General features: G+C 37.1%; 1 protein-coding gene across 1 annotated transcript; it reads right to left on the bottom strand.

Annotated features, from left to right (window-relative positions):
• Nucleotides 1-157,179: 157,179 nt before the first annotated feature.
• LOC131049279 (thiol-disulfide oxidoreductase LTO1) lies at nt 157,180-285,218 on the bottom strand. The gene is made up of 7 exons (XM_057983331.2): nt 284,937-285,218; nt 283,523-283,835; nt 228,661-228,917; nt 228,432-228,544; nt 210,334-210,481; nt 157,746-157,883; nt 157,180-157,591 (listed from the first exon to the last, which is right to left on the bottom strand). The coding sequence occupies exons 1-7, from the start codon at nt 285,117-285,119 to the stop codon at nt 157,517-157,519; spliced, it is 1,227 nt and encodes a 408-aa protein (XP_057839314.2). The 5' UTR covers nt 285,120-285,218; the 3' UTR covers nt 157,180-157,516.
• Between the last annotated feature and the right edge of the window lie 3,140 nt (nt 285,219-288,358).

Below are 288,358 nucleotides of genomic sequence, written 5' to 3'. Positions count from 1 at the left end.
AAACATAGACATCATCTCTTCTCCAATGACCATTTGTAGAATGTGATCCATATTTGGAAAATGATAGTTGTCTATTAAGGAGGACTAATTTAGATTGATGATGTCAATGCATATCCTTATTTCTCCATTCTTCTTGCGTACAGGCACAATATTTTCTACCTAGGTGGAGAGGTAAATAATGTATATAATCCTTACTTTCGGTATTTTATTATTTTATGTAAATATAACATCCATAATCTTAGGGATATAATGTTAGGAACAATCAAGAAGGAAGATTGATAGGGGAGTGAATCAGTCTTCACCGGATCACATCAAATTAAATTCCAAAACATAAACTAATAAACTACAATAACAGATAGATAAGCAAATTAACAACACAACACATAACACCAAGATTTTGACATGGAAAACCTGGTTAAGGGAAAAACCACGGTGAGAACCTACCCATAGTAAGATGATACTCTATAGTAGTATGTGAAAATATTACAATGGAGAATGCACATGGATTCATGCACATTGCCTAGAGATCATTGCTCAAAAGATATATGTCTAGAAGGCTACAACCCTCAGGGAAGTCTCACTAACTTACAATATGATTCAGACTACAATCCAGAAGGAATATACTCCAATGATAGCATCTACAAATGCTCGCTGATAGTTTCAGTTAAGCACAATTGTCTGCTCTACAACACCAAACACACCTCAACACTTTGTTGAATGATATATCCTTGTTTTCACATTTACCTCTCTCTAATAATGTAGACACAATACTGACACCTAAATTACATAAGTATATCACCTATATATACAAGTCATCAACCTTGATAACAAGGTCAGCTAAACCCTCAACCCTCAACTCATGATTACAAAAATTATATTAAATGATACACAGATCGACCACTGGACCAATATTATGATTTACATTACATAGAATGAACCTAATTCAAATTGCCAAAAGATTACATCCACCAGAAATCCTGCCAAGATCAACCGCAACACCTCTACACCACCAGAAATACTGCATAACATGCAAATCATCACCAATTCATAGAAATCACCAAAAAATTGCACAACAATCAATGCAAATTGCCAAAACAAATTGGACATGACTAGGAAACACCAAAAATCACATTAGAATCATTCGAAACAATTGCACCAATACCTCTTTTCAAATCTTCATCAGTCAACATCTCAAAGCTCAAGATCACAACCAATCAACAACAGTCATGAGGAAAGATAACTTGCGGAGAAGAAAATTATGAACCATTAGAAATGAAGATACAAAAGATCATACCAAACAATAATCCAAAGTCTCAACACAAGATCTGATCACACTGGAATATACTGGAGGAAATACTGGATTCTGCAAAAAATTGATCATCACAACCAAACTACAAAACCAGACCAAAAACTCTTCCCAAACTCACCAGAATAACTCACAAGAATATGTTGACATCAATGTCAACAACATATCCTAGAAGTAGCAATGAACAACCAAATCAAACAATCTCCCGCTTTGACATTGATGACAACATATGAATGTAAAAAACAATCAATGCAAAGAAAGAAGATGTCACCAACAAACTCCCCCTAAGATCAAGATAGATAAAGCAATTTTTCACATGATCTCTCTCCCCCTTTGACAACAATGCCAAAGATCACCAAAATAGAAAACCAAACAGAGACATGAATCTCTATTCCCCTGTGATATAGAACCAAATCAATAGACTACTCCAGTAGAGGAGCAACACCAACTCATCAATCTGGATAAAAGAACAAGGCTCTAAATTCCACTGGATCGATGCAATTCAATGCATCTATTTCTCATCAGGAGGGGTGGATACCCCTAACTTGTCTCTTAAATAGACAAATGTATCTGTAGGCAACAACTTAGTGAAAATATCAACAATTTGTTCCTTTATAGATACATATTCCAGCTTCACCTTTTGTTCACTGACTTGCTCTCTCAAGTAATTATATTTGATTGATATATGCTTACTTTTTGAATGTTGCACTGGATTCTTGGACATGTTTATAGAACTGGAATTATCACAGTATATAATAGTAGGCTCATCATAAATAACTCGAATATCTCTCAACAAAATCTTCATCCAAACTATTTGAGTGCAATTACTAGCAGCAACAATGTACTCAGCTTCAACAATAGATAAAGATACTGAATATTGTTTCTTGCTAGCCCATGAAACCAACTTATTACCTAAAAAGAGTGCTCCACCGGTAGTACTCTTCTGGTCATCAACATCACTTGCCCAATCTGCATCAGTGTAAGCACACACCATGAAATCATCATTCTTTGGATACCATAAACCATAATCTTTAGTTACCTTTAGATATTTGAATATTATTTTAACAATGGTGACATGACTCTCCTTCGGATCAACTTGATATCTAGCAACCATACACACGACATGCATAATATCAGGCCTAGTTTGAGTAAGACATGATAGTTCTGATACTAAATGTTTAGTATAGATGCCAAGCTAACAAGATGAGAGGGGGGGGGGGTGAATCATACAAACTTAATCTTCCATAAAAACATTAGATTCAACCTCGATAACATATACTATAGTAATATAACCAAAACTATTAAACATGCAAACTCAAAAGCATATAAACATCATAAACCTCATAACACCAGATTTAACGTGGAAACCCAAATAGGGAAAAACCACTGTGGGATTTCAGACCCACTAAGAAATATACTCTTCTAGAGTATGCTTGGTTAAAAGCAAATCCTGTTAAAGATTACAAACACATTGCTAGATGTGACCCGGTTAAGGGATTTCCCTTAGATCTGTTAGGATCTTCACTTTTTTAGAAGTGACCTTGTTAAAGGATTTCAAACACTCACTCAGAATGTCACCTTGCTAGAGGATTTTACAAATAAGACTGTTAAGTCCACTCGGTTAAAAGATTTTTTGTTACTTCACAAAATAACAGTAATAAAATATATCTGCAACTTCACATCTAAAAATGCTAAAGCAAATTCTTATTTGTTCAATACAATCTAGACATAGAACTAATCTTGTCCATCTGCTGGGCTTCTATACTCTGTTATTCAAACAAGTCTTCAAGCTTTTGTGCTCTGTAATCACTATGTAGCATCCCTGTGCATACACTTGCCCGCATACATTGTTTATAAACAATTCTCTATTTATAAACAATTGCTAACCGCTTAATCTCCTTGATCACATTTCCCATGATCAATCATAACCATCAGATCTTCAATCTTGTCTAGGTTCAATGTATCCTTTGATCTGAAAATGTTTTACCCCGCCTAGGAACTTGCATATATTTCTTGGAACTTGTGCTAGGGTATTGCGGTTCAATATGAACTGTAGATCTTCCTGTCGATTTTCCTTTGCCATAGATTATTAACAAACTTCATTTACGGCTTACCAATCATTTAATCAGTTCTAGCTCATTAGCTTCCTTCATTAAATAATGCTTGTAATCATTTAATGCATTCTGTTATAGCTCGGTTGCAACTCGATGAATACTAAACTTTACTCGATAGACATTACGCCTTCATTAACCGATAGCGATAACCTTAGGGTTTACCGACTAGGTTCCTTAGGGTTTACTGACTAGGTTCTTTGCTCGGTAACATACTATATTATCAACCTTACAATTAACAACATATGTATGATGTTAAAACAATCTAAACATCATGATCTCATCATTGTTTGACTCGGTAATAGTTGCCCATTGAATAACTTATTCTTCCCCTCATTCATCATATTCTTTCTGTGTCTTTTACCGACATCTTAATTCTATTCAAAACATACTTCTTAAGATATGGCAACATCATACTGAATTAGAAAATCAATTTCTTGATATCAATGACAAAATAATAATATTAAGACAGTAAAACATCCTTAATTAGTTATATCCATAATCAAACAACCTTCTCAATATCCTTATTGAAATGCCAACAATCTCCCTTTTCTGTTATAATGCCAACAAGATATAGCAGTCCACCAACCATAGATCTTTACAAAATATGATTAGCTTTAGGAGATTCATCATTTTTAGACAATTTACAACCAGTCACCATAGGAGTTCCAACCGATTTGGAATCATCTAGTCCAAACTTCTTCAACAATTCCTTCACATACTTACTTTGAGATATAAAGATACCTTTTCTTGTCTGTGCAATCTGCAAACCTAAGAAAAATTTCATCTCACCAATCATAGACATCTCAAATTATTTTTGCATATCACCGGAAAACTTCATACTCATATTATCATCACCACCAAAGATAATGTCATCAACAAAGACTTCAACAATCAAAATGTTATCATTTTCAATCTTAAAGTATAGATTACTATTAGCAACACCTTTGATAAATCCCAATTTTAGCAAGTATTTTTCTAATCTAGCATACCAGGCTCTAGGATCTTGTTTCAATCCATAAAGTGCTTTCTTCAACTTACATTCCATGTCTCCATCATATGATAATGAGAATCCATCAGGTTGTTCAATACATAAACTTCTTCTAGATCACCATTCAAAAATGTAGATTTAACAACCATCTGATATACCTTGAAATCTTTATAAGAAAAATAAGAAAGCAACAATCTAACAACTTCAATTCTGGAAACTGAAGCAAAAGTTTCTTCATAATCAATTCCCTCTTGTTGTGAATATCCTTTGCAGAACAATCTGGCTTTATTTCTGACTACTTTGCCAGGTTCATTCAATTTGTTCCTAAAAATCCATTTAGTACCAATAACATTTTTGTCCCTAGGTCGAGGTACACATTCCCAAGTATTGTTCTTTTCAATATGATCTAACTCTTCTTCCATGACTCTAATCCAGTTACCATCTTTAAGGCTTCAACAACATCTTTAGGTTCAACTTTAGAAATCAAGCATATTTCTTCTGCAAATAACTTTCTTCTAGTCATCACACCTTTATTCTTATCACCAATAATCTGATTCTCAGAATGATTCAATCTTACATACCTCAGAGTCTTTTGATTGTTCCGATCTTCAGGTTCCTGCACATCATCACTATAACCAACAACATCCGGATTTACAGTCTCTACTAGATCATTCTGCTTAGGTTCTTCAGGCTGAATAGGAGCTCAAACAACATGTTTACCTCCATCATAAGCTCTAATCTCCTTCCCATGATTTTCATGCACCTTCACACTTGGACTCTCAACTATCTTTCTCAGTCTCTTGTTATAGCATCGATAGGCTTTGCTATTTGCAGAATATCCCAAAAAGATACCTTCATCACTTCTAGCATCAAACTTTCCAATATCCTCATCTCTCTTGATATAGAATTTGCTACCAAAAACTTTGAAATATTTCATAGTAGGAACTTGACTAAACCAAAGCTCTTAAGGAGTCTTACCAGTATCACCTTTGATATGAACTCTATTGAATGTATAGACTAAAGTGCTAATAGATTCTCTCTAGAAGACCTTCATAACATTTCCTTCAATCAACATGGTTCTTCCAACATCTAAAACAATATGGTTCTTCCTTTCAACAATCCCATTCTGTTGTGGGGTCCTAGGAGCAGATAGTTGTCTTCTGATTCCATGCATCTCACAGAAAGAATTGAACTCACCGAAATAGAATTGTCCACCTCTATCAGATCTCAGACACTTCAACTTCAATCTGGACTCAGTTACTTAGTTTCAAATTTAGATTTGAATATCTTGAACTTCTCAAATGCTTTTGATTTTTCCTTCAAAAAGACAACCCACATCATTTTGAAATAATCATCAATTAGCAGCATAAAGTATCTATCACCCTGCACACTTCTAACATTTGTAGGTCCACACATATCAGTATGCACAAGATCTAATATTCCATCTGATGTATATCGTTTACTCTTGAAAGAAATTCTTGTTTGCTTACCCAACTGACATTCCTTACCTACTGGATTTGCAGGTTTAACAATCTTAGGTAGATCCCTAACAAATTGTATAGAACTGATCTAGATCAACGAGTCAATGTTTACATGACACATTATTTTATGCCACAACCAACTCTCATCTATCTTAGAAATCAAACAACTTTTCTCACTAGCATTCAAATGAAAAATGTTACCTTCAGTCTTAGTCCCAAATGCAATCTCTATACCAGAGGCATTCAAGATCTTGCATTTACCATCTTTGAATTGTAGATCTTAACCCTTATCAACCATCTATCCAACACTCAAAAGATTATGCTTCAATCCTTCAACTTACAAAATGCCATCAGTGTTTATTCTTACCATCAAAAGAAATAAATCCTCTCCCACATATTACACAAGCTTTGTCATCACCAAATCTAACTATTCCACCATCATACCTTTCCATGCTCACAAATTTTATTTTATCACTGGTCATATTATTTGAACAACCATTGTCAATCACCCATTCACTTTTTTCTTCTACCGTTGTAGCCAAAGCTTTCTCTTCAACAAAACAAATAGTGGAATCAATAGGCACGGGTCTATCTTCTTTAATGGCAACACACACAACTTCATCTCCTTTTGATTCTTCATCTGTAACACCTTCATTTGCAGCATTATAACAGTTCTTCTGGTTCCTAAACTTTTGGTTAGACTTGTAAGGCTTATCATACTTCTCATGCTTCTCATATCTATCATTCCTATCAAAATTATCATGTATGTCATACTTATCCATTCTCTCCAGACATCTAGAAGAAAAATGTCCTATCTTATTACAAGAAAAAAATTTCAAGGGAAAATTTTTCCATCATACTTACTGACATCTTTAGGAAATCTCCAGGCAATCAATGCTTCAAGCTCTTCTAGCTCTCTTTCATGCTCAACTATCTCTCTCCTTTCTCTTTCATATCTGGATATCCTGCACTCATCAGGATCATATTTATGCTTACTGGACATAGATGCTGATGCCTTGAATGTTGTCTTTGACTTTCCACGTGATTCTCCAAATTCTCTCAACTCAAATGCAATAAGTTTTCCAACCAATACATCTCTTGTCACTGTAGTCACACTCTGGATCTCATCAATAGCAGCAACCTTATGTTTATAAGTAGGAGGCAAAGATCTCAACACCTTAGCAACAATCTTATTTCTTCAATCTTTCCACCGACAGATCTGATACCAAGGAAAAGATCATTCACCTTAGCCATGTATGAATGTATGTTCTCATCATCTCCCATCTTCAATGTCTCATACTTTCCTTTTAAACTCTGCAACTTAACAACTTTTACTTGACTATCACCTTCATACAGGATCTCAAGATTCTCTTAGATCTCATGTGCGGTCTGAAGTTCCATAGCATTTGTCATTTTTGAATCAGTCAATGTAATTCTTCCTTTGATATGATGTTATATTCAACTTCCTGAACCTCATTGGGAGTGGATGGTCCATTCTGAGGAACAACATAGGCATTCTTAGTTATCTTCCAATAATCTTCTCCAAGACATTTCAAATGCACCTTGAGCTTCAATTCCAGTTCTCCTCAAGTGATTAAGCTTCTATCGAAGGATCCAAATTTGATACCAATTGTTAGCAACAATCAAGAAGGAAGACTGAGAGGGGGGGGGGGGGGTGAATCAATCTTCACCAGATCACTGAAAATTAAATTCCAAAACATAAACTGATAAACTACAGTAACAAATAGATAAGAAAATTAACATCACAACACATAACACCAAGATTTTGAAGTGGAAAACCCAGTTAAGGGAAAAAAAATGGTGGGAACCTAACCATAGTAAGATGATACTCAGCAGTAGTATGTGAAAATATTACAATGGGGAATACACATGCATTCAGGAACACTTCCTAGAGCTCATTGCTCAAAAGATATATGCCCGGAAGGCTACAACCCTTAGGAAGTCTCACTGACTTACAATATGATTCAGGCTACAATCTGAAAGAAATGAACTGCAATGATAGCATCTACAAATGCCTGATGATAGTTTTGGTTAAGCATAGTTGTCTTCTCTACAACACCAAACACACCTCAACACTTCGCTAAATGATATATTTGTGTTCGCACATTTACCTCTCTTTGATAATGCAAACACAATACTGAAACCTAAATTACATAAGTATATCACCTATATATACAAGTCATCAACCTTGATAGCAAGGTCGACTAAACCAACAACCATGAGTCATAGAATATATTCTCTTAATTGTGTTCTTGTAACATGTTAGGTAGACACAAAGAAGATAATGGAGGGAACAACGAATGCAGTGGGAAATTTGAAATCGGGAAATGGAGGGAACAACGAGGCTAGATCCTTTGGTTCTGAATCCACTGCAGCTCAAGGACAAGCAATGGATGATGAGGATGGGAGACAGGATGGGGACCCATGGCTACGGGACCCTCCTCCTGACCGCAAAAAGATGAAAGATTCCCATGAATCGAGCCCCGAGGTGGTGAAAGTTGACTTAGAAAATATCGAGGGGCAAGTTTCCAAACCCTGGAATAGTCTTTTTGCAAGGAAAGCATCTAGAAAACTGACTGGTAAATTGTCTTTCCCCTTTGTGAAAGATATATCAGATAATAAAACGGGTAAGCTTGCTATTGAGATTCCTAATTTGGTTATCGATCATAGTATCTCTTTAATGGATTTTTCTTTGGTAGGGAAGTTTGTTGGACCTCGACTTAATATTGAGGATGTTAGGTCTTTTGTTAAGAGAAAATGGAGAATGAAAGGTCAGGTTGATGTCTCTGCCCTGTCCAAAGGTTTTTTTGTATTCTCATTCTCTTGTGGGGAAGATATGGAAGTTGCATTAAGTGGTGGCCCTTGGATCTTTGGTAAATCTTCTTTATCCATTAGAAAATGGTCTCCTAACATGGAACTCAATGACTCTTTCTTTGATTCTGCTCCGGTTTGGGTAAGGCTGCCAGGGTTGTCGTTGGAATATTGGGTGGAGGATGTTTTCTCAGGAATTGCTAACTCCTTTGGAGAGCTTGTTGTGATAGATCCAATGACAACAGCTCGCAAAAGATTGGTTTATGCGCATATTTGTGTCAACATTTCACAGAATATGGACCTTCCTAGCACTATTGATATAAGCTCCAAACTTGGATTATGGCAACAGTCAATAGAGTTTGAATCACTCCCCTTTGTGTGGTTCTCTTGCAAAAAAAGCTAGTCACTGGGCTAGGGCTTGCCCCAACAAACCTAAAAAACCTGTGATGATAAACATCCACAAATAGGTTTGGAAAGAAAAGAACAATAACAAAGAAGGTAACAAGTTGGAAGGAAAAAGAAGAAGCTCTGTCAATATATCAGAACCATCAGAAGGAGATAGAAATGACCTTCCTAAGAATCCCCCTTTGAAGGAGAAAAAAAAGAATGAAATCAGGGAGTTTGAGATCAAAACAGTCAATACCTTTGAGGCTCTACAGACACAGGAGAAGGAGAATGAAATCAGTGAAGAGACACTTGAAGATGGTGAGATTGAGAATATCACCGATTCTCATCATGAGGTCTTTCAAGACTCTATATCAAAAATAGATGAATTTGAAGAACATGAAATCAAACTTGGAAGGAACAACAAGTTTGGATCGCCTCAGGTAAATTTAAATACATTATTCCAGAATATTGGAGTTGATATGCCCACATCATCCCAGAAAAGAAGAGAACTATGGAGTAATATGCAAGATGAGCCTAGAGAGGAACAAGAAGAAAACATAATAGGAAATGGAAAGAAAATAATAACTAAGAAGGTAGGAGGCGTTAATGGGGTGAAAACCAGAAGCAGGTCCAAGGCTGATTTTGGTTCTTCAAAATCCCCACCGGGATGTAAAACTATGAAATGGCATAGGGACCAGGGGAGCAAGAAAAACATAGCTGATGGAAGGTAGCGAACCATAAAGGAATCCTGCCCTCAGGCTTCCAAATGAATGTAATATCTTGGAATATCAGAGGCCTAAATGGTCTCAATAAACAGGATATATTACGGAACCTCACTCGATATCAAAATACGGATATTATTCTGGTACAGGAAACCAAAATGAGTAAAGAGAAAGTGGAGAAATTAAACTTCTTTAAAAATGGAGGAGTATGTGGCAGCAACTCGAATGGAGCATCTGGAGGGGTAGCAATTTTCTGGAACAAGAAAACCATCTCTGGAGAAATGATTGATGAAGATGGCAATATTTTATCCCTGAAAGTTAAAAGCATCTATGATGGAAAGAAATGTGTTATTACTAATATCTATGCCCCTAACTCCAAATCTGCTAGAAGCAAATTCTGGGATAAAATTTAGCAAAAAAGAAATTCTTTCCCTTTGAACAGATGGGTAGTGATGGGAGATTTCAATACTCCCCTGCAAGACATTGATAAATATGGGGGTACTCAAGCTCAATTGGATAGCAAATTAGACTTGATGGACTTTATCAATCTCAATTCTCTCATGGATATGGATGTCAATGGGGCATCCTACACATGGTCTAACCGAAGGGATGGTGAAGATCTCATTCAGTTAGACTTGATAGATCCCTTGTCACTAATGACTAGATTCTTTCTCATAGATGCCCCCTTTATGTTATTAATAGAATTGGTTTGGACCATTATCCCATTTCTTTTGTTGCTGAGAATTTTAAGAATAATCAGAGCTTCCCTTTTTGGTTTGAAAAGATGTGGATTTCCCACCCTAATCTTGAAAAATCTATTGCCAACTGGTGGAATATTGATGTGAATGGAACTGCCATGTATAGAGTTGCCAAAAAACTTAAAAATATCAAATTCAACATTAAGATATGGAATAAGAAGGTCTTCGGTGATATTTTTGACTCAAAGAAAAAGCTAAAGGAGGATCTTGAGAAGATCCAAAACTCAATACAGAAAGATGGCTATAAAAAGTATTCCAAAGCCATGGAAGATGATGTCTTAGTCAAACTCCACAACATTATTTCTAGGGAAGAAATCTACTAGAGGCAAAGATCCAAGGCGATTTGGCTAGAGGCTGGGGACAGAAACTAAATTTTTCCACATGACCTCTTTAAAACATAAAGTTGCGAATAGAATTTCAAGACTTATTGTAGAGGACAAAACTCTTCTTAATAAGGATGAAATCAGGGATGAAGCTGTCAGTTTCTTCAATCAACTCCTCACTAGTAACAAGGACATTGATCATACTCATCAACACAATTTGGTTAATATCATTCCTAAGATCATTAATCCTATTCAGAATAATACCCTATCTGCTATCCCATCTATTGGAGAAATTAAAAAAGTTGTCTTTTCATTTCAAGGGGATAAAGCTCTGGGTCCTGATGGCTCCCCTATGTTTTTCTTTCAGGAATTCTGGCATATTGTGGGAGAGGACACAGTTAATGTGGTCAAATAAATTTTTGGATCTAGAAGAATCCTTAAGGAGCTCAACTCCACGTTTATTGCCCTAATCCCTAAAGTTGCTGGGGCAGATTCTATGGGAAAATTCAGGCCAATAAGTCTATGTAACTCTTTCTATAAGATCATATCCAAAGTTTTGACCACTAGAATTTTGGTTGTTCTTCCCTTCATCATCTCTGAGGAGCAGAAAGGTTTTGTTCCAGGCAGGTAGATATTGGACTCTATCATTCTTGTGCATGAGAACATTCATTCCCTCACTGCTGCTAAAAAATAAGGCTTCCTGATAAAGTTGGATTTGGCGAAGGCTTATGATAGAGTGGATTGGCATGTTCTTTTCAGAATCATGGAGGCTTTTGGATTTGATGAAAAGATAACCAAAATTATCAGAGAGTTGATCACCACTCCTATGTTTTCTATTCTAATTAATGGAACTCCTACAAAATTCTTTAAATCATCAAGGGGGCTTAGACAAGGAGATCCAATATCTCCTATTCTATTCACCATTTTGGTTGAGAGCATGAGCAGATTGATACACAATCTGAAAATGAGTAAAATCATCAAAGGTATTCAACCTTCCTCTGCTAATGTTTTTTGTTCTCATCAACAGTTTGTTGATGATACTATCCTCATGGGATATTCTTTTGTTAGGGAGGCTGAGGCCTTCAAAACTGCTCTTAATTCCTATGCTTTGGCTACTAGTCAGCAAGTCAATTGGGACAAATTGGATATATATTTTATGATCACTCCGATCATAAGACAACAAAAAATTGCTAAAATTATTGGTTGCAAGGTGGATATGCTCCCTTCCACCTATCTGGGTCTTCCCTTGGGTTTAACCCCCCCAAATTCCTTTTGGAACATGTTGATTGATAAACTCAACAAAAAAATAGCTTGGTGGAAAGGTTCCATTTTATCTCAGGCTGGGAAATTACAGCTCCTTCAAGCTACACTCCAGAACCTCCCTGTTTATGCCCTCAACTTATTTGGTATCCTAGCTAAATTTGCTGAAGCATTGGAAAGAATCCAGAAGAGATTTCTATGGTCAGGAGTTGAAGAAAAAAAAGGATATCCTTGGTTGCTTGGGACAAATTTTGTAGACCAAAGAACAAAGGAGGGTTGGGGATTAAAGCTCTAAAAACCTTTAACAAAGCTCTTCTAGCAAAATAATTATGGAGAGCTTATGATTCCAAGAAAGATTGGAATCAAATATGGTTTGATAAATATATTTAGAATCAGCCTATCTAGGGGGTCCTTAATTCTGAGGACATCCCTATTGGATCCTTCATTTGGAATAGTATTATCAAATCCATAAAAGTGGCCAAAGCTGGAGCTGGATGGGTCTTGGGAAAAGGCGAAAAAATAAGGTTTTGGGAGGACCCTTGGATGAAGAATGAAGCTCTTTATGATCAAGGCAACAATCAAGTTATTGAGGAATGTAAAAGGAGGTTTGGGCTTATGGTGTGTGACTACTAGAAGGAGGACAAATGGGTGAGGCTTGATGTTATATATTTTGGATTTTCCTTACTCCAAAAGGAGCTGCTATCCTTTTCCCCTAACAAAGACTATGATGATGTTTTTCTTTGGAAAAGTAACCCTATAGGTGAATATACGGTTGCTTCAGCCTACAAAAATACTTTTTTTCAGACCAGTAATCCCATTTGGAGTAAAGTTTGGAACAACATTATGATCCCTAAAGTCAATATCTTCTTTTGGCTTGCTTCTCATAATAGTACCCATACTCTTGACAATTTGGCCCAAAGAGGTTTCAAATTCCCTAATAGATGCGAACTATTGAAGAAAGAGGAAGAATCAGTTGATCATCTCTTTTTTCACTGCTCCTTTACCTAGGAAATTTGGTGTAAGATGTGGGAGAAATGGAAAGTTAATTGGGTTATGAACAAGAGTATCAAGGATATTATCTGGAAATGGAATTTCCCCACCAAATGTCATCTTATCAAGAAACTTTGGTCTTTGACCCTCCCCATGATTTGCTGGGGCATTTGGAAAGAAAGAAATAACAAAATATTTAGGGAAGCTAAGTGTAACTCTCGGGTGGTTTTTGAAAAAATCTGCAGGGCTATAAAAGAGAACATCAATATTCCTCACAAGAATAATAAGCAATGGTTTGTTACTGATATGAATGATATGGAAAAAGATATCCTCACTGAATGGAACCTAATACATAAAGTTTGCAGATCTGACAATAAGAATAGGAGAGATAATATTGTTTGGCATTTTCCTGATCATGATTGGATAAAGTTGAACTTCAATGGGGTGGCTAAGGGAAACCCCAGGAAGTCGGGTGGTGGAGGAGTTATCAGAAATGCTCAAGGAGTCTCCATTACAGCTTTTGCTTCTCCTTTTGGGGTCCAAAATAATCACATGGCCGAAGCTCTGGCCATGTTAAAAAGCCTCCAGCTTGCTCAGGGATTCAAATTTAAAAATATCTGGCTCGAAGGGGACTCCTTAAACATAATCCAAGCCCTCAAAGGTACAAGATTCGTCTCTTGGAATATTACTAAGTTAAAAGTGCTAAAAATTTGTTAAATAACTATGTTAGTATTAGCATAACTCATACTCTAAGAGAAGGCAATAAGGTAGTGGATCTCTTAGCAAATGAAGAGGTCAATTTAGAGAATGATGTTAAATATATTGGAGAAACTCATTGTAAAAGGGAGGTTAAAGAGCAATTATATTTTGATCGTATCAATGGGTCTAGTTAAATTCATGATTACTTTTTGGGGAATGAATTCCAAAGACAGATCTTGGGGGCAGATTAACTGTCAGTTAATGAGTGATTTTTGGCATCATTTCCATGATCATATGCATGAGGAAGATTATAACAATAATTGCTGGGTTTGTGCGGCCATAAACATAAGTTTCAAAACCATGAAAGAGTATCTGTTCCGTAACTCCAGAATTTACAAGCATTTGGGGTTTCATCTGCGGACTGTGAATTATAGCTGTGGGTATTTCTACTTGGAGCTCAAAATGGGTGGTAACTTAAACAAGATCGAGCCCCCAGGATGCAAAAATTGGAAGAGTGAATGAAAAGTTTGGAGAAGGCTTCACATATATGGCTTTACTGACTATATGGAAAAGCTTCATGGAAGCAGGAATTCAATGTCACATGGTTTTGCCAGAGGCTGGAGTAACAACAGATTCACCTTGTTTGGGGAGATATGGCAAATTGATGAGAACTTGGTTGTAGAGGTCACGGGCCTTCAGAAGGAGGGTACTAAATTCTATAGAGACCGGAAGTATGCAGCTGAAGCATTCAAAAACTTCCTAAAATCGGAGGAGGAGAAGGGCAAGCTTGTGAAGAAAGACAACATCTCCTACTACATTCCCCAACAGGTAAAAACCTTTTGGCAAAAAGTTTTAAGGGTTTTAATGGAGTATCTTACTATTGATGGTAGATTTACTAAAATCTATAACTACCACTTTGCAATTCTAAACCACTTCCGTCATGGGGCTAAAATTTCCCTGCCTTTTTATTTAGCATCCTCTCTAAATGAGAGTCTAGATGATCATGCTAAAAAGCCTAACTCTTACCCTATAGCCCATCAGGGGCTCATATTTCTCATATATGAACATATGAAGGACAAGGCTAGGGCTACCAAAGATGATCCCCTGATCATTAATGCTCATACTTCTGAGAGTTGCAAAGATTCTGATTTGGAAGAGGATCAGCCTAATGCCCCTACCCACAAAAAAAGGAGAGATGATATAGATAATGTGGAAATGGAGGAGCACTGTGATATGGAGGAGGAAAAGGGAAAGGATTTGGAAACTAAAATGGAGTATGAAAAGGATGAGAACGTTGGTGAAGAGGAAGAAGTGGGTAACTCTGAAAACCCTAACTCTAACCCTATGGGCTCGGACAATAGGAATGTTGCTCTGAATTCTAAGGAGGAGGATAATCCTAACTTTGTGGGCACTTAACAAGGTAGGGATTCTGCAGACACCGTCTTGAATACTGCCCGCAACTGTACTCTGGAGTCCTTCAACTTCTAGAAATGGGTTGTCGACAACATTACTAGTATGCAAAGTAAACAAAGGGATCTGGAAAACAAGATAAATAAGTTGGTTAAGGATACAAACTCTGGCAAAAAGAATGATGAGATGGAAACTAGTGAAGCTGAGGAGGAAACCGAGATAGAGGATTGGCTGGAAAAAGACCTGATTAAAGGGGATTTGAAACACCTAGAGGATGTTATCAGAATTTTGAAAGAACAAGCTGAGGAGGATAAAGACAACATCAACACCCAGGTTGCCCAAACCGAGAAGGCTCTGAAAATCTTTATGAACCATAGTCTCTAGGTCCTTAAAGTTTCATCACAGAACATGAATTCTTTGGTGGACCATTTGGAAAGGAAAAATCAGGATAAGAATCTGGTAATTATTGAAGATGTACCAACTTCTAGCTCCACCCACCAGATTCCCAGGCGTAGAACAAGGTAGAACACTACTAGGATGGAGACCAAAATGAAAGATAGCCAGCTGAGATAGGAAAGAAATGACCTGAGGGAAGTGACCAAGGTGATGATGCTCTTGGTTCAGAATGCTGAGGAGTCCATTAAAGTTTTCAATTGATTTGTAATGCTAGGTTTGGGGCCAACTTCTTGTTGGCTTCTTGCTGTCTTTTTCTTAGCTGTTGGTTTTTGTCCTGGTCTTTTGCAGCTATTTTGTTTCATCTCTTTCATGCTCATTTTTTGTAATGTAATTAGGTTTCGGGTCCCTTAAAACCTATTTTTAATTAATCAAAAACAAGGTCGGCTAAACCCTCAACCCTCAACTCATAATTATAAAAATTACATTACATGATACAAATATTGACCATTGGAACAATATTATGATTTACATTACATAGCATGGACCTAATTCAAATTTCCAAACGATTACATCCACCGAAAATCCCGCTAAGATCAACCACAACACGCTACACCACCAGAAATACTGCATAACACACAAATCATCACTGGTTCATATAAATCACCAAAACCTCACACAATGATCAATGTGGATCACCAAAACAAATAGGACATGACTAGGAAACACCATCAAGAACATTAGAATTATCCTGAACAATTGCACCAATACCTCTTTTCAAATCTTCATCGGTCAACATCTCAAAGCTCAAGAACACAACCAATCAACAACTGTCACAAGGAAAGATAACTTGCAGAACACCAAATCACGAACCATTTGACAAGAAGATACACTAGATCATCCCAAACAAAAATCCAAAGTATCGGCACAAGATCTGATCACACCGGAATATACCAGAGGAAATACCGGATTCTGCAAAACAGTGATCATCACAACCAAACTACAAAACCAAACCAAAAACTCTTCCCAAACTAATCGGATAACTGACAGGAATATTTTGACATCAATGACAACAAAATATCCTAGTAGCAACAATGAACAACCAAATCCAACATATAATTCCTTTGTTTATGTCTAGAAGGGGAGCTTCCAGGTTTGAGAGGTATATGATGCTAGAGTTCTCCACCCATAAATTTCTTTAGATCACTATAGCACTAGGCTAGTACATCCTTTGGTTTAACCAAAATATTATAAACATATTCCTTTCTTCACGTGTGCAAAATTTCCCAATATATATAGTTTTCGGGCCATTTGGACTTTGTAATGCCCCGTCAAATCACCCTAAAGGAAACAACTACAAACACTCATAGAGAGTGCATTTTTTTTTTAAACATTAATGAACTTTAAGATGCATCAAGTTAAACATTACAATAACATTTACACAAGCGGAAGGCATAACTCTAATTCCTAAAGGGTTCCCAATGAATATCACTTGATTAATCCAATGAACACTAAGGTGTATTAATCCAGTTAACAATGAGATTGATTAACCCTACTCATGATAGAATGATTACCACATGAACATAGCATTTAAATTCCATAAGAGATTAAACTAATCATGATTGAATATATACAACTGGGCCATTAGTTTCAATATATCACTAAAGCTACATTCATCATAATCCATATACTGCATTTAATTTATAATTTCGTACATACAATTAAGATTAATATCACTTAAATTATATTATATATTTTAACTATGCTACCATCCATACATACAAAATTAAAAGGAACCAGACGAACACATACACCATACAACATCAATTGATATCGAAGTTCACCCCTAATGGGATACATCTCCGGGTCTGCTTCAATTGCAAGACCATTCTAATAAATAAAATATGAAAAATACAGAAAGTTTACATCTATTACATCCCTGCCATCCAGGTGAGAAAAAGCAAATAATACATATGACTGCGTAGGGTCCAAGAGATACATGAATAATCTAAGAAGAACAAGGATCCACCAGAAACATGGAATGATATGAATTCCAAGAGAAACATCTGGAGCACCTGTGAAGACAATCCATCACAAGAAGGCATGAACAATAAACCCAATGGAAAGTGGCACTACCACCCGACCATGTGGCCCAAAAAGGAACTGCCCCTCCATGCTAGGAGATAGTACTAAGGTCCTCGAGCAAGCCACAACAAAGCATCACATGGTATCACATGCCATTGGTACTCACACAAGACAAAAGCTTACAACACATGACTCTCAAAAGAGTGATCCAAGTAAAGCCAACACATGACTACACACTAGTGAACATAAGGGAAGAGTGTCATCGCAAATCTGGTATGGACTTTGGTAGATCTCCATAGACCCCGGGCCCCCATCCTAGGTTACCTTGGTAGTCTCTATGGATGTGACCCCCACTCAAAAACCACTCTTCCTTATGACACTACACAACCTCCAAAGAATCCCAAAGCAAATCACAAAAGCCAACCAACATAAGGAGTTCAAAAGGCAAACTAAAGAACAACTTGATTAAACAAACCTTCTTCCAAGACTTAACCAATTGGAGGTGTGGAACGAATAACTGGTCTATCCACAAAACAAGATCAAAACCACTATAAGACAAGGATGACCACAACCATAACTTAACCAAATCAACTTGCACAATAAACTTACAATCAACAACATGCCATCATGACACGAGAATGACTAAACCAAATCAACTCCAAAATTTCACCATTCAGAGTAAACACTCAAACAAATCTACTTGTACTCTAAATTTCATCCATATTAAGGAATCATAGCGTTCACTCAAAATATAATTAAACACTAATGTCCTCTACTTGCAGTTTTCAATAACTAACTCTTTCATGAAAACAACACCGCAATATGGAATAACACATGAAGAAAATTGAAGAAAACATACATTCAAATAAACCATCATTTAAAGACAATATAACATAATTTCATTTAAAGCCAATTTGGTTATCAAAAATATCACTTAAGTTCGAATTTAAAGTTAATGAAAATAATATTTAAAATACATTTGAAAACTAAATTCGATACTTACATCAAAATAATCCTTTTTAAATAAAAGTCATATTGACTAAACGTAAAAATAATCTCCATTTTCTCAAAATAATTCACGATGGTAACCAAACAAATTTAATCATTTAATTTCTATCTCTAAACCCAAATTTCATAGTTCACACACACACACACACATATTTGGAAATTACAAATTACCAATTAAAAATTACAATAAATTACCAATTAAAAATTATAATTTGAAAATAACATTTATATTCCAAAACAAAAAAGTATATACAAATTTTAATAACAAAATAACCATCGCCAATTTTTTTTTTTTTTTTGCAGCCGATATTTTAACTACCAAATGCAGTGATGGAGGCATGAATGGGGGGGATATCGTGGTGTGTGGAGAGGAGATCCACCCCCCCAACCACTATGTGGTGGAAGGGGCTTCTCCCTCCAGCACCACGTATGTGGTGAGGGAGCACCACTACGTGGTGTCTCTCCCCACCATGGTGGGTTGAGAGGCACCACTTAGTGGTGCCCTCTCCCCACAACCGTGGGGCTTGGGGATGACAATGCCTCCCCTCCTCACGTAAAAATAGAAATTTTTTATTTTTTATTTTTATATATTTTTTTCTTAATCTTTGTTCTCAAAAAAAGAAGATCTGATATATTTTTCTCAGTAGAAATTAAAATCAACAGGGGTACGATTAAAAATTAGACAAAAGATGTAATTAAAACAACATAATTATCAAATTGAAATGTCTTTCTGGGTTTTCAACATTAAAGATTTAGTTTTCTATCTGGTTTCCAAACCCCCAATTTTATTTCCTTCAAAACACAACCCCCATTTTTGCTTCCAAAATTGGGCAAATCGAAACCCTCTCTATTTAAATTCACCCTAAACAATCCAATCAGACATGAATGAAAAGCAATAAAAACCAGTTTCTCTAATTCTTCTTCTTTTCCAATCAGAGTGAAAATCAGTAACAACAAACTACAGATACAATACACAAACAAGGGTTTTCAAAATCCAACCTTCCATAGCTTTCTAGGCAAGAAATCTAAGAAGAGCTCCAAAGCTTCCACCAAAACCCCATATCCAATAGAGAGAAGAAAGCATGAGAAGAAAATGATGATCCCCCATCTTTTCAATTTTTTTTACCCATATAAGGCAATTTCCCCCAAAATCTCATTTAGGGCAAAATTCCTTTTTTAAAAAATAAAATAAAATATTTGATAATCTTATTTAGTAAGATTTTAAAATCTCTTTTAAATCAAAACATTAACATGATATAAATAAATAAATTCCTCCATTACTCCTTTATTTTATTTTCACACAAAAGTTAATGAAAAAAGATATTTATTTTTAAAAAGTTTATTTTTTTCTTTTTCTAAAATGTTTATCCCATATTTGCAAAATGCATTACACAAATATAATTTCACAAATTTGATAATAATTAAATCATATAATCCATTAATCTAATTTAACCACTTGAGTAATATAATTTGCCAATTAATAATACAAAAAGGGGTCCTATTTAATTTAATCCCTTTATTTAAAAATCCATTCTAACACACATTAAATAATTAAGTATTTAAAGCATAATATTCAACTTTACAAAACAAATAACACACAACTACAAAAACTAAACAAACACATGACCCACATAACAACGTCAGGATAGTGACCTACTTGGCGAACCGACAGGGTCGACAAAAGACTAACGACGCTCACTATTGAGCAGGGTTAGGGATGACATTAGGGACTTAGAACTACCTCCTCTACTTCCATTAGGTTTATTAGGTACACTCAGACCTGTGGAGCCAAGTGGAGACGATACCTCGTACTTACATGGTACTTGTACTTGCAATTTCCTGCATCAACAAAACACATATGCATATATACACAAACATAATAAACACACCGGTGAAGGAGAATCGTGACATTCCCTATTTCACCGAAGTGAGTGAAGGAAAATCATCTCCTCGTACCCCATACACTTTCACACAACCTAATGACATATACATTAACTAACTTGCACATGAATTGGATGTGTTAGTCCATCGTTAGCAACACATAAATAAAATTAACATTTCTTCATTAATAAAATACAATATAGAAGTAGAGTTCACAACTAATCATCAATAAAAAATATTGCATAATCAAATTCACCTAATCACACTCTCAAACGTAATAACAAAATTTTATTTACCGGAAGTCATATTGTTCATAAGGCATAAGTCTGGAAGGTGGAACACAGTAACCAATGGAATATGAGATCATTGTGCATATCTTGATATCAGTGATATAATTTTTTTGCGGTGATTAAGGAAGACGGTTCAAGGTTTGAGGTAGCTTATTTTGTGATTCCAGTATCTGATGTTGATTCATGAGCAAGATCAAAGGTTCAATATCCGGTAATTCAATTAGAATAGAGCTATTTTGGTGTAACATGTGATATAGAATTGTTGGGCTGATTTTGGTGATTGGTTTCATGTTTGAGGTGATTGGCCCAACTCATATGAATCTTGTTATCATTTTTCTTAGGTCCGCATATGGATTTGTGGATGGATTGAGTTCACTTGGTGATACACATTTTATATTGCGTGTTATGCGGTTTTTGTGAAGCTGACATGTTTGAGATCTTATTAGGGTGTACAAATATATAATGCTGATCCAGATGATCATTTTAATGATGTTTTTATGTGAATGTGGATGTGTGGTGTGCAAATGAGTATCTGATTGTAGTATTGGTGCTCCGGTAGATGACTATGCAACAAAACATGGCAGAAAGGTAGAGCACCATTTGACAGTCATATTGTGCTTAACCGGAACTAATCTTTGGCATTCGTAGATGTTATAATCTAGTTCAAAACTTGTAAGTGTGTATGGTGAAAATGGATAACAATAATAACAATATTGAAAGGCTAAATGAATCCAACCACAAAACCCTAGCCTAACAATCAACAAAGATCCACCATAACATATGAAGATTACCTAAGACAATGCAAATCAAATGAAATCACAAAGATTATACCATCACATGCCCAATAGGGTTTTGATCTCCATTCTTCCTATCTCCATTGATCTTGCTTGATATATTTGCTCTCAGATTTTTATATGCACAAGAGCTCAACAAAGAACGGAATGTGGTTGCAAGTAGGATCGTAGTGTAGCCAAGTCTTCAAGATTAGGTCATTAGGATGATTGATTAGAATGCATAGAATGATTAGGGTTTGATAATGAAGGAGGCATCTTCTTAAATAGAAGACACAATATGAAATGGAGGGATAAGATTGAGAGGTGTAAAAAGAGAGGTCGGCTAAGATTAGAGGGTAGGTAAAATAAATACCAAAATAATGAAAGAGGTAGGTAGTGTATGAATTAAGAGATGAATGACATGTGTCATGTGTAGAAAAATCTAATGAATTGATTAAATAAATAAATATTTATTTAATTAATAGAAGAAGTAGGATAATTAAATAAATAAAATATTTATTTAATTTAGGAAAGGGATAATTTAAATAAATAAATGTATTTATTTAAATGAGAAATAAGGCTAGAAGAGGATAAATGAATTAATTAAATAAATAAAGATTTATTTAATTAATAGAAGAATTAGGCTTAGATAATTAAATAAATAAAATATTTATTTAATTAGATTGGACAATTTTAGGTGTCTACATTTTGCCCCTCTTTGAGACAATACGGCTTGTCGCGTTGTTTCAAAGAAGATAAGATGAACTGATACAGAGTTGCCCCAAGATGGGAATAATATGCCCCCTCAAGAGATTGGATGAAAATGTCTGAAAAGATTGCAGACAATCTCTCGATAAGAAAGAAAGGCTAGAATGGATAGACCGGATAAAGTGACAGAGTCACGGGATGAAGAAGACTGACTCGGGAAATGAAGGCGAGGGCCAGGGTAGGCTATAAGATAGACCACGGGCAAAAGACATCCTCATTGTCATCTACACCTTCACGAGATCACAGTGCAGAAAAAGAGCAGCAGCAGTCAGCAACGATGGCCTTCGAACACAGATTCGACCGTGTTCAACGATTTCAGAGGCCAGCAGAGGCAGGAGAGCCGGTAAGTACCACCAAACCTCCTCGTACTTTGACGCATTCAATTTTGTCATTAATGCATGCTAGTTAGCAATAAATGCGCTTAGGAATAGGGCACAAAAAAGTGCAAAAATGTGCAACCGCGTCTGCGTCGGTGCCAGGCGCGTCTGTGTCCAACAGGCGCGTTTGTGTCGGTGCCAGGCACGTCTGTGTTTGGAACCGCGTTTGTGCTTGATGCGGGCGCATCTACGTCCTGAAGGGGCGTTTGTGTGCCAAAGTCATGTTTGTGAATGATTTAGGCACGTTTATGTCAAACAGGCGCGTTTGTGTCGTTTAGGCGCACTTGTGCAGTCTATAGGCGCGTTTGTGAGGTAGAAACGCGTTTGTGAGTTAAAAGCACGTATATGTCAAAAAATGCAAGGTTCTGGTCTTCTAGGTCAAATTGGCAGTTCTGTGATGAACATACGCTGTCGATTGGATAAGCTGCTGAGAGGATACACTCAAGCAGGTCCTCGAGGAAGACTAGGATAGATCAAGGCACTTTGTGATGAACAGGGAGCACCAAGATAGAGTACTTTGTGATGAACAGGGAGTACCCAAAGTATGAGCGGCACTTTGTGATGAACAGGGAGTGCAAAATGTGAGTAACACTTTGTGATGAACAGGGAGTGTCACACACGTAGTACTTTGTGATGAACAGGGAGCACTACTAGGATAGAAGCAACACTTTGTGATGAACAGTGAGTGTCACTAGAATAGATAACCATATGCATTTAGATAGCGAGTAGCATTTTGTGATGAACAGTGAATGCCACCCTGACTAACATGATTGATTTGCTTGACTGCAGGAGTATTTGCCTATGTTGGAGTCACGGGAGAGATTCCCGTCCACACAGAGGTTGCGACCAGAGTTGTCATTTCAGGATAGAGCTACCATTGAGGAGATGGGATTGAGACACGTGCTGTATGTGCCTGAGTTTCAGGCAAACATGGGTTTGCTGACTGCACTGGCTAAGAGATGGCATTCAGAGACATGTACATTTCATTTGCCGATGGGTGAGATGACAGTCACCCTTGAGGATGTTTATAGGATTCTGCACATACTGATCGATGGAGAGCTGATTCCATACGATCGCGATGGAGACAGAGAGGCTTTGAGACGGGTGTTTCAGAATCCCGACCTAGAGATGAGAGCAGGACATGTGGCATGGGACACCATGACCGCGATAGGATTAGCTTTGCCAACTGTGATCGGAGGAGCTATCAGTGGGTTCCTATGTCTGGACAGGGTGACACGGGGGTTAGCAGTGGGCTGGGGAGGAGCACTGGAGATATTGGTGACTCAGCACACCAGATATGCGTGGGGTCCATGTGTGTTGGCCCACCTATATTATGAGCTTCACCAGTTCGTCTACCATGGATCAGTGGGACTGGGCTGTGGAGTGACACTTCTGCAGGTTAGAGCATTGGAGGCGAGTGATAGATGACATTGACATAGTCATCTGGAGGCCATATCTGGGATGTGAGGAGTGGGAGGATGATGCAGTGGAGCTACCTTATACCTTCAGGAGTAGATATCTGATTGGGCGGATGCCCTATATATTGGAGAGGCAGCTGGTAGACAGAGTATGCAGGCAGTATGGCAGGATCCAGAGGATGCCATGAGGCTCGGGTATGTATGCCCGTATAGTGAGGGATCAGGCGCAGTTCGGGCCATTGTTGTCATATGATCAGGCAGTTACATAGCTGGCAGAGATGATGCCCCTACCCTGGGATATGTGGCCAGAGATTGAGGATGCAGGCATGGATGCAGAGTATACAGCATATTGGGCAGAGCATCCATTCCCGCGACTGACAGATTCAGGGGAGCTACTGGAGGGAGAGGTAGGAGGAGATGACGATGATGATGGTGGAGGTGATGGGGGCAGAGGCCGACGGAGGCGGAGGGGAGTAGTTGGGGAGAGGAGGGTGGCACCTCGAAGGGAGGGTGGAAAGGAGGGACAGGCCCAGGTGGTGAGGGGTCGCGGTGGAGTGCCCCTGTAGGTACCAGCAGCACAGGGTCCTAGGGCACAGGGACAGAGACAGGGACAGGTGCAGGGACAGGTGCTAGTGCAGGCACAGGGACAGAGACAGGGACAGGGACCTAGACATGTACCGAGACAGGTACAGGGACAGGTACAGGAGTAGGCACCCGCAGAGGGAGAGCCACAGGCAGAGGCAGAGGGTGGGGATCCAGAGGAGGATGAGCTGATTGAGCTCAGGGAGATCTGCTAGGGCCAAGCAGATGAGATCCAGGAGTTGGAGAGGGAGAGGGATTGACTTAGGACCCGGCTCAGGGATACTGAGCGGGAGAGGGATCAGGCGATTCAGCGCTACACTGAGGCTGAGACAGCGCTGAGGGCAGGGAGGCAGGTGGCGGAGGACACAGGAGCAGGCTATGCATATGTCCTGCGAGCCGGAGAGGAGATTGCCTACTGGAGGGACCTGTATTATGGTGTCGTGCCAGCAGATCAGCGGGCGAGGAGCTTTCATAGACCATTGCAAACAATGACGGTTACGGGAGGGAGCCAGAGGAGACAGGCATCAAGTGGTGGGGTCATGGGTCCTCCTCCACCACCAAACAGGCAGGGTGATCCTGGAGCGGGTCCGTCTAGAGCTCAGATTCCGTCGAGACCAGGCGGCTCCGAGGGAGGGAGTTCATCATAGCCATAGAGGGCTCCCTTGTATCAGTATTTGTACCATTTTTTTGTATTGTAGACACCTGCGGGTGATTTTGTAGCCATATGATTCTTTTGACATCATTGTATCATGACACATTTGATTATATATGAGAGATGATTCATTTTTGCGGTAGCTATATGCATGTGTACCTATGTGATGAGATGTTCTTAGAATGTATGCTTATGATATGGATGCAAATTTGTATATGATACAATGCAATATTTTTGTTCTTTTATGTTTTATATGTGATGCATGACACAAATGTGAATGTATGTAATGCAGATGAATATGATAATGCAAATGTAAATTGTGCTAACAAGTGTTGTGTGCAGGATGTGATGCAATTGTGATATCTATATGTATGTGTGAAATGCTTATATGTGGTAATGCCGGTGCAGCTACATGAAATGCAAATGTTTTTGGCGTGTCATTATACTCAGTCATGTGATAGCAGGCTATGCGGACTCAAGAAGGATGATGGAAGTCAATCAAGAAAGGGGGATGGAAGACAGAAGATATGAACGTGAAAGAGCTTCTTGTGTGTTATCATCATTGAGCTTTATTATGGCAAGTAGGTTATGACAATCGAGGCATATGTTCGACCCAGAAAGTCATTGTACCTGTTTGCATGGAGATAAGAAAGTCACAAACAAGGAATGCCCCAGTTCACACTAGACTCATAGTGTCCTCATATCCTTGGACAAGTCATAGCATTACTAAGAGACAATCCACAGACAGCAAATACAAATAGGTGACGATACCCCATCCTCGCCTTTCTAGTCAAAGACATCCTGGAGATAGATTCTCTAGTCAGAGACATCCCGGAAAAGCTAAAAGACATGTCACCAAAAGATAAAATCAAAAGAAAACCAAGACTCGACACCAACATCCACTGTAGTCCTCAAGTTTAGTGTCTCTTGTCACTTGTATAAGTCTTATTTGATTGTGGTCACAATGTTCACTTTCACAAAAAGGATAGATAGCACTGAACCATATGTTGTCTGAGTCTGTTGAAAGATTTGATTTTGTTGAAGCCCATTGTTGCTGCTGTGTCTCATCTGAAACTGGCTGAATCCATGAAACTGATACTTTATTGCAGAGAAGATGAAACTTTATGGCAGATCTGCGATGCAAATGCTGCTTTATTGTGGATTGTGTGCGAATAGACTGAAGAAAGCTGGAAGAAACTTTACTCCTCAAAACATGTGATGTTCTCAGTTCCACACCCATCACTAGATGTAGGATTTTGCCTTAGCCACAGATAGGGTCTGATTTATTATGAATGGAAAGGGAGGCGAAAAGGGAGGTTTATTATGAATGGCTAACCAATCTTGGGTAGATCAATAACAAGCCATGATGGGAATGGGTAAGTTTATTATGAATAAATAGGTTGTGAGTGTGTGCAAAGTGAAGGATGAAAGTGAATCCTGAAGGAGGGAGGAGCAATGTCTCTACGCATGGCGCTGGTGACCCAGTTTTCACCATGGTACTTGCCCAGGGCGCCACCGAAGTGGTTTTCACCGTTGGAAAAAATTATTTCTCTTTATCTTTTTCAATTTTTCAATGTTTTTTTTTTTTTGTGTGTCACAAGGCGCTTGTTTGCCAGGTTTTCACCAAGTAACAATTTTTTTGTTTTATGATTTTTTTTGTATTTTTGATTTTTTTTTTTTTTGTATTTTTGAATTAGGATATTCCAAAGAGCTATGTGTAGAACCTGCGAAGGTGCATGTTATTGATAGGATCCTCCAAAGGTTCACCTTCTGTAGTTGAGAGCTGATATGCCCCAGATCCATAGACTGCTGTAACGATGTACGGACCCAGCCAGTTTGGTTCAAACTTGCCCCTCTTCTCTCTGTCTTGTTGATTTTTAGGATTTTCTCTGAGAACCAAATCACCTACCTCAAATGTGCGAGGCTTGACTTTGTGATTGTAGCTGTGACTCATTCGTTGTTGGTAAGCCTTGAGATGATTAAAAGCAATTTGTCTCCGTTCATCCAACAGTTCTAGTTCTTGTAAGCGAGAGACCCTGTAATTTTCATCACTGATGATGTTTTGCAAAGAGACCCGTAAAGAAGGTAACTCGACCTCAATAGGCAAGATGGCTTCAGCGCCGTAGACAAGTGAGTAGGGTGTAGCCCCTGTAGGTGTGCAGACACTTGTGCGGTAGGCCCAAAGTGTAGGATTGAGTTGGATATGCCAGTTACGGCCAGCGTCATCGACTGTCTTTTTGAGGATTTTAAGAATTGTTTTATTAGACGCCTCAGCTTGGCCATTACCTTGGGGGTAATATGGTGTGGAGAAACGATGGGAAATATGGAAGCGGTCACAGAGTTCACAAACATCCTGATTTTTGAAGGGACGCCCGTTATCAGTAATAATGGATTTAGGAATACCATATCGGCAAATGATATAGTTAAGGATGAAAGTAGCAATTTGTTTCCCAGTGACTTGTGTGAGAGGCACAGCCTCAATCCACTTTGTGAAATACTCTGTGGCTGTGATAATGAATTTATGACCATTGGAAGAAGGAGGGTGAATCTTGCCTATGAGATCGAGTCCCCACTGACAAAAGGGCCAAGGAGATGCCAGTGGTTGTAGTTCTTGTGCTGGTGCATGTATGAGGTCTCCATGAATTTGACATTGCTTACATTTCTTGACAAACTGATATGAGTCTTTTTCCATATTGGGCCAATAATATCCAGTCCTGATGAGTTTCTTGGCCAAGGTAGGACCACTAGCATGCAGACCACATATCCCTTCGTGCACTTCACATAACGCAATCTGAGCTTCGTCGCTTTCTAAACATCTAAGAAGAGTGCCATCTAGACCTCGTCGGTATAGGATATCAGCTAAAATGACATATCGAGAGGATTGGCGAATGAAAGTGCGGCGTTGGTTGTTTGATAGATTAGGAGGTAAGATATTGTCACGAAGATATGTGAATATGGAACCATATAACTGGGATTCGGGACCGACAACGCATATCATTTTAGTAGGAGTGATCTCATATGAAGGAACCAATAGGTTGTCTACCAGAAACTCATAGCAGGTTTCATTTTGAGGCAGGTCAATTAGTGGAGCGATTGTAGCCATGGCATCTGCAGCATGATTCTGCTCTCTTGGTATCTGCTCAAAATCTATCTTTGTAAAGTGCCATTTCAAATCATCTACCAGTTTCTTGTAAGGCATTAATTTTTCATCTTTCGTTTGGTAATCATCAGTTGCTTGACGGATGACAAGTTGAGAATCCCCAAAAACACAAAGTTCTTGGATCTTCCATTGAACTGCAATTCGTAATCCAGTTGTTAATGCCTCATATTCCGCTATATTGTTAGTGCAAGGAAATGATAAGCGGTATGATTTTGGTATAGAATCGCCTTGAGGAGTTATAAAGAGAATACCAGCTCCTGCCCCGTGCTGTGTGTATGAGCCGTCAAAGTATAGTTGCCATGGTCTTTCGTGTGATATTGTTAAAATGGATTCATCTGGAAATTCTGAATTTAGAGGAGCATCATCAATCATGGGGGCATCTGCTAATTGATCCGCGATTGCTTGTCCTTTTATTGCTTTTCTATCCACATACTCGATGTCGAATTCACTCAAGATCATTACCCATTTGGCCAGTCGCCCAGTAAGTGTTGCTTTATTGAGAAGATATTTTAAGGGATCAATTCTTGCAATCAACTTAGTCTTATGAGTGAGCATATAATGTCGTAATTTCTGCGAAGCAAAGACCACGGTGAGACATGCACGCTCGATTGGTGTGTAGTTTAGCTCATATCCCACCAATGTGCGACTGATATAGTATACTGCTTTTTCCTTGCCGTTAGCAATTTGTTGTGCTAGGAGTGCCCCCAGTGCTGTTGGAGTAGCTGATATGTATAGTAGCAAAGGCTGATCTGGAACTGGTGGCATCAAAACTGGTGGATTCAAAAGATAATCTTTGAGCGTCTGAAAAGCTTGTTGACAGTTATCATCCCATTTGAATTTGATATTTTTATGTAGCAGGTGCTGAAAAGGATTACACTTATCTGCAAGTTGTGCTATGAATCTTCGTATAGACTGGAGTCTCCCTTGTAAGGATCGATGTTGACTGATATTTCTGGGTGGCGGCATGTCCAAGATAGCCTTGACTTTTGCTGGATTGGCTTCGATTCCTCTTTTGGACACAATGAATCCTAGGAGCTTCCCGGAGGTTACTCCAAAGACACATTTCTTGGGGTTTAATCTTACCTTGTATTTTTCCAACCGATCAAAGACGACTGAAAGTATGTCCAAATGTGTATCTCTGTCTATTGATTTACCCAAGAGATCATCAACATAATCTTCCACGGTTATGTGCATGAGATCATGAAAGATAGTGGTCATTGCTCTTTGATATGTAGCACCTGCATTTTTTAGCCCAAAGGGCATGACATTCCAACAGAAAGTTCCCCACGGACAAGTGAATGATGTTTTGTGTTGATCCTCAGGAGCAATCCTGATTTGATTATAACCAGAAAATCCATCCATTAAAGATAACATTTCGTGACCTTCTATGAGATCAACGATCAAGTCGATATTTGGTAATGGAAAGTCATCTTTTGGACAAGCTTTGTTGATGTCTCTGAAATCTGTACATATTCTGATGCTGCGATTTGGTTTACTAACAGGTACTAAATTGGAGATCCATTCAGGATAATCAATTGGGCGTATGAATCTGACATCCAATAATTTCTCCAGCTCTACTTTGACTAGTAATGCCACTTGTGGATGCATCTTTCTTAATTTTTGTTTCACTGGCTTTGCCCCCGGTTTGACTGTCAAATGATGCATTACCAAATTCGGATCTAGTCCAGGCATATGAGCGTATGACCATGCAAAGTTGATTTGTCGTTCCTTGAAGAAGCTTATGAATTTTGACCTTCCGGACTCTGTCAATGATTGAGCCAGGAATATGTTGTGTGGAACCTCTTCTGTACCAATGTTTGTCTTGATAGTATCCTCTACCAACATGGATGACTTTTCCTCATACGAGGCTGGGAGAATGTCGAGCCTTCCATCTTCGGGTGCCTCAGAGAGGTATTCGCCCTTAGATACGTCCTTTCTTTTTACTTTTTTGGGATCAGATAGCGCCACAGTGTGGTTTTCACTATAAGACCCTTGATTTGTTCTTATTTTCATATTTTTGTGACTAGAAGGTCCGACACCCTCACCAAAATATGCCATGTTGTTGAGTTCTATGGTGTATCCTGCTTTATGGTCCCCAAGGGGAAGATCATCTCGTATGCCAAGATAGTCAATAATAGCTTCGTCATTTTGAAATGTGTCAAATTGTGCTGGTCCTTCATAATCCCAGTCAATGAGTTGGTGGTGAACAAGGGGAAGGCCTTTAATGTTTTCAGAGTTTGTGGGGCTAAGAGTGAAGATGTGGTTATATTAAGGTATATTGAGGCAATCGTCGAGGTCATCGATGACACTCTCCTCATCAGTTTCGATCGCAAGCGAATCCAAATTGTCGTCACTAGTAGCGCCTTCCGGGACAGGTGTCCTCATCCTATGTGATTTCGACCTAAGACCTTGAGACGAAGACCGTGCGGAATCTTTATGGGTTATTTCTTGACCCACCCTGAACTTTTTATAAAATTCCTCTTCTTTTGTCGGTTCATTTGGCTCTCTGAATGTCTCGGTGAGCTCATAGTCGCTGGAGGATTTGTCTGAACCCCATTCCCATTCATTGGAATCTGTGGAATAGCAATCCTCTTGTTGAACTTTGGCAATTTTGATTTGTGATGCCTCTTCTATCCTTTTAGTGTGGATCTTGGAAGTCAGAAAACCAAGTCCCTTTGAGCGTTCTCTTTTTACAGTCAATTCCGGTTGTAAGGGCTCCATAGTGCCTTCTTTGCGTAACCCAAGAGGGCTTTTTCCATCATACCCGATTTTTTGTAGAATCTTGAAGCCTTTGCCATATTTCTCCCAGGGTATATTGATCTGATCTTGTGTGTCCTCTTCAATGTCTTTATAGAGCATTCTATATAAATCTTCCTCTTCTAGTTCGCCTCATCTTTGAAAGGTAGTAGGATCCCATTTGAGTATCATGATGGATATTTGCTTGTTAGGATGTGGCCTTCCATATTCTTTTGGAGAGCTCATGACTTGTCGTAAATACATTGTCTGATTTAGAGTGTATTCTCCCATGCCTTTGTCTTGAAATTTGCCTTTAAGTTCACCTTGTTTTGATGTCGAAGGTTTCAATGACTCAGGGTCAATGTATGCCAAAGAAGGAACAGCTTCACGATTACTGGGAATGATGGTCTCCGTATGTGATCTCAAGTTATTGCAATATATGAACGGATTAGGATCACCGTTAACTGTTACCTCGACTCCATTATGAGGAAACTTAATGCATTGATGGTATGTCGATGGGACTGCCCTCATTTCATGAATCCAAGGACATCCTAGCAATATGTTGTATGTGAGATCCAGATCTAGGACTTGACAAACCACATCCTTTGTAACTGGCCCAATTCTTAGAGGTAAGGTGACCGTGCCCTTGGATGAGCGCTCTTCATCGTCATATGCCTTGATGGTGATTTGATTTTTTGAATTCACAGCTTTATCAGAATATCCCAATTGTTTAATGGTGCTCAATGTACAAATGTTTAGACCTGCTCCTCCATCTATCAGGACTCGCTTTATTCGATGTTTGTGTATGAAGGCTTCAACATGTAAAGGTGCATTATGTGGCTGACATACGGAGGCGTCATCAGCTTCTGTGAATGTAAGGGAATGTGGAATGGAAAGGTATCCCACCATGGCTTGAAACTGGTCCACGTTCAGATCAGTAGGAACAACAGTATCTCTCAAGATTTTGTCAAGAATAGCTTTATGAGCGGGGGATATACGTAGGAGCTCAAGGATGGAGATGAGCGTGGGTGTCTTCCCTAACTGTTCTACAAGGTCATACTCAGGTTTGGTTGATGAAGAAGCGGCATTTTTAGTGGAAGCACCTGGCAAAGTTATCTTACCTCGACGGGTTGTAACATGACATTCAGGGGTATGTTCGGAAGAAGATCCAACACCTCTTAGGACAATCTTGGGTCTCTGAGGAGGATTCTCAGGATTTTTGTTCTTGATGGTAATAGTAGAGATATGATTGTCCGTCGAGATGTGATTGATAGTTGAGTCATAGTTGTAAGGTGCTCTAGTATAGTTGGCCTGATCATCTGTGACTTTGGATTTTCCTTTGTCATGCTTTGGGAATGGTTCCTTAAACATCTCATGTTCTTGATTGGATGAGTGTCCCTCAATCTCAATATCACCTCTATCAATGAGATCTTGCACAATGTTCTTCAGTCGATGGCAATTACCTGTCTTGTGACCCTTGCTCTTATGAAACTCACAATACTCATCATCATTCCACCAATTTGGTTTGACCTTTGGTTCATATAGAGGAAAATCTGGAACTGTGATCACTTTGTTTGCCACAAGCTTTTTGAAGACTGATTCAAGTGGTTCTCCCAATGGGGTGTACTTCCTTCATGGTCTAGAAGTTGTTTGAGTATTCACTTGATTGTTTGTAGAACTTGATCCCGAAAAGATGAATTTGGGTCGCACTATGTTGGCATCAACAACACCATCATTGACTGTGTTTTTGTTTTTATTCCAAAATCTTGGCTTGTCTTTTCCTTTAAAGTCATCTTTGTTTTCCTTGAATATCTTAATGACTCCTTGTTCAATTAAGACCTTTTCTGTTGCTAAGCCCTTTTCAATAACATCCTTGAAGGTGGACAAACAAGCTTTCCTTAGATCATAGCCAATGTCCTTGTTAACATTTTGTGTGAACATCTCTACCATTTGTTTCTGTGGAATTTCACAAGAGCATCTGCTGGCTAGATTTCTCCATCTTTGCAAAAATGATGCAAAAGACTCTCCCTCTCTTTGCTTGGTATTGCACAAAGTAGTGATTGATATGTCTGTCTCTATATTGTAGGAGAAATGCTGAATAAATGCCTCTGCTAAGTCACCCCATGACTTAATACCAGGAGGTAACTGAGAGAACCATTCCATAGCTTGATCGCCTAAGCTTTGCGGGAACAACCTCATCAAATATGTTTCTTCTGCCGCTACCTCAATGCAAGCTGTGAAAAATTGTCTTATGTGTGCCTTGGGGTCTCCTTTTCCTCTATACTTGTCAAATTTTGGCGTCACAAAGTGTGCAGGAAATGGAGGCATTGGGATGCTCTTATCAAATGGATAAGGACATATGTCTCTCATAGTGTATGTTGGTTTTGGTGTACTCATGTCCTCCATTTTCTTTTGTAAATCTCTAATTTGTTGCTCCAAATTATTCTTAGGTGGCGATCGATTTCTTGTAGCATACCCCATGTTTGAGACACCAATTTGAGGAGGAGCTTGTTGCATGTATGGATGATATTGATCATAGACATGTTCGTATGGAGGAGGTCTATATTGATGCGGCATATAGGGAGCACTTGGTATAGCTTCATGTTGAGGAACCCCATATCTATTTTGTGCATGTATACCATATTCTATAGGCATGTCATGTTCTATTGTGTTGCCCCCAAATTTGACATGAGGTTTCCTTGTGTCCAAATTTTGAGCATGCCTTTGAATGTCCACTTGTTTTGATTGATCCATAGCTTGAGCATGTGATTGAGCATATCTATCTGCATAAGACTTCCATAATGGTCTTCGAAGGTAAGTATCATATGTTTGACCGTGTGTATGTGGGATTTCTGGTTTTTGAAGCAAAGCTGATGGTGATTCAGGTACCATATGCGGTCCTCTATTTCCTCCACTATTGGGTCTCCTTTGATCCATGTTGGAGTGAGTTTGTTGCGAGGGTCGGTTTTCCATAAGTTGAGACATGTCAAAGTCATGAGGTATTTTAGCTCCACTTTGTGCCATCATGTGTAAGAAGTATTGTCTATCCCTCTTCATTATCTCTTCAACCAATCTATTGAAATGAGGATTCATTATGGATTCTTCTACATCTGTTGATTGTATTGAAAAGTTGTCCACATTGTCATTGTGTGTAGCATTTTTGTTTGTAGTGTCTGTGTTTTCCACATTTGGAATGTGTCTATAAAGATCCATGTCAGGCAATGTAGTGTGCTCAGGATTGAAAAATAAATCATTGTCATATTCATAAGAACTCATGTTTGCGGACTCTTGAGCTTCTTTAGCTTTTCTCCTAGATTTTTGAAGATGGGTTTCAACCATGAACTAGGTGTTTGACCAAGATGTGAGAGACTATATGAAAAATGAAAAGAGTATGGAAGACCAAGAGTTGTATGGAGTGTAAATGAATCTTGAGGTGTACTTGCAATGTCCAAAGTATAAGACCAAGTATGTAAGTAGTAGAGTAGGTGTGACTTCCAAAGAGATGATTGTTTCTCTTGATGAGGTGAGCTGACCTTGACTCTAAGTAAGACCAAATGAGACCCAAAGGTAAGAAACCTTGATGAGGGGCCACTTAGCAAAGTGTTGTTGTATGTAGTGTGTTGACAAAGTATGATGAGGACAAGCAAGTGACCTTTTGACTCAAGTTTAGACAAGTATGAATGTAAAATGAGATGTGAAGCAATGATGGACTGTATGAGACCCAAGGACAGGTTGAATGCTAGATGAAACCTGAAGAAACAACCTAGGAAGCTCAAGTATTCCGAAACTGATTTCTCTTGTTTGCCGGACTGTAAAAAATTTCAATTCTGGACATAGACGCTTCTGTATACTTCACAGACGCGATTCCCAGACACAGACGTGTCTTTGTTTGACACAGACGTTGTTACAAACATAGATGCTATTCTGCCCTTCACAGACGCGCTTAGATGACTCAGACATGGTTAGAACAGACACAGACGCGTTTCTGTAAATTTTGTGCAATTTTTCCAATCTGTGAAGTTGTTTTGTTGTGACCAAATCCGACTGTTTGATTGTTTTTCGTGACAAGAGGATACAATGTTTGCAAGTGTTTAGACTCCAAAAGTGTGTTGTTTGATGTAAAGTTGTTTTGCATACACTTGAAGACACAAAAGACACAATGTTTAGTTGTTTGGTCTTGAATGTTTGAATGTTTAACATAAGACAAGCACAATTCTTATGGCTGGCCAAGACAATAGTTGTTGATCCCACATAGGGTTTTACCCCCGAGGCTACGCTATTCAGAGCGGATACTTAGATGTTTGACCTCACTGGCTCCACCCTCGGCACTCACTTCTCAGGTCAGCCAAGCATCAGTCCCCATGAAAACTCCCCATGGCGAACTTTGTATCTCTACTAAGAACCGTATGTGTGTGGGCCGCTACCAGAGGTCCGACCTCCTGCCTCAACAACTAGAAGGATTTGGGCTTCTAAAACAAAAAGGTGCTAGTAAGGGCATCCGCTCGTGTGGCCATACATGCGGCACTTTCAGCTCTGTAAATATAGAAGGCTCCCAACCGGTAGGGGTTACGCCCTACAAATGATCAAATAAATTTGATCAAACGGGTTTATGGGGAGACATAGTGTCGGTATGAACTAATCAGCACACGTTATTCATAGTTTTCACCATGAATACATTTGATTATAGTGGTTCGGATGAGGTGGGTTTTCCTCGCTACCACTTGGGTCGTTCTCTTCTCACTAGTAGTCCTAATGACCACACGGGAAGACAGGCCCTCTAAAGATTAAACAAAAAGAGCCTATTGCTCAAGACACAAAAGACAATGATTCAATTTTAGTGCACCAATGGAAGTGTTTGCTAATCTATGAAAACAAGGCACACAACAAAATCTCAAAAACCCTAGCCAAGGACCTGCAACAAAATTTGTTAGTAGTTTGGGTTGTTTCAAATGATCACCCCTTCCTGCAAGCACACAAGTTAGGTAAATTTTAGAAACCCAAAAGACTTTGTGAAAAAGGGGCCTTCAACAAAAACATTTTTTCTTGCTTCCAAGACAAGCTGCACAAACTTGGTTAGCTAAATCTGCAAGGGTTAGTCCAAAAATAAACCAGATCTGAAACCCTAGGTGCAAAATCCGAAAACCAAATCAAAGAAAGTTTGAAATTCCGAAACAGTAAAAACACAGACGCTGTTATACCAGACACAGACGCGTCTGTATGACACAGATGCGGTTCTGTGATGCACAGACGCGGCCAAAACACACAGACGCCCTTCTCGGACACAGATGCGATCAGAAGTAACGCAGACGCGATTATGTAACACAGACGCCCCTGTCTGAGACCTGCAAAACAAAATTTGTTGAAAACACAGACGCGATTCCCGCCTCCGCAAACGCTCCTGAAACTTAGAGACGCGATCTGACCACTCGCAGACGCGGAAATACCTAAAATGTCGTCGAAAAAATGTCCGATCTGCAACCTCAAAAACGCAAAATCTGCAACAAAAGGGTTAAATGCAAAGGGACAAGAGTCCCACCGGGCGTGCCAAAATGTGTATGGTGAAAATGGATAACAATAATAACAATATTGAAAGGCTAAATGAATCCAACCACAAAACCCTAGCCTAACAATCAACAAAGATCCACCATAACATATGAAGATTACCTAAGACAATGCAAATCAAATGAAATCACAAAGATTATACCATCACATGCCCAATAGGGTTTTGATCTCCATTCTTCCTATCTCCATTGATCTTGCTTGATATATTTGCTCTCAGATTTTTATATGCACAAGAGCTCAACAAAGAATGGAATGTGGTTGCAAGTAGGATCGTAGTGTAGCCAAGTCTTCAAGATTAGGTCATTAGGATGATTGATTAGAATGCATAGAATGATTAGGGTTTGATAATGAAGGAGGCATCTTCTTAAATAGAAGACACAATATGAAATGGAGGGATAAGATTGAGAGATGTAAAAAGAGAGGTCGGCTAAGATTAGAGGGTAGGTAAAATAAATACCAAAATAATGAAAGAGGTAGGTAGTGTATGAATTAAGAGATGAATGACATGTGTCATGTGTAGAAAAAGCTAATGAATTGATTAAATAAATAAATATTTATTTAATTAATAGAAGAAGTAGGATAATTAAATAAATAAAATATTTATTTAATTTAGGAAAGGGATAATTTAAATAAATAAATGTATTTATTTAAATGAGAAATAAGGCTAGAAGAGGATAAATGAATTAATTAAATAAATAAAGATTTATTTAATTAATAGAAGAATTAGGCTTAGATAATTAAATAAATAAAATATTTATTTAATTAGATTGGACAATTTTAGGTGTCTACAGTAAGTACTATTGTATCTAATTTGTAGGACAGTGAGTCCTCTGGGGTTGTTTCCCTCTTTTGTAATTGAGCAGTGAGCTCTAGGTAGTGTGCTTGAATGTAAGTGCATTCCCCTTATGTAATACTATCATACTTTTGGCCATAGTATAATAATATTGTGGGTTCAAATCCCACCATGGTTTTTCCCTTTCTGGGTTTCCACGTAAAAATTCTTGGTGTTATGGTTGTGTGGTTGATTTCTTTATGTTTATGCACTTTACTTTCTTTCTTATGCATCTGGTGGTTTCAGAATCAGATTACCCTCTTAGAGTTCATTGATTCCAACAATTAGTATTAGAGCCTAGTTCATCGGAAGAAGCCTAACAACTTGAGGAAGATCCAAAAGATTGAATCAATGGACTCCATTTTGTAGAAGCAACTTGTTGTGGCACTTGAAGATATTGATACAACAATGAAAGAGAAGAGAAGCTTGAGGAGAATCTTGGAAGCAACTGAAAACTTCATTGAATCTTTGAAGGAAAAAGTAAGCACATCAAGAGAGAAGAGAAAGGAACAAATGGATAAATTGAAGGAGAAAGAAGAGCAAAGCATTGACAATCAGGCCCTACAAGCAAGATAGATAAATGTGAGAAGCTTGCTAGAGAGAATGCAGTCCTAAAGAATGAGATGTAATCTATTGTGATGAAGATGACCAAGGAGATTGAAGACTGAAAGAAGAATGAAGAAAATATGACATAGTCGTTGAAAGATAGATCTGATGAATTTTGTAGGTTGAACTATGAGAATGATCAGTTGAAGGTTGAATTGGTGAAAAGAAAGAATGATGGACAAAAACTTGAAAGGAAGATCATAATCTTGAGAAATGAACTTTCTACCGGTAATGAGTATAAAGAAAAATTCTAAGCTAGCTTAGCCTAGTTGGATGAGATGCTGGAAAGTCAGAGACATGGGAAAGACATGCAAGGACTTGGATATGGGAAAGGAGAATCCTCTGGTTCTAGACAAAACAATCATCAACAGATGAACAAAAAACCTTCGGTAAGTCAACCTAATGCCTATAAATTCAATGGTAAATGCTTTATTTATGAAAAATTCGGTCATATGGCAAGTCAACACAGAAATAAAATGAATAATGGGATGATGAATAATGTGATGAATAATTGTCCAACCTTTACCGATCGATGTTTCATATGCAACAACTTTGGTCATAAGTCGAACATGTGCAAAATAGTGATGAATAATTTTCAGAATAAGAGATGTTATGCTTGTGGAATGTTTGGACACATTTCTAACCAATGCAGGATGAGACCAAATCAAATGAATTTCAGGCCTATGCAGAGAAATGTTGTTTTCTATGCATGCAATAAATCTGGTCACATTGCAAAATATTGTAGAAGAAAGAATGTAAGAAGGGATGCACTAGTAGACAAGAACAAATCACATGAAAAAGGAAAATCAAAGGTTGAAGAAGTTAGAGAGAAGCATAAGAAGATGTGGGTTAAGAAGTAAGATTCAAATGTTTAGAATGGCTCCACACCCAATTCTGGTGTTGGAACCTCATTCGATAACTAAGGCATTAGACCTTAGGGGGAAGATTTTAATGCAAATCTTTAGAATCCCCCTTTTGTAGATCTATACTCGACCAAGGATGGTTGCAGATGATTGAGATTAGTTGTGTAGTTGATATCCAAAAGATTTCATGTCTATCTAAATATCTGGTGATGAATTCTTGAAGATGCAGGGCATCCGGGAAGCTCTTAGGGTTGTGCATTTAATACAACTTAAAGTTAGGTTTTTGGTAGATAAAAAGGCATTTCAATCATTCATTCTTCATATTGTGAGTGAAGAGAAAGAGTAGAAGAGCAAGGAAAATGAGATTGAGCAGTGATAATCGAGATTGAAGCGATCGGTCTGAGATTCCTAACATTCGATTGAATTTGAGAAGGTATTTATTCATGCTTGAACTATTTTTGTTACCCTAATTTCAAAATGGCATTTGCATCTAGTGTTGCTACTCTCTTGGTAGTTAAGATTACTGAGAGAGCAAGGCCCGCATTCAAGCAAAATCCATTCAAATATGTTGAAGATGATCCAGAAGATTCTTTTTCTTCTCTCCCGTATGGCGTATTGCATAACAAAGACATTAGGGTGTACATTCATTGTAACATCGAGGAGCTTGGAAATGTGAAACTTCTATCAATTTACACCAAACACATGATGGATGGAATGGGAAATCTAAAGCCAGAATTCAAGTCATTGCAGGATAAGGGTTTTATCCAGTTTATTCATTTTTCGATGTTCGATGAGCCTGAATGGGTAAGATACATCCTCAGTTGAATCCACAATGAGTTTGTATGGATGGACAGACCTCATAAGATCTCAAATCAAACCATTCAAGCAGTCACCTGTTTGAATGCAACCAGTGAGATCACCGGTCCGAGGAAAGTTCAGAACACAATAGTAATAGCTGTTACCAAATTCCAATACGACAACCAATCGATGACAATCAACGATATCATAGAGCATGATGTGAGATTCGCTTCAATGGTAACTGTATATAAGGTATACCAATCCAATAGGAAAAATTCAGTATCTGACACATCTTTGGAGGACAAGAAGTATGATCTCCATGGAGTGCTTCTCAATGAGCTATTGAGCAACTTGAAGAAGATAGAGCAAGATAAGAAACATGTTTGTAAGTTTGGTTCTCTAGTTGTTTGTTTGGCATTATATTTCATGAATGAAATCCTTGGTATTAGAAAGATTCAATGAGCTTATAATAAACCAGTGGTAGTATAAATCAAGGAAGGTTTGTAGGGTTTGGGTGATATTGTAGCACAAAAATATGCTATGTGGGGATATTCCAAATCATTTCAAGCAATGATGCAAAGTAGAGAGAGGATTCCAAAAGATATAGTTGAAAATGTGAGAAAACAATCTGCTTTATGGTTGACAAGGATCAATTTCATATGGAGGCATCTGAGCCTAGAACTATTTGGATCATGCCCATGGGGTATGAGGTGGATGCAAATACACTTGATGCATATGCTCAACACCTGTTGAGTCAGCTGAGAGATGACAAGGAAGAAAGGTTCGTAACATACAAAGAGAAGGATCTTGACTTCCACAAGAAATTTACTAAGTCAACAAGAAAAAGGAAAGTTAGAAAAGAGGTTGAGGAGCTAGCAGAGAAAATGGGTTTATCAAAGGAAGTTGTGCAGAGGGATAGGGAGAAGAACACACTAAAGGAGGAGGACATGGCAAAGCCCAAGAAGTCAAAACCTGTCTCCACTCCTCCCAAGCAATCAAAGCCTAGATAGTCTTAGTCTGCACCTATATTTGGTGTTTAAAAGCCTATGTTGGCTTGATGATGATTGTAATGATTTATATGTTGTCATTGATGTAACACATACACACACATATGTTCACATTGTCTACCGGTGTGACTTCAAAGTTATTTACTACAACCGGTATACTAGAAGGTTTATATCAAACTGATACATGGTGGCAACCGGTATATTCATGGATTCAATCGATGTGTATATATTTATATATGGATATTAATAACTCGACATCAACCAAAAGATCCAATGGAGATTATCCAAGGAGCATCAAAGGGAAAATGGTTTATATGTTTAACTCTAACTGGTACTATTGGTCCAACCGATATTAGTTGATTGTGTGATGAGTTATCACTGGTCGTGATGAGTTATCCAAATTTTCACAGTATTTTTGTGATGAGTTATGATTGTTTGACCAGATACACTGCACCTAGGAAATTGTGATATTATTTCTCAAGGCCGACATGAAATATAAATGTCTATATATTGACATCACAATGAATAATTTTGTATGAGCGAAGGAGATATGATATGTGATGTTTTGATGTGAAGGCAGAAGTGTTAAGTTGCAGAGTATGTTGGTAATGAAGTTTTGAGTGTAGAAGAGGATCTATTCAAGCAATTTGTGCTACTACTAGATCACACCATCTGTTGTTTTCTAATCACTGCAACAACCAAATCCCCTAGCCGGGTAAGCTCTAACAAGCTTCATTGTACAAATCCTCTAACTAGGTGATCCATTAGTTTGGATTCAGAAATCCTCTATCGAGGTTACTCCTAATAGGGTACTACCTTTAATAGGGTATAGCTTTTAACTAAGCTTTGGGATCTTTAACAGGATTCGCTCCTAGCAGAGCAACTTTTTGTAGACCTTAACTGGTCAGTTATCTATTACTGCAAAAAGTTAACTTGTGAGTCGCATCTCATCATGGTTTTTCCCATTTGGGTTTTCCATGTATAAAAACTTATTCTATGATGGATGTTTTACTTATTGTGGATGCTTTTATATCATTTTGGATTGCATGCATATTGTTTAACAAATTGGTTAAGTATATCTACCGGTCAGTGATTAAAGTAGTATTGTTTTTGGTTTCACTGATTCACCCCCCTCTTAGTGCTTTACAAGTCCATCAATTAGTATCAGAGCCTAACTTCTTTAAATATTAATCACTTGGAAGGAAACCTTAGAGCCACGATGGGGGATATGAGCTACTTTGAGATGGTTAGAGATCTTGAAGCTATTAGAAATGAGCTTGAAACCCTAAGGGTCAAACTAAAAGCTTCTCAAGTCAAAAGGAGAGAGCTAACTAAACAGCTGTTGGAAATATCTGATAATAGTTCTTCAGATGACGCCAATATTGATGCTTTAGCTGAGGAAGTTAAAAAGCTAAATAGTGAAAAGCTAAATCTAAGGAGAGAGCTAGAAAGCCTAACTATCCGCATGAGTCAGGAATTGGAAGCTAGGAGAACTGCTGAAGATCTCATCAAAGAAAGAGATAATGAGATTTCCAAGATCAAGCGAGAGAATGATACTTTGTATGAGCATTGACATGTAGAGAAAGAAATAAAAGAGACCTTACAACTAGATCTTGAATCAACATCATCTCTGAGAGAGACTCTGTCAAAACACAATGAAGATCTTACTAGGCAACTCATTGAAGCTAATGAAAAAATGGAAAAATTCAACAAAAGTTCTACCTTGATAGAAGAGAAAATTCAATCACAAAGGATGAAAGGTGATACCTCTAGACTTGGTTTTAACACCTCGGAAAAAGGAGAATCTTCCAATACCAAGAGCAACATTCATAAGGACAAAACTGCTCCTAAGGCTAATAAGCCTACCGGTAAGAAGGTTTTTAAACTTGTTTGCTTTAAACTTGGTCATACTACAAATGTGTGTAGAAACAAACCTAATGGAAATGCAAGCTACAATACAAACACTAGGTATATGTCCAAGAAATTTGAAGGTCATTGTTTCACATGCAATATGCATGGACATAAATCAGTTGAATGCAGATATGGAGAAAACAATCTAGTACCACACATGAATCCAAGACCTAATGACATCTGGATGAGAAACTATGATAACCAGGGTAACATGAACTGGCAAAGACCCTATGTCAACTGGTTTAGTCCATTTGAGATGGAAAAGGTAAAAAATGTCATTTGCACCATCTGTAACAACTTTGGTCATGTGGCTATGAATTGCAGAAGGAGAACTGGAAGAGGCAATGTAGGACCTTGGAGATCATCTGGAATGGCCTACTATCATTGTCATAAATCGGGACACATGGTGAAATTTTGTAGATCCAGAAAGAACAAACTAGTTAATCATTTTGAAGATTAGAAAGGCAAGCAGAAGGTCAATATTGAAGAAACCAGAGAGGAAATGAATCAAATATGGAAAAAGAAGAGTGATGAAACACCTATAGAAGAAACTAATCCTGCGCCAGTGAACTGAGCCTTTCAGTATGGCTAAGGGGAGCATAGCAGTAAATCTACTTCTGGACCCCTTGAAAAGAATAAGTGGTAAGAGAGTGTGAATGCATGAAATTTTGATAACTTTAGACAATCACTTTTTAAAGTTTATCAACTGGTTTTACATCTGTCAATACTGTATGTATCATTAAGAGGTGTAATTAGGGTTTGTAACCCTAACGGGCGAGCATTTAATGCAGTTGATAAAAAGGATAAAAGTGAGTTTTTATTTGTTATTTTTACCCTAATGCATTCAAGAGAGAACTTTTGAGCAGTTGTAGAGCGAAGAAGGATTTCTATAAGATTTTAGTCAAATTTGTATCATGATTTGCATGAGCAAGTTGATTTGAAGGTTAGTAAAGACTAAATTGGTGTGCACTTGTGTAATCAATTGGTAACCAAATCAGTGCGAGTAATCTAAGCTATTTCTTTGAAAAATCCTACTTTGAATCTAGTTTATCTGTAATGGCATCATCGTCTAAGCAAGTAGAGAAATTGATGATCACATCTGAACCTATGAAGGTTGTGAAATCAGAACGGATTGTGTCTTATAATGCTTTATCTCAAGTTCCTAATGGAGTTGTTATGAAAGTTGATTTGTCTAGTTACATTGATTGTAAGATTGAGGATTTAGGATCATTGTTGATCTATTCCAAGTTGAAATCCCTTTGCAATGAAAACATAAAGATTCAACCCGAGTATATTAGGGTTTATGAGAAAGGATTTCATAATGCAACTTATTTTCTTGAAGATTTTGGAGAGGAACATATCCGAATTGTTCTGAGTCACATTCATGGGTAAAACATGTATTTGGAAAGGACTCGCACTATAACCAAGGAGGCTATTGAAGCAGTAATTGGTTTTTACTCAACTGGTGAAGTACCTAAGTTGAGGTGAATTTCAAAAGAGACAGTGAACACTTTAACCAGATCAACCTCTGATGGGTGTTCTTTTTCTGTCAATAACATCAAGGACCCAATGGTTAAGTTGGCAACTATGGTTATAGGCTATCAAATATTCTATTCTAGTAGATTGAACAATGTTCCATCTGTAGTAGTGCATACTGCTTATAAAATGATAGCTGAAAAATACTAATTATGACCTATGTGAGGCCATAAGGAGCCAATTAATGTTAAATCTTCAGTCTATCAAGAAGGACAACAGTCAAAAGTTTAAATTTGGTCAGTTGTTGATGTGTTTATTCTTTTATTTCCAGAATTTCCGATCAGGAATTGGTGATCTTGAATGGTCTAAGGATCTACTGGTAATTGCCCAGATTAAGAACAATATTAAGGCTGTGAGGAACAAATTTTTTGCTGCAATGAATAAATATTTCAATGAGTTTAAGAAGAAAATGAGTATGAGGGTAAGGCTACCTAAGGATGTGGTGAAAAACTTTGCTAAGGACATTATTTTCACAGTCACCACCGATTTCTGTCTCATGGAGGCTATTGAGCCTAGAGAAGAAGAGATGGAAGACATGAGCTATGAAGTCAAGTATGAAGACAAGACTGGATACAGTTGAAGTTCAATTTGCAAAACCTGAAACCAGTAATATTTCAACCACAAGTGGTAAAGGTAAGAGAAAGAAGGCTGAGCAAGCACCTCTGGTAACAAAAAGCACAAGAGTAACACAAAGTGTCCAAAATAAAAAGGAATCAGAACCTAAGGTATATGTGAAGAAGCAGACTGCATCAAGGAAGAGAGGTCAAAAAATAATTCTTCAAGCAGAATCTGAGGGTACTGATAGTGAGGAGGAACCAAAGAAAATGAAATTAACTGGTAAAGCAGACAAACTAGTGAAAGAAGTGCCAAAGGCAATTGTGCCTATTAATGTCTTAACTTACAAGCCTGAGACTAATTTTGAAAGAACGGTAAAGACATTAGGGAGAAACAGATTTGAAAATGTCAAAGATCATTTTGATTCATTCAATGAAGATCAGAAGGAACAATTTGTACAAAAGGTAATCGGTTATTTGTGTCATTACAATAGATTACCACATGATCTTGAAAAAGATATTTCTGATTCTTTATATTCTATTCTTTTGAATAAATGGGAGGAAGCTGTGAAGAAAGAATTTTTTTTTTTTGATGAAGTAATTGTACAATATTTTCCCAATTTATCCAAGGATGAGTTAATCAAATTGCCTGATCAGTATAAAGCCCAATTTTATTTTAAGTCAAGAAGATTGAAGCTACTCAATGGAAAGGTTTAGCCCATTGAGATTGAGACTCATTAAATTTCCCGTAATATCCAACGGATGCAAGATCTTATTCATTCTTCCAAAGATGAGCAAGAGACTGTTGATCGACCAGAAATGGATGAGAAAGAAATTGTACAGGCTGATGTTGTCTATACTGTCAAAAAGAAAGATGACTCCACCTCCCAACGAGTCATACTTGTTGATGATATACAAGATGCAATAGATTTATCTGGAGAAATGACTGCACCTGATATGCAGCCATCGGGAACTTCAGACTCACAGGTGACTACAACTGAGATACCGACAAAAGATCAGTCAATGAAACCCCAATCCCCACCAGTTTCACAGGCCACTTAGAAGGAATCTATTGACAAGATTGATATACAAATTTCTGAACAGGAGATAGAGTTAGAACAAGAGAAAAAGAATATTGATAAGGTTATATCCTCTAAATCGGTAAAAACATTAGTCATTCAACAGACTGATGAAGATGATGATGACTCATTAGGCATTTCAGGGCCTATAATTGTTGATAATATGAGTGCATTATAAATGATGAAGATTGCATCTATCATGCAATCTAGGGCACAAAAGAAGAGACTTAAAGAGTAGAGAATGGAAGCAGAAACCATTCAGAGTGTTGTGGATATTTGACAAGTCTTCTACCGGAAACTGCTACAAGGTATTTTTCAACACCTATTGGCAAGCTTGGTCAATTGGTTGTTGATGCATCTGATCAAATTAAGACCCTAGAAGAAGCAACACAAACTTATGCTGAGAATAGTTACAAGAAGAAGCGTGGAGAGCAGCTAATGAAAAAGATTGATACAGGGAAGATTGCTCTATCTCTTAATAAGGATTTATTAAGAAAAGCTATTGAATCGGGAGGAAAAATCCTTGCATCTACTTCTAATGTTTCATTATTTTATTCTGATATCAATAACCGACGAATTGAAATAGAGCAAGAACTAGAGAAGATATGCAATGCATATGTACCACTACAAGATTCTATTTTTTCTTTTGGCAAATCTGTGGATGATTTAAAAAATAGGTTAGATACCTATGATTTTGAAAAGGCAAAAAGACTCTGATCCTTGAAGGAGTTGAAGAATCTATTCAGACCCCAAGTGGACATCTTGCAGAGAGCCTACAAGAATGCAGAGGCAATTTTGGCTACCCCAGAAACATGTACACTTGATTCCATGGAGGATTTTTGTACTCAGATTATGACTATAATTGAGATCACTGAGAACTTACTGGAGACATGGGAACATGCTTTTTCTCAAACATTTTTCTAAGGATTGCACTGCATACATCTTGATTCAGATATTCAAGTTTTTGTATATGTAAAACATTTTGATACAATTTTGTCTCTCTCTCTCTCTATATATATATATAAGTATTTTGCTTTTCAATTTGGCATTGTTGTCAAAGGGGGGGTAGAAATATGTATGTGTGTTTTGAAAATTTTGTATGTTGTATGTAGTAAGGGGAAGTAGGAGTAAGAGTAGAAATATATGTGTACAAATTTTTTGTAAGCACACTTAGTGGTATTGCTGTAAAATTTTCTAAGTGTTGCCATCAATGCCAAAGGGGGAGATTGTTGGCTTGATGATGATTGTAATGATTTATATGTTGTCATTGATGTAACACATACACACACATATGTTCACATTGTCTACCGGTGTGACTTCAAAGTTATTTATACTGCAACCGATATACTAGAAGGTTTATATCAGACCGGTACATGTTGACAACCGATGTATGCATGGAGTCAACCGATGTGTATATATTTATATATGGATATTCATAACTCAATATCAACCAGAAGATCCAGTGGAGATTATCCAAGGAGCATCGAAGGACAAACAATTTATATGTTTAATTCTAACCGGTACTATTGGTCCAACCAGTATTAGTTGATTGTGTGATGAGTTATCATTGGTCGTGATGAGGTATCCTCACCAACAAATTTTGATGGTATTTTTGTGATGAGTTATGATTGTTTGACCAGATACACTACACCTATGAAATTGTGATATGATTTCTCAAGGCCGACATGAAATCTAAATGTCTATATATTGACATCACAAATAATAATGTTGTATGAGCGAAGGAGATATGATATGTGATGTTTTGATGTGAACGCAGAAGTGTTAAGTTGCAGAATATGTTGGTAATGAAGTTTTGAGCGTAGAAGAGGATCTATTCAAGCAAGTTGTGCTACTACTAGATCACACCATCTATTATTTTCTAATCACTGCAACAGTCAAATCCCCTAACCGGGTAAGATCTAACAAGCTTCATTGTACAAATCCTCTAACTAGGTGATCCATTATTTTGGATTTAGAAATCCTTTATTGAGGTTACTCCTAACAGGATACTACCTTTAACAGGGTATAACTTTTAACTAAGCTTTGGGATCTTTAATAGGGTTCACTCCTAGTAGAGCAACTTTTTGTAGACCTTAATCGGTCAGTTATCTATGACTACAGATAGTTAACTTGTGAGTCCCATCTCACCGTGGTTTTTCCCATTTGGGTTTTCCATGTATAAACACTTGTGTTATGGTGGATGTTTTACTTATTGTGGATGCTTTTATATCATTTTGGATTGCATGCATATTGTTTAACAAACTGGTTAAGTATATCTATCGGCCAGTGTTTAAAGTAGTATTATTTTTGGTGTCACTGATTCACCCCCCTCCCCCCCCTCTCAGTGCTTTATAAGTCCATGAGCCTATCCCTCCACCTAAGTCTCAAGCCAAGTCAACTAGTGGAGAAGAGAAAAGGAAGACGGAGAAGTCACAAAGGGAATATGTTGCAGCCACTGCTGAGGATATAGAGAATGAATATGATGAAGTGGTGAAGGAGGTGAAGAAGACAACCACTTATGCTAGAGTGGTAAAGAAGCCTCAATCCGGTGGAGTCCAATCGACCAAGAAACCAAGAGTTGAAGTTGACCCATCTAGTAGAGCCAGAGAAAGCAAGAAACAAAAGTCTGAAATAAATGAAGCTCTGAAGTCTGGTAAAATTGAAGGTACTTATGAAGTTTTGCACCCAATGACTTTGAAAGAATTAATTGATGATGTACTTAATGATGGCAATTTGAAGAATGTGCCTATATACTATGAAAATTTTGATGATAAAGATCAAAGAGCTTTAGAAGAAAAAATTGTTTAGTACATGGATGTTTATAGTAAGACATTAATAGAATTTTTATCCATGATTCCCAAAAGCCTATATGACATTTTGGATGCAAGGAGGCATACGACAAGTTTAGAGGATGATAGAATAAAAGAGTATGTATTAGTGAAACTATCCTCTGTCATTTCTAAAATTGAAGCGGTTAGATTGTTGAAGCTTGCAAAGGAAAGATTTCAAAGTAAGAAGAGAGTCAATAAGCTTATGCTCGGGAAAATAGATGAAGTCACTAAGAAAACAAAGACAATTTTGAGATAATTTTTGATAGATCACAGAATTGATATGAATCCCGTACATGATGACAATCATCCGTGAGAGAAAACACATGACACATATGTTCCAGAAATGCATGAAGTTATTCCTGATAAGTAGAAAGACCAAACATTTGAGAAGTCCATTTTGGAAGAGTAGCCTAGGGTGCATACCATAGTTTATGATGATAATGATAATGTTGATATCTTTGGTGAAGCTGAACTAAATCCTTCGGTGATAGAAGTTGTTTCAGAGAAGGAAGTTGAGGAGACAGTTGATGCGGATAAGGGTGAAGATGATGGTAATTATGCTAGTGCAGATGTCGAATGAGAGGAGAAAGAAGATCAGGTCCAGTAACAATGGCAAGAGACACTGTAACTAATAAAGGTAAACAAACTGTTATCGATTCAAATGATTTTGGTCAAGGGCCTATTGATCTGAGTTCCTTATCTTCGATTCAAGCACCAAAGTTAGAAACTCTCACCCATGATAAAGCTAATGAGAACTTACTTAAGTCCCATACAACAGACAAAGAGTTGATAACATTGGCAAGAGATGTTCTGGAGAAAAGTTTGCCATCTTTCAAACCAGACACATTTGATCCCTCCAGTAAGCTTAAGAGTATGATGAATGATGTAGGTTCCATTTTGAGTATTTGGAGAAGGCAACAAATGTTAGAGTTTTGAATCAATTCAATGCCATGCAATTGAAAACATTTTTGAAGATGATTGAGCATATTAGAGTCAATTTAGTAACTACTATGAAGGGTATTCAAGATGCACTTGATGAAGGTGGACATATATATAAGTCATGTCTAGTTTTGTCTAAGTTTACTATAGACAATGACAACAAAATAAGGGAATGTGAAGGTCATCTTGCTAGCATATCACAGTCATATGTACCTCAGTCAATTTCTGCTAGCAATTTTGAACCACAAGTTTTGATATATTGAATAAGATTAGGAGTCTAAATCAAGAGGACAAAATTTTGGGTAGAGTAGGAGAAGTGAGGAATATTATCACTCCTTGAATAGATTCTCTGATGAGTAGCATGCAATATGCTAAGGATGCTTTGGATAAGCTTGTTCCAACAGACAAAAGGGGAGCAGGGATGCATGCTTACCTTTTCAACCAAATGATCAACATTTTGGAGAGCTTGAAGAAGGCATGGGATAACCACTTACTGTCCCTTGGGATAATTTTTGCTGATATTTTCAAATTTTTGTGAGCAACTATACATATTCTTTGGCAGATTCCTATATTTGGCATTGTTGTCAAAGGGGGAGAGAGCAGAGTGAAAAATGGTGCAAATTCTCAGGGGGAGCTTGTAAATTATTGTAGAGTTTAGAATTTTGAAGTTTTTGCAGTCTTGAGTGTACAATTCATTTTTCACAGTGTTGCCATCAATGCCAAAGGGGGAGATTGTTGGCAAGAGACAATGTTTTGGTGATGATTGGTGCATGATTGATGCTTTGGAGTTGTCATTTCTGGTAACCCAGTTCGGAAATCACAACTGGTGTACATAGATTTTATTTACTGAAAGTCATATTGTTCATAAGGCATAAGTTTGGAAGGTGGAACACAGTAACCAATGGAATATGAGATAATTGTGCATATCTTGATATCGGCGATGTAATTTTGGTTGCGGTGATTAAGGAAAATGATTCAAGGTTTGAGGTAGCTTATTTTGCGATTCCAATATCCGATGTTGATTCATGAGCAAAATCAAAGGTCTGGTATCCGGTAATTCAGTTAGAACAGAGCTATTTTGGTGTAACGTGTGATGCAAAATTTTTGGGTTAATTTTGGTGATTGGTTTCGTGTTTGAGGTGATTGGGCTGACTTATATGAAGCTTGTTATCATTTGGTTTAGGTCCGCATATGGATTTGTGGACGGATTGAGGCGACTTGGTGATACACGTTTCATGTTGCGTGTTATGCGGTTTTTTATGAAGCCAACATGTTTGAGATCTTATTAGGGTGTGAGGATATATAATGTCAATCCAGATGATCATTTTAGTGATGTTTTTGTGCAAATGTGGACATGTGGTGTGCGAATGAGCATTTGATTGCAGTATTGGTGCTCTGGTAGATGACTATGCAATAGAACAAGGTAGAAAGGTAGAGCAATATTTGACAGTCATACTGTGCTTAACCAGAATTGATCTTTGGCATTTGTAGATGCTATATTCTAGCTCAGATCTTGTAATTACTCTTGTATCTCATTTGTAGGACAATGAGTCCTCCGAGGTTGTTGTCCTCTTTTGTAATTGAGCAGTGAGCTCTAGGCAGTGTGTTTGAATGCAAGTGCATTCCCCTTATGTAATATTATCATACTTCTAGCCATAGTATAATAATATCGTGGGTTCAAATCCCACTGTGGTTTTTCGCTTTCTGGGTTTCCACATAAAAATATTGGTGTTATGGTTGTGTGGTTGATTGCTTTATGTTTCTACCCTTTACTTTCTTTCTTATGCATTTGATGGTTTAAGAATTAGATTAACAAGTTTGAAAATTTTAAAACACTGATTCACCCCCCCCTCTCAGTGTTCATTGATTGCAACAAAACTAAGCCCTTGGGAATTTTATTTCCTTTCAATTGTATCATACCTTCTTCTAATTCTTTCTCCTTGTCAGGACACAATTCTTTACACTCTAATTTGCTTCCTTCAAAGAAGATAAACATGCACTTTTTTCATTCTCCAAGAACGTTCTAATTTGTTTATCTTTTCAAAAATTTGTCAAAATTCCACATCGTTAGGAATGCTAGGGTGATATATCATCTCAATCCCATAGGAACATGTTTCAAAATCTGGGTGAGGGAGAAATGGCGATGTCAAAATAGCTAGTGAATTTGCCCTAAAATTTTCATCATGGGGAACTACTTCTATGGAAAAGGCATTGAAATGTTTGATCTCATCCAAAATTCTATTCCTTTAAATGTCTTAACCTTTCATTTTTTACTGTAAAAGTGTTTCTTGTTTAACAATCAATTCAACATCTTTGACTGCCTTCAACATTTTGATTCCCTTTTCTTTTGTTTCTATTATCCGAAGCAATAAAGCTTCATGCTCAACAATATTATTGGTGTTATTAAACTCCAACTTATAAGAAGAAGGAAATTTCTCCTCGTTTGGTGAGATCAACACCACTCCATTTCCAAAACCTAAATTAGAACAACCATCAAATTCCAGGGTCCACATTTTTTAGGAGATATCTGGGTAAGGGATTCTTCACCGTTACCTTCCTCAAAAAATAGCATATAGTTACCCAATTCCATCACTTCATAAAGAATATGAGATTGAGGATTGTTAGATTTTTGAACTATAAATTTTTCCTTGGCTCCAAGTGGATTTGTCCTCCAAATATTTATAGAAACTCCTGCCGAGAAGCATCCCATAACTAGTAGGTATATCATCCACCAAAATGGTTAATTTGTGCCTCTTGTTGAGGTGAGCTACTAAGGAGATTTGGGCATCTTTAATCCGACCAATTAAAGAAATTTGTTTCAAATCAATAAATTTGCATCTTCCAAAGGTCTTGATTAGGGGTAGTCCAAGGACTTTGGCCACAAATATGGCATAATCTTATCTAAAGTGTTAGAATCAACAATACAATTGATAAGCCTATGACCATTGATGTAAATAAACACATAAAAGGGACTGGGTTTCATATCAACTATGGTCAAAGTATGGTCATTTGTGTAAGAAGATAGACCAGTGAAGATTCAGCATTATTCAATTTTTTATCGCATAGGTTAGCCTCAACGCGCTCAGGGTTGACATATTTAATCAACCTATCAAGCTCACTAGGGTTTAGCTTAAGGTATTCAACAAGTGAGGTTTTAATAAGACTTGAAAACTCAAAAAATTGAAAAAAATGGTATTTTTATCCATTGGCTAAGGCTCCACATCTTTGAGAGTGACTTCAAGTTCTTTGAAGAATGGACCATTATTTTTTAACATAGAAGCGGGGTTTTTGGATACGGGGTGTACCTTTTTTATTGCCACCTTGTTGAATCCTTGTGAGAACAATGCATGAAGGGTCATACAAGGTGGTGAAAATGTCACCTCCTCTTTTCGATTCAAACTAATACTCTAGGAATTTAACTACAAAGTCACCATATTGTTTTGGTACACCTTCCTCGTTTGTCACCTCTTCTATTGCTTTACTCATAGTAGTCATTTGCATAGACCTATTCACCTCCAGACATATACGTCCATCATGATCAGTTGTTAAGTGAAATGTACGCATGTTTTTTCTCCCCGTGTCAGGTGCTGCTTCTATGACCAACCTTTGTTGTGCTACGTGTAGTTGTAATTATCTACTGCTATTCCCAAGTTGCTGATCAAAATTCTTTTTAGTGGCATCCTGATATGGTTTTTGAAAGGATTGATTAGTGCAATGATATTGTTGGTCAATCTTTCGATTATAGGTTTGGGAATGCAGCGCTTGTAAGGTGGGGTGGACAATTCCTCTACTACGTTCACTCTTGATGAACCTTCTAGACTCCAGTGTGCCTCCAACACCGAGAGATTATAATGGTTTCTAGAAAGTTGGTCTCTTGTTTGCTATCCTCGATTTTGGGGTTGATCCTATGGAGGGGACATATTCCTTGCAATATTTACGTGAGGGGACCTTTCTACCACCCTCTCAAATACTACTATAGGTTGTTGGGCTTGTTATTCTTCTTCTTCAAGATTAAGGTTCACTCTCATATACTCAACGAGGTTTCTTTTGTGTTTCAAGCCAAGGTATTAAGTGAGAGATTATATCATCTTGTTTAGCATGAACCCAATCTAAATTTAGTTGCATAACATGAATGTTATTACTACGAGGAAGGATCATGTATTGTCGTCAAAAATATGTTGGTTAACAAATTTGTCTCTTTAGAAAAACTAAAAAAATTGACTTTTGTTTGTCCAAGAATAGAGAAAAAACCATTAACAATAATTGGGTAGACTATGAATTAGTTTCCCTCTAAATTTTATAAAGGTATAGCTCCCTTTGTAAGATTAGATATTTTGATTTTTTTAGAAGAATATTTAAAGTTGGTGTATTTTTAACTAGAAAGTAAGAATGGCATCTAATACTTGTGCATCACTATGCAACAAAAATGAACATTCAAACTGAAAGGAAATAACTAAAAAAAATTACTAATTTTAAGCTTCAAATACCATTCAATCTTTTTAGACAAATCACTTTTGATACAGACACACAAATTGAAGCATCAACAATGAATGGATAACTTGGATTAAAATCAATTTTTGTTGAACTTCTTGAAAGAAACAAGTATCAGTTCAAATAAACATTTCACTTACAAACAAGTAACAACATCCATATATTCATTCTAACTCAATTTACTATGAATATTAAAGAAAAACTTACTACTTATTGTACATGGACAATAGAATTCATTCTAGGTGAACAACAAAATTTCATTGATCTTCCTTCTGATCAATTCTTACTCTTATATCACAATATAATGGGGATCAAAATTTAGACACTTCAATAGTTCATCAACCATCTAGTTATAAAATCCAAATAAGTAATTGCCCAATAGTTTGAAAGTGATTCTTTTAAAAGAATCAATTTAAATAAAGTCTTTAAATACACAAGACAATAAACATTTAAAAGTTTGTAAATGAAAAGAAACTGTAAGACTGAGGTGGAACTTGGGATTGGTCTATGTTGGCACTATATTGCTTAGTTGTCTGTTGAGTAGCCACACAAACCTCATACTCCTTAAGTGCTAGTAGTATCATTGCAAATCCTTCTTCATTAGGAACATAAATATTTTGTGTCCTAAGCCTTGGTAGCACCCTATTAGACCCAACAACTTCATTTCTAGTATTATAATTCATTGAATGATGTGCATACCAAATCAAAGAAAAGTTGATCCTTGCCAACTTGTTTAGATCTTAGCTTCAAAAAAGGCATTTGGATCTAAAAGAGTATCGTTGTTTTCTCAAATTCAACCTTAACTTCCTCTTCAGTGGCTTCCCCAGAATCATCGTTCCTCTTTATTTGACACCCAACATCTAAAAACTCTTGAGTAATATCATTCAACATACAATTACAATCCTTAAGCACTTTACTTTGTTCTCTTATGTTTTTCTTGAGGAAAGTATCTTTCCATTTCAAACACTTCATCCAAATTTTGCATTGGTTATCTTTTGTGTTTGCAAAAACCTTCTCAGTTGCAACGTTGTTCATTCCCATTGCCACGATTTCCTTAAGCTCTTCTACTGTTTGCAAACATATGGCTTTTCATTTTTTGGTGGTCTCAACTTCAAAATTGAAAAGGTATTCCTTTGAATTTTATCTTCTTGATCCATTATTGTGTAGTTTGGTTGAAAAGGCTATCCAATATGATCATTAACTATCATTTCTTAATCAGCATCTGAATTTGGATTAAAAAAAAATCCGAAGGAGCTAGATGTCTAGATGGATGGACCTACTAATGATTTTGAACAGTCACTGAGTATTCTCACTACCATTTTTAGTTCCTCTTTATCACACTTATCCTACTCATTTCTTTTCATTAACTCGGTGGCAATCACTTGAAAATTTTGTGAGTTTCCATCTTTGCTAGGAGGCCTCAAATCTATACGGGTTGTGTTGAAGTTAGTAGTGGTGGTCTGGCTAGGGTCTTTCTAGGCTAAAGGATGTGCAATCTCCACAAGTATTTTTTTAGTGTTTTCATCCTCTACCAACCTGGAAGTGGTCTTAATCTCCTTAGCCTTGGGGAAGGATTGTAACAAATTTTTGACTACATAATCAATTAGTAGCTTTGTTGGCTCATTTTTTCTATTTTTGGATAGGGTGGTTTCCAACCAGGATGGAGAAGAAAGGGTTTGCATGACACTCTTCATGGAGTTGGGAGTGAATTGTAGAGTCCCATTTATTGGATGGGTCTTCTCTATATTTTGTAAATCAAAAGAGAAAGAGGAGATTGTTTTACCTTTTGAGATTTTTCCTCTTGGTTAATGTCCATCACCCCCACTGTTGGTTCATGTTCACCTATGGTGGTATTTTCTCCTTCCCTTTTCTTGTGTCTTCTTTGGTTTTTTCTCTCATTTCCACATCTTCCTATGGGCCATCTCCACATGTCTTTTTTGGAAGATTTTTCTTCTTGGGAGGCTCATCTCCACCCCCACTTCCTTTTGGTGCAATTGTTTGTTTTACTAAGGCATATGAGTCAAATACAAAAGTGCTTGCAGGATGAGGATTGGTTTGCCCCTTCTGAAGCAGTCATCGGTGAGGAGGGACCTCAAAGAGATCAATCCGGACCAGTCAGCAAGAGTAAACACAATGAAAACACAAAGATATGATGGAGGCAATGTAGAACATATTGTTTTATTGCATGAAAATTGATTACAACCAACCAGTAACAACCGGGTTACAACATACTAGCTCACAGGCCTAGTAGAACATACAAAATAAGTCACAACCGGGACCTTGAACCTTAAGATCTATCTTCTACGCAAAATCTAGCTACTTGATTCTCTGATTGATTAATTGATTCTAATGTACAATTACAATTATATATCGATCCAAAGGATCCATTCGGCCCAAAAGGGATCAAAACCTGAAGAACAAGACCTAACGTGTAAAAATAACAAGGTCGACCTCCGCCAAGAGATTCCTCCGAAAAATCCAAAGGATGAAATGTAGATCATGGGAAAAGGTCGGCCACACGCCAAGGAATATTGGAAACAACACCCAAGGCTCCGCAAGCTTCGGAAGGGGTTCTGGTAGATCAGAAAAATAGGTCCAAGAAACCGGTAACAAGAACTGCCAACCGGTCTAGTTGTTACCGGTTGAGCAATTTTCAGTGGAATTGCTTAAGATTGTGGCATTTCTTCTTGTTTGAGTGTTTAGAGTTGTGGTTTTGGGTTTATTCCCTTGTGTTCATGGTCTTTGTCATGTTCGAGTTTCATGGATTTTGGATTTAATCCCAGTGAGTTATCGATTCTGGCATTGGCCCGGTTGATATATTATTACCAGTTATTCTAGCAGAGTATTGAGCGAGTTGGGTTGGGTTGCAGTTGATCTTCATGACTTGTGGACCGTTGATATATTTTTCTTATGTCGTGTCTGGTGTTCCCAGAGGACTGCACATTATTTTATGCATTTTGGAAATTGTTCTTAGTGATTGGAGCTGACATGTTACCGTTGCATGTTTCATGAACTAGTCGGTCTTTGGGCCAACTTGATTAAGTTATAATTATTTGTGGGTGGTATAAATGGAGGTTTACGAATCGTTTGAGAAGATCGAAGATAGAGTTTAGAGATCGAGCGAAGATGTAGATCCAACGAGATTATGATTTGGTGGACTGAGGTGGGAAGGCTAAGGTCCGGATTAGGGTAGAACTGACAAGTTGCTTCCAGAGGCCGATTTGATATGTGGATGATCTGTGGATCTTGTAATTGTGTTGTAAGGATTATTTGTATCCTGGAATGTGATCCAACATGTGGCATGTTTAATTCTTCAGACTATAATAAGGATTGTTTATATTATTTACTGATTATGTGTTTTGTTATGTTACCGGTTGTTCTTTTTGTTGTTTCTGGCATATTGTTACCTGTTACCGGTATATTTAGCATGGTTTATGTGTTAAGTTGCAAGGATGGGCCGTCCTTCATTGGATCTCCCTATCTTGACTGCATCACTATCTTTGGTCCTCTTTTGGAAGCAACCTTAGTTGTCTCAACTTCTTCTTTTCCAGCCACATTTCCATTCTCTTTAGGACCATAACAGTTATCGTTTAAATATCTTATGTTCTAGTAAGCTCTAATCAATAGGGACTATAGGCTGTGTCTAAATACTAGATATATAAATTGGATCCACTAGGTTAGATTCATCATATTCAACTCCTATGTCCCATCCCAAACAACATTCACTAATTTTCTTTAGACCTAACATCATCCATGTTCTCCTTCTAACATCATAATCATCAACAAAATTAGCCCAAAAATCTTCTAAATCTAGCACATGGAGAAGTGTGGTACCTAGATGTAGATTGTTTTTAACAAAATCCTTACTATCAAAAGAAAATCTATAATAATCATAAGTTAAAATGGTATAATTAACCAAATAACTCTTAATTTTTAAGACATTAGATTGAGTTTTAAAAATGGAGAGACTAAGTCCAATAGGGTTTTGAATATTGACCTTCTTTCTCTCAGGGAACCTCTTATTTACTTTGCATACTTATCTATAGACTTCAATCAAGACAAATTTTTCTTCGGTATATTTGGACAATTTATATGGAAAGCCATCAAAACTACCTATTTTTATGTAGGTAAAGAAGTAAAATTAAAAAAAGTGACTCCCATACTAACCAGCCAATTGAATAACCTCATGCAAGATCCTTTTCCCCAAATCTCCTTGCAATTCCCTTACCAATCTCATTATGAATGCATCATTTACTCTTCTAGACTTAGAGTAACTATTTTAGTTGAAGTTCAGGGTAGTAATTATAAATTTGAATGTTGTCTTCGCATTACTTAACATGTCTCAATCCAGTCGATTTCCTTATGCAAGCTATGACATAAAATAAGTAAGAAGACATATATAAAAACCTATTGAGGGAAAATCCACTAATCATAGAATGGTGTATGTCAATAGATTAAACTCACCCAATCTAGATATTTCTCCCCAACACAAATGACTTTTACAAATAATAACATCCTCATCTAGGTTGAATGCATTTACATCTCCATGCAATCTATGCAACAAAATAATGATTGTTGAATATCCCGAACAACTGAGAGGGGGGTGAATCAGTTGCCAATTAAAATCTTTTACTTATTCCACAAAAACAGATCCGATAAACAAGCTTTTGATTACTTAACCATAAATAAATATAAGCATGAAAGAGAACACACATGAAAACATACGTGCATGAACACTAGATTTTACATGGAAAACCCAAGAAGGGAAAAACCACGAAGAATGCTAATTCTCAATTATTAAACACTTGTTAGGGTGACATCAGTTAAGGTGATTTTTACAAAGGGTGGCTCATTGCCATAATGTTCATTGTAGGTGGGCTCATTGCTTGGCTAAACTGCCAGAAAAAGAAGGGCTCACCACCAAAAGAAGAAGAAGGAAAAAGAAAGAATCCACCATTGAAGCACAACTTCCACAACGCTGCAATGCCGGAAGAAACCTTTGGCTCACTACCTCCATTCCAAACAACAAAAACACACTATCACACTCCTCAAACACAACTTCGCACACATTCACAAAAAATATATTTCTTTTTCAATCCACTTGCTTCTATATGATCTTCATTATAATATTTATTTAGATTGATCTCTTGAATAAGAATTTTCCCAAGTCAGCCAAAGAATTTGACAAAACACAATTTGAAGTAGGCCTACACTAAACATTCTTGTGGTGGAAAGGAATGAGAAGTGGACTGCACCACAAAGCACTACATCAATCAAAGCAACACATTATCCATACGCCATAATTACTAGACCAAAAATAAAACATTCAAGGTCAACCGGACCCAAAATGATCATATCAACAACCAAGAATCTAGAGCACATCATTACGTCCCAAATCAGAATAACAAAGATAAAGATATGTATTGCTTAAATCCAAAATATCATCATCAAAACCAGAAATGTGGAGAAATGTAGAGTACTGCAAATACTATCAAATATCACCATCACTGAGCACACTTCCAGAGAACAACTTTTGGAGCGCCAAATATAAGAATGGCATCCCAAAGAAACTTTCAACAACATACCAAAATCTCATGACTACAACTGCAACACATCAGAAATACGGAGCACAAACTAATCACTGAAACACAAAATTAGTATGTTGAAATCAATGACAACCATAGTGACACATCATCAACTTCACATTTACAACAATCTCCCCCTTTGTCATTGATGGCAACATTCATCAACAACAAACACAAATTTATATTCATAACTTATCTCTCCAACAAACATCTCCAATCTTTCCAATGTCTCCAATCTCTCCCCCTTTGACATTAAAGACAAAGTTGAGAAAAAACTCAACACTTGTAACCATCTTTAGATTCCATAGAGCTCCCCCTAAGAGGAAGCCCCAATCATTAGTCCAGACTAAAATATGCAAGAAGCTCCCTAGACTAATGCACTACTAAATGCACTAGTTCAAAATAGGAAGGGGTGTTACCCCCAAATTTTTTTAGAAATACTCAAAAGTATCTTTTCACATAGCCTCCATAAAGATATCTACAACCTTCTCTTTTGTAGGAACATACTCAAGTTTTACATCATTGTCCAACACCTTCTCCCTTAAGAAGTGATACTTAATAGAGATATGCTTTGTTCTGGAATGCAGTATTGGATTCTTAGAGATATTTATCACACTTGTATTATCACACATGATTGAGATCGGTTCATCAAATATTAAACCAATATCCTTTAATGTCTGTTTCATCCAAAGTATCTGAGTGCAACATGATGCAACTGCAATGTATTCAGCTTCTGTGGTTGATAAATACACAAAATCCTTCTTTTTACTTAATCATGCAACTAACCGAAAGCCAAGGAAAAATGCTCCACCATTGGTACTCTTTATGTCATCAACACTTCTTGCCCAATTCGCATCAGTATAAGCTTTTAGAGTAAATTTTAATCCTCTAGGATACTATAGTCCAAAATATTTTGTACCTTTTAGATATCTGAAAATTCTCTTTACTGTAACAACATGTGACTCTTTCAGATCTTGCTGAAATCTAGCAATCATAGACATTTAAAATTCCTTTTGCATTTCACTAGCAACCTTCTTGCATATGCCATCATTTCCTCCAAATATTATGTCATCCACATATACAACAACAATTAAGATCTTATTTGATTCAACTTTAAAGTAAAGATTGTTGTCAATAGATCCTTTTTGAAAACCTTGATTCAATAAGTACTTGTCCAGCCTTCCATACCAGGCTCTAGGTGCTTGCTTCAGCCCATATAATGCCTTCTTCAATCTGCCGAATATATCTGGATCATCTAATAACTTAAATCCTTTCGTTTGTTCAATGTAGACTTCTTTTAGTTCCTCATTCAAAAATGTTGACTTCACATCCTTTTGATAAACTTTGAAATCTTTACATGCTGCAAAAACCAAAAACATCCTAATAGCTTATATTCTAGCAACAAAAGCATAATTCTCTTCAAAATCAATGCCTTCAACTTGAGTGTAACCTTTGCATACCAATCTTGCCTTGTTTCTTACAACACGACCATCTTCATCCAACTTATTTTGGAACACCCACTTTGTTCTAATAAAATTCTTATCTACCAGTCTAGGGACTAGTTACCAAGTCTTTCTTCTCAATCTGATCTAACTCTTCCTTCTTAGCCTTCATCCAATTATGATCTTTACAAGCTTCTTCAACTATATTAAGTTCATCTTTAGAAAGTAAACACAATAGAACTTGTTCTTCGACAACTTTACTTCCTATAATAACACCAATGTTCTTGTCTCTTATAATTTGGTTCTCAGAGTAATTCTTCTATACATACCTTAGAGTTCTAGATATAGTTGTCGGAGCAACCTGACTTTCATTCTGCTTGTCTTCTTCTCTTCTTGCAGACTCATCAGATTCATATCCTACTTGTATACTAGAGTCTTTGGAAATGTTTTCGTCAGCCTTCACATTTGCACTTTCAACGATTTTATTCAATTTCTTATTGTAACATTGGTAAGCCTTTCTCTTTGTAAAGTATCCTAGGAATATACCTTCATCTGCTCTATCGTTAAACTTTTCAAGATTTCCTTCATCTCTCTATATGTAGCATTAATTTTCAAATACTTTAAAATACTTCACTGATGGAATCCTTCCATGCCATAACTCATATGACGTTTTCCCATATTTCTTCCTAAATAGAATTCCATTTAGAGTGTATACTCCAGCATGTAATGCTTCTCTCTAGTAAACTTCTAGTAGGTTTGCTTCTTTGATCATAGTTGTAGCTGCCTCTTGTATAGTTTTGTTCATTCTTTCCATTCCACCATTCTACTAAGGTGTCCTAGATAGATGTCTCCTAATCCCATATTTCTCACACAAAGTGTCAAATTCATCAAAAACAAACTCTCCACCTTTTTCAAATCTCAAGCATTTGATTCTTCTATCAACTTCATTTTCAAATCTATCTTTGAATATCTTAATTTTTCTAATGCCTCTGAATTTTCTCTTAAAAATGCAACCCAAGTCATTCTAGAATGATCATCAATTAAGATCATGAAATGCATCTCACCTTGTAAACTCCTTGTTCTGGTTGGACCGCTTAAGTCTATGTGCACCAAATCTAACAGTTCAGTTGAAGATTGTTCCTTTCCTCTGAGCATTCCCTTTGTTTGTTTTCCCACTCAACATTCTTTGCAAAATCTGTTATTCAATTTAGTCTATCTCGGTAAGTCTCTCATAGCTCTTGTCAAACTAATTTTTACCAAATTATCAAAATTGATGTGACACATCCTCCGCCGTCATAGCCAACTTTCATTGATCTAAGATAATAGGCAATGTCTTGTATCAACTTCCAATTGATACATATTTCCACTTGTCCTTTTTCTAGCAGCAATAACAATTTTGGATCTCTTCCGGATCTCACAACCACCATCCTAAAAAACAACATTGTAACAATTTTCCTGCATTTGTCCAACACTTAAGAGATTATGATGTAATATTTTCACATAGTATGCATTGTCAGTTTTATGTTTTCCATCAAAAGTAATAGAACCTATTCCAACAACCTAAGCAGTTTGATCATCTTCAAATCTAACAAAACCACCATCATACTTTTCAAGTTTTACAAACTTATTTTTGTCATTGGTCATATGATTTGAACATCCACTATCAATCAACCATTCATTTCTATCTCGCATAACATGAAATGTTGATGCAACAATTTCAACAACCTTAGATAACTCCTTATTATTACTAGGTTTAGATTCATCTTTTTCTACCAAGAACAAACAATCACCATCTTCATAATCTGACTCATCATCTGAAATACCAACATCATCTTTAAAATAGTAGGCTTTCTTATTGAACTTTCCTTTGTTTTGTTTAAACTTTTTTTTGTTCCTCTCTTCGAACATCTAGATGCATACATACCAGTCTTTCCACACTTAAAACGTTTACGAGGTAACATACCTTTATACTTGTCAGTTCTTCTCTTCGGATTTCTTATAAAGTTTTCTTTTATTTCATTTAGGCACTCATCATCTGAATCTTCATCTGAAGCTTTTGTAGCTTTAAAAAATATCTCAATTCTTGCTTTGTCTTTACCAAACTTCCTCATCTCAAATGCACTCAAGGTGCCATACAATTGTTCTCTAGTGAATTTGGACGGATCATAAGTTCTTCAATAGATAAAATCTTGTCACTGTAACATTCCGGTAAAGTCCTTATTATCTTTTCTATCACATCCTTATCATCCAAGGTGCCACCAAGATATTTGATCTCATTCACTGCACTGTCAGCCTTTTAAAAATAGAATGTTACGTCTTCACCTTCTTCCATCCTCAAGTTCTCATATTTGCCTTTAGTAGTCTACATATTGGCTAGCTTAACTCTATCATTTCTTCATAGATGTTTTTCAATCTTTCCCAAAATTCATAAGAAGTAGATCTAATGCAACAACCTTCGCCAATTTAGTTTTAGATAGGGCACTAAAGATAGCATACCTTTCTCGTTCATTTTCTTCATAGGTTTCAATCTCATCCAAGGTAGTAGGACCATTTGTTGGCATCACATACTTAATCTCCACTGCTTTCCAAGTCTTGTAACTTAGAGAAATAACATATCCTCTAATCTTCACTCTCTAGAAACTATATTTAGATCCTTCAAATGTAGGAATAGTGAATTTATGTGCCATGGGATCTTCCTTGAGCGGTTACTCTCACTTTATAGGAACCAAATCTTTGATACCAATTATTAAATATCCCAGAAAATTGAGGAGGGTGAATCAATTGTCAATTAACATATTTAACTTATTCAATAGAAAGAAATTCGATAAACAAACTTTTGATTACTTAACCATAAACAAATATAAGCATGAAAGAGCACACACATGAAAACATACACATGCACATCGAATTTTATGTGGAAAACCCAAGAAGGGAAAAACCATGAAGAATGCTAATTCTCAATTATGAAACTATTGGATATTAGAGTTGTCGGAATGTGTTGTTGTCATTGATGTCAACATGTTCTTGTGTTTTAGAGAATTAGTTTGTTGCAAAGAGTTGGTTTGAGTGATCTATTGCAGATGTGTTGATGCAAATTAATAGGTTTTGAGATACTTATTTCTAGTTGTTTAGTATGAGTTACAGTGTTCCAGAAGGTGATTTGGTCGCGTTATGTGATTCGATGTGATGGTTGGTTTTTCTATTGGTTTTGTATTGCAGAGTTGTGATTTCTGGACTGTATTTCTCTGGAATTGATTCCTTACATTGTGCAGATTTTGGAGAATAGTTGGGATGTTCATGTGTGTCCTCAATTCGGGTGGTTCATGATTTGGAACTTCACAAGCATATCTTTCAGTTTTTTATTGGTGTTCTTGAGCTTCGGTGATGAAATAATGATGATTCTTGTTATTTGAGTTGTTGCGGAGGATTTCACGTTGCTTGTTGGTATTTCTAGATCATGTGCTATATGTTTTGGTGGTCCACATTGATCATGGTGCGTGTTATTGAAGATTTATTGGTCCGGTGGTATTCTTCGTGTTATGCAACATATTCAGTGGTTTAGTGTGTTGTGGATGATATTGGTGAATTATTTGGTGGTGTTACATGTTCGAGGATTTGATTTGGGTCCATGTTATGTCCTTGCTGACATTGTGTTGGTTTGCATATGGATTTATGTATCCTGTGATGTAATTTTGTAATTAGGTCTTATGTGTTGAGACGAACTTACGGTTAAGGTTGATGATTTGTATAAATAATTGTCGTAATCATGTAAGATGTAGGTTTGTGGTTGTATCTATGATCTGTAAGAGTATTGTATGTGTGAACAATCAAATTAATCTTTTAGTAGTGGAGAAGAGCAAAGAAGTATTGTTGTGCAGACAATGTGCTTAACCGAAACTGTGATCGGGCATTTGGAGATGCTATTCTTTCAGTTCATGTAATCCGGATTGTTGTTCGATCTTTGTAAGGCAATGAGCCTTCCAAGGATTGGTGCCCTTTGTTTTTTTTGAGTAGTGAGCTCTAGGCAGTGCGCCTGCATGCATGTGCATTCCCCATTGTAATATTTACACATACTACTGCAGAATATCATCATATTGTGGGTAGGTTCCCACTGTGGTTTTTCCCTTGACTGGGTTTTCCATGTCAAAAATCGATGTGTTTTGTGTGTTGTTGATGTGGTGTTTATCTTTGCTATTTTTTTTCTTGATCAGATGTAAAGTCGAGATTAATTTGTTTGAGTTTGGTGAATAGTGATTCACCCCCCCTCTCAGTTTTCTTGCATTGTTGTTGCCAACAATTGGTATCAGAGATAGAGCCTTTGGAAGGAGCTTGACTACTTGAGGAGATCCAGGATGGAAGCTATTATTTTCAAGAAGGAGAGTTTGAGATTTGATGGAACTAATTACTCTATATGGAAGAATTGGATGGAAATTCACTTGAATTTTTTTGGAGAAGATTATTCCTCTAAATGGTCATGTTACTACAATTGAGATCAAAGATGTTGAACATAATATAAGAGCTAAAGAAGCATTGTTGAGTGCCTTGACTGATGTAAAGATGACTAATGTGATGGGATTGCAAACTACACATGAGATTTGGGAGAAGCTAGAAACCCTGTATGAAGGAGATAAACATGTGAAAGTTGCTAAATTGCAAAGCTTGAAAGAAATTTATGAGATGTTGAAAATGGGAGAAGATGAGAATATTTCATCCTTTATGGCTAAAGTGAATTATCTTGTTCTAAACATCAGATGTGTCAGTGGAATCCTTGAAGAGGATGAGATTGTGGCTAGAGTGTTGAGATCTTTGCCTCCTGCTTATAAACATAAATTTGTTTCTATCGATGAGATCCGAACTGTGACAACTGTGACAAGAGATATGTTGGTTTGTAAGCTTGCTACTTTTTAATTAAGATAACTTGGTGAATCACATGGAAAAATTATGACTGCATTTAATCCGAGAAGCAAAAGTATGATCTGGGATAAAGTTCAACTAGGGTTTCTAGATATGAAAAGGAAATGAGAGAGATGGAAGAACAAGAAAGATAATTGGAAGAGCTTGAAGCACTTATTTCTAGAAGATTGCCTAAGGGAGCTGGTAAGTATGAAGGGAAGTTACCTTTGAAATGTTTTTTATGCAATAAGATAGGTCATTTTGCTTCTAGGTGTCTTGAAAGAGAAAAAAGAGTGTCAAAGTATGATAAGCCTTACAAGCCTAATTGAAAATATAGATATCAGAAGAAGTGTTATTATGTTGTTGATGAAGGTGTGACAAATGATGAGTCTGACAAAGGGAAGTCGGAAGATGAATTTGTGTTCATTGCTCTCAAGGAAGATGATCTGGTACCTGCTAATTCTACAAGTTGTATTGTTAAAGAGAAAACTTTGGCTACTAAAATTGATGAGAAAGATGAATGGGTGATTGACAGTGGTTGTTCACATCACATAAAATGTGATAAAGGTAAATTTATGAATATGGAGAAGTATGATGGTGGTGTAGTGAGGTTTGGAGACAACAAAGCTCGTGTAATCTATGGTAGAGGTTCTATTTCTGTTGATGGTAAGCATAATACTGATGATGTTTTATATGTTGAAGGTTTGAAGAATAATCTTTTGAGTGTTGGACAGATGGTTGATAAGGGATATGATTTACAATTCAAGAATGGGAAATGTAAGATCTTCAATAGCTTTGGTATGTAAATTTTATCAGGATCTAAAACTAAATGTAATAAATTTTATCTGAATACTGGTGAGAAAATTTGTTTGATTTCTCAGATTGATGAGAGTTGGTTGTGGCATAGAAGTATGTGTCATGTTAATTTTGAATGCATGATTAAGATAAGTTCTACTCAAGTTGTTAGAGATTTTCCTAAGATAGTAAAGCCTACTAATCCAGTGTGTAAAGAATGTCAATTGGGAAAGCAAACAAGAGTTTCATTCAAGAGAAAACTATAAACATCTAACAGGTTATTAGATCTTGTGCATACTAATTTATGTGGACCGTCTAGGGTGAGAATCTTGGAGGGTGACAGTGACTTTATGTTGCTAATTGATGACTATTCTAGGATGATGTGGGTCATTTTTCTAAGGGAGAAATCTGAAGCACTAGAGAAATTCAAAATATTCAAAGCTAGAGTGGAGACATAGACAGGATTGAAGCTGAAGTGTCTAAGGTCTGACAAAGGAGGAGAATTCACCTCCGGTGAGTATAATTATTTTGTGAAGAGCATGGAATCAGGAGACAGTTGTTTGCTCTGCGAACCCCTTTGCAAAATGGAGTTGTTGAATGTAAGAACAAAATTGTTTTGGATTCTACTAAAACTATGATTATTGAAGGGAATGTTACACATATCTATTGGAGAGAAGTTGTTAGCACTGCTATATACACATTCAACTAGGTGCATATAAAAGGTGACTCCAGTAAGATCCCTTATGAGCTATGGTTTGGTCATGATCGTATAGTTAGATATATCAGAATCTTTGGAAGCAAATGTTATATCAAAAGAGATGAGGATATAGGAAAATTTGATGCAAGATGTAATGAAGGAATCTTTATCCCAGGATATTCTACTAAGAGAAAATCCCACCGATGTTACAACAAGAGACTGAGAAAGATAGTGAAAAGTGCGAATGTGAAAGTTGATGAGTCATGAGAAGAAAATAAGAGCATGTAGATATGAATCTGATGATCAGGATGTTACTTCAAAGAAAGTGCAGACCCAGAGTATGAAGCCGAGTGATCCTGAAGAGATAGTAGATTCAAGTGTTGTTGGGAGTGAAGAAGTTCAAGAGACTGAAAATCAAAATAATCAGAAGACCCCCAGGTATGTAAGATTAAATCATTCAGAGAATCAAATTATTGGTGATAAAAATAAAGGTGTGACAACTACACTAACTCATTTGGGTGCATTTTCTGACAAACATTTCCGATAAACTATGGGATTTCTTTCATTTTGTCGGATCTTACAAGACAATTTGTGTCAAATTTGTTGTTTTTTTAAAATATTGCCCAACGTTCATTGGAATTCCGACAAAACCAGTTATCGTCAGAATCTTGCCCAACGTTCGTTGGAATTCTAACAAAAAATAGAAAAGTGAAAAAGTGAAAAAACAAACAGCGCACGAACAATGTTTTCCATACTTGCGACATCGTTTTGCTTGTCTTGTGAAGGTTATAGACCGAATTTTCCATAGCCCAATTTTTTTCCTGTGAAGAAAAATCATGTCAGATAATATCAACAAAGAACAATATAAGGAGACAATTGCTAGATTGTGATCTAGCTTGAAAATAAAAGGTGATGGGAAACACTATTGTCCCTGCAAAAATTGTAAGGGCTTAAAGAATAGAAGATCTTTAATCACAACAACTGAGAAACATTATAGGAAGAATGGTCACATTGAAGGGGGCATGATTATTGTCCATTGGTAAGTTGTTCATTATATGTGTTTATATTGATTGCATTTGTAAATGTTTATATCATTTTAACAATTTATATACATAAAAATCTCTTGTTAATGAGATCATGATCATGGTTTATTTATGTTGATCATTTTTATATAGGTGGGGCACCCTAGGGCACATGATATGGACTACCACAACCTAGAGAATGTGGTTTTCCAAGTGGAGGAACATGGAGGTGTGAATATCAAAGCTGAAGATAATCATCCTATGGATGAAGATGATCATGCGCCAGAAAACACAGTTGAAGATGATGGTACAAATACATTGATCCATGACACATTTGGTACTGGCGCAGTTGATCATAATGATCAAGATGACTTTGATGTTGTTCATGATTTACCTATACTTGAGAAGGCATATGAGCCCCTTTACGAAGGCTCCCAAACAACTCGTCTCTCTATTGTATTGTTGTTGGTGAACTTGAAGGTTATGAATGGTTTATCCAACATAACAATCTCACGTATGTTAAGGCATGTCATATATGTCATTTTTTTTCATCTATTTTTGTTGTTATTTCATCACTAGTAAATAAAAGGTGAAATATGTACCATTAATATTCTTTATATTAACAAATTATTATTTTTGTTCTAGATTGATAGGTGATTTTTTTTTACCACCATCAAATATTCTACCTCGCTCATATCGAGATCATCTACCATTATGAAAGATATTGGAATGGAGTATCAAGCAATAGATGCATGTCCCAATGATCATATTATATATCATAAACTACATGAATTTACAACAGAATGCCCTGAATTTCATATCAGTAGATATCAAATAGATCAACTAACAAAAAAGGTGCCTTGCAAGGTTCTTCGTTATATTCTCATTATTCCATGTTTGGAATGATTATTTAGGTGTGAAAGCTTGGCACAATTTATGGATTACCATGCATGCAATAGAAGTCAAGATGACACTCTTCGAATGCCTGCGGATGGTTCTTTATTTATGGACATAGAGTAAAAATGGCCACACTTTAAAGAACAACCTCATAAACTTAGGCTTTCATTGGCAGCAGATGGTGTCAATCCATTTGAAGAGCTGATATCTATTTACTTGGTGCGGCCTATTTTTTTTTATCAACAATAACATTCCTCCATGGATGTCAATAAAGAGGGAGCATATAATGTTGGCAATGAATGTTCTAGGTATTTTTTTCATTTTATAGTCATGTACATTAAATTATATATATTGTGGTAAAATGGTTATACTAATTATGTAATGTTTTTGTTCATTCAACTAGGTAAGTACCAAGTTAAAGATATGAATGTATATATCGAGCCTCTTATCGGCGAGTTGTTGGAGTTATGGAATGGTAAAAATATGTATGACATCTCTAGACCAATAGGAAAAAGACAATTTCAATTCCATGCAATGCTTGTATGGACAATTCATGATACCCCAGGGCTAACACATTTTTGTGGTATGTTATAATGTTCAACTTGTGCACTTTAATAATATTTAATTTTTTAAAGTATAAATCATGGATTTAAAAAAAAACCATTCAATATATATAATTATAAAAATTAACATATTTAATCCAATTATACATGATCTTGCAGGTCTTCAAACAAAGGGAAAAATTGCATGTCCAGTTTGTGGTTCAAAGATGAAATCTCGTCATTCAACAAGTTTAGGAAAGTAGGTGTTTGATGAGTATAGGCACTTCCTCCACAAAATCATAAGTACTGAACTACTGAAAAATATATTTTCAATGGGAAAGCAGAGACTGCATCAAAACCACGAAGAATGACACCTCACCTATGGAAGTTGGAATATAATAGAATTAATTGTCAAGGTAATGTCATTCAATCTAATTGTTTATCTATCATATATGATATGTTTGGAATTTATATTTTTATATTATTTTTTGTTTACTCATGTTGTAATTGACGATGATTGTCGTTGTTAACTTTTTAAACTTATACGCTTCATGAAGGTCACCAAGGCATTAATTACCACCTTCCAAAGGGACTAAAAAGTTGTCCCAGGCAATTTAGTAGGTTGCCCTACTATGAGCAGCTACAAATTGTGCATTTGTTTGATACTATGTATATTGGAAAGAATATAATAGAGACGTTATGGAAAATATTCGATGGAAGGCGTGACAAAGAAAAAATTATCAAAATTTGTAGTGACATTCAGGAATCCAATCATGCAATGAAAAATGTCATTCAATTAAATAGCAATGGAGACTGAATTAATATAAGTGCCTGCCCTTGGTTATTAACGAAGCAGTAAAAAAATGCTATAAAAGAGGTCATGTGAAAAAATTCATTTTCCCATAGGATTTGTTGCAAACAGAAACAATCTCATAACAAAGAAAAGTGAATTTGGGCCAGGGATGAAAACGCATGATTGGCATACCTTCATTAAGGTAATTCATGTTCTTTTATATTTTCTATATATTTGTACACTTCATGTACTTTTCATTGTATTATGTTTAGTACTAGTTTTGGAAAAACAATGAAAGGATCATTTTACAATTGTTGCAGTACGTTCTACCTCTATCTCTCCTAGACCACTTCAACAATAATGTCAAGCAAGTTATATATGATCTTGGAAAATACATGAGGTAAGTAGTGTTATTTGTTCAATTTGTTGTATAGGTATTATATTTGCCATTTGTTTTACTTGTTATGTAATATATTGTATATTATTTTGTTAAATCTTGTTAATATATTTGAGTCTCGAATCACCTGTAGATGGTTGTCATCTAAATAAATCCATAAAAAATATATAAAATATTGGAAAACAAAAATTCCTCGTCTAATGTGTGAAATGCAAAAGTGTCTACCTTCGACATTTTTCAATGCACAAGAACACTACCTCATACACCAAGTTGAGGAGATTGAATTGTGTGGACCTATACACATAAGGTCAATGTGGATGGTTGAGAGACACTTAAAATTTTTGAAGGCTTTGGTTCGACCAAGAGCACATCCCAAGGGTTCTATGGTGGAGGGATATATGGTCTACATTATTGAATATATTCCTAAGTTTGTGGCAAAAATCCATGTAGATCACATTTCGGATCCCAATTCCATTAACAAATTAGAAGGGGAGTACTTGATGGGGAAAGGTAGATTGAGGAAAGTGAGGTAATTATTGGATGTTCATGGATATTAATCTGAATACATTTTACATTTGGTTTTTATATATATTGTAGCTAATTAACTCTTAATCTTCAATATACATCAGTTGTAAATTTCTAGTTATTTTTTCTACAGTTGCTCGAAAGTGGGATGCACTAAATTTGTATGTCGCAAACAATATTGATTGGATGACGGTATGGATTAAACGATGTCAACAATCTGGTTGCGCATTAACATGGGAAGGTGTGGCTTCATTGGTTAAAGAAGCTCATCGTAATGGAGATTCCAATGTTACACCAAGGGAAATTGATTTGGCATATGGTTTAAGAGATAAATAGGTACGTATAAATATATTAATCACCCATATTATTATTTTTTTCAATTGTATATATATATATGTGTGTGTGTGTGTGTGTGTGTGTGTGTGTGTTGTTTTTTGCATACATTCGAACAAGAATAAATATGTTTATCAACTAGCGATGCAATAATTTTACATGTTTGACATATTGCAGGTGAAACACCACAAGACTATGCGGTGCAATGGTCATAAATTCCGCATCAAAAATTTGGATGACACAAAGAAAACTTGTGATTCTAGGATAACTATAGTATTTCAGGTGACTAATGTTTCATCTAGAAGTGACATACATCCTCAAGTCTCAGAAAATTGATACTATGGGATTTTGGATGATATACTTGAGTGTGACTTTGGGTCCTTCAAATTAGTTCTTTTCCTTGTCCAATGGTACAGGCTACGATTGGATGAAAATGATCCTAACAAAACTATTATTGAACATAATAATGGATTTATAATGGTCCATACAAGGTTGTTTGAGCGAGCTGGAAATGAGCCCTATGTTCTTCCAAGCCAATATGAACAGGTATTTTACTTAGAGGTTCCACATAAATCAGGTTGGTCATTTGTTGTTAGACATGATCCTAGAGGAAGGTTGGTAAAGTATAATGTCATGGAAGAAGAAGATACAGCAGAACTAGAAGATGATGTACATGATGATCGAGATCAACAGTTAGTTGATGATGTGCCCGATGAAGATGTTGAAGAAGAGAAACATGTTCACGATGATGTAGGTGTTAATGTTCTCGAAGATGATGATGATGATGATGATGATGATGATGATGATGATGATGATGATGATGATGATGATGGTGGTGGTGGTGATGATGATGATGATGATGATGATGATGATGATGATGATGATGATGATGATGATGATGATGATGATGATGATGGTGGTGGTGGTGGTGGTGGTGGTGATGGTGGTGGTGGTGGTGGTGGTGGTGGTGATGATATGACCAATAATCCTTACAATGTCAATTCTGGATCAAAAGATACAAACAAAGAGTTGGATGAAGAAGAAGATCAATGACATGATTTAAATGTATGATGTATGTGATTAGTATATTATCTATTTGATATTGATTTCTTGATTTTTTTTGGTGAAATCTAAATGTTGTGATTATGTGGGGGGACTTGTTTGTAATTATGTGGAAGGGCTTGTACTTTGTGATTATCTTTACATGTATCTTTACATGTCAAGTCATTTATACTTTTACATTATAAATATTTACATGATGTTGTGTTCCCTGTTGAGATATTTATGGAAAATTTAATGGATGAATCATTTTAATGGTTTGTTATGCAATAGTGAAATAATTCCTATTATGATGTATGATGCACGTGATACTATTTTGTATCTATGCTCTTAATCTAATTCGAGGAGATGATGTTTTCCAATCTTGATATTTTAACAAGTCTATGATATTTGCATGAGCTATTGTAGAAAATACCTTAGGGAATGTGTTTTGCATTAAAGGATCATTAAGAAGTGTTGTAGATGATACCAACACTACCCATGTTTACCCTTTGCACGTGTTTCATGGCATACACACTAAAACACTTTACATACATTTCACCCTCCTATTAAATAGTGAATTTCATAGTTTAGTGCATATACTTTCCTAGTTCTTCTACCCATTAGTGACCCCCAAAGCACCCAAAGCTCAAAATTTTAATACATATGTAGGTTATCAATAGATCATAAATCCTAGAGAAATAGCCACTAACTCATGAATAGACTCGAGATTGGACTTGGCCAATGAACAAGATTCATCATGGAAGCCGCAATCTTCTACTTTTCAGGCTCTGCAAGACCTAGGCAGGTTTACCTATTGCATTGTTATCCATATACTGGCTAAATGTTAACTAACAATGTACTATGCAATAGATGCTTTCAATAAAAATATACCAAGGAAAAGCATAACATACTATAAATTCTGGCTTGAACCTCAGTTTCTTATCACTTTTGCTTGCATTGAAAATGGCTCTCATCTACTTCTACTCCAAATATATAGAAAAATTAGAAAACTGAATAGAAAAGGTGAAATAAGAAGGAAAATATGCCCTGTAGACTTTAAGAAAGTATGATCAGTGCCTGTTCTAAGGGAAAATAGAGAAATCACATTCCTAGTGACGAACATAGTAACATTTTTAACATTAAAGTCCAATACTAAACAGTTAAGACTTGCTTAAAATGTTTAGATTGAGAATGCATTCACAACCTCCTCAAATTCTCTCAGAATTTGTTGCAGTATTCAGTTCATTTAGCTTGAAATGAAACCCATCCAAAAATACACATTCCTCCTTGGAGAAGACAAATTGCATGTCATTAACACAATAATTCATACAACATATCACAAAAGATATGAGCCAAAAATAAATACATTCTCTTTATTGATTTTCAATATAAAATTGATACATTCATGAAAATATTACAGTGAGCCACCAAAATTGCTAGAGGACTCTTTATTGTTATATTAAGATTTCTCTAATGCATACAAATCAAGAGTCTAGAATCCTTCTTCTTGGCCCTGAATTCCCTTTTATAACCCAAGGGAGCAAAACAAGCCTCAGGTCAAAGAAGACACATCTCAAAATCTAATTGCATTACAAAAAATACCTAAAGCCTAATACCTTGACCTCTGTGTGAAACCTGCATTGAATGATGGCAGCTGAAAAAGGCATCATCCTGGAAGCTCGAGTTGTGGGTCTACAAAAGATGTTCTCACATCTATACTTCATATCTACTTCTGTAGGGATCAAAAAATACAATATGGCATGCGGTGGGAGGTGTCTTGGAGACTTCTCCTTGTCGGCTGAGTGTTCTAATCATTTTTCCCAAAATGAACATCGTGCACAAAACTTTTAGGAGTAGCAAAAATGGAAAGACTGTGACTAGTCCTCCTCTTCAGGCTGCTCTTCTTCCAAGGAACAATAGTTTTTATGTAGTGCCTCAATCTCATCAGCAGGCCAAGAAAAACCCTTTAGGCTATGCAATTTATTCATAGCTTCCTTTGTTTTGTGGGCAGGCACAATTTCTATTCCTAGGGCAAAGCTATGATACATTTTCTCTACTTCCATAATTTTATCAACAATATTAAGAAATGCATCTCCTTGGTTTGGATCACCTTCCAAGGATGTCAAGATGACATTTATTACTTCCTGGAAACCCTGTTTCCATTCTTCTAAGCTCTTAATTTGCCTGTCATCTGTCAAAATTGTAGGGGCATGCCATTTTTTGAGTCCCTGGAAAGAATCAATCATTCCCATCAATGCTTTACTTTCCTCCTCAATGTTGGGTAACTCTTTATTCAATAAATTATAAATTTTTCAAGTTACCCCTACAATCTGAGGTGGTCAAGCCACATTTTTCACTGCTAACATAACCTCCTTCAAGGTTTGACCCTTTAGCAGCCACATAGCTCTGATTGGTTGAAAGAATGCAATGAATTAATCAAGCTAACTCAATAGCTTGGATGTAAAATAATATGAAGTGTGGATTTCATCCAATTTATCAATGATTTTATTTGAAATTATCAAAATAGAATCTTTCCTAATTTTAAAATAATCGCTTACAACTTCATCTTTGACCCTTTGCATTTCTTTTTTTATCTTCTCAAGCTCCTCAGGTCTAATTCCTGTAGAAGAGTCGGTTGCCATCTTCTTTATTTGCTCTTTCAATGCAATTTTCTCAACAAATAATTCATTATACTATATGCTTTTTATCTAAATCATTACTGCCAGCTAAGAAAATTGGACTGCATGCTTGGAAATTGATATAGCCTCTTAAGCAATAGTGTCTTGTAAGGTCCTTACAACAACATCCCCTATTTTGTGTTGCACCCCTTGTAAAACTATGGGATTTGTAGTGCTAGGAGCCTTTGACTATAAAGAAAAAGCTTTTGAACTTATATTTACACTAGAGCCATGATCTCCAAACTCTCTAGCAAAATTGGGGTCCTTTTGCTGCATGATATGATCTAACAACAAAATTCTCTCAAAATTCCACCCCGGGACAAGGAGCACTATGCTTTTCACTATCATTTCTCTGGCCTCTTGAGGAGTGCAATCAAAATTGTTCCCATCAAAATTGACGATTTCTTCATTAGACATGTTCTTCAATTTCTCCCTTAGCCAAAATGATCTAAACTTAGGGGTATTAACAAAAAATGTCATCCATCATAAATTTCTTTGAAGAAATAATCCTCTCATCATCTGCTTCTTCTATAGGGATTGTGCTTGGGATGAGATCCTTGTCTAGATCATTGAAAACTTTGGCATTTGCATCATCTTGGAATGTTTCCCTTGGAGGAGAAGGTGGCGGCACCAAAGTATCAAAATTCTCTTGGATATATGCAAAGTCAGATATTTTAGCCTTTCCTCTTTCAACCTTCCTAACCTGCTATACTGTTACACCCTCATCCTTCTGCACACCCCCTTTAGAGGACTCCACAAGTGCTTCCTCAGTTTGAGCCTTGGGAGCTGGATCAATTGGTTTTCCTTTGTATTCCACTCCATTTTCTTTGGCCTCTCTTCTCTACAACTTCTCCTATATTATATCATTTGCCTTTCTTAACATTAAAGACATTCTATCAAAATCATCCCTCAAGTGCAGGAAGGAACCTACAAAATTGGGATCCTCTTATTTCCTTTCCCTTTGAAATTTATTCATGAGGTCCCATTTCTTCCTCCTTTGCTCTGCCTCATGTGGATGAGCATTCCTAATCAGATTTTCTCTTTCTATAAAAAAATGAAAATGCCCCTTTTCCTTTAATTTATTTACCCTAATATCGTTTATACAACCTTTGGGGTCAAAATGTCTAGCTTGGGCAACCCTCAGCCTGTAATTCTTCACCAAAAAATCCTGTACCTTCTCCAAGCTCTCACAACCTACACTAAATTCATCAAAAACTATTTTCCTGGGGAGAAATTTTTCCTTTCTATCAGATTTGATTTGCTCCCTCTCCATCCACATCATTTGCCAGATGAATTCAAGGAATGATAACCTCAGAGAGACAACAATAGGTAATACATGAGGTCCCTGCTCACATCCATAAATTCTTATTATTGTACAATAGCCATAAAAGAATAAATCCCCAAAATTGTGGGTGAATGCACCCTCAGGGTAGACATGTCCATCAGCCCTGCAACTCCTTATTCTCAATATTTTGATTATCTCTTTAGGAAGCCTTGAAACTACTACCCCAGGTCTTGTCAAAATGTTCACAAAATGGTCAAAGAATACACAATAATCACCAAACTTAGATCCCTTGTCCCAAACCTGGGTCCATCTTTGCACCGGCCAAGGGAGACCTGTGTAGGGATCATTTGTCTTTATTCTCAACTTTGGACCCATGTATGCTCTATTTTCATAAAGAATTAAGTGGCACACCAAAGAATAGTTCAAGAATACTAATTTTTCATCCTTATTTTCAGCTCTCACCAAACTCTCATGCATCTTCTCATGAATAACACTTGCAAAATCATCCAATTCATTTATTGAGGGGTGTTGAATATTGATGGCCATCATCATAAAATCAATGGACAATTTGATGAAACTGCAATCAACTCCAAGGACCTACCCTAGTGCATAATAGGTTTTAACAAAATAGGGCTCAAAATAGTCAAGCTTGAAGGGCTCCCTTTCAGATGGCAGGACATAATTCTGTGAATCTTTATAAATTTTCATCATGAAATGAGGAACAAGATCCTTCCTGTGATGGTATGATGAAAGTATAAGTATCTGGTCAACTACTGAGAAGGGGGGGGGGAATCAGTAGATAGAAAAACTGATAATAAACTTCACCAATCAATCTCTCAAAGTAAACTTAGAATAATAACTCTGTCAAGATAAAAACTCATAAGATAAACCAGTTGTCTGTTACAACAAATTAACTGTAAACAACTTCTTGATAAATCAATGCTTCCAGTTATCATGACTTATCAAAAATAGTTTAGTTAAGTAAATCAACCATGAAAACATAACCACAAAAACATTCACCACTTGACACAAATATTTTTGATGTGGAAACCCAAATAGCTAAAAACCACGGTGAGATGAGACTCACAAGATAATATCTGAACTCTTCTGAAGTTCACCCTATTAGCAGCCTAGCCTGTTAAAGCTTTACAAAAAGTCTTGTTAAGAACTGATCCTGTTAGGAATCACCCGGTGAAGGGATTGACTACAAATGCCTTGTTAGAAGCAATACCCTGTAAGGAGTAACCTCGGTAGAGGATTTGAAAATCCAATCTAATGGACCACCTTGTTAGAGGATTTGAATAGCACCAAGCTTGTTAGAGCTTATCCAGTTAGGGGATTTTGATTCTGATGTAATTGTTATAAAACAATAGGAGTTTGTTGATCTGTCTGAATAGCACTACATTTGCTTGATTAGATCCATTTCATGCTCCTATATGCCTTTACTCAAACTACATATACATCATCTGGTTCGGCAACCACACACTCAACTGAACTATGTCTATCTCTTTACCAACTCTCTTAAAACTAAACAACTTCATCGACCTTAAATACAAATCAATCAGGTCAGTAACATAGCAAAAACCTCACTCTCATCGAGATTACAAACAAATTTGGTTCAAGTATGACCATTGGATTACATAGCAATCTCTACACATCAATCGAGAAAACCTTGATCGCTCCTTGATCACCACTTCATTGAACTTAGTAACTCATCACGCACTTTGCATTAGATGCAATACTTTTGCCCATTCCCTAGACAAAAACCATTACAAAAACTCACCAAAATCTCTTGGAATTGTCTTCATACAATAATCATGTGTGTCATCATCATTATCATTCATTATCAGATCATAAACCAATATAACCAATTCACCAAACTTAATCGGTTAGGGTTTATCAAAACCAACAGGTAGGGTTTACTGATTACAACAATAGATAAGGTTTACACCATTACACTAGTTACCGGTTCTCCTCACAAATTCTTCCTACCGATTATAGTAACAATATTACGGCAATATCAATAATATCATTATCGGTTTAATTGACATCAATGACAACATAACATATCATTAATGCAATTTTCATGCAAATGCCAACAATCTCCCCCTTTGGCATTGATGGTAATACAAATATCAACATCATCGATTGTTGCGTGATTGCGAAAAGGAATCCTGGGTTACATTACCAAGCATTGACCATTCTCACTATGTCTTCAGCTTGTCACTGGTTCTCCTTCCCATAATCACATAATTCTTCTCCCCTTTGACAACAATGCCAAATTGAAAGTAAAACATGTAATGTCAAATTTCACTATGCATCATCAAAAATCTGTAACTTGATTCACCCCCAGTGGAATACATCCACTTTTACATCAATCCTCCTATAATTTTTTGTAAGTAGCTCCAGGACTTATGTAATCTACATCATACTTAACTAGCTCCATGAAGAGGGACAACCTGTAACTGACTTCTAAGATACTCAAAAGTAGTCTTAAGCAGAGGTTTAGTAAAAATATCTGTAAGTTGCTCCTTGGTAGAAACATGCTCCAAGATAACATCTTTACACTGAACTTTTTCCCTCAAGAAATGATACTTCAATTCAATATGCTTGGTTCATGCATGCAAAACAGGGTTCTTGGAAATATTTATGGCACTTGTATTGTACTACCCTGCTAGGAAACCCCAAAGGGATAAAGATAAAACATACAAATGGAGTGCAATTATTTTTTTTTAAGATACACAACATTAAGATACAACAAGATATCAAAGATTCATATTACATAGTGGAAGACATCAACTAACACCTAAAGAGTTTCCCAACGTGATTACTTAATTATACATTTAAATTAACTCACACTAATAAATCCAATAAGCTGATTATCTTATAACAAGATAATTCTTAAACAAGGATAATTTCTTTCAGAAGATGAAAATATAATTCACATGCTAATGTTTATCCATTATGATTCATTCATACCTTACATTCAAGCTTTTCATAATAATATAAGCCATGCATCTAATATTCTAACACACAAGAATTTCATCATAAACTTATGAGATCTTTCCATGCATACTTAATTTCCTTAACAACAACTGAATATATTCCATTACTTTAAGCTACATTCTTTAATGATCCAATTTACTGCATTCAAGAGAGGACTGCATACATGCATTTTAAATTAATTTCATCTTATCCACTTATACATTCTATCAAAATGTCATCCATACATGCTAACACTAAACATGAAACATAAGAATAAAAGCATCACATAACTCCAAGATGATCTTAGAGTTCACCCCTAAAGGGCTACATCTCTGGGTCTGCTCAACTGCAAGACCCCTCTGATAATTAATAAAGTTAAGAATACATGAGGTTCTCATAATTTACAATCCTGCCATCAAGGCAAAACATAATCAATATACAAATGACCACATCAGTCAATAAATACATAAATGATCCCTGAAAAGGAAAGGATCCATCTGAAGCATAAATGAAGCAAATACAAAGGTCCACTAGAGTATCCACAAAACTGAGTCATCACCACCCAAGGTCTAACATGAAACCGGTACTCACAAGGGCATAAACAATAGGACGAATCCACAAACAATGCTCCTATCAAGACCATACACCCACACACTAGCGAACGTAGGGACGAGTGTCATCAGACAACCTGGTATGGTTACCATGGCAGGTCTTCATAGGTTTCAGCCCCATACACTGGGTTACCCTGGCCACCTAGTCCAAACCTCTGGCCCATCCAAGCCTCATGTGGACCCACACATCCTTTTGTGAAGACAAGGATGATGGTTTGCCATTTCAGGCCTTCTCACAGCATGTCGAGTTTGTGTTAGCACTCGTCCCATGTGTGAGGCACAATTATCTTACTTAGAGATTAACATTCTAATCTACTATTAGGTTATCACTTATTAGACTCACTTTCGATGGGTTACTCAGCAGCCACTTTGGGCGTGGCCTCCAATCGAAAGCCACTTTCCCATACGACACTAGACTAAACTTAGATGAACTAAAAAACCAAGGGACACACATGGTCAAGCAAATGGAGTTCAAAAAGGAGGGAACAACCATTTGGTCAAACACGACTCAAAAGAGATACACTTACTGACGGTACTCTAACCAGAGACTTGACCAACTATGGTCAACCACGAATCATCATTCGACACCTCATAAAGGATATGATCAATACATCACAACAAATAACAATCAACTCGAGAGTGAGGACAGAAATAGGTATCCAAATCAACCATACGACAAGGTCCAATCAAACAAAGCAAGGCTTGCCATTACTTAAGCAAAAGTGAATACAGAAATTAAACGTGCATAGGCAATAACCAGCAGATACAATCTTTTCAGAAATGATTTAAACATTAAATATCGATCAAGTTTTCTAAATGATCTAAGTTAGATTGCAGTTATCCACCTCATCTAGGTGCAGGTTGTTCTTGGTTTTCTAACTCTCTAAGGTTCATTTGCATCGAACATACATAAATACGCCATTATGAGTTCTTAAACCAATTTCACATAAATATAATTAAACAACCATTAAACAACTAAATATGATATTTAATCTTCAATTAAAACATCATTGTCATACTGGTTCAAGAATAATTCCTCCAAATTCGTCTTTTCAGAACCAAGTTAAACTATATGGATCAAGGAAACATAAACATATAAGGAATCCAATTAAAGATAGTCCATTACTAATTAACAATTATTTCCTTACACATATAGAAAAATGCCAAAATCAACTATTAATTAATATATGCATTTATTAATCCATGATTAATAAAATATAATAAATTAATAATTAATAGCACTATTAACAAATCAAGTAATTAATTAGAAAAATATTCACTAATAATAAAATTAAAATTTGAATATTAATTAATGTATGTTTTCCCTTATACAATTAATTAATAGCAAATTAATAATAATCTATTACTTAATAAACATTTAAATCATAATTAATGAAACTTAATTAAAAATTAACATTAAAATATATAAAATATTATATTTTTTTTAATAATAAAAAAAATATATATAAAAAAATGTTTTTATAAAAAAAATACAAAAAAATGGGGAAGGGTACCCACGTGGGCCCCCCTCTTGGGAGCAACCCCATGGGTAGCGCTGCTGCCCCCAAAGGGAGCACGCAGCACGTCTTGGGGAGCGTTGTTGCCCCAAAGGGGATACGCAACACCCCTCCTTCCATGTGGTGGGGAAACTCTGCCACGTGGGGGGGGGGGTATAATTAATTTTTTTTTTCTTTGTTTTTTTTTTTTAATTTTTTTTTTTACAAAATTACTGTTAAACACAGTAAATAAAAAAAATACAGTCCCAGTGACTTTAAATAAAAATTTTATTTTATTTCCAAAAAGCAGGGTTTCTAATATTTTCAAATACCCAGATCTAGAAATGGGAGGATTTCTCTAAAACCAAATCCATATTGGCAAAATAAGGTTGATTAACATCCATATATCCAAACACAGGCGGATTTCTTTGATAAAAGCTTGAATTTGAAAGCATTTAATTGGAATTTTAACAAATTTCCATGGTAAACAACCAATCTCAAGTTCATTTTTTTATTTTAAAACAATCAAAGCAACCATGATCTAAACTTGGACTGGAAACAGAACAAGAGGGAATTGGATTGGAATTAAATTTATAATTGTTTCATTTTCCCCAAATAGATGAGACTATTCCTTTTTTTTTAATTTTCACAAACAGATTTCTTCAAAATCCAAAACAATTTCTGATAAACAAAGAAACCAAAATATAAACCAGAATCTTACCTCATATAGCAATCCTGGAAAAGATTTAGTGAGGAGTCCAACCTGCAGGCTCAAGAAATTTCTCCTCCTCCAAAATCCCCAATTTTTCATCCAAGAATATTTTTCCAACAATATTTTTCCAAACAAAATATCCTCTCAAAATAATTTTCAAACCTAGGTTAAATGGGGAAAAGTTTGACCAAATTTTTATTTTTGGAATTAAAATATATTTTTTTAAATAATTCACAAAAATCATTCTTTTCCAACTATATCAATAAATTAACTTGCTTTTCAATTTAAAAATCGATTTTTCCAAATAACTAAAATTAACCTTTCTATTTCCAAACTGCCAAGAAGATAAAATTAATTCTATTTCAATTAAATTTAAATCTTTCTTTTCCAACAGCATAAACATATTAAGTTTACCATTAAAATTAACTATTTAATTGAACTTGCTCCCAATTTAAATCGAGCAATTCAATTTAAAAATTAATCACATAAAGAAGCCATGTTTAAATTAGTCCATTAATCTTTAATGCACAAACACAAATTTAATCGAATTAAATACTAAGGACTAATTACTCAATTTAACCATACACACAAAACACGCAACCAGAGAAGCCACATAGACAGACGACCCGCACACCCAACCAAAGGGAATACCAACAACGACTGGCGATGCTCACTTGAGCACGACTATGGTCAAATAAGGGTCTTACGACCACCTAATCCAAATTCTAATGACCAAAGAGGTACACTCAAACCTGCAAATTCAGGCAGAGACGAACCTCTCACCCATGTGGCGCTGTACCTGAAATCTCCTGCAACCAAGAGTCATACACGCATACATATATATACTTTTACTGAAAGTGTTAGCCCGAGATAATAACATGAAATATGGGAATTAATAACCTGCATACGAATTGGTGCGAAACCACATTAACAGGTATGCACTAAAATCACAACATCTGACTATAATCATTATATTATGATAAACTAATTCAGGTCAAATCAAGATTAGAAATTGATTAGGGTAGGGGTACTAGATGTATTATCACATAAAATCTTTATAGGTTCTAAAATCTGAACCTTAAAACCTTCCAAAATGTGCCTCATCCATATAGCCTTTGTACAATTCATGTAAGTTACAACATACTCAACTTCAATAGTAGATTGTGAAGTACAACTATGCTTCTTACTACTCCATGAAAGAAGCCTTCCTCAAAAAAAAAATGCTCCACCAGTTGTGCTTTTCTGGTCATCAACATTTCCTACCCAATCTACATCTGTGTACATCTTCAAGTCAAAATTTCCTCCACATGGATACCATAACCCATAATCAACAGTACATTTCAAATATCTAAAAAATCTTTTGGTTTCTATCAGATGTGTTTCCTTAGGATTCTTCTGAAATCTAGCAACTATGCCAACTGCATGAGCTATGTCCGGTTTGTTGTGAACAACATAGTGCAATTTTCCAATCATTGACCTGTATTCCTTCTCATAAACAAATTTGCACTCATCTTCCTTAGACAACTTACAACCTGTAACCATAGGTGTCCCAACTAGTTTACAGTCACTCATGCCAAATATCTTCAAGACCTCTTTCACATACTTAGACTGTGTGATGAAAATACCATTCTTCATTTGCTTTATTTTCAAGTCTATGAAAAATTGAATTTCCCCCACTAAAGACATTTCAAACTCAATTTTCATTTCATCTGCAAAACTGTTGCTCATGTCATCATTACCCCCAAATATGATATCATCAACAAATACTTCGCTGACTAGTATTTTATTTCCTTCAGATTTGAGATATATGTTACTATCATCACTGGTTCTTAGAAAGCCTATCTTCATCAAATGTGCATGAATCCTTTCATACCATGCTCTAGGTGTCTTCTTTAATCCATATAAAGCTTTATGCAATCTATATACCATGTCTTTCTTATCAGTCAGAGCATAACCATTTGGTTGCTCAATGTATACTTCTTCTTCAAGTGTCCCATTCAAAAATGCTGACTTAACATCCATTTGGTATACCTTTAATTTCTTGTGTGCAAAAAATGCAAGTAAAGTTTTGACACCTTCCAGTCTTGCCATTGGTGCAAAAGTCTCACCATAGTATTCTCCTTCCTCTTGTGCATAATCTTTGCAAACCAACCTAGCTTTATTGCGAACTACAACACCATCTTCATTCAACTTGTTTCTGAAAACCCACTTAGCTCCTATCACATTTTTATTTATCGGTTTGGGTACCAGGGTCCATGTGTTGTTCTTCTCAATTTGATCTAATTCCTCCTCCATAGCTTTAACTCAATGATCATCACCAAATGCTTCCTTAGTAGTTGTTGGTTCAATAGTGGAGATCATGCAAGAATTTTCTTTGATTCTTCTTCTGGTTAGTACTCCATCATCCTTATCCCCAATAATCTATTCAGGATTGTGATTCAGTCTCACATATCTTGGAATAACATGATGATTATCTTCAGGCTCAAATTATTCATTATCATCATCTTCTTCTGAATTTATCTATTCTGGTTGGATTGGTACATCAATATTTGCTTTGCCAGTTTCAGATTTCACAGTTTTTGGTTCCAAAAACAAAATGCAAGGATCTTCATCTTTTTTCTCTGAACTGGTTTCCTTTGAGACTTCAGGAAATTCATCCACTTGAACATCAACACTCTCAACAATTATTTGTGTCTGGCTGTTAAAACACTTGTAGGCCTTACTCTTGGTGGAATAGCCAAGAAATATACCTTCATCACTTTTAGCCTCAAATTTGCTAATGTAATCACCTCTCTTAATAAAACATTTGCTTCCATATATTTTGAAATAACTAACATCAGGTGATCTACCATACCAATATTCGTAAGGAGTCTTGTCCTTACCTCTCTTTACTAGAATCTGGTTCATAGTGTAGACAGTTGTGCTGACAGCTTCTTTCTAGAAAGTTTTCACTACACCTCCTTGTATCAACATCGTCCTAGCAACTTCAACAACTGACTAGTTGTTTCTCTCTGTGATACCATTTTGTTGTGGTGTCCTTGGTGCAGAAAGCTGCCGCTTGATACCATTTCCTTCACAATACCTAATGAATTCCTCAAAAGTAAATTCACTGCCCTGATCTATCCTCAGACACTTTATCTTCTTATCTCTCTCTTTCTTAGCTAAGGCCCTGAATGCCTTGAACTTACCAAAAGCTTCAGTCTTATCCTTCAAGAATGTGACCCACATCATCCTTGAGCAATATTCAGTGAAGATCATGAAATATTTGTCACCTTGAATACTTTTTGTTCTTATTGGTCCACAAAGATCTGTATGAACTAAATCTAACAAATGTTCCACTGAAAAATATTTGCTCTTGAAAGTTGAGGATGTCATCTTTCCCAACTGACATTCTTTGCACAGAGCATTAATCGGTTTGTCTAACTAAGGCAAACCTCTCACTGTCTTGGACTTACTCACTTTATCAATGTTATCAAAGTTTATATGACAAAATCTCCTATGCCAAAGCCAACTATCATCTATCTTTGCAATTAAACAGTTGCTGACTTTAGGATTTAGATGAAACAAGTTACCTTTAGTTTTCTTCCCAATTGCAATCAGTTCACCTTTATTTTCATAGATCTTACACATACCATTTTTTAAATTCCAATGGGTATCCTTTGTCATTGAGTTGTGCCACACTCAAAAGATTGTGCTTTAGACCTTCAACCCAATAGACATCATCTGCACTACTCTTTCCATTAAGAGAAATAGTTCCCTTACCTTTAACCATGCAGGGTGAGTCATTACAAAATCTTACAACTCCGCCATCAAATTCCTTTAGAGAAAGAAATTTGCTCTGATCACTGGTCATGTGATGTGAACAACTACTATCAATGATCCAATCATCAGAGTTATCCATCCTGGATACTAATTCCTTCTGGCCTGACATCTCTTCTTTAATGGATACAAACATAATGTCTTCATTAGCATCACCATTATATTCCTCATCAGTGATACCATCATCAACAATAATAAGACAATCTCTTTTGCCTTTACCCTTGTACTTGATGAATTTCTCTTGTTTGTGCTAATTATCACTATTAGGACAATTAACAGTAATGTGTCCAATCTTATTGCATGCAAAACATTTCAAAGGTAATTTGCCTCTATATTTACTTGTACCTCTAGGCAACCGCTTGGCCAACAATGCTTCAAGCTCAACTACACTGTCTTCATCATCATCTTCTCTGCTAGAACTGGATTCAAAAATGTGACTGGCATCTCTACTTTTCCTCATAGATGGGTTAGAAACAAAATCTCTAAATGCAAACTCAGATTTCTATACAATGCCATCATAACCATTTAATTCAAAATTAGTAAGCTTTCCAATGATGGAGTCAAGAGTTACCTTAGTTTTGTCAATGGACTTCAGCTCTTGAATAGCAACAACTCGAATAACATAGACCGGTAGCAAGGTTCTCAGTACCTTATTGATCACTGTGGAATCTTCCACTTTACCTCCTGCACTCTTAATTTCACTGACTATCTCTTTCATCCTTTGACCATACTGTTGGATATTCTCACCTTCATCCATCTGCATGTCATCAAACTTTCATCTTAGACTCTCCTCTTTAGCAATCTTAACATGTTCATCACCTCTATAAATCTCTTCAAGTTTTTTCCATACCTCATATGTAGTTTCAAGACCATGAACATCTACATACTCTACATCAAACAAAGAACTAATAATAGCCTCCAATGCTTGATGATTTTCTTGTTGCTCTTTCTTCTTATCATCAGTCAATCCCAGTAGGTGCAACATACTTAGTATCAACATGTTCCCAATACTGACTTCCCAAACTCTTGATATAAATTTTCATAATGTCACTCCATATCCTGTATTTCTCTCTATTAAACTTCGGACCTTCCTTCTTCATCATGATCAAAAAATCTTTACCTCAAGTTGTTAGGCTTAGACCTTATAGGAGCTGAATTGCTCTAATACCAATTGATGGTATGATGAAAGAATAAGTATCTAGTCAACTACTGAGAGGGGGGTGAATTAGTAGATAGAAAAACTGATAATAAAATTCACCAATCAATCTCTCAAAGTAAACTTAGAATAATAACTTTGTCAAGATAAAAACTCATAAGATAAATCGGTTGTCTGTTATAGCAAATTAACAGTCAACAACTTCTTCATATCTCAATGCTTCCGGTTATCATGACTTATCAAAAATAGTTAATTAGTTAAGTAAATCAACCATGAAAACATAACCACAAAAACATTCACCACTTGACACAAATATTTTTGACGTGGAAACCCAAATAGCTAAAAAACATGGTGAGATGAGACTCACAAGATAATATCTGAACTCTTCTGAAGTTCACCTTGTTAGGAACCTAGCTCGTTAAAGCTTTACAAAATGTCCTGTTAAGAATTGATCCTATTAGGAATCACCTGGTTAAGGGATTGACTACAAATGCCTTGTTAGAAGCAATACCCTGTAAGGAGTAACCTCGGTAGAGGATTTGAAAATCCAATCTAATGGACCACCTTGTTAGAGGATTTGAATAGCACCAAGATTCTTAGAGCTTACCTGGTTAGGAGATGTCAATTCTGTCGTAATTGTTAGAAAACAATAGGAGTTTATTGATCTGTCTAAATAACACTACACTTTCTTGATCAGATCCATTTCATGCTCCTATCTGCCTTTACTCAAAGAGAAGATTCATCATCTGGTTCGACAACCACACACTCAACTGAACTGTGTCTATCTCTTTGCCAACTCTCTTAAAACTAAAAAACTTCATTGACCTTAAATACAAATCAATCAGGTCGGTAACACAACAAAAACCTAACTCTCATCAAGATTATAAACAAACTCGGTTCAAGTATGACCGCTGGATTACATAGCAATCTCTGCACATCAATCAAGAAAACCTTGATCGCTCCTTGATCACCGCTTCATTGAGCTTAGTAACTCATCACGCGCTTTGCAGTAGATGCAATATATTTTCCCATTCCCTAGACAAAAACTATTACAACAACTGCCAAAATCTCTTGGAATTGTCTTCATACAATAATCATGCATGTCATCATCATTACCGCTCATCATCAGATCATAAACCAATATAACCAATTTACCAAACTTAATCAGTTAGGGTTTATCAAAACCAACAGGTAGGGTTTACTGGTTACAACAATAGATAAGGTTTACACCATTACACAGGTTACCGGTTCTCCTCACAAATTCTTCCTACCGGTTACAGTAACAATATTACAACAATATCAATAATATCATTACCGGTTTAATTGACATCAATGACAACATAACATATCATTAATGCAATCTTCATGCAAATGCGAACATCTTGTTGATAGTTTTGATACTTAATATAAGTACAGATCCAATAACCAACAAGATGAGAGGGGGGGGGTGAATCATACAAATTAATCATCCATAAAAACATTAGATTCAACCTCGATAACATATATATCAGTCATATAACCAAAAAACTATCAAAAATGCAAACTCAAAAGCATATGAACAATATAAACCTCATAACACTAGATTTAACGTGGAAACCCAAATAGGGAAAAACCACTATGGGATTTTGAACCCACTAAGAAATATACTCTTCTAGAGTATGCTCAGTTAAAAGAAAATCTTGTTAAAGATTACAAACACATTGCTAGATGTGACTCGGTTAAGGGATCTCCCTCAGATCTGTTAGGATCTTCACTTTGTTAGAAGTGACCTTGTCAAAGGATTTCAAACACTCAATCAGAATGTCACCTTGTTAGAGGATTTACATATAAGACTGTTAAGTCCACTCGGTTAAGAGATTTCCTGTCACTTTCACAAAATAACAGTAATGAAAATCTATCTGCAACTTCACATCTAAAATGCTAAAGCAGATTCCTATTTGTTCAGTACAATCTAGACATAGAACTAATCTTCTCTATCTGTTGGGCATCAATACTTTTTTATACTAACAGGTCTTCAAGCTTCTGTGCTCGGTAATCACTATGTAGCATCCCTATGCATACATTTGCCTGCATACATTGTTTATCAACAATTTCCTATTTATAAACAATTAGGTAACTGCTTAATCTCATTGATCACATGTCCCATGATCAATCATAGCCATCAAATCTTCAATCTTGTCTAGGTACATTGTATCTTTCGATCTGAAAATGTTTTACCCCGCCTTGGAACTTGCACATTCACCTTGTAACTTGTGTTAGGGTAATGCGGTTCAATCTAAGTTGTAGATCTTCATGCCGACTTTCCATTGCCTTAGATTTGTTAACAAACTTCTTCCATGGCTTACCAATCATTGATCCGCTCCAACTCATCAGCTTCTTTCATTAAATATCATATGTAAACATTTAATGCATTCTGTTATAGCTCAATTACAACTCGATAAATACTAAACTTCACTCGGTAGACATTCTATCTTCATTAACTGACAACAATAACCTTAGGGTTTACCGACTAGGTTCTTTGCCTGATATCATAGTGTAGTATTAACCTTTACATTTTACAACATATGTATGATGTTAAAACAATCTCAAACATCAAGATCTCATCATTGTCTGACTCAATAGAGTTGCCCATTGAATAACTTATCCCCTTATTCATCATATTCTTTCATGTGTCTTTACCGACTTCTTTATATTCTTCATATCATACTTCTCAAGATATGGCAACATCATACTGAATTAGAAAATCAATTTCTTGACATCAATGACAAAATAATAATATCAAGATAGTAAAACATCTTTAATCAGTTATGTCCATAATCATCAACAACCTTCTCAATATCCTTATTGAAATGTCAACAATCTTTCATTGTCTGTAATAATGTAATATTGCCAACACCTGTACCTATCCTTTTTGTTCTCATAGTCCCTCTTCAAGTTATCCATTTTTATAATTGTGAGGGCAAACTTATCTAAATCAAAACATTGAATGATATCCCTGAGAGAGATGTCTAGTAGGACATATCCTTCGATAGTGCTAATGGTCCAACTTGCAACATAACATGCCTTTGTTAGCTCCCTTATGAGCATAGGCTCTACAAAAACATTAGACACCACCAGTTTGCCAAGGTTTAGTTTCCAAGGCTTGCACAGTGGGATGGCCTTGTCTCTGTTGTCATAGAATGAGTGAAAAATGTCCTAGCCCCTTTCCTTGATGAAGGCATCCCTACACCTTTCCTCTTTGTCATTGAAGACGGTCCTCAAGTGATCCTGCATTGTGGATCCCTCAAATAATTCTAGCAGTTCTTGGGATAGGCTCCTAGTCTATCTGGTTGCCCTTCGTGCGATTTCTTCCAATCTTTGTTCAACCTCATGTTGCAACTCTTTAGGGGTTGTGCAGGAGCAAGAGGAGCACTAGGTTGCACTGGTGGCTGCTCCACTTGAGCTGATGACTCCCCTTTGGACAACTTCCTAGAGTGCTTTGCAGCCTTGGGGGTCTTTTATTTTGTTTGAGAAGCCTCTTTGGCTAGTTCCTGAGGGTTTTCTCCTTGTGGGATTGGCTTTTGAGGAATTGGGGCTTCCTCAATAGATGGATTAACTAGAGCAAGAGCATCATGTGAAAGGGATGGGTGATGCAAAGAATCTTGGAGCTTGAACCAATACACCTTCTTGAGTGACTTGTCCTCCCAAACCCTTCAACTACTCAAGCCCATCCAATGGCACTTAGTAGGGGTTTTTATATGAGACCTCCAAGGTTTGAACCACTTTGGCTTGCCTCCAAGGTATAGCCAATGGCTTTGGACAATCAACTCCTCGCGTTGAAGTTGTCACCTCAATCACACACACACACACCATTCCAAAGCTCCAACCACTCCTGCTAGGATCACAACACACAACCACTTACAATTGACTCACAATGCATCTACCAAGTGTCTTTAAATTATTTTGAGGCTTTTAGAATTACCAAACCCATCTCTTTTCTTTTCAAACCTTTCTAGGTCTCTACTTGGATCAAATAGGCCTAATTGAATTAGCCTTCCCTTGGCGGTTTTAGGGTCTTAGTTTTCAACCTTTCCAAACAAGACTATAAATAAATTATGTATTTGAGTACCCTTTTGGAAGTTACAGACAATACTAAAAATTTGCATCTAGGTTATCCGTACAAGTTGGGTTTCCAATGCTGCACTATTTTTGAGGATTTAGGCCTCACCAGGTGTCTTGGAAAGATGGGTCTGAAACTCTTCACTAGTCAAAACTCTTTCTCCCAAAAAATTAGGATTCCTCAAGGGAACTCAGAGGGATTTCCATCTATATGAACTTTGTCCTGCACCAATCCCCATGTCCTCTTAAAACACACTTTTCTGTTGTCCTAACTCACCTACTCCCAACAGTGAGCCTAGGGCTTCATTGTATCTCCTCCTCAAGGACCTAAAAAACCTTAAATCCTATCCTAAATCTATAAACATACCCTAACCTATCATTCCTATTTATTTCAATAGGTGCCATCAAAGGATTATTAGGCTAGAGCCATTTTTTCTCTTAAACCCTACTTGCAAGGGTTTTACACCTAGTTGCAAAGAATGGAATAAATCTCTGCAACTAAGAACAATAAAACCTTCAAAACAAGATTTAGGAAAGTAAATTCAAACAAAACTCATTCCTTACAATTATTTTACACAATCAATTCCATACTGGACTGTACCAAACAATGAAAACAAGAGAAAATTGTCAAACAGTGAAGAAAACAAGATTGTTTCAAAATCCAAAAACTTGTTCTTGCATTTCCAATCCTCCAACCTGTACAATGAAGTTAATTTTAGCTTTTATGCTCTTGGTTTAGTTGGTTTAACCAACTTTTCCATGCCATCTACCAAAAATGCAACTTTTGCAAGAAATTGCAAAATGTTGCTCAACAACTTTTTACATATTTTGCCTCCAAGATGCAACTTTGCATTCTAATGCATTTCAAGACTCTTGAAGGTCCTCAAACACTCTATAAGACCTAAACACAACACAATTGACCCCTATTACATGATAACAATCATATGGATTACTTCTCTTGTGAACTACCTAATCATCTCACTTCTCAGGTAGTCAACATCTTGAACACAAATGACACAAACCAAAACTTGGACAGCTCAGCCATGGCTCTACTGAGTCCCAAATGGTTGGTCCATTATTACATCACAAAGATAACACACTAAACTTGAAAGAAAAAGAAAAAAATTATCTAGAGTGTTAGGTACCCTGCACCATACTCCCTTGGGACAAAGAACTCAATTCCCTTGAGTTAAAAGGTCTACAATCTCCACTCCATGCTGAAGTATATCTGCCTCTCACATCCACATGGCATCTAAATCAAGTAACCCTTACCACTTGAAAAGATAGTGCTTTTAGAATCCTTTCCTTGTCTTCTTTACTATCTTGGTGTCCAAGATACTCTCCAACTTAATCAGTTGACTTGGTGGCAAATCACTCACCCAACCTTCATGAAGCGGTGATGACATGTCCATCTAATTTGTTGGTGACTCTCCCTTGTATGGATAGAGATCACATACATTAAATATTGGAGATATACCTAAGGTGGGAGGAAGTTCAACTTCATATGCATTATGTTCATACTTGTGCACCACCTTGACAGGTCCAAATTTCTTCATCATGAGCTTGATAGGATGCCCTTTTGGAAGTATCTCCTCCCTTAGGTATACTAACACTGAGTCTCCCACTTTAAATTGTACATTCCTCCTTGTTTTATCAGCTTGAACCTTATACTGCTTGGATTTTTGTTGTAAGGACTGCCTTACCTTATCATGCACTTCTTTAATACCTTCTGCAAATTTCTCCCCTTATGCACTCTTAGGTGTCATTGAACTGAGATCTCTGAGCTCTAATATGCCCCTAGGATGAAATCCATATACTATCTCAAAAGGACTTTTACCTGTGCTACAGTTCTCTAAGTCATTGTATGCATATTCTATCTGACCGAGTACTAGATCTCAAGTTTTCCCATGTTGTTTTGTAAGACATCTTAGCAAGTTACCCAATGATCTATTGACTACCTCTGTCTAACCATCTGATTGAGGATGATAGGCAGATGAAAAGGATAACTTGGTGCCCAACTTTCTCCAAAGTGTCCTCAAAAAGCGGCTCAAAAACTTCACATCTCTATCACTTACAATGTTGATTGGAAGACCATGAATTCTGACTATCTCCTTGAAGAAGAGGCTTGCAATATAGGTGGCATCATTGGTGCTCTTGCAAGGTATGAAATGTGCCATTTTTCTGAACCTATCTACCACCACATACACACTATCAAATCCCCTTGGGGTCTTAGGCAAACCTAACACAAAATCCATGCTCAAACATTCCCAAGGCCTCTGAAGGATGACCAAGGGTTGATAGAGACCTGCATTACTTGAAGATTGCTTTGCTCTTTGGCATATTGTGCATTGCTTTACAAACCTTCTCACTTTTGATTGCAACTTGGGCCAATAATAAAACCTACCAACCTACTCCAAAGTCTTATCAATGCCAAAATGACCTCCTAGACCTCCTTGATGCTTCTCTTGCATAATATTTTGCCTCATAGAAAATTGAGGTATACAAAGAAGATGACCTTTGAATAAAAAACCCTCTTTTATTATGTATTCTAAGTAAGAGACATGTGAGGTGTTAGAAAAATTAGAACAAACACTATATATCTCTATAAAATCTGTTTCATCCTTGTAGAGGTCTTTTAACTCACTCAAACCCACACTTTGCAATTATATCTCCTGCATAGTCATAACTCTCCTACTTAGTGCATCATCTACCTTTTTGTTTGTCCCTTTATTGTGTTTGATAGTGAAGGTATAATATTGTAGGTATTCAACCCACTTAAGGTGTCTCTGGTTCAACTTCTCTTGCCCATTGAGGAAACTTAGGGCATGGTTGTCGGTGAATACTACAAATTATTTGGGCAGAAATTAATTATGCCACTTCTTCAATGCTTGCACCATTGCATATAACTCCAAGTCATATGTGGAGTACCTTTTTTTTTATCTTCATTCAACTTCTCTGAGAAGAAAGCTATAGGATGACCGTCTTGGCTCAAAACTGCCCCTATTGCCCTTTGGCTAGCATCACATTCTACTGTAAACAACTGATTGAAATCAGGAAATCTAAGGGTTGGTAACTCTACTATCTTGGCTTTCAACATTCCAAACCCCTTATTGGCTTTCTTTGTCCACTTAAAGTGACACTTAATCCCTCCTTTTAATGGTATTGAGATTAGGAGCACAAACATGGCTAAAGTTTCTCACAAACTTCCTATAAAAAATGTCATTCCATGAAAGCTTCTAACATCACTTATTCCCCAAGGGATAGGCCAATTAAGTATTGCTTCTACCTTACTTGTATCCATATTTAAACATCCATGAGAAATAACAAAACCAAGGTATACAAGCTATGTTTTCAAAAACTCACATTTTTCAAGGTTAATCTTGAGTTGAGCCTCCTTCAACTTCTTCAAGACCATCTCCACATGCTTGAGGGGTTCCTCCTTGGACCTACTGAAGATAAAAATTTTGTCAAGATACACAATAATAAATCTACCAATGAACTCAACCAAGACTTCATTCATGAGCCTTTGGAAGGTACTAGGTGCATTGGTGAGGCCAAATGGCATCACCAACCACTCATATAGGCCTGCATTGGTTCTTAAGGTTGTCTTCCATTCATCTCCAGGTCTGATTATTATCTAATGATAACCAGACTTCAAGTCCACCTTTGTGAAGTAGCTTGCACCTCCTAGATTGTCCAATAGGTCCTCAATTCTTGGCATGGGAAACCAATACCTTATAGTAATCTTATTGATTGCTCTAGAATCCGTGCACATTCTCCATTTGCCTCCCTTTTTAGGCACTAACATGGTAGGAAAAACACATGGACTCAAACTCTTCTTGATAAACCCTTTATCTAAGAGTTCTTGCACTTGTTTGGCGATCTCTTCATTTTGACTAGGTGTCATTTTATAGGCAGCTTTGTTTGGCAGATTGGCCCCTAGTATTAATTCTATTTGATAGTTCACATCTCTCATTGGAGGCAAATAATCTAGCATGTAATCTCCTATTACTTCTTCATATTGTTTGAGTAGACCTTGCACCTCTTGAGGCACTTCACTCATTGGATCTGCCTTAGCTTCATCTCTAGGTTTCAACACTATAGCATGGCCTTGATGACCTTCTTGCTTCAACACTTTGAGAAAATATTTACCTCTCATCAGCATTACACTTGAGCCTATTTTCTTTTCTTCCTTTGGATCAGGTAGTGGATCCATTTGGTACTTCTTCCCATTCTTTGTGATAAGATAGCTATTATTTTCTCCATCATGACTAGCTCTCACATCATATTGCCATGGACGGCCCAACAACAAATGACAAGCATCCATAGGCAATATGTCACATAATAATCTATCCTTATACTCACCAATTTCAAAATCCACCCATCCTTGTTAATCAACCAAGACATGTTGACCCCGGTTGAGCCATGATACCTTGTAAGGTGTGAGATGAGGTACGCTTTTTAGTTTGAGTTTGTCCACCATTTCAACTAAGACAATATTCTCAGTGGAACCTAAATCTACAATCACCTTACAAATCTTCGCATGTGACTTACAAGTGGTCCTAAATAAACTTTTCCTTTGTGGTGGCTCTTAAGCTTGGGGTATCTTGAGCATTGTCCTTCTCATCATTAAGTTTTCTCCATTTGTCACTAGCCCTACCTTGTTGATTGAAGAAGTCACACTCAGAGTATCCTCCTCTTGCACTAATTGAGTTCTTCTTTCACCCATGTATGAGCTTGTTGAACTTGAAACTTTTCTTGGGCACTTACTCATGGTATGCCCAACTTGATTGCAATGATAACACCTACTGGTGAAGACTGTGTTCCCTCTTCCTGAATTTCCAAACCTACCCCTAAAATTGCTCCTTTCTCTAAAGGATCCTCTAAATGTCCCTCTTTGAGAGTCCCCACTACCTTCTTGGCTTTGTTGCTCTTCATTTCTTGATGATTTTTGCCCCCTACCAAAGGTTCCTCTACCTCTAAAATTCTTACCTCCTCTATGTTTCTAATTTTGTTCACTTCTCCTCTTGATCTTTTCCTCTACCCTTAAGGCCAACTAAAAACACTAATGGACAGTGTCTGGTGTGAGGATACTTATCTCATCTTGTATATTCTATCTAAGGCCATTCATGTACCTAGCCAACTTCTCCACTTCATTCTCATGCTTCCTAGTCCTCAAATTGAGTTTGTGGAATTCCTCAGTGTATGCATTGACATCTAACTCCATGTAGTCTCTTATGGATTTGAACTTCGTAATCCCCTGATAGGAATTGAGCCTTAAGTCTGATCTTCATACGCTCCCATGGAGTTATCTTCTTCTTACCTTTTTGTATCCTTTCTTCCTGCATCATATTCCACCAAACTAATGTTGATCCTCTCAATCTTGATTTGGACACATTGACTCTTTTCTCCTCTGCTACCTCCTTATAATAAAAGTGATTATTGAGAGCCTCTATCCAATCTAACAACTCTTCTCCATTGAGATTTCCTCCATAGGTGGGTAATCCATCCAAATTGTCGTTGGAAATGGATTTGACTATATCCAAGAATAGCTTTTGGTCTTGAGGCATTGCTATTGTTGTTGGTCCCTCTCCATCTTCCACTTCTTCATCAATTTCATCACCCCACTCTGTCTTAACCTTCCCCTTCTCCTTCTTTACCTCTCTAGTTCCTCTACTTCCTTATGCATCCTTCAATCCTTCTATCATCTTTGCCACCAACTATTGGATGGCTTCTAGAGTCATTGCCTTTGGAGGAATTGAACTTTCTTCTGATTCTTCACAATCTAACTTACACCGAATCTTTCAAAGAATGGCTATGATACCATTATGATGCAGAGAGTCTTGGAGCTTGAACCAATACACCCTCTTGAGTGACTTGTCCTCCCTAACCCTTCAACTACTCAAGCCCATCCAATGGCACTTAGTAGGGGTTTGTAGATAACACCTCCAAGGTCTAAACCACTTTGTCTTTCCTCCAAGGTATAGCCAATGGCTTTGGACAATCAAATCCTCTTGTTGAAGTTGTCACCTCAATCACACACACACACACACACACACACACACCATTCCAGAGCTCCAACCACTCCTGCTAGGATCACAACACACAACCACTTACAATGGACTCACAATGCATCTACCAAGTGTCTTTAAATTATTTTGAGGCTTTTAGCATTACCAAACCCATCTTTTTGATTTCCAAACCTTTTTAGGTCTCTACTGGGCTCAAATAGGCCTAATTGAATTAGCCCTCCCTTGGCGGTTTTAGGGTCTTTGTTTACAAACTTTCCAAACAAGGATATAACTAAATTATGGATTTGAGTACCCTTTTGGAAGTTACAGACAATACTGAAAATTTGCATCTGGGTTATCAATACAAGTGTGGTTTCCAATGCTGCACTATTTTTGAGGATTTAGGCCTCACCGGGTGTCTTGGAAAGATGGGTTTGAAAATCTTCACTAGTAAAAACTATTTCTCCCCAAAACTTAGGATTCCTTGAGGTAACTCAGAGGGATTTCTATCCATATGACACTTTGTCCTACACCAATCCCCATGTGCATTTAAAACATACTTTTCTATTGTCCTAACTCACCTACTCCCAGCGGTGAGCCTAGGGCTTCATTGTATCTCCTCCTCAAGGACCTGAAAAATCACAAATCCTATCCTAAAACTATATACATAACCTAACCTAGCATTCCTATTGATTTCAACAGCTGCCATCAAATAATGCTTAGGCTATAGCCATTTTTGCTCTTAAACCCTACTTGCAAGGGTTTTACACCTAGTTACAAAGAATGGAAGAAATCTCTGCAACTAAGAACAATCAAACCTTCAAAACAAGATTTAGGAAAGTAAATTCAAACAAAACTCATTCCTTGTAATGAGTTTACACAATCAAGTCCGTACTGGACCGTACCAAACAATGAAAACAAAAGAAAACTATCAAACAGTGAAGAAAAAAAAGATTGTTTCAAAATCCAAAAATTTGTTCTTGCATTTCCAATCCTCCAACCCATACAATGAAGTGAATTTTGTCTTTTATTCTCTTGATTCAATTGGTTCAACAAACTTTTCCATGCCATCTACCAAAAATGCAACTTTTGCAAGAAATTGCAAAATGTTGCTCAACAACTTTTTACATCTTTTGACTCCAAGATGCAACTTTGCATTCTAATGCATTTCAAGACTCCTGAAGGTCCTCAAACACTCTAGAAGACCTAAAAACAACATAATTTACCCCTATTACATGATAACAATCATCTAGAGTACTTCTCCTGTGAACTACCTAACCATCTCACTTCTCAGGTTGTCAGCATCCTGAACACAAATGACTCAAACCAAAACTTGGACAACTCAACCATGGCTCTACTGATCCCAAATGGTTAGTCCATTATTACATCAAAAAGATAACACACAAAACTTGAAAGAAAAAAAAAACTTTCATCTAGAGTGTTAGGTGCCCTGCACCAATGGGGTTTTAATAGAGGCAGATTTGACTCAAGCCTTCTTGGGTCTCTTCCTCTTCTCTGGAGTGGGCTTCCTTGTTTTAGGAGTGGGAGAGGGCTCATCTGAAGATTGACTATCAGAAATTATAGTGATGGTTTTTCTTTTTCTCTTTGTGGCCTTCTCATTCAAAGGGGAGCTATCTTTAACCTCCTCTAATACTTCCAGGTCGGTTCTAGCGCTTGGTTGCACAGAAGTGGAACCTGCAATTTCTTGCACGAGGGGAACCATATGCATAGGTGTAGCCTCAATTATGAGAATTGAGTAGCTTGCCTCAGTTACGCGATCTTTCTTGGCAGAAGGGTTAGCAAATTTCTTAGCAGGGGATGCCATCTTAACAATTTGGACTAATTAAAAACTTGGAAAGAAAATGCAAGAGTAAAGTCTACTTACTTCTAGGGAACACACGCAAGAAACTTGAGATATTATTGTAACAGTCTGATAATTCACACGAGTGGGAAAAAATCACTTACTGGTTTTCTCTTCAACTGAAAATGCTGGGAAACACACTGGAATGTTGAAATTCACCTTTTTTCTCACTCTATGCTGCTCTGAAATCTCTTTGGATGCAAGGTAAGAAAGAATGCCAATGAATTTTCAATTTATTGTGACACTGTTAATTCTTTTGTGTTGGACAAAGGTAATCGTTGGCACCAATTTTAAATTTCATCTGTCGATTTAGCAGTTGACGATCAGGATTCCTCGTTGGCACTGAATAATGATGTGGTATTCTATTAAATTTCCTCATGTCAAATTAGAATTTCATACTCCATGGAGCCTACTCGGCCATCTTAACTTTCTCTGCGGGTTAAGCTTCTTGTGTAATTTTCCTTTGTTTTACTTATCATATGGTGTCACTAGCCATTCCTTCTATCTTTGTGGGATAAGCTTCTATTTTCTTTCTTTGGAGATCTTATCCCCCGTTGATCTTAACCCTTCCTTTTGCCTTTCGCGTGCAAGCCCTTTTATTTGTGTTTTTATCATCCACAGGATAAGCTTTTGAATTAGCCTTTTCTTACCCTAGAGCATCTATCTTATCCCCACAGGGACGCGCGAGATAAGGATTTCTCTTATTTCCCCTTCACAATTCTTATCCTACAACACACCTTTGAGTTTCACTGGTGTTCTGGATCTTTGTTGCCCCGCGGGATAAGCCCTTTTACCTTTTTCTTAAGTATTTTGTTATCCCGAGACTCTTTTCTTATCCCTTTTCTTATCCCTGCGGGATAAGAAAAACATTTCATCCTTCATTGTTGAATTATCCCGCATTTCCTTGTAATGCTATTCTAGTGGCATGTAAATCTTGCGGGATAAGACAACCTTTATATTTAAGTTAGCCCTTATCCTACGGCCATTTCACAATGTTCTTGGTTCATTGCGGGATAAGCTTTTACCGCTTGTTTTCTTCGACCGCTCCTTATCCCGTGTTGCTCCTTGCTCACTTTGTATTTGTCGTGGGATAATGACTCCTTTGTAATTTTTTCTTTCTTCTTATCCTGGGGGTTGAAATTCACATTGAAACCACTTGCGGGATAAGGAACATGGGGCACTTCCTTTTGAACTCTTATCTTGCGCGACTGAGTTACTTGGGGTCAGCACTTAAGTGATCATTTAGAACACGTGGAAAACTTCATGGGTTAAGTGGTTGTGCATGGGGCCTTCCTAGAAAATAAAGGATTTAAGACCTGGGGTATTTTAGCAATACTTAAGTCTCCTTTGTCACTTTAGAAATTTATATTCTTTGAAGCTCCTTCGGCCATCTCAGCTATCTCCGCAGGATAATCCTCTATTGCAGATTTCCCTTGTTTTATTTATCCCATGATGTCATTTACCCCTTCTTCTATCCTTGCGGGATAAGCTTTTATGTGTTTTACCTTGGAAGCGTTATCCCATGTTTCTCTTAGCCTTTTGCCTGCAAGCCCTTTTCCTTTATGCTCCTACCGTCTGCGGGATAAGCCTTTGAACAAGCTTTGTCTTATCCTGCAATACTCCTTTTATCCCCGTGGGAATGCATGGGATAATCTTTCCCTTATTTCCATCATATAACTCTTATCCCATGGCCATCTCTGGACAAGAGGAACACATCATGGGATAAGACTTCCTCTTCTTTCCTTTAACACTCTTATCACGCAATGCACCTTTGAGTCTTACCCATTGATCTTTCATCCACCTTTGTTGTGGATCTCTTCTCCCCATGGGATAAGCCCTTTTGCCCTTTTCTTATCCCCGTGGGAACGCGTGGGATAAGAAAAGCATAACATCCTTCTTTGTTTACTTGTCTCGTGTTGCCCTGTAATGCTATTATGGTAACTTGGAGACCCTGTGGGATAATATTTCCCCTTTGTGCCTAAGACAACCCTTATCTTGTGGGCCTCTCATGGTGCTCCTGGATCATTACGTGATAGGCCTCTACTGCTTGTTTCTTTTAGCTGCTCCTTATCTCGCGTTGCTTCTTTTCTCATCTTGGATTTGTCGTGAGATAAGGATTCCTTTGTAATTCTTTCCTTCTTCTTATCCCGCGGTGCCATATCATTAATGCAAAATGTGTCACAGGATAAGATGCACTCTTTGGAAACTATCATTTCCTTATCCCGCAAGGTTGAAAATCACATTGAAACACCCAACGGGATAAGGGACAAGGGGTTCTTTCTTTGTAAATATTATCTCGCACGACCGAGTCACTTGGGGTCGGCACTTAGGTGATTAATTTTAATTTTTACATATAATTATAATATCCCATTTAATTATGTAATTGAAATATTGCATTTACATATAATTATAATATCCCATAGGTCAATTTGAATTTCAAATTATTCTGCAAAGCAAAAGACTTCAAAAAACTTCATTCCCACCAAGCAAGAGAGGATCAGATTTGCAGACCATGGTGAATGAAGAGTTCATTCACGCACAGGAGAAGAGATTTGCAGGTGAAGGAAATTAGTTTATAGGTGAACAATCACTTAGCTTCATCTTATGTTCATTTAAAACATAATTAGAATTATTTGTTTTCCTTTTCAATGATCTTCTAGGGTTTTTTAGGGACTTGTTCTTGGTATTGCAAGGGTTTGTATGCTTTATGAAGGATTTGAAGGATGTTCTTTGAATGTTGGGATAATTTGTATGCATGCTTCCAGGGAATCAAGGATGTCAACCATTGGGCATAGAATCGCCTCATGGACTAAACCATCACACCAGTGCCTGTCCCCACCCAAAATAGCCTTAGTCAGATACCATAGCATCCCAAGTGATCTCATCATAGTAAAAAAGTCTCCTGCATTGCTGCTGAAATGTCTCCTTCGCAAATAGGAAGCTCAACCCAAAGTGATGGACCATTTTCCCTCAGTTCTCCTCCTACATTCATTGCTCGATCTGCCTTCCTATTTAACCCTAGCCTTATGATTTCTTATCCTTATCGAACATGGGGCTCTGTCTAAAAGAGAAATAAATCTGATATCTTGGGAAAACTAAAGCCATCTTTGGATTTGAAGTGTCCTAATCTCTTGCCACCTTCTCCCAATGTCCCTTCATTCACGGTAATCAGAGCCTTATTTTAGTCTATCATGATCACCTCTGTCACTTTGGATCCAAATTTGTGGTTTGCAATCCAGATCAATACCCTCCCTTAGTTGTACCTATCAAATGCCTTATTTTTTCTACATCCACGAGGCTTCATAATCATCCACTAGAATCTATTCCAAATCCTCACTCGGGATTGCCTCGAAAATGTGGTCATCCTTTGTCCTTAAATTTATTCCCATGTTTTCCATGTAATCTGCAACCATGTTCACCTCCCTGAAAACATGTATGACATCATAGTGAGGAACTTTATTTAGAGCATCCATAATGTCCCTCAGAATCCTCTATATTTTCCAATTTGGTGTGACACCATTCTTAATAGCATTGATAAGTATCTATGCATCACCTTCTATCAGTATAGAGTTCAAACCCTTCTCTACACATTGTCTGAGTCCTCTAGCAATATAGTAGCTATAGATGATGCTAGGCAAAGTTATATACGGACCTATAAGATTGCTACAAAGAAAGGGTCGGGTGTTGAAACAAACAAAGCCAATATAGACTCAATTAGTTGCTTGCTAGACTAAATGAATCGGCTATACAAAAGCTCTTATGGATCAAACGCAACAAATTTATAAAATAAAACTGTTAGATTTGATTATATAATATCCCATTTATTTATAATTAGAATATCCCATTTACATATGTCTATGAAATTAAAATATCCCATATAATATCTCATATATATTATAAAATGCACATAAGATGAAGCTAAGTGATTGCTCACCGGTAAACTGATTTCCTCCTCTTGCGCACATGAATGAAGTCTTACATTCATCAACATCTCTAACCCTGCTAATCTCCTCTTCTGCGTGTGCCAATGGTCTTCTGCTTTGCCTTGCAGGAATGAAGTTTTTCGAAGTCCTTTGCTTTGTAGAGTAATTTGAAATTGAAATTGACCTATGGGATATTATAGTTATATGTAAATGGGATATTTTAATTACATAATTAAATGGGATATTAAATGGGATATTATATGGGTAATTATAATTAAATGGGATATTATAATTATATGTAAAAATTAAAATAGACCTATGGGATATTAAGCATTTTTATATGAGATTATAAGTAAACATTGCCAAGGTATGGGATATTATATGGAATATTATACATTTCTATATGTAATTATATGTAAAAATAAAAAATTGACCTATGGGATTTTAAAATTTTCTATATGTAATTACAGAATTTTTCATCTGAATGAACATTGCCTAGCTATGTTGAATATATGTTTTGCACTATTTAACCAATATAAGAAATGTATGAAAAGTGTGGTAAAATAGACAAGACAGTGAATTGTCAGAAAAAATGCCTTAAAGAAATGTGGTCTCATGGTGATGGAATGCCATGACAGTCAAATTACTATGGATTGTCATGGCATTCCATCACCATGAGAACACATTTCTTTGAGACATTTTTTCAAACAGTTTGCTTCCTTTTCCATGCAAGGTAGTGAACCATTTGATTGACCTTCATATAAGATGTAAGCTAACATAAGATAAATGAATTACATATGCAGGAACCTAAACCCCTTTGACAAGGATCTTGCATAGTCTACATAAAGGCAAGGTGATGATTCTTTTCTTGGATTGGCAGGTATAAGTCAATACACCCTATAGAAACCATTTATTATTTGATTTCTTTCTCTTTACACCCATCTTGGAGTGGTTTAATAATAAGCCAAGTTTTAGCAACTATATTCTATCAAAAATTTGTCTTTTTTTCTCACCTAAACCACCTTAACATCCACATGGTATAGCTCATTCCACTTTCTCGGCCCTCCTATATACTTTAAGTGACAAGGAAGACTATTTTTCTGAGTTTTTGAAACTCCAAAATTACCAAGAAAATAAACTTGCTCAGTTTTTGAAACCTCCACATTAGCAGCAACTCTAATACAATTATCAGCACATGAGGCCCCAGTTGGTCTTATTCAAATTTAAATCTCAACATCAACTTCAGGGCCAACTTCTTCATCAACATTAACCTCAATGATGAATTTAGGGAAAAAGAATAAGCCATTCTTATCAATCCATGCAATGGACCTGTTGGTTCCCAAATGGGTTTACACTGCGAGAGGCAGAAACCAAGTTGATTCTTCAAATACTCATGGAGAATCCAACTCTAACTATTAAAATCCTCGAGAACTTGGACCAACTGAAAAGGATTTTGTTAATCCTTCTACATTTTGGGCTCTCCAAGACCCAGGAGGGTGATCCCTTAGCAAATTTGTGATCTCTGTGCCACACTCATGAATTATGCTAAAACAAAGCAGATAATCTCATATGCATGCTCAACAACAGGGAGACTGCTCAAGAATGGTGAATTCTTCAATGATCATTGACCTTATCTGGAGCATGAGATAGTAGAACACCTCAAACATACATAAAAAGTTGGAAATATGTCTTGATTTTAATGATTTATGACAAACCATAAGTGAAAGAAACAAGAAATTGATAACCTAATGACATCTATTAGCATACACCAATGCCTTACTCCATTGGGCTCTTAGTTTCTGAAATATCACTAAAACTTGACAGAAATTTATCTAATAGCTGATTAAATCTTAAACAATACCGCCTTACAGTATCATTTTATTTGCAAATTCTTACCTGAACTACTTATCAAATCCTAGCACAAGCTTTATCCCTTTGTAATCTCATTTAAGCCCTTGGATTAACGCATGAAATGAAAAATTACATACATCATAACAATGCAACAAGCAAATGAAACCCTTGATTCCATTTACTCAAAAGAAGATAAAATCATACACATGAGAGTAAGGATTTTGAAATTATATTTGTATTAATTTCAAAAGCTATCTTCTATCAAATAACCAAATACATTTCATTTATAGAAGAACCCATTTGAAATTTGAAACCGATGACTATCTTCTATTTTTCTCTACAAAATGACATTACAATTCTCTACTATTTACTCATGACTTCTCAAAACTGGAACCTAATCCTCCAGAACAAACCTACATAAGAGAGCATATTCAGAGATTTTGGAACCCTTTCTAATGGCCTTGATTTCCCTTTTATAGAAAATAAGGGAGAAACAAGCTTGAGGCCAAGAGACGCATTCCATCTAGAATGAACAAGCCAAGAAAGTCATACACAATTCTATTACAAAATATTCCTTAAAACTACCCATACATTGGCACCTGTGATAAAATAGAATCACAATTTGTAATGGAACATTGGTAGAAGCAAAAGTGCTTGAGTCATGCCATTATCATCTTGATGTCTTCAATCGAACTGTGAGATGCTTCATTCTATCCTATAGAGAATTTCCCTTCTCGGAAGGGAAACTAGATCCTGGCAAGAAGTAAAATCGCCCCCAAACTAGAGGAAGCTCTCCAACCTTTATTCCCAAAATCAAACAAAGTGGAAGGAGAAGCTTATAGGGAAACATAATATGTTGGGGAGGGGTTGTAGCTTTCATGTCATCGCTGAGACGACTGGTTGTCGCTCCCTACTTAAACAAATCCTTCTTTCATTCCCTTATGGGCTCCTTCCTCAAACCCCTTGCCAGCTAGTGGCATTGTAGAATCAGAGGATGTATCATGAGTGGCTTTTTCTGATAAGAAATTTCTTTCATACCCCCTTTGACAATCCTTCGAACTTTCACAACCCCTCTAACAATAAGAAAACTCACACAAGAGAAAGAACACCCATTCGGTAGCAACAAGTACACAACAACTCCATGCACGATACTGCTCAAACATCATCTTCTTCAGTGATGAAAAACTGCTCTTCAGAAAGAAAAGAGGCTTCTTTTCTCTTCTGCCAACTGAACTACCACCTTATTATATTTATAATCAAAATCACTTCACTTGGCGGAGTCTGTTCATGAAAAAACAATATTCCTAAATGTTTGTTTCTATCTATTCACCATGCCAGCTGTGAACTAGGGAAATCATGCATGTCAGACCCAGGACACCATTAAATTCCATCTTTTTTACAAGGAAAATCAATCCACTACTTTTCTACCAAGATTCACCTTACATGGATGATTTTGTTTTGATATTCTTGTCCTGGGACTGCGCAACTTTGCTTCAGAATTTATTTAAAACACTGGATTAACTTCTTTTAGATCTTCTCAAAAAAGGCTTTTTTGACTTTATCCCTCTGTGAGAATCCCTCACAACAAGAAACCTTTGATTTTACTAAGAAATCCGGGATCTTTCATTTCCAACTCAGAGGTTATCCAAATTCTCTTATGCCTCTAAAACTGTTGTCCTTGCTTATAAAATCAATTTCAACTCATTAAAACCTTAAGAAAATTGGCCTTTTGAAATGAGTCGACATCCAATCGTCCTACCTTGTCGCCATTTTCTCCAAGTTGACAAGCTTGCACTCTGTCCATTCTAACTTTCCCACGCAGATAACATACCACGCCTTTACAACACCCTTATAAAAATTGTTTGAAACTTCGTCGTAGATCCTATCCATCTTGACGAATCACATGGTCATCGTCAGTCAATCTAACACTAACCTTCCATGTGGCAAATGGATCCATCCAAAGTATGACTTGGCATAGCCAACTCACCACTTACTTCACCTTGGTCAGCAACCCCACCATCAACTTTTCTTGGCCCGCCTTGGACATGTGGCATCATCTTGTGATGTCGCAGTCCATAATCCCCTTGCATCTCTTGATCATGGGGTTACGAGGGTCATTGGATTGACTCACTTTACCTGTCGGCCATAATGATCACCTTCTTAAGTCCCTTAACAGTCAAGCAATTTTTTTGTAGAAATTAAAACATCTTCGTCCATTACAAGCACATGCAGATTGATGAACCATTAGTAATCCGGACTTTACTTGTTGGGAACTGGTAACAACAAATGTTGCAAAGGTTTAACTGTCAGCTTAACCTCCCTGTCGAGGACATGTGGCATCATCTTATGATGTCATAGTCCTTAAGCACCATGCACCTTCAACCACAAGGGAGCATAGGCTATAGGATCTTCTCGTGGTTTAGCTATCGACTGCAATATTAAAATATTAGACTTAGGAGAAAAACAAAGGGGTTGGCTGAAATGTTAAACGAGATTTGCCTAGGATAATATAGGTAAACACAACTTAGGGGATAAAATGGCCCCGTCGACAATGACACGACCCTCAGTCCTTAAGACAAAAAGGCAATGTGAAATTATATCAAGCGTAGGTTTTTTCCACAAGATTTAATTATAAAAGTGTAAAACCCTAAACCCTAAACCCCAAAGGTAGGAACAGAGAACAAAATTAATCCAGAATGACCAGGATTATGACTAAGGCATGAAAAATTTTGCATAGTCATTTTCAGGACTATCAGAACCTTTGACAGCCCGCCCTCAAATCTTTTTGTAGCATTTGCAAAAAATCAACAAGATATGGTGAAACATCTATTACAACTTCTTGTCGTCTCTCTCCATGGAATGCTAAAATTTATTTCCTCTCACAATAACAATCAACCCTCTCCCAACTATATCTCTCATTTGATAGACTACAGATACCACCAAATAGGTATTTGTCATATATGTCTTCCTCGAGCGAGGTAAATTCAGGAAGAGAAGAGGAGAGCGAGACATGTAATAGGTCTAAAAGAGGGAGATCAAATAGAGGTCAAAAGATTAGAAGAAAATTCCATAAACGCGTGGAATTGTTTCTTTCTCAAGGGGGGTCATGTTCTTATGATGACGAGAGCATAGGTGACATCGAGGTGCCCTTGAGGTACAAATATCTACATAAACAATGGGTACCCAAGGAACTTCCTCCAATAAACATTGATTTTTGTGTTAATGAGAGGATATATCACACAACACCACCGTCATTACATGGTTTGGACCTATTTTCCTTGGATGGCATAAAGGTCTATTACAACAAAGTTGTTGAATTGATGGAGTATGTCGAGCCCTATTACAATTACAAAAATTGGATACAGTTGGTTCAATATACATGAAGTATGCATAGGTATGCACTATCAGCAAATAATATATAGCTAAAAGATAATGATCAAAGTAAAAGAGTGGCTATGTACATTGACGAAAGGCCAAAAGAAACAGGGAATATTGTAGGTTTTATAAATAGTACACGACCTGGGTCAACTTATAGGCAACCCAATTGCATATTTGAGGTGCGATAGGGAAACCGTGTATTCGTATGTGTGATAAAATTAATAAGTGCAAGGGAAGAGCTACTAATTGATTACAATTTGAATCGCATAGATACAAACAAAGTTACCATCATGCAGGTGGTGTGTACTTATATATACTATTTAAACCAACCTCCAATTAATGACTCCAATATACCATTTTATTATTAAGTTTTTTTGGTAAGTCTATTGGTTTCATTTTGGTAATTTTTTTTTATATTTACTTTTTGTCACAGTGTGACATTGATCCGACACATAGCACTGACCAGGATGTGGCTCTGGGCACTTCTATGGAGCAAGTAAACCTCATTGTAATTGTACAAATTAGATACAAGAAAAATGTTATATTATTATGTTCTTTTCTTTAGAGTTTTGGATTAATTTTGATAATGTTACTAATATTATTCTCATAGATGGATGTTTGGGGAAAGGCACCTGTAGTAGCTGAGAACATCGATACATAGGTGGACTCACTATTATGCGATGATGACATCACATATTCCACAAACCCTGCTGAAATGATAAGAAAGACACCAAAAAAAATTAATAAAGAAATTCTTAAATTGTTATTCATAGTCCCTCAAACTTGTGAGATAAAAGAGAGGGTGAAACATTTGACAGAGAGAGCACAAAAATTTTAAGTAAGCAATCATGAAATCTTTAATTATAACATTAATTTCATTCATGGTTTATATTTTATACTCTTTTATGTCATGAACTAAAATATGTATGTGTTGTTTTTACAAGAATTTTTGCGTCCTCATGAAGCTGGTGGCCATGATCAGGGTACTCCAAGTACTTCAGGTGATGATCATGTTCTGTGCATGCACCAGCTCATATTTTTACATGTTCATGTCCTTTTTTTAATGTGTTATTACTCTTATATTTAATGTATTGTATATTTAATGTATTAATCTTTAGGTGTTGTCCATGTTCATGTGCATTCACCACCTCATCCAACCTCATCATCGAAACTTGTATTGTGGACTGCAATGTTAGCAACACACAACATGCAGTCATCGAGTATTGCACCGACCTATGCAATAGGTAATGCACCTGGGATGCAGAGGCCACTAGTGGTGATGTTTTAGCAGCATTTCTTGGATCTTCCCGTATTACTAGTACGGGAACATTGTCGGTCACATTTGTGGTGACTGATGATCTTGTTCCCATAAAGATAGAGAAGGTTCTAGGTACTTTAAAATAATTATTATATATAGTCCAATTGTAATTTACTTATTGATCACTCATTTTGGATTAATGCTCCCATGATTTTTTTGCAGGAAATGATGTTTTTTATAAATATCTGAATGATATTACATTGGAGATCTTCAGGCCCACCATACGTACATGGTGGAATGCCAAAAATCAACAATTAAAAGATGAATTCATAAACCGTTTGGTTGTGTTGGTTGGAAATGGTACATTCAACAAAACCAAGGTCCTTTAGAAAGCCGACACATATCTAAAGTATGTGAGGGACCAATATAGGACACATTTAGAGAAGAACAGAAAGTACAAGCGTCCCCCCATGATTCCAGAGAGGGAGTGGAAGGACTTGGTTTTAGATGGAAAGGAGAAAGATGAAAAGAGAAAAGGACATACACCACCAGGTGAAGGAAGGTATGTGATACTATTAACAATGTAATTATGTACTAATTACTCTTTATATTTACATAATCTAACATATTTACAACTTTTCATAGGTTGCCCGACACATCGAAGGCAACTAAGGCAAGACTAGAAAAGTACGAGCAACACAAACTTGGCTCTGGTGGTTATATGAAAGTTGTCGCATGAATTGTAAGTATCAATAAATGAAATATCGCATCAAAATAATAAATTGCAAATAAATTTTTTTCCCCAAACAATAGAATAAATATTCATGATATTAAGAAAAAATACAAGGCTCTGAATTCAATAGAGCGCCCACAAAAGATGACATGAAAATTGCCTTCCAGCAAGGCTATGGAGCCGTGGTTGGATGTCTAAGAGAATTGAGTGGGCAAACACAAGAATCTGATGCATCTATCACACAGGTAAATAAGCTAAATGAACCCTATTTAAAATTGAATACTTGAACAATAATCTATTTGATGTTAATTTCCAACATAAAGTGACTATATTTTTTTAAAATAAGCAAGCAATGATAACAATGCACATGGCATTGGAATGCAGCCTACTAAGGGTGGAACACAACTTGCACATGATGAAGGTTGTGGTGTGCATCCCGGTACTGGAGGTATTCATGTGCTATAAAAAAATTTTAATGTAATTATTAATATAATTAAACATCTTTAATTGAAATTAGTGTAGTAATTAATGTAACCTTTTTTGTTTTTATTTTAGAGCATGTAGAGCGTGGTGAACAAGTGGAGCATGATCAGGGTAGACAACATTAGGAACGTGATGTGCCCCCATCAGGAAAAGAGGACCACTATTATTCCTTTAAACGGATTTAGTTGCAATTCGTGTATTGATTAATGTAACCTTTCGTGTGTGTTTCAACTCCAGAGGATTTAAAAGGTGTTCATCATGTTGAGGATGAGGCTAGACAAAATGATCAGGAAGATGATGTGGCCCCATTAGGTAAAGAGAACCCATGTAATATTCTTTTAATTAATGAAATACTTGTAAAAATAATAAAAAACCTTATGAATTTAACCCATTTCTATGTTATTGCAGCAAAGCCCCCTTTGCATAGGCATCCTCGTCCTGACTACAAGACTAGGCATACATTAAAATCATGAGCAAAGGGCACAAAAACTAAAGAGGGGAAAAATGATGAAGAAAACGATGCTCCACTTAGTGTTTACTTAGCTTCAAAAAATGATAATAATAGTAAATGATTGTAATTGTATTATTTGTTAATGAATGGATTTTATGTGTTAATGAATGTTAATGAATGATATGTGTTAATGAATGTTACGTGTTAATGAATGTTAATGAATGATATGTGTTAATGAATGTTGCGTGTTAATGAATGTTATGTGTTAATGAATGTTATGTGATAATGAATGAATTTTATATTTTATTAATGGATGAAAGAACGAATGAATGTTATATGTTAACGAGGAATTTAGAGTGATGTTAGGGAGGGGAGAAGGGCCAAATGAGCTTCCAACTTCACGTGGTTGGCCCTATTAAGTAGAGAATATTAAACTATTTTTGAAATAAAGAGAAGCTCAATAAGGTAACGCACTTTTCAATATTTATTTATGCTCCACTGTTAATCTTATTGAATAATATGTATTGAATCTTAATTAAAAGGTCCAACGGAGCCAACACGAACAACAACACAAGAAGTAACTTAGTGGAGACCATCAAAGGTAAGGTCCTTGATTAAGATTTTGTTTTTTATATTCATATTGTTGATTACAAAAAATAGATTTTGTTTTATATATTCATATTGTTGATTACATAGGCAAATATTCATTTAACTTTTTAAAAGGGCAGTCGCCAAATACACTAAATAGTTTTCTAAGTCTGAGATCAAAGATTAGCAATTAGGAGTCACCAAATAGTTGTCTAAACAAGAGCTAGAACCCACTATGAAATATAGTTTACACTTGTCCTTGAACTGAGAACTTCAACATTTTAATGGACTACATAAGGCATTGCCTTCAAAAATGAGTCGACTTAACATGAAATTGGTCTAAGGTAGAAATAACGGTAAAAGGAACATCTAAGCTTTTAATTTCAACTTTAACTTGAGGGTGATGGATCCAATGGTGGGATAAGTGAAACCATCATGCACCTTAATCAAGACTTCGGATTTATCATAATTGTCTCAATATAATGCATATGTGAAAAGACAGACATGCCCAACATAGGCCCCGACGATAATTTTGATGAACATGCCCAACATAGGCCCCAACGAGAGTGTTGTATCTGCAATGAAATATTTCATCACAGGCACAACACTCTCGTCAGAGCTTCCTTGCATTTGTTGTCAGAATTCCAACAAAAAAGGACACTATGTTTCAACAGGAATGTTGTACTTGCGATGAAGCATTTCGTTGTAAGTGCACCATTCCCATCAGAGCTTCCCTGCATTTGTTGTCAGAAATCTAACAAAAAAGGGCACTATGCTCTGACGGGAATGTTGTACCTGTGATGAAATTTTTTTTGCAGGTGCACCATTCTTGTCAGAGCATAATGCCCTTTTTTGTCGGAATTTCGACGAAAAACCCAATGCATGGTTCGTCGAAATGTTGGCAATTTCGTCGGAATTCCAATTAATTAGACTGTCACATTATGTGCTAACTTTAGACAAAGAAGGAGTCAGAATTCCAATGAACATCTGTCCGTCGAAGACCCCGACGGAATTTGAGCGACAAAAAACTTTTCGTTGTTTCATCGAATCTACGACAATAATATGTCAGAATTACGATGATAGTTCGTCGGAAAATGACCCCAAATGTGTTAGTGCTAGGAGAAGAATTGCTACTAAAGAGACATGTTTGATTTCCAAAATTGAGCCTAAAGATGTTGCTAAAGCTTGTAAAGATAAAAATTGGGTAAAATCTATGGAAGAAAAGTTAGATCAAATTTAGAAGAACAATACGTGGGAACTTGTTCCAAGACCTAAGGACAAAAATGCAATTGGTACTAAATGGGTGTTCCAGAATAAGTTGAATGAAGATGGAGAATTTGTTAGAAACAAAGCAAGACTGGTATGTAAGGGATATTCACAAATGGAAGGCATTGATTTTGAGGAGACTTTTGTTCCGGTAGCTAGAATTGAAGTTGTTAGACTATTTCTTGCATATGTTGCTCATAAGAAATTCAAGGTATATCAGATGGATGTGAAGTCAACCTTTTTGAATGGTTAATTGGAAGAGGAATTCTACATTGAGCAACTAGATGGATTTTCATTAACAGATGAAGAAGACATGGTATATAGATTGAAGAAAGCATTGTATGGACTCAAACAAGCCCCTAGAGATTGGTACACTAGATTGGACATGTATTTGATGAAGTTGGGATTCTGTAAAGGTACTATTGATAGTAATTTTTACTTCAAGATTGATAATGATAATATTTTGATTGTTGAAGTCTTTGTTGATGACATTATTTTTGGAGGAGATGAGGATTTGAGTAAGAAGTTTTCTAATGACATGAAAAAAGAATTTGAGATGTCTATGATAGATGACATGAAATTCTTTCTAGGATTACAAATTACACAAACTGACAAAGACATTTTCATATCTCAATCTGAATATGTGAAGGAATTGTTTAACAAGTTTGGGTTAGATGATTCCAAACCTGTTGGAACTCCTATGGTGATTGGATGCAAGATGACAAAAGATGATGAATCTTTGAAGGCTAACCAGACCTTGTATATATCTATGATTGGTGGCTACTATATTTGACTCAGACTAGACCTGACATTATGAATGTTGTATGTCTTGTTGAAACATTTTAGACTAATCCTAAGGAAAGTCATGTTACTGTTGTGAAGAGGATATTCAGATATTTGAAGGGAACAGTTGATTTTGTTTTGTGATATTCGAAGAATGATGATTTTATTTTGAATGCTTATATTGATGTTGATTGGGTAGGTGATGTTGATGACTAGAAGAGCACTAATGGTGGAGCATTATTTTTCAGAAAGAAGTTGATTTCTTGGGCAAGCAAGAAGCAAGATGCTATCTCTTTATCTGCTATAGAAGTTGAATACATTTCTACAACTAGCAATTATACTCAGGTACTTTGGATGAAGCATATACTTCAAGCATATTAGAGTTGTTTATAATGAGCCTATTGCTATATATTATGATAATTATAGTGTTATCAATATTTCTAAGCATACGGTGTTGCATTCTAAGACAAAACATACATCAATCAAGTTTCATTCCTTGAGAGAATAGGTGAATGAGAAGGAAGTCAGATTGGAGTATGTACCTACAAAGGAACAGATTGCAGATATATTTATTAAGCCTTTGCCTATAGATACATTTGCATATCTAAGAGATAACTTAGGGGTGATTTCCCCTCGTGCTATGAACTAAATGCATTGATTTGCATCAATCTGGTGGAATTCATAGTCTTATCTCATTGCTTCTACAGGGGAGTAGTTAGCTTGTGATTCAGTTGCTAAGATTTGTGAGTTTTTTATAAAGGGGAGAGATTATCTATAAAGGAGAGAGAATAATTATTTGTATGTGTCTTTAGCATTGATGTCAAAGAGGGAGAGATGCATGTGAAAAATTGTCTTATCTATCTACGGTTGAGAGCTATGTGTATTATCTCAGGGGCATATTGCTGGAGTTGATTATTTTCTTTGCATTGATTGTTTTTTGCATTCGTATGTTGTCATCAATGCCAAAGGGGGTATTGTTGGACATTAGAGTTGTTGGAGCATGTTGTTTTCATTGATGTCAACATATTCCCATGTTGCAGAGAATTGGTTTGTTGTAGAGAGTTAGTTTGGGTGATCTCTTGCAGATGTGCTGATGTGGATTAATGGGTTTTGAGATACTTATCTCTAGTTGATTCAGTATGAGTTACAGTGCTCCAGAAGGTGATTTGTTGAGTTATGCGATCCAGTGTGATGGTTGGTTTTTCTATTGGTTTTGTATTGCAAATTTGTGCTTTTTGGACTGTATTTCTCTGAAATCTATTCCTTATATTGTGAATATTTTGGAGAACGATTGGTACATTCATGTGTGTCCTAAGTTTGGGTGGTTTATGATTTGGAACTTCACAAGCGTATCTTTCAGTTTCTTATTGGTGTTCTTGAGCTCCGATGATGGAATAATGATGATTCTTGTTATCTAAGTTGTTACTGTTGTTGTTGAGGAATTTATGTTGCTAGTTGGTGTTTATAGATCTTGTGCTATGCATTTGGTGGTTCATGTTGATCATGGTATGCATTATTGAAGATTTTATTGGTCTGGTGGTATTCTTCATGCTATGTGACATATTCGGTGGTTTAGCGTGTTGCAGATGATCTTGAAAAAAAAATTGGTGGTGTTGCATGTTCGAGGATTTGATTTGGGTCCATGTTATGTCCTTGCCAACATTGTGTTGGACCATATATGGATTTATGTATCGTGTGATCTAATTTTGTAATTAGGTCTTATGTGTTGAGCTGACCTTAAGGTTAAGGTTGATTTGTACAAATAAGTGTTGTAATCATGTAAGATGTAGTTATGTGGTTGTATATATGATTTGTAAGAGTATTGTATGTGTGAACAAGTGAATTAATCTTTTGGTAGTGGAGAAGAGAAAATAAGTGTTGTTGTGCAGACAATATGCTTAACTAGAACTGTGATCAGGCATTTGGAGATGCTATTCTTTCAGTTCATTTAATCTGGATTGTTGTCCGATCTTTGTAAGGCAATGAGCCTTCCTAGGGTTGTTTCCCTTTGTTGTTTTTGAGCAGTGAGCTCTAGGCAGTGTGTCTGAATGCATGTGCATTCCCCATTGTAATATTTACACATACTACTACAGAGTATCATCATATTGTGGAGTTTGGTGAAAACTGATTCACCCCCCCCCCCTCTTAGTTTTCTTGCAATTTTTCTACCAATAGAAACACCTATTAGGGTGACACGGGTTAAAGTGATTTTTATAAAGGGTGTCTCACTACCAAAATGCTCACTATAGGTGGGCTCACATCCTAACCAAAACCTTAAGAAAAAGAAGGGCTCACTGCCTATAAGAAGAAGGAAAAAGAAAGAATCCACCACTAAAGCACAACTACCACAATGTTTCAATGCCAGAAGAAACCTTTGGCTCACTACCTCCGGTACCAAACAACACAACACACTATCACATTACTCAACCAGAACTTCACACACATTCACAAAAAATAGATCTTATTTTTCAATTCCAATTGCTTCTATATGATCTTCATTATAATCATCATTTGTTTATACTAATCTCTTGAATAAGAAGTTTCCCAAGTTGGCCCAGGAATTTTTTGAAACACAATTTGAAATAGGTCTACACTAAACATTCTCACAGTTGAAAGGAATGAGAAGTGGACCATACCACAGAGTACTACATCAATCAAAGCAACATGTTATCCATATGCCACAATCACTAGAGCAAAAACAATACATCCAACGTCAACTGGACTTGGAATGATCATATCAACAACCACAACTTTGGAGCACATCATTACATCCCAAATCAAAATAACAAAGATAAAGATATGAATAGCTTAAATCCAAAATATTATCATCAAAACAAAAAATGCAAAGAAATGTGGAGCACTGCAAATACTGACAAATATCACCATCACTGAGCACACTTATGGAGCACAAGTTCCAAAGCACCAAATCACAAGCATGGCATCCCAAAGAAACTTTCAACAACATACCAAAACCTCATGACTACAACTACAACACATCAGAAATGTGGAGCACAAACCAATCACTAAAACACAAAATCAGTGCGTTGGCATCAATGACAACCATACTGACACGTCATCAACTTCACATTTGCAACAATTTTATCATCAATTTCACCCTTTAAATGAGACTTTTGAAGAGTCTTTTGCACTTGATCTTGGTCTTTTTTTGGCACTGCAAACCATTCTTTAGCTGTAATATTTCTATGATATGCCTTTTTCTCATTAAAGTGTGACTACAACAAGGAAAAGTCTCAATCCAAATACATTTCCCTATTTGGGAGTCTAAAGTGGGTATGAATTGTAGCCCTGTCCAAAGTTATAAGCACCTGTCATCATTTATTTTGATTTCTCTTATTTTCAGGTCATACTATTTATTCACTCCAATACGAGGTATGTGCATTGCATGAAAATTGGAAATGTAGCGGCTACCAACAATCCATATTTTACCACTTGTTGGGTGACCGAGTGTCTATTTGGACTATTTACCCTATCCTAAAAAATCCTGCAAATTAGTGTGCCCCAATCATGTATCTCCATTTTTTGGTAACAAGCTTTCCAATTCTGAGAGGTGTTCATAACCAAGATATTTGTAATTCATGTCACCAAATTTTGCCTTAAAAATGATATATTTGAATGCTGGAAAAAAATTGGTAGAGTTTCCCCTTGTTTTTGACTAATTTTGGTGGTAAAATTATGAGAGAGAAACCCTAGCACCAATGTGAAGTGAGTTCTTAGTGATTTAGGAGATTCTTCTACAAATATTTTTAGATGAGAGAAGTATTCCTCTCTAGGTTGCACACGAACTTTTGGCACCAATTCTACTTCAGGGGCTCTAAATTTTGTAAATTATGATGAATGACTTAGAAAATGATGAACTTGGGTCTTATAATATCTCCTCTAAATAGAATTAATTCCCATGAATCTTGACTCTCCTATCATTAATGCAAAGTAGTTTGGCACCTTCTTTGAAATTTGATCTTTCTTATAGGGATATTGTGCTCTAACTTTGTTTTGGAAACCTTGTTGGTCTCCAGCAACGGTTTCAAAACTATTATTTACTTTTTCCTTTTCTTTATTTTTATTGACTTGTAAAAGACTTTCAAGAAGCATCTTTTATCACCCCCTTTAATTGATATGTTCGTTTTCCTTTTTTTGCCTTCCTTTCCTTCAGTTGTGGGTGCCTTGTTGGAATTTGATAAGGTTTTGGAAACCTTGTTGACTCCTGACATTAGTTTTAGAACTTTCAAATTTCACCACTTTAGGGAAGATTTTCTTTTACTTTTGCTTCTTTTTCCTTTGAAACTCTTATAATAATTAAGGTATTTGGATAAAAAATGGGTTGTGAAAACCTAAGTGGTTTTTCATCAATTTTTCAAAACTCAATTTAAGACTACCATTATAGAAGATAGAGATTGATAGTTTTGATAAGAATTTACAGAAAGTAGACTCATTGGCCCTTGATGGAGGATTAAAAATTAATGACAAAGGTCGATATATACTTAAAAGCTTAGAAAGACCCATCAAACTTTTTTTCGGGCTTCGACTAGGTTGTGAAAACCTTGTTGGATTTTGACGACAACCTTGAAACTATAAGGAGAGATGGCGAAGACCTATTGAAAATATTTAAGATAAAACAAAGGCAAAAATACTCTTTCATCATTCTCCTAATTGGTTGTGAAAATATTGTCAGGGTCCAATGGCAGTTTTGAAGTCAGTTGTCAAGTCTGACCAAACACAAAAATGACTTAAGTATTGAACCTTCACAAAGACTTTTTTGAATAAAGATATATTACTTGGAACATTTGAGACTTCTAGGGGATATACTTGGCTAATAGTAATGGGCAAGACAACGATTTTGAATATGGGATGAAAAATCATGGCAACAAATACTATGCCCAAAGTTTTGGATAATAATGGGATCATAAACCCATTTAATTAACAAAAAGTTGAGTTTGGAACTATCTGTTGGCTATATGTTGGATTTGGTTAAGTTTTGTCATTGATGTCAACACTATATCCCGGTAGGATATGATTCTAATATCCTGGTTGGACCTATCACTGTTCGACTTGGTGTTTGTCTTGGTTTTGGCTGTGATTATGATCTAGTATGATTAGATCCTTGGATTCAGTTTTGGATGGTTATTCAAGTTGGTTGTATGCTTGTCATATTTTATTGATTCATGATTTGGTGCTCTGGAAGCTATCTCTTATGTTCCCGATTGATATTTCTTCATATCGGTTGGCGATACTTGATGATTCGGTTAAGTGATTTTGTTGTATCTTATGGAAATGGTTTCTAATGTGTTGAAGGTGTTCTTGATCATGTTCTAATTGTTTGGTGCCTTCACATTGGCTGGCATGCTGGTTTGGTGGTCCTATTTGGATCTGGTTATATATTATGTGATATTGCACTAAGGGTTTCTACCGGTTGGTGAAACATGTTGGAGATTGGTCTTTGTGTGATTTCCGATGGATGTAATTATTTGGGAATTTGAATTAGGTCCATGCTATAAAATGTAAATCATTATATTGGTATGGTGATATCGTGTGATGTAATTTTTGTAATTATGGATTTATGGGTTTAGGTTTTAGCCAACCTTATCATTAAGGTTGATGATCTGTATTTATAGGTGACTTATTCGTTTAATATTGGGATCGATGGTTATGTATGCATTATCAAAGAAAGGTTGTGTGTGAATAATGATATATCATTCAGTGGAAGTTTGTGAAGGATTTGGTGTTGCAGGGCAGACATCTGTGCTTAACCGGAACTATATCAAACATTAGGAGATGCTACTTTCATAGTTCATTCTTTTTCAATTGTAGTCCGATGTGTTTGTATGTCAATGAGACTTCCTTTTGTGATGAGGAGTGCGCTCTAGGAGGTTGGCCTGATTGCAAGTGCAATCCCCATTATAATTATCTTGCATACTATTGTAGAAGTATTATCTGATTGTGGGTAGGGTTTCCCATCGTGGTTTTTCCCTTTATTGGGGTTTTCACATCAAAATATTGGTGTTATGTATAATGTGCTTTCATGCTTTATCTTACATTTTGTTGGTTTATTTGTGCTCCGGTATAAAGTTTATAATCTGCATTAACTGTTATACTTGTGAGAAAACTGATTCACCCCCTACCCTCTCAGTTTTCTCTTGGTATCAGAACTATCTAACAATTGGTATTAGAGCATGGTCCTCTCTATAGAATCTTAACCGCTTGAGGAGATCCAATGGCATCAACACCAAGTTCTACATTTCATCCCTACCAGAAGGAGAGTCCCAGATTTGATGGTACAAATTACAAAATAGGGAAGGAGAGAATGAAAATTCATCTGAGATTTCTTGGAGCTGAAGTTTGGGAGATAGTGGAGAAAGGGTATATACCTCATGATCCCAATTCTGGAATACTGACACCTGCTGATGAACAAAAGAGAGCTGAAGTGATGTCAGAGCAAAAGAAGCTATTGAATGTCATAGAGTTGGAGAATGCAAAGAAGATCTGGTTGAAGCTTGAAACTCTTTATGAAGGTGACCAAGCAGTAAAGACTGCAAAACTTGAAGGTTTTTGGGTGAGATATGAAACTTTGAAGATGTAAGAAGATGAGAAGATAAGTTCTATCATGGATAGAGTGAATGATATTGTTATGGGAATCAAATGTTGTGGTGGATCAGTTAATGAGGATGAGGTTGTGTCAAAGATTCTAAGAGTTCTGCCTCAGGCTTAAAGGATGAAGGATACTACAATTAATGAACTTTGGATAATGTCAAGTACCCCTGTTACCAGAGATACATTACTTGGGAAATTGACTGCTTTTGAACTTGAGGAACTTGGAGATTAGAGTGCTACTAAGACAAAAACTGCATTTAAAGCATCTGCATCTGGTAAGAAGAAGATAGATTAGAAAGAGTTATATGCCAAATATTTGGAAGACATTGAGAGAGAAGACAGTGAACTTGAAGAGTTGGAAGCCCTAATTACTAGAAGAATCCCTAAAGGACCGGTTGGAAGTAAGTATGAAGAAAAAGTACCTTTTAAATATTTTTCATGCAATAAGATTGGTCATTTTGCTTCTAGATGTCCTAAAAGAGCTGCTAGGAATCATGAAACATTTATGAGGAATTATAAGCCTAATCTAGAATATCAGAGAAGACCTAGATTTAGAAGGAATAAGGATAAATCATGTTACTATGCCGGTGATGATTATTTTGGTATTACTGATGATGATGAAGATGATGAACCTTAAGTGGATCCAGTAATGGAAGGTCCGAGAAATATTGGGTCTTTATTGCTATTAAGGATGATTCTCCGCAACCTGTCATTGATACAACTCATATTAAGGAGAAGGCTTTAGCTACTGTAGCGTCGTAAATTGTACGCACTTGCTAAAGCAGTACAATTTCACACCTAGTTTAGCACCCGCCTTGGCACAGTTTGCATTTTGCATTGTATTTCTCCTTTAGCACTTAATTAATCAAATTAATTAGGTCTAAGGTCCTATTTCATCATCCTCCACATCATGAAGGTGGGCCCTTTCATTAAAGTGTGCCCCTTTTCATTTTATTCCTCCAATACATCATCTAATCAAAAACCCTAATTAGGCCCTCTTTTGAACTTGGGGGCTTGATTTCGGGGGTCAAAACATCTCGAAATCACCTGTAACTTAGGGATTCTCTCTAAAATCATCATATCTGACGGCCCTGAAAATTTGGTGAAAAGTTGCCAGGACCATGGCGCCCGAAGTGCACACGGTCCTGGACATTTTTCCCAAAATTTAAGGAGCGCGATCCAATCATAAAATAAAGCTTAACCCCAAGAAATTGGCGGGATATTCAATCTCTAGGTCGGCCAAAAGTTGGAATTAAGACCTAGGGTTTCATACATAAGAGCTCTCTTTCTTCATTGGAAAGGATCAGAAATTTGTTTTCAGGACCTTCTATGCAACGAAAGAGCAGATCTTCGAAGACTTCAACAACATTCAACATCCATCCATCAAGCATCCATCAATTTCATTCATCCATTTAGGGCTTTGAAGGCATTGAAGAGCAATAAGGGATCACCGACTGAAGATTGGCTTGTACCCCCCCCCTTGGGGTTGGGTATGATTTCATGTTGTTTTCATGTCTTTGCATAAGCTTCCTTACATCATTTGTATTCATGCTTTAGATCACTCTACATCTTGATTTGGAGCATTTACGTTGTCATTTACAAGCAATTAGGGTTTACTTTCTAGGTTGCTCTAGTTTGCTTACTTGCATTTTAGATCTTGCACACACACAAGGTCTGCACACACACTACTTTTACAATACAACTTGGCTATTCATGGAGGTGGAAATCACCGAAGCGGGGGTTTGACTAAGGCAAAACCCTATATAGCCGTCCAAACACCTTTTCAGATATAAGTGCAGATTTCGGGATTCAGACGACGCCACAAGTTGCAGATCCGAAAGAAGCAGACAGAGATTGAACCATACACCAAGTTTCAGAGCAGAAGACCAGGACAGGGGCGTGGGGCACCCTGGTCCTGCCAGGACAGGGGCGCTGGGCGCCCTGGTCCTCCTGACAGACAGTAAGTTTTGGCAGTTCTGACAGTTTTCCAAGTTGCAAAGTGGCAGTTTCAGGTGCAGTTTCAGGAACAGAATCAGGACAGTGGCGCCCGCGCCCCCGTCCCGAACATTTTCACTCAGATTTTGACTCCGGGTACGCATCTGCATTCTTGTCTTGTCCTTGTGTTTGCAGCTTTCCATTGTTTAAGTTCAATTCTGCAATCTTGTTATTAGTTCATACTTGCATTTTGGGGTTAGGAATTGAACTTTCATAATCTTACCTTTCAATTACAACAAAGGAATAGAAACCCTAATAGGTAGCCCGTGGCTCTCTCTTTCACCAAAAAGAAGTAGCCAATTGTGCGATACCTCTAGGCTCTTTCGTATTCCGCAATGTGTGTCAAAAGGTAGGATTAGGACATGTTAGCCTAGTCTCGCTTTTTCCCCTACACATTTTGGTGAACCCAACGTGAAACGAATTATTTCTTTCTCTCGCATTGCATTTGTTAGATCTAGATCTAGATTTAGTGTGTTTCATTTAAGTTTCATTTTCAAAAAAAAAAAGAGTGTGTTTCTTTGTTTCTTTGCATTGTGTGTCTAAGTTTTATGCAACTTTTATTTCAAAATGTCAGATTTTTATTTGCAAGATGTTCATATTTATGATGATGTATGCAATTATGCCGATTATGAGTATAGCCAAGATGAATTAGATGAAGCTTTAGCTGAGTTTTTGAATCCTAAAGAGGCCAAACCTTCGTTTTACCAAAAACTCATAAACCTTGTTACTATGCCATTTTGTTGTGATGAGAAAGATAAGTCGAATGGTTCCTCTCAAGGGTACATTCCTATCAACTCTTCCACTGAATCTAGTAACATGGTTGTTTTCAATAATCCCCTCTATGAGGAGATGTCTCCTTTTGAATCAAAAGATAAATCTTTTAATAGATATGATCATGCTTTGTTGGATGATGCTCTTGATAACTTTGTGGCTTTATCGAAATCTCTAAACAAGAACAAAACTTCTAAATTAGTTAACATGATAAACCTGAATGAGCATAATAAGCCTCTCTTTGAAGTCCAAGGTGCTTGTCCTTCTACCACCTTTCAAGTTCCTAAATCACCTCTCCTTATTGTCCAAGGGGGGTATGATTCCTTTCTTACTCCAAATAAACCTATCATCACTGTGCAAGGAAGAAAACCTATAAGTCCTTATAATTATGCCAAGCAATTAACTAGAGAGAGTTATCATGCGGTTGCCCATACTTATCATACTAGAAATAATAGGCAGCCTAATCCTCCTCCGGTTACTCCAGTTTCTCTTCCTAATCCCCAACCAATTCTTTCGCAAGCTCCACGTATTTCACAAGTTCTTAGTAAGGAATATGATCTCATAGAACAACTTAAAGCTACCCCTGCTAAGATATCCCTTTGGGATTTGATTCAAACTTCTTCTGCTCATCACGGAATGTTACAAGATGCTTTGAAAGATTTGAATGTTCCTCCACCAAATACATCTAGTAATATAGTGTCATTGGTTAACTCTGTGATGAATCCTAAAGCTCATATTGTGTTTACTCAAGATGAGTTGCCCACTAGTGAAATTCAACATCAATATGATCCCTTGATGATTGTGGTTATCATAAATGATACTGCTATAAGACGAACACTAGTAGATAATGGCTCTGGTCTTAATGTGTGTAGTATTAATCTCTTGCATAAGATGAATGTGGATACATCCCTAATTGAGCCTGACTCTCGTCCTATTCGAGGCTTTGATAATGTGGCTAAGACTTCATTAGGTATTATCACCTTACCCCTCACAGTGGGGCCTGTTACTTCGCCTACTCCTATCCCTGTTATCTCGAGAAATCTAACATACAACTTGCTATTAGGGAGACCTTGGATTCATAGTATGCAAGCTGTCCCCTCTACATTGCATAGACAAGTTAAATTTATTTATAATAATAAGACATATACCTTTATAGGTGATACTAATTTCCAAGCTTGTTTACAAACATCTACTTCCAAAGGGGGTTCTTCTAAGCCTTCCTCGTCTAGTGATGACTCTTTAAACAAGATAACTATCGATGAATCCTCGCTCTCTGATGATCAAAATTCTTTGGATAAGTCTAGAGCTCCTGAAGAAGATTCTTCTCGACTTGAATCTACACATAAGAAGGATTTTGATCCTGAGAAGGTTCTCGCAGAAGACGATTGGGGATCTCTTGATTTTAATCCCACCTTTGTAGGTGAATATAAGGTTCCTTCTAGAGAGCTTAAAGCTGAAAAGAAGGAAGAAGCTAAAAATCAATCAACATTACCTGAGCCTATGAGCAATAACTTCGTGGCCGCTTCTCAGACTTCTTCTCCTCACACTTCTAATTCTGAAGGGTTTGATTCTTTGTCTTATGAAAAACCACCTTCTCTTTCTGAAATGGCTGATCGTTATGGTCGTGGTTTTCGTATCCTAGCTAGGCATGGGTATAATGGAAATGGCTGTGGCACTCATGAACAAGGAATAAAGGTTCCTCTAGAGAATAATCTTTATGATTATGCCTTTGGACTTGGTTATAATCCCTGCAAGCGCACTAAAGCTTCTAGAAGATCATGTATTAGTGTTAATGTTATTTCTACATCTCTACCAATGAGACACCCTGAGTATATTGATCCTTTGTATGCCTATGCTTTGGATGTTTTTCCTACCGATGATGCTTTAGCTGAGTTTTTAGGAGCATATGATACTCTTCCTCGTTATCATCACAATAGGGGATTCCCTTATTGTTTGAACACTGAATCCTATTTTGGAAAAGAGACTGATAACGATGAGATTGTGAAAGAATTTCCTCGGTTAAAGGATACTCCTCAACAAAGTAATCTTCTTATAAGCGACACCATTGATGTTAAGATGGATTCTGGCAATGAAGAAAAAGTTATTAAAATTGGAAAATGTCTGGACGAAGAGGAACAAAAACAATATGAAGATTTATTGCGTGAATTCCCTGAGATCTTTGCTTGGACATATTCTGACATGCCTGGTATAGATCCTAAGATTGTCACTCATAATATTGTCTTAGTTCCCGATGCTAAGCCTGTGAAACAAAAGATTCGAAAAATGAATCCTAAGGTGGCTTTGCTTGTTAAGGCTGAGATTGAAAAATTATTGGAGGCTAGATTTATCCACCCTATTGATTATTCCCCATGGATTTCAAATATTGTCGCTGTGGCTAAATAAGATAATAAAATAAGAATGTGTACTGACTTTCGAGATTTAAATAAAGCTTCTTTGAAAGATGATTTTCCCCTCCCAAACATTGACATGATAGTTGGTTCTACAGCAGGACATGCTTTGTTATCCTTCATGGATGGTTTTTCAGGATACAATCAAATTTTCATTAATCCTCAAGATCAATTCAAAACTGCTTTCACCACTCTTTGGGGTACGTTTTGTTGGGTAATGATGCCTTTTGGACTTAAAAACACCGGCGCAACTTATCAACGAGCGATGACCCTTATCTTTCACGATTACATGCATAAGATTTTAGAAGATTATGTTGATGATGTTTTAGCCAAATCCATTCTCCGCATAGATCATATTAAGATCCTTCGTCAAGTCTTTGAAAGGATTCGTAAATATCACATGCGCTTGAATCCCCGAAAATGTGTTTTTGGTGTGGATAGTGGAAAACTCTTAGGATTCATAGTTTCACATCATGGGATTGAGGTGGATACTAAGAAAATAGATGCTATTGTCAACATGCCACCTCCTAGAAATGTGTCTCAACTCAAAAGCTTAAAAGGAAAGATTCAAGCTATTCGTAGGTTTGTATCTCAACTTGCGGATCGTACTTTTCCTTTTACTCAACTTCTCAAAAAGAATATCACTTTTCAATGGAATGAAGATTGTCAGCAAGCATTTGAAGATTTAAAAGTGTATTTGGCTAATCCTCCTATCCTTCAACCTGTCGAACCTTCTAAACCCTTTCTTCTTTATACAGCTGCTTCCTCTCATGCTCTTGCAGCATTATTGGCACAACATGATAAAGATGGTAAGGAGTGTCCGGTTTATTATATAAGTCGTACCTTACTCGATTATGAGACCCGATATTCTGCGATAGAAAGACAATTCTTGGCCTTGGTGTTTACGACTCAAAAATTGAGACATTATCTTTTAAATTCAGAAGTCCACGTCATGGTAAATTTTGATCCGTTGAAGCATCTTTTCTCTAAAACTGATTTATTAGGATGCCTAGCTAAGTGGGTTATGATGTTAACTGAATTTGACCTTAAATTTGTTTCACAAAGAGCAACTAAAGGGCAAGTGTTGACCGATCACCTAGTTGAGGCCCCTTCACCTTTCTCCTTCCCTAACCCTGAGTCTTTTCCTGACGACTTCATTCTTTGTACAGAGAAAGATGAAACTTGGGAGTTATACTTTGATGGCTCTAAGTGTCGTACGGGATCGGGGGCAGGTGTTGTTCTGATTTCTCCTACAAAGAAGTCCATTCCCTTATCTTATCGTCTCAATTTCCTATGTACCAATAACATTGTTGAGTATGAGGCTCTTATAGTAGGAATAAAGGCAGCCTTGGCTTTGAATGTAAAACACATACATATTTTTGGAGATTCTCAACTGATTATAAGACAAGTAATAGGACTATATCAAGCGAAACAAGACAAATTATCACAATATAAAGACCTTGCTATCTCTTTGTTACAAAAATTTGATTCTTACACCATGGAACCTGTTCCTCGAAAAGATAATCGACATGCGGACGCAATGGCATGTGTGGCTTCTCTGGTATCTTTAGAGGACCCTGTGGTTGATCTTAAATTTGTTATTCACAACCTTATTTCTCCAGCTATTGTAGATGATTCTAGCTTGGTCACATGTTGTGACTTTATAGACTCAGATGAATGGTATTCGCATATCGTAAGATACTTGACCAATGGTACCTTTCCTGATTCTGCCAATAGGAACACTAGGGCTAGAATTCGCAAGCTGTCCGCTAGATATATCATTCTTTCTAAAGTTCTTTACCGAAGGGGTTATAACGGTCTTCTCCTTCATTGTCTTAACAAATCGGAAATCCCTATTGCTCTTGAAGAGGCGCATTCAGGTGCTTGTGGGGGGCATTTTGGAGGCAAATCCTTGGTTCAAAGGTTGCTTCGTATGGGATATTATTGGCAAACTATGCAGCAGGATTCCTTTTCATTTGTTAAGAAATGTCATCAATGTCAACAACACAATAATTTGATTCATGCTCCTGCCCAAGAACTTCGTTCTCATGTAGCTTCTTGGCCTTTCTCTGCATGGGGGCTGGATCTTATCGGTAAAATCTCTCCTCCTTCATCTCAAGGACATACTTTCATTATAACCGCAACAGATTACTTTACAAAATGGGTAGAAGCTATTCCCCTTCGCTCTACTACTGCTGAAGTGATTTGTCGATTTCTTCTAGAAAACATTATTTCTCGATTTGGGATACCTTCCACTATAATCTCTGATAATGGGACATCATTTAAGAACAAGGACATGAAGAAATTCCTCGAGAAGTATCATATCAAACATTGATTTTCTACATCATACTATCCTCAATCAAATGGTCAAGCTGAATCATCCAATAAGATAATTGAACAAATTCTTCGTAAAACCGTGAATAAGCATGGTAAGGATTGGAGTACTCAGCTAATCTATGCTCTTTGGGCCTACCAAACGAGTGTACGAATTGCTACAGGAACCACCCCTTATAATCTTGTTTATGGTGCGGATGCTATTATGCCTTTAGAATTAGAGATTCCATCACTTAGAGTTTCTCTCAAAGGTATAGTAGATGATGACGCTTATAGAGAACACAGACTTCAACAGCTTGAGATGCTTGATGAACATCGTATAAATTCTCTTGAGCATATTCAAGCGTATCACAAAACTCTACAACGAAGCTATAATGATAAGGTTATTCAACGTTCCTTCTCAGTGGGTGACTTAGTTCTCTATGAGAATCAGCGCAATGTGAATGCCTTACCTGAAGAAAAGGGAAAATTTAGTCCTAATTGGCTTGGACCGTATATCGTTATTGAAGATTATGGATCAGGTGCTTATAAAATAGCGGGTGTAGACGGTACGTCTCTTAAAGACCCTATAAACGCTATGCACTTGCGTAGATACTATGCTTAATTCCTCATTCCTTATCATTCATCTATTTCCTTTCTCACTTCTTCAAAATTGGATAATATGTTAGCATATCTTTGTTAGAGCAAATAGAATTAAATGATGTTTTGTTTAATCTATATTGCTTCATTCCTGACAAGCGTGTTTCTTTACTTTATGGTTTGTCTTGAATTCATTTATGTAAATTGCAAAAGATTTACATTTTTCATTATGTTGGCATATTATACAATGTCTTTATGTGTTAAGTTGAATCGTGTCAGGTTGTGTTTAAATTCAAATTAAATCACATTAGTTATATGATTCTTAGGCTTAACACATATTTTCTTCCTTATCATCAATGTAGTACTTGATCAAATATTTTAATTAAGTCACACATGTATCAATTTAATCATAGAGCATTGAGAAATCAATCACATAAAAATTAAATTCAGAACATACATGTACATCTACCAAATGTATTAACTTTAATCAAAGCAAAACACACATTGTTTTAGGCTTTAAAGATAACGCGTTTGAGACAAAGAAGCATGTATATATATATATGTGGATCAATATACAAAGGTAGGTCACTATACATCCAAAATGTGACCTACCCTACATCATAAGATCATCTCCTATCCCTAGGGCTGGTGGCTGGAGAGTGACAACTAGATGCTCCCTCCTGATCTGAATGTGCAGGTGGACCCATAGGTGTATACCGTGATATAGATCGTGAGTGACTCCAGGAGGAACTCCTACGATCCCTATCCATAAGGATCGCGCGATACGAGGTAGCCTCGGCCTGAGCTGCTGCTAGATCACGTTGTGCCCGTTGAAGGTCCTCTGATAGAGCTCGCTCTCTCTCCCTCCATATCTCTACCTGTACTCGAAATGGAGAAAACAAATCATCATGCCGACCCGCATTCCCTTGAGGTCTATAAGCAATCTGTGAGGAACTAGGGATCTGCACTGTCGTGGAGATATCTGTCACTGCTTGCTGAATCAGAGAACGCCACTCCTGCACATTAGCTGTAGCAGTAGAATAAATTGTGTATTAGTACCATTTTATATCATCAAAACATTAATCAATCAATATAGACCTACTATACCTGGATCTCCCTCACGCCAGTAGGGATCGTGATATGGTAGCATCTGTGACTGGGAACTACTAGGCTCCCCACGCTCGAATGATCTGTGTGTGATGGGTATAGGTCTCCGTATCGCCTCGTCTTCCCCCTTTTGGGGAATAATAGGAGGATCTAAGGCTATGGTATCATCTCCTGAATGATGGGGAGCTACATCTGACTCCTCCTCATCATCTCTATCCTCTTCCTCCTCGTCATCCTCATCCTCATCCGCATCCTCGTTCTCCTCATCATCATCTCTATCTGTGTCATCTTTCTCTCCTTCTTCCTCCTCGGCACTAGGCTGATCTCCTATGGGTGGATCAGGCCCTCCTGCCTCCTCATGACCCTCTCCCTCCTCTGGCTCCTCTGATCTGGATCCCTGATCCTCATCTCGGTCTCCATGTCTCCATGGACCTGGATGGCCTATCGGGTGATCTGGTGGAAAGATAGGCCCCGGGTATGTCCTCACAAACCATGAGAGATACCTGCGCTATGCCCCGGGGTCTGCAGCATAATCAGTGACCACATCCTGGTCGAACCCCTCTATATCTGTGATCTTGATATCATCTATCGTAGGTCTCGCTACTGCTCTGGGTCTGGGAAGGACTCATGAGTGTCGAGTGTAGATGGGTACATCGGTTGGAACACACTGCTCTAGCCTAAACTGTCTCCGTACTCGGTCAAAATAGAATGGGACTATGATATGGGGATATCGTCCTCTCAGTAGGCGGTTCCTCTGTAAGCATGCTAACTGTCTCTCCATCCCATCCCATCTGTGCATCCGCAGATATGGTCTCCATACAGTCACCTCAGCTGTCAATCTGTCAAATGTCACTCTCCAATACAGTAAATCCCCAAATCTCCACTCGCTGGTAAGTGGATAAGCAAATACCCTAGGTCGCTCGCTAGCCGCACTCATCGGATAGCCGACAGGCCTGATGCATGTAAAGTGCTCAAATATCCACACCTGCAAAAGAGTGCAACCCTGTCCAAAAACATACTCCTCGAGGTTGTGATAGAGATGTGCAAGCATACTCCGACCCCAGGCGTATACTCTCCTATGTCTCTCCATGGCCCTGATGCACCATGTGAGACCCCCATGCATGTGTGTACCTCGCCCATTAGGGCAGACGGCTAGTGCAATGATGGCTATCATAAGACATCTCACGAGGGGCACCTCTCCTGTAGGATGTAAGAGCCAGTTGACCATGATACGACCTCTCGTCTCACTCGGCATGACTCTCCCTATGCAGTATACCTGCTCCCTCTGATGATCCTCTGCTGACCGATCGGTTGCATATGTCACGGTAGCTCCTCTGATCGGTAGGCGAAGTATGTGGTACACATCCTCAAGTGTCACCGTCATCTCCCCTACTGGAAGCTGGAATGTGCATGTGTCAGGATCCCATCGCTCCATGAGTGCCATCAGCATCGCAGGATGAAATCGAATGGCCGGCATAAGAATCATAGACCACAAACCTACTATAGATAATGTGTCTCTCTCTGCCTGAGTCAGCCAGGGAATCTGATCTCGCAAACTGTGAAGAATCTGCCACGCCGTATGCTCTCTCATGTATGGGAGACCCTGCAATGCAAAAACATCAGTGAAATTAGTAATCAATCATCAAAATCATCTATGCCAAATACGCAAACTGACAAACATCGAAAGTTGACCCCTGCCAAGTCCTGATTGGGACCATGGCGCCCTAAGGGGACCATGGCGCCCTGAAAGGACCATGGCGCCCTGGTGGGACCATGGCACCCTGGGTGGGACCCAGGGTCAGATTCCAGGGCCCGCATTCGATCACAGAAAATCAGAGTCAACAGAAATGCAGAAAGTCAAAGTTCAGTCAACTCACCTCGTCCAGTGGCTCGTCGTCGATCACGGCCTGTCGCATGATCTCAATCCTCGCGGGACGCTCTGGTCATCATGAAAGCATGATGATGGCTATGTGGGCTCCGCTGCAATGAACAATACTCAGAATCAACAAAGTGACAAATGCAATAGTCACTTTCAAGGTATATACTTTCATTCCTTTACCTTTACTTTCAAAACCCTAATTTTCCTCTATCACTCATTTTATCATAACTTGGGTTTGGGAGATGCGATTTTCGAACCGTTTGTTGTGTCGGAATTGTATTTTCGTCCCCTTACTCCCTGGATGTTCCAAAATGTGCTCTGATGAAGCCTTTGTAGTGAACATCTCTCATCAATAATCATTCACACAATTTGTTGTAAGTAAACATGCTACCCTGTTTCACCTCCCTAATAAGCAAGCCGAAACAGGGGGGGCATATAGCTACTCGCAAATTTCATCACTTTCCTTAGTAAGCATTAGGTGATTTTGCGATCTAATGTGTGTTTTGTAGGGTGCGGTTCCTAATTGTGTACTGCAGATACCGCTGGGGGCTTCGTTCGACGGACTTATGGATATATCCTTTTTCAAATAATGTTTACTTTCCTGTACTTTAGCTTGCATATGCATGTAGTACTCATATGACCGCTAAAGTGAGGGCTAAATGTAGCATCGTAAATTGTACGCACTTGCTAAAGCAGTACAATTTCACACCTAGTTTAGCACCCGCCTTGGCGCAGTTTGCATTTTGCATTGTATTTCTCCTTTAGCACTTAATTAATCAAATTAACTAGGTCTAAGGTCCTATTTCATCATCCTCCACATCATGAAGGTGGGCCCTTTCATTAAAGTGTGCCCCTTTTCATTTTATTCCTCCAATACATCATCTAATCAAAAACCCTAATTAGGCCCTCTTTTGAACTTGGGGGCTTGATTTCGGGGGTCAAAACATCTCGAAATCACCTGTAACTTCGGGATTCTCTCTAAAATCATCATATCCGACGGCCCTGAAAATTTGGTGAAAAGTTGTCGGGACCATGGCGCCCGGAGTGCACATGGTCCTGGACATTTTTCCTGAAATTTTAGGAGCGCGATCCAATCATAAAATAAAGCTTAACCCCAAGAAATTGGCAGGATATTCAATCTCTAGGTCGGCCAAAAGTTGGAATTAAGACCTAGGGTTTCATACATAAGAGCTCTCTTTCTTCATTGGAAAGGATCAAAATTTTGTTTTCAGGACCTTCTATGCAACAAAAGAGCAGATCTTCGAAGACTTCAACAACATTCAACATCCATCCATCAAGCATCCATCAATTTCATTCATCCATTTAGGGCTTTGAAGGCATTGAAGAGCAATAAGGGATCACCGACTGAAGATTGGCTTGTACCCCCCCCCTTGGGGTTGGGTATGATTTCATGTTGTTTTCATGTCTTTGCATAAGCTTCCTTACATCATTTATATTCATGCTTTATATCACTCTACATCTTGATTTGGAGCATTTACATTGTCATTTACAAGCAATTAGGGTTTACTTTCTAGGTTGCTCTAGTTTGCTTACTTGCATTTTAGATCTTGCACACACACAAGGTCTGCACACACACTACTTTTACAATACAACTTGGCTATTTGTGGAGGTGGAAATCACCGAAGCGGGGGTTTGACTAAGGCAAAACCCTATATAGCCGCCCAAACACCTTTTCAGATATAAGTGCAGATTTCGGGATTCAGACGACGCCGCAAGTTGCAGATCCGAAAGAAGCAGACGGAGACTGAACCATACACCAAGTTTCAGAGCAGAAGACCAGGACAGGGGCGTGGGGCACCCTGGTCCTGCCAGGACAGGGCCGCTAGGCGCCCTGGTCCCTGGGACAGGGGCGCTGGGCGCCCTGGTCCTCCTGACAGACAGCAAGTTTTGGCAGTTCTGACAGTTTTCCAGGTTGCAAAGTGGCAATTTCAGGTGCAGTTTCAGGAACAAAATCAGGACAGTGGCGCCCGCGCCCCCGTCTCGAACATTTTCACTCAGATTTTGACTTCGGGTACGCATCTGCATTCTTGTCTTGTCCTTGTGTTTGTAGCTTTCCATTGTTTAAGTTCAATTCCGCAATCTTGTTATTAGTTCATACTTGCATTTTGGGGTTAGGAATTGAACTTGCATAATCTTACCTTTCAATTACAACAAAGGAATAGAAACCCTAATAGGTAGCCCGTGGCTCTCTCTTTCACCAAAAAGAAGTAGCCAATTGTGCGATACCTCTAGGCTCTTTCGTATTCCACAATGTGTGTCAAAAGGTAGGATTAGGACATGTTAGCCTAGTCTTGCTTTTTCCCCTACACAGCTACTAAAATTGAAGAGAAGGATGAATAGGTTATAGACAATGATTTCTCACATCATATGATTGGTGACAAGAGGATATTCTTAACTCTAAAAAATTTTGATGGTGGACTAGTCATATTTGGAGACAACAAGGCATGCAGGATCGAAGGCAAAGGAACAATATCCCTGGATGGTAAGACTAATACTGATAATGTTTATTATGTTGAAGGATTGAAGAATAATCTTTTGAGTGTAGGTCAGATGGTGGATAGAAGATTTCATTTGCAATTTAAAGATGGAAAATTCAAGATTATCAATAGATCTAGATTGCAGATTGCATCTGGAACTTAGACCAAAGGAAATGTCTTTCATTTGAACTCTGATGAGAAGTATTGCTTGATTTCTCATATTGATGAAAGCTAGTTATGACATAAGAGGATGTGTTATGTAAATTTTGATTGCATAGTGAAGATCAGTTCAAAACAAGTTGTCAAATATTTTCCCAAGATTGTTAAGCCTCATAATTTGGTATGTAGAGAATGTCAAATGGGTAAGCAAGTTAGAAATTCCTTCAGAAGCACACATGATAGATCTAATGAAACTCTTGATCTTATTCATACTAATATGTGTGGACCGGCAAGGACTAAAAGTTTTCAAGGCGATAGATACTTAATGTTGCTTATTAATGACTATTCTAGAATGATGTGGGTTGCATTTTTGAGAGAAAAATCAGAAGCTCTTGAGAAATTCAAAATTTTCAAAGCTATGGTTGAGACAGAAACAGGATTGAAGATAAAATGTTTAAGATCAGATCAAGGCTTTGAGTTTACATCCGGTGAGCTCAACAACTTTTGTGATAAAAATGGAATCAGAAGACAAATTTCTGCACCTAGAACCCCACAACAGAATGGGATGGTGGAAAGGAATAACTTAACTATCTTGGATGTTGCAAGGACAATGATGATGGAAGCCAAATTACCTGATATCTACTGGAAAGAAGCTATCAATACTGCAGTATATACTTTTAACATAATACACATAAAAGGTGATACCGGTAAGACTCCTTATGAATTATGGTTTGGTCATACTCCTACTGTCATATATTTCAAAAATTTTGGAAGTAAATGCTATATTAGAAGAGATGATGCATTACAAGAATTTGATCCTAGAAGTGATGAAGGAATATTTTTGGGTTATTCTACTAAGAGCAAAGCATATAGATGTTATAACAAAAGATTGAATAGGATAATGGAAAGCATAAATGTCAAGGTGGATGAGCAAGGTAATAATCAGATCAAATCATATGACTATGGACCGAAAGATGAATTATTCATATCAGAACCGACAGTGCAAGAATCGGTTCAGAACATTGATCCAATTGCTCTAGTAACATCATAAAATTCCACAGCGACTGTTGAAGAGCAGAAAGAATCAGAAAGTCAAGACAATCCTAAGCCCCCCCGGGTATGTGAAGTTGAATCATTCTGAAGATCAGATCATTGGAGATAAAAGGAAAGGTGTGATGATAAGAAGGTTAGCTACTGAAGAGGTATGTTTAATTTCTCAAATTGAACTAGAATCTTTTATTGAAGCAAGTAAAGATAAGAATTGGAGGAAAGCAATGGAAGAGGAACTAGATCAGATAGAAAATAATAAGACTTGGGAATTGGTTCCTAGGCCTAAAGATAAGAATTTTATTGGAACTAAATGGGTTTTTAGGAATAAATTAAATGAGGAAGGTCAAGTTGTGAGAAATAAAGCTAGACTGGTTTGCAAAGGTTACTCACGGGAAGAAGGAGTTGATTATGATGAGACTTATGCTTCGGTTGCAAGAATTGAAGCGGTAAGACTATTTCTTGCCTATGTTGCACACAAGAACTACAAGGTATATCAAATGGATGTCAAATGTGCATTTCTGAATGGAGATCTTGAAGAAGAAGTCTACATTGAGCGGCCTAATGAATTTTCTTTATCAGAAGACAAAGACATGGTTTGCAGATTGAAGAAAGCTTTATATGGATTGAAACAATCCCCTAGAGCATGGTATGCTAGATTAGATAAATATCTTTCTAAGATCAGTTTTAGAAAAGGTAATGCTAATAGTAACTTATATTATAATATTGAGCATGATGGCATACTGATCATTGAAGTCTTTGTGGATGATATCATTTTTGGAGGAGAAGAAAGTTTATGCATGAAATTTCCTGATGATATAAAGAATAAATTTGAAATGTCTATGATTGGAGAGATAAATTTTTTCTTAGGTTCACAAATTACTCAAACTGATAAAGGTATTTTCATCTATCAAACTAAGTATGTGAAGGAATTTCTTAAGACATTCAGACTTGAAAATTCTAAACCTATCGGTACTCTTATGATAACCGGTTGCAAACTTATCTACGGAAGATGAATCTCCTAGAGTTAATCCTAGTAGATACAAATCAATGATTGGTTGATTATTGTACTTAACTCAGACTAGACCTAATATAATGAATGTTGTTTGTATTGCTTCTAGATTTTAGTAAGATCCTAGAGGAACTCATGATAATACAGTAAAAAGGATATTTAGATATTTGGCAGGTACAACAAATTATGGGTTATGGTATCCAAAGGATGATGATTTTAGACTATGTGCCTATACAAACTCTGATTGGGCAGGATATGTGGATGACTGGAAGAGCACTACAAGTGGTGCAGTATTTCTTGGGAATAAATTGGTTTCATGTCTTAGCAAGAAACAATCATGCACTTCATTATCTACCGTTGAAACTGAATATGTAGTTGTTGCAACTAACTGTACTCAAATTTTATGGATGAAACAAATGTTGAAGGATATAAGGGTAAGTTATGATGAGCCTATTGTTATTCACTATGATAATACTGTTTCTATTGATTATTCAAAGAATCTGGAATTTTATTCCAAATCAAAACACATTTCTATAAGGTATAATTTCTTGAAAGAAAAGGTTGAAGCAAAGGAAGTCAGATCGGTTTATGTGCCTACTAAGGAACATATTGCAGATATTCTAACAAAACCATTGCCTAAAGATACTTTTGAATATCTCAGAGATCAATTGGGGGTCACCACCCCTACAAAAGAGACTTAGAGATGCAAGGATGCATCAATCCTGTAAGCCTATCAAACATATTTTGTGATCCCGGTTGATGAGATGATGTTGCTGCTCAAGGGGAGTAGCCAGTTGTTCGGTTCAATATTTTTGTTTGGCGGTACCCATCCTTTATCATTGATATCAAAGGGGGAGATATATTTCAGATCAGTCTTTGGGAGATTGATGGCATTCCTTGGAACTTGGATGATTTTCACATTCAATGTTGCCATCAATGCCAAAGGGGAAGATTGTTGGAAATATGCTTGACTTGGTTAAGTTTTGTCATTGATGTCAACACTCTATCTCGGTTGGATATAATTATTTTATCCTGGTTGGACCTATCTCGATTAGACTTGGTATTTGTCTTGGTTTTGGTTGTGATTTTGATCCGGCATGATCAGATCCTTGGATTTGGTTTTGGATGGTTATTCAGGTTGGCTATATGCTTGTCATATTATATTAATTCATGACTTGGTGCTCCGGAAGCTATTGCTTATTTTCCCAGTTGATATTTCTTGGTACCGGTTGGTGATACTTGATGATTTGGTTAAGTGGTTTTGGTCCGGCTTATGGAAATGGTTTCTAACGTGATGAATGTGTTCTTGATCATGTTCTAATTATTTGGTGGCTTTGCATTGGCTGGCATGTTGGTTCGGTGGTCCTATTTGGATCTAGTTATATATTTTATGATATTGCACTAAGTGTTTCTACCGGTTGGTGAAACGTGTTGGAGATTGGTCTTTGCATGATTTCTGGTCGATGTAATTATTTGAGAATTTGAATTAGGTCCATGATATGTAATGTAAATCATAATATTGGTCTAGTGATATCACGTGATGTAATTTTTGTAATTATGGGTTTATGGGTTTAGGGTTTAGTCGACCTTATCATTAAGGTTGATGATCTGTATTTATAGGTGAGTTATTCATGTAATCTTGGGATCGATGGTTATGTCTACATTATCAGAGAAAGGTCTATGTGTGAACAATGATATATCATTCAACGGAAGGTTGTGAAGGATTTGGTGTTGTAGGGCAGACATTTGTGCTTAACTGGAACTATATCAAGCATTAAGAGATGTTACTTCCACACTTCATTCTTTTCGGATTATAGTTCGATGTGTTTGTAAGTCAGTGAGACTTCCTTTTGTGATGAGCAGTGCGCTCTAGGCGATTGTCCTGATTGCAAGTGCAATCCCCATTGTAATTATCTCACATATTGTTGTAGAAGTATTATATGATTAGGGTTTCCCCCCATGATTTTTCCCTTTACCAGGTTTTCCACATCAAAATATTGGTGTTGTGTGTGTTGTTCTTTTATTATTTATCTTTCATTGTGCTGGTTTCTTTGTGCTCAGATATAAAGTTTATAATCTGCATTAACTGTTATACTTGTGAGAAAACTAATTCACCCCCCCCCCCTTCTCAGTTTTCTCCCAGTATCAGAATTGTTTAACACTATTATTCCTTATTTGTGTTCATTCATATGTGTAAGTGGAGACCTCGATTCAATATTGTTGATCAATACTAGATGAGCTAATTGACTTGGAGTCGACCCTTAAAAATTTCAATAAATAAGCCAAAGTAGTGAAAAATATAATTGTTACACTAGAAAGATTGCTAAAGTGTTAAGAGTCTCAATAGACATCAGAGAAAATGTATTCTTCTTGATTGGAAAAGTATAATGAACAGGTGCAATTTAGAATTAATTTCGATCTACATCAACATTTTTAAGTGACATCAAGTTTTTAGTTGTAGGTTTTGTTTTCATCAATTGTATTGACTTCAAGTTTGGAATTCAACTAATCTCAACCAACACTTGGCTCAAAATATAAAAGGGGAATGTTATTCTATAATGGGTTTCTTAAACCATCCTATTTCATAGAAGTGTAATTGTTAAATGTAAAGTCACACATTTGACTTCAATTAAGAGTCAACATGCTCTCTTTCCTATTTACGGGAATATGAGCCTAATTGTAAAATATTATAGGGGTGATTGTACAAATCTATGTCTCACTTTAGGCTAACAATGCCTATTCCGACTTTCCCTTGCCCTATATAAGAGCCGAAATCCGCCCAAGCCCCTCATTTTGCATTGAGCGGCTTGGAATTACGCAGGAGGGCGCAAAAAATCACAGAGATCTGGTCGGAAGCATTTTGGTGGTAAGTACCTTTTTTTTTTAAATGTATTTATTTTAACATATTAATTTATATTTTTTTTTTTTTAAATACTTTTTAATAAAAAATTAGTTTTTTTTAAGTTTTTAAAAAATAGTTTTTTTTTTGTATATATTCTATCATATTAGTTTAGAATATTAGAAAATAAATACACAAGTACATATGTAAATACATACACAAGCATACACATACATACATACAAACCTACATACATACATACACATACATACACATACATACACATACATACAAACCTACATACAAACATACACAAACGTACATACCTACATACATACATACATATAAAATAATTATATGTACACCTTAGGACATACACATACATACCTATGTCTACATACATACATACACACATACATAAATACATACATTCATACATACATAAATACACATAAAATAATTATATACTCCTTAGACATATATACACCTTAGGACATGCTATCAGGGGTCATGTGTGGTCCTGAGGGGTCACACACGTGCCCTCAGGACCACACACAACCCTTGATAGCATGTCCTGAGGTGTATGTGTGTGTATGTATAAATCCTAAGGAGTATATAATTATTTTATATGACCCCTTAGGACCACTAAAGGCCCCTTGCTACACATGTGCACCCCTTAGGACCTATTATGACCACATAAGACCAAATGGTCTCACAAGGGGTCATATGTGGTCTTAAGGGGTCATGCATGTGTTAGAGCACATGTGTGACCCCTTAGGACCATTTAAGGCCCCTTGTGACACATGTGGACCCATTAGGACCTGTTAGGACCACATATGACCAAATGGTGTCGCAAGGGTATTATGTGGTCCTAAGGGGTCAAGCATGTGTTAGAACACATGTGTGACCCCTTAGGATCACTTAAGGCCCCTTGTGACACATTTAGACCCCTTAGGACCTATTAGGACCACATAAGACCAAATGGTGTCGCAAGGGGTATTGTGTGGTCCTAAGGGGTCACACATGTGTGACCCCTTAGGACCACTTAAGGCCCCTTGCGACACATGTGCACCCCTTAGGACCTATTATGACCACAAAAGACCAAATGGTGTTGCAAGGGGTCATTTGTGGTCCTAAGGGGTCATGCATGTGTTCGAACACATGCCTGACCCCTTAAGACCACTTAAGGCCCCTTGCGACACATGTGCACCCCTTAGGACCTATTAGGACCACAAAAGACCAAATGGTGTCGCAAGGGGTCATATGTGGTCCTAAGGGGTCACGCATGTGTTAGAACACATGCATGACCCCTTAGGACCACTTAAGGCCCCTTGCGACACATGTGCACCCCTTAGGACCTATTAGGACCACATAAGACCAAATGGTGTCGCAAGGGGTCATATGTGGTCCTAAGGGGTCACGCATGTGTTAGAACACATGCGTGACCCCTTAGGGCCACTTAAGGCCCCTTGCGACACATGTGCACCCCTTAGGACCAATTAGGACATAGGGGTCATATGTGGTCCTAAGGGGTCACGCATGTGTTAGAACACATGCGTGACCCCTTAGGACCACTTAATGCCCCTTGCGACACATGTGCACCCCTTAGGACCTATTAGGACCACATAAGACCAAATGGTGTCGCAAGAGGTCATATGTGGTCATAAGGGGTCACACATGTGTTAGAACACATGCATGACCCCTTAGGACCGCTTAAGGTCCCTTGCGACACATGTGCACCCCTTAGGACCTATTAGGACCACATAAGACCAAATGGTGTCGCAAGGGGTCATATGTGGTCCTAAGGGGTCACGCATGTGTTCTAACACATGTGTGACCCCTTAGGACCACTTAAGGCCCCTTGTGACACATGTACACCCCTTAGGACCTATTAGGATCACATAAGACCAAATGGTATCGCAAAGGGTCATATGTGGTCGTAAGGGGTCACGCATGTGTTGTTGACCTTGAACAACATCAGGTTGATCTTGAACATCATCGGGTTGATCTTGAACATGATCGGGTTGATCTTGAACAACAACGGATTGTTGTTGACTACATTTTGTATGACCTTTCATCTTATCATCCCTTTTACGATCATACAACCTTGATCTAGTCCTCTTATTCCCCATTGTAAAAAAATTTAGATCTTCAAAATTTTGTGCTTTGAACCTAAAAACAACACATGCAAATATGCAAATCTTCAAAATTTAGTGCTTTGAACTAAAAAGGTTATATATCTAATAACTTTTCATCGGTTCTTAACAAAAAAAATGTAATTAGTGAAATGTATAAGAAATTTTGCATTCTTAAACTTAACATGTGTAAATTTCATCCATTTAGATCATTTGACTTGAAGTCCAATTTTTATAATTTAGAAAATGAAAAAATAAGGCTCAAGAAATTTAGGAGCATTGATAAAAAGTAAGAAATTAAGTATACTTCAATTAGATACATTTGACTATATGCAATGTACATATGAATGTGATTTAATAACATTAATTGCTTGAAATCACTTAGCTAATATATAGAGAATTTGAGTCAAGTATTAGGAAATAAAATATAATATAATTCAGTACTAAATAGTGTTGGATATATGACCAAGTAATGGTTATCGTCGTATCGCAGTGACTAGAGAATATGGTTAATCTAAAAAATATTTAATTTCCAAAAAAACATCTAATATTGTAAATTAAGCATGATTGAAAAAATAATTTAAAATAACATACTTGGAAATGGTAACGCCTTCCGAAAAAAAAATTAAAAAATCTTCGCCCCTTTACAAAATTAGAAATATTCGCCCCTTTATAATCTTCCTACTCACTCCAAAATGCCACTTTATTTGAAAAAAAAAGGAATTTTTGCAAAAATAACTCTTATTATTTTCGCACTTGATTGATTTGTTTTTTTTAATGGGAAAAATAATTATTTTTTATATGTGGTTCAAGCGATCGGTCGCTTGTATGACTGGTCGCGTCCACCCTCACAGTTCCAGTTGGAACTATTCAAGTCAAAACGCTTCCGGCGGGAACGTTTCCGGCCGAAACGACTTATGTGGAATGCCAAGTGGCAACCACATCAACAAAAATGATGATTTTCTCAAACTTGTCACTTTTGCAACAAAATTCAATAGGTAAATTAAAATTATTTAAAAAATTAAAAATACCCTTTTTTAGAGATCGAATTCACGATTCTACTCATATAATTTTTTTAATGTTTTGATTACATTTAATATATAAAAAATTAAAAATACTACAACTAGGTATTCTTTTGTTCGATATGAGGCTGCTTTGAAAAACAAAAAAAATATCAAATCACTTCAAAAAAAATTGAAAAAAATATGGTTCACTAGAAGAGAGAGTCTTCTCCAAAAGGGTATTTTTAGTTTTTGGATTATCATAAATTTAATAGACAAATTGTGGTGGGAGACAAAAACTGTCAAATTCTGATGTATTCGACTTCCAAATGCTATTACAAAGAAAATATACATCAATTTTTTTTTAGTTTTTTTTCATGCACTATATAAATATGTGATCTATAACTGATATCAAAATGAGAAAAAAAAAGTTGATTTACATTTACTTTTGAGGTGGGAACCAAACCCCCTATTTTTCAACGTTTTTCAGCAATAAAAAAAATGGACTTTAAAGCTAAAAAAAACATATAAATTATTGACAAAAATATTTCAAAAAATAGTAGACTTAAACTTCAACAAATTTTACACATTTCATCAATTTACATCATCTTGAAATTCAGAATGCAAATGACACTTTTATGGCGACGAAATTGAACAGTTATTGTTGTGTTAGCCTTTTCCTTTATAAAAGTGTGACACAGGTTTGTACTTTTACCCATAGGAAATCATCATATGAGAAGGCTTTATGTTTTAGTTGTCAATTTTTCATAGGATACTAATTAAATGGTTCTAAAAGTTACTTCTCTTGTGATGGAAATGTACAATACAAATGAATTATATGAAAAACATGATTCATGAATCGTGCAATATATTAATAATTATAAATACCTAGTAATTGCTAAAGCTCTTCGATTTTTTAATTTATATCCTCACTTTGACCATGGGATTGAAATTAGTCTTCATTTTCTTTTCTCTGCATATGTCCACTTGATTGCATCTCAATTGTACCAAGAACATGTATTATTTATTATATCACTATCATTTGTGTCAAAGCCACCAAGGCTTTAAGTGTTGCCCAGCTCTCTTATTTCACATATGGGCCTCTAGATTGTGAGTACCCTTTCAAAAGGAATACTTCAAATATCATACCTAGTTATATACATCCTCAAGCAACTACTAAACGGCTTGTTTCTTAGCTTTGATTTAAAAAATCTCAATGTACTGAAAACTCTCTTATCCTCCATCAATCCCAATATCATAGTTTTTCCTAAATCAAAATTTTTGAAGTATTTTGATATTGAATCACACCATATTTTTGTAACTTAAGGCTGCCCAAAGATGTGTTATTGATCCTTTTTTTAAGGGACTTTCCATGGCCATATATTGCTCCTTCAATGTTGCTACAAAATGAGATGATTTCAATAATCTTATCTTTATTTATAATTTCTTTTATGTCTATAGAAACATGAGCTTATGAAAACATGCTTGATCAAGATCCTTAGTCTCCTATAAAAATTTGTCAACATTGGTCCAATACTTAGGATACATAGTAGACATACTTCTAGTAGTTCTTCTTGACGGAAACATTCTATAATCTCTAAGGAAATAAATTTAATAATTCTCTTTAAAGTGGTACTTACATGATTAACAATGTCATTAAAATCTTTCCTTGTAACAATTTTTTCTCACTGGTAGAGCTCTTGACAAAAGGTGAAATGGTGCATTGGTATCGCAGACCCATGTACAAAGAAACAAAAATCTCCACTTGCATTAAAATTTAAATAATTATTAGGATTGTTCACATCTATTATTGACTACTAGATATTGAATTATGGACTTAAATGACAACAAATTAGTAGATGTAGATTATTAAGGGTCATACATGTGATTTTATGTAGTTTACTAGATTATGAAATATAAATAATTCTTTCTTGGTATTTTTTCACAAGCGTGTTCATTTCATCTAGCTTGAGGATGATACCAAATAAAGTTAAGTGTCTATATATCATTTAATCTATGTAAGAGGTCAAAAGATTTGTCTATTGTTGGTGATGCTCATACATTACTCCAATCAAAGATTGATATTCTAAAAAATTGCATTGCACTAGTTCATGCAAGGAGATCCATCTAGTATTAGTCCTTAATAATATTTTTTTGTGGTTATCCCCTCATCAAAATGTTAAAAAATTTCAAATTATTTCAAAATTAGGAGTAGAGCTCATAGACTAGATTTTCAAGTTTTTCTACTAAAGAAAATTTGTTTACAATTTTAAATGTTAAATTCATCATGTGGACCATGTAGTGAATGATAATCATGTATGGTGAAATATTTTGTAGCTTTATACAAAGATCATTCCTATTACCTTGCATTATTGAAGCTACATTAGCTCCTGCACACACAAAGTGATATATATTCCAATTTTATTCAAATATTTCTTAGTTAGTTCAATTATATTTTGTGATATCAAAGTCCCTTTCATTTAATGAACATGGAGTAGATAAGGTTAGTAGACATGTTTGTGTACAATATACACATGAATACATACCCAAGAACCAATATATACCATTGTACTTCATCTAAAGATAATGCAATAAAGGTTGAGTCTTCTATTTTTTTTATATATCTTAATTTTCCACCTCAACACAAAAAAAAAATCTCATTTACATCCACTATTTATTGACCAATGTGTCTAAGAAAAGTTAAAAACAACCAAAACAATATAATAAACTATTATATTCTAGGTAGTCTATGATAGGAGGCCTACTAGTCAAAATATTCAAAACAACACTCAACTAAACAATTTTTTTCCAAATTGAGGTTCAATTGAATCTCCTCATTCAACAAGCTTTGCATTTCTTTGCATATCCGATGCTTAACATGAAAACATTATTTGTTTGTTTTCCATCTAATCTTTAATTGTTCCTTTTTGTCTATGATTTGTTATTCATAAACTTTTTCAATATTTTTTTATAGTGTCAAGTTTTAGCTACAACTTCTTGTCCCTTCTATATTTTCAGCTATAAATCTTACATTTGCATTTCTTTGGAGGTTTATCTTTGTTTGGATTATCCACTAGTTCAACAAATTGGTATTTTAACACCTAATCAATCTGAGAATTCTTTGTCACATCTCACTCATGCCCTATTTTTTATTGACTTTTTATTCCCCTTTTGTGCAAAAAAATCATCTACAACATTGTCATCCAAGTCGATTAAAACATTTTGGCTTACATTGGGTATACTTTGGAACATAATTTGTAGCATTGTCATCTAACTCAATTATATCATTTTGATTTTCTTTTGAGGTATTGTCTTCTTCGTGAATGTTTTTTGGAAGTGCTAATGTTGTAGCTTAATCTAATGGATTGCAAACATTGCCAGAGTAAGACATTATGGTTTTGTGTTTTGATGACCAAATTTCACAACTTTTAGGAGTCTCATTCTTGCTTGACATCTCTCACAAAAGAAAAGCTACAAAACTATATTTTGTTTATGATGGAATCATATAATATAGATCCATGATTTCCTAGGCCTTGGATGTCTTGCTACTCAATATTATCTATGAGTGAAGTGGGAATGAAAAAGAGATACATAATCTTATAATACTATAAAGAAATGATGACTTACCTTAAGATTTTCACACTCACTAATACAACAATTCCAATAGTCATAACTTCTCTATTTAGAATCAAGAGCTTAGACTTAGAACAAAAATGTGTAAAAACTATTTGTGTTATTGATTATATTTATATTAATCCATATGACAAGTTCTATGAGATTTTTTAAATGAAATAGTAAAAAATTGGCAAAATATTGCATGATTATAAAACGATGCATGTAAATATTGGGCGAATTGAACCTCCACAAAACCCATGTAATTTTTAGAACAATTATAGATCTAGGAATAGTATAGATTTACAATACTATTGGTGAAATAGGTCCTATGCATTTAAATTTTAATGTTATTGGTGAAATATGTCCAACATAATGAACTTTTAATGTTTTTGACAAAATGGATCCTCATACAAAATAAAATTTTAATGCTATTGACAAATATGTGGATGAATTAATACATGCATCTGAAATTTCAAGAAAAAATATTAATTAGAAAATTACAAACACATAATTGTTATTAGTGAAAGTATTAATTACATATGCCTCATAAAATAAATAGATGGAAAATTGAAATGAATTTGACTGATAATTCATAAAATCTGAGTGATTTGACACCTTCTTAGTTACAATGTATTCGCCAATTTCAAATTGGTTGATACAAAATATTCACCAATTGACAAAGATTCATCACTAAAATAATTTTTGCTCAAAATGATATATTTGTATTCTTTAGAGAATGCTTACTAGAAAGTGATGAACAATTCATGGAGTGACAAGTTTGTCACTAGCAAAGTAGCAACCACTATAGCATGTGGGAAGAGAGTTGGTTTTTGAAACACCAAGCATTTTCTCTTTTAAATTGTCATTTGTTCTTTTGTTGCTAACCTTTAATATGCAAGGGGAAGTTATGAACGTTCTCTACATCTTGGTAAGAATATAAATACCAACTCATGCTGTGTAAAGCTATTTTCTTGGGACTATGCAAGTGTATGTTGAAGCTCTTATAGTGTGGTGTGTTGTTCTTGTTAAGGTTGAGTTTTATGTTTCATATTCATTGTACTCCCTTATTACATAGTGGGACAAGAAATTGCTTCTTAGAATACACATGTTTAGATTTGTGTTTCTTTTGCATTATGATGATGTATAGATCTCTAGTATTTTGTGTTTTTCATGCCTTCTGTTAGTAATCAACCATTGTAGATGGTAGAAGTAATTTCAAGATGTGTTAGTAGGTCATAACACCCTAGATTCATTAATTGGTGATTATGCGTGTGGCATCCCAATTTAAGGGTCAAGTAGTATGAAAGAAAGTCTTTCCTTGAGCTTTGGGTGTTGTTAATGATCTTAAATAGTTGTTCTCAAACTTTTAGAAGTGCAACAATTGATGGTATACATGGTGCATTCATAGGGAAATCCAAGAATGGTAAAGTTTTGGAGTTGGAAGGAGATAAACAATTTATTCAAAAGGAGAATTGAAAGTTAAGAGAGTTGGCATAATCCTTTAAAGAGAAGAAAAGAATTGCAAACTTAGTTAGGGAGCCATTGAGACATCATACTAAGAATTTTGGGAAAGATGTAAGAAGAGTTGCAAGCCAAAGATGAGATATTGGCAAGCTTGTAAATTGTTGGAGTGTAAAGGAATTGTGAATCCTCCACGTTAGATGGGCAAAATCAAATAGAGATGAGCATGACAAGCATTCCTACAAATTCATTTGTTTCACAACAAAAATATTCTTTTGGTTTCGAAAGTTGAACTAAAGTATTAGGTACAAGGATGTTATCCAAGATGGGGTATGAAGGAAAAGGGCTTACAAAGCTTAGCTAAGGGATGGCCAATCCCCTAGAGGTGTTGAAAGACTTCTATATGTTGACATGGGATTGTTGGTTGGAATTCAAGATAGAGAGTGTTCCAAGAGTGCTACTTCAAATAACACAAGCATGAAAAAATATTCCAATTCATCAAAGAAACATGAATAATATTTCCAATGTATATGTGTGTTTCCTTTTATGACCCAAGAGAGGATTTTAATTTTCTAACCATTGAGTAGTTCTAATAAGATTGTGATGAATTGAGGAAAATAAAAGAGAGATGCTCCAAAGAATATGGGATGATAGCTTCAACATGGAAAGGGTTATAAAATGTTCCAAGGCCATTGGGGTAAGAGAAATGAGGCATCAAGGAACATAAAATCACTAGACAAGGAAAAGCATTTAGGGTGACTACAAAGTGTCTCTTAGGAGGAGATAGATCAAAGGAAACTTAAAGCCCAAAGAATGGTTTTAGTAGGTCAAGAAATAATCAAGTATGAGAAGAGTAATTCTTCCATTGTGTGTTTCTTTTGTCATAGAAAAGTGCATATTGTGAGACATTGTATGAGAAACTATTGCGAGACTATGTGTTGCGAGAAGAACTCCAAAAATACGAAAGGTTCCTAAGAGGAAGGCAAGTTGAAGGAAGGCAGTAATTCTTCCATTGTGTGTTTCTTTTTTCATATAAAAGTGCATATTGTCAGACATTGTTGGGGAGCATGCCCTTATTCAATTTATAGTATGAGAAACTATTGTGAGACTGTGTTGCAAGAACTCCAAAAATCCAAAGGTTCCTAAAAGGAAGGCAAGTTGAAGGCAAAGAAGAAACTAAGTACTCAATGGGAAAAGATAAGATAAACCATTCTACCATTGGATCCCACGAAGAAAAACAAAGAACTAAATGTTTATGAATATTGAAAAGCATTGCCTAGAAGAGTAAACTAACGAGGCATGGTTCAATCATGCTTGTAGAGTGGAGCACACTTAGAATACCAAGCCATAACCAAAAGGATTTTTGAGACTTTATGTGGAGTTGAGAATTTTTTAGTTGATTCTCTATTTAGTTAGCTTTTTGGGACCAAGAGTCACTTGGTTGAGGGTATACAATTCAAAAACTTATATGAAAGATATTTAGACTATTGGGGTCATGGCATCCTAGTGCACAAAGTGTCAACAAGTATCCTAATGGAGGAGTTAGTTATGAAACTTGTCTAATAGGAAAATTTCCAGACAATGGCCTCATTTGATGTGTGCGGAAGTTTAGAGATGGTGTGGAATATCTTTTCATTTTTGTTCACAAATAAAACATCTTTTCGATTTGATTTTTCTCATCTAAGACTCACAAATGTATATGTGTAGGGTAAAACGAATGTGAATATTAAATGAAAAGTTTGATTTTGTATATTTAGAAAGCTCTAAAAAATGGTGAAATTTCAAAAAATCTACCTCTTTTTGAATTTGTATGCAAGAGTTATGGCCTTTAAAAGAACTAGGTTAAATAACACTAGCAAAGTGGTGAACTTGATTTCTCTACATGTTGAACTTGATTTCTCAACATGGTGGACTTGATTTCTCTACATGTTGAACTTGATTTCTCTACATGGTGAACTTGATTTCTCACTAGTGAACACTTTATTAGAAAAGTGGTGAAAGCTTCATGGAGTGGCACACTTGTCACTTGCAATGAAATGAAGACTTTTGTGTGTGGGTAGAGATTGGGTTTTTTGAATGCCAACTTTTTTTCTTCCATATTAGTGTTGGTCCTTTGTATATGATATTTGCGAGCAAGAGGAAATCATGCTAAACCTTCTCCACCTCTTGGGAAGAGGTTAGACACTTAGTTCATCACATGTAGAGTCATTTTTTTGGCACTATACAAGTGTATGTTGCAAGAATATTTGTAATAGGGGAGTATGAGAGGGTGCAGTTGAAATCACTTAAGATATGTTGGAGCTTGTTAAGGTCAAGTTAGCCATTGCATACTTGTACTTCTTTATTATAGAGTGTGATAAAAAGAAATTATTTGTTGTTCCAAATTTGACATTGTTTGTTATGTTATTTCCACATTATGTTGATGTGTAGATCTTTATTGTGTTGTGAATTTCATGGCTTTTGACAATGGTAAACCATTATAAATGGTAGAAGTAATTATCAAGGTGTGTTAATAGGTTTTAGCATCCAAAATTTATACATTGATAAATGTATATGTGACATAACCACCCCAATAAATAGATTAAATAGTATCATAGAATGTAATTCCTAGATTATTTGGTGTTGATAATGATCTTGTTGGTTGTTCTTTTAATTTTTAGAAGCACAAGGATTGGTTTGTGTGGTACACCAATGGGGAAACCCAATAATAGAAGACTTCTAAAGTTGGAACGAGATAACCATCTTGTTCAAGAGAAGAGTCAAAGGTTAAGGGGGTAGATACAATCCTTAAAAGACAAGAAAAGGGAATTGTAAGTTCACATAGAAAGCCATGGTGACTTCTTACTAAGATTTTTGAGAAGATGCAAGAAGAATTGTAAGATACGAATGAGATGGTCACAAGTTTACAAAATGTTGGTGAAGAAGTGGAAAGGAAAAGTGAGCCCTACATGTTAGATATTCAAACTCAAACTGACATAAGCATCATAGACACTCCAAAATAATTTTTCATCATATGAAACTTTTGGTTGTTTTGAAACTTACACTAAAATATTTGGTACATGGATGTTTTCCAAGATGGAATGTAAAGGAAAAGAGCTTGGAAAAAGATGGCCAAGAAATGGTCAATCTCATAGACGATATTGAGAGATCCTAACCTATTGACTTGGGATTGTTAGATGGCATTCAAGTTGACGAAGGGTGTGAGCTTAAATAAAGGATTCATATCATCAAAACAAGAAGACTCCTAAGGTAAATGTGCATTTATTTTTATTAAGGCAAGAGAGGATTTAAATGATTTAATTATTGAGCAAGTTTCCAAGGAGGTTGTGACATTGTAATAGGAAATATTAGCGACTTCAAAGAAGATGGAACAACAACTCCAATGTGGAAAGGGTTGTAAAGAATTCTAAGATCACTTAATTAAGATCAAGGAGGCACCAAATGAATGGACCATCAATAGACAAGTGGAAAAGCATTTAAAGTGAGTGAAAAGCATCTCCTAGCAAAGGAGATAGACCCAAGGAGTGGTTTGAGGAGTTCAAAAAATAATGCAACATTTGAGAAGAGTAAGTCTTCTAGTGTGTGTTTCTTTTCTCCTAGAAAGGGGCATATTACAAAGCATTTTTGGGAAACACATCTTGTTCAATTTGTTGTTTTTAGAAACCATTGTGAGGTTCTGTTGGAAAAACTCCAAAACGCCAAAGAGACTTCTAAGAGTAAGGCTAGCAAACTTAAGACAATGAAGGGATCAAGTACTCATTGGGAAAATACAAAGTACTTCTTTACACCATTGGAGGGTCAACAAAAGGGATGAGTTGAAGATTCTTTTAGTTGCCACGATTCATTGCTATGAGCAAGTTAATAACTAATGAGGCAAGGTTCATGTATGGTTGTACAATGGAGCGAGCTCAAATGTCCAAGCCATAAAAAGGATTCTTGAAAATTCATGTAGAATTGAGAACTTCAATTAGTTCTCTATTTAGCAAGATTTGAGGAGCAAAAGTCTCCTAGACCTTGATTGGAGACGTATGATTTGAAAAGATGGATGAATTGAATATTTGGGCTATCAAGGTCATATAATCCTAACTCGTGGAGTGTCAATAAGAATCCTAATATAGGAGTTTGTCATCAAACTGATGTAACATAGATGTAACTAAACAAATGCCCTATGATGCTTATGGATGTTTGGAGCTGGTACCGAACATATTGGAATCTTCATCTGCAAATATGACATCTTTCACATTTGGTTTTTCTCACTCAAGTCCTTGAAAATATAATCATGTTAAAGGGGAAAATGAATGTGAATATGGATTTAATTTTGAAGTTGCTTGTATATTCAAAAAGCTCTTAAAAATAACACAATTTCAAAAAAAACACATTGTGTCAATTCCCAATGCAAAAGCCATGGCCTTCAAAAGAACTCGGTCAAATAGCACTAATAAAGTGACAAAAATCAATCCTCCACATGAAACTTGCTCTCCCTAGCAAAAATGCTTATTAGAAAAGTGGGAAATACTTCACGGAGTTGTAAATTTGTCATTGGGACCAAGCACCCCTATTGCAAGTAAAGAGTTGGTCTTTGGAATGCAAAATTCCAATTTGGCATTTGATCTTCTATTTCCAATGTTTGAGAGGCTAGGAAAGTTGTTATGAACATTCTTTATGTCTTGTGAAAAGGTTAAACACTCAATTCATGGTGTGGAGCAATTTCGTTAGGAGTATGCAAGTGTATGTTTCAAATCTATCTACAATAGGGAGTGTCACAATTTAGACCTTGTTAAGGTCAAGTTGGCTATTGCATACTCATTGTACTTATTATTTGTAACAAGAAAAGGTTGATTTATAGACGAATTTTTTTTTTTAACCCACAATGGGTTCTCTACAAATTATGTGTTGTTCCATATCTATGGTTCTTTCTTATGTTGTTCACATTATGTTGATGTGTAGATATATTTTTTATTTTTTATTTTGTTCATGCATTTGATGGTGGTAAACCATTGTAGATGGTAGAAGCAATTGTTAAGAGTTCATAGCACCTAGAAATCCATTTGTTGATGACTATGTATTGCACAACAACCCTACTACATCAATAGTATTTTAAGACATCTCTTTAGTTTCAACTAGTAATACTCATGGATGTATCCTATTGCACATTTTCCATCGTGTAGTCACATAGAGGAATGTGAAGTAGATAAAGAGAAAAAGTTTTTGCAATACATTCAAAACGTTCATCAATAGGTACAACATATTTCCTTTTGCCAACAACAAAAATATTAAGATCGTCATGGCGTGCTCCAAACACTACTTGACTTCAATGACAAAGTCTAGTTTTATCTTCAAAAAAAGGACTTGAAGGGTCAACCAAGGAAGATAAAGTCCTCTACACAATGGTCCACATACCATCCTACACTATGGTCTGTTAAATTTTTGTGAATGTTGTCATTCATGTCAAATCTGGTGATCTGGTTAGGGCCGGATGTAGCATATGTGGCAGAGCAATGATAATGTAGGTAGAAAGCAGAGTAGTGATATTGAACACATACTGAGCAGCTAAGTATGTCTGATGTACTAGAGTTATTTTCAGAAGATCCTCTTCTCTAAAATCTTGAATTTTGCTTATTATGGTTTGTATCGAGTTTCGGTATCAGTTGTGTTTGTTGTATTGTTGAATGTTTGTAATGCATTATGATTTATGCTCCAGAATCTGTGGCATTTGTATCTTGAAGATACGAGTTGTTATGCTTGGAATATGTGCTTATGGGTCCGATAGACCCTTGTTTTATTTTGGTAATTGACGCGTGTGTTTCAATAAATGAAGTGTGTGAAGGCCAACTTGGTTACCTACCTTGGTCGAGGCATGTTTGTGTAGCGTGTTGATCTGAGCAATGTTTTATTATATAAACCTTTTTGTGCTTGGCTGACATATTATCTCGATGTATGTGCTTACCAGTATATATATATGACATGAATGTGGATGTGGATGTATGAGTTGTGGAATAGAGAAAGCAATAGCAAAATGCGAGTAGTGTGCGGTGAGAATAGTAAAGTATGATGTATGTGCAAGAGCGAAGGCATATGTTGAAAAGTGCAGAGTGCAAACAGTGTTGCAGTAATCCCTCATCAGATCTACTGCAAGCAGTTTGATTGACAGATTGAAGGTAGTGTTGCGGTAATCCCTTACACAAGATTTTCTACAGGCAGTTGTGGACAAGTTGGAGAGATCCCTTATCGGATTTGTTGTAAGTTGTTGCATTGTTATCTATGCTCATATTGGAACTGGCTTCATGCATTTGGAGATGCAATTTTTCCCAATTCATTTATTTCTATTGCAATGAGCATTCTGATAATGAGCCGCATTGTAATCTGGCAGTGAGTCATCTGGTAGTGAGCCACCCTTTTGTCACACCATATAACTAGTTATATTATCTTGAGAGTTAACCCTCTCCATGGTTTTTCCCATTTAGGTTTTCCACATATAAAAATTTGGTGTCTATCTTGTGATTATGTTTTCTATTTACTATGCATTTACAATTCCACATTGATGAGATTATTTGCTAAGGTTTAACTATCAATAAAGTTTTTGTGTTGTGGGAATACTAATTCACCCCCCCTCTCAGTATTCTGGTCCATTCAACCATCCAACATGGTCCACACAACATCCTACGTATAGCTATTGAGAATGTCATTAATCTCGATCTCCCTCAATACCTAAGTTTGCATCTAGTATTTAATGTGGAAGTCCTTCAACCATACATTTCTCTTCTTAAGACAACACATCAACCAAATATCATTTAGATTTGGATCTAAGCACTTATGCACAACTATTTGAGACCAAATCATACAACCACTACTCCCACTTGCCATGGCACACACCACCTATTCAAAATGGTCAAGGAAAGGTAGAATGTAGATCAATCGAAATAGTACAACCTTCAACAACACCACATTCAATTTCCACACTTCACCAAAGACAAATTCTTAGAAAGGATGAACAGCCCAAGCATGGCTATGCAACCCTCAAATACCCTCACACAAGTGTAAAAAATATTTATCACAAACTCACATAACTTTGGCATCTTGTGCTACCATACAAACACCTACAACAGTTGGCACTACTACACAAGAATTGTCATTCCTTTGCACAACACTTGGCAACAATTTGTGCAATTAAAAACATTGAACACATAACATTTGCACCCTATCTGATAGACAGATCCTAGACTTGGAACAGCAACTACTAGAAGTCCAAGAGGTAGCAATTGGAAGACCAAGTGGTTATGGAATATGAATTATCTTATGACATCTTATAAACTATATTGTACAGTCATTCGACTACTCACTTTGGGGGGAGGGGGCAGGCGGTGATCAAACAACCCATGAGATATAGAAGTTTAGACAAACTAGTTTGGTGTGTTCACCTCTTTTGGGGCATAGAAATTTTCATTCTAGGACTTGCCATCTGTTGTACCCTATTTAGTTTTGGATTGAATGGAAGTAGCACGTATTTGCTTAAGTCTTCCATGCATTTGGATTTGTTTTCGTTAGCTATGTTTTCAATCTTCTTTGCATATTTTGTAATTATCTTTCCTAAGATAGGATTGCCCCTCAAACCAATTAGCATCTAAATCAAATTATCAATTAATTTTACCACTATCAGCTGTGTTCTCAATTTTGTTGTTGTTTTTTCCTTGGCAAATTATGTTGTGTGCGTGTGTAGGCAAAACATAGATGAACTAGATCCAGGGAAGAAAATTTGCCATGCCGCCAAACCCAAACCAACAACTCAAGTTCATAGATATTTGCTTCTCATTTATAGTAGTTCTCATTAATCAAGTACTAGTTTTAGGAGTGATTAGGTGTTTAACTATTATGTCAGTACTGATTATAGTACTATAAAACCATTAATAGAACATCTTTCTTTCTTGGACTTGTGGGCTTTTCCAACCCCATCTGGTTATTGTAAAGATTAATTAAACACAATATTTTGATATCCTATTAAATAACTAGATTGATATTATTGGCAGAGAATAGGATCAGCAACAGAGCTGACTTGGGCTACTGCATATGGTTTGCAGTATGGAAATAGACCTCTAGCCGACTCTAGGAGATAGAAGCCATCTTGGGAATTGTATATATAGGTATTGTAATTGATATCCGGAAGATATAGGATAGAGATCAGATGATATAGAGAATAGAAGAGATACATAATGTGAACTATAAAGTAGCGATTGACACTTGCCTTTTGGAGATTGAAGATATAATATAATGATGATGTTGCTGGTCCATTTATGTGTGTTATGATTGTTTCTTTGTGGATGTCGATGTGAATGGTTTATTGTCCTTGTTTACTTTTGCAACTGCCAATTTCCCTTACTGTGTCCTCTAGGATATAAAGACTACAATAAGATATATATAGGGGTACAGATCTCCAGACTGTAGTTTCCCCATTCCTCTTGCTAACAATTATTACAAAAAGCTTCATCTGCTTACATAGAGATTGGAGAATAATCCACCCAAACGAATAAACATTACATGCCTCATTAAAAAGTGAACTAAAAAGATATAAAGAAAACACTTGCCACTAAGGTGGCTTTATTACAACTAGAAGCCTGATCTTTTAAAAGTCATTTATATCATTATGAGAGTTTCAAAATATGACCTGATTTTGGAAATTGCCCATATCCAGAACTTACTTTTATAGCAATATAATGCAATTTATCCATTTTAAATTATATTTTTTACCCTTTCTATAAAAAAATAAAAGAAAATTTAAAATGTTGTTTGGCCAATGTATATCTAAAACTTTCCATTCTCCAAATTTTGATAGAACAATGACTGTTCATGCAACAAATTTTATCAAGATGTATTCCATCAACATCAAAAGGTCGCTGCTAGGCAAGACATTCAAAGTACTTCATAACGGTCATATTGTTGAAGAATATGTATCAAAAACTTTGGACTCAAGATATAACTGCATTAGGAATTATCTCAACTTACAAGTGAAATGTATACACAACATATAACAGCTAGATGCTGTTTTTATGGTAAACTCCTGTTGTTTATCATAGTAATTTAGTTCTACCAAAATTTAGTCTGAGGAATAAAATATTCAGTACTAATTTCAAGATCTTTATCTGAAATATTTTATAAGGTGGAGGTGCAATTGACCATTTTTCCAGTTAAGGCACAAATGAGCTGAAGACATATTACAAAGTCATGAAAACCATACAAGAGCCATTTTTCTTTCTAATACATAAACCTTATAATTTATATGGGCAAATCAAGATTCAGATTGAGCCTGATCAAAATCAGAAACACGAGCAAGCTCTGCAAATATCTTTTCACCACTTAAAACCTGCTTTCCAAAACAATATTTAATTCTAGAGGACAAGGCCATTGGAAAATTAAAAAAACCAATGACTTCAAATATGAATGGAGATTCTATCTTACAACTAATTCATTAGATAAAATAGAGATTCTAATGCTCTTTAGAATTCAGTAAAACTTACCTGACCATTTATTACCCAAGTCGGGAAACCCTGAATATTAGCATCTTTACAAGCTTTTGCTATCTGGACTCCCTTTCGATACCCAGTTGGATAGCATTCCACATAGTCCAAAATCTTTGCTGCTTCGGCACCAAACATCTGGAAAGAGTCAAAGGGAAAGGATATACTGGGATTAGACTTTTAATAATGCATGATTTATTTTCTACAAGATAAATTTGAAATGTGTTAAAACTTAAAACTTCTAATGTGAATATCAACAAGGAAGATGCAAACACAGAATACTTTAGAATCCCGTTTACTCCATCTTTGTCCAGATTGCAAGCATAGGGCAGATGTTTCTATTTATTGGGAAAAATTATACAGACTTCTGTCTGACATAGAATTCAGAGTATAATCTCATAATGCCTAAAAAACTATAGCATTAAACACTATCTCAGCAATACGACAAAACTGAGCTAAAATTCAGTGCTACAAGAAAATATTTTGCTAATTCAAATATATGTGGAGAGAAATTCCTAAAATACAAAGGGTTTAGCACTCCTCTTCGAACCCATCAAGAAATGTTATCCATGAAGTACAATGGACTAGGTTATACCTGTGAACCTCAAAGACCTTGTACAATTGCTATCAATCATTACAAGCCCAGTAGCAAAATATCAAATAATTGTCAGATAGTTCGTGCTGTTACTGCCACCATAGAATCAGATTTCTTATCTCTTCTTCTAACAAGCTCTGAATTGCTGTGGCTTGAACAATTTAAAGGCAATCAAATCAGTAACTAATTAGGGATTTTGAGCAATGAATAAGATTTCACCAGCAGAGAGACCATTAAAACCCTTGTTTTCCAGAAAAAGCTTCAGCAATCAGAGCTAACCATATAAGGAATTTGTGTCCTCTGAATTGGTATCCATGACCTCAACATGGCTTCAATAAATCCAGAAACTGAGCCAAATGTTTGCATGCTTACGAAATTGCATGATAATTAGGGATCCAACGAAAGCAGTTGCAGTGCAAGTTTATACTGAAACGGAACCAGAATAGCAAAAGAGACCAAATCAAAGAAGCAAACTCAGTACTCCTTTCTTATATCTGATAATCAAAAAGCTAATAATAGGAAAGAGTCCAATGCCATCAGAACCTCAACCTGTAAATATCTTATAAAACAAAACCAAAATCCAACAACATTGCACATGCAGAATATGCACAGGGAACTGACACATCATGCAAGAGCTAACCAAGAAAACCATTGTTTGTGGAGAATGGGAACAAACCTGTGGATACAGAAAGACAGATTCTACAAGGATGGTAAAAAAACTCAAAAGAGGAGATAAGGGCCTTGGACTTGCAATCTCCACCTTCTGGAACAGACAGAGCAGCATCTGGCCCAGCAATACATGGGGCAGCAGAAATAACACACCAGGGATATGAGGATGGATATTTTGCAAACAACAAGGAAGTCAGTTCGATTCCCAAATGGATTTAAAAAGAGGTTGTCATTCTCAAATTTTTTACAATGATTCCCTCTACAAAGCGATCCTTACAAGTTGTATGCACATAACCAAGATCCGTAAGTCTGGAAGATAGAATCTTCTTGAATCTCAGCAAGGCATTTGTTTATGTGTTTCTGGACAAGGAAGAGGGATTCCAAGCTATGTTCCAAGTTCCAACAGAAAAAAAAATAAAGTGCAGATGACTGTTTGTGCTTTAGCATACTTGCAGCCTTGATTGAGAACAACACAAATATCTATTTCGGTTGGAGTTTCCATACTTACCCAAACTTTTACCAGCTTGAATTAAAAGATAGCACCACCCTTAGACAGGTGCTGGCTGGAGAGGAGATACAGTCTAACATCATGCAGCCTAATGTGTGAATTTACATGCCAATGAAATTTTTTTGGTAGCTCCTTCAGAGATCTGCCTTACATTGAACTATTCTACACATTAACAACACTTAATGATAACAAATGGACTCTGATTCTCACTCTCAATTCAAGTTAAGCTTTTCTGTGATGCAGGTGCATCAATTTTATGTGTTTTTTATTATTATTGATTCGTTGATGAATGTCACAAGTTCTAGATATTTCTAGACTCGTACACGTAGGCAGGAATTTGTTTAAAATCTCTTAATAATCTCATAATGAGCCAACAAATAAACTAAAATCTCTTTTCTTTTAGCCTAAGTTTAGGAGGTTATAGTAATTTTACGAGTGGTTTTAATTTTTCCAAATACACAATTTAAACGAATCTATTATGGATTGAATTAGCTTCTTTTTGATGTATAAAATGAAAGCCTTGTGTTCAGCATCATAACAAGGAGAGTTACCTCGTTTAATAAAAAAATATAAGTTTGTATGGTTAATAAAACTCTCATATATTTAGCCAATAAATTTTGCACCATATTTTTTGGTATCAATGCCAGAAGTTGTAGAGTTTTGCAGAAGCCAGCTGCGAGGTTGAAGCTACTGCCAGAAAGGCAGATTGCAAGTTTTTGAGGAGGCAGCCCATAGTATTTTATAGCAGCAGACTGGAAGCCTGTTCACAGGAATTTTCAAATCCACTGTCGAAAAGAAGTCACCGAAAAGGAGATCAAAGAGAAGCCATTGCTGGTCGAAAACAAGGTGAGTGAATCGCACTGAAGTCTATATGATGCCATTCCAAAGAAATTAAAGGGAGACGCATGCCATCATAAATCAAGGGATCGCCCAGTGTTTGCATCAGCAGCTGCTTGAAGAATAGATTGCAAGAGCATTGTAGTTGGCATAAAATGCCTATCGTTATGTTTGATAATATTTATTATCTGTCAATGTATTAATTATTTGTATTAAGTGGGTTGTCACTCTCGAGTAGTTGATGTGTCGGTTGGTTGACGGTTGTGTACCTCTTGGCAACTGTCGGGTCCTTTAAATATGTTGTGTACCGCCAAGAAAGGTAGTATGGTATAGTCAGATCTATTGTATTCCTTGGCCGACCATTTCTGGTCTTCTTCTCTGTAATAATTGCATAAGCAAATAAAGATATATTTTACTGTTGTGTTTGGTATGCATTGTCATGTACATTATTATTTCCTGTATTTAATTTATCAGTTGTAGCGATAAACATTTTGGCACCATTTCCTTAAAAAAAAATTGGGTCAGCCTTGACTGACTCATGCCATAGACCCCAATAAAGGTGAGAAGAGGCCACGGGGTGGTTAAGACCAAGCGATTAGGTGATTCGCCGACCCTCGGCTGGAGGGAGCAAAGGGACGAGTCAAAGCCTGGAAATACCTGGAGTGTTGGGATGTTGGAGGTTGACATGTACAAGACGCGTGAGTGGCCAAGAACCAAGGAAAGCATCAAAATGTGGTTGTCGGAACAATCCACCCAAATTTCGCACACCCGGAAGAACCCGGAGTGTTGGGGACGCTAGAGGTGGATGTGTAGAGGACGCTCAGTGGCAGAAGAAGCAGAAACTCCCTATATTTACAGGGTATGGATTGGAAGATCTCGTGTGACATTGTAAGACATGTATAACAATATGAAAGGCGAGTGGCCAAGATGACCACGATTATTGGTTGAAGGCATTTCCTGCCACCCTTCGGGGAATTGCTATTGATTGGTACATAGACCTAGACGCTAAGGACAAGGCCAGGTGGAGTGAACTGAAGAAGACATTTGAAGAGGAGTTCAAACTCCTGAGGGATGACAACGAGATCGTGGCCGAAATTTGAAACCTATAAAAAAAGTTTATATTACAATTTACAAAGACAATAAAATAAATATTAAAGTAATAAATAATTTAAATTAGAATATAATTCATATAAAGTTAAACCTGTGATAGAATTTTGATAACCAACTTCAACAATGTCTAGTCGTGGCACTATGGAACTTCCATCACTTAATAGGGTCCATTCCTTTTTTATCTACCATTGCATCAACATCTGCATAAGTTCTGTTAGAGGATGCAAACATCTCAAACTCATCTCGATTCCCCACAACAACTCTATCGTCTATAAACATTTTTTTGAAAGCTTTTTTATATCCATCAACAACCTCAACATCCATATTTGGTGTTGTCCTATTTGACAATCCTAACATATCAACATGGTAGTATTTAGGGTTCAAAGCATATGCCAAAAGTTGCAAAGGAATTGTCGTCTTATCCCATCTCTTCTTGGTTACCTCATATATTTGCCTATAAAAAAATTCATAATTGGGTCATGCTCTTTTTCTATAATAATATCTCTAACTTGCTCCAACATTGTATCTATGCAATAATAGATGTCCCCCAATATTGTCTTATCAGTATCACAACAAAAAATGAAGGTGTATATTGGTTCGATGAAGGATAGGAAGTAATCTATTTGATCCCACCAATCATCATCAAGAATTAATGTTCTGATATTATTTGCTCTATCTATTTGAGATTGCCTCCAAACTACCTAAACATCACTAATCACCATACTTTTCAAGGCATGTTAGTTGTTTGACATCCAGAAGCCTTTTTCGAACAATGTAATGGGTGGCAAAGCATGTTTGAATCACCTTCATATAAAAAAAATAATTTAAAAACATATACATCTTACATAAATTTGAAAAAACATTTAAAAAATAATATTTTTTAATACAAAAGAAAACTTACCTTTAACAAGTCTAACTTAGCGAATTGTCTATAGATGGCCTGTGACATGTGATGATTAGCGATTACAAATAAACATCTGAATATTTTTTACTTCTTCATAAAAGCTTTTGTACCCATTGAATTTTGCCAATTTTTTGGAGCATTACAAGGGGTCCACCAAATGTTTGGATATCTTGCTTCCACAACCAACCTTGCTGCTTTGCATACTTTTGCATTATTTGTGATCACCTGAACAACAGTTTTTGGCCCTACTAGCTCAATTGCTTCAATTAGAATGTTAGCAATAAATTGGGTATCTTTCTCTTTCATCCTTGCATTCCATTGTTTTAAAAAACATTGCCCCCTTTGGACTCATTACAATCACATTGACTAGTGACCTATTTCTAGCATCCTTCATCTACTACAAATAATAGAAACCCCTGCAATTTTCCAGGAAGTCCAAATCACCTGCAATTGTCTATCAATAATATATTTTTCTTTAACTAAAAGGGTGGTATGAACCTTCTTGTAGCCTAGGCTTTTGTATCTCTTCGGTGCTTCATTAATTGACCTAACCATCTCTTGCCAATATGGAGAAAACCACATTAAATCAAATTCCATTCGCATACAAACAACGTGCACTCTTTTGATCTGTATCCTCTGAACTTTGCAAATTAAATGCTTTTTCAAGAGGTCCTAAATTCCTCATGTGACCAACAAATGTTCCTGACGCTAGATGCAAAGAGGGTCTATTTAGACTTAAAGTTGACCTTTGATTTGATGTTTGAACCCAATTATCAGCTTCATCCTATAATTTTGATATTTTGCAATCTTCTCAGTTGGCAATCCCTTCCCTAGACAATCACCAACATTTAGACCAAGGCATGCTTCTCATCTTGTACCTTTAATGTGGCAAAGGTGCACATGAACCCTAGTATAGGAATCTTTATAATCAATTTGTTGGAGTAAATAGGTTTTCACCTATTTACAGTGCTTAAGTCCAACTTAGGTAACAACTATATTAGTTGTATTGCATTATTATTTGTAGTTGGGTTGGTGATGGTTGATTTCTACCTAACCTAACAATTCTCTTATTACATTGAGACACATGTCTCTTTCTGTACCCTTAATTCTCTAGCCTCTTTCCTATTTAAGCAAAGCCTTTGTACATTTGTAAACATCTCAATAATCTAAGTTACCAGGTTCGGCTATATAGGCCCCCCGTATTGCCCAAATACGGTTTTGGTTCGTGGTTTGTATATGGTTCGAGTTCGGTTTGGTGACTTTGTTTGGCAAAATTTATCTAAATTTTTGGCCTCCTGCTGCTAACATGCCGCAGCCCTAGGTTATTGGGTTCACCTAATTTCGGCTATGATGTTCGAAATTCGGCGGACTGAAAAAGAAGACCTAAAATATTCGTTGTATTTCACCCAAATATTCGTACGTAGTAGTGCTTAGGGTTTTTAATTAAAATATATTTAAAAATAAGTCTCTGAGTCCAACGTGGTGTGTGAGGTTGCAAGTTCAGACATTTCGGGAGAGCTCAGGGTTGCATGAAATTTTGAGATCCCATTTTGGCTTTTTAACGAAATTCGATGAGATTATTTTCCCGACTTTTTACGCCCGAGGCATTCCTCAATCTGGAGCCTGTGCCTTTTGTTCGACGCCTGAGCCTTAAGCGTGGGAAATCCTTCACTATTGCTCCAACACAGCTCTACTAAAACTTAATATATTTGAGGGATAAACGCCATTATTTTTTTATCGAGAATCATGATTTATAACATATTTTTTAATTATTGTATGAAACTTAATATAATATAATATAATATAATATAATATAATATATATTATATTATAGTATATTATATTATTATATAGTATATTATATACATAATAAATAATATATATATGTTTTAATTGTTTTTGTACTAACGAACCCAAACCCCTTTTCAAAATTTTGTCGTACCGGTTCTTCGAACCCGAACAGGCAAGCTAGTCAAAAATACATCATTTATTGGTGATTATATCTTCTCTCTTTATGTGGAAGTGTTTGCATTCCAAATCTTGGCTTGGAAGTTGTTGTGACGTTTTCACACATCGCCCCATTGCAAATGGGGTTCCCCTACTTTTTTGGTCCTCTTGGTCTTTTGGTTGTGGTTCTTTGGGTCTTTTCGCAGCAATCCCTTCGGTCTCCCTAGTTTTGCAAGTGTTTTGATGAAATTTGATCAAGTCTGCAAGTCATTTGAGCAGATTTTGCTAAGTCTGGAACTTGTTTGGTCTATTTTATCGTTTTGCCCTTCAGACTTAGGTTTGAGGCCTTTTCCTTGGGGTTTTGGAAAAATTGAGTGTTGCAATGAAATCAAGACCCTTCAAGAAGCTACCACTGAAATTTGAGCAAATTCTGAGCACTTACTATTTTAGTAAGTTTCACTGCATCCCGGATTGGCTCAATTTTGCCAAAAATCAAACTTACTATTTTTAGCAATTTCTACTTTTAGTGTCACCCTATCCGGGATCGCTCAAATATGATGTTTTGGAGTACTTGCTAGTTTTAGTAAGCCTATTTTTGGCAGATCCATCTCAAGCAATTGGCAGGATACTGAAGGTAGACTGGTAGAGCATTCCTGAAAAACCATGGCTAAATACAAAAAGTTGAAAAAGCAAGCTATTGATCAGAGAAATGGCTAAGTGTGAAATCCTTTCCTGAAGTGAAAAAGCATTGAAAATCAATCCAAGGCATGAAAATCCACTTCATCCTGAAAATGGCATCCCAAACTAGAAAAGGTGAAAAGTGACCAAGTCAAGGAAGAAAATCAAAGAAATCCTTGCCATGGCAAAAATGCATTCCAAAAGAAGATGGGCGCTAAATGAGGGTCTTGGAGGAATTTTTCCTCCAAGACAAAGAATCCTCCACAGCATGGTTTCAATGCCCAAGGTTGAAGAAGAGCGCCAAATGGACCTCGGGGAGCAATTTTCCTCCCAAGCCCAAATTCCTACACACTATGAAATTAGCGCCCAAGGAAGGATAGTGAGCGCCAAAACTAGGTAAAGGAGGAATTTCCCTTGGACAAAATTCCTATAGCATGTGAAATTAGCGCTCAAGAATGAGGAAGGGTGCCAAAATGGAGTGATGGAAGAATTTCCTCTCGAACATACTTTTCCTCCACAACATGGATTCAGCACCTACGACTGGATGAGGAGCACTAGACAGAGGTATAGGAGGCATTTTTTCTCCATGACATGAACTCCTCCAAAGCATTAAAATTCCACCCATGCATGGAATTTGGGTGCCAAATTAGGGCAAAAAAGGAAAATTTCCTCCAAGGCAAAATCCCTACAAAGCATGAAATCCACGCCCAAGTCAAGAGGAAGGGCGTTAGAAAAGGGTGGGGAAGGCATTTTCTTCACTAGCTAAAATTCCTTTGCAAGGCAAAATTCCACCCAGTCAAAGGTAGGAGGCGCCAAAGTAGAGTGATGGAGGAATTCTCAACTTCAAAGGAAAATCTAGTACCAAGTAAGAATTCAGCCCAAGTCAGTAGTCAAGGCGCCAAAATGAAGTGGTGGAGGAATTTTCCTCCAAGATCAAAATTCCTCCATGAGGTCAAAAATGTGCTCTAAGATGAGCAAGGGCGCCATACCGTGCTAAAGGAGGAAAATGTTTTCAGTGCCAAATTCCTCCACATGGTGGTTTTAGTACCCAACATAAGGAAGGGCACGCCAAATGGGGGTCAAGGAGGAATTTCCTCCCAAGGACAAATTCCTCCTCCATAGGAGATTAGCGCCCAAGGCAGTGCATAGAGCGCCAAATCAATGTCATGGGGAAATTTCCAAAATTTTCAAAATTCCTCCCTCCAAAATGAAATTTCACCCAAGGACAAAGGAAAGTGTGGAATTCAAGGCAAGAGAAAAAAATTCAAAACTCAAGGAAATTCCTTCCTTCTGGACAGAATTCCAAGAAAGTGAAAAATTGACTAAGTGTTAGAAATTCTTTCCTTCAGGACAAAATTCTTGGAAAATGTGAAATTCGGTTAAGGCATGAAGAAATTCCTTCCTTAGGGGTAGAGTAGAATTAAGCTCAAGATTGGGCACCAAAATGAGGTTAAGGAGGAATTTTTCCCCCACATCAAAAAATTCCTTCACCATGGAGAAAATGTGCTCTAGGAAAGGAATGGGCGCCAAAATGACATCAAGGAAGAAAAGTCTAATTTTCTAGAATTCCTTCACTTCCTGGCAAATGCGCTCCAGGACAAGTAGAAAATGCAGAAACATGATCTGGGAGGAAAATTTCAAAAAAAGAACCCTTGGGGAAGAAATGCGCCCAAAGCAAAGAATTTCAAGGCATGAAGATGTTGTCCTCATTTTTGAATTTTCAAAAATGTGAAAACCCCTACAAATTTTTGCTTAAAATGTGTCATTTTTGTCTCCAAGGCATGTTTTACGAGGTGCAAAACTCACATTTGTTAGCGTCAAATCATTGGGAGGTGTCTTTGCCATCATTGTCCAAGTTTTGGTGAGTTTTGGTCTTCATGTTCCTAGCTTTTAGTGCAATTTCGGGTTTCAGAGCAGTCACTACAGGTTGAGATTTTACTCTTAAGGCATGCTTCCCCAGGCAAAAAAATTCATCTCGTTTCGAGTTCGTTTGCTATGTTTTTTCTTCAATTTCGGGTTTTTTCTTCCTGACTGCAGGTGGGAAATTTTCCTTCCATTGCAAGTTAGAAGTTTTCTTTTGTTTTTGTGTTGTAGGGAAATTTTAAAACAATTACAAGTGCACTTTATTTAAAACTTGTAACTTGTAACTTACTTTTTATTTCCCCTTTGCTTTTTATGTCTTTTAAGTTGTTGTAGGAACTTTTTGGACAAATTGCAAGTGAATTTAAAATTACAAGTTTAATGAGAATTTGTAACTTCTCATAAAAATTCCTACTTTGTGCTTTTAAGTTGTAATAGGGATTTTATTTCCCTATTACAAATCTTTTTAAGTTTTTAAAGTGTTTTTATGTCGAGTCTTACTTGTAATGGGAATTTTATTTCCCTATTACAAGTTCTTATGTTTTTATGTAGTGTTATTTTAAACTTGTAAAGGGGATTTTATTTCCCTATTACAAGTCTTTATGTTCTTTTTTGTTTTTAAAACTTGTAATGGGGATTTTATTTCCCTATTACAAGTTGTTTTGTTATTTTTTTTTGCTCTTCTTCATTTCAAACCCGAATTTTCTCAAGAGAAGGAAAAGTAATGCAATTTAAAACTTGTAAAGGGGTTTTAAAAACCCGATTGCATCTTTGGAGGGCACATTTGCTTGTAGTTGGAAAGGAAAAACCCAATCTGCATTCTTGCTCTCACAAATCTGATTTGTGACACTATTCCCTTGAATCCATCCCACATTCTTGCTATGTTGTTGGAGATCGATGGTTGGTGCCAGGTTTTTGGGATTCAATGGTTTTGGCAAACACGTTGTGGATAAATGTGGGGATTTTTGGCTCCATTTTTTTGCTGTGTAAGCTCCACATTTTGGGTGCCCATATTCCGCCATTGTTGCCATATTTGCAACACGTTTTGAATCTTTCATTCATTGAAGAGTGTTTGACATCAAATGTATCTCTCCTTCCAAGCCGTTTTTTGTGGAGTGGGATGAATGGAAATCCGTTTTTAGCTGCAACAAGGAATGCAACGTAGTGATATCATTGTTCTTCCCCTTTGGTAGGAGTAGATCATTCTTTTTACAAAGTAATAAATGTTGAGTGTTCAACTCATTCATTTGATTTCGGATTTTATAAGTCTGATTGCAAAAAAGAGTCTTTCCCACTTTCTAAGTTTGCCATTATCTGTTGGTATTTTTCTTTCCATTTTTCCCTCATGTCAAAACCCCATTTCATCCATTTTTCCCATTTATAAGTCTACTTGCAGTCAGAATTTTAGAACCCGATTGCAGTTGTGTCTTCACTTGGAATCGGAATTTTAGATCCCAATTGCAGTTGTGTCTTCACTTGCAGTCAGCCTTCCAGAACCCGAAATTGGTCCAAAATGCACTCAAAAACACTTGAAAATGAGTCTTCAAAGTCCAATTACAAGTGCAAACTTGTAGTAACCTATTACACATATGAAGTTGCATGTTTGTTCTCCATAATTGCAAGTTAATGCACTTATTTTTTCCACACATGTAATGCAGCTTCCAGAACCCGAAATTCACTTGTGAGCCCATTTTTGAATCAATTTCTCCCTACCCATGTCAATTTTGTTTGCACACATGATCTATCAAACTAACAAATCAAGGCATGGGCATTGTTTTATAACAATATCATCTTGAATAAGGTGTTATGGGTTCTTCATGAATAAACAAAAGAAGAAGAAATAACAACAATTAATGGATACAAATTATAGAATGCTTTCAAAACAGAGATAGGCTTCTTACTTCAGCCTTGCAAAAAACTTCCCTCCTTAAAAGCCAGTTGTTGACGTGTTTTTTATGACAGCGTCGAACACAAAATAAAGTTGCCTAACGGTCACTTCACTCTCTCTTGATCAAAGTACGATTGCATGCTAAGATTGCAAGAACTTCAAATAATCGACTCCAAGGTTCCTTTATGCTATGGACGTGACTCAGTCGGCTGATGTGACTGCTAGTAATCCAAGGGGCCTTACGTTTGCATCGTTCTTTCACTTCTTTGTTGTGGCTGGAACTCCATCATCGGATATGGCAATTTTGCGATGTTGCTGCTTCGAACGGCCTAAAATGAACTAAAAGAAAAGGGAAAGGGTTCAGAAGGATCTAAATCTAATCCTAAGGGCAGTGATAGCAATGAATAGTGCTCTAGTGGACAAATTCCAAATAAACCAAGCTCTGCTTCGCCAAGATCAACTACAACTCCGCAAGAACCGGTGTAATCTTTTGGGGATGGTAGAGGATTTTCAAACCGAGAAAGTACATTTGAATACCCAAAAACGGCGCAATCCAAACGACTATCCACAATCGAACTCAACACAAATTTAGGCGGCTTAGACTAACTTTACACTGCAACTTACAATCAACCAGATGCAAAAAATATGAACCATGGAAATTCATCAGACACCATTACATTCTCTATTGAAATCAAAGCACTTTACTATTTCTAATCTAAGTGAAGAAGGTGAAACCATGCAAGCTTTGAAAAAATAATTTAAGTGGACACCATCAGAGAACAATGTTTCACTGTTATTATCTCATAACTTATCGCAACAATTCCAGACAAAGCTCCCTCCTTACAAATAAGGGGGGGTCACCCCTTTATATAGGCCTCAAGCCATGATAACATGCAAAACCCTAATTAGGGTTTGCTCTAAAGATTCTCCACTCAAGATGCAACAAGGTGGGAATCTCCAATTAATAACCCATCATGCCCATATACAATTAATTCCATCCCATTACAATTAATTACATTCCACAAGTGCCCACTATGCAATGAATGTACCCTCATGCAAAAATCACCCATGATGCCATAAATGCACCATCATCTTTTGAATGTGACGGTTGCATGCAAAGGAATCTGTCAATGCCATAAATGTGACAGCTGCATGCAAAGGAATCTGTCAATGCCATAAATGTTACGGTTGCATGCAGAAGGAATTTATCATAATGCCATAAATGTGACGGTTGCATGCAGAGAGATGCTTCATTAATTCAACGTCCGTTGACTCGGTTGCCACTTGGCGAGAAAACCTTGGAGAGAGAAAACTTCAGGAGAGAAGAATTTGATCCATGAAGAATTTTTCTTGAAGTTTCTCGAACTCTCCTTGCTCTGGAGGAGATTTTCAACAATTCTCCACCATCTCCTATTTTTTAGGAATTTCCACAATTTTAGGGTTTTGGTCCAGGGGAGAGAGAATTCTCTCACATATCTATATCTTCAAAAATCTCTAAATTTGGAGGTCATTTGAGCCCTGAAAAATGGATTTTTCAAATTTTTCCCTGGAGGGGAAATTTCTTGTTCAGTTCATCCCTGATTCCTTCCTTGCCTTAGAAATTTTATCTTCAATTCATCCTTGGGTGTGATTTCTTGTTGTGGAGGAATTCTTCTTTGGAAAGGAATTTGTTCCTTACCCTGAGGAAGGAAATTCTTCATGCCTTAGTGAATTTTCATGATTTCCAAGAACTATGTCCTGAAGCAAGAAATTTCAAATACTTAGTCAATTTTTTACCTTTCTTGGAATTATGTCCTGAAGGAAGGAATTTCCGACACAGCCAATTTTTTCACTTTCTTGGAATTTCTTCTTCTTGGGCGCAATTTTGACTTGGTGGAGGATTCAGTGAATTTTGTGAATCCTCCATGCCTCCTTGGTTTTCGCGCATGTCCTTCATCTTGGGCGGATTTTCACCCCTGTGGAGGATTCATGAAATTTTTTCATTTATCCTTGCCTCCTCCATTCTGGCGCCCAATCACTTCCTGGGGCGGAATTTTCACTATGTGAAGGATTCATGGAATTTTTTCGTGAATCCTTGAGACCCTCATTTTGGCCCCCAAGTCCACAGTTGTGCGGATTTTCACCCCTGTGGAGGATTCATGAAATTTTTTCATTTATCCTTGCCTCCTCCATTCTGGTGCCCAATCACTTCTTGGGGCAGAATTTTCACTATGTGAAGGATTCATGGAATTTTTTTGTGAATCCTTGAGACCCTCATTTTGGCGCCCAAGTCCATAGTTGGGCGGATTTTCACCCCTGTGGAGGATTCATGAAATTTTTTCATTTATCCTTGCCTCCCCCATTATGGCGCCCAAACACTTCCTATGGCGAAATTTTCACTATGAGAAGGATTCATGGAATTTTTCTGTGAATCCTTGAGACCCTCATTTTGGCACCCAAGTCCACAGTTGGGCAGATTTTCACCCCTGTGGAGGATTCATGAATTTTTTTCATTTATCCTTGCCTCCTCCATTTTGGTGCCCAATCACTTCCTGAGGCGGAATTTTCACTATGTGAAGGATTCAAGGAATTTTTTTGTTTATCCTTGAGACCCTCATTTTGGCGCCCAAGTCCACAGTTGAGCGGATTTTCACCCCTGTGGAGGATTCATGAAATTCCAAACATTTCCTGACCTGCCTCATCTAGCGCCCAATCATTTCCTTGGGCAGAATTCTTCATGCATGGAGGATTTTGATGCTTTTCACAAGTTCCAGGCTCTTCATCAGGATATATATATGAAATATAACATTTAAGTATAAAGAAAAAGAAGTTATATTTCATATATATTGTCAGGATGTTTGAGAGTGGTTTCAGGTCCATTGGAATCATAATGCAAATTCTGGATTTTGGAAGATCTTTAAAGTTTTCAAACTTAGTCAGGCCATTTTCGGATCAGGATGACATTGGTGGATTGATGTGAATTTCTGGACTTGGATGATTTTGCATGCTTTCCTCTTTTGGAATAGGAGTTCCAAACTTAACCATTTTTTGATCCAACTTGTCTGCCTTCTGACTCTTCCGGATTTAGAAATGGTCTTCAGGAACGCTCAGTCTTCAGCATCTTCAGAGATATTCAGCTTTCAATGTTTTCCTGTGAAGATCCTGCCAAAAATAGATTTTCCAAAATAGTGTGTCAAAATGTCAAGGTTTGGGCAAAATAGGTCAAAAAAGCACTTACTAAAAATAGAAACTTACTAAAAATAGAAATTTACTAAAAATAGTAAGTTTATTTTTGGCAAAATTAGACCAATCCGGGACACTGTAAAATCCCAAAAAAATAGGAACTTTCTAAAAATAGAAAGTTGCTCAGTTTTGGCTCAAATTTTACTGGGAGGTTCCTTGAAAGGTCCCGATTCCAGTTGCATGCTTAGTTTCTTCAAAGCCCTAACATAAACTCCCTAAAATCTAGGACTGAAGGCAAAAACCCTAAAATTGATGAAACGGGCCCTAGACTTCACCAAATTTGCTCAAACCAAAAAGCAGATTTAATCAATATGACCCCCAAACACTTGCAAAGCAGAGAGACTGACAAGACTGCTGCGAAAAAGACCCTAAAAACAAAGCCAAAAGACCGAAAGGGCCTAAATATAAGGGGGGTCTCCATTTGCAATGGGGTGATGTGTGAAAACGTCACAACATCTAGCCCCCACTCGAATAAATGTTCCTGAACATTTCAAGTTCTCAAAGATAAATTCCAATCCATAGGGAAAGTGTTGAAAAACACTTCAGGGCGAGAACCCATATTAAAGCACGTTCATCTGATTATGTGTGTGCATGTGCATTAATCCCATCTCACAAGACCATCTAGACTCCTAGAATTAGTCATGGCAGGCTAAAAGGTATCTATACTTCAAAAGCATCTGGGACATTGCCTCGTTGCCAGTCAAGCGTCCATAACTTCGACGAGGTTGTCTCTGGAATTCCCACAAATATTGCTCCACTGCCAGTCGGGCATCCATAGCCCCAGTGGAGTTATCCGTATGCTCCCAAAGCCAATAATTTGATAATTCTTTTCATTTTTCATCTTTCCTTTCTTTTTTTCTTTTTTTTCTTTTTTGATATTTCGTTTCTATTCCATCAATTCCTTTGGCTTGTAAGCGATGAAGCTTACTAAGGGTTTCGAAATTTCAGTGGCACTGTAGCAAGATTTAGGATTTTCACCAGCCATAACTTCTCCCAAGAGATCTAAATGACTTAGAGCAATTGATAACATAAGCGTGATACAACATCATCACCCAAACCACAAACAGGAACTCCAAACAATTTAGGCCACTCCAAAACCCTAAACCTAAGCAAAACCACTTGAGTGGACAAGCTCAAGGGAAACCAGCACCAAAGGCTGAAAACCAAAACCCAAAGAAAACAAAAGGAAAACAAACCAAAGGAAAGCCAAAACCCACAAGGGGAACAAACAAACAAACAAAAAGGAAACGTAATCTAACAAGAACAAAAAATTCGAACGGACAATACTCACAAGACCTAAATATATACAACTCCTAACATGATTTCTCAAGATGTGCAGGAGCAACATGGCATTAGTCATGGTTCGAAGCCTTGCAAATTCCTCTTTAAACTCAGAAAAGTAATCTTTCACAATACAAATCTCAAACTCAAGCAAGACTTCAGAGATTATCAATTGTGGCAACTCGTCAGGACCATGATCAATCCATAAACAAGTTCTTCTTCCTAGATTTCCATAATCAAATTCATAACTTTCAAATTCAGGAGCAAGGAAAGAGACAACCTGGTGGTTTTCATGCGTGGGCAAGAACTCTCCAATATCATCCATTGCTTCATCAGGAGGTCGAAGCTGGTGGTGTATCATCCCCCTTGCATCTGAAATATACAGATTGGGATCACATTCAATGGCGAGCAAACTGTGGTGTGAGCTGGATTTGAATGGGAACTCGGAAATTTCTCCAGCTAACTCCTTTTGAATATTTGATAACAAGTTGAACCCCAATCTGAATTGCTCTTCATTCTTCACTTCTATCATGGCAACTTGTTCCTCCATCGGCATCTCACGTATCTCAATTTCTTTTAACAATTCTTCTTGGATCTTAAGTAGAGGTTCAAGCACCGACCCCACCTGCATTTCATACTCTACTTCCATCTCAGCGGCCCACTGACTATCACATATTCCTTCCCGCCTCGAGCTACTTATCATTTCTTCCGTCTAGAGCATGCACAAACGGACTTCTTCATCAAGGAGCATCTCTTCTTGCTTGACTATTGAAACATTGCTTGCATTTGTTTGAACATCTTCCATCACTTTCTCAACCTCCACTTCAGCGGGTGTTCCTTTCCTTGGCATAAGGTACGCAAATTTTCTCTTGACTGGATTGTGTTGATTGTCCCGCTCAATTGTGCTCTCTTCACTACAAGATGTTGCAGTAATACCTTCTTCATTTGATGCTAAGTCAATTGGTTGAAGGTGAGCATTCCACCACTTTTCTATAGTGTACATCTTTGCCGATTCTTCCAACTCTGTCTGCATCTTAGCTTGGTGAATAGCTTCCCTACATGATGGACATGTGACTTTAGAATGAGTGGTATTGTGGATCCTACACCAACATGGGAGCAAGATTCCCTCTACGCACAAGTCTTTCTCAATACTTAAACCTTTCATAACCATCTTCTTGAACTCATAAAAAATTCACTTTCACCAATTGAAGCCTCGGTTTCTACTTTTACCGATACAACGGGCTCATGTACTTCTGAAATGGAAACTTTCCCTTGCAAGGCTAATTCCATCCTTGACAAAAATGTTAAACAATGCATCTCATTGTGTCCGCCAGTGTTATGAATTCTACGACTATTCCTTGATGCAAACTCAGACAAACTCTGTGGATGTAACTGTGCATTCAATCTCCACCAAAGTTGAAGGATATCAACTTCTTGCTCCATTGAGAAATCTTTTTTTTAATTTTCAATTTTCTGATTTTTTGGATTTTTTGAATTTTTCACTATTTTTTGGATTTTTTGATATGTAAGAGATCTAACATATCTCTGATTCTGTACTTGAAAGCTCATACTGGTTCCGACCAGCTTGAATTTCTTCATTTGTGAAAATGAACGATTTGATGTTCATGCCCTCCTTCTAGTGCCAATTTTGTTGGCTACGGAGGAGGGTAAAAAAATGGCTTGAGATGACCTCCGCAAATTTGAAGTGATAGAATCTGGAGTTCGTGTACTCGTCCTCCTTCTAGCGCCAATTCTATTGACGTGTTTTTTATGACAGCGCCGAACATAGAATAAAGTTGCCTAACGGTCACTTCACTCTCTCTTGATCAAAGTACGATTGCATGCTAAGATTGCAAGAAGTTCAAACAATCGACTCCAAGGTTTCTTTATGCTACGGACGTGACTCAGTCGGCTGATGGGATTGCTGGTAATCCAAGGGGCCTTACGTTTGCATCGTTTTTTCACTTCTTTGTTGTGGCTGGAACTCCATCATCGGATATGGCAATTCTGCGATGTTGCTGCTTCGAACGGACTAAAATGAACTGAAAGAAAAGGGAAAGGGTTCAGAAGGATCTAAATCTAATCCTAAGGGCAGTGATAACAATGAATAGTGCTTTGGTGGACAAATTCCAAATAAACCAAGCTCTGCTTCGCCAAGATCAACTACAACTCCGCAAGAACCAGTGCAATCTTCTGGGGATGGTAGAGGATTTTCAAATCGAGAAAGTACATTTGAATACCCAAAAACGGCACAATCCAAACGACTATCCACAATCGAACTCAGCACAAATTTAGGGGGCTCAGACTAACTTTACACTGTAACTTACAATCAGCAAGATGCAAAAAGTATGAACCATGGAAATTCATCAGACACCATTACATTCTCTATTGAAATCAAAGCACTTTATTATTTCTAATCTAAGTGAGGAAGGTGAAACCATGCAAGCTTTGAAAAAATAATTTAAATGGACACCATCAGAGAACAATGTTTCACTGTTATTATCTCAAAACTTATCGCAACAATTCCAAACAAAGCTCCCTCCTTACAAATAAGGGGGGGTCACCCCTTTTAATAGGCCTCAAGCCATGATATCTGTTGAAATAGTAGCTAGCTCGGATACCTATCTATTGTATTTTAATGTTGTCAATGGCAATTAAAATACACATGTATTATCTATTATGTAAATCGAACTTAGGGTTGGGCCCAAATAAATGTAACTTGTAATTATGTCTTGCTTGGGCAAGAACTATATATAATGCAACTTGTGGATAGGACTGGTCCTATAAATGTAACTTGTAATTTGGTCTGACCCTATTTAGGGGATGTAACTTATGGTCCTATATTGAATGTAACTTGTAGATAGGGTAGGCCCAATATGTATTTTGAGCGATTATGTAATTGGGTTGGGCCCAAACTCATGTAGCGTGTGGTAAGGGCAATCAAGCAATAACGTCTTAATAGGTCAAGACCTGTTTGGACGATATACATAATATTATTATTAAATTAACAAGGCAAGCCAACTTGAGACTTGACACCACAAGTCAAGTATATAAGCAAGTCATTTGCACAGCAAAATGAGTCAATTGATATACAAGGCGAATCATTCTTAAGGCTGTCAACACATGTAATCTGCTCTCCAACATTTGGCGATCTCTATCTCTCTCTCTTGTGCAAACTTGCTCCTCATCCATTGTGTGAAGGTTGGCTGTTAGGTGATGCTATTAAGATCTTGCGAAGCTAATGAAGACTTGCCTTGAGCGAATTTGATGCTGATGATACGGGCTGCAATCTCCATTATCATATAAAGAGGAATTCAGATCTGCTATCTTGCTGGTTGAACAACAATCTGAGATAAGCACACTTGCCTTGTAATTGCCTACATTTGAGATAATACACATTGTACTTTGTGGTTGGGTTTTTCACCTCCAAGAGGGAGGTTTTCCCAGGGTATTTGTGTGTCTTGTTTGTGTTTTTATTGCTGTTACTGTTCTGTTATAACCTGATTATTTAAGATTAACTTTTGATTGCTTAAAATTTAACAATAACATGCAACACTCTAATTAGGGTTTGCTCTAAAGATTCTACACTCAAGATGCAACAAGGTGGGAATCTCCAATTAATAACCCATCATGCCCATATACAATTAATTCCATCCCATTACAATTAATTACATTCCACGAGTGCCCACTTTGCAATGAATGTACCCTCATGCAAAAATCGCCCATGACACCATAAATGCACCATCATCTTTTGAATGTGATGGTTGCATGCAAAGGAATCTGTCAATGCCATAAATGAGACAGTTGCATGCAAAGGAATCTGTCAATGCCATAAATGTGACGACTGCATGCAGAAGGAATATATCATAATGCCATAAATGTGATGGTTGCATGCAGAGAGATGCTTCATTAATTCAACGTCCGTTGACTCAGCTGCCACTTGGCGAGAAAACCTTGGAGAGAGAAAACTTCAGGAGAGAAGAATTTGATCCATGAAGAATTTTTCTTGAAGTTTCTCGAACTCTCCTTGCTCTGGAGGAGATTTTCAACAATTCTCCACCATCTCCTAGTTTTTACGAATTTCCACAATTTTAGGGTTTTGGTCCAGAAGAGAGAGAATTCTCTCACGTATCTATATCTTCAAAAATTTCTAAATTTGGAGGTCATTTGAGCCTTGAAAAATGGATTTTTCAAATTTTTCCCTGGGGGAATTTCTTGTTCAGTTCATCCCTGGATCCTTCCTTGCCTTAGAAATTTTATCTTCAATTCATCCTTGGGTGTGATTTCTTGTTGTGGAGGAATTCTCCTTTGGAAAGGAATTTGTTCCTTACCCTGAGGAAGGAAATTCTTCATGCCTTAGCCAATTTTCATGATTTCCAAGAACTATGTCCTGAAGGAAGAAATTTCAAACACTTGGTCAATCTTTTACCTTTCCTGGAATTTTGTCCTGAAGGAAGGAATTTCCGACACAACCAATTTTTTCACTTTCTTGGAATTTCTTCTTCTTGGGTGCAATTTTGACTTGGTGGAGGATTCAGTGAATTTTGTGAATCCTCCATGCCTCCTTGGTTTTGGCGCCTGTCCTTCATCTTGGGCGAATTTTCACCCCTATGGAGGATTCATGAAATTTTTTCATTTATCCTTGCCTCCTCCATTCTGGCGCCCAATCAATTCTTGGGGTGGAATTTTCACTATGTGAAGGATTCATGGAATTTTTTTGTGAATCCTTGAGACCCTCATTTTGGCGCCCAAGTCCACAGTTGGGCAGATTTTCACCCCTGTGGAGGATTCATGAAATTTTTTCATTTATCCTTCCCTCCTCCATTCTGGCGCCCAATCATTTCCTAGGCGGAATTTTCACTATGTGAAGGATTCATGGAATTTTTTTGTGAATCCTTGAGACCCTCATTTTGGTGCCCAAGTCCACAATTGGGCGGATTTTCACCCTTGTGGAGGATTCATGAAATTTTTTCATTTATCCTTGCCTCCTCCATTTTGGCGCCCAATCACTTCCTGGGGCGAAATTTTCACTATATGAAGGATTCATGGAATTTTTTTGTTTATGCTTGAGACCCTCATTTTGGTGCCCAAGTCCACAGTTGGGCTGATTTTCACCCCTGTGGAGGATTCATGAAATTCCAAACATTTCCTAACCTGCCTCATCTAGCGCCCAATCATTTCCTTGGGCGGAATTCTTCATGCATGGAGGATTTTGATGCTTTTCACAAGTTCCAGGCTCTTCGTCAGGATATACATATGAAATATAACATTTAAGTATAAGAAATGAAAAAGAAGTTATATTTCATATATATTGTCAGGATGTTTGAGAGTGGTTTCAGGTCCATAGGAATCATAATGCAAATTCTGGATTTTGGAAGATCTTTTAAGTTTTGAGACGTAGTCAAATTTCAGGCCATTTTCGGATCAGGATGACATTGGTGGATTGATGTGAATTTCTGGACTTGGATGATTTTGCATGCTTTCCTCTTCTGGAATAGGAGTTCCAAACTTAACCATTTTTTGATCCAACTTGTCTGCCTTCTGACTCTTCTGGATTTAGAAATGGTCTTCAAGAACGCTGAGTCTTCAGCGTCTTCAAAGATATTCAGCTTTCAGTGTTTTCTTGTGAAGATCCTACCAAAAATAGATTTTCCCAAATAGTAAGTGTTTCAAAATGTCAAGGTTTGGGCAAAATATGTCAGAAAAGCACTTACTAAAAATAGAAACTTCCTAAAAATAGAACTTACTAAAAATAGTAAGTTTGATTTTTGGCAAAATTAGACCAATTCGGGACTCAGTAAAATCCCTAAAAAAAAGGAACTTTCTAGAAATAGAAAGTTGCTCAGTTTTGGCTCAAATTTTATTGGGAGGTTCCTTGAAAGGTTCCGATTCCAGTTGCATGCTTAGTTTCTTCGAAACCCTAACATAAACCCCCTAAAATCTAGGACTGAAGGCAGAAACCCTAAAATTGATGAAACAGGCCCTAGACTTCACCAACTTCGCTCAAACCAAAAAGCAGATTTAATCAATATGACCCCCAAACACTTGCAAAGCAGAGAGACTGACAAGACTGCTGCGAAAAAGACCCAAAAAACAAAGCCAAAAGACCGAAAGGGCCTAAAAAGAAGGGGGGTCTCCATTTGCAATGGGGCGATGTGTGAAAACGTCACAACACCAGTACTATCCCAAGCAAGAAGATAAGATTGAAGTTCGTTGGCCAAGGACCCAAAGATCACTAAGGATGCAAATTCTCGTTCCGGTTCGAGATGTCTTCACCAATCTTGAATACTTCATGTTCAAGCATCGTTAAGCGGCATGAAAAATTTTCTCTCTCCTCAAATTCCAAACGTACAGAAATCCTTCAAAAGTGGAAAAGATTGTCGAAATTCTTCCAAGGTAGGAAAATAATCCAAAATGTCTTTTGTGAGCCCGGAATAGAAAGATTCTTGCAAAAGATGAGTTGGTGACATGCAAAAAGAATATTTTGTATTAATGAAGCACAACCCAGAAAATTATAGAAGTTCCTATGACAGCGAGGTCCACTTGCATGTCGAGAATCTATTGAATGCATGGCAGCGTGATGGCACATTTACTATTGTTGGAATATTTGACCAAGTGGCGACAGAATGCATGACAGACGTCATACTTAATGAGATAGTGGAGCATCTTTTGCACGTGGCCAATTTTGGAGGTGATGGTGCATTTATTGCACAGTGGGTGATTTATTGCATGGAGCGTTTATCACATTGGACGAATTTGAAAGAAGTGCATTTAATGCACAGTGGACGCCATTTTTGGCAGGAATGTAATTAATTGATAATGGGCATAATGGGTCATTAATAATTATTCCCACCTTCTTGCATCATGTGTGGAATCTTTTGGGTCAAAGCCTAATTAGGGTTTGCATGTAATCAAGGTTGGAGGCCTATATAAGAGGGTGACCCCTACATTTGTAAAGAAGGGAGATTTGTATGAAATGGTTGTGATAAGTTATTGAGATAACAATAGCGAAACATTGTTCTCTGATGGTGTCCACTTAAGTTATTTTTCAAAACTTGCATGGTTTCACCTTCCTCAGAGTAGAATTTTATTTTCCAAGAAATTAGATGAACGGAGTTGATTGTAATGTTTTAAGGTGAAGATCAAATGCTCATACCTTTCGTTGGTAGATGATTTCTATCAACAGTGCAAGGTTGGATTCAGCTATTTTTATGTGTATGCTTAGCCTAAATTGTTGGATGAACATTGTTCTCTGATGGTGTTCATCAATAGTTTAGAATCTCTCAAACACATCCTCTAAAGATTGCACCCGTTTTATGTAGTTGTATACTAGTGGCGAAGTAAAATGTGGTTGATCTCATCCAAAGCATTGCTATCTATTGAGTTCTTAGAATTAAGCTTAGTCTTCCTAAACCCTTTCCCCTTTAATTTCAATTCATTCCAGTTCAGTTCATTCAAAGCAAAAGCATCACAGAATTGCTATATCTGATGATGAAGTTCCAGCCACTGGAAAGAAGTGAAAGAATGATCAAATGTACGTCCCCTTGGATTACAAGCAAACATCAAAGCCAAACGAGTCTATATCCACAGTAAAGTCGCTAGTACGTAGCTGGAACCTTGGAGTCAATGTATGATCTTCCTCCAATCTTAGCATACATCTGATTTTGATCAAGAGAGGATAAAGTGACCATTGGAAAACTTTATTCTTCATTTATGTGGTCACAAAAAACCCGTCAATAGGAGCTTTGCTCTAACATTGTATCAAAGCCATGGGATCAACAACTCTTCGCCAGTCATTGAGATCCCAACTTCATCTAGTTGTGTAATTGCTTTAAGTAGAGCTCAATTCTCTAATGTCTATTTTTGCAGTAAGCCATCCATCAAAGTTCGGAGGTATTTTTGTTGGATTAGTATTTGGTGCAAGCACCATGTAATAGTCTCCAGTTCTATTGGCATCATCCATTGCATTTGGCCACTTTGATCATTTGGAACAATATTCATTGCAAGAGGCTTCATTAATTAATTGGTGCACTTATTGGCCGACGATTTCAAACTTTGCAGAGCCATATCATTCTTGGCAACCAACATTCTATTCTCCAAGCAGTTGTGTGGTGCATCAAGTCGCAACTCATTCCAATCTATTGTGGTGGCTCGTGTTCATTTCCTCATTACCAAGGGTGATCGATTGATGTTTTATTATTGATTTGGGTGGCAATTTCCTTTCTTTGTTGAGTTTTTGGGCCTACATTATTGTCTGGTTTGTGTGCATAGAGATTCGTGGTGATTGCCACATTTGTCTAGTGTTCTTTGGATGGGTCTCATCTGCCTTTTATCACTCACCGAAATCGAGGTCATTATACGGCATTTTCATTCCTATTGTGGCTGGGCGATTTTATATTTTATTGGCAATCAATTGGCATTTTTTTGCCTAATGGATATTTCTTGGTTTGTAGATCATATTTTATTTACTATAGTGTTGCAATTCCTGGCACTAAAGTGGGGGCTCTTCTTTCTCTGTAAATTACAGATTCAATCAACGCCCTTCCTTGGATCAGGATCATTATTTTTTTGGGTTTGATATTAGCAGCGATAACATTCAGATCAGCATATTTGGGCATGTGATTTTATTTGATTGATATTTGGTGTGCAAGGTACCTTATCACGGTGCCTGCATATGGTGTGTGATCACCATGTTCTTTCACCAGTGATAGGCCTGATTTGTTTGGCTTGAATCAATCAGTCATTTAGCTTCCCATGCGATCAATTTAGGCCTTCCTTCATCACATGCACCTTATGCACATTTCAAACCTGCAATTTGTGGTGGCTTCCTATTATCGTGGGGATTAGGGTGGGAAATTTGATAGTAACAAAATCTAGTGGGTTCAATGCAGAGCAAGGCACTTTTCTTGAATGTTTTTTATCCCACATTGGGGAGGCATTGAGTCTTTTGGAATTTAAATAGTCCAATGGCCACATTTCATGTTGTAAGTACTAGCTCAGGTAACCCGTGGTGTACTCTTCTCTCACACATGCACGAGGTTGTTTGAACATGTTAATGTGCAGAGGTATGTTGATCTGTATTGATCCTTGGTGACGTGACTTAAAGAATTGACGGTCAATTGGCACGATTCATCTGCCAACTCATCACCCTTAACGGGTCCCACCATATTTTTTTGCAGCAATAAGGTTTTTTTCAGTTTTCATTCATCTTGTAATGATTACATTTCTATATTTATTTTCTCAAAGAATCATTTATCAAAATGGTTTTCTCTTTTGTCCTGGAGAGGGGGGAACTATAGGCAATGGAGCGATTTCTTAATCACTCATCTTAGTGAGCTTCAATTATTGCCATATTTCTATAATCTTGTTCCTCTTCCTAGCACCCCTTGTTAGAATCTTGTTTGGAAACGAAATAGGGCTCAAGTCTTCAGAATTATGTTTATGTATTTAGATGAAAATACTTCGGAGCCACTTGTTCCTTCTAAGTGCCCGCATACCTTTTGGACTCACATTCGGCAGTTATATGGCATACCTGATTCTCAGCCATTTCTGGATGATCCTATTTCTGATGACAATGTACCTCTTCATTCTTCAGAGAAGATAACTCATGTTTGTGATCCTTTGGAGGAGGTTGCTTCAAAGGTTCTTGATTCTTCTTTAGAGATAGTTGATCCACCATCATTGACTCCTTATCCAGAGTCATTTGAGACTTCCATTGTTCCTAATCAGTGGGAGCATCATTATCTTTCTGACTTGGCTATTGAACACAATGTCAATGATTCATTGCACAAGGTATCTATTTGTCTTCCTAATTGGGAAACCTATTTGGTAGACATTGGTTCATTGTTTGTGGAGTCTCACATTTCAGATTTGGGGGTGTAATGTCCCTTCCTAAAATTATCCAAAAATAACAGTCCTATCTAAGTATAAGTGTTGACGTGGATGAAATCGCATTGCTGCAAACTCCATACGGCCAACGCAGAATAGAATAACCGACTGATTATCCTACTCTCTCTAGAGATAAGGAAGTCTCTAATGCTGTTTTCTAAGTTTGATCAAAGGAGACTACCTCAAGGTTTCTTTTGTCAGGTCTTGATTGCGGGATCTCTCAGTGGCTTGATGTGTTTATGCTGGAAACACAACGGGACTTACGTTTGACTGGCAGTTCTATGGATAAGTTCCCCGGACCCTTTTACGATCTTTCCATTAGATGATATTGGTTAATTTGAAGCTGTTTTAGTAGGACTGCAGATTTTCCGAATAGATAAAAAAAAAAGGGGAAAAGAAAGGAAGGATAGGGAGAGAGAGAGAGACATGAACTGTAAATTCTAACTAAGACAGCAGATTCAATCAAGCAGACAGACACCTCCAGGAAACTAGATTAGGCATCATCAGCCATTTAGACACAATGCTTGCATAAACTTAGTGCAATCTTCAAAGGAGAAACCAGATTTTCATATTACCAAATTCGATATTAGAATATCTACATTCATGGTATATATATATTTGATAATCGAACTGAGCATGAAATGGTCCAGGTTAACCATGCGGAAAGAAAAAGCAATCAGCTATTCTCTAATGGTATGGACTATGAAGACTCTATCAGATGCTTGATTAAAAACTGCTATGCAAAATGAATAAACATAACTAAAAGCTTTCAAAATTAAGTGAAGAAGGAGACCATGCACTCACAAGGAAACTTGAAAATAGTCTTAATCCATTGTATTAATTCCTGCAAATTCCTTCAGAGCTTTCGCAACAATCCAAGAACTTCTTACAAAATGAGGGAAAACCAGTCCCTTAAATAGGCCTCAAAAAAGATGAATGGCCTGGATTAAATCTAAATAAGTGGCCCAGATTCATCCATAAAGCAGGGCTGCCCATGCCCATAAATGGGAGGCAAATATCAACAACTACCCCAAAATGGGCAATAACTACCCAAAAAGGGATAATTACAACAATTTGGAACAATCCAAAAAGGTGTATAAGAAAGTTTTACAATTTGTTGACCAAAAGTCAACTGTCACCTTTTTGGGACAAAAGTGCATTTTAAGATTTGGAAGGGAAAAAACACTTTTGAGAAACTATTTTCTCTATTTCGGTTTCACACTCTTTCTTTAGAAACTGGTCCTCGCCACGCAGGTATTCCCGCCATAAATCACGACCTGCTGCCCGTTCCTTGCGAACGTATTCCTGAAATTTGATACATAACTGGAAGAGGAGACTGAAAGGAGGCATGGGAGGGTGGCGAATTTTGTACTGCATGCCCTCGAGATACCGGTCTACGTGCTTTAAACCGTCATTCCAGCTGGAGCGATTACGCTCGAAGCATAATATGTCTGAATGGAACTGACCAGCAAAACTCAAGTCTCCAACGGAATAAGAAACCTTATCTGCTCCCAACCTTTCTTCCCAGTCTGGCCGGATTACACTGTCGGATAGGTCATTTATCCATCTTGAAACCATCGATCGAAGGATGGTCTTACCTAGCTCCTGCATGTTCCCCAGAATTACCTCACATGCGTCATTTTCTTTGTCAATAATTTCCTGGGCGTCGTTCTTCATGGTGATGGTCCAGTATCATTCCTTGAGAACACTGATGCCATGGGGATCTAGGATGTCGGACAATGTGGGAATTTGCGCATGTGTCCAGAAAAGAGCTCTCATGAGGGGAAGGGTAGAGGCCGCCACTTCGTGCATGTGAAGGGATTCCCTCTTTACCTCCAACAGCCTGACTAGAGTGAGCTCTCGATGGAGAGCCATTTCTTTCACCTCCCTAAGGATCTGTTCTCCCTTCTTCTTGATGTCCTATGTCCATTCCTTGACGGCCTTTGCGGTATCCCGAATTCCTTCAAATTCAGTCGTGGTCCTTTGTGCCAATGCCATTGGGGGAATATGGGATTCGGAGGGGTTGTGCAATGGCCGTAGGAGCTTATCGATGTATCCCTCGGCCTGTTCAGCACGGGCCCGATACATATCCTTTTCCGCTGTGATCTCCTCGAGCTGTCTGAGTATGTTCTGCACTGAATCCTTAAATTCTTCCTTTTCCTGCTCTTTTGTAGCTCGTCCGATGGGGACAGTCGTAATGCTATAATCTGCCAGTGTTATTTGATCTGCTGGCTTGTCTACGGGCGGGGTGGCAATATGAAGAGTGCAGTTCCTTTGTTCGTCCCTGGTTACTCTAGAATATGCCCTTGGTTTCTTCTTCCCTTTAGCTTTTGCTTGATCCATTCGTGAGAAGATATCCTCTAGATCGATGGGTGCTTTGGTGGCGGCCCTACGCTGAGCTCTGGCGATCAGCCACTCTTGAGGCACTGTCTAGGTTGATGATAGGGTCAGGTTAGCATCCTGTTCTCCTACGCTCTCAACTGGCTGACCACAAATTCGCAGCTGCCCCGCCATCGGAGGAGTGAAAGAGGGAGGAAGCTCCTTGCTTGCAGCTGAGTTCTCCCCTATTTCGCTGAACAATTGTCTGACATCCTCCTGTGAAGGTTGCTCCTCAGTTCTCTCGGGCTCATGAATTTCGTCTATCCTTTGTTCTCCTTCGACGGTCGAGTCGTCCTTGGCTGTATTAAGGAGTAGCAACTCGTGACGGCTCTGCTGGGTAGGTTCATGCACTTCGACCCCCTAGGTGGATGGGATTTCTCCTTCTTTTATTTGGTTACCTAGTTTGGTCAACTCGAGGCCTTTTGGCTCGGTGTCTAGTACATCAGGTGCAGGAGGATCATTGGCCTCGAATGCATCGATGTCGCTCTGGGAAGGCGGAGCAGGTACGCAATCCAATTCTATGGCATCGTCGGACGAACTGGGGTCTTTTGAAGATGAAGTGGCCTCTGGCCTCTTTATGGGAATCTTCTCCCTTCTTGTTCTTTTGGACGTCCGAGTTCCTCTGCAAGCCTTAGCTTTCTTTCTTTTCTCTGGTTTCTCAGTTGATGTCCCTTCGTCTTCGGAAGACTGAGAGTCAAGACTGCCCATCAAATGGTAAGTGAACTGGACCCCTTCATGAACTAGCCTCTCGATCTGATGATGTAACCACTGATTTGTGTATCTTGTTGGGGCTACCATAACTGCTTCGAAATCCGTGATTGGGTCCTGAGACCAATCAACGCCTGGCAAGAGGTGTCTTACTGCTTCGAATTCTCGGACTTGGAGGCAATTTGTTGAGTCCGTGAGCTGATCTGGGACCTGACGGTATTCAAAGAGTCGCATCTGCTGCACACTCAACTTAGAATATTCTCGTCGCCTGACTTCGTAGTCATCAAAGCAATTTTTCCAATAGTCTTCAACTGACTCCTTTGCTCTGTATCTTCGACCATAGGCCCTTTTTGCCAGATTATCATGATCGAAGTATTTTCTTGGGAAATGGTCTTGGAGGCCATAAGAGGCCAGCTCTGCAAGGGACTCCTCTGCTAGGGTGGGGGTCCTCAATTGGACATCATGGTTGCCTATGATCATAGGAAATGTGAATCCAGCCTGCTTGCTCTCTCGAAGTAAGATGTCAGCGGGGCGTGATTGCCTTGCCACCTCCATAAGGATTACTTTGTCGGTTGGATACCGTGGAAGTCGAAGGGGGGCACCATCGAAGCCAACTATTCCGATGTAGGAAAACCTTGGGAATTGGATGAACCAGGCTCCACACCTCTGTACTAAAGTAGTAGCTTGCTCCGAGAGCCTTATGTGCAACCCGCCCTGCATTAGCCTAACCAAGCGCATTGTGAAGGTGTCATTGACGCGTTCATACTGACCAACCGCGTAAGCCGGGCTGTTCTTTTCCCTTTGAGCTATATACTGGTAGTGTAGCTGCGGGTAGCAATCATAGACTTTCACCTGACCAGGCCCATTCCCGATCTCACCTTTCATTATCAATCCTGGCAGTGGCTGGTTCTTTGCGAACATATAGACCAAATAGGAGGTCATGGTGAAGTACTTCTTTGTTTCGAGCTCAATCAGCTGAGTGTGGATGTTATCGCTTATGATCTGGGCCCAGTCAAACTTAGACTTTCTGGCGAAGACCTGCTCTGTAAAATAGAACATCCACTCTTCAAAGTAGCTGGACTTAGGAAGTCCCATGACTCGGCTGAGTAAGGTGACCATATCCCCATGTTCATTATGAAAATCACTTCAGGGGGTCTTTTTCACAATCCTGGTGTTCGAAGGCCTTTTCTCCTTGAACCATTCTTCGTTAATCAGTGCCCTGCATCGGGCCGGATTCATATCATATGCCCCTTGTGCTTCGTCTATGGTTGTAGCTGTGGGATTATTAGGAAAGGGGATATCAAATGCATCACCGATAGCCTCAGGGGAGAAGTCGGCGATAGTCATATTTTCCAGAAGCACTAATCTGGACTTTGGTTCGTAATGTCGAGCAGCCTCCACTACTAATTCATAATTTTGGATTGCTGGAGGAAAACCTGCCGCTTGGGCGATGCCACTTTCCACCATCTACCTAGGCCTGCCATATGCGTTGGGTGAGAAGACCCGATTCCTGAAGTCCTGAATATCAATATGGCCAAGGTCGGTGTCACCAATGTTGTCCCAGACGCTCTGAACCTTCGACTCCCTTAATCCTCCCCGTTGATACTGATACTTCATCTTTTCAACCTTACACGGGATGTCTGATTTGGATGCTCGTGAGGTTTCGGCTACAGCGGGTGTTTTTGATGATTCCACCGCCGATTTAGGCATCTATCCTGCACAGCCGGACGCGGATTATAAGGTGATACAAGAACGGTAATGTGGGTTAGACAACAAAAGAAGTGCTCCAGCAAGCCGGGATTAATTTAGAGTTTAGTCCGGACATGGGGCAATATCATTTTAGCTAACAACTTGATTAACTTTAACCGCAGCATATTCTTGAAGATTTGTGACTACGCATTTATACTTATCACTTTCGGATTTTGGACTCATTTTCAACAGAGGCAAAACATGGAAATTTTCTTGAGTTTGAAAAGAGATGCAATTTCTAGCTAAACCTTGGGAGTGAATTCTAAATTTCGAATGCCTTGAACAACGTTCTATGAAAAAGAGATGCAGACTTCAAGAATTCAAGCATTGCGATCAAATTTCGCGCACTTGTCTACTTGATTTAAGCATTTTCAAATGATCATATGCGATAAAGCGTACTTACCTGATGGGAGCGGATGGCGAGAGATTACCCGACCTCGTCGCGTGAAATGAACGGACGATCCTGCAAAGTTTGAATCCCAACGGTTATCCCTTTGATTTAAATTTTCGCGGTTTGGTGGACGAAAGAGAATTTATCAATTTTAAATGGTTTTACGCTTGGCAATCTGAATTTAAATGGTCAAGGGGGGTTGATGCAGCGTCTTACCTTCTTATTTTCGGACCTTGGAGAGTTCTTTCAAATTTTGAATTGCATTTTCTCTCCAACTTTGGATTTTTGACGAATTTGGAGGTTTCGGAATTTAAACTTGGCTTCACCCAGTTTGCACGAAATTCGGAGCTTGAACGTTATTTGCAAACTTGGAGATCTCAACCCATTGGCGAATTTCGGAAGTCCCTGGGGTTTTAGGCAAGCTGGAGACGTTTTCGGAGCTCTTCAAAACCTCGGACCTGAGCGCCCTTTTTTCGCATGCTCCCGCAACTTTGGAACTTCGGAGCTGGAACACATTTGGCAAACTTCGGCAAACCTTGGAGTCACGACGCCCGTTCAAACTTCGGCGATTTGGGAAAAACTTCGGAGGACTCGCCGCCTACGTTGGGTGCTTTCGAAACCTCGGAGAGTTTTAAAACATCTCGCACTTCATTTTCGCGATTTCGGACCTAGGGTCCAAAAATAACAATTCGCGATTTAAACTTCGGACCTGGGGTCCGAAAATAAGCTTTGCGTTTTACTTTATCTTCTTCTCAAGGGTCCGAAAAGAAGGACTTAAACAATTTCGGGCTTTCGGACCTCAACGCGTTTTTAAAAGATTTCGCACTTTTCAAAACCTCAGACCTAAGGTCCGAAAATAAGGATTTAAGTGATTTCGGGGGTCGGATGCGTTTTCGGACCAAGGAGAGTTTTCTTTTTAACTTCGCGTTTTACTTTTTTCTCAGGGGTCCGAAATTCGGATGCTTTCGCGATTTCTGACTTTCGGACCTCAGGCGCGCTTTAAAACATTTCACGATTTAAACTTCGGACCTGGGGTCCGAAAATCACACTTAAATGATTTTCGGACCTTCGGACCTCATGCGTCCCTTTTAAACTTTATGCTTTTCTTTTCTTCTGGGGTCCGAAAATAACACTTTAAGTGATTTTCGGACTTTCGGACCTCATGCGTCCGTTTTAAACTTTATGCTTTTCTTTTCTTCTGCGTTCCGAAAATAACACTTTGAGTGATTTTTTGGGTTTGAAGCACTATCTTTGCAACATTTTAAAAGAACTTTGTATTGCTTTCGAATCGAGTAGGGAGCATCTGCTTTGAAATTTTCGCTCCAGGGCCCGAAATCTGCCCCTTAGACAATTTTGGAAACTTGCACGGAACGTCGGACCTGCTACTAGTTTTGCCAGGTTCCACAAATCTGGATTTGGGAGGCATCAGAATACTAAGGCACTTGGCCGATCAATTCGATCTTTCATCAGCAGGCGAAAATCATCTCTCGCCCAAACCTTGCAAAGGTCGGGTGACAAACTTTATGTAATCAGCCTCATAGCCCTGGCTTGGCGGGATCCGTCAATTCCTACCATCTTACGCCTATCTAAGGCGATTTTCAAAATTTTGGAACAAAGCTCTTGGCGTTCACGCCCGAGAGCTAGACTAGTCAGGAGGACTCATCGGTTCATTACTTCAACGCCAATCAGTTTACGGATTGGTCGCAAACTCGCTCGAAGAGACACGAGAAACTCTGCTTGGAACCTCAGGACAACGATTGAAAGCTCAAAACAGGAAAGGGGACCCTGTCGGCGACAGGGAGCGTGTGCAACGCACAACAATAAGGAAGAGATTAATTTTAACATAACCAAAAATTATGTAAAGCAGTAACACTAGTTATCATTTAGAAGGTAAGCTAGTATAATAACACCTATATTTATAGGAAATAATGTTAGATAACAACTTTCATAATACCATATAAATGAATACCTGTCTTAGGCCTTAAATAGAGTGGAATGAGTTTTAGGAATATCTGGAGACTCGGAGCAGAGCCCTGCAAACAGGTTAGGAGAGATAAAATACATACATATATAGTGTTGCATACATGATCATAATAGATTCTAATATCTGTGCCAAGTAAGACATAAGTTCGCTCTAAAAGCTTATTCATGTAATGAACATAGACTAGGATAAACAAGTGTGGTGTCCAAGAGACTCCCCCATCTAGGCTCAAGAGCGGACTTAGCCCGCTTGACCCCACGTGACCCATGCCATCAATGAGGTGGCCTACCTAGTGGAGTGTCCTATCACCATTTCCCTCCACTTGTCAGACCTATCCTATCTACCATATTTACATATCCATTCAGTATGACAGAGGGAGGAGAGTTGTTACAGTAAGGTGCCTAGGAAGTCTATACTTCATAGGCCCAAGGGTAGCATCCTTGTACCCCCTTGGCCTCATGGGACTCCCCGATCTTAAACCATGAGGTGACGTGCCTATGAGATAACCCCAACACCGTTTTCCTAACTATAACTCCTCTCCCTTTTATCATACCAGGAGCATTCAGAATAATGTATAATTCTGGCTAATTAAATTGATGTGAACATAATGTATTTCCAATGCATTAATCAGTAAACATAAATATGCAGAATGTTGACCAGAAATATGTATACTTGTATGCAGAAACTGATCACAAATATTGTTACAGAATTTAATGTGTATGTATACAAGGATGTATACCGATTGTTCTTATTTACTGAGCTTGGAAGTGCTTAGTGTATTGTTTCCTTACTCTGATCCTGAAGTGTTATTCTTTTTGTCTTGATTGCTGGATGGATAATTTCTCCAAAACACCCAATCTATTTAGGTGCCTGTGTGCATCTTCACTTCCCGACGTCTTCCTTCTTCCTCTATTCTTTCCGCCAAATTATATCCCCTTCAAGCCTTCAGCCCGATTCTATTTATGTTAGGCGCAAGGGCAGATTAGGAATGATGTGTCTCTTGTAGGAGGGTGTGTTTATCAAGAGGTATAACCTCTGTGTTAACCATTTCACCAAGAACAAAGATGTTACTGCCTGTAACTTTATAACAGTTCTGATCTGAACTGATCGATGGTGATGTTACCGGATGCTTTGATTCCTTACCTGTATATCTCTCAATGTGAGGGAGAGGTCACACCTCTTCATCATGTATGCCCTTTGGCAAGAGACGCACCCTTTCACCATTAGCACTCTTTGAAAGAGTGCAACTCTTCATTATTTCTGACCTTTGAAAGGGACACAAGCTTTCACAATCAGATCTGCACTTTTTATTTAAGTCAGTTCTCCACTTCTGGTTCCCCAAAAATTTTCCCCTTCGAATGAGGCTCTCTTCAACACTTTATACCTCATATTTGGGGCAGTCACAACTTATCATTTCATGCCTTTTTCCATTCATTAACTTAATTAAATTTTTAATTATATTTAATTTATTCTTTTTCATTTTAATTTTATTTTTATTCTTCTAAATTTTACTTTTATTATTAATATTTACCATTAAATTCTATTTCAAAGTGGGGACATTACAGGGGGGCACTCTTGAGGGGATTTCTCTCCTCTTTGATGACAGCCATTGCATTCCTGCTGTGACAAAATCTTCGCCTTTGGATTTTGCTCCATATCAGTTTCCACATAGTTCCAATATGTCACTTTCTTATTTGATTGGGCATGTACCTGATTGGAGTGTGGCATCATTATCTTTCATGGACAAAGAGACACGTGAGCAGTTTTCAGAGACATCATCGTACATTTTGATTCCACTTCCTACCAATTCCTATCCAGAATGGGAAGCATACCTGCATCTATACATGGTTTTGTTTCTTCCTAAGGGGAGACAAGCTGTTTGTAAGCATTGGATCTTATTTTGTCTTCGAACACTTAACATCATTGCAAGAGATTGTTCATTATGGGGGGGCTACGTAGTCTCTCACCTCCCCTCCTATGGGGGGGCTATCGATTGAATTTTCATGATGGATGTAGTTCTTGGGGGGTATTGGTGTTGAGAACTCCATATATCACTCATCCTATCACTTATCTTCATTTGCATTATCTCTTTTTTGGAGAGGAGTTTTATCCCATGAGGTTTTCTCCTTTTCTCCATTTGTAAAAGATTATTTGCATGATTAGTCGTATATGGGTACCTAACATGGCCTTTGTTGGCAGGACCCATATCATATTGCATTTTTCTCCCTAAGTTATACTTAGGGGGGGTTGTCAGAGTAAGTAGGTTTTCACCTATTTACGGTGCTTAATTCCAACTTAGGTAACCATTATATTAGTTGTTGTGCATTATTATTTGTAGTTGAGTTGCGAAGGTTGGTTTCTACCTAACCTACTGATGCAGAGGGTTTGGTGTTGTGCACAACTTGATTGATTTTCTCCCTTCAAAGGGTCTTCATTAGACACCATCCAATGGTGTAATGTCTTCAGCATTCCCAAGGCCTGGTATCCTTCCCAAGGATCTCTCTCAAAAAGACAACTCACAAGTGACAAGGAGTCTTCTACTCCTTCTAACTCAACCCCTCCAACCAAGAACACCTAACAACCCCAAACCCTTAGCAAATAGGATCTTTTGCTCAAATGGTGAAGTATGACATTTGTGGATAAAACATCATGTGAGACAAGGCATTTGCATTGACTTGGACCTCTTGATCAGGTTCTACAAGATCCCCAATATTGTTTACCCTTAGAGACCTAGTAAGGGCTACAAGCGATTAGGCCTCCTATTTGGGTTTTTGCACAATCTCTTCCAATCTCCCTTAACAACCCCTAGAATAAATCACAGATTTGGATACCCTTTTGGATGCCCTTCGAAACTTCACACTTTGGCATTTGGGTTTTGTGTTTAAAAGGTCTGTCCACTTTACCCCTAATTATGCGCCTCTAGCCGGTATTGGAGGTTTGACACTAAAAGTCTTCACCAGTCATATTAGAAGGAAGATTGGGCACTTGTCTGAGGTCTGTACATGTTCAAGGGTCCCTCCCATGCCAAGTTCACTCACCTTTCAATCCACTGTCCAAGGGTTTCATCCACTTCTTCTGCTGCATAGGCTTGCCACATAAGAGATGTCAAGCCTAGGGCATCATCTTAAAAATTGCAAATGACACTTCCTGCCTCCCAAACCACTTGGAACATTTAATATACAAGCCAATTCAACATTCCCCAAGGTTTCAGGCCATTCCCATGATGGAATGTTGAATTGTGACCGCTTTTGCATCAAAACCCTGGTTTTAAGGGTTTCTCAGGCCAGCGATAAAGAAAATGCTCTAACTTTCATAATAAGGAGTTTCAAGACCTTGTTGTCCTCGATTTCAGCGCGGCTAAAATCATAGTACAACCCCTATGAAACATATCTATTTCATAGCCTACATCCTCCAAGGTCGGTCGACTTCCCTCGTAAGTCGTGTCAGTTTGCATCTTCGTTTTTGTCATTTTCATGAATTTGCCTTCATCTTTTATTTTATCTTTTGTCTACACTTCGGGTTTTAAAACCCGAAATGCAGTGTTTCTTGTGTTTTCCTGCATGTCGGGTTTTAAAACCCGAAGTGCAGTTTTGGTCTACCAAGTAATGCAGGTCAGGGAATTTTTCCCGACCTGTAGGTCTGCCCTTATGTGCAGGTCGGGAAATTTTTCCCGACCTGCCGGTTTAAGTGCAAGTCGGGGAATTTTTCCCAACTTGCAAGTCTACCTTTATGTGCAGGTTGGGGAATTTTTCCAGACCTGCCAATCCATATGCAAGTCGGAGAATTTTTCTCGACCTGCCAATCTATGTGTAGGTCGGGGAATTTTTCCCAACCTGCAGGTCTATGTGCAAGTCGGGGAATTTTTCCCGACCTACCGATCCATATGCAGGTCGGAGAATTTTTCCCTACCTACCAATCTATGTGCAGGTCGGGGAATTTTTCTCGACCTACAGGTCTATGTGCAGGTCAGGGAATTTTTCCCAACCTGCAAGTTAAGTTTTGCCCTTCTCGCATATCGGACTTTAAAGTCCGATATGCAATCTTTGCTTGATTTTCCTTGCACATCGGACTTTAAAGTCCGATGTGCGAATTTTGAGTTTCCTTCCCAGGTTGCAGATCGGACTTTAAAGTCCGACATGCAGTTGCTTGTCAAGTTTTTCCCTTGCAGATCGGACTTCAAAGTCCGACCTACATATGATGTTGTTTGAACTTGCACTTCGGACTTTAAAGTCCGACCTGCAAGTTTTTCCCTTTTTGTCTCCTAAGTCATTTCTGACTCCTGTTTCTTGTTCTGATTGATGAAATTTGCTGGTCTGATGGTGATCATTTTCAAAACACTAGTGATCCATGTTGAAATGTCCGAGCCCTCTTCGAGCAAATCGACAGAGAAAAGAAGATGCGCTGATGAGATTGCTGATATGGCGCTAGACAAAGCTAAGATGCAAGTTGCTTTAGCTCGATTTGAAGAATTTCAGAAATCCAATGAGGAGGAGAAAGATGAATAAAGTGTCCTCTTTTTGACACTTTCTTTTCATGTAGTTGCATTGTTAGATGCTGCAAGTTTTCTCGCAGCTGCATATTTTCTTTCTGCTGAAGTTGTAGTCAAGTGGGACTGTGCAGTTTAATTAGTCAACTGTGCCCACATTTTTCTCCAACATTTTCCCATATAAGGAGGACCCTCATTTGTAAATAAGGATCTTTTTTGCAATGCAACAAAATTCTGCCAGTTTGTATATGCACTCTAAGACTTTGAGTTTAGATATAAATCAGACTACTTTCAATAAAAGAGGCAAGTTGTGTTGAGACTTTGTGCCAATTCAAGTTGTTATGTGACAACATTTTCTAGAGTTGATTGTGAGTTTTGTTCTATTGTGAAAGAGGGATTTAAATTCAATCTTGCAGACTTTGAGCTGCTAATTGTATTTAGAGTTATATGTTTGGTTTACAGTTTTGGTCTTGTAGACTTTGAGTTGCTTATCATATCTGAAACTAGTGTGGAAAGCTAAAGTGGGAAGATAGCTTGTAGACTTCATGCTACTTCTATTTTTAAGACTTGTGCATGTGAGTTGAAGGGCATCATGTAGTTAGACTTTGAGCTGCTAAATATTGTGCTTAGTTAGCAGAAAATCATCTAAAAAGGTTGATAGGAGAATAGATAGTTGAAGACTGTGAGCTTTCTTTCTGTTTTCCCGTCTCGGGGAAGTGACAGAGGTCTTTGTGCCTTCATGGAAACTTTGCTTCCCTTTATGTTCCAAAAATCCTACAAAGAAGTCTCATTTCTGTATTTGTTGTTATTTATTTCTAGTTGCTACTATTTTTCTATGAAGAGAAAAGAGTATAGTTTTTCTTGAAAGAAGAAGAAAGACTGTTGTCCCACTCATATTAGATTAGTTTAGTTTGTAGATAGGGGGAGTCTTCCCTTAATTAGGAGATTTTTACTCACACACTGTGGTTGAAGCCACAATTTTGTATATTTCCCCAAGTGTACAAAATTTTCAACCAACAAACCTCACACCAATGTGTAAAATTCCTTACTTGCTGTAAAGTTCTTTGCTTGAACTGACTGTAATTTAAGGTATATGACCAGTTTATACAGAGATGCATTTATTAAATTAATCAGTTGTCAATTGAATTGCCTATGAACCTTATCCAACAAAAATATTATGTGCAGTCCAAAGTTAACTTCCTTACTTATTGATCATTTTGACATGGATTGAACAGACATCATACACATTTGATATCTTAAAGTTAATGTTCATTGTGCACCTGTTGGATCATGATGATGGCAGTTCGCGGTGGTCCTCCGGAAAGACTCATATGCTCTGTGATGACCGTCGAGGAAAAGGACCTACGAACGGGTGGAAACACTCCCGTGGATGTGCGAACACACACCTATGAGCCCGACGTTTCTTGTATTCTATTTCCACTATCTACTACTGCATAGATAGTAGTTCTGTCTTGCACCCTTCGCTACTGCGTGATGACTACGGTTCCTCCCACTAACCCGATATTGGGTCTTCACATCACGATATGCTGATTGTCGGTGTTGTCTATCTGTTTTGCACCCCTCCGTTATTGCTACTGTGAGTTATCTACAACCCACGCGAAAACTTGATATCGGTCTCCTTAACACGATACACGAAATGCAAGTGTCGTCTGGCCTCTGCTTCCGGAATCACTCCCGAAATGCTAATTCCGTCTGGTTTCTGCGTCCGGAATCACTCCCCACACGAGTATTTAGAAATATGTGAATGTGCCTTGGTACTCATGCCGATATTGAACTTCCGCGGACATACACCAACGCGACGTCTCTTCTAGCTTCACGTCACCACCCACTGCTTACGCTATCTCTCTTCCACTGATAGGCCAGTTTCTCACTGACGAAAGGAGGATAAATCCCGATTGTCTCTGTCACACTGTACTGTAAATTCTCTTTTCCAAGTGTGCTTAAACATCTCACGCTATGCCATTTTATTCCCCTGTGAAGTAGTTTTACGAGCTACCTTTATTCAATTTATGCTAACAATATTAACAAAATAAAATAACAATATTAATTATTTATATTAATCCTAGATTAGAGTATTAATATAAAAATAATTAATAACATGTCATCTTATTTTCAAGGTTTATTTCTTTATTTGGAGGAACATTACAGTCTCCCCTGCCCAATGTTGCTTGCCCACAAGCAACTGTAATCCAGGATAATGAAGAACCTGCTCATTTTCCCAAGTAGCATCTTCCAATGGTAATTTCTGCCATTTAATGAGGTATGCCTTGATTGTCCTATTCCTCAAATGTCGGTCATGGGTTTCCAAAATCACTTCGGGTATCATTTCTAATTTCCCTTCTTCATTCAGTGGTGGTAAGTTCTCTGATATTGTCACCTGCTGACCCAAAGCTTTTTTGAGACAAGATACATGGAATACGTTATGTATTCTGCTTTCTTCAAGTAAATCCAACTCATATGCCACTTTGCCAACTTTCCGAATTACCGAGTATGGCCCATAAAATCGAGGCATCAATTTCTCTGCCCCGCTCCGTTTGAGGGATGACTGCCTATAGGGTTGTAGTCTAAGGTACACCAATTCCTCAATTTCAAAGTGTCGTTCAACACGCTTCTTGTCTGCATAAATTTTCTGTTGATTCTGAGCACATTGCAAGTTTTCTTTAAGTGCTTTCAATATATCATGGCATTCCTGAAGCATGTCATGGGACTTGGGAACATTACTCTGAGCGAAGGCCAAATCAATAAAAGAAAGTGCATCATACCCATATAGTGCTTTGAAAGGAGTCATACCGATAGATATATGATAAGTAGTGTTATAGCAATATTCACCCAAATATAGCCAATAGACCCATGCTTTCTGATGACCAGACACATAATTACAAAGGTAACCCTCAATCCACTTGTTCACTATTTCTATCTATCCATCGGTTTGCGGATGATAACTCGTGTTGTGATTTAACTCAGTACCTGTCAATCTGAAAAGTTCCCCCCAAAATATACTCAAAAATCTGCTATCTTGGTCACTGATGATATTTTTTGGTAAACCATGTAAACGGAATACCTCTCGAAAGAACAATTCTACAAGCTGAACAGCTGTGAATTCTGTAGTGATAGGTAAGAAGTGTCCAAATTTAGTTAATCTACCAACCACAACGAAAATGCAATCTTTACCTTGAGATCGTGGTAATCCTGTAATGAAATCCATAGATATACTTTCCCATTTCTATTCCGGTATAGGCAAAGGTTGTAATAGACCCGTAGGATAAGTTTGCTCTGCTTTATTTTGTTGACAAGTGATGCATTCTTTAACATAACGAAGGACATCATTCTTAAGTCCTTTCCAAGTGAATCTTTCTCGTATCTGCCGGTAAGTTTTGAAGTAGCCGGGGTGCCTTGCTAAAGGAACATCATGCACTGACTGGAGGATTTTCCCTTTCAACTTCGATCCTGGAATCAAATAAATTGTCTTTGTAATAGATAATATCATTTACAACCTTATATTTATTGTCTTGTGTATTACCATCTAGCAAATCACAAGCAAAAGAATCCTTAGAATATTCTACCAGCAATAAAGATTTCCAATCACCTGTTATCACAGATAATGCATTTATTTCAGGCCTTCTAGATAGTGCATCTGCAACAACATTGTTTTTACCTTTCACATATTCAATTTTGAAGTCATAAGCTTGGATCTTACTGATCCACTTTTGCTACATGTCATTCAAGTCTTTCTGTCCCAAAAAATATCTCAAACTGTTATGGTCAGTTCTGACTACAAATTTGCCACCAACCAAATACTGTCTAAATTTTGCCAATGCGTGCATGATCGCCAACATATCTTTGTCATAGATAGAATACAATCTCTAGATTATTAAGTTTCCGGCTTTTATATGCTATAGGATGTTTATTTTGCATTAAAATTGCTCCTATTCCTTCACCAATGCATCACATTCCAAGACGAAAGGTTGATTAAAATTTGGGAGTGCAAGAACGGGGCAAGAGCTCATTACCTTTTTCAGTTTCTCAAAAGCTTGTTGTGCCTCCTTTGTCCAATGGAATGCCCCCTTTTTGGTAAGATCTGTCAACGGTGCCCCTAGCTGTGAAAACCCTCTAACAAACCTTCTGTAATAACTACATAATCCGAAGAATCCTCGTAAATTTGTGAGACTTCGTGGTGGTGGCCAATCCAGAATGGCTCTTATTTTTTCCTGATGAACTTGTACACCTGTAGCATTGATCATGTCCTAAATACAAAATTTATGTCATTCCAAATTCACATTTAGAGGCCTTTGCATAAAGTGATTGAAATTCCATAACACCAAGAATAACATCAATATGTTTCAAATGATCTTCCCAAGTTTTACTATAAATCAATATATCATCAAAGAAAACTAGCAAATATTTCCTCAACTGTTTGTTAAAAGTATGATTCATGCAAGACTGGAATGTTGCCAGAGCATTTGTTAACCCAAACGGCATAACCAAGAATTCATAATGACCATAATGACACTAGAAAGCAGTTTTTTGGACATCCTGATCTCTTAACTTCAATTTGATGATATCCTAACCTCAAATCAATTTTAGAAAAATAGACAGCACCATGTAATTCATCTAATAACTCATCAATTCGAGGAATTGGATACCTGTTTTTTATTGTCTTTTTGTTAAGAGCACGATAGTCTATACACATGCGAAGAGTCCCATCCTCCTCTTTGACCAATACTACTAATGATGCAAAAGGACTAGAACTGGGCCTGATATGTCCCATATCCAACAATTCTTTAATCGCCTTCTCTATTTCATCCCTGAATGTTTTGGGATGTTTGTAAGGAGTTGTGATAACGGGTTTTGCACCTTCCTCTAATTCAATGGTATGTTCAAATCCTCTGTCAGGCGAAACCCCTAGAGGTATATCACTGAAAACCAAATTATGTGAATCTAATACTTTCAATAAATCTTCTTGATAATTTTTAGATTCAAAACTTGATACCTTGTTAGAGATTAAACACTGTGTTGACCATGCCACATCTCCATGTCTGAAAATAGCTTCCATTCTCTTAGCACTAACGATCCTGGGACCACTGTTAGATATGCCCCGAAGGACTACCTTCTTATCATCAATTTTAAAAGAGAATTCCATTCTTTTAAAACTCTGTGTATATTCATCTAATGTTTCCATCCACTGTATGCCCAAAACAACATTAGTGTCAGCCAAATCAATCACATAGAAATCATCAGTAACAGTGTAATTGCCAAGAGTAATATTCAATTTAGGAGCTTTATGAGTGCTAGATAAATTAGTTCCACCTGCTACTCTAACATCAAATCCCTCATGTTTTTCAGTCTACAAGCCATGTCTTTCCACAAGTGCTGCATCTATAAAATTATGTGTTGAACCACTATCCAGCATAACAATCACACGTTGTCCATTCAAAACTCCTCTAACTCTGAAAATATTATAATGGGGAGTTCCTGTCATAGATGCTATTACTCCTTCTCCTTGTTTAGTACCTATTTCTAACTCTGTGTTCTGTGATGCTCATTCTATGTTAGGATCAACATTCTCTTCATCCTCACTGTCAGACATAACCTCAATATAATGAATTTTTCCCTTCCCTAAACATCTATGTCCATGCTGCCATGCTTCCCTACAACTGAAACACAGTTTTTTCCTTCTGAGCTCTTCCCTTTCCTCCTTATCTAACCTGCTTTTGGGGAAATTATCTTTGTTGAAAGGTTGTTTGTCTTTTTCTGGTTTAGGAGGTGGTCCTTTATTAAAAAAAATTCCCTTTGAAGATGGTTCTAATTCTCTTGCTCTTTTGACAGCGGTTTGTAAGGTCAGAGGGTTTAAAGACTTAACCCAACCTTTGAGGGAATCAGACAATCCATCTATAAATATTACAATCTTGTGTCTTTTTGAAATTTCAGTAACTAAGACAGCCAATTTTTCAAATTCAGCAATATATTGCTCAACAAATCCAGTTTGCTTAAGCTGAGTCAAATCTTTAAGATGTAATTCAAGATCTTTAGAGTCAAACCTGTCAATAAGTTTCTCAGTGAACTCAACATAAGTACTTATCAAATTATGACCCAAGGTTACTTGCCCATGATACCACCATTCATGTGCTACACCATCAAGATGTAATGCGGCATATTTAATCACCTCATCTTCCAGCATAGGATTTAATTGGAAGTATGTGTCTAATTTTTGCACCCATGCCCGAGCCGTTGTTTTACCTATTCCATCAAAACAAAGGAAGGACATTTTTCCGATTTTCCTTTGCACTTCACTATTGTTTCCTCGTTGTCCTCTTGGCCTATGTTTCATTCTGACATCTAAATATTCTCTAAATGTCATTGTTGATCTGAATTCTTCTCCAGAGACTAACCAATCCTGTTATTGTAGGTTCATTTTCAGGCTACTGGTTTCTAGCAGTAAATGTAGGCATAAAAGGTCTGGCTGTTCCTGTTCTTTCTGGCTGATTATTGACAGACTGTTCATCTCTACCCCCATTGTTTCCCCCATTATTTTGATGTTGATTATTCTGTCTACCATTATTTTGGTGCTGATTCATATTATTGGCCATAAATTGGGTCATCAAATGGGTCATTCTGTTAACATTATCTTGCATATCTTGCTAACTTCTGATTAATGCAGCCAATAAGTCCCTATTGTTATCCGGGTCTCCCATGTTGGTTTCAAAAATAACTTCCTCGTCAGTTTCGGTGTGACTATCTTCAATTTCAAATGGAATAGATGAACTACTTTGTGCTAAAGGAGAGTTTGGAAATCTATTTTGATGGGCCCTAGTACTACGGAAATTATAATTTCCCTGGTGCATACTCAACTGTGCATTAAGTTTCGTGAAGTTTCAATACCCTACAGGCCGGCAGGATTCAAAAGCTCTGATACCACTGTAAAATTCCTTTCTTGCTGTAAAGTTCTTTGCTTGAACTGACTGTAATTTAAGGTATATGACCAGTTTATACAAAGATGCATTTATTAAATTAATCAGTTGTCAATTGAATTGCCTATGAACCTTATCCAACAAAAATATTTTGTGCAGTCCAAAGTACTTCCTTACTTATTGATCATTTTGACATGGATTGAACAGACATCATATACATTTGATATCTTAAAGTTAATGTTCATTGTGCACCTGTTGGATCATGATGATGGTAGTTCGCGGTGGTCCTCCAAAAAGACTCATATGCTCTGTGATGACCGTCAAGGAAAAGGACCTACGAACGCGTGGAAACACTCTCGTGGATGTGCGGACACACACCTGTGAGCCCGACGTTTCTTGTATTCTATTTCCACTATCTGCTACTGCATAGACAGTAGTTCCATCCTGCACCCTTCGCTACTGCGTGATGACTACAGTTCCTCCCACTAACCCGATATCGGGTCTTCACATCACGATATGTCGATTGTCGATGTTGTCTATCTGTTCTGCACCCCTCCGTTATTGCTACTGTGAGTTATCTGCAACCCACGTGAAAACCTGATATCGGTCTCCTTGCCCCGATACACGAAATACAAGTGTCGTCTAGCCTCTGCTTCCAGAATCACTCCCGAAATGCTAATTTCGTCTGGTTTTTGCGTCCGGAATCACTCCCCACACGAGTATTTAGAAATATGTGAATGTGCCTTGGCACTCATGCCGATATTGAACTTCCGCGGACATACACCAATGCGACGTCTCTTCTAGCTTCACGTCGCCACCCACTGCTTACGCTATCTTTCTTCCACCAATAGGCCAGTTTCTCATTGACGAAAGGAGGATAAATCCCGATTGTCACTGTCACACCAGACTGTAAATTCTCTTCTCCAAGCCTGCTTAAACATCTCACACTATGCCATTTTATTCCCCTGTGAAGTCGTTTTACGAACTACCTTTATTCAATTTACATTAACAATATTAACAAAATAAATTAACAATATTAATTATTTATATTAATCCCAGATTAGAGTATTAATATAAAAATAATTAATAACATGTCATCTTATTTTCAAGGTTTATTTCTTTATTTGGGGGAACATTACACAACGCCAAATGAAAGATGATTCACAGCCTCAACTTGTCCTGCTCTTAATTCATGCCAATCATCCGTACAAATCCATACAAAGTGCAGAAAACTCAAGGAAAATGGAGTAAAATTAAGTTTTAGATTGATTTGGGAACAAGAATTTCATCACCAACTTCTCCTAACCTGTTGGCATCATTCCTCAGGCTTATATCATGCCAAGGAACTCCTCCAACCACCCCCAACGTCTACATTCAACCAACTAACCGTTGGGTAACCAAAAAAATTGCAAAAACTTGTCAAAGCTGCTCATGACAACATTGCAACTTTTGACCATTATTACAATTTGGCTCTTGCCTTCACACCAGAAGGGCAAGAATGAACACACAACATATCTAAGACTCCTAAACACCAAAAACACAAATAAAATGCCCATATAAGGCTTTGGACCAAGTTTGCACATCTTGGAGTTTTATGGCTTATTACATTATCTTAGAACCACCATGGACATCACCATGGATCAACATGGAACAACACACATCCTACCACAAAATACCACCATGGATCAACACACATCCTAATGATACAAACTTGAATCCTAGTGCCCCTGCACCACCTACCTACTCTCTCATTTCATTGAGACACATCTCTTTTTGTACTCTTAATTCTCTAGCCTCTGGACTATTTAAGCAAAGGCTCTGTACATTTGTAAACATCTCAGCAATATATCATTTCTTGGTGTCCTCTCTTTCTGTGGAAGTGTTTACATTCTAGATCCTAGCTTGGGAGCTTTGCTCCAACACAATCAAACACTCATGACACCTCCATTTATAACCTCCACCACCTTGAAATTTTTCAAGGATAGTGACATATTTCCACAATCATGATTTTGCACTTGGTTTGATCCATTTGCCAATTTATGATGATATGACATTGGATGATGACGATGCCTTGATAAATATCTTGCAAAAAAATTTAATAAAATTATAAAATATAAATAATTATAAAATTGTGTTTATAAAACACAATTATAATTTATAGATTGATTTAAGAATGTAATTTAAATAATCTATAATATATGTTTATTACTTACTATTTCAATTTTAAGTTTACAAAATATACAAATTACAAAATAAAAATCTATAATTATAAGCAAAATAATTGTCAAATTTAAATCTAAATTAAAACTATATATATCTATATATATATATATATATATATATATATATATATATATATATATATATATATATATATATATATATATATATATTGCCAATAGTGGCATGGTGTGATGGTTAAGTTGTGATGGTTAAGTTGTGTTGTTCTTCACATCAAGGTTCAAACCCCACTGGGGTGGTATTCTTGAATATTTAATTGGGGATGAGGTCCATTGTTTGTGACCTCACCAGTTCATAGCTCCAGGTCAAAAGCGCCCACCCCTTTTTTTAAAAAAACTAAATATAAATTAAAAATATTAATAAAGAAAAAAATTTAAAATTTAAAATTTAAAATGTGAAGTTACTATTAAATTGATTAAATAAAATTCAAATCTAAATATAAATTAAAACAATTTAATTTTACAAAAATATACAAATTACAAACTAAAAATCTATAATTATATGCACAATAATTGTCAAATTTAAATCTAAATTAAGACTAAAAATAAATTAAAAATATTAATAAATAAAAAACTAAATATAAATTAAAATTTTAAAATGTAAAGCTACTGTTAAATAAAATTTAAATCTAAATATTAATTAAATATATTAATAAAGAAATAAAACTAAATATAAATTTACAATTTAAAATGCAAAAATTGTAAAGTAAATCGATTAAATAAAATTTAAATGCAAACATTGCATTACACTTTTAAAGTTTCAAACCTTATACTAATATTTACCTGTAAGCAGCCACGAGCGAAGGAAGAAGGGCGCATTGTGCAGACAGGAAAAACACACACAGAGGAAGACTGGAAGCAACGTCTACAACTTAAAACACATGCAGAAGGTTGAAGCCAAAGATTGGAAGCCAAAGCCTTGAAAAACAAAATGCTTAGACAAAATCTTGCAGAAAGCACTCCCAAATTGTCATATGATTCACAGCTCTGTGGATTCATTTATAGCAAAAAACCCTTAAATTTTTCTGCACTAAGTTTTTAGAAACTCCAGATTCAGTAACTTTTTATAAAAATCTAATCCTGCCGAATCCAGCAGGGATTAAAAAATTGCAAGTTTCTTGAAACACAGAGATACGTTTCACTGTCGTACCGCTTCCGTACCATTCCTGTATCCATACCAGGTACGGCGATACACATACCAAGGGTGGGGGTGCCATTTCAGGTAAGTCTGGTTGTCATTGATATCAAAGGATATAGATTATTGGAAATTGTTGTCCTTGATGTCAAGTGTATGAACAAGTTTGTTAGAAGTTGTCATTAATGTCAAAAGTGATCTATGTCGAGGAAATCGTAAAAGGTCATAGGCCACTAATCAATGGACAGGCTGGTAACATACAAGACCAAGCAAAACCAGATATGTGGTAGTCATTACTATGTGTATATCAGACCTACTCTCTCATACCAGTAGTTTAAATTTGATAATGATTTGAATTATTCAAAGGAACAAAGGTTGGCAAAACATTAATATGACAAACTATTCAAAGGGTCTGTGAAAATGCAAGGAGAATATTGGATTGAGATGCACAACCTGTGCATATACTTCCATAGTCATTACTATGTGTATATCAGACCTACTCTCTCATACCAGTAGTTTAAATTTGATAATGATTTGAATTATTCAAAGGAACAAAGGTTGGCAAAACATTAATATGACAAACTATTCAAAGGGTCTGTGAAAATGCAAGGAGAATATTGGATTGAGATGCACAACCTGTGCATATACTTCCAAAGTCATCAATTCCAGTTAATCACGTAAATAAGTAAGAATTTGAGATATCAGTGAGTTGATATAATAAATGTCAAGGTTCGAATTTCTCACAAAGTACCAAGGATAATGATCTGGTATGTTAAGCAAGGAGTATTTAGTGAAAGCCAACTTCATTAAGATATCACTACAAGGAATTGATTAAAATTAAATTAAGTCTTATATATGAGAGCTTGGCCTACCATATTCTCTTCACATGCTGGCCGACCTCAGTTCAATCTTAATGTATTGAGGAGCAGCAAATATACATTAAAAAGAGCAGATTACATTATGTTGAGTAGCAACAATCAAAGAAGCGATTATATTAGTGAGAAGACATTGAGCATGCAGAAACCAGTGCATGGGTTAAAAAGGATTATGAATTAGTTTCAAACAGCAATAAGGCAGGAACTATTAAAAGCAGCAATGGGGCCCAGGCATATGTCAAAAGGTGCAACAATAAATAAGTTTTAAGAGCAGCAACAATATAGTAATGAGCAAAGATAATAACAACAATTAAATAAAAGAAAGAACAGTGATTAATATGTTTGAACAAGGAACAGCGATTAATATTTAGAGTAGAAACTTGTATATCGCCCAAGACAAGGCTTGGATGACAATGTGTAATGTCCCTACTTTGAAATATAATTTAATAATAAATAATAATAATAAAATTAAAATACAAAAGAATATAATTAATTATAATTAAAATTTAAAGTTAATGAATGGTCAAAAGGCATGAAATGATAAGTTGTGACTCCCTCAAACGTGAGATAAAAAGGGAGAAGAGAACCTCATTTGAGGGGGGGAGAATATGGAAATGAAAAATGCAGATCTGATTTAAATAAGAAGTGCAGATCTGATTGTGAAAGGTTGTGTCCTTTTCCAAAGGGCAGAAATAATGAAGAGTTGCACTCTTTCAAAGGGAGCTAATGGTGAAAGGATGTGTCTCTTGGCAAAGGGCATACATGATGAAGAGGTGTGACCTCTCCCTCACAATGAGAGATATAAAGGAAAGGAATCAAAAGCATCTAGTGACATCACCATCGATCAGCTCAGATCAGAACTGTTACTAAGATACAGGCAGTAACATCCTTGTTCTTATTGGTATGCATGGAGATGTGCTTAATATATATGTTTAATATATGAAGCATGATAATCTTCTTATGCAGAATTTAATAGTAATATTAATATAGACTGCAATATGTATGATAGTCATAATATACATCCACAGTACAAAGTGATATTGCCATAACTTTGTCCTAGGTCATAAATCTACTCTAATCCTTCTATTCCCCAAGGGAGATGGGTGCTGCTAAGGAAGGGCAGAGTAAAACCACTTCAGTAGAAAGCCCCAAGAGAGAAAGGACTCCTCCTGAAATCTGGGCTGCAGGCCCTAAGGGTGAATGGACCGAGTCCCGGTAATCTGGGCTACATTAAGAAAGGTGGTGTCAAGCGCCCTAGTCAGCCAAGCCCTCTTCTAGGAATAGGGTCAGATTGGTTTGGGTGTAGGCATGGTTTTAATGGCATCATAAGTTATATTATAAAATATAAAGAATTAGTTAGTTATGCTCAATTAATAGTGATAAAAGGTAGTAACATAGATGTTGCTCTTGGGAATTGACAGTGTATAAATAGGGGACATTACACAATGAAAGTGAGAAAGACTTTATAATGGGCCAACTTTACATTAACAAAGGCAGTGATGAAATGAGGTTAAAATACATTTGTGTTAATGATGGTTCACCACCTTTGTTAGAGCTGAAGTATTTGGCAATAAGAATCATAGCCCAAGTCTAATGAATGATAAATTGATAATCTAAAATAAAGGGTTGTCTCCCTTGGGAGAAATTACACCTTTTTAATGAAGAGGCATGAAGGTGAGTGGTACAAAATATGATAGAATGGAGAAGTTGAAAGAAAGAAATGAATTTTTTTTTTAATTTAAAGCAGACCAAAAAGAGAAGTAAAGTGGAGAAGAATATATATATCACACAAACTCAAACAGCCTTGTATAAAGATGTAAATTGAATTTATGGAATGTGAAGAAAAAGAGGGGTGTGTGAAAATAAGATACAACAAATGTAACAGCAGATTTGAAGCAAGTAAAATCAGACTTCTTGACCAGATCAAAAGCAAGTTTGTGAGCAGATATAAAAATGATCTGTAGCAGAATTAGACCAGACATGTAAGCTAAATTAGTGCAGACTTACAAACTGATTTATAGAGCAGACACTCAAGGCAAATATGTAGTAGATTTTGAAGAGATTCAAGGCTGATTTATAGAAGACTATTCAGAGTGATTCATGTCACATTTTATTTTATAAAGAAGAGTACATATATATATATATATATATATATATAGAGAGAGAGAGAGAGAGAGATTAGTAAGTTGTGAGAAACGTGTGTGTGGAGAGTTGAAGACAAATCAGTCATACCAGCATTCTATGGAGGGCACTTCTTTGCCAAGACACATTTGCATAAGTTACTGGAGCTATAGAGTGAGAAATAAAGAACAGAGGTTTCATTTTTGGGAAAAATAAGCCTTAAAATTGGCTGAAAAATCAATAGCTTACAAAACAAGGGGGGATCATTAGTTACTCAGGCATCCCTTCAGTATTTAGATTTCTACAACTGATCAATGGAAATGGATAACATCAAAAGCTTGAAATAAAAATTTAAGGGAAACGTCAAAGCTTGAAAACAATTAAGTGGAGAACATCAAATCTTATAAAAAAAATTAAGCTTGGATTAGCCTCAATCTTTCATTCAAGATTCTTATATAATGCTTAAGAAGGTGCTGCAAATTCTTCTCTACCAAAATGCAGAGTTGCTGGATAGGTCCCCTCCCATGTCTAGATACACATCTGTGTATTGGATGCCTGATGGCTGATACTGATAATACTCCCAGATTCAGCATCAATACTGTATTAATACTATCCATATATGACCCTTTACTCAGGCCATATCCAATACATCTAGATATATGACACCACTCCAACCAGTACCACACCCAATTCAGGATTTAGAAAAACATTCAAAAATTTGCAAAACGAAAAAAATTAAGAACTATTGTACAAAGAAAAATTTAAATCACTACCCCACAAACATTATTTAACAAAATAAAATTATAAATATTATAAACTTGATACAGATACATTAATCTCAAAATCACCATCAATACCATATTCAAAAGTATCCATATACAAGCCTACGATATCCGTTTCCGTGCACATCTGGAAAAGCATCAAGATTGAAAGGGATCCTGCTTGAGGCTTTGATTTTCACAGTTTGCCAAGGGATCAAAGGGGTATGGGAAACCCCAACATAGTGGCTCAAGATGGGTCTTCCCTCAATGGGTAAGTTCGTCAATTCTTCTTATCATTCTATCTAAAGAGTTGTTCCCTGTGTGTGTGCATTGTTGAAAGGCATCTTGTTTAGCTTTGAAGTATGTTTTGACTAGCTATGAATTCTCTTCCCACCAACATTTTATTGGTGCTCTATTAGTACACATATTGCTTTCCAGCATTCACAGGCATACTAGAGGCATATACAACAAACATAGGAGTTAAACAATAATCAGGGAGAGAATTAATCAAAGAAATGGATCCTAATGGTGGAAGCCATCAGATCTCTCACTGTGATTAAATATCAAAGAGATGGATGACTGAAGTGCTTAGATAAAGAAGAGTAGTGCTATTTCCAAAACCCCATCCCATATAATGCCATGGTCTCTATTATAAAAGCAGAATTTACTATATGAAAATTATAAACCAACGAGCAAGACATTGTGTTATTATATTCAAAATCCCATGCCATACAATGTCATGGCATCTATGATAAAGGGAGAAATTAACTTTACGACAATTTTAAAGCAACAATCATAACCCATGTGCATTTATTAGCCCAGCACTTGTTCTCAGAACCCTGATAACAGAACACTTGATATAACTGTGCCCATAGTGTTTAAAATTCCTCCCCATGTATGGTACCTGCACCTGTTCTAAAATATCAAAATTTATGATCGGGGTAATTTAGAATGAAATTTCTAGAATAAAGCACTAATGCTTCATTTTTGTCAGTTTTACACCAAAATTGAAGATTCTAGGATTTCTTAACATCTCTCTGTGTTTTATATGTATCATTTAGTTATGTTTGAAATGAATTCATATATCTTCCATATGTCGTTGACTAATCTTCATAGGCTACACTGGTATTTCCAAAGTGCATTCAGTTTCAAGAATCAAATGTCACAAGTTGAGGTTATACCCATGTGCCAAAGGAAAAGTATGATCAAATATTTGAACTCAACTAAACTTTTAAAAGCAGGCTTACAAAAATGCTTGTGCATATTAACAATATCAGAGACGTGAGCACAACTAAAGCAAAGTAAAACTCTGGCAACAGCATACGGTAATAGAAGAGCATATTAACAAATCTTTAAAAATGGCTTATTCTACACTCAATGGTCATTTTGCTATTTAAGACTACGACTCTTATAAATTGAAGAAATCTCCAGAATGCTCAATGTTACCTGCTTCTGTTCAAAACAATGAGAACACCAAAAAGCTCCATACAATTTAGCTCCCACAGAACGGAGATGCTTTGCAAGTGAAATTGCAACAGGACTGGATTGAGTTGTCACAACTGGCTCCACTGGTGGTAAGTCAATATCATCTATCCTGTTCATACAATCAACCTTCTCAACAATAAGGAACAAATTAATGGTTAAATCATACATAAATGCATATGTTGTATAAAATATTAGAGAAGTTTATCCTAATTCTTTAAAATAGATTGAAATTAAGGAACAGGTTCAAGATATATTATTTTCATTTCATATCTAAGCATCATAATCTAGCTAAACATAATAGTTTGATTTTCAATTCAAAGTAGTTGGAGATCTTGAGTTCTTTCACTCTTGATGCTGATTGTGTGTTAAATAAGTAGCTAAGCAGGTGGATAGTCCTATTGGAGGGTTATGAGTTTCTTGGATGGTGGAATGCCAGGACTCACATGCTGATATATCAATTGACCAGCAAAGATTCACGGACTGCCTAACCACAAAGCTGGATCAATAGTTAACTGGGGTAGTCTCTTCTGCCAAAACCAGATGAGTAGAGCAAGTATTTAATAACTTTAAGTATATAACAGAAATTTGGTACAGTTATGTTCCTATGCAAGGATCTAAAGTTTATTTATTACATTCACTAGCTTAATGATAGACCTTTTTTTGTATAATTTGAACCTTGTTGGCAAACAATACATGATTATCAAAGGATAGGGTTTGTAGTGGATGCAAAACCTCTGCTTGTGCTCCGAATTCTGTATGCGTTCTCTTTCCTTCTTTTGATCTGATATACACAATATAATTTGTCTACCTTATTGCAGTTATTTACCTGTGTAGCTAACCAACTTTTAATAGCCTTCATGACAGCACCTACTGCCATTTGCAAGATATAGAGTTGGAAATGAAGTGCCCTGGCACCCAAGAAATTTAGGAAATTCATCTTAAACTTCCATAAGAGATGTCCTCTAGGGGAAGAGCACCAGTTAATGCCCATTTTCCAATAACCGTTCACTCATTGCACACTGAACCCCATTTACGAACTTTAAAGGAACCAAAAAAGAAAAAAACTAAAAGCCCATTAATAATGGGTAAATGTACCAATAGCCATCCATTTTTTAGCATTTTTGAACCATAATTGGCCCATTTGTGCACCTATATTGGTACCCATAGTGCACGACTATTGGGGCATTTGTGCATAGGTATTAGCAATTTTAAGTGCACGATTATTGGGGAACCTTCAAGAAAGTATCGGGTGACACTTTAAAATGTGTACTTTTTGATCCTTGCACACATAACGGATCCCACAGTGTGCATCGTTACTACCCAAAAGCCAGAACAATAGCTGTAAGCAGTTAAGTCGCATGCAGAGACAACCAAAAGAAATTGTTGAAATTTGATGTACAATTTAGAATCTGTGTGTGCGCAAAGTTAGCTATAACGGCTACTAGTACGCTTCCCCTAATGATGTTATCGTTTGTGTTTTTTGTTTGTCATAATCTTTTTAAAAATTGGATTGTTGGTTGTTTCTTTTCAAAAATTTACCTAAAATGTATTCTTGTTAGACATTTGAAGGAAATCCAATAGAAGCTTGACAACTTGAGAGAGCACTTAAGATTGTAACATTAATACAGTGTACAAGTGTGAATCTTAAATTTGCAAGCCTTGGGAGAGAAATTGCAAGCAAAATGCTTTTCATTTAAAATTCTTACATAGACATTGCCGAAATCTGTATAATTAATTCAGCATCCAAAACATTCATGATAATAAACATATGTGATACATAAAAGGAACAATTCAAATGAAGGATTATATTAAAAAGAAGTTAATAACAACAAAATAAATACCAATTTAATAGAAAAATCAAAAAGCAAGAAAATGGGTTCTTCCCATAGTGTGTTGGTTAAGTGGTGGTGTTGTTGCGGTCACCAAGGTTTGAACCCCCACTGGACCATTGTGATCACATGCTTGTGTCTTTGCTGATCCAGTGTGCTTGCAGGTTTGAGCCTCAACTTTGATAAATGGGGATGAGGTCCCCCGTTTGTGACCTCACCATGGATCAAAAGCATTTCAAGTGGGGTCGTAGGGCGTATCATGTTTGCGTCACCGGTCACGTTAAAAAGTTTACCAAGCACAATTTTTTAAAAAGAAAATCAAATAATCCAACAATATATTCATGAATATAGAATGCCAATAGCATCTACAAGTTCAAAACATAAATTGGAGCCACCTTCAACAAGAATGGACAAACCCCCAAATTCTCCAAGATCTTTGGATATTTGTAATGTCCCCATTTTTACGCCTTCCTACTCTACTAAGGTTGGTCTATTTTAGGGTTTCCAGTTTCGCGGGGAGTGTTCCTATATTCTTGGTAAGCTTAGTTCTCTATTTCAGTAGGTTTCATCGACAATTGCTATTTATAGTAAGTGCTTGCATTGCAACAATTTTTCTAGCTTTGTTGTCTTTGGTCCCTAGAGAACACTACTATTTACAGTAAGTTCTTGCATGGTGCGAATCTTTTTGAGTTTTTCTAGGTTTGTTCTCTTTGGTCCCCAAAGAAAACTGCTATTTATAGTAAGTGCTTACATGGCACTAATCTTTCTAGGTTTTTCTGAGTTTGTCCTCTTTGGTTCCTAGAGAACACTACTATTTATAATAAATGCTTGCTTGGCACTAATCTTTTTGGGCTTTTTTGGTTTGTTCTCTTTGGTCTTTGGAGAACATTGCTATTTATAGTAAGTGCTTGCATGACCCTAATCTTTCTGAGTTATTATGGGTTTGTTCTCTTTGGTTCCTCAAAGAACACTACTATTTATAGTATGAGCTCATGTCGGCAGCAATTGTCACCATACAGATTCAATTCATTGTAGAAGTGTTACTATTTTGAGATAGTCAATGATTGTGTTTTGATCTTGATGACTTATGGTCCTCAAAGAACACTGCTACTTATAGTTTGAAGTCCGTTAAAAATATGGAAGAATTTCCTTCACCTCACAAGAAGCCTGCCCTAGTAAGGAAGGAATTTACTTGCTTCAAGGTCAAGTTTTCTCTCCAACCATGGAAATTCCTTGTCTAGACATGAAGTTCGCCCATGCTTGAGGAAAATTCCTGATGGCACATGCAAGTCTGCCCTCGGCAAGATGAGAAGGTTCCTATCAAGTCCACCCCACTTAGCATGAAATTCCTTGGGCAAGCATGAAGTCCACCCTAGGCATTGAGGAAAATTCCCCACCAACCATGAAGTCTGCCTAGGGAGATAGGAAAAATCCTCAACCTATGACCAAGTCAGCCCAAGACTAAGGAAGAAATTCCTTGTCTGATGATGAAGTCTGCACCTAGCGTAAGGAAAATTCTTCAACCCAACACAAAGTCCGCCCTATGCTTAGCATGGAATCTACAACTAAGAGGAAAGTCCGCCCAAGATAGAGGTGAAAAATTTGGCTAAGTATGGCAACATGAGAAAATTCCCAAACAAGTAGTAAGTCCGCCTAGGAGAATGAGGAAAATTCCTTCCTCTCATGTAAAGTCCGCCCAAGGTGGATAAAGAGAAAAATCGCCTTAGTGTTGGAAAGAAGAATTTGAAAATTTTTGCTAAGTGATGAGGAAATAAAGCAAAAAGTCGAAATCAAGAAGCAAGTTCACTTAAGGATGATGAGATGATTTTTTTTGGCAAAGTGTTGAAGGCATAAGTAGATTAAAGCAAAGAGTTAAAAGCACAAGGAAATTTGCCTAAGTGTTGAAAGAGGAAAGAGTTTCAGAATTTCGGCTAACTTTGAAAATTTCAGCTAGTGTTGGATTTGAAAAACAAGATAAAATTTGCCTAAAGAAGAAGCTTCTAGAAGAAAGCAAAAAACAGATTGCCATTCAGATCAAAAAACATAAGAAAAAAAAAGGGGAGGTTTGATTTGGTGTTCATAACATGACTACGTTTGTTTCCGATTAAACATTACAACATAAAAGGAAAGAAAAGCAAGGATTCAACTTCTCTATAAACTTCGGCATTGGCATTCATTCAACTCACAAGTTGTTTCTCAAAACTTGACAATTGGAGCTCAAGAAGGAATTTCTTGGAAGTATCAAGGCGATTTTTGAAGAAAGTTGCAAGTGCAAGGCAATCTTTAGAGGAATTCTGTCATGTCACCAAATCTGAACAAATGAATAGGAAGATATTTAAATCTCAATGCTGGCCGAATACATACTAATGAAGACAGTGAGAGAAAGGGCAGGATATATTCTGTTGCAGATGAAGTCAAGAATTCAATCAATGATTTGACATTCATTACTCCATATTGGCATCTATTATTAGAATATAAGCCAACTTCATGGTCAACTTATTAGAAATGCAGTGATCAAAATATGGATTAATTTGTCAGGGCCAGGCAGTGATTGTTTAATAAACTAAGACATAGCAAAGCCAAGCGACAACGATGATACAAGTCAGCAATACAAGGTTGCCATATCGGAAAGGAATGAGAACAAACCAAATGGTGCGATTAGTTTGTAGCAACCGATTAACGCTTCATTTACTAGGAAGGTGCGATTAAAGGAAAGGAATGCTAAGTAAATAAATTAATGTTATTTAGTAAAGGACGTGGCCGTTAGAGAAAACCATCCCATTGAAGGGACATAACTCTTGATATTAGTTATGTTCGATGCATATTAAGGGGAAGGAGATATGAAGGGAAGAATATAAGAACATCTATGCAGAATATCTGCATCACTGAGGAATGAATATAGAACTGACATGGCATTGTAAATAATCAAAGAATCAGCACTCAATTGGAGAACACAACATCAGTCCTCTTCAGTAAATCACCATTGATCAGATCAGAACTATCATTAAGTTACAGACAATAACATCCTTGTTCTTGGTGGTATGCATAGGGATGTGCTGAATATGTGTGCTTACTATATGAAGTTACAGACAATAACATCCTTGTTCTTGGTGGTATGCATAGCGATGTGCTGAATATGTGTGCTTACTATATGAAGCCTCTTAATATTCTTATGCAGAATTTTGTAGTAATATTGATAATATTAATATAGACTGCAATATGTATGAGAGTCATACTTATTATGTGTATGTTCCTTTTATAATTACAATAAGTATCTAAGTTGATGAATTAGTGTTTCATGACTGTTTGATAATAATAATAATAAGATAAATATGAGATATCTGAAATCTTTTAAGCATTAGAACATTGACATAATACAAGAAGATATTGGCCTGTTACAAACCTATGCCTTAACCAGTTCTGATTTCTTTCTCCTGAGAAGTCGTATGATGCTGTTAGGGAGAGGCAGAGTAAAACCGACTCGTGATAGATGAGCCCCAAGGGTGAAAGAACTCAGGATCCTGAAATCTGGGCTGTAGGCCCCAAGGGTGAATGGACTGAGGTTCCGGTAATCTGGGCTGCATTAGAGATGGTATCATTGCACCTTAGACAAGCAAGTCTCCCATCCAAGACTAGGAAATCGGAAGGAGATTAAGGTTGGGCCTGAATAAGGACAATACCTACTGTACTATGAGCAACCTAATTATTTAATATGACAACTTATGTAGCGTGATAAATAGTAATGTATGTTTCCCTTTGGGAATTGATAGCCTACAAATAGGGAACATTACAATTGGTATCAGAGCATAATCCTGCCATCCTGCGGTATAAAAACTATGTAACCACCATATAATTAGGGCTAATTATAAAGCCAACGTTGCTTTTATAAGTATGTTTCCTACCTTGCAAATACTTGTGATTCCTAAATTCAAACTTCATGCATGTTCCATACCTTGCGTGTATTTGCACCTTATATATACTTATGCTTCATTGGCTTTGTGCCTTAATACCTTTATGTATATATTTAATGCCTTACATGCTTTTATGACTCATGCCTTGCATCTATTGAATAAGTATACTTTTAATGCTTTATGTAATTTCACATGCTTCAAATGTATGGGTATGTCTTGATTGTATTTAAGTGTATGCTCATATATTTGTATGTACGCTTCATGCCCTGTGTGTTGAACCTTATGCCTTACGTGCATTCATATAGGTGTTTCACACTTTATATGTATCCATATGTATGGTCTATGTCCTATGTATATTTGTGTATATGACTCATGCCGTATATATAGTCATGCCTTACTTACAGATTTCATGCTTTGCAATGTATATGCTTCATATCTACGTGTATTTATGTACATGCTTCCTGCCTTAAGTCTATATATGTGAACACTTACTGTCTTGCTCATATTTATGTGCCTTACATGTATACTTCATACTTCATGGTGTATTCATGTGAATACTTCTTGCCTTAAGTATATTCATGTATATGCTCTATGTCCTATGCATATAATTTATGTTTTACATACGAACTTCAGGTCTTAAGTGTATACTACATGCTCTAAGTGTAGTCATGTGCCTTGTATATTTCATGTATATATATACCTCACAATTTGCGGATATTTTATGTGTTTGTTGTATCTTCAGCATGACTGCTCCATTGTATATACATATACTTTCCTCATTTATATTTGTACTATATGTATACTTACGTGATCGCTCCATGTTTGTCATATTTTTAGCATGATTACGTCATGCACCTTCCTAATGTATGCTTTATGTCTTGAATATGCTTCGCACCATGATTGAGGTGTTTTCAACATGTTTATTCCATGTGCATTTTAGGTATGCCTTTCTCGGAAGCTTCGTATCTTACGCATATTTACTTCATGACTGACGTGTTTCCAGAGTGTTTACTCCATGTGCATTATGAGTGCCTTTCTCATATATGCTTGTGCCTTATGTGTATTTACGTATTACTTCATGTCTTTCATATGTGATTAATGATTTGCATGTATTCATATCTATGATTCATCCTTTACATAGTGCATTACTTCATGTCCTGCATATACTCATGTGTGTGTTGCCTCTTGCCTTACCTGTGTCCATTGTTCCATGTCGTAGGTGTACACTTCATGTCTTGTGGTGTCTGTGCATGTTACTTCATGCCTCATATTTATACTTTATGCTTCGTATATTCACATGTATACTTCATGCCTTGAGAGAATTCATGTGTATACTTCATGCCTTGAGATAATTGACGTGTATATTCCATGTTTGCATAGATGTTCCTTGCCTTATGTGCTTTGCGCTATACACCTTAAGCGTATTCACGTGTGTGACTCATGTCTTATGTATTCATGCGTATGCTTCATACTTGATTTATGCCTAAAGTGTTTTCTCCATATGTGTTTCATATGTATGTTTTAGGCCTCTATGTGATGTGTATGCTTCATATCTTACATGTTCCAACCTGATTACTTCACGTGTATGTGTGTGCCTTCCTTGAATATGCTTAGCATGCCTTAGGGGTGCTTATAAATATTTAAAGACTATACTCTAAATAAGGTGCATGTTTCAAATCACCCTAGATCCATTTTTTGCAACACTTAAGTCTCATACTCATAATACATGGGAAAGAAAACTTAGGGGCTATTGAAACCTATAGAAAGGAAGAGTGAGTAAAGGGTAAAATTGCTCAATCCATGCAGTGATAGTATGAGAACTTAATAGCCATCCAAAATATTTGTGATACATTTAATCTCATTCTACCACCTTTTAATCTCCCCTCTTCATGGCACGACATCTGAGTCTCTAAATAAGATGGTAATTCAGTCATCAACATGAAATTCAACAAGCATCTTTATTTACATCAAATCCAACAGAAAATGCCACCAATTGTCATAGGATCTCTTAGGCATTGACTTATACATAATCCTCCCACAACTTATGAAGAAGAAACATGAACAGTGCCTACTGATTTAGTAAACATTTGGGATGTTATATGCTTCCACTGCTCCAATCATAATCCATACATGATACTTCTTGTATTGGAAGCTCTTCCATTTTCTAAAAAGTACTAATTCCTGATCTGCTTACCACTAGCACACAAAGTGAAACGTCACTAAAATCATGGTCGAGGTTGAAACAAGTGTTGAAACCTAACAAGTACAAGATCGGGTTGTACACAGAGATCTATCACTATGTCATGTTCTTTATGAACATTAAATAGTTAACCTTAGAATATCACATTTTCTCTCAAATAAGTGTATTAGGGTACAACTATCACACCAACAATTTGGATTTGCTAAACATATTCCTAACATCATAAGATCATTTCACCCTAGATAGCTATTCTTGTAAGAATAAAGAGAAACTCATTGATGGATCTATTTTGTAAGGACATAAATGTATGTCATGCTTCTAATTCTCATACATAAGATTTTGCCTTAACGTAAGAAATATGTATGATATTGTGCAAACATTTACATTTTCAAGTGATGGAAAAAGGAAAGATGAGAGAAAACTACTCTTAAGTTGAACTTCACCAATCATAATTCACATTCACAATACAAGAGAAAACATATATGATAATTTCAAATGTAGCGCACCTGAAGGTGAATTACAGATATTTCTCTATGATCATTCAATCATTGCTTGAGGACAAGCGATTTTGGGGAATGAAGGACTGTCATGTCCCAAATCCAAACAAATGAATAGGAAGAAATTTAAATCTCAATGCTGGCTGAATACATAGTAATGAAGACAGTGAGAGAAAAGGCAGGGTTATATTCTGTCGGAGATGTAGTCAAGAATTCAATCAATGATTTAACATTCACGTACTCCATATTGGCATATATTATTAGACTATAAGCCAACTTCATGGTTGACTTATGAGAACTGCAGTGATTAAAATATAGATTAAATTGTGAGGGCCAGGCAGCGATTGTTTAATAAACTAAGACATATCAAAGCCAAGCGACAACGATGATACAAGTCAGCAATACAAGGTTGCCACAACGGAAAGGAATGAGAACAAACCAAATGGTGCAATTAGTTTGTAGCAACCGATTAGCAATTCATTTACTAGGAAGGTGCGATTAAAGGAAAGGAATGCTACGTAAATAAATTAATGTTATTTAGTAAAGGACGTGGCTGTTAGAGAAAACCATCCCATTGAAGGGACATAACTCTTGATATTAGTGACGTTCGATGTGTATTAAGGGGAAGGAGATACGAAGGGAAGAATATAAGAACACCTATGCAGAATATCCACATCACTGAGGAATGAATATAGAACTGACAAGGCAGTGTAAATCATCAAGGAATCAGCACTCAATCGGAGAACACAAAATCAGTCCTCTTCAGTAAATCACCGTCAATCAGATCAGAACTGTTATTTAGTTACAGACAGTAACATCCTTGTTCTTGGTGGTATGCATGGGGATGTGCTGAATATGTGTGCTTACTATATGAAGCCTCTTAATATTCTTATGCAGAATTTTGTAGTAATATTGATAATATTAATATAGACTGCAATATGTATGACAGTCATACTTATTATGTATATGTTCCTTTTATAATTACAATAAGCATCTAAGTTGATGAATTAGTGTTTCGTGACTGTTTGATAATAATAATAATAAGATAAATATCAGATATGTCTGAAATCTTTAAGTATTAGAACACTGACATAATACAAGAAGATATTAGCCTGTTACAAACCTATGCCTTTACCAGTTCTGATTTCTTTCTCCTGAGAAGTGTGATGCTGTTAGGGAGAGGCAGAGTAAAACCGACTCATGATAGATGAGCCCCAAGGGTGAAAGAACTCAGGATCCTGAAATCTGGGCTGTAGGCCCCAAGGGTAAATGGACTGAGGTTCCGGTAATCTGGGCTGCATTAGAGATGGTATCATTCTGCCCTAGATAAGCAAGTCTCCCATCCAGGACTAGGAAATCGGAAGGAGATTAAGGTTGGGCCTGAATAAGGACAATACCTACTGTACTATGAGCAACCTAGTAATTTAATATGGCAATTTACGTAGTGTGATAAGTAGTAATGTATGTTTCCCTTTGGGAATTGACAGCCGACAAATATGGGACATTACAAATTCAGACTAATTACGACATTTGAAGACGAAGTGGAAGGCAATTCCCCGAAGCAATTAAGGAATTTCTTCAAAATTTTCAGGTTTATAAGAAATTTGAAGGAAGATTTTCAGAATTTCAGTCTCTTTCACACTTCAAGATTTGCTTCCTTCAGTCTGTATTCCTAATTTTCCAGACTTGCACAAGAACTTTTTGAAGGCAGAAAATTTCATGATTAGACTTAATTTTAATTTCCAGAATTTCACTAAGTCTGATTTTCATTCCTAATTTCATAATCAGACTTGATTTCACAATTTTGAAAATATTACTAAGTCTGATTTTCATTTTTCAGACTTAACTAAGTCTGATTTTTATTTTGATTTCCAGAATTTCATGAATTAAATCAGAATTATTCTTCAAGATTCCTCAAGCAAAGATCAAACCTCATTATTTTTTTTCACTTAGGAATTTCTCATGTTTTTCAGGTAGTAGATGTCAGCTCAGGGAGGGATTTCCAGAAAAACACAAATGAAGTTCACGAACAAAGGACCTCAGCAGGAATCCAAGATAGTGAAAAAGTGGAAAGAGATTGGAGATAACGAACTTGGCCATGTGGACTTTGAGGACTTCAAGAAAAGAATGTATGGACTCGATGATTGCTTTCCTTCACCATTAGCACGCAAGATGATGAGAAATGGAATTATTCAAGTAGTTGGATTTCCTCTAGCTATGCAGTGCTACGAGCTAATATTAGAATGCGCCAAACATTACAATATCTAGGAGAGACAAATTGTGGCACCTGATGGCAAAGTGTTGGCCTATCTTGGAGAAATGGACATTAAAGAAGCATTTGGCATTCCAAATTATCATTCTACCATATACAAAACCAAGGAAGAAGACTTAAAGATTTTGATGTAGAAACTCTCTTGTACCAAAGTAATCAACAAGCAACAGTTGCTTAAACCGAGACCTCATTATTCCAAAGTGCCTAAGAACCTTTTCTGGACAAATTTCATTGAAGAATATGGAGACCTCATGTTACATCCCACTTGTGCCCTAGATGTTTTTATGCTACATTACGCCATGTTAACTGTGCCCTAGTTGTTCTATGCTATAGTTACAAGATGTTAACCATGCCCTAGATGTTTCATGTTATAATTAAATGATGATGCCCTAGTTGTTTCACATTATATTTCAATGATGATGCCCTAGATGTTTCATGTTATAATTGAATGATGTTATTTGTGCTCAACATGATGAAATGATGACTTATAATTGTTGATGTTATTTGTGCTCAACATGATGAAATGATGACTTATAATTGTTAAAATGATGTAAAATATTTAACATGATGACATTTAAGATGTTTACTTTTGTTGATAATATTTTTGAAATGTCAAAGTTATGACAATATTTCAAGCTAACTATTTGAACTGGCCAAGTGTGTGCGGGAGTTCGTCATCCTTTGAGAAGGGAGGGGAAGTATCATCAGGTCGAGAGGTAATGAAAGAGAACTCGTGCCATCTGGAAACCCTGACCATAAGTTGAGTCAGGTCATCTCATGTTGACCATGTCTTCCGTCAATCGATTATGTCAGGTAACCCTAATTTGGTCTGAATAGGAGTTTTTAGGGTTTCACGACTCTAAGTCGTGGATTGGTATACCAAGTTAATTTATTAATTATTTAAATTATGAAATTTAATCATTTAATCGCTCATGCAATAATATAATTTATACATGTTTATATTAACATATATACATAATATATAAGTATACTTTCGTATATAAGTACGTATATGTATGTATTCAGAACATTAATGAATACATATATATAAGCTAAGTCACCGTGTTCGAATTCGAATTCGAGTTTGGCAATCATAAAATTCGGATGAAGTTCGGAAAGGGCAAAAAATTCGAAAAAACCAAATCGGCATTAAATTCGCCTTATATAAAAAAAAATCTAAATATAAGCAATAAATTGAAAATGAGTAATAAAATAATATTGGTATACTAATATATTTAAATATACTAAAAAAATTAAATACAAAAGAAAAAATAATAAATAACATTTAAAAATTTAATTTAAAATATTATTAATATATAAATATTTATTAAATAATAAATATATTATAATAACAAGTTTATTTTAAATATTTTAAAATATTAAGTTCTAACTTCTAACATTGAATAATAAACAAAATTAAATAACCAATAAAAAAACATTAGTATAAATAATTTTAGTTTAATTTGAAAAAGCAAAAATTTTAAATAAGAACAAAACTTAAAAAATTAATAACCCTCTTCGTGAAAAACCTTGAAAAATTGATTCAATGGAAAAATGGATGCATAGAGTTTCGTAGGCACCGCCTAATCCATGACGCTGATCTCCCGGAAGTCAATTTACTGCCAAATTATATACTGGTAATCTATGTTCAAAGTGAAGTTTTAACCACTCGGATTATTTTTACCGCTAATCTCTTAGGCAGCGCAAGGCAACGACAACTACGGAGCTTTTCTTCCTTCAACAGAGCTTTCTTCTGCCATCATCCAATTTTAGGAGAGCAAATTTGACCTTTGTCGTACTGAATATATGATGAATTTCAACAAATTTTTATTAATGTTTTGAAATCCGCTGAATTTCTAACTTCATGCCTGAAATTCGGCTAATGCGGTGACTTAGCATATAAGTGCTTGTATAGAGAGATATGCATATAAAATATATGTATATAAATATAAATATAAATTCTCACCCCCTTTTATCGTATTATATTTCATTTGCACAGTATTAAAAATTCGTTTCATATGTTACAACCCACTTGTGCCCTAGTTGTTTTAATGCTACATTACGCCATGTTAAATGTGCCCTAGTTGTTCTATGCTATAATTACGAGATGTTAATCGTGCTCTAGATGTTTCGTGTTATAATTAAATGATGATGCCCTAGTTGTTATTTATTTCCAGCCATCAAAGAACTCACTGTCATATCTCATAATGTCTAGTGTAAACATTCTTTTATTTACAAAATTTTACCCTACAACCAAACATTACGCCATGTGAGGTGAGTAAGATTTCTTTTACCAAATTACTAGAAAACAAATCTCAACATCTCTGAATATTTACAGAGTACATGTATTTTACCTTTCTTTTAAACAAACCAAAAGAATGCTGCTATAACTGCATTAGTAAAACCCACATATCTTTTCATTTAACTAATTCCTCTACATTTCTAACACAGCGAAGAAAATAATAATACATAGAGCCTATAGCATGACCTGGTAAATTTGGTGAGACCTGTTGATGTACGTTTTATCATCTACCAAACATTAGAATAAGATACCCAAAGGTATTCTATCCTCTCCTGAAAAATCACTACTAATTCCAAGGTCTATATGTGCGAACAAGCGACTTTAGTGGGATAGCTACTTGGGTAGTGTATGCTAAAAATCTCAAGGGGGACTTACGTTTACAAATGTCAATCAAGCTTCTGGACTTAGATGGATTTATCAATTTTAGGCTCTTTCTCTTTTTGGATTTTCGAGGATTTAGACTTTCAAAAAAAAAGGGAAAAGGAGATAGGGTTAAGAAAGTTGATCTAAACCTACGAATTCTGGAGATGGTATTAACTAGGTGTTCTCAGGAAACCACACTTTGCTTCGCCACACTAAGAACAACTACACAAAGCGGGTGTAATCTTCAATGGGTTTGTGCTTATGATCGAAGTTTTGGCATACACAGGGGATAGGCTCAAACTAACTTTGGACAATGAAATGGAAATCATCCATTCACCAAAAGTATGAGCAGAGATACACCATTAATTAATACTTATCAAATCCTTCATTCAATTCTAACAACTTTGAAAGAAAATCTAAATTAACTTTTAACTAATGTGCTAAGAAAATTACAAAGCCTTAAGAGAAAGCCCACATGCAATGTATTATTTGAAAAATGACCTTCACGCAACAATATATCAAAAACCTCACCCTCTCCAAATGAGAGGAGGTAGTTTTATATAGTTTCTTAGAAAATAATGAACGACTAAGATCAAACAGTGATCAAGAGCCCAGATTGAAAGTTATAAACCTCAATTAGGGTTTCCCAAAACTCTATCAGTAAAAGTGAACAAGAAGACAAGTGGCGCAACTGCTATTCTCACTGGGGTGAGTGTCCAGTTTCCCTTTATGGTAGATTCAATGTATCTGGGCACAATAAGCCACACCTCCTCTAGGGTCACACTTGGCAAATTGCTGATTTGGAAGTCAACCATATCCATGTCATCGGTACAAGTGGCGAGAGAATCTTCCCAGCCGAGTGCTTGTGTCAGGAAATCTTCATCTATGCACATGAAGCTCGAGACTCTGGAGAGGTTTTCCTCGAGAACTGGCCCTATAACTTTAAAGAAGTTTCCTTGAACTTTGGCCCTCAAATTCTCCGCACGTAGATGCTTCTCTCGCACCTCATCCTACTGTAATATCTCAGCTGCCACAAGGAAAACCTTGTCTTGAATATCTCTGACGGTTTTTTCAATTTCTACACACTTATCCTCAGATTTTCTCAGAGATTCAGCCCTTGTAACCAAGGTAAAGTACCAAGTGCTAAAATCATACAAGTCACCAGGCTGGACGACTTTCCTGTTTACAAGATCTTGCCGAGAAAGTCCCTTGATTTCCTTCAGATATGGAATAATCTTCTTCTAAATTTCAACACTATCTTCCCAAGCTTCAGCCATGTCTCGAATTCTGCTCAATAAGGAAGATGTGGACTCATGTGTTGTTATTAAGTTCTCGAGGAGTATGCCAACACGCTCTGAGGCATTCGTCGTCCATTCCTTCACATCTTTGAAGGTTGCCTTCATGTCTTTATATTCCTTTAACGACTGTTGCGGAAGAGGTATGGGCGGAGTAACAGGTATCTCATGATCAAGTGGCTTGGTTAGATGGAGAACATATTTTCTCCATTGTCGATTCTCTTCTTCAACCTTAATTCTTTTTTCCTTCTCCTTGGCTAGTCTTGCCTTGATGGTGTTGCAAGAATTATCAAAATACTGGACCTCTTGAGCCTGGGTAGGCTTACCCAACTCTACTGTAGTGATCTTATAATCTTCTGGAGCAACATTGTCCTGAGTTTTACCTTCTTTAGGTACAGCTACCTGCACTGTTCTGACTCCTGCATTATCTATTTGAATTAAAGAGAATCTCTTGGATGGCTTGGGCGGTCTTATCTCAATCGGTTTACTCACCATAGCCAAGAATGTTGTTGTGTTCTCCTCTTAATGATCCTCTTTAGGAGCCTAAGCCTTTATTCTTTCCTTTAGCCAATTTGGAATGGTTGACTGTGATAGGACCTAAAATTGTGTCTTGCAAATTTTAAAAGAAGGGAGCACGGTGGAACCACCGACAGTGACTGCCGTGCGGTGGATCACCAGCGGTGGTAACACCGACGGTGACCGCCGTGCGGTGGTAACACCGACGGTGACCACCGTGCCCACCATGCGGTGGACCATCGACGGTGACCGCCGTGCGGTGGTAACACCGACGGTGGGACCACCGTACGGTGGACACTGGTGGTGGTAACCACCGTCTTGCGGTGGCACCTGCAACTACAAAGCCCGAAGCCCGGCAAGACAAAACAATTAAAACGAAAAAAAAACATAACCCCCGCAAACACAAAAAGCACCACGCAGCCCATGCACAGGGGAAAGAAAAAAAAAAAAAAGAGAAGGAACACAAAGGGAGAAAAAGAAAAAAGAAGGCGAAGGAAACCCACAGCCGTCACGCACGAAGAAAGACACGCAGCCCAGCGCACACAGCAACGCAGCACCGCACAAACAAACACAGCCGTATGGTGGAGGGGTGTTGATCGCACGGGAAGGTGGCCGTACGATTGGAGGTGCCAGTGTTGTTGTCGACCGTACAGGGAGGTTGTATGGCCGGGGTGCCATCGGGGACATTACAGTGGAAAAAAAAAAAAAAAACGACCCCGCGAGGGGCCCCAGACCCCACGGGGGCGCTGCCCAAACCCCGCTGGGGGCACTGCCCCCAAATCCCAGTTTATTTTTGAGCTACAGCACACTTGTTGGAGTTGGGCGAAGGGCATTAGAGATGTCACGGTAAGTGTTGTGGTTGTCCGTACTGTGAGAAATAAGCCTGCAGCTAAGCATTGGCGGGGAAGCCATAAGCCGTAGAGGGAGACGGATTTGGAGGTTGGGAACAAACAGAGTTTGAGGGAAGGCATCGCAGGTCCGCGCAGTTGTATGACATCAGGGAGTTATTCAGTTCAGTTATTAGCCTTTGGGGAGTGTGATGGAGGATTTGAGGTGTCTCCTAGCCTTTGTGCCAGCGGGTTGTGGCCACCTCCAGGCAGGAATGGTACGCTTTGAGGAACTTGGAGTATGTCTCGACTGGACGTGCGGTTGCCTTGGTGGATGCACAGAGGGCTCAGGAGGAGCTGACCACCAGGTTGGAGGCAGGAGTAGCATGAGACTTAGCTCAGCGTACCCAAGAGTTGGATGCCGAGAGGGCAGCGCGGGTGGCTATCGAGGACAAATTGGCTAGGGATACAGTATCATTTGAGTAGCAGTTGGTGGAGGCTGAGACTGAAATGCGTGTTTTGCAGACAAGTTTGGTTTAGGCACAAGAGGATTGTGATGTCAAAGGAAGCACTAATGGTGAAATCCACACTTGAGCATAGGATGATAGTAGAAAAGGGTTTTTAAGCGAGGACGCAGTAGGTGTATAAGTTCTGGGCTCGACTAGCATCAGCAGTTCTGTTTAATGTCATCTCTATTTTGTATTAAGTGGTCCGGAGACGACTTCTTTTCTTTTGGGGGGGATGATGTTGGCGGCAATATTGTACACGGAAATAAAACTAGTTAATTAAGTTGTAATTGTGTTGGTTAGTTGGCAACCGAGGGGTGGCAGTTGCGGTGCGACGGTTGGCACTCGCACCCCCTCGGTATCTTTATATACTTCCGAATGTAACTTGTGAGGGAGAACGATTATGAATGGAATAACATTTCTTATACTTGTCTGGTATCTATGGCGTTATTATTCTACATTACGTGCTGTATGCTTTAAGTTATTCACCCGAGAGGGTAAACATTTGGTGTCGTTGCCTAGACGTACTCAGGAACGGAAGACGCGGATGGCGCACGGACGCGATGGACCTACCCGTCAATGAGATGAACCCAGAGGCCAACAACGCTCACACGGAACAATCGGCTAATTAAAGAACCAAAACAATGTAAAAATAGGAAGATCTTCCACAACATAAGCAAGCCAAATCTCTAAATGTCTTAAACAATGTTCAACTATTGAATGTGTCAACATATGGCGCTTTAACTCGCGACTTCATTAATGCAGCAATCTCTTGGTTGATTCACTTGCAAATTCTCTTTAGTCAATAGAAGCCTGATTCAAGATTTGAACCAAAGTTGGCAAGAAAACCAGCTATGGAACTTTTGTTTCTTGAAACATGAGAGCATGCATAGAAAGAATTATTAGCTGCCAAAGAATGCCCTATCCACAATGAGTTTTTTGCAATTTCTAAATGTGCCAGATTTGATCAGTCCAGGAAATGTCTGACGAAAAGGTGAATTGCCTACTATCAATGCATGAATTACATTTAACAAGTCAATTTTTCTTAACTCCATATTTCTTTAATAGACACACACATATTTTTCATGCAAAGGGATTGTAACAAAAGAAGTGACAATAAGCATTTTAATTGCCTTTGGCTTCCTGTGACAACCAGTAATCTATTAAAGATGATTCCATGAAGGAACTATAATGCCCATTGAAGATGGGTGAATATTTTCCGCCTGCAATTCAATTACTTCATCTATTGCACAGGTTCATTTTACTTTCTGGTGTGCCTTCCATTACAAAATCTGGGTTTATATCAGATTGATCCTGGACTTTAAAACTTTCTTCTTGAATGCAACTTTCTTGATTATTATTTTTTCAATTTGCACTAGAATAGAACTCAGAGAAGAAAGTACAAAGATAAGAAACTCAAGGTATACAAGAAAACAACCTCTAGAATTTAACACATAAAATTGTCATGGAACTGAACATCTTATTTTACTGGTATGCAAGCACAGTGAAAAAATGCTTCTGAACCCATCACTGATACTCACCCAGCTAAAGCAGGGACAGAGCTACTGTATGCTGTAGATAAAGCTGCAATTACCAAAGCACCTGTGCTAATCTGGACCCCAGCTATTTGTTGTATTTCTTTAAAGCTGAAATCCTGTTTAATTAATAAAGCATACAAGCTCATCACTAGTAGCCAGAAAACTGTGTTCAATACCTACGCATCAAGAAAAAAGCATGTTCTATTATTAGTGAGGAAAAAGAGCAACGCACCCTAAGAGAAATCAACAGCAAACTCAAAGACAACAGTGCTGAAGTTACACAATATGCACAAGATGCCCCTTCCAACTTCACAGTCAAAAGGTACATAAAATAAGCACTTGCAGCTGTCATTGAGCTAGTCATCCCCAGAAAAATCCATCTGGCTTTATCTTCATCGATTCCAAACAGTGCCTTCCTCTTCGATAGCTGCAGAGCAAGAAATGCCGTAATTCCATAGCCAGCCATGCCAGCTAAAGATAAAGGAAGACCTAGCAAACATTTAACAGAAATTTATAAATATTGTTGATTAGAACATAAAGCATATCTAACTTTCTTTGACTATCTTACCTGTATTAAAAATTAGGGTATTGCCTCCATATATATCATACAATATAGCTATATATATATATATATATATATATATGGATAAGTCCAGTGCACGAGAAACTCAAAAAATGAGAGGATAGTAGCAAAAGCCTTTCTCAGGATTGGCTTGCAAACCAAAAGCTAAAGAGTTTTTCAATTAATTGGGAAAAATAAATTAACTAAAAAATACAGAAAATTTAAAATAGAGAAAAAAAAAAGATCCTTGATGACAATTGGTGGTCCACTGTGAGGTAAGACATTGCTGATTCTATTATTAAAATGCTGATTTATCAAAATTTAAATATTAGATTGCTGGTTTTCATATTAAATTTCTGATTTTAATATTTTAATTTTATTGTGCAATGCTCTCCAACTTTCAAAGTTTTTAACATGTCAATTAATTCTTTTGAACTTTTTGTTTGCATTTTTCCTAAGTTGCCGGTCCTGGTTTGGACTTAAGTTCTGGTTCGAGGTTCGGTCAAAACTTTTTGGGGGTGTTTTGGGTTCATTAGTACAAAAACATACAAAAAGCATAAATAAATGCATATATGTAGCAGTAGTCAAATAGTCAAATAAACCACTATGCTAATAGTCAAATAACATAGCAGAATGCACCACCATATTACTAGTCAGAAATCAACTATCATGATGCACATTAAAGTTTTAGTTCAAAAAACATAGCAAAATAGTAAATACACCACCATATTAATGTTTTAGTTCAAAAATAATAATGTCAAGTGTCAACAATCAGCCATCACTAATCAAATATCATATGGGTCAGCAGAAACATCATCATCATCATCATCCATATGATGTGGTAAATTATTAGAACCACAAACAATGCCACTAGGAGTGGCACTAGCACTGGCACTAGCACTAGCACTAGCATTGGCAGCAGTACTAGCAATTAAGTTTGTTTTGGTAAGTTGTTAGTTTGTGTAATTGATGGTAAGGATGCCACCAGAACTAGTATTTTAAGTAGCTTGTTTTCCAAATTTTTATCAATGGTTCATTCTTTAACTATTTAACAGATTTAACTAATACTGACAGTCCACATACTACAATATACTATCTATGGCCTGTGGGGAAGAATCTGCTTTTATCAAGGCACTTAATGTTTCCATGAGTAGCCTTTTTTACTACAACCTGGAGATGCTTTCAGGACAAGGTTGAAGCAATCAGATTTATGAGCACTGAAAAATGGAGGAAAGAAGTTTTGTTTTTCATTTTGTTGTGCAAAAACGAAATAGGTTTTACCTTTTTGGTGTTTTAAGAGGTCAAATTAGAGTTGGGGGGTCAAATTTGCCTTTGTGGCAAAAAACAAACACTTTAAACGTGTCAAAAAAAAAAAAAATTTAGTCAGATTCTTCATGGTCCCTTGAAAAGCATCAAAATTCTTCCCAAGTTCTTCCTAGGTTCACAAGGCTGATCCCATAGGCTATGAGCCAAAACCCTGTTTGGACCCATAGGGAATCAGACCTGCACCCAGACCTAGGAGGAACCGGACCGAGAGTCGAGGGGTCCCCCTGTAGAATCCAGTAACATAGCATTTTACAAATATGTTTGCTCTTTCATCTCACCTATTGTAAATGTCATTAGATATGCTAATACAAACTCTCCTAGTCTTGAAGAGATATATGAGACATTTGACAGTATGCTTGGTAAGATAAAGCAAACAATTTTGGTTAAGGATCCTCCTTTGGGGTTATATGAGCCATAGATAAAAAACTTGGAGCTTTTTTCAAAGACTCACAAGTACTCACGCATCTTTCTTCACTGCGAGTCACTCGCCCAATAACTCGCAGACAAGTTATTTTGAAACTCGCTACAATTTTTTTTGCTTTAACTCACCAAAACTCGCATGAAATCGGGACAAAACTCATCAGTCAAAAATGAAAAAAAAAAAAACATGCGAAAACCTAATCTTTAACCCACAACAAAGACATTTTTGGGTGTTTAGCGCGACACGACAGAGACACGAAAAACACCATGACGCCATGACAGGAAGGCAAAAAAAGAAGCGACGCGACAACAGGCAGGCTCATGAGGATTTTTCAGAACCTCATCACCAGATTTTAAGCATTTTTGGGTAAGTTTAAACTCTCACGATATTGAAATGCAAGTCGTGGTTAATTACCAGGAAGTCGGTAGGGTGTTTGGCATTGTTTGCATCCAAAAATAAAATCACACATCATGCCAAAATCAAAGTTGTTGGTGGCATATTGTATGTACGGGAATAATAAGTAGTTAAGTAATTAGGAAGTACTATGTTTAGTGATGTAACCGAGGGTAGGTAGTTACGGGTGCGACGGTTGTCCTTCGCACCCCCTCGGTACCTTTATATACCATGCCATGTAACTTGCCATTATCACGATTATGAATGGAATGGTATCTTTTCAAGTGGCTAGCAATTGATATACATTGTGTGACATAATACATTATGACTGTGTTTATCTAAAATCTATGGCATTACTGTTCTTTGTTATGTATTCCATCCAGATGCATTAAACTGTTCGCCCAGCCCCGCTGCTACAAGAATGACAAATAAAAGCAATGCCCGATAACTATATACTTATCCTTAATAGCATCAATTTATTTCATTAGATGATTAGAATAATGTATGTGGCATTAATCAATATAAAACAGTAAAAATCATCGAATGCACAGAGATTTCTTGCCTCATTGATACTCATTTTTTTATAATTAAAATTTTAAACAAAATATAAGTCATTTCTAATTTTTTATGCATAATGCATAGTCATTTCTATATATAATTTTGTATGTTATAAACTTATATGTCTTTGAAAGTGTGAATGCTACTGTTTATGAGCAGTATTATAGCTGCCAAAGAGTTCATTTTGCAAATAATTTAATGAACTATATTGCCTTCATGCCAATCTACCTAATCTAAGATCACACAATGTGGTAACTTCGAAGTTCGAGCTAATTAAAACTTTGAATAGTAGTTGTGAACAAAACACTCTAAGAGCTTTAGCCTTTAGGCAGATCTAAATTACTGATATTCTGTCTTTTATTAGTTTGTTCATTCTTCAACTTTCCTTCAACAAGTGACCTTTTTGCTCTAGCCTCTTACAATGTTTTCATTATTTTTTATGCTCTCTATTTTTTTATGTTGGCTCTCTGTTTTGCTAGGTTCCCTTCCTACTTTGATAAAAGAAAATGGTTTCTAGTTCTACAAGTAGAGGTGGTGGCAGAAAGAGAGACCCTTGTTGGAAACATGGGACAACATGGGACACCAAGTCCAAAACAAGGAGATGTTATTTGTAACCATTGCACTAAGCTTATGAAAGGTGGCATTAATAGGCTCAAATATCACCTTGCACAGATTGAATGTCGAGATATCAAAAAATGTAAGTTATGTCCTGAAGAGGCTACGAGAGATGCAATAGCAATGCTTGATACATATGATCAAAAGAAGGCAACAAATACAAGAACAGCAGAGGCAATGGCAGCCCCAAGGGCAGGTTTGAATTCTATTGGGTCACATGTAGATGTGGGGGCATCTAGTTCTACCCTTGGGCCACGGATACGAGGATCAGGAAGTGTGGGCAGCCATATGGAAAACTACTTTGTTCCATGTAACACTCTTGGTGCACAACCTGGATTGCTAGGCACTGCATGGAATAAAGAGGCTCATGAATAGGCAAAGGTGGCATGTGCCAGATTTTGGATCTACAACAATATTCCTTTCAATGTTGTTTTTAGTCCATATTGGAAGCAATTTGTCACCGCATTGACTGTGGTAGGTATGGGGTTCAAGTCCCCAAGTCATTATGAGATGAGTGTCACCAATTAGTGGTAGAGCAAAGGAGTATTTGGGAAAGAATGGCTGCACCATTCTTTTTGATGGGTGGACGGATGGTAGGAATAGGAAACACATCAACTTTCTAGCTACTTCAAGGGGACAATTAGTATTTTTAAAATCAATTGATGCCTCCAATGAAGTGAAGAATGCAGAGATCTTGTGCAACATGTTGGATAAGTTGGTGATGGAATTGGGAGTGCGGAATGTCATCCAGGTTGTGACTGATAATGCAGCTGCATATGTGGCAGCCACCAAACTTCTAATGGCTAAGCATCTTACATTAATTTGGAGCCCTTGTTCTACCAATTGTCTTGACTTGCTCCTTGAGGACATAGGGAAAATAAGTTGGGTGAAGAAAGTGGTTGAAGATGGAAGGAATATCACCAAATACATCTACAATCACACATGGGTCATGAATCTTATGAGAGAGCACACTAATGGTAAGGATCTTGTGCAATCACGGGTCACTTGCTACCACTTTCCTCACCTTGCAGAGCATACTAGCTGCATTGCCCAACCTGAAGTGGATGTTTGTGAGTGAAACATGGTTGGGGAGTCCTTATACTACAAAGCTTGAAGTAGAGAAGGTTGTGATTGCCATTTGTGATACTAGTTTTGCCAAGATGGTGGAGGAGATCATCAATGTAAGTTTTGAAACTTTAATTGATGATTTATTATTTAATTTTATAATATTACAATATGCTGATTTTGTTAAGTTTTTATCTAGGTGTCGAAACCATTGGTGAGGGTGCTACAAATGGTGGATGGCAATTATAACTCCACAGGGTATCTATATAAGGCCATGGATAAGGCCAAAGAAGCGATTCAACACTTGTATGGGTCGAACAAGACCAAATATGAACCCATATGGCGCATAATTGATCGGAGGTGGAACCATCAACTCCACCAACATATTCATGCTGCTGCCTACTATTTGAATCCCAAGTTTTTCTACTCCCCAAGTTTCAGAGTAGATGCGGAGATAAAAGTTGGCCTTGACAGATGCATTTGGAGATTAGTAAATGATAAGCACCTTCGAGACCTGATACTTGATGAGTTGCAGAGCTATAAGAAGGCCACGGGGCCATTGTTTTCTTCAACTGATTGCAAATGTAAGAGAGACACCCTACAACCAGGTTTAAAAAAACATATGTTGAATTTTATTTTACCATTTATTTCTCTCTTTAAGATTATTAAAATCTTTACAAGTTATAAATGACATTTTTTATCCTTGCAGATTCGTGGAGGGAAGATTATGGTGCCACAACAACTAATCTTCAAAAGCTTGCCATCCGCATATTATCTCAGCCTTGTAGTGCTTCTAGTTGTGAGCACAATTGGAGTGTTTTCGAGGTCATTCACACAAAAAAGCGCAATAGGTTGACTCAACAACACTTGAATGATCTTGTCTATGTGGAGTACAACCTTCAATTGCATGAGAAGAAGGTGCAAGGGCAAGATTCAAATGAAGCACTTGACTTGGATGACATTGATCCATATTCAGCAGATTGGGTTGCTGCTCTTGATGATGTTGATCATGAATTGGATATGTTCCTTACTAATGAGCAGCTAAGTGAGTTGGAGAGGGCAAAAGAGGACAAGAGAGGAATGGGATGCGGAAGTGGTAGCACGTGAGGAGGAGGAACACGAGGTTGATATGCAACAGAGGCACCTATCACTATGGTCAAGGCAACTATTGAGGATGTTGCCACTACTTCAGCACCACACACCAAGCAGCAACAATCTATTTTGAGCTTTACTCGTAGACGCAATTTATGATTTCTCATTTTCATTGATACCAAAACTTGAACTTGATATGTATTCAGAATTTCAAAGGTTGTAGTTGTTTTGTGGTCTATGTCACTATGATACATTGATATGTATTGACCTCAATTTTATTCACACATTGCACTTGTTTTTTGGTTTATGCTATATGTATTTAACTCAAACTTTGATTTATATATCATGGAAATCAGTATATGTTCTACAAATTTAGTGTAAATGTGTGTTTTTAAAAAAAAAAAAAAAATTTAAATATATTTTCAAATGTTCGATAGGGTTGCCAGGTTTTTCCCCGAGTTTTTGCGAGTCCCGAGTTTTTTTAAAAATTTGGGCTTGCCGAGTCATTGTTGAGTCCGAGTTTTTCAACTATGATATGAGCAACATGTTAGACCAAATGTGACATGGAGGTGGAACACAATGAATGCCCCACTTCATATAGTAGCCTATGTTGTAAATCCCAAATGGTATGCACCTAGGGATTGAAGGGTGTCGGGATTGAAGGGTGCCTCCATGTGATTACCAAGATGGGTTCACATGCGCCATTAATAAGATGAATTCAGAGGAGTCGGCTTCAATTATTTGCACACAATTCCTTGACTTTGCAAATCTTCGTGGTCCAACATTGAGTAAACCACAAGCGAGGTTGGATAGAGCTATATTAGCTCAAATTGATCTTATTGGATGTTGGACACGGCATGGGAGGGATACACCACAGTTAAAGATTGTTGCTACTCACTTCCATGCACAGGTAGCCAATTCCTCTACTACAGAGAGGAATTGGTCCACATATGGCTTTATCCACTCCATCAAGAGGAATAGTCTTACCTCTAGACTAGCAAAGAAGCTAGTAGTCGTGCATAGTGCTCTTCGACTTCAATATTGTCAAACTCCAGAGTATCGGCAGACTCTAGCTTTATGGTGGCATGTTGATCTTGAAGGCATCACCCAAGTTGATGAGGAGACACCAGGGGGATTGGTTGGGATTTTGTTGGATGAGGTGGACCATGACAATGGCAATGACATGGAGGACTCTAATTTTGATGCAATGTTGGGAGTGTTAGAAATATATGTTTGGTTGTCATTGATGTCAAACCCAGTGATCCGGATTGGTCCAAATATAGTGTACAGAGTGAAGGTGTTGCAGAGCAGTGATATGTATGTATGAAGGTGTTGCAGAGCAGTGATATGTATGTATGAAGGTGTTGTAGAACAGTGGAAGATAGGTATGTATATATGAAGATGAAGAACCTTGTTGTTATGTCAGGAAGCTTGTGTTACAGTTGTTGCAAATGTGTTTTCCGCTATGTTACCCGGAAACGCGTTTCCAGCTTCAAGGCACCTATTTCGGAAACCGTCCTGGTTTCGGGGACTTGGGGACTGCCAAAAATGTTTCCCAGCCGTCCCCGATCCTCAAAAATTTCCGAAAACTATCCGGAAAACTCGGGGACGGTCAACATTTTCCCCAAGACCATTGATCGTCCCCGGGACGGCAGGGGACGCCCTAGCCATACAGCTAGCCGTTTCCAGCTCATACAGCAATAAATTTAAGAAAGAAAAAAAAAAAATTGAGCAGATATAAGATTCTTGTTGTTGTTGTTCACATTTTGAGTACCTATGCATAAATCTAAGTATTTCTTCATCCATTTGCTGCACTAGGTATGTTGTTATTGTTAATGTTAGAACCAGAAAGGTAAGACACGGATATTTGAAACTTAGAAAAATCTCAGAAGAACAAGATACACAAAATTTTATCCTAGGAAAACCCAGCCACACCAAAATCAACCTTTATTAAAGGCAAAAATATGATACAAAGCTTCACAAGCTTAATCAAGCAAGGATTTGAACATGATTGTTTGCACTTAACAATCAACAAAACAAGTCAATAACATCTTAGGAAAACTGATGGTTTCTACTATATGGCTAGCACATAAGCTCTCTGCAATATGAAATACTCATACATCAATCATATATGAAGAGAAGATATAGAAACACAGATGAAGATCCAAAGCTTCTCACACAAATGATCTCATAAGAAAATATATATATTTGGACTCTCTTATTAACATCTTGCACACCCCTGACAACCTGCTAACACTGCTATATATAAGAACAAGGCTCGAAGATATCTCTTGACGAAGGAAGACAGAAAGCTGAAGCGCCATAAGCTATTGACAGTTACAAAGTGAGTTGTTACATAAACCAGTTATCAAAAGAGCCACATAGGCGATGAAACAATCTGAACCTCTCAACGGATGAAATACAAGGAAAGAAACCGCTGCCAGCACACATGAGGCTCCCACGAAGCTGCAAGTCATACACACAGGTCGATGACGGTTATCAAGGAAGTTGTTACCCTTCCAGCTATGAAGAAACCCAAAGAATCAAACGCTGAACTCAAAATTGTCGAACAATATAGATTCACAACCATTGTAGGAAAAATAAAATCTCCTCTAGCATACACAAACATTAATAGTTATCTGCTCAATATTAAGGTCAGATTTTTCTGCAATTATTTCCATGTATGCTGGAAGAGATTTTAATATTGTAACTATCATATATGGATGCCATGAATAATTGTTATCAATATTATCAAAGTCCGTGTTCCATTTGTAAGATGTGCACTCAATTCTTATATGTAAGTGTTCATAGCTTAGTCTTAATCATTCAATCTGAGTGAGAACAGTTAACTTATTTTGCTGATGAATGAAAATCTTTTTGAGAACATTGAAATCAAACATCATCTGCAAATAATTAGAATTAGAATCAAGACTCTAATTTATAAATGTTATTATCTTGCTACTTGCTATTATTAATTTCATTATTCATATATATATATATATATAGTCGTCCCCTGTCATCCCCTGTTCCGAGCAACAACAAAAACATCCCAGAAACCCATTTCCCCGTCCCCCCGTCCCGAAAACTTGAGGTAACATAGGTTTTCCGGAAGGATGTTGCTCTGGAAACGTATGTTGACAGTATGTGGATATGTTTTCATGTTGACTAAATTTTGGATTCCCTTGTGGCAATTGAATTTGGTGCTCTGAAATTTGTGCTCTCAAAGCATATTCAATGATGATGATGTTCGACAATGTTTGTAGTGCTCCGCATTCCTCCGCATTTTGGATCTTGATGATGATTTTCGGCAATACATCGTTCATGACATTAATTTTCTTATGTCAAGTTGCATCGTGTTTTTGTGCTTCAGAAACGTGCTTGCGGAAGTTCAAGGATATAATCATTCCGAGTCTAGCCGACCTTGAATGTTTGTCTATTTTTGTTTTTGCTCCAGTGTGTTGTGCGTATAGCACACACACCCCGTCATTGACAGGGACCCTCGTTTTGAGTCTGGTCTGCCCACGTAGTAGGAGAGAAATGAAGGAAGCATTAAATGCTTTGAAGTAAACCTCGCGTGAGTTGCCTTAGAAACCCAATTTCGCTTAGCAGAATGAGCAAAAGGATAAAGTTCGAAAGTTTCATGCCCTCTGAAAATCTCACAAAATAGTTAAATCACCAAAAATGATAAAGCTTCACAGTCTTGCAAACTCGGCTTGTAAGCCGAAAATGAAACAACAATTGAAAGTCGCGCAAATGATACCTTTGGGCCGAAAATGTCATAAGTCCCGAAAATCATTAAAATCGTGAAAATATGCTTTTGGGCCGAAAATGACCTTCTAACCCGAAAACGCAAAAATGAGAAGTAAAGGCGTTTTAACTTAAAAGTTTGCAAAAAGGCCTTTTAAGCCAAAATCACTTAAAGTTTGCAAAAAGGCCTAAAAGGCAAAGTTTGCAAAAAGGTCTTTTAGGCCGAAATCACTTAAAAGGTTGCAAAAAGGCCTTTCAGGCCGAAATCACTTAAAGTTTGCAAAAAGGCCTTTAGGCTGAAATCACTTAAAAGTTTGCAAAAAGGCCTTTTAGGCCGAAATCACTTAAAGTTTGCAAAAAGGCCTTTTAGGCCGAAATCACTTCAAAATTTGGCAAAATGGCCTTTTAGGCCGAAATCATGAAGATGTTAGAAGAGAGGCATTTTAATAACTTTGCAAAAGGTCTTTTTGGCCGAAAATCTAATAAGTCGAAATCCTCATAGGCCAAAATTCAAAAAATGCTTAGAGATTTCAAATTGCCTAATATGCACGAAATTCTAAAGAGAGAGGCAAATGAGCATTTAGGATAAAATCTCACATTTCACCTCTATCAAGCGAAAAACATTTAAAGATTCATCTCACAAAGAGCTTCTCGAGCCAGACGTTAAAATTTAATGTTTGTTAAATTAATTAAATTAATTTTTCAAATTGATTTATTAAAGTGAGATTGATTGTTTGCAGGTCGAAGGCATCGTCCCAAAGAATCAGTAGAAGGCCTGAAACGTCAAGGAGCCAAGCGTTGGAACCTAAAGAAGAAGAAGATGCAGGAACGCGCTGCAGGAGCGTGAGATCGGAACCGAGCATTGGGAAGCGTGTTGTGCCACCAAACCACAAAGTTGAAGTCCACCATCGGGACCAAAGATCGAAGAACACTCTGAATGCGTCAAGTCTATGCATTCTCGAGAAATACACAGTTGGATTTAACTCCAGAAGTTCAGTTTCTGAAAACTAAAACTATTTTATTGTAAAACTGCCTATGGGCCCCACTCAAGATGTTTTTAAACAAAGGGGAAACAGGTCAGTTGTGGACAGTTATGTCCAACTACCGGATAGACTCAAATTGAATCTAGACAGTTGCAAGTAGTTGAGATAGTGGTTGGGTGGATAACTGAGAGTTTAATGGGCATGGGTTAAGGTTGCCAGCTTCTGGATGGCAGGTTGCAGCCCTTTGATGTAGTTAATCCTGCCCTTTGATTCAAAATTGTAAATTCTATAAAAGGCAGAGGCCTTTCTTTTGTAAAGGGTTAGAATTTTGGGGTTAGAATTTTGTAGTTAGATTTTAGAGTTAGAATAGGTTAGATTTTAGTAGTAGCATAGAGATGCTGCAGAAATTGTTGTAATAGGCAACTGAAATCAATATATAGACATTGATTTGGTGTTTATCATCTTGCTTTTAGTCTATTTGCATGGTTTCTTTTAGCTAGTTAATTTTAGAGTGTAGGGATTTTAATGGTGAAGTGTAGAGGGGTATTTGATGCATTACTGGTTCATACCATTGGGGGTCTGCTGATTGTGGGTCACCGTGCATAGTTAGTCTGAACCCAAATTGTGCTTAGTTCAACTGCAGGTGTTCGTCTTCGGCTGCGCCAAAATTGGGTGCCTAAAACGAATGTCTATGGTCTGAAAATCCTTCATCCCTTGGAGCTTGCACCGTTCTTGTCTGGTTGTGAGGGTGTCTCTGGCAAAACAAGAACTGGTTTATCGAAATCTGTCTACTCGCTGCATTAACTGTTATCTTCCTTGTCCTTAGGCTTTCTGAACCCTTCCCTTTTGCTTTTATTTCGCAATCCGAAAATCGCAGCAGACCGGCTTGTTACAAAACGTAAGTCCCCTTTGTGTTTCCAACAAAACACATCAACTGCTGAGCTATCCTACAGTCAAGACCTGACAACCGAAACTTTGAGGTCACCCCCATTGATCAATTTAAAACAGCATTAGGGATCTCCTTATCTCAAGAGAGGATAGTATATTTAGCATTCTATTATGCGTTGGCCGGATGAAGTCGTAGTTCCGCAACTTTAGACACGTTGACACGGTGAATGTAACGTGTAATCTAACCATTGGAAAACTTTTGAAAGAAAACGTGTAGAAGATCGATGGAGAAATATTCTTGGGGAAGACTTAGTGCATATACCTACTGGTATATGTATGTTATGATGAGAGAGCATTATGCATGATGTGAGAGTGTTTATGTGTTGTGGTTGTGAGAGTGAGAGTATGTTCGGTTGTTGAGTGTGTTCGTGTGTTGAAAGAGAAAAGCAGAATTGGTGTGACAATGGATTGGAGCAAGCGGATTGTAATAGAGTTGCAAAGATTCTTGACTGGATCTGCTGCAAGCAGTTGTTTAGATATTTGAGCTTATAAGGAACTGAACCTATGCATATGTAGATGCAATTTTCTCAGTTCATTTTTGTCTATATCTCTTGATAGTGAGCCTTCCAGCAGTAAGCCTTTGTAATCCGAGCAGTGAGCCTTGTAATCTCATGTAACTAGTTATATTATCTTGAGAGTTAACCCTCTTTGTTGTTTTTCCCATTTGGGTTTTCCACGTATAAAAATCTGGTCTCTCTTATGGTTATGTATCTCTTGCATTTCAATTATGCTGCATGCATTTCTTTTGAGCTAAGGTTAATTGATAATAAGCTAAGTTTCAGAAGTTTAGTTTTTAATTTTAGAAGGGAATACTGATTCAAGCCCCCTCTCAGTATTCCAGATTATTCAACAAGGAGATGCAAATTAGGGGCAGCAATGTACTTTGTTTTTTTTGTATTTTTGTTTCAAAATTAAGCTATATGGTAACAGTGTAGCCTTTGGGCATTTTGTTATGTTTATAACTTGTACATTATTTTTTAATATCACATGCATATTGACAATGAATTCTGGATTTTGGATGCATATCAAGTATTGATAATGAATTTTCATTCTTGAACACAAATGTTATATGTTAAGGTTCTATAAATGTAGATATGCATGCTTTATCCATGTTTTCATATGAACATTTCAAATTTCCCTAAAATCCCTATATTTTATATAGCCATCCCCCCTTTGTCGTCCCCAAAATTGGTTTGAAAAATCGGGGAATTGAGAACACGTTCCCCCATCCCCCCATCCTGGAAACTCGAAGTAACCTTGTTCCAACATAATAAAGAATGCAAAAAAATTAAGCTTGACATTCTAGGAGGTAGTTTTAGAGGAGGGCATAGAAAATGTTGTCCAAGTTATTACTGACAAATCAGCGGCATATGTGGCAGTAGGAAGATTGCTTCAAGAGAGGCATCCAACACTTTTTTGGACCCCCTGTGCAGCTCCTTTCCATGAGCTTCTTTCAAAGGACAGTCAAAAGTTGATTGGGTGAAACCAATTGTAGAAGCAGCAAGAGATATAACAATATATATATATATATATATAATCACCCATGGATTCTTCAATTGATGAGGGATCAAACCAAGAAGAAAGAGCTTGTGCGATTGGGAGCGGCAAGGTTTGCAACTAATTTCTAATGTTGCAAAGTATTACTAGTTTATCGATTCCCTTGAAGCAAATGCTTGTGAGTCAACCACGGGTACACTCAACTTACTCAAAGAAGGCTGGTGGAGAAATGATTGTAAAAATATTTTTTTATGGTGATTTTGTAACTAGAGCATTAGAGATTGGCAAGTTAACTCAACTTAATTTAATTTTCAAATTGAATCCTTTATTCTTTAACTCAAAGTATTTTGTTTCATTGTAAGTTGTAATTTAAATTTGTTTCTACTTTGTACTTTGTAGGTGACTAATCCATTGGTAAGGGTCTTGCACTTGGTGGATGGCAAGAAAAAAGTTACGGATATATTTATGAAGCAATGAATAGGACCAAAGAGGCCATCCAACACCATTACATGGGGGATGCAAATAGATTTGCCCCTATTTGGGAGATCATTGATTGGAGGGGGGACAAACAACTCCACCAACCCATTGGTAAGGGTCTTGCACTTGGTGGATGGCAAGAAAAAAGTTATGGATATATTTATGAGGCAATGAATAGGACCAAAGAGGCCATCCAACACCTTACATGGGGGATGCAAATAGATTTGCCCCTATTTGGGAGATCATTGATCGGAGGGGGAACAAACAACTCCACCAACCCATTCATGCAACGGGGTACTATCTCAACCCCAAGTTGTACTTCTTTGATAGCTTCACAGATGCTAACGGGGAGGTTATAGAGGGTCTGTCCACATATATTGAGAGGATGAAACCTACAGCTGCATTGAGAGACCTTGTCATTATAGAGTTGCAAAATTATAAGGTAGCTAGGGGGACATTATCTTCCAAACTGGCTTTATGGAGAAGAGAGATCCAAACACCAAGTAGAAAAAAATGATACCTTATATATTGCAAGTTATGAATTACAATTATTAATAGAATATTGTTTATTAACATTGAAATATCTTATTTGCAGGTTCTTGTGTCATGCCCCACCTAAAGTAGGGTTTTATTAATACCTAGCATAACACTAAGCTTAGAGCCGACTAGGAATAATTTCCTCAATTAATAATACCTAGGCAATTAAATAAAGACATTAAGAGGCCAACTAGGATAAAACAACAGAAAAATTTCCAGATCAGCAAAGGAGGCCGACTATATAAAACAAAATATACTAGCATTTCATTGCTGAGAGGGGCGACTCAGAATAGGGCCGACCAAGGATGCCTCATAAAAAGGGCTGACCCAGTACTCAATCCAAAAGATTTTCTACAATGATATATATTTAATTAAAATATAGCTAAGGTTAAAGTCAGCGGTTAAGGGAGAGGGCAGAGTTTTAAAACTCGAACTCAGCAAACCAAAAAATTGGACTTGGACTCGGACTCATGAAAGACTCAGCAAGGACTCGGCAAAAAATAATACCATAGTTTTAAAAAAAAACCATAAAGAAATTAATGCATTTACAGAACATAAGAGCCATAATTGAAACATTACACATGTCATATGATCTCCAAACACTCAATATTTGAAATTTCATCATTCATACTTAGAATCATACTCATTACTTATAGTTTCAAACTCTAAAATGTATAATAGCAGCATAAGTTTATAAATGTTTACAAAATTATATATAATGATATGTCCAACTCCAAATGTGAAAAACAACAATAAACAAACTAAAGAGAAGACTACATCTTCCTCTTTGCACTTCTCCTAATATAGCTGATTTAATCTTCTTTGCTCTCCTCCTTCAAACCCTACAAACCTGTTTTCACCAAGAAAGAAAGGCAAATGAATGAAAAAATGCAAAAAAAATACTTTTTAACGTTGTTGGGCGTCATAACCGAGTCGTGCGAGTCCCTGCAAAAGACTCGCGAGTCCATGTAATTGACTCGCGCGAGTCCATGAGAAAGACTCATGAGTCTTTCAAAAAGACTCATGAGTCTTTCAAAAAGACTCAATAGGACTCACCTCGTGAGTCCTTGGCGAGTCGACTCATGGAGCCACTGGACTCGCGAGTCCATGGCGAGTCCACGAGTCTTCAAACTATGGGAGAGGGTCATGACTCCTTAAAAAGGGTAGCAATTGCAAATAGGTGTGTCCTTTCAAGACAAAAAGGCATGACCTTTTCCATTATCAAGGGCATAAAAGTTAGATCCAGTCATTTAAAAAGAGGGCAAGGAAGGAAAATTAATTTAGTAGAGAGCATATCAACTGAAGCAGAAATAACAGAAGGAAACCAACTCAATCAGCATTGGTGCTCATAAGAGCAGACCAATTCATAAGTTCAAATCAATCAATCATAAAGTACGTTCGTCAAATAGCAAAGGGGATCAGAAAATTGGAATGAGAAAATCTGAGTCTGAATTTTATATCTGAATAGATCACATCAGATCATTTACAGTGCATTCCTAGACATAACCATTATCATCAAGTTGTAATTCTAGGGTAAACTAGATAAGATCCCAATTGGGGACATGTTGATGTGTGTTTTAGGCACAATCGAACACAGAATAAAATACCAAAGTATTTTACCCTCTCTTGAACAAAATCACCTCAGATGCTAAATATCTAATCAACTAAGACGATTCCAAGGTTTCTACGGTCAGTTCTTGACATGTGGGTAACTCAATGGCTAATGGGATTTGTTGTTTTCACTTGGGAACTTAAGTAGTTGTTCTAAATGATTCAAAGTTATCATGAATGGACATGGGTTTGCCAATGGTTTCAAATGATTTTACAATTTGAGCTCAATCTATTCTAACATAGGATTTTCAAATATAATGCAAAAGGGATGAGGGTTTAGAAATTCTATTCTAAGACTATCTAACCTAGAATGCAAGGCGTTATGAATGATTCAATGAAATTCCACTAGGCAAGGTTTCACCATCAATGAACAATTCAACACAAGCTTAGTGCAATCATCTAAGGTAAATTCGTAGGTGTTCAAATTATCACCATCAACATTAATACCATCAAGGCAATGCATACCAATGGACGTGCAATAATTGAAGTTAAATCCAATTTGAATTCCAGTTGACCACACAAGGCAAACTTACAATCAGCAAGAAGCTAGTGGTATGGATTAAACGAATTTCATTCAAATGCATTAAACACTTATTTCATCCAATCTAAAATACTTGAAAGCAAATTCTAATCTAAATTTGGAGGCAATGAGAACCACAAATGCATACAAAATCTAAACAAAACCACATGTAGGAAACGTTGTCATTGATGTCAAAGTTATACAGACAATTTAATGTTGCCATTGATGTCAAAGAATTCATAGAAGATGAAATAGTTTGATGACAAATGAGATCTATGTCAAATATGAAAAGATTAATTGTCACTGATGTCAAAGGAAAGAATTGACGTCAAGGTTGTAAGAAATATTTTGAGGGAAATTACAATCAGTCCTCATTAGACAACACTTCTTGGTAACTCATATGGGAATACTTGAAATAAATATCACAAGTATATTTTCTCAAGTCATTAGGTAATATTACTGATCCTTTGGAAGTTATAAATGGTAGAATAATCCAAATTGAAAGAGATCCCAGTTTGTTCACAAATGTTGACAGAAACACAACAGCCAAGGGAAGAGAGAATTTGGTTTATATTCTCAAATGGGAAGAAATTACATTATGAAGATGGAGATTGTGTTATGGAGACGAGTGATAGTCAATCTGTGCTAGTCGATCTGTCAAAGAACAAACATTATTATAATGCTGGTTATCAAAGGACATAAAGTACCACTGCTCTCAGTTCGAAGGACATAATCAACTAAGTAATTGATGTGAAGGCCAATTAATGACGTGCTGCCAAACAGAAAAAGAATACTGAGAAACATTACAATCAACGTATAATCACTAGAAGACTTCATGTTATACAAACAGCAATTAACAAAGTTACATGGTATTTCAAGCAAAATATTACATAATTATTACATTCGATCTGAATAAGACTGCTAAGCAATAATTAAAATAAAGGATGAGAAAATAATAGACAGCAATGATAATGCTAAAGGTAACAATGCTCATAAAAATATATGTTTTATGTTTGTAAAAGACAGCGATATTAATTAAAAATCAGACTAAGTAAAACGAGGACAGGCCAGCAAGAATAATTACCACATCATTCATTGATAAAGAAAAGTCAAAAAGAATATGTTAAAAAAAGTCAGAAAACATGTTACGTGTAGCATAAAAACCTAAGCAGCAATCAAAGATGTGAGGAGCGAATAAAATTAGTAAAGGGGTGCATAATGTGAAGATGCGATTTGCTTAAAATATTAACAACATCAAAAGAGGCAGATATGACAAAAACAGATAAAGACAAAACGAATAAAACCAAAAAGGGACAACAATGATCTCCTAAAGGCAGCGCTTGGATAAAGATTTAATATTGGAAAGGTTTTCATATAAGACAAAGTTATAAGCAACAATTTGTGAATAAAGAAAAAAACCATATAAGACAAATTTGTCTTATCTACATAGAATGAAAAGGTCTGTAGTTTCCAAACTGGTGCTAAAGAAATATTTGCTGAGCGCTGCGATTGGTAAGGATTAAAATATTGTTTATTTTATATTCAAAAGAATGTGATTTTTTGAAGAGATCTGATGATTTGAAAGGTTGTGGCTACATGTTGGAAAGGAATGTCTCTAAGAGAATTAAAAAAGGGTATATAATGAACATTATATATGAGTTGTGTGTGATAGAGAAGGATGTGAGACAAGTCTGAAGAAACAAATATAAGAAAATTGCTTGGAAAGACAAATCAGATTCACTAGCATATATATATATATATATGAACATAAACATGCAGATTTGAAAGAGGTATTTAAGAAGGAATACGTATGGAAGTAATTCTGTCAAATGCAGTAATAAAGATATAAAAAGATCTATCAAAAGAATTGTAGGGAATTGTGTGTGAAGAATGTTGAAAGGAGAATAGCATATATGTGATGAAAATACTCTGTAAATCATCTAGAAAGAGAGGAGTAATGCTGTGTATGAGGTGTGCATAATTCTGGACATGTATTTCAGCAATAAGAAGGGTTTATATGGGAAGTAATTACAGATTTGAAGGAAGACTATGAGAAGAGTATCTATAGGTATATGGGCAGATATTGAGGAGAGTATAATCAAAATTTTATATTCATATTTTGAAGAAAATTGGATCAGACTAGTGTTGCAGATTTTGCAGCAGATAGGTGAAATAATTTTGTGATCAGAATTTGTGCAGAGGTTGGTGCCTCTTTTAGGTGGAGTTGGTGCTCCATCCTTGTGGGTTGGTGCTCACTAAATCAGATTTGGGAGTTGGTGCTTCCAGTGGGTTGGTGCTCATAAACAAACTTAGGGGTTGGTGCCTCTAGTAGGTTGGTGCATACAAACATTGTAAAAGAAAAATTATATAAAAGCAATCATTTGCCGTGGTTTTCTCCCATTTGGGATTCCACGTAAAACATTGTGTTACTATGTTCTTATTATATATGGTTGTTTAAAAAATAGTGAATAATATTATAGTGGATAATAAAAGTTTCAATTGGTAAAAATTGTTGTTATACTGATTCACGTCCCCCCCACCCGCCCCCCTCTCAGTATAACCTTGTGCTCTTCACCACCAAACTTCAATGATTTGTATTCAAACTTAAAGCATATAGACGACAATTCTCAAAAATCTCTCTTACAAATGAGAGGCAAATGGGTTTATATAGAGTCTCAAATGAAATGAATGGCCAGAATTCATTTAGAATCGAGGGCCAAGATCATGGCAACAGTGCCCTAATTAGGGTTTACATCAAAAATGGAATCAAAAAAGGGAGCTCCACTAGGATGATCCTAGTCATCAAGTAGGGAATCTTCTAGAAGATTTTAGTACTCAACGAATCTAGCCAAGACCAAGTTGAGTTCTTCCATCATAACACTGGGTAGACCTTCCTGCTGCAAATCGATCACATCCAAGGCATCTAAGCAAGCATCAAAAATGCTCTCCCAATCCAGCGTAAGCTTTTGCAAGTTGTTGATGTGATTGACGAGAGAGACCAAGTCATCTAGTTGATTCTTCCTCAATGATTCCAACTAATTGAAGTAGATAAACTTTATATTTTCCTTCAATTCTTCCAAGTTCAAATTGCTAGAAGCATGGACATCTAGTCCCAATAATCTTCAATGGAAGTAAGGATCTTGGATTGTATCTCTTGAACAGATCCTTCCATCTTTGCGCACTCTTATTTTGCAAGATCACATGCAATCTTTCGCATGGCCAAGAAACAATACCAACCATGGAAATCATAAACATTGTCTGCCTGGACAACTCTCTCCTGGATCAATGTGGATATTGGAATTTTCTTTAACACTTTGAGGCGAGGAATAGTCTTCTCCTGCACTGGTTGGAAATCTTCCCAAACTCCCTCCAAATACTACATCCTGAATATAAGCATTGCTATCTTGTCAAATGCTTGGACAAATTGAGCTAGGAAATCATCCGCTTGCTTTGAAACATCTTCAATCCATTTTCCAACCTCTTGATATGTATTCCTCATTGCCTCATGGTTGAAAAGGGATCCACGATCAATAGCAATAGGTGAGACAAAAGCAAGATCCTCACGTCTTTAGGAATTTATCTCTTCAATGTACTCCTTGAGTCTCTTGTTCTCACACTCAAGCATCTCTTTCTTCCCAATGGTCCTATCCAATCATGCCTCAATCGCCTTGACCGTATCATCAAGTTCCCGGAACTCTTGCTTCTTTGTAGTTGGTCTAAGGTCGATTGTGGTAACCTGATAATACATAGAAGTAACCACATCTCTGGTCTTATCACCCATTGGGACAGCTACTTGTGCCATACGTGCTCCTGTATCGTATCTAGTAATCCTAGAGAATATCTTAGCTTTCTTTTGCTCCTTTTCCTTGCCAACCCTATCTAGGAAATCATCGATATCTTTTGCAAGCCGCGCCTCTATCATTTTCTTCTTCTCCATGCTCTTCACCAATCAATCGGGAATAGAAGAAATTTCCATCCCATCTTCGAGGTTCATGTCCTAATCAAGTACTCTCAAGGCTGAAATAACATCATCATCCACATCTGCATCCTTACTCAAATCTACGACATTGTTGCCCAAGTCGACCTCTAGTTGAACTGTGGGAGATCCCGGCAATTCTTCATCATCATCATGTGGTGCTGACTGCGGTGTAGCATGCAAGTCTTGGTTATACTCCAGTAGCATTTCCATGTCAAAACCCTTTCTAGACTCATTGTCCTTCTCTGTCATATGACTCATATCATTCTCTTTCACGGATGAAGAGTTCATCGTAGATTATGGAGTGTTAGACTTGTGTTTCTTTTGCCTTGAATTCTAGCTAACAATCTCCTTGCCTCTAGCTTGTGATTCTCCAGTCATACCTTTCCATCTTTTAGGAGACCGACTCTCCTCATCCTTGTGCATTCTAACATTGCTAACTGTTATCTCATCATCATTAAGAGAGGACCCCTCATTTCTCATCTTCTCATAGGTAAAGGTGACCTTTGATTTTCTCAACTCATTAACATACTTGTCCACCCAATCCTTGGAGTAATCATTCACTTCTCTCGTTAAAATATTCAAATCTACCAACTCAAGTTGCATCCAATTAGGCAACATGATAGGCTTGTCTTTCAGGTTTACATATTGTGAATGGATGGGATCCCCATCATCATGCACTTGATCTGGAATGGAGAAGAGGTTACACTTTCTCATGAAGTCCACTGACATACGAGACCACATCTTTCTTCTAACTGCGAGTTCATCCATGAGATTGGCCCAATAGTCTTCGATGTCAATCTTGTGTATAAACTTTCCTCCTTTGATCTTTACAATTATCTAAAACGGATTCGATCCCTACTCTTATAGCTTCCAAGACAATAAAATTCCAACTCCTCATCAACTGTGTCTGTTGCAGTTGAATTGTGGCATACCTCCATCATCTTTCCTAATGCAATAGGAAAAGTCATCCTTGTTCTATGCTTAGCCTTCTGGAAAGAATCATACCCGAAAAGTTGTGACTACCTCAAGTAAAACCATTTTGTCCGTCGAATAGCTAGGAAGCTTGTATGGTTCCGATGTAAAGCCCTGAATCCTTAGGTATGTGAAAGTAGGAAACTAGATATACCATGATCCGTACTTCTCAATAAGTGTAGTTGCCTCCTTAGACAACCGTTTGTGTATCCCGCTTCACAGCAGTCTAGTGATGTAATGTTGGTGTCTATTTTATCATCTACCAAACATTAGAATACGATACCCAAAGGTATTCTATCCTCTCCTGAAAAACCACTACTGATTCCAAGGTCTATATGTGCGAACAAGCAACTTTAGTGGGATAGCTACTTGGGTAGTGTATACTGAAAATCTCAAGGGGGACTTACATTTATGAACGTCTTTCAAGCTTCTGGACTTGATGGATTTATCAATTTCAAGCTCTTTCTCTTTTCTCTTTTTGGATTTTTCCAAGATTTAGACTTTCAAAAGGGGAAAAGGGGATAGGGTTAACAAAGCTAATCTAAACCTACAAATTCTGGAGACAGTATTAGCTAGGTGCTCTTGAGAAACCGCACTTTGCTTTGCCACACTAAGGACAACTACACAAAGCGGGTGCAATCTTCAATGGGTTGTGCTTATGATCGAAGTTTTGGCATACATGGGGGATAGGCTCAGACTAACTATGCACATTGAAATGGAAATCATCCATTCACCAAAAGTATGAGCAGAGATACACTGTTAATTAATACTTATCAAATCCTTCATTCAATTCTAACAACTTTGAAAGCAAATCTAAATTAACTTCTAACTAATGTATTGAGGAAATTGAAACCATGTTAATCACTCAAATAACAGAGATTACAAAGCCTTAAGAGAAAGCTCACGTGCAATGTATTATTTGAAAAATGACCTTCACGCAACTATATATCAAAAACCTCACACTCCAAATGAGAGGAGGTAGCCTTATATAGTTTTTCATAAAATAATGAACGGCCGAGATCAAACAGTGATCAAGGGCCTAGATTGAAAGTTATAAACCCTAATTAGGGTTTCCCAAAACTCTAACAGTTAAAATGAACAAGAAGACAAGTGGGGCAACTGCTATTCTCACTGAGGTGAGTTTCCTGTTTCCCCTTTTGCAGATTCAATGTATCTGGACACTACAAGTCGCACTTCTTCTATGGTCACACTTGGCAAATAGATGATTTGGAAATCGACCATATCCACATCATCAGTACAGGTGACGAGAGTATCTTCCTAGCCGAGTGCTTGTGTCAAGATATCTTCGTCTATGCACATGAAGCTTGAGACTCTGGAGAGAGATTTTCCTTGAGAACTAGCCCTGTAACTTTGAAGAAGTTTCCTTGAACTTTGGCCCTCAAATTCTCTGCACGCAGATGCTTCTCTTGCACTTCATACTGTTGCAATATCTCAGCGGCCACAAGGAAAACGTTGTCTTGAATATCTCTGACAGTTTTTCCAATTTCTACACACTTAGCCTCGGATTTTCTCAAAGATTCGGCCCTTGTAACCAAGGCAAAGTACCAAGTGCTGAAATCATACAAGTCACCAAGTTGGATGACTTTTCTTTTTACAAGATCCTGCCAAGAAAGTCCTCTGATTTCCTTTAGATATGGAATAATCCTCTTCTAAATATCCTCAATATCTTCCCAAACTTCAGCTATGTCTCGAATTCTGCTCAATAAGGAAGATGTGGATTCATGTGCTGCTATTAGGTTCTCAATGAGTATGTCAGCACGTTCTGAGGCATCCGCAATCCATTCTTTCACTTCTTTGAAGGTTGCCTTCATGTCTTCATAATCCTTTAATGACTTTTGTGGAAGAGGTATGGGTAGAGGCAGAGTAATGGGTACCTCATCTTGATCTAGAGGTTTCGTCAAATGTTGAACATATTTCTTTCATTGCTGATTCTCTTCCTCAACCTTCATTCTTTTTTCCTTCTCCTTGGCTAGTCTTGCCTTGAGGGCGTTGCAAGAATCATCAAAATACTGGATCGCTTGAGCCTGAGCAGGCTTACCCAACTCTACTGTAGTGATCTTATAATCTTTCGAAGCAACATTGTCCCGACTTTTGCCTTCTTTAGGTACAGCTACCTACATTGTTATGAATCCTGCACTATCTCTTTGAATAAAAGAGAATCTCTTGGCTGGTTTGGGCGGTCTTATCTCAATCAGTTTACTCACCATAGCCAAGAACGTTGTGTTCTCCTCTGAATGATCCTCTTTAGGAGCCTAATCCTTTATTCTTTCCTTTAGCCAATCTGGAATGGTTGACTGCTCCATGCCACTTTCATCAAACTTATCCTCTGTTTCCTTTGGTCCTGTAACTATACCATCAAGGAATTCCCTTGGAAACTCAAGTTCTTGAATTTCTACATTCCTAGCAAAATTCAGCTCTTGGGCTGGTTCTTCCATTACCTCTTCCACTGAAGGGGAAGGAGCTCTTACTCCTATATCAATATTCATCCTCCGTTCATCAGTTGTAGCCTTGACTGGAGCAGCGGATGCAACACTTAAGGTCGAATGACCCTCATCAGATTTATATTTTCTGCTTGCATCCCCGACTACTTTCTTTCCTTTACCCCTCAAAGAATTTTCAGTGGGTTCTTTCCTTTTTTTGGATCCAACACTTGACGAAACACCATGGTTTGAAGACATTGATTCATTGGTCCCCATGAGATAATATGTGAGATTGGTACCTTTGGATTTAAGATCCTTTGTCTTCTCACTTGCCCACCATTTCGAATAGTCAATTATTGGTCTCATAAGGTCACTCAAGTCCGACCTTTCAAAATCTGACCAATTAACCAAGGCAAGGGGCTCATTTCTCAGTTTGTCAAAGTGGGGCTGCTTGAACTCGGGATCATCTTCAAGCTGATCTGCTACTCAGAAATACTTTTGTTGCTCTAATCAAATTCAGGGGATGTCTGGACCACAATCTCTTTCTAACTTCAAAACTGTCAGTTGCATCAACCCAATAATCTTCGAGATCTGGTCTATGCTCGAATATTTCTCCATCAACCTTTTTCATCTGGTGAAAAGGGTCAAAATGAGTTCTAGCCTTATAATGGAAGAATGGGTACCAAGCAAGCTCCTTTTCAACACTAGCAGCAACCTGTGACGATGTACAGGTCTCCAATCCATTTCGAATAGTGAGAGAAGATGTTCCTGCCTTCTTTTGCTTCTCTCTCTAAACAATCATATAATTTTCCAGCTGCCTAACAACTTCAAGCAACACTGCCCTGTTGGTGGGATACATAGGTAGCTTGTAAGGAGATCCAGAGAATCCTTGAATTCTCAGATAAGTAAACTTAGGATACTAGATGTACCAATGCCTGAATCTGCTGATAAAATCTTTAGATTCCTGAGAGAGCCTTTGATGCAAACCACCTTGGAGTGTCCTACTAATGTGCATTAAGAATGCATCGTTGACTCTTTTGAAGTGAAATTTTTCCTCTAAGTGCAACTGCAGGTAGCAATCGTAAACAGCAAACTGATTTTCTTTATTTCCCACTTCTCCTCTACAGGTGAGTCCTTTGTACCTGTAGGTTCGAGCAAGAGAGTACACCAAATAGGAACTCATATAGAATGTCATGTTTTTCTCTGAACTCTTCAGTTGGTCATCAAGATTATCACTTATAATCCTTGCCCAATCAATCATCTTCACTCCAGTATTTATCTCATTGATGAAGTAGTACATCCAAGGCTCAAATGGCGCACCTTGTGGACTACGCATGACCCTATTTAACAAGACTATCAAATCTCCAATATCTTCCTTGAAATATGCTCTTATAAGATCCTTAGGTAACTTGGAAGCGCCTTTCCTTGGCTTTTCCAACCATTGATGATTGATGTTGGCCTCATATTCTTCAATGTTATCCTGGTACAGCCGTGTTGCTTCTTCCTTGGTCATGTAAACAGGGTTATGAAATTCAGGGATGTGGAAAGCTTCCCTGATAACAACATCACTGACATTTGCCAAGACTCTACCGTCAGGTGCTATGATTTCTTGGCTTATAGAATTGTAGTGCTTAGAGCATTCTACTACCAACTCAATACACTGCATCGCTGGAAGGAAACCAGCAGCCTGTACAATTCCATCTCAAATCATCTTTCTGGCAGTTTTTGTAGGCATCAAGTTGTCTAGGCCATACATTTGCTTCTTGAACTCCCTCAGGTTGATATATCCCAGATTCATATCTCCGACTAGCTTCCACTTAGACCTCATCTTGGATTCCGGAGGGGAATCTTTATCCACTTGAAACTTCATCGCAAATGGAATCTACGAAAACATATGAAGCCTAAGTTAGAAATCAGAGTTTAAACTTAAAATTTGAGGCTTTGGATGACTAAGTGGTAGAAGTTTTACTTTCATGGAGTTTTCACATGTAGGAATTTTGAAAATGATACTAAAACTCGACACTAAATTCTGATTTTAATCCAAAAACCAGGTCCACAATCAAATAAATCTTATCCAAACTTGCTTTGAAAGGAGGGAAATAAGAAATAAGGTATGAATATTCAGTCCAAGATGATCTTTCTTATTAAAATTTTGGACAAAACTATCAAAATCACCTCCAACAAACTCAAAAAACTCTGAAAATCTAATAAATCTGCCTTCAAAACCAACTTCACCTTCGATAGAAAGAGAAGAAAAAAAAGACAAGAAGATAGAAGGAACTCGATAAAAACTCAGGAAACTCGATGAATCTGCCTTCTATCAGCTGGTCTAACTCCAAAATCTCAGAATGCTAAGGTTTGGAATGATAGTCAAACTCAGAACCTGCAAAAACTTCTCAAATCTCCCTCAACCTGCAAAAAATGCTCTCAGCTCCTTTGGAATTTGAACTCTTGTGTAAAAATGAAGGAAAGAATGTCTTGTTTGTATTGAAGTTGAATTTCATATTTAGAAACACGCAGATCCTCTTCCAATTCATGATTCTAATTCAATTTCAGTTTTAGATATTCATGGAGAAAGTTTGTAATTTAATTTTGAGTTGCACTGTCATCCATATCTAGTTTCGAATGAAAGTTTCTAATTTGATTTCTAGTTTCGAAATCCACTCAATCTGCAAGATTCATCCCACAAGAAACTTTCTATTTTCACTTCTCAGTTCGCATTTTCCAAGATCTTGTTAACATCACTCAGAATATTCCAATTTTCAAACTTAGTCAACAATCTTTGACTTGTTTTGACTTCAATTGTGAGCAGGTTGGACCTTTGGAGTTGGAGTTTTATCCTTCATCAGCTTCAAGGCGGACTTTTCTCTCTTCCATGGCTGACTTTGTTTGGCTTCCTTGCATTTTTCGCTTGTTTCCTACCTTAGGGTGGACTTCTTACACCTCACCTTTGGCGGACTTTGGAGTTTCCCTCTTGTATTGCCTTCCAAAGCAGACTTTACTCAAGTTGAGAACTAGGGAGGGCAAACTTTGTTTATCTTAGGCACCATAGTCTTTGACCAAGGGCGGACTTTGTTAGGCTCCTCTCCTTCTTGGGTCGGACTTTTCTGATCTTGAGTACCTTTCACTTGCAACCTAGGCGGACTTTTCACTTCTTCACACCTTTACTATTCATGGCGGACTTTGAACATCTTGGGAACTTTGGAGGGCAGACTTTGTTAAGTTAGGCATCTCCATTCATCATCTTGGGCGGACTTTCCATCTCTCCCATATGGCGGACTTTCTCCAACTTAGGTGCAAAGTAGGGCGCACTTTTTGAGACTTATGCACCTTTTACTTCATCCATAGGGCGGACTTTTAGATGTATGATCCTTTTACTCACATACCTCTAGGTGGACTTTCTTTACCTTACGCCCTTGGTCTTCAAATCTCCCTCAAGGCGAACTTTGTTCAACTTGATACCTTTAGCACATGAGGGCGGACTTTGTGAGTCTCCATCATGGGCAGGCATTTTAGGAACCATGGATGGACTTTGAAAGGCTTCATCTCCGTAGGGCGGAGTTTTCTCTCCTCCATGGCGAACTTTTCATGTTCATGCCACTTTCCTTTCATTGCAAGGCAGACTTTGAGTTGGCTATGATCTTAGGAGGGCGGACTTTTGCTTCCCCCAAACACCTTCAACTTTGACAAGGCAGACTTCTTTGGACTCCCTTTCCATCACCTTGGGCGGACTTTTTCATGTTCACACACCAATTTGCTTGGGCGGACTTCTTAGTTCATGCATATGGCGGACTTTACTTGATCCATGATCTTAGGAGGGCAGATTTTTCAAAGTTCATCTTGGGCGGACTTTGTGAAGACCGCGACCATGCTTCCCTTCCATAAGGGCGGACTTTTGAGTTCCTGACATACATTCACCACCAAACATTAATTAGCCACACTTAGGGAAACACTTGAAAAAACTTCAAAATTTGATAACTTCATCAATTTTAGCCAGATTAACATGATATTTGAAATCCATATTCAGGTAACCCATCCGAAGTGTCATGACCCCTAAAATGTAGGAACTTAGCTTTTTGGGTCAAAACTTGAAAAAAATTTATCGCGATTGATGCAGGTCGATGGTACCCGTGTAAACCCTAGGTCCCCACTCGGAAAAAGCAGACATCCCTAAAAAATAGGGAAAACATTCTAAAAATAGCCATCTCGGGGATCGAACTAAAAATGCCAAAAATGAAACTTCCTAAAAAATAGGAAAAAGCAAAAAAGCAAACTTTCCAAAAATAGAAAGTTGTCTGAATTTGTTCAAATCAATTGCGTTCTTCGTCCTTTGGCGTTTCTAGGCACTTTAGCAGTGCCTAGACTCTGTTATCACTTGGCTTGCAAAAACTGACTTACAATCCTTAGGACTAAAACCGTTCAAAACTTGATAAAACTGAGCAGAACTAAAGCAGAAGGCCACGGGGCACTAACAAAAACCCTAGAAAGCAGGAAAGGAGAGGGTCCCCATTCTCAATGGGATGATGTGTGACAAGGTCAAAACATCTAGCGACTCCACGAGGGGAATGTTCCTGAACACTCCTAAGATAAAATCCATTTCAAACTCAAAACTAGAAATTAATTATAGCTAACTTACCCGTCGGCCAAGAAGGGCACTCAAAAAGAAAGAGGAAACCTAAATTGTATCAAGATCTTTCATCCTTCAATTACAAGTGTGTGCAAATGTATTCATTCCTAGCTCATAAGACAATTATGACTCTTTGGTTCCATCATGGCAAGTTACATAGTTTAAGTGTTTTGTCTTAACTCCAAAAGCATCCTTGGATAGAGCCTCGCTGCCAGTGAACATCCATAGCCCCGGCGAGGTTATCTCTATAATCTCACGGAGATTGCTCTACTTCCGGCGATTTATGTTTTGTTTTGAGGGTACACCTATAGAGATTTTCGCACACCCAAAAGCCAAGTATTTTGATTTTCTTTCTTTTCTTTCATTCTTTCTTTTCTTTTCACATATTTCCACACTTTGGCTCGTAAGCAATAAAGCTCACAATGGGCTTGAGCATTATAGTGGCACTGAAGCAAGACTTTTGATGATTTCTTTATGTTTTCTCTTGCCATAACTTCACTTCGGGAGACCAAAATGACTCAGAGAATTCTTTAAGTGTATAAGATGTAATGACTAAATGACTTAGTGTCGAGATACAATTGATGATTCCCTTTCTAGTCAAGTGCTAGTCCCAACATTAAGATACTTTAGAAACAATTAATCTAAAATTCACAAGCTCTCCACAAATATTTACCAAAGGAATACCCCAAACATAACTTAGCGGGGTCAAACCAGAGTGTGCGTGTTAAGCAACATCACCCTTTCGCTAATGAGAATCCTCTCTTATTACTAAACTAAAGCATGCGGAAGCAAGCGAAAGCAAAAACAACTAAGCTAACGAAAGCAAACTAAACTACAAAAGCAAGACCAACACGAAAGAAACTACTCTAAGGAAACAAAGCAACCAAACTAAACACACAACCAAAGCAAAACTACTCTAACTATGTACAAACAAGTTCCACCACGGAACTCAGGGCATGAAATAATGTTTCAGAAATTGCTCGTTAACGGCCAGAGGAATGTCATCACCTATCAAGGTTTTCAATTTGAAAGCATTCTCCCCTAGTATTTTGGCACTTTGGTATGGTCCTTTCCATAAACAATCAAACTTATCGTGATCTCCTTTTCACTCATGGGCTTTATCCCAATAAAGGACCAAATCTAAGATTTTGAATGCCTTTATGGTAGCTCGTCTATCAAACCATCGTTTGATCTTCCTTGATATTTGGCAAATTTCTCCAGGGCTTGATCTCTTTGTTCTTCTAGTAACAGCAGTTGAGAGAGGTGAATTTGAACTCTCTCTTCTGGGTCCAAAAATTCTTGCATAAATTTCAAAGTCAGAATTCTCAGTTGGATCGGGAAAACAGGATCCTGTCCATAGACTAAATGATACGGGGAAGTGCCCAAGGATTTCTTGGCTCTTGTTTTGTCTACCCATAGAGCAAACCTTAATTGAGTGTGCCAATCTTTCGGATTTTTCTCTAGCAACTTCTTGATTACACTAAGCAAACTCTTGTTGGTTGATTCTACCAATCCATTACCCTGGGGCTAATAATTTGATGAAAACTTTAAAGTGATGCCATAGTCGAATGCCCAGTTAGAAAATCTTAGAGAAGTGAAAGCAGAACCATTATCACATACTAAAGCATGAGGGCATCCAAATCTCGTGATAATGTGCTCTTCAAGGAACTTAATTACTGCATTTGTTGTACAATTCTTTAATGCCTAAGCTTCAGACCATCTGGTGCAATATTCAGTTGTTGTCAAGATGTACTTGTGTTGTGCTGACGATAGTGGGTTTATTGCTCCAATAAAATCAAGTCCCCACATAGCAAATGGTTTCACTTCTGTGATTGGTTGCAATGGCATTGCAAGGTTCTTTTCTCTAATTGCGGCAACCTGACAAATGTGGCATGTCTTTACATGTTCATAAGCATCCTTAAAGAAAACGGGCCAATAATATCTCGCCCTTAGGATCAGGAAAGCAGTTGCTTGGCTTCCTCCGTGACCCATCCCAAATTTGGAATGGAAATGTTCTATGATTCTTTTGGCTTCATCCTTTCCCACACATCGAAGGTATATACCTTCATGGTTCTTTCTATACGGTATTGATCCTTGAAGCATGTAGTGTTGACACTTGAGTTTGAAGGCTCGTTTCTGTGCTAAGTTCATGGAAGCGGGGTATCTATGATCTACCAAATATGACATTATATCATAGTACCAATCCTCTTGCGAAACATCGGTCAAAACATACGCTTGTTGCACTAATCTAGGTCCTTCAGCTGCCATAGTTTGTGTTAGGGCTTGTCCTCGAACTAGTTTCAATGGTTGCAACTCAATATCATATTCTTGGATAGTGGCAACCCACTTTCCTCACCTTTCTCTTAGCTCATTCTGCATCAAGAGTGTCTTAACAGCAGCATCAAGAACGATGGCGAAAATTTTGCTTCTTAAAATATAGTGCCTAAACTTCTTAATGGCCTTCACTAATGCATAATCCTATTTTTCAACACTAGGATACCTTAGCTCTGCATCCTTGAGGGGTGAGCTCATGAAAACTATAGGATGCTCTTCTTTTTCTTTCGTCCGATGTGTGAGTATTGCAGCACATGAATGCTCAGATGCAAAGGAATACAAGTAAAATGGTTTGGTGTAGTCAAGACTGACTAAAAACAGGACCATCAGCGATAGCTTGCTTGATTTCCTCAAATGCTCTCCTTGACTGTGGTGTCCATTCCATCTTTGCACCCTTTTTCAACATTTCATTTAAGGGTTTAACTATCTTACCGAAACGTGATAAACTTTCTAACAAAATTAATCTTTTCGGAGAAAGATCTCAATTCCTTCTAACTAGACGGCAGATTGATTCTTGAAATAGCCTCAATACGCTCAGGATCAATTAATATACCTTTCTTTGTGATTAGGTGTCCTAACAACTTACCTTCGATGGCCCCGAATATGCACTTCTTTGGATTTAAGGAAATCCCATACCTTCCACACCTCTGGAATATCTTTCTCAGGTCTTTGACATGACTCTCCCTTTCTTTCGAGAACACAGTAAGATCATCCATGTAGATGATTATACACCTCCCAATCAGCTCTCTGAAGGCAATATCCATGGCCCTCTGAAATGTTGATTAACCCAAAGGGCATCCTTTTGTAGGCAAATGTTCCCCATTCTATTGTGAATACAGTCTTCAGTCTGTCTTCATATTCAACGAGTACGTAATTGTAGCCTGAGTATCTGTCCAAAAAGGACATCATCTGTGACCCATTCACAATTTGTAAAAATTCATCAAGGGATGGTGTTGTGACCTTTTTCACACATCGCCCCATTGCAAATGGGGACCCTCTCTTTTCCTGCTTTCTAAGGTTATGTTAGTGCTCGTGGCCTTCCGCTTCAGTTCTGCTCGGTTCTATCGAGTTTTGAACGGTTTGAGTCTAAGAGATTGAAAGCTAGTTTTTGCAAGCCAAATGATAACAGAGTCCGGATACCGTCAGAGTGCCTAGAAAGGCCAAAGGACGAAGATCGCAATTGATTTGGACGAATTTGAACAACTTTCTATTTTTAGAAAGTTTGCTTTTTTGCTTTTTCCTATTTTTTAGGAAGTTTCGTTTTTGGCATTTTTAGCCTGATTCCTGGTATGGCTATTTTTTGAAAGTTTTCCCTATTTTTTAGGGATGTCTTTTTTTTGCTTTTTCGGAATGGGGACCTGGGGTTTGCACTGATACCATTAACCTGCTTTGACGATGATCCAAAATTTCCAAGTTTTGACCTAAAAAGCTAGTTTCCTACATTTTAGGGGTCATGATGCTTCAGATGGTTTGCCTGAGTATGGATTTCAAATTTCAAGTTAATCTGGTTAAATTTGGCTAAATTGTGAAATTTTGAAATTTTCCAAAAATTTTCTAAAGTTTGGCTAATGGATGATGTTGAGTGTTATGGTAGGGGACAGAAACTCCACCCAAGATGCTAGCAATGTGTTGAGGTCACTTGAAAGTCCGCCCTAGGAGATGCATCAAAAGTCCGCCCTCAAGGTGATGCCTTCAAACTCTAGCCTCAAGGAGACCTTCCAAAAGTCCACCATGCCTTGAGAAGTGTCCAAATTCCGCCTTGGGAGTGGTTTCAAAAATCCGCCCTATCATAGAGAGTGCCTAAAGTCCGCCATGTAGAGGAAGTCAAAAGTCCGCCCAACCATGATCAAGGAGAGAGATCCAAAGTCCGCCCTAGGGAATGCATCAAACTCAGCCCTATGTTGATGGCCAACCTTCCAAGTCTCCGCCATGCTTAAGGAAGGGGCATCAAAGTCCGCCCAAGGAAGACACCTTCAAAAGTCTGCCATGTGTTGAGGTCACTTGAAAGTCCGCCCTAGGAGATGCATCAAAAGTCCGCCCTCAAGGTGATGCCTTCAAACTCCGCCATGTCTTAAGAGCTCTAAAGTCCGCCTTGAGGAGGTCTTCTAAAACTCCGCCATGTCTTGAGAGAGCTCCAAAGTCCACCCAAACTGGATAATGAAGATGGTGAAGTCATAAAAGTCCGCCATGCATGGTGAGAAGGAGAAAGGCCGCCCATGAAGAGAGCCTCCAAAAGTCCGCCCAAGCATGAAGTTGAACACTTAAAACTTCGCCCTACTCTTGGAAGTCAAACAAAGTCAACAAGAAGCTAAGTGATGTCATCAAATCTTCCTAAAATTCGAACTTCTAATCAATTTAGAAAGTTGAAAAAAGAGATTTTCAAAGATCAACGGGCTGGGAAATCAAAATGGAAACTCGAAATTGAAATTAGAAAGAAGATATTTGCAGATCAAGATGATTTTCAGACTGAGTTCCAAATTAGAAACTTTTTGGAAGATGCTAATTTATAAGCCTAGTTCGAATTTATGGACTAAATACAATCTAGAAACTTGCACAAGTAGAAGATTTTCGAACTAAAAGAGACGACAACACAACTCAAAATTGGATGAGAAACTTTCCCAAGATTTAAGTGGAATTTAGAAACATGAGTTGGATGGTTTTTACGTGTTTCTAATTATGAAATCAACTTCATTACAAATGCATCCTTTGTTCCTTCATTCTTACACCAAGAAGTTTGAATTTCCTTAGCAAGCTAAGGAAAACATTAAGAAGTATATTTGCAGATTGAAGTTTATTTGGAGAAAATCTTGATATTGCTTGCAGTTGGGCGAGCTTCTTATCAAAGAATTCGCAGATTTTGGGGTGGAATCAGCTGGTATAAGGCAGAGTTGTTAATTTTTCTGAGTTTTCTGAGAAACTTCTAGCCTTATTCCAATTCATTCGAAGGAGAAGTTGAATTTAAAATGCAGATTTGTTGCATTTTCTGAGTTTTCCAAAGTCATTGAAAGTGATTTTAGTGGATCTATTGAATTGTTAGTGAAGGAATATCATTTTATTGGCTAAGTAAAAGGAGAGTTTTGAAGTTATAACACTTGGTGTCGGATTGCAATCATAGTTATCCTTAGGATTGAAGAGTTTACATGTCAAAATCCATTTTTTGTGGCTAAGTATGAAAATAAAATAAAGTCTCCAAACACTTAGCCATTCGCAGCCTCTATTTTCTTCAATTCGCGAACCAATTTCTAACTTAAGCTTCATTTTTACTTGCAGTTTTTAAGCACGATGAAATTTCAAGTGGACAAAGATGCTCCTTCCGAGTCAAGGATGACTTCGAAATGGAAGAATGTTAGCGACACTAACCTCGAGCACATCAATCTGAGGGAGTTCAAGAAACGGATGTTTGGTTTGGACAACCTCGTGCCTACCATGACAGCACGAAAGATGATGAAGAGTGGCATCGTGCATGCTGCTGGTTTTCTCCCTACCATGCAATGCACCGAGTTAGTAGCTGAATGTGCTAGGCATTACAACCCTGCCAGTAGGGATATTGTCGCGCCAAATGGGAGAGTATTGGCAAATATCAGCGATGAGGCCATCAGGGAAGCCTTCAGAATTCCAGAGTATCATAATGTTGTGTACGTGACCAAGGATGAAGCTGATCGCATGTATCATGACCACTTGGAGGAGTATGACGCCATCGTCAATCATTCCTGGCTGGACAAGCCAAGGAAAGGTGCCTCCAAACTACAGAGGAAGAGCTTGGTGAGAGCATACTTCAAGGAAGATATTGGAGATATCATCGTCCTGCTGAACAAGATAATGGGGAATCCTCAAGGTGCTCCATTCGAACCCTGGATGTATTATTTTATAAATGAAATAATGAACGGAGTGAAGATGATAGACTGGGCTCGAATGATAAGTGACAACTTGGATAGCCAGCTGAAGAATCTGGAAGCAAATAGGACCTTCTTCATGAGCTCGTACCTGTTCTATTCCCTGGCTAGAACCTATAGATACAGAGGCCTCACCTACAGAGGGAAAGTGGGAAACAAAGAAAATCAATTTCCAGTTTATGACTGTTATCCCCAGCTTCACATGGAAGAAAAGTTCCATTTCAAGAGGGTGAATGACACATTTCTCATGCACATCACACGGACATTGCAAGGCGGACTACATCAGAGAGACTCTCAAGAGTCTATGGACTTCATCAGTAGATTCGGATATTGGTATATCCAATACCCGAAGTTCACTTACATTAGAATTCAAGGGTTTACCGGATCTCCCTATAAGCTTCCAGCTTACCCTACCAACTGAGTTGTGCTACTCGAGGTTGTGAGGCAATTGGAGGGATATATGGCAATTCAAAGAGATAAGCAGAAGAAGACAAGAACCTCCTCTCTCATAAATGGGAATGGACTGGAAACGTGTCCGTCATCACAAGTCGTTGCCACTGCTGAGAAGGAGCTGGCTTGGTACCCCTTTTATCAATACAAGGCGAGGAAGAATTTTGATCCGTTCCACAAAATAAAAAGGATCGAAAGGATGACATTTGAGCACTGATTTAGAAGATTATTGGGCTAACGCAGCCGATAGTTTCGAGATCAAGAAGAGATTTTGGTTGGGGATTCCCTGGAGCATGGTAAGAGCAACGGAGGTGTTTAGAGTTGCTGACCAAGTAGAAGACAGCCTTGAGCTTCAGCAGCCAGGCTTTGAAAAGATGAAGAATGAACCACTAGCCTTGATAGATTGGTTAGAGGGAGAAAAATCAGATTTGGCAGACCTCGTGAGGTTGGTGGTCGAATATTCTAAATGGTGGACCTCTGAAAGGACGAACCCATTGAAGTCTAAAGGTGTGGCCCTGACCTACGACTTGATGGGAGTAGATGACTCTCTGTCCTCCAACCCTTGTATCTCTGCAGGCAATGCTTGAAATCCAGAGAGTGTTGCGTCTCGGAAGAGGAAGGAGTTAGTTGGAAGCTCTGGAAAGGCCATAGGAAAGAAGGTCATAGGGGAGAGACGGGAGTCTAGCAAAGGTCATTCCATCCTGAGTGCCGCATCTGTTGTGCCTGATCAGAATGCAGTTGAGGAGCTAGAGATGGACATATATATGGTAAATAATGAAGTGAGAGTGCCTTCTCCTTCAATTGAGGAAATAATGAAAGCAATTGTCCAAAGTCCGGACATAAAGCAAATTTTAAATGCAGCTACAGAAGTTGAAACGCCTGCATCTCCAGTAGTCTTCTTGGATGATATAGCTACTAGACCAGGAGGGGCAGATGATGGGTTTGATCAGAATACCGTAGAGCAGTCGACCATTCCTGATTGGCTGAGGGAAAGGATAAGGGCTAAGGTCCCTAAGGAGGCCCATTCTGAAGAGAACACAACAGCATTTCTGGAGAAGGTGAATGAGCCAGTCATAGCCAAGCCACCCAAGCCAGCCAGAAAGTTCTCTTTGATTCAGAGGGACAGTGCAAGATTCGGAAAGTTCAGATAGTTATGCCAAAGGAAGGAAAAACTCGGGACAATATTGCCCCGAAGGATTATAAGATCACCACTATAGAGTTGGGTTAGCCTACCCAAGACCAAGAAGTCCAGTACTTTGACGACTCTTGTAACGCCCTCAAGGCGAGTTTAGCTCAGGAGAGAGAGAAGAGAAAGAAGGTTGAGGAAGAAAACCAGCAATGGAGGAAGTATGTTCTCCATTTTACCAAGCCACTCAACCATGAGATACCGGTCACCCCTCCACAGTCTCTTCAGCAAGAGTCAATGAAGGATTACGAGGATATGAAGGGCATATTCACACAGGCCAAGGAGTGGATTTCAGATGCTTCAACACGTGCTGATATACTTGTGGAAAATTTAGTATCAGCACATGAGTCGGCTTCTTCGTTGGTCAGCCGTATCCAGGACCTAGCTGCAAATTGGGAAGATGTGGAGGAAATTCAAGATGAAATACTTCCACATCTGAAGGTTATCTGAGGCTTGTCGAAGAGAAGTTTGGTGGATGCAGGTGTCATACAGGTTGGGGATAGATATGACTTTAACACTTGGTATTATGCTTTGGTCACCCGGATTGAAGTTTTGAAGAAATATGACTAAGTGCTTTGAGACAGAGGAGAGTGTCAAGGAAATTTTGAGCAAGGTGTTTCATGTAACATCAAAGATCTGGAAGAAAGAGAGTATAAGGGAGAAGCATTTGCAGGCAAAGAACCTGAGAGCCAGGATTCAGTCGAGCTTCTTCAAAGACTCGGGGATGATTGACAAGGGCAATCTTTCAAGGATTGCAAATTTTCTCTTCATCGATGAGAACTTTCTTGCCCAAGTAGTTGAGTGGGAAAGCATCCTCGACACATGTACCGATGATGTTGACATCATCGACTTCCAAATTAGCAGCTTGCCAAGTGTCACTATGGAGGAGGTCACGCTTATCGTGTCCAAGTACATCGAATCTGCGAAAGGGGAAACCGGACGCTCACCTCAGTGAGAATAGCAGTTGTGCCACATGTCACTTTCTCATTCTTTCAAACTAATCAAGTTTTGGGAAACCCTAATTAGGGTTTGTAGCTTTCAATCTGGGCCCTTGATCACTGTTTGATCTCAGTCGTTCATTGATTTCTGAAAAACTATACAAGGCTACCTCCTCTCATTTGGAGAGTGTGAGGTTTTTGACATATTGTTGCGTGAAGGTCATTTTCGAATAATACATTGCATGTGCGCTTTCTCTTAAGGCTTTGTAATCTCTATTGTTTGAATGATTAGCATGGTTTCAATTTCCTAAACACTTTAGTTAAAATTAATCTAGATTTGCTTTCATGTTGTTAGAATTGAATGAAGGATTTGATAAGTGTTAATTGACGGTGTATCTCCGCTCATACTTTTGATGAATGGATGATTTCCATCTCACTATGCAAAGTTAGTCTTAGCCTATCCTCTGTGCATCCCAACATCTCGATCACAAGCACAACCCGTTGAAGATTGCACCAGCTTTGTGTAGTTGTCCTTAGTGTGGCGAAGCAAAGTTTGGTTTCCTGAGAGCACCCAATTGATACCGTCTCCGGAGTTCGTAGGATTAGATCAGCTTTCTCAAACCCTATCTCTTTTCTCCTTTTTTTTTGAAAGTCTAAATCCCAGAAAATCTAAAAAAGAAAGCCTAAAATTGCTAAATCCGTCTAAGTCCAACAATTCAAAGACATTTGTTAACGTAAGTCCCCCTTAAGATTTTCAGCATACACTACCCAGGAAGCTATTTCACTAAAGTCGCTTGTTCGCACATATAGACCTTGGAATCAGTAGTGATTTTTCAGGAGGATGGAATACCTTCGGGTATCCTATTCTAATGTTTGGTAGATGATAAAACAGACACCAACAGACGGTAGGGGGTAATTGCTTTTTTCTGAGGCTTTGTTCAAATTTCGGAAATCAACACATAATCTGATTTCTCCGTTCTTCTTTCTGACTGGGACCAAGTTGGCGACCCACGTTGAATGGCGCACTGGGAATATGATCCCTGCTGCTAATATTTTTTTTACTTCTTGGTATATGAGAGATTCCAATAGTGGGTTAACTGGCCTCTGTCGTTGCCTAAAAGGTTTATTGTCTTGCTTGAGGGGAATCGTGTGTGTGATGATAGAAGTATCATAAGTTCTCAAGTCTTCATAGCTCCATGCTATGACATCAACATACTCCTCTAAAGCCTAAATTATTCTAGTCTTTTCTTCTGGTGTACAAACTTTGCCTATGTACACATTTCTAATATTGTTTCCAGTTCCCACATTGACTTTCTCGTATTGGTCACCATCAGTCTTTTGACTCTTTATTTCATTGATTTGGTCCTAATCAAACATTCTCTCTAACTGTATCATTCCTCTGGGGATGAAGTTTGTTTTCAGATTTAAGATCCCATCATCATCAATCATTTGGGTTGCAATACATCTGAACTAGTCAAAAACTCATGAATTTGATCATCATCCTCAAATACTTGGAAATTCGTGATATTATCTTGGATTGAGGGGTTTAGTGACAGTTCTATGGAAAGTTGATCCATGTTCTCTATGGCAGAGGCTCAAGTGAACTTGCTACTTGAGCTAAGGCATTGGCAGTTTGATTATCTACCCTCCTGTTGTGACCATTTCACACATCGCCCCATTGCAAATGGGGACCCCTGCTTTTTTTGCTTTTTAGGGTTTGTTTTCTAGGTCTTTTAGGGTTTTGTTAGTTAGCCTTTGCATTTTGAGTGTCGCCAAGGGGATCACCTGGATAGCAGGTCCTGCTGGAGTGATGTCCTGATCCTGAAATTTGGCTAAGTCTGGAATGTCCTGATCCTGAAATTTGAGTAAGTCTGGAAAACTGAAGAATCCTCCAAAAACTAGATTTTGCAATATAACTCCTGGAGGTCTGAATCCACTCTCAAACATCCTAAAAGTATATATGGAATATAACTTAAAGTATCTATCTTTCTTCTTTCTTATACTTAAATGTTATATTCCATAAAATATTCCTGACGAAGAGTTCAAAAAGGCGAATTTCGCTCCTGACCCTCTCTGAAGGTCCAAAGCGAATCTCGCTCCTGACCCTTGCTGAGGGTCCAAAGCGAAATTCATTATAAACTTCGTTTGCCACCTTGATTGAACTTGAAACCTTTTTCCTGGCCTTGAAAACGATCTTACCTTGCCTTGTGAAGTGATTTGAAACTTGAAGATTGAGCAGTTTAGCCTAGATTGTGAAATTCGCTCCTAACCCTTGCTGAGGGTCCAGAGCGAAAATTTTATTTGAGCCTATTTGTCACTAATTTTGGCTAAATTTTTATGTGCAAGGTCTCCTGGAAGGAAGGTTGAACATCATTCAAACGTTTGGACGCTTGCAAATTGATGAATTTTGGGCAATAAAAGCAAAATCGCTCCTGACCCTTGCTGAGGGCCCAGGGCAAAATTTTGAATAGCTCTCATCTTGCATGGAAAAAAGTCAAGTTTTGGACATGAGTGAAACAAGAGCAACTTCCTTTTGCCTCCTGAAAGAGTTTTAGCTTGAAATAATGAAGGATTTTGTTGAAATCACCAAAATCGCTCCTGACCCTTGCTGAGGGTCCAGAGTGAAATTCTTTACAAGCACATTTTTTAACCTTTCTTGGGCGTGAAATTCTATTCATAGCATGAAACGAGATGACATCTTCCTTAGCAAACACACTTCAAGATGAAAAGTGATGCATTTTGGTCTAGATAGCAAAAATCGCTCCTGACCCTCTCTGAAGGCCCAGAGCGAATTTCCAAAGTTCTCTCCCTTTTGTGTGGAATTAAGACAAAATCTTGCTTGGACAAGAGGAGAACGTGATATGTTATGCCTTAGAGGTGATTTAAAGATTAAAAGATGAAGGAATATGCCAAAAATCGAAAAATCGCTCCTGACCCTCTTTGAGGGTCCAAGGCGAAAAAACTTGAAAAGGGATTTTATTGCTTATTTTGAAGGCATTAACACAATCTAGCTTGATGGAGAGGTGTTTTGATGAGGAAATGAAGATCTTTTAGTCAAAAAATGAAAAAGTCGCTCCTGACCCTTGCTGAGGGTCCAAGGCGAAAATATCAAAAACCAACATATTTCCTTCGAAATTGTGCTAAGGCAAGGTTAGGATAAGGCGAAGAGACCCCCAAAAGCATGATGAATATTGTTTTGCCTTTGTAACTTGATGATTTTGGTCACAAAATGAAAAATCGCTCCTGACCCTCAGAGAGGGTCCAGAGCGAAAATGTTGGAAATCCTCATTTTACCTTGCAACAACGAAGCAAATTTGGATGGAGTGGTTAAAGCAAGATCATTGCTTAGTGGCAAACAAAGTTTTAATGAAAAATGATGGAGAATTAAGCCCAATTTGCAAAAAATCGCTCCTGACCCTTGCTGAGGGTCCAGGGCGAAATTAACATTTCCACCTATTTTTCCTCACGCAAAATGTCAAATTTGAAGTGTGACGCATTAACTGGATATCAATTTACCCTCCAGGAGATATTCAAGTCAAGATGTAAAGTATTCAAGGCTAAAATTAGAAAATCGCTCCTGACCCTCAGAGAGGGTCTAGGGCGAAATCATCATGGAGTTTAATCAAGCCTTGTTTTGAAAATTAATATTCTCCAAATTGCATTTGATCGCCAGAATTGCTAATTTTGAGGCATTTGGAAAATTAAAATTAAATTAGCATTAAATTAAAGCATTTTGGCATTTAATAAATTGATTTTAAGCCTTAGAAAATCGAAATTTATTTTGGAGGCATTTAAAATTAATTTTTAATAAAGCGCTCAAGGCCTTATTTTGTTTTTATTAGCCAAGTCGGCCCCCTTTTTGAGATTTTACTTATTTTTTACCTCCTTTTTTGCCAAGTCGGCCTAGAGGAAGCAAAGGGGTGAGCGCTCTATATAATAGGAGATGCTTTGTTCAAGTTTTAATCATTCATTCATCCTTTTTCAAGTGCAAAGTTGAAGTGCGAATTGGAGGAGCGAAATATAGCATGTTGGAGGCGAAATTCTACTAATTGAGGAGCAATTTGAGGAGCGAAATCCAGAAGATTGGAGGCGAAGTTTGCTAAGTGTTGGAGGTTAATGGAGGCGTGATTCATCCAAGAGGAGGCTATGATTTAAACTTTGCCTAGGGAAATTCATCTATTTTTACATCATTTCTTAGAGTTTAATACTCAAGAGGAGGTATGGCGAAATCATCTTAACATCCTTGGTAAAGACTTGATTTTTAGACTTTTTTAGAAAAGTCTATGTGTTGATTAGTTAATTAGGAAATGATAACTCTAGATTTATCATGAGGTTTCCTAATTAATATCTTAAAACTTCTTTTTGAGTCTTATTCTCTACCCTTTGATGCTCAAGGACTAATTTTGAAATGTTGTGTAGGTATCAAGATGGCGACTCCTAAGGCCGGAGGATCTACAAGTCGGAAGGCTCTCATCAAAGAAGATCCGGTCCAGGACAAGGATGATCTCCTCCAGCTCAGTATCATCAAAGAAGATCAAGCAAGGATAAGGGCGACCTCCTCCAGTCTAGCATCGACAAGGACGGCCTTCTTTGGTCAAGCATCATCAGGAATAACTTCTTCCAATCCAACATTCCAAGGCGAGGTACATCAATCATCCTGCACATCAAAGACAAAATAAGTCAGAGCAAGGGTTCGTTGAAGGAGCAGATAGTTTCAGAAGAGTTAATTAAAGCTAGCTTCTCAGCAACATCAAATTGGCATCAACCAAGTGTCAGACGAGGTGGCATCCCAGTCATCACTCCTCTAGTCGGGTCGGTCCACCTCAGCGTGTCCAGATTCAATGTACCTAACTCATGGAAGGTGGCACAAACTTCGATGTACCTACCCCAGCTATCCATTGGTCGATTTTTCCAGAGAAGACATGTGTCCTACAGATGTAATTTTATCATTGGTCAAGCATTAAATGTTATGTAATGGTTGTAACAAACCCTAATTAGGGTTTTCATAATTGAATCTTGGCCATTGATCTCAAATTGATCTTAGCCATCGAATTGTATTGTGGGCACTATATAAGCCCCGACTCTTCATTTGTGAAAGGGGAATAATAGAAGATAGATAGAGAGTAGTTAGAAGGTGAATAGTCAGTTGATAGAGTAGCAATTAGAGTAGAATAGGAGGACAAGGCAAGAAATTGTTGTCATTGATTGTAAACAAACTCCATTTTCATTGAAGTAATGGTGAAGTGTGTCGTTTCTTGCAATATGCATGGTTTATTGTTGAATCTTCAATTCTAGATGGTAGATGATTAGATCAAATGAAGGAAATTGTTGAATGCACCTGTGTGGGATCCGTCTAATCCAAACCACTAGCCTCTTGTTGATGGTAAGTGCGCCTTGCGTGGTCAACTGGAACAAATGAGCCTAATCATAAGTCGTTACACGTCTATTGTTTCAAGCATTTTCTTGAATGGTGATCATTGTCAGATGGTGTACGATTTAAACATATTAGAAGCATCCCTTAGAAGATCGCACTGAGTTGGTGTTGAATTGTTCAGCCTGATGGTGAGACCCAACCCAGTAGGAATCCACCTAGTCATTCATCCATCTTCTCGCACTCTGGGTAGTAGAGTAGACTTCCTGAACCTTGTATCTTTTGCCATTTATTTGTCTTCCAGTTAGTTAGTAGGACTTGTGATTCTAGCAAATCAGACGTTCGGGTCATTGAGTGTAAGTCCCCTTGTGATTCCAGCAAATCACATCATACCACAGAGAGCTTATCCACACATAGAGATCCTACATACAAAGAACCTTGAAGTCATCCCGATTGATCCTTTTCGCGACATCTTCAGCATTCGGAGACTTTATTCAAGAGAGGATAAGGTACCTTTAGGTATTTTATTCTGTGTTCACATGTGCATAAAAAACACATCAACACCGCCCCACTGACCGAATATTGAAAGCATTAAAGCTCTCGAGGAGATACCAAATTCTGTTACGGTAATGAGATAATCTCTTATCATGGCAGACATACTGCTTTCTTACTTGCTTTACTACTATCTCTGAATCTCCAAAGGCATGTACAATTTTAGCCCCTTTACTTATGGCGAACAACAATCCATGAACTAGCGATTCATACTCGGCTACATTATTTGTGCAGGGGAACTGGAATCTGCGAGCTATAAGAAATGTCTCCCCATTGGGACTAGTTAATTTGAATTTGGCTCCTGCTCCTTTCTTTGAATAGGATCCATCAAACCTTAGGATCCAAGCTTGCCCTTCTGGTTGAGACCACGCTAAAATTTGTTCTTCCTTTTCTTCTTGAGGTGACGAAGCTTGGACCTCCATGATACTTCGATCAAATTCTTCTAACATTTGATTTATTTCACCTTCAATTTCTTGTTTGATCGTCTGGGAGGATGATGAAGCTTGTATTTCAATGGTGCGCTTACGATGATCTTGCAGGTTGATCTTCCTCTGTATATTCAACTGTGTTTTCTTGAGGCTCATGCTTTTGTTGACCTTGTTTACTTTTTGTATCACTTTCAAGATCTGCAAACTGTTGGAGCATCTGACGAGCTTCCTTGATTGCTTTGTGGCACATTTTGCAAGTGAACTCTGAATGAGGTGTGTTGTGGACTCAACAATAATTCATGAATCTTACTCCTCATTTCTACTCTCTCGCATAGACTTGTCCAAATAAACTCTTTGAAACTCTCAAATAGTTTCTCTTCTTTGTTTGGATCGTCAAGTAATACAGGCTTTGATCCTTCTTCAGCAATTTCTCCGATGGAGGAGGCTTGTAATGTCAAGACTTCATTTACTCTAGGTGTATAGGAACCTAGGTCTGTCTCGAGAAACAACATTTCATTGTTCTCTCCATATTTTGTAATCGTCAGCTTAAGTCTTGGGGTGCTATCAATCTTGTTTTGATTTGGAACTCCCTTCCACGGCAGCCACATGTGAGAAAAGTCGGTTTAAATGTATTTGTTCAGTCTTCTAGACCAATCCCTGCTTAACAGCATGCCATATCCATCTGGGATATCTACGACGGAAATGTCGATACAACTTTGGACTCTTGGATATACTACTAATTGCATGTGGATATTATTCAACTCTCCCATCATAGGTACCTCTGTCTTGTCTAGCTGTGTAACTTTCTTATTAGTCCTTATCGGAACAAGTCCTAACCTTTGACGAACGGCTAGTGGCATTACATTGTTGGAGGCACCGGAATCCACTAGGCAATTGTGTAACATCTTGCCAAATATTCTTACTGACAACAAAAATGGAGCAGGTTTTTCTTTACCTTGGTAGAAAACTACTGGGTTTATCTCTTGTTTTCTTCCTGCGTCTTAGAAGGAAAACCTTCCTTTTGTGAGGTCTGCGGCAATTCATTTGCTAAAATTTCTTCTCGAAATATGTCTGTGTCCATAAGGATCTCTTCTGGTGCCATATTTTTCTGGTTTTCAACTGATGTATGTATCTGTTGTGGAGCATTGAACAATACAACATTGGTATTAACAGGAGCATTGAGTACTCCTTTGTTTACTGTATTTTGCGGGGGAGTTCTTGGTGCAACAGCTTCAATTAAACTACCTAAAACTGTTTCTCTAACCTCAAGAACTTTCATTAGCTCAATCAAAGGCAAACTGATTTTTATCTTCTTGAATTCCTCTAACACAAATGAACTCAATCTCTTTAACTCATCTTTGGGACAGCCTTTTTCTTGAGTTTGAGTTGGCTCTGGTTGGGAGATTGTTGGTCGCCTTTGCTCTACTTGAGGAGGATTGACTGGTCTCGTTCCGTTGGATTGGATATTCTGCTAGCGATATTCAAGAGAATCTCTGGGAGGAACTGGTGCATTGGTAGCATTGGGATTTGGTGGGGTTTGGAAGTTATTGGGAGGAATAGACGTGGTTAAAGGCTCATTATACCGAGTATTCCTCTGGTATACCCTAGGTTTGTTTCCAAATGTTTGCTGGAATGCTTGCACTTCTCTAGTCCCTTCTACCAAGACACTATCATATAATGGGGGAAAACTATAGCCATTAATTGTGGTTGGTTGGTCTGATGCAACTTGGACTTCGGGCTTAACTTGACCTTGTGGCGGCTCCATGGGGCTATTAGCAAATGCGAGTGGAAATCTTTGACTGGGCTGGTATGATGAGTCGTTCTAGGATGAGGATCTGACATTCTCTATGACTAAAGCTTGGTCATACCTTGTTACGGGAACGATCTCATATCCGGTCATTGGAGCATCTTCTGCTTCTAAATTTCTATTCTCACTCCGGAAAATATCTGCTGCTACTTGAAACTCATGGCATTGCAGCTCGGAATGTTGATCAGTATTGTGCAACCTGCACCACCCTGATAATGTAGCTTCTTCAGCTAGGAATACTTTGTCCACAGGACGATTGTCTGCAGCAAGCTGGCTATCCAAGGGAGACGGCACAATACCATTGTTAGGTCCAGTGTTCCATGACCTTTTCTGGGGAACTTGATTATCATTCCAGAAATTTTGGTTATCTCTTTGGAAATTCTGACCACCTCGTGTATATCCGGAAGGACCTTGCCCCTAGTAATTCCCTTGATAGCTTCATTGCATATTTTGTATTTGATTGTTTTGACCTTTCAAATAGGTCACTTCTGCTGACAGTTTCTTTACTTGACTAATTAATTCCCTCATTTCATCTTTCTCCTCCTAGGTTTGACTTGAAGTTGTCATGTTCTGGAGATATATCGGTTGCGGTGGAGGTACTTGCGAGACAGGAGTTCCAGGATGGAGAACCAACTGATTACTGGCCATGGGAATTGGGTTCAACATCGGCGTATTTTGAGACAATGCTCTGTTGATATTCTAAATCTGACCTTGTGCAGCGGGACTTCCTAGATAGTTCAAGGGTCCTATAGCAGTACCTACTTCCAGATCACTGCTAACTGAAGTAGCTAAAGCATATGCTTCCTTCAAATTAGTTGGGGGTGTGCCTTTTGACTTCACAAACATGGAAGTGAGGCGATCTAATGCAGCATAGTAGACAGGCAATGCTGCAGCATTATTCAAATTGTAAGGATCTCTCAGCCTTGTGTAACCTTATGAAATCTATTGTTGAAAGTGCTAATAGGCTCATGCTCTTGCCTTCTTATTTCCACGAATTGTCAATATAACTCAGATGGAGAAATTGGTGATCTGAACTTCTCTAAGAAAGTGTCTTTCATCTCTTGCCAATTATGGATAAAGTCGACTGCAAGTGGATATACCAATGAGAGGCTTCTTCATCAAAAGTGTAAGGGAATAATCTGCAAGCCACGTCCTCATTCTGGATATCTCTATTATGAAGGAGATCTTCAAAAATCTTTATATGCTCATCAGCCGAGTGGCTCAGGTCACCACTATGAAACTTGGAACAAAATTGCTCAGGATTCTTTGGCATACCATTATAGGCTGTAAAAACCATGGGAGATGCATTAGCTAGGCACCACGCCATTGGGATGTTTGTTTGGGAAACTCTTGGTTGAACTTGTTGAATAGTTGGTGGTGAAGATACTAGAGGTGAAGACCTTTGAATCAGAGTGCTTGGAACTTGAGAGGCGGGAGTTTGGAATAAATTGAAAATATCTTCCTCTTCAAGCCTGTCTTCTTCTGTTTGACTTTCTCCTTTCCTTGGTGAAACTACCTTCTTCTGTCTGGATCTTGTGGGTCGTTCTAACTCTACAAACTCCTTGGATAAACTCGGGGCTGATCTCAGGATTCTTCGGAATTTATCTGGGGAGAAAAATTATGCGATCCAGCGTGTTTTAATTTTGTCGCGGCTGTGAGGGAGCTGGTATGGGAGCTGGATCAACTTCTTGGAGCGGCAATGAACGTTGCTCCCTTCGAATTTGTGCGTCAATGCGATCAACAATCTCTTCCTCCTCTTCAATGATAAAGCGCATTCGACACCAATCAAGATAATTTCTTCTTACGCTCCAAGCTAAGTTGTATAATTATGTAATGAAGTCCTCTTGCTCGTCGAGAAAACTCAAGTTCGGCTGCAAAACTGGTTCAGGATCTCTTCCTGGTTCAGGAGGAATGATTGGCAGACCCATCTCTCACCATATCAATGGACTGGAAAGAAAATTGTCGGATCTCTTTAAGAACTTGCTTGCGAATGGCCAAAATCCTTTGTTTCCCTAGATCTTCCTTAATCACAACCTCTATTCGCTGACCCTTTTCTTCCTCCTTAGTAATAATGTGACTCACTTGTCTAAATTGAGAATAACTTACTTCTGATTTCCAAGCAAGTGTTCGTAACTAATTTGCAATATATGACTGATTCAGTCCTTGTTCAGGTTGCTCAAGAGGCAGATCAAATGGGAATTCATGCTGCAATACCATGCTGCATCATATCTACTATCCAGGATTGTGAACACTCAACTATTCAAACGGGAGGAAGGTAAAAAGCTTTAGGTAACTGCTTGTAAATATGAATTGTCAAGTCCAGCTACTTAGACCTTCATTGTGATAATGCCCTCCTTCTAGCCTCATTTTATGTTGGTGTCTGTTTTATCATCTACCAAACATTAGAATAAGATACCCAAAGGTATTCTATCCTCTCCTGAAAAACCACTACTGATTCCAAGGTTTATATGTGCGAACAAGCAACTTTAGTGGGATAGCTACTTGGGCAGTGTATGCTGAAAATCTCAAGGGGGACTTACGTTTAAGAATGTCTTTCAAGCTTCTGGACTTAAATAGATTTATCAATTTCAAGCTCTATCCCCTTTTCCCCTTTTGAAAGTCTAAATCCCAGAAAAATCCAAAAAGGGAAAAGAGAAAGAGCTTGAAATTGATAAATCTATCTAAGTCCAGAAGCTTGAAAGACATTCATAAACGTAAGTCCCCCTTGAGATTTTCAGCATACACTACCCAAGTAGCTATCCCACTAAAGTCGCTTGTTCGCACATATAGACCTTGGAATCAGTAGTAGTTTTTTAGGAGAGGATAGAATACCTTTGGGTATCTTATTCTAATGTTTTGTAGATGATAAAACAGACACCAACATGTACATGGTGAAAGAATCGTTCACCCTTTTGTAATGTTCAATCTCGTGCAGATGGAGTTGTGGATAGCACTCGTAAACTCTAAATAGTCCAAGCCTGTTCTCGACTTTGCCTCTACGTATTAACCCTTTGTACACAACATATCGGGCAAGTATGTATACAAGATAGGAAAACGTCCTCGTCTTTTCCAAATCTCTCAACTGGATATCAAGGTTATCACTAATTATCTTCACCCAGTTGATCATCGTTCCTTTTGATATCTCTTCAATAAAGTAGTGCATCCAATTCTCAAATAGCGCCCCTTGAGGTGCTCTCATAACTCGGTTCAGCAAAAATACTAAGTCGCTATACTCCTCTTTGAAGTCCGAACTTAAGAGCCTCTTGGGTAGCCTAGAGTGGTGGTGCCTTGTCTCAATGACCCACTCATTGTTAATAACTATCATACATGCTTCCACCTTTCTGTCAAATTTTGCTTGAGACTCTTCCTTGGTTACTTCCAACATATTTGTACATCTAGTGATTGCAAACACTTTTCCAATGGATTCCTAAGCTAGGTACGCAAGCACCATGCCCTTAGGTGACTTGATCATTCTGGTTAGCAAATTATAATGCTTCACGCACTCAATTACAAGCTCACTGCACTGGATGGATGGTGGAAAGTCGGTTGCATGGTAAATTCCACTCTTCATGATATTAGCCGAGAAAATGGAAGGAAGATGATTCTTCATTCCAAATATTCTCCGCCTCATCTGCTTCATGTTCAGGTATTCCATGTTCGTATCCGCGACCTTCTTCCATCGCAATGATATCTATGACTCCGGATAGAAGCCCTCTTGTACGATCTTCAATTGGTTCTTTCTTGCCAATATTACCGCCTTAGACATGGTACCTGTATGAAGATGGAAGTTAATATCATGATAAAACTATCTCTAATAACTTATTTTCAGAATTCTCTAAGTTCTGATTTTAAAAATCTTGCTTCATTTAAAGGCTCAAAATCAGAAATTTCAATGATAAGTAACATAAATTCTGAAAATAGAATGAACTTTGATCAAAATAGAGCTCACACCCCCTCTATAAACCTGATTTTCACACTTAATTCAAGTCTGATCACAATATGTAAGTCTGAGGACACTCCAAACAACTCAGAAAATGAGGGTATTTGGTGTCCAAAATGTATGTCCAGGTCTGAAAACTGAATTTGCAGGTCTGAATACACTCAGAAAGTGACCGATTTTAGATGTATCAAGTCTGATTTTCTGAGGATAGCGTCCAAATATGCCCAATAAAGGTCTAAAAAATGCATAACCTTAGTTGCTCCAATACGTCTCAGGTCCAAATTTGTCTCCTTTGAGGTCTGAGAGCACAAGAATAAGCCTCACTTCAATGGCTGGAAGTGGTCACAGCCATGGCGCACCTCCACACACAAGTCGATTTGCTTCCTTAGATCCCAAAATGACCACACCTTGGCACAAGCTGTTGAAGAAAATAGCTGCAATAGAGATCTATTATTACCGTGTCCGTTTCTATTTGAACTTCGTGTTTCCTTGTTTGCTGCTGGGTAATTGTGCTCGAAGTATTCTGCGCTTCTATGTCCGTGTTGGTGTATCTCATCTTGGTTATACAATTGTGATGACTGGGATTACATGACCTGGCATATTCTTGTGGCTACCGTTACTATTATTCATCTTGTTCCACCTTGGTGACTACCGTTTTCTTTCATATTTCCTCCATCGCATTTTCTAATGCTATGTTGGCTGTTCGTCTATGCTCATGTGACTGTCGGTGATGTAACTGTGCCTATGCGGTTGTCGGTGACTTCTCATCTCTCATCGTGGAGACTATTTCGTATGCCATTTGATATATTATTTATATCGCACTCCTATCTTGACAATCCTTCTTCTACAGCAGATAGATATATATTGCAGGCTTCTCTCGTTTGTCTGTAGCAAGTTGAGAATATTGTGTATGTAGTCTGTCAGATCAGATATATTATATGTTTTCTGTGTTCTGAATTTTCAGACTTATGAAGGTTTATAGAATGTATAAGAGATGTATCATTTGACTTCATTGTCAAGATTGATTTGTGGAGAATCAAACTTATCTTATTGAGATTGATAGTAATCTGAAACTATCAACAGTTGTATTCATTTCCAGAGATATAATAAAGTTCATTTTGAGTGGGCTGGGTTTTTCACCCTCAAATGGAGGGTTTTCCCAGGATAAATTCTGTGTATTTTGTTTCAGATTTCTATGTTGCTAAAACATTAACACAAGCTAGTGGCTGAGAATGATATCTCAGTATGAGAACAATGCTAGTAATGATGCTTTGGCAACAGCGTCTAACACAATGTCTCAAACCCCTTCAATAATGGCGCCCAAAACAAGCTTAGGCAAATTCGCCCCTTCACAAACAATGGCGCCACATGCAAATCACTTCAAAATCGGCCATAAATGTGGTGCAATCAGCCACTCATAAAATCGCTACCCTCATGTAATGGTGCCACAAGAACAAAATCACCTCCCAAAACTGCAATAAAGCTTGGAGATCCTTCCACCAAAGGCACTATCAGACACACCTAGACAAATTTGAACCTTCAAACCAGCAATGGCGCCACAATCAGCCTATAAACTGTCAAATCAATAGCATTATAATATTATTTTTAATGCTGGCTGGGTCATTTTATTCTTGTTTTCACCTTCCCAGTTCACCACACAAGCAATGTGGGATAAAAATTTGCCTTCTTTCAGCCTGGTGGAAAATCGATTTGCACCAGTAATCCATATTTGGCATTAAATTCATTACACTTGGTCATTTAATGTTTGTGGCAAGGCAAAAATTAAATCATTTGGGCACACTTGTCATTAAAAAATTTCATTGAATTCAATTCCAGCCACCTAGGGGAAAATCGAACCCCATCTAGACAAAATATCATCATCATTTCACTCATTTTGCTCACAAAATTTGCCCTAGGGAAAAATCAATGCCTATCTGGATATTTATATTCATCATTTCATGCAAAGGCACCTCCCAGTGGAAAAACTTCCTTCATCTGGACTCAAAACTTATCAAAATTCGCCAAAATAATCTCCAAGGGAAATTCGAACTCCATCTAGACACCAAAAGTTCATTAAAATTCATCAATTCATCCCAGTGGAAAAACGGGACAACACAATCTTGTCCACACTTAACTGCGTCTCGCTCATTTCCCCTTTGGTGGAGATTCAAACCTCGTCTGGACAACATTATTGCACTTAACTTCACCATTTACCACCTAGTCGAAAAACGTGGGTCATCTGAACTCACTTTCCTTGTACATTTCGCTCAAAAGGGCCTAGTGGAAAAACGACCTCCATCAGGACAACTGTAGTGGAGAATCCAAATGCATCAGGATTTTCCCCAAAAACATGTGAAACTTAATGGAAAAACACCCTCCATTGGGACAGAGTCAATTTTGCCTTCAAAAATTGGTGGAAAAATGCCTCCTATTCTGACAACTTGATTTTATGCCTTAACTTCATGGGGAAGAAACGTTTCCCATCGGGACTATGGCAATTTTCACACTACAAAAAACCAAAACTTGTCAAATTTTATCGTTCTGCATTGAGACTTTCATCATTTTAACTAGATTTGAGTGGGGGAAAACAAGAGTCCATCGGGATTTTGTGCACTTTAACTTAACCTCCTCGAGTGGAAAAATGACTCCTATAGGGACTTTAGATGCTTTAGCACAAAAATCACACCAATTTGCAACATTTAGACACATTTTATGCTCATATTTTAAACTTGTTGCAACGTCGAGACTTAGACAAAATTTAGGATCATCTTACCACTTTGACATTTTTTGATCCTATTGACTTCAAAATTCACCTAATTGCACATAGGAAACCCCTGGGCATGATTATTTCAAAAACAAGACTTGGCCACCTAAAAGCTCAAAATTGCCATCTAACTGCCAAAACCCTAAACTAACAAGACGCAAAAAGCAGGAAAGAGGGGGTCCCCATTTGCAATGGGATGATGTGTGAAAAGGTCACAACAAGACATTACATCTTGGTGGGAAGATTAGGGGGGGAAATACCCTTGATTTGAAAAGGCGAGCCCTTCAAATTTTGTTTCATCCTTGTAGTGCTTCTGGCTGTGAGCGCAACTAGAGTTTGTTTGATGCCATTCACATGAAGAAGCATAATAAGTTGACTCAACAATGACTCAGTATCTTGTTTTTGTGCAATATACCTTCGACTTCACATGCAGGACCAGCCAAACGAACTCATTGATTTGGATGACATTTACCCCTACAGTGATTGGACCGTGAAAGATGATGAGGCCTCCTTGTTTTTAGAGGATGAGACAGCTGATTTTGAGAGGCGGGCTATGGAGGATTTGGCTGCAGCAAAAGCAGGGTAGATTGGATTGCATGACATTGATATGGTGGAGGAGGACCCACTACCATCTACCAGCATGGCCGATCCACCACCACCTACCATCTTGGAGGAGCTACAAGCACAATCTACTATGCCAAGCAGGGAGCCAGAATCAAGTGCAAGGACCATACCCTCTACCTCCCAAATTTTCTCTAGAGTGGGGAAGAGGAAGATGTAAAAACTTGTAGTGTCTAGGTTGCCTAGATATGAAATTTACAATGATGATTTACAAATACAATCATCATAAATTCATAATAATTATTAGTTAGTAGCTAGCTTTTGTATCCACTTCCACTCTCCAGCTTCGTATGATGATGCCATTTTGTAATCCATATGTATTCAATAATCAAATTCAATAAAAAACACTTCCTCATTTGTATTCCATGGTCCATGCTTTAGCAGACTTCAAACCCTTTAGCAGTAGCTTCACTTCACAAAAGGGGGCATTACACAATCTATCAAGGAGGTCAACTTGACAAGGAAGAAGGAAGGTCAAGTCTTGTGCAAGTTTTGCAAATGACATTGAGATTGTGTTCACTATAGTTTCTAGTAGCAACCAGAAGTTATTCCAATGCCTTGCCCATGGGTTTGAAATGGTGCTTATAGATGAAGATGATAGAATATTGAATCATACTAGAGCAATTGGTCTGTTTAACTATAGAAACTCAACTCCAAATGGTTCAACAGTTGCAGCACCCCACTTTGTAGATGGATAAAGTTGAAGCAAGAGCTTGCTGCAATTTTCAAGAATACTGGAGACAAACCAACTTGCTCAATAGGGTTATAAGAATTATATAGCATAACTCGGATATAGCCATCTAATGACTAAACCTCTCGGTACTATTCTCACTGTCCAAATTCAGGACAATTTAATGTTAGACTATTTATGTTAGGTGATGCATGCTAATGGTGTAATAATATCATTTAGTTATTTATAAAAAGATAACTTACAACTGCAATGCAACTTCCCCATTCAATTAAATACACAGCCCAACTTATTGAAGAATGTGCCATCCAATCCTCTCAAACTGAATACATTCATTTTTCCAGTAGCAGTCAAACTGCTTTTCTCCTAGGATACATTAAATTAATGTAATTTATAAAGGTGAAATTAAGTTTGGACAGTGCCCCTCGAGGAATTTACATTCTCTGAGCAGCATGAAGTCAAAATGAGAAAAAAAATTGCAGTTTACAGCCCTTAAAGGGAAAATATCAAATAATATCAGATAATATTTGGAAAATATCAGCCAATATACCAGATAATCTCAGTCCAAATAGTGGTCAATGAGAATTTGAAAAAATCACAAGTTTTTAATGAAAAAAGCAGCCTTCCGTCCAAGTTCCAAAGCACCACAATATTTTTGCAATATCTGCTTCTAGGTCTCAGCCACTCAGGCATGTAGATCTGCATTGAAACTTATATTTACTGCATTGCACTCATATAGTTTATGCAGGATTTGGAAGTCTTGAAGGTTGCACTCTCATTTATATACTTCAAAATACTAACAGCATTAGTTAGATTTGCATTTTTAAGGTTACTTATTGTCATAAGTAGAATAAATGTTAGAACCTACAACCTTTCATGGCAATAGTGATGTACCTTTGTTACAATGGAAGATAATCACTATCCACCTTGTAGAAACCTATCTGGTTTTATCTAACTACAGTAAGCATTGGGATTATTTTAAAGTATAGGAGAGATAATGAATATTTGAAAAAGAAACACAAATATTGCTGTTAATAATTTCTAATATTTTTTTAATGACCAGAAGTCTAGCATTGTCATGATGCTTCATGTTAACGTGGGCCACACCAGCAAGCAAGTCTCTAATAAATTTGGTGCATCTCAATAGTCACAAGTCGATGTTATATTTACCTAGCATTCAAGCTTTGCTGTACCCGTACCCATATTAAACCAAAAATGGCTGGGGCGAGTTCTGTAAAGATTTGGTGCAATTAAACGATGACAGCATATGTGTACATTATGCACATATACATGTGTGTCTGCATATGAGCATGTATACATGTGTGTGTCTTGTGTGTCTATGTTTGTGCACATGGGTGTGGGTATGTGTGTGCACATGTTTTTGTGTACATGTGTGTGTGTATGCTTATGTGCATATATATGCACACATGCATGTGTGTGTGCATTATATATAAGGAAAAAAATTCAAATTTTGACTTGTAACTGTATATATACATATTCTCTGTGTATGTATTTGTGTACAACAAATTGTTTTCAAATTTTGACTATTTATTGAACTTTATTTATTCAGTATTCTTTCAAATTTTGTAGATATTTTGACTTAAACTGATCTTCAGACACATCTAGTATTGGTAATTTTCCATGTCAATAAATAAACATGAAATTTTCAATTAAAAATATATAGTTTTCTGAAAATTTAAATATTACCACAAACAGCCCATTAAAAGTTTTTCTTGTGAACAAAAACTTACCAAAAACAGAAGCATAGCTGCTGTTTAGGACATCTCCACAACTTCCACCATCCGTAGGACAATAGATATCATTACCTGCCACTTTCATATAAGTCAAGTAGGATGTTTCAATAAGCCCTAACAGTGCAAGTCCTGCACCCCATCCATACCATGCATTCACACCACTATTTTCCTCCATATCATTTTGCAGTTGTTTTGCAGCTTCTGACTCTTCTGGCCTTTCAGTAGACAATTGTGTAGCCTTTGCCTCTGTGCTTCCATCTCTAAGCGGTTTCCCAGCATATGCAACCAAATTCTTAAATCTAGGCAGCCTCTGCACCAATTATTTCCATATATAACTCAAACTTGCAATGAAAACCATGCCTATTCAGGAATCATAATTCAAACTATATTTAAACTTGCACATATTTGGAACTAAGCAACAGTCACTCAAAAATTAAAGGTTTTAGGTTTCTAGGTTATACAATTAAACATTAGTAATACAGTTTATAGGAACAACGATGTATTGTTTTTAAGGAAAGATACTTTAAGTTGTAATTTCTCAACTACATATTGCCTCGATGTCAAAAGCTACAGACATCTATTTCCAAAAATTGTATTACTAAATCAAATATGCAAATATCTAATTCACAAATTTATTATCAATTTATATGAAAAACATGTAAGACAAATGGATTTTTTTGGCATCTACCGTTTTTTTTCAACGATCTAGATTTTCCTAATGCAAGTGGATTGGGAAGCCTCAATTTACTTGTAAGCTTGGTCACAAGGTCAAAACATAAAGGATAAAATATCTGATTAACATATAAAATAAAATAAAATGAAAAATCCTATTTTCTTATGAGAGTTCTCAAATGATAAAAAGCCTCAGTGTGTTAGCAAAGAGTGGTTGACTAATGCTCTCCTAAGTTCTCTGATGCTTCCTCATTTCTGATTAATCGGATATGAGGACACACATTTTTAGATGTATCTTGCTTGAGGGGAAAGGCATTTTTTGCAAGGAAGCAATTAGTTGAGGACATAAATGTGTTTACTCATCAATCAACATGGACATCCAATCTTATACTTACTACTTAAATTCTACCAAAAAAGAGTCATGAAAGATTCCTCAACTTAAACTTCCAATTCAACACACTCACAAACAACGAGGGCGTTACCATATGCTATCCTAGACCAGAACCTCAAAGTGAACTATCTAACCTCACAAAACATCATACTATTTTGATTCGCTTGGTTGGATTGACTGGTTGAGAAGGGATGCCCTAAATATATTCAATATTCAAAAAATAACATTTTGTTTCAGAACCAGAGATTTGTAATAATAAATCTGAAAATAGGCTATGAATGAACATGAACAAAAAATTAAACTTTCCCATTAACGATAAACAAGGAGTGCTCGAACAATTTTACTTACCGCAACACAGAGAGAAGTGCAGCTAATGTTTTCTGAGACTGATTTCAGATTGATATCTCTTTGAACTCCGACAAGATTGACTCTTGTATTGATTTTAAATTGAGCAGAAATTTGAGGGAAAATATGTGAGAATCGTGAGGTTGATGAAGATGTAGGAGGTAATATTGTGCATCCTAGAGCCATTAAGGAGCACACGTTTCCACTTCGACAGGGCACAGGCTTCAACAGAACATTTGGGAATTCATTTTTATTAAAACTAGATATTAGACTGCCGAGAGATATGTTGTAGATATTATATAGCGTAATTAGTATGATTAGTTTAGAGTAAATAAAAATAGAGATAAAGATAGAGGGAGAGGAAGATGGAGAGAAATACATAGAGAGATGGAGAAAGGTAGAGAAAGAGGTAGAGGGAGAGAAAGAGGTAGAGAGATAGGTAGATGAGTATATAGGGAGTGGGATCAACTAATAAATTCATCAAATTAGTTGGAAAGGTAGATGTTGTTAAATTAGAATAATAAGTTTTTAAATACAATTTCAATTTTTATTTGTTCTAATTTTATATGTTCACACTTTCCACTTGAAAGTTATTACAATACATATTTTTCCGAAAGACAATGTTGCCAGTATCTCATACAAATAAGATATAAACTTTATTCTAACTAACTAGTGGGATAACTTACAAAACATATGCACCCAACTAATAGTAACTACTATATAATATTTGGTGACCTCCAAAATCCATTTTATTTTTATATACATGTATCTATACATAAATCCCATATGCACAATTCAAACTTTTGGTGTCAAATTGACTAGTAACAAGTAAATCTTGATATTGTTGGTCTTGAAATTATGAAATTAAATTTTAGTAAAAATGACACAATCATGTCCATGATTTAGTCTAGGAGACAATCACATGCATTATCCAATTCAAAATAGATAGACTAATAAGATGCTCAACACATTCTAAAAAAAAATGATGTAACATAACTAAATACTAGATAAATATCTCAAATCAAATAAGTACATTGAAATAATAAAATTATACATTAAAAATATTTATTTTATTAAAATACATTTACAAATTATTAAAAACAAAACAAGTGCCACATAGTGGCTAGTACTTGCCTTGTTTTTAGTATAGTTTTAATTATAATTATGATTTAATTTATTAACTGGAAAAATTAAAAAATTAAATTAATAAGGAAAAAGAATAAGTAACTCTTGAAATGAAATGTCTTCTGGAAAGCTATAATTTTTAATTTTTTTTAAAGAATAAGAGATATATTTTTATATTTAATTTTTTCTAAAATAGTAATATAATAATAATAATAATTTTATACTAATTTTAAAATATTATAATAATAATAATAAAAATGTGTGATATATTAAAAATAATTTAATATTAATAGAAATATAATATAAGATGGTATAATAATATTGTAATTTTAATTATTATAGTATTTTTTATTATTATATTATCTTACATAATGTATTTTTGTTATTATTTTGAAATAATTTATATTTTAAATTTTAAAAAAAGTATTACAATTCTATTTAATATTTTTTTAAGGAATGCTTCAATTTTAATTTTTGGAACAGATGAAAGCATAATATATAAATTAAAATAAAAGATTATATATGAACAACCTTTTTATTTATTAAATATTTATCTTATGTTAGTTTTGAATTTTTAAAATTATTTAAGACTTTTATTATAGATGTTTCATTTGCTAAAGAGTTAGTTTAAGTGAATGATTTTTTTTAAAGAAAACAAAATAAAATAATTGTAATTTTTTAGTAAACAATGTAAATAAATTAAAATTATTTTTCAAAAATTGTAAAGTAAAGAAAACAAATATTATACTGCTTCTGAGAAATCTATGTATAACAGGGAAAAAAGTATTAGCCAATCGTTTACAAGAGAAATATTTTTTTTTAATTATAAAGTTAACAAATATGCATGTATACTTTAAAATAAATTTAAAAAATTAAAAGAAAGAAAAATATTTTTTTATGATTGGTCAAAATAATTTTTTTTAATAACTATTTAAGCATAACAAAAAAAAATTCATTACAAGTACTAATAAGTACATTGAAATAATCAAATTATATACTAAAATCATGCATAAAAAATATTTAATTTATTAAAACACTTTTATAAATAATATAAAATAAAATAAATTGACCAAACTGCATCTGGATTAGTTTTTTTCTCATAAGAGTTTAGGATCCTAGATACACTACAATCCACCATCATGACAATGAAAAAAATGATAAAAGGGGGGCAAGACTAATTTATACATTTAAAAATTAACCAAATCATAAACTAAACATGGAGAAAAATTAACCCAAAATAGTCAAACAAATGGTAAAATGTGCTAATATTAACTTTTAAAAGAAATTCATTTTCAAATATTTTGATTTGTAAAATTAAAGTGCTAATATTTGAAAAGTAAGTGTAATCCATTACAATTATTAGAAATAATTATTACTAGAAATAATTATTACTTGTATTCATTTTTTACCATGAAATTAATACAATATTAAAATATTTACACAATATTCTAATTATTAAAAAAATTATTACTTACATTCATTTTTTACCATAAAATTAATAATATATAAAATATTTACATAGCATTCCAATTATTTGAAAAAAAATATTACATTCATTTTTTAACCATGAAATGAATACAATATATAAAATATTTAGAAAGCAAATAGTCCCCGTTAAATAATAGAGCAGAAATTAGCATAGACCAATCAAATGATCAATATATCTTTTTGTAAATATTTTTTGTTAAAAATTTTACATGTTGATTTTTGAAAATTTAAAAATTTATTTTAGACTGAAAAATTTTAAAAACTCGATTGGTTGTCAGGGACAATCACTAACCATTTAAGACCATGGTGGATGCATAAGTATTCCTGCCATGGGCGGGAACTAATAATAATAATCATGTAATTAGATATTGTTCATCATAATCTAAATTTTAAGTTAGGGAAAATTATTTGACAAATTTTTATCGCATAAGATCTCATATTCATCATAATAAATATATTTTTTAAATAAATAGTTTATTTTATTTTATTTTATACTAGTATTTGTACCAAAAGGAGGTGCAATGGTTACGTTGATAATAAAATATACTTTGAAAATATATTGGAAGGTGCAAAATTGTTGTAAAAATTGTATTTCTTAGTGATAAAAGAAATTGATTACATTAAATACATTTATTATTGACTATTGAGATGTCTTCTTTGTTGTTGATGTCAATCTTTCAAAAATGGTTGTCATTTATTAGAGTTGATTTCTACAAATTGAAAATTTGAGAGATTTAAATTCATGTATTGAATATAACTGAATTTTTGTAATATAAATTGTATGAAGTAAATATAATTCAGATGAGGAATAG

The sequence above is a fragment of the Cryptomeria japonica genome, chromosome 10, assembly GCF_030272615.1.
Source record: "Cryptomeria japonica chromosome 10, Sugi_1.0, whole genome shotgun sequence".
NCBI classification, from domain to species: Eukaryota; Viridiplantae; Streptophyta; class Pinopsida; order Cupressales; family Cupressaceae; genus Cryptomeria; species Cryptomeria japonica.
This window is presented reverse-complemented; position numbering and strand designations above follow the sequence as displayed.

What these genes read in the sequence shown, in the direction of transcription:
- LOC131049279 (XM_057983331.2), bottom strand. Translation starts at nt 285,119, where the DNA reads ATGGCTCTAGGATGCACAATATTACCTCCTACATCTTCATCAACCTCA. An exon ending in ATTGTTTTGAACAGAAGCAG is followed by an intron (nt 157,884 to 210,333) that starts GTAACATTGAGC and finishes GACTCTTTCCAG; the next exon opens with ATGTTTGGTGCCGAAGCAGC. An exon ending in CTTGGGTAATAAATGGTCAG is followed by an intron (nt 157,592 to 157,745) that starts GTAAGTTTTACT and finishes TTTGGAAAGCAG; the next exon opens with GTTTTAAGTGGTGAAAAGAT.